Here is a 238,746-nt window from a genome sequence, read left to right on the forward strand (position 1 = left end):
AGGGCCACCCACGAAGAGACACGCCGCTGCTCTCTCGCTCACTCGCCCGTGTATCTGTGTTGGTGGGCATGAGGGTACACCGAGAGAAATAAGATGATATCCCGTCGATGGGGCTTCATAATTTTAATGACATTAAAAAAAAATTTAAGATCTGTGAGATCAGATAGACACATTTTAACAAATCATTTTACTTAGATAGAAATCGAATCAGATAAAATCAAATATAATTTATCTTTTATAAAATTTTAATTTATAGAAAAATATATACAATTTACTGCAGTAAAATGTAGCTTTCATTTTGATTTTGCTATATTATTGATAGTAGATAAATGTTTGATTGGTTTTATTTTTGGTAATGCTAATTTTACTGTTATGGATTTCAATAAAATGTTAGGTCAGTAGACCAAAAATAAACTTATTTTTCTAAAAACAATTAAATATTTATATTTTTTAAATAAAAAAAAAAACATTTGATAAATTTTATATTTGGAATCAATGACCAATTTAGTTGCAGATATGATGATATTAAAAACGAGTTTCACATAATTGTTTTCAGTGTACAAAAGCATATGGGTGTTTGAGTAAAAAGACCTTTGAAAACAATTTCAGCATTGGCTGCGAAGGGGAACCAGAGCAGATAATTGAAATATGTACAACTTAAACATGTGCGCTGAAGTGGGCTCAAAAAAATAATAAAAAGAAAGGGGCTGGATTTGGCCCATTGAAGTGTAAACAAATAAAAAAGGGTAAATAAAAATAAATGTTCCATTGAACATATTTTTAAATGAAGATAATAAAATGATAATAGAGCTAACATGAATTAACAGTATTTGAGGTAGCAAGGGATTAAAACTATTTTTCAAAACAGGAACTTTTAAGTTAGAAACATAACATTATAATTATAATATTTTTGTTTTCTACTTTAAAATTAATGAAAACATTAAGATCCTTCAATTCTTGAACCGCCTTTTAAGCCAAGACACATTTCAAGTTGGTTTGAAGATACGCTAACAGCAAAAGCCAAGTTCCACATCATCCCTTAGTCAAGTTATCCACCATCAGCATTATTGTTTGCTTCATTTTTATAAGTTTATTTTATTAAAAAATACAATCTATACAATTGATTTTGTATACAATATACTTTATAAAATGTATATTTAATACTAACAAGGTTATCACTGTTTAGGATATCATTGGATTGCAGCTCTGGCCACACTGGCACTGCCTCTTGTTCCAGCGTGGTTGTGCAAAAAAAACTTTGGTTCGACTTTATTTCTAGTTTTGCGTTGTTAAATTCCCGTATCCCGCCCGAAGATGCCACCGAAAAAGGCGCCACCAGGTCCCAGCAAGAAGACGGAGCAGAAAAAGAAGGAGAAAGTCATTGAGGTAGGCTTGGAATGCGGGAAAGCCGCTGGGCGAGCCCCCCATCACTCCATCTCCCCAGCCGAAAGTCCGTGATGTGTTGGCCCGGCGGAGAGAAAATACGATATGATCAGTGAAATACACATATGTATGTATGTATGTCATTCCATCGGCAGGACAAGACCTTCGGACTGAAGAACAAGAAGGGCAACAAGCAGCAGAAGTTCATCCAGCAGGTGCAGAAGCAGGTGCAGTCCGGTGGCCAGCATCCTCGCCAGGATGGCGACAAGCGCAAGGAGGAGAAGGACAAGAAGCTGGCCGAGCAGCGCGAAATGGCGCTGATCTTCAAGCCGGTGCAAACGCAGAAGGTGGACAAGGGCACCGATCCCAAGTCGGTGGTCTGCGCCTTCTTCAAGCAGGGTCTCTGCACCAAGGGCGACAAGTGCAAGTTCTCCCACGATCTATCGCTGGAGAACAAGGTGGAGAAGCGCTCCATCTATGTGGACATGCGCGACGAGGACGATCCGATGACCAACTGGGACGATGCCAAGCTCAAGGAGGTGGTCGAAAAGAAGAGCTCCGGCGAGAAGCAGCGTCCCACCACGGACATTGTGCGTTTCACACTTAGTATTCAATTTTTCGAAACTTGAAACGCCCCACTAACCACTCACTACTCGCCCATAGATCTGCAAGTTCTTCCTGGAGGCGGTGGAGAAGTCCAAGTACGGCTGGTTCTGGGAGTGCCCCAATGGCGGCAAGTGCATCTACCGGCACGCCTTGCCAGCCGGTTATGTGCTGAAGCGCGACAAGAAGAAGGAGGAGAAGCCGACGGAAATCTCCCTAGTCGATTTGATTGAGAAGGAGCGTGCCGCCCTGGGAGCCAACCAGACGCGCGTCACCCTGGAGTCCTTCCTGGCCTGGAAGAAGCGCAAGCTGTCCGAGAAGAAGGCCAAGATGATCGCCGACGAGGAGCGCAAGAAGAACGACTTCAGCAAGGGCAAACAGTTCGGCATCTCTGGTCGCGAGATGTTCAGCTTCAATCCCGACCTGGTCGACGACGGACCCATGGAGGAGGGCGACGCCGCCTTCGATATTTACAAGCGCGAGGACGACGACGACGACAATACGGTGGAGTTCAAGGAACTGGATCTGGCCGCCTTGTCGCTGGCCGCCAAGGAGGTGGACGGCTCGGGCACCATTGCCTCCACCAATCGACTGCTGGATCAGGCCACAGAAGCAGCCAAAACCGCCGCCGCCGAGGACGCAGCGGCCGACGAGGATGGGGATGGCCCTTCGTCGTCTGCACCCGCCAACGATGCTGCCCCCATCAACAAGGATCTCTTTGTTGATCTGGCCGGCGAACTGGATGACCTGGATCTGGAGGATGATGATGAGGACGACGACTAGCAGTCGTGTTCCGTGTGGTTTGTTTGAAACGCGTTCATAAAATGATTTCTGCCTTTTAGCTACTTTTCAGTAAATAAAGTTGTGGCTCTTAATTGTTGCATTTCTGGAAATGGATCGTTGTATATTCATATAATTACTATCTGTTGGATTTTATATATACTATAACTTTAGTCAAAAGTTTGCAGCGCAGGAAAGGAGTTATTTTTGAGCGCATAATGTATATTCTTGATTAGCATCATGAGGAGTGTTAATGAATTACGATTTAAATTTTTTGTAATATCAGACAAACGATTGCTGCTATTGAATTTACTTAAAACCACTTCATGAGAACTTTAATATTAACTTTAATTTCTTTTCTATAAATTACACATATTTAAATTTAAACGCAACATAACTAAATCGTAAAACTACCAAAAGCCTGGCGGCAAGACACCGATGGCCTGGGGAATCTGCCGCTCGCGCAGGAACTTGGCCAGGAGCATTTCCAGCCGCGTCTTTGGACCGCCCTCGTCATGGGCCGCCAGCTGGGGCATGTAGATGTTCTGGATGTAAATCAGTAGCTTCATGAACTGCTTGCCGTAGGAGCGCCAAAGTTCGAAGCCGAGGGTCTGCAGCATCTCCATGATCATGGTGGCACTGATGTCGGGGATTGGCTTCACTCTCACCATATGAGCTAGCCAGAGCCAGCCTTCGTTCAGCTCGAAACACTCATCCGGCCCGGCTGCCTTGCGTCCTTGGGTAATGATCACAGCTGCATAGAGACGGGCCACTCCCGTCTGGCGCTTCAGGTAAATGTCCGGTTTCTCGAGTTCGTTTTTGTCCGACAGCCGATAGCCTATCGTCTTCAAGTACTGCTCGGGGGTCTGTCCCTGCTGTTGGGGTATTACATAGGGCACCAGGAAGGGCGACTCCTTGTACATGTAGGCCAGGAAGATCTTGCCAAAGTCGGGCAACAGCTTCCAGAACGTAATGATCACCGAGGCAAAGGGAAACGCCGCCTGCGGATTGCTGGAGATGGCGGTCTCCGATTGACTAACAAACTTTTTGGCCATCAGCAGCATGCAATAGTCGCGGGCAAGCGGGTGGTCGTTAATCGTAATCGTAGAGCCATTCATCACCTTAACCGGCTGCCCGGCAAAGAAGCTGTACAGCTTGTCAAAGTTCTGGCCCAAATGCTGCGGACTGACTGCCGAGATGGCGTTGAGGGGCAGGTTGATGGCCCTCTGGCAGCCGGTGCGGTACTGCTTCAGCGACTCCTCCGTTTGCAGCGGCTTCACGGCATCCACTTTCGACTGATACAGCGAGATGATGTCGTTGTAGAACTTAAGTCGGTCTGGGTGGACACAAGTAGAGGCTGTAGTGGCGGCTGTAGTGGCGGCGGCAGGGGGCACGTCTTGGCTTTTTGGCTCCGGCGCAGCTTGAACTTGGACCGGTTCTGCCTTGGCAGCCTCGGCCTGCTGCTGCTTTGCCTTGGCCTCCGACGCCTCCTTCTGCTGACGCTGCTTCTCCTTCTCCTCCTCCGCCAGCTGCCTCTGTCGCTCCTCCTCCAGCTTCTTGTCCGCCTCCTGCTTGAGTTGCTGCTGGATTTGCTCGGAGAACTCGGCCAGCTGCTTGATAATGTCCAACTCCAAGGCATCCAGACTCCTGCAGCACTCCTCCGCCTTGATGATGGAGCACAGAAACTGGCTCTGCATCTCGCACTTACCCATTTTCACCGTGCTCACGAGCTGTTCGAATTTCTGGCCCAGCTCCTTGAGCTGTGTGTTCTGGGTGGAGCACACCTGGACCGTTTCCTTGTCCAGGGAGAGCAGTATCCGGGCGATGCCTTCGTACTTCTGGTTGAATCTCCTTTGGCAGCGGGACACGCCCTCCAGGGCAAGCTTGTGCAGCTTCTGGTCAGTCTGTTGACGCAGGGCCAACTGCTCGCGCTGCTGTGCCTCCAGTTGGACCTTGGTCATCTGGTCGGCCTTCTGGTTGAGCAGGATTTCGTTGCGTTCCCGCAGTGCCTTCTGCTGGAGCTGGTGCTCCTCCTGCTTTTGCTGGGACTCGCGGGAGAGGCGCCTGGCGTCCTGTCTGTCCTTCAGGACTTTCAGCTGCTGGCGGACACACCTTTTGCCCTCCTCCACCAGTTCCCGCTTCACAATGCTGGCGTTGATGGCCTGTGCATCGGGGAAGCAGGAAATACTGGGCTCCCAATTGGTCCTCGGGATGACTGAAATCTCTTCCTTTGGAGCTGGTAGCTCCTCTGGTATTGTGTTTGCCACTGGACTACTTTTAGTGCCCTCCACCCACAAGGGTTCCCGATCCGCGCCCAAAGTCCTGCCGGTGCAAGACTCGGACGCCAAGGCGGCGTGTTGCAGTGTTGTTTCTACATTCATCCAATCCAGCGTCCGCATTAAGTCGTCCATGCTCTACGAAGATCCCATTAAATATTAAATATTATTTGTCCGCTTACTCTTACCATTTTTCTGTAATTCGTGTATAAAATATACTTTCTTTGCGGCGATAAACCAAAATATGCGGCCGGGCTGCCAACTCGTCCGTTTCTCACTAGCGAATCGCCGACCTCAGTTTGTCGTTATTGTGAATGGAGTGAAAAATACGGTCCTACTATATTTTGAAATACGTTCAAATTCGTTTAATTTGGAGCCCATTGTTATTAATACTTGATTTTAAAGTTGTCAAGATTATCTTTATTACATGCTATTTTTTAAAAATTAGTTGCTATTAACAAAAAAATATAACTTCTAATGATGTATATAGGAACTATTATTATATGTTCTTATGGATACTTTTTAAAATGAATATAAAACATAACAAGGACTGTAGATTCCAAGAGAAATTACAATATTTCCATTGAACATATATTTTTTAGCGGCTCTTAGGGATCGTATAATTTGCGTAAAATTAGAGAATTCAACTTTGACGGCATATTTCAAGCCAGATACTTTTATTATATTGCGATTGAACTGTTCAGCAAAGAAATATATTAAGATAATTCCAAATATCATATGTACATATGTAGTTAAAAATATCCCCAATCATCGGATTTTCATATTCTTAGCTGCACCGCGGAAACTGTAGACGGTGTACCTGTTTAATAACAAATTAATTTTACATTCGATTAGTTTTTAATACAAGTATACGGAAACACAATTCGTATCGTATGGACGAGACAGAGTTAACAAAACGATATATGTATGGACATTTAGAAGAACTTGACGCCGTGGCTGCCGTCCATTTCGATGAGCTCGCACCTGCCCTTCTGCTCCAGCAAGCGGAGGGCACTGAGGAGCACCGCCTCGTCCACGCCGTGGAATTCCAGTGCAGCGGTGTTCTCGCCGGAGGCGATCTCGTAGAGCGTGCAGATGCTGTTCGTCTGGCCCGTTTCCTGCACCCAGTCGTAGACCATGGTGCCGTACTCCTCGAGGGTGTGCCAGTACACCTGCCACTCCTGGCGGCGTTTGTCCAGCGGATTCGCATGGCCCGTCCGCTCCAGCTCGGCCAGGATGGCCAGGACGAGCTCCGGCGAGAGGCGGCGCTTCAGCGATTCGTTATGGAACAGCGGCGAGGTCTGGTCCCCGATGCTCAGCGTAAAGCGATTCGTGTGCCTGAGGTATTTGAGAAAGAGATCTGTCCAGACCTTCAGCTGCTGCTGTCTGGTTTCTTCGTGGGGCTGTAAACTGAATCCCTGGTTATTCCTCATTGTCTAAGTGCTGGGCCACCTGCTGGGCACTACTCACGTGAAGAAGGGCGGGAAGGTGTACTCCCAGGGCCATTGGAAATCCGTCATCTTGGTTAACTACGAAATAAACATTTGTTTTGCCAGCGAAAGGGATTACTAATGGTTCAGAGTGACCGTATAGTCTTAACGGAACAATACCACGCATCAGTAGCAAAACAATTTTGATAAACATAAATAGATTGAATTTAAAAAAAAATCGTTACTTTTTAGACTGCTACAAATAAATAAACAATGGTATAACCTAATATCAGGATTAAAAAATATAACCTAATACTAAGATTAAATGGTATAGCCAGACCAATGAATTAGCTTTGTAATGTATTGGAATTGCTGGTAAAATCGTTTTCCTTTGAATTGTAAATGAATATTTCCAAGCATGATGATGTTTTTACAATTAATTACATTTAAAAGGTTTTCAACAAGAAACAAGCGTTTTATATACATCATTTTTGTTAAGGACCAAATTTTTGAAGATTTTAATTTAGATAATCTCAAAAAACAAATAATGGTTTCCACAATTTTTGTACAAAATAAAGAACCCCATGTTTTCAACCTCAATAACCCATTAAAACATTTAACTTTCATTTACATTAAAATGCAATCCATTTCTTTTATTTTTGTCTTAAATAGAAAAAATTGTGTACATTAACATTTTCATCGGGCTTGTCCATAAAGTTTGATTTGGGTGTCTTGTCTTCGGATTAGTTTTCAGATCTCAAAATCTATTAATCTCTCGAATCGGTTTGGTGAGGATGTGGTGACGAAAGGGGGACTGCTTCATCAATATACATTCACATATATATTCGTATCTGATATATCTGGTTTACTATAAGTAAAGTACTAGGAGGCGCAACACTATACATTCAATATCTGCCATTCCGTATTTCTTGCCACAAATTGGTTTTTCCATTCCGTTTTTATACACTAACTCGTGTGGTATGCTGCGGGTGCTTAATTACTAACTTTATCGATTGTGTGCTATGGGGGATTCCTTCAAGTTTAACTTGCTGATCGGATCAAATGGGATCGAGCTGGGGCGGATGCCACTGGAGCTTCATTGGCCTGTTGTGTACGACATATATTATTTATATATATGGTAATCATCTTTGTTTGCACTTTATTTTATTTGGTTTTTGTACACATGCGTGAAATTCTAGGGAGAATGCCATTCAGGGAGTAGGAATAGTACAGTTTAGTGTGTGTTTGGATGTTAGCTGGCTAGTGTTTAAAGAGTTAGAGTTTTCAGTTAGTTCCTAGTTAACAAGTGAGGTTCGGTTGAAATCTTTCTTTGCTATATAGGTATTTCCGTATGCTGCTCTATCGGTTTCGGTTTGGTGCCTGCAATGCAATTTTCAAGACATTTTCATAGCATTCGTTTTATTTAATCTCTCGTTATATCGTATAAATTATAAAGCATTCTACGAACTCTCTTCCGAAAATATAAAGTAAATGCCCCTAAATGTGTGCTTAAAGCCGCTATATTGATGAAAATGTTCACTTCAAATGCTTCGCTCTGGTTTGCTTACAACGTAAAAGAAATGCAATAACAAATTATAATGGCATTATAATTCCCTCGAAATCATGTCTTTACACTTGTTTCATAGTTGGAAGGAATATTTGGTTCAGAGGTGTAAATCGGCAGTTGGAGAGCAAAAAATTACAAAACTTCGAAACGTAGGTTTTTCTTCTTCTTTTTGGTTTATGAAACACGAAACAAATCTTAAGCCTGTGTGTGTGTATATATATATATCTTACGAGCATAATCAGCGAAAATCAAAAACAATTGATTCCTTACAAAATACATAAAACATAATTCGCCTGCATTCTATATATCATCATGTACATACAGTTCTCAGATCTTATACATATACATCCATATATATATATATATATACTTGATTTTCTGTTTGTTTAAATTATCATTTAAGTATTTAAAAATGGCATGTGGTGACATGTATTACAATACATTTTACATATATATGGTACATACATTTATATTTAATATCGATTTCCAAGTTGGTATAAAATGCATGCAAGTCGAAGGACCCAATTCCCACGTAATCCCTCATATCCCTCGTATTTTGGTTAAGCTTGCACGGCTTCGTGAGTGTGTGTGTGTGGGTGGGTGGATGGGATGGGTTGGGATGGATGGTGTGTGCCTATAGTTATTCTCATATACATTCATAAAGTTTTGGGATTCTCGAATCACTGCACGTATAGCATGACAGCATGTTGTTTCACACAATGCTCCATATTTCGACTAACGACTAATACTAGGTATAGCTAGAGATCCTAAGCTACAATTTTTGCCTAAGACTGTTCCGTTCCATTCCGTTCCGTTCCGGAGATGGAGGTTCTACGCTATCCGGCTCACTTGGCCAGTGGTTCCAGATAACATCGCACCGTGTTGTTCTCATCCAGCATGGCCGACAGGTGGCGCTGCTGATGGTGTGGGGGATGCAGATGTGGATGTGGCTGCGGATGCTGATGGGTGAGCTGGTGAGGATTGGGGTTGCTGTGTGTGTGTGATGTATGCGACGACGATGATGTGGTGGACTGTGGTGACAATTTCTGTAGCTGCTGACGCTTCTGCGCGGGCGTCTGATTGGCCGGCGGCAGCGGTGGACCGGCATTGCCGTGACCAAATAGCTCATTTACCGCCAGACGAGCGCCGGGCGACTTGGCATTCATTGGCTGTTGCTGCTGCTGCCGGAATGCGCCACGCATGGAGCCCTCACCAACGCCGCCGCTAACCCCAAAAACCGCACCGTTGTGCTCGGGGTGCGGACCTGATCCTGGCGCCGATCCCGGCGGCAAGGATCCGTAGTCCAAGGGCGCTCCATGCTTACGCAGCTGACGTCTGAAAGGGTAAACAGATACATGAATGTTAGTTCTTAATTTGTTGAAAACTATTATTTATTTGATTAAAATTATTATATCTTTAATAGTTTACAAATTAAAGATTTACCACTTTTTTTTTTTTAAAACTACTAAAATACAAGATGGTAAAAAATAAAAGTGCTAACTTATCAATACTGAAATTAAAAAAAAAAAATTTTATTTACGTTTGAGTAAGACTGAAATAGTTAAAAAAAAAAGGTTCCAAAATTTTTAAGACATTTTAAGACCGAAAGAAAGTTTGCTAAAAAAGCCTGTAAAGTTTACACTATTTCTCTTTTTAATTTTCGTATTCAAATTATTTGTGTTTTAATCGACTTTCATAATATATTGTCAGATAGTTAAATATTTTTACATACTATACATACATGGATTTAAAAAAAAAAGTATATAAACTCCCAAGCATTTATAAGTTTGGAATAATAAGCGGAACTTCCAATGGCTTTATTTAACAAATCAACTTTAAAACGTTGATTGAATATACCAGCAGTCAAACTTGAAAGAATTCAATAGAGTTGTCGAAATTCCGGATTCAAAATTATGCGTATAGTATGTATATTGCATACGGTGTATAAAATCCTTTTAAATAAATTTTTACAGAAATCACTAGGGTTTTGAAATAATTCATAAAGGCGTCTAAAAGTATGCAATGAAAAAGGAATCAATTGGAACTCCAAACTAAAAATGATTTGAGTACTGTGTATTGCATACTTTTAGCCACCTTTTGAAGTGATTTCAAATACCTAGTGATTTTTTAAGCTCCCCTCCAGAGTTGATAAAGTTTAGGCGATATGAGTACTCACTGAAACCGCCGCTTAAAGTCCTCGTCCTGCATCGCCATCAGACGACGCATCCGCTCATCGCTCTGTGGTGGCAATCCATGAGCATCGTCCTCCAAGTCGCTCTCGTCCTCCTCCTCATCCTCATCACAGACACTGTCGTGCAATTGCTCCGCGGCCGTTGCCTCCTCATCCTCCTCCTCGTCGTCGTCGTCCTCGTCGTCGTCATCATCCGCCGTGCAGCGTCTAGCCGATCTCTGCTGGGCCAGCGACTGTTGTTGCTGTTGCTGCTTCTGGAGCTGCTGCTGCTGTTGTTGTTGTTGACTCCTGGACGAGACACTGCCGCCACTGAGGCTGCCGCCGCCATAACGACTACCGCCGGCGGCCACCGCCGCTCGCATATTGTTGAAGACACCGGTGCCCACGCTATTGTTGTACACCTCGTCCACATCGAAGTCACCCACCTCGTAGTGCTGCACATCCGAGTTGCGGTTGCTGAGGATCTCCTCGTAGACGGGACCGCCATCCGCGCCGCCCTGGTTGTAGTAGGCATCGCCCATGCCCAAATCACAGTTGGAATGCTTATTTCTATACTGGCGCTGCATGAACTCCTGCTGGTACTGCGCCATGTGCGGCGGCGGAGCGGGCAGTTGTTGCTGGCCACCGGCTCGTCGTTGCAGATGCAACAGGTGAGCATGTTGCTCGGCCTGTTCCTCATCCGAGGAGAGCTGCTGTTGTTGCTGTTGCTGCTGCTGCAGCTGCTGTTGCTGCTGGCGACGCAACTGTTGCTGCTGCTGCTGGTAGTAGACAGCCGCATTGCCAGCGGTGGCCAGCGTTGGTGGATCCAATGCCTCCGCGTATTGCGGATAGCCGGACTGCTGGCCCGACTTGGTCTTCTTGTACGACGGATAGAAGAGCACCTGGGAGGCGGCGGCCGTGCGACTATGCAGCGATCCACTGGGCGAGGCGGGCACTCCGCCAGCACCGCCTCCCCTCTTCTTTTTGCCATGCTGACTGCTGGGCTTCTGGGTCCAGTAGAAGACCTCGTGCGCCTGCTGCGGCGAGGAGGCAGCTGCTCCTGCATTGTTGTAGTACTCCCGCTGACCCTTCAATGCCCCTGCGGCTCCAGTCGGTGGCTGCTTCCAGCTGTAGTAGTCCGGTTGATGGTAGTAGGACTCGCCCAGGGGACCCGCTTGTTGTTGCTGCTGCTGGTGCTGCTGCTGTTGTTGTTGCTTGTGGGCGAAGATCAGGTGCGTGGATCCGGCAGAACTGGTGGGTGAGGCGTGGCCAGTGGAGCGCAGGGTGCTGCCCCTTTCGAGGACCACATGCGATGGTGCCTGCAGGGTGCCCGTCATCAGGCCACTCTTCAGCGTCCTCCGCTGCTGGGCTTCATTCAGTTCACAATCAGAGCTGGCTCCCATGATGGCGTCCTCGGTGATGGGCCCACTCGCCTGCTGTTGCTGCTGGGGATCATCGTCGGCCTCCTCGCTCACGCCCAGCGGCATCAGCTTGGGCTTCTTGGAGGTGGACACACTGCAAAGTGTGCCGGCGGCTGTGGGTCCGTTGCCCGCCACGATGCCCGACGAAATGGAGGTCTTCGAGCAGCGCAGGCACTTGGGCAGCCAGGCGTGCTGCCTCACATACTTGCGGTACTCCCTGCGGATCTTCTCGTTCTGGATGCAGTGGAACACGAAGATGTACAGCCCCAGCAAGGTGTTGAAGCAGATGAAGCAATAGCCATACACGTCGGCCGTGTCCTCGTCCATTTTGGCTCCACGCAGGTAGAAATAGGCGGAGCACCAAACGGCACTCAGCAGCAAGAGGAACACAAAGGAGCAGCGTATGTCGAAACTACGGGCGGAAATGGGTTACCACATTAGCATATTATATATTTTAAGGGATTTGTAAATAAAACCTACCGCACGCTGGCCAATCGAGTGTGCTCTTTGGTCTTCAGACCCGTGCGACTCTTGCGACACATGATGATCCAGGACAGGAACGTATAGCCAATGGCAGCCTGAAAATATTTGAGGGCATTATTATAACTTATTCATTTTGATAAAGGTATATATTTTTTTTTACAATTCAAGTTAAATATTATCTATTGTTATTTGACTTTCTATATTTTTATAAAGATTGTTTAAGTTACACCCCGTTTGAGCACAAAAATATGAGTACTATAGGGAATATGTTTAGCGAAAACTACAAAACTGTTTTTAAAAGTTTATGTAAAAGTAAATAGTTTTAGTAATACATTTAAGTAATTTTTTTATAGCATAATTTTGAAAAATTTATAACGTTTGTATATTTTTTTGTGGTGACCAAACTGGATCATACGGAATAAAAAGTGTAAATAGAATCAGGCAATAGCTTTAAAGTCGACGGATTTTTAAAAATATGATAATTCAAATTTTTATTTGATCTTTCGCCAAAAAACAACGGTTGTTTTTTAGACATAAAAATATTTTTGTACCAAAAAAAAAACTTAACGATGAAGAACTTTAAATTTATGTATCAAATTTAAGAAAGATCGATTAAATTTTTATGTTATATAGGTCACCGAATTTAAACATTTCAATTCTGTTAAAAACAAATTTAAGATGGATTTTTTTCTTTACATGCTTGTAAATTTGGTTCAGATCGACTTGCAATTTTTGATGACACATTATTTACTATACAATAAACTTTACTATACTAATAAAAATACTATTTTAATAACTTAAAGTCCCTATGGTCGATTATAAGTAAAGTAAGAATCAAATGTATAACTTCTAACTCAAACTCAAACACTTTGACTTTTCTATGAAAAAAAGCCTTGTAAACTTACCACAAAGAAGATGAGCACTGGAACCACAAAGGTGGCATAAAACAGGGCATTGGCCTCCATCAGGACGCAGTAATCGTTCTGGGTGTAGGTGCTGGGATCGATGACCAGCGAGATGGCCACCACACTCAAGGACAGTCCGTAGGACAAGAGGTAGTAGCAGTTCACCTTGGGCGTCTGGTCCACCTCCAGGAGGAGCTCATCCGAGGTGAGGGTGGAGTACGAATGGAAGGCTGCAGGGGCGATAGGTTAGAGCACAGAGCTGCACAGTGGAAGCCAACAATGGGGGCCATCTTACCTTCGTAGCAGAACCAGGCGGTGCCAGATAGTATGGCACAGTGGAGGAAAATGGTTATGAAGCCGCAGAAAATGCTTGTTTCGGTCTGTTCAATGCCCAGCAGAAAGAGCAGCTCGATGGCCAGCAGGCAAAGGTAAATGCTGGTATAAATCGAGGTGCGGGCAGACTGGATTGGAAAGATAAACAGAGGAGACAGTGAGGTCAGGTCAGAGGTCAAATAAGTATCTTTAAAAGCAGAACCAGCAGAACAAGTGAAGATTCGTTATCAAAATGGTTTCAAGAAGTTCAGGCGAAATAGTTAATATATAGAGCTTCAACTTCTCTTTTTGAAAAAATAGTTTTCAAACTTAATTTAGGATTCGATTTACAATAATTTTGGTGGGTGGTGGTGAAAAATTCAAAGACTAAGAGTAATACGATTAATAAAGAATATTATACGCATTAAGTAAAACAATGAACAAGACACGAAACAAGCACAACATATAGAAAATATATATATATATATATACAACAAATTAAATGAACAAACACAAAATGCAATATTTACAGGACAAAATTAGCAACATTGTATATTTTATTAATTAATAAAATACAAAAGAAAATCAGTATGTTTTTCAGGTATTAAATCAATTGTACGACGATGTCTAGGTTAAATTTGTTAAACAATGAATGCACATAATAGGGGTTAGGATGTTTTACAAATGATTAAATAATTAAGTACAACATGCCACGGTTATGATTTTGTAATAAAACGAAGGGGGAAAAAACACATAATCGGTTTGGGAGGAAAGTGCGCTAAACTTAAGACTATGACAAATAACTACGATACATAAATATAAGTGGAGAGTCTTCGCGTGTAAGCTGTCACCGGAATGCGATGAACGATCTATTATGGTTAATGGCCAGGGATCTCGGGTCCTTGTCCACTTCATCCAGAGCGATCATCATCGCCTTTCGGCACAGCTTTTGAGTCTTATGTTTGAATCCTATCAGAGAGAGTTCGTTTCGTCATCAACAATTTGAGTTACTTAAGCAATATATCACATGTGTCTCTCTCTCTCTTGGTCATAAATACATAAGTCTAGTAGAGAGCCTAGCCTAGCCTAAAATTCGTGTTTGTTTATCTGCTGTTTGTTTTTTGTTTGTTTTTTTTCACCACCACCACCACTTATATTGTAAGTCATCCATGTTGGCCTGCATAATGATGTTGTTGGTGTTGTCCAATCCATTGCCATTGTCCACATTCAGGTTGTGATTGCGGTGCGGATGTTGCTGCTGCTGCTGCTGCTGCAGGACATGTTGCTGCTGCTGCTGGTGTTGCTGCTGCTGCTGCAGATAGTTGTGGCTAATGTTGAGGTTGTTGCTGGCATTGCTGGCCTGCACGGCATGTTGCTGCAGTGCAGCAGCAATTGAGGCAGCAGCTGCTGCAGCAGCGGCCGTCTGCTGGCCATGCTGATGCAGATTCAGATTCAAGTTGTTCATGGCATGTTGCATGTTGCGCTGCGGCTGATTGGACAGCACCACAGCAGCAGCAGCAGCTGCAACAACTTGCTGCTGTTGTTGCTGCTGTACATTGAAGTTGAGATTGTTGCGATGCGAATTGCGAATGGAATTGTGCTGGATAAAGTTTGTGGTGTGGCCATGGCTGGGCGGCGACACATTGGTCTGGTGACTGGTGGGCGTGGTCAGGGTCAAAGACTCGTGGGTCTGGTCGCGTATATTGTTCTGCTGGCGCCTGCTGCTGCCCGCCCGCTGATGTGGCAGCGGATTGTTGCCGTTTCTTACCTTCACAAAGACCCCGTTGAAGAGCTTCAGCGTCAGCAGGGCAATCACGATGAACACCACGCAGATGGCGATGCTGATGTAGATGAAGATGCGCATGTTCCCATCGAACATGGTGAACAGCGAGTGCTGGTGCTCATCAACCACGTCCATGAGTATGGCAAAGTTGGTCAGGTGGTTGCAACTGCACACGCTGTGCGTCCGATTCGTGGACTCCAAGCTGCAGCCATTGGCAGACCAGGCACTAAAAGGACATCTAAATTGGTACAAATCCTTAAAAAAGTCGTTAAAATTCTTACTGGTCAATGTAGTTCCAGAACACACAGGTGGGATTCGTTACGTTCTCGGTTTTCAGATGCTTCAGCGTTAAAGTTATGGGCTGCGAGAGCTGTATGTGCCGCCCCTTGCCCAAGCTGGCCGAGATCACCTTGCTGTTGAGGATGCGAAGACGCTGCTGCATCTCTCCTGCATTCGCATCGCTATCGTTGGCCAGGATGGCTGTATTGCGAACTAAGGCAAGATTAGGGATATGTCTCTAACAATGCCATCTAATAAACCTACCATAGCTGCGTGAGCTCTTCAGATCAAAGTGATCGTAGCTCGGCTTGAGGATGGACTCCAGGCGATCGAAGGCGGCGAACACAATGCGCACCAGGCCGCCTTCGCTGTTGTCGATGAGAGCCGCTCGGGGAAGCTCTATGCGATCGGAACTCAGGGGCCACTGATCCGAGTCCGGGAAGACAACGCTGGACTGGATGGTCTTGGTCTCCAGCACTCGTACCGAGAGCACTGAAAGGGAATTTGTTTTAGGTAATAAGTATAAGTCTCGAAAAAGCAGGGACCAAAAAATTGATTTTGAAATTTAATAATCAAAATGAAGGAATTTACATTTATGTTCTACATGCTGAAAACAATGTTTTTTTAACTCTCTTCTTTAATTAAAAACATTAAAAATAATTGTTTTGCATTATTATACCCTAAAAATATATATTCCTGTTAAGCATCAACAACATAAATAGGAACAGACGGAAAAATAAATGAAAAAATATTATAACATTGCTGGTTTTTATTTTATATGAATACACTTTGAGATATAGTGATTTATAATATTTCAGAAATGCTGCTTTAAAATCGAAGAGCAGTAAAATCGTTTTATGAATCTGAAAAATTCGGTTCTTAAGAATTTGTATTTTGACAAAACTTAGACAATTGTTAAAGTTTTTTAGTTTGGCAAATCTCAGATAATTGTTATATGGAATCTTCATATAACAAATATAGTTTTTTGGATTTTTTGTTTATTAAAATCACAGATAGAACTCCATTTGCTATGTCTACAAGGTCTACAAAATGTATTAAAATCAGGAAGAATTGACCACTAAATCAAACGATTTTCTAATGATCTATGGGTAATGATAGGTAACAACTCACATATATTCTTGACCTTCTGCACCACACTGCGTTCCCTGATGATCGTGTCCGCCAGCAGGAAGGCGTTGTACTCCAGGCCAGTTAGCAGGGATGTGGCCACACGCATCTGGTCCTCCGGATTCAAGTCCAGCCACGAGGACAACTGGGACTCGTCCAGCAGGTTGGAGCCCGTTTTGACCACGCAATGCAACAGCTCCATGATCATGGCCTCGCGCTGTCGCTGATCGGGGAAGGTCTCCTTGTCGTGCAGCATCTTCTCCGAAACAGTTTGGATGATCTTGGTGGTGACCAGCATGTCGCCGCCGTAGAGCGTCTTGCTGCTGGTCACCTCGGACATGTCGTTGGCAATGGAGATCAGCGAGGAGTCGCGCTGGTTGACGCGCATTTCCAGATTGTTCAGCCAGAGGCTGCGGCACTGCGTCAGATCGGGTGTCATGGGATGCCAGGTGGGCTCAAAGTTGCGCAACCGCTGGTTGACCTTGTGCGCCATGCTCACCGGCGGTTCGCAGCTGCTGCTGTTGTGCAGACAGTCGCCACCGCTAGCAGTGGCCGTCGGGGTGGAGCTCGTTGAGCTGGGAGGATCATCGTCGTACTCATCGTAGCCGGAGTCCGGCATCCGTTTCATTAGCACACATCGCCACTTGGCTATGCCGGCTGCACCGCCTGGACATGGCTGCACATTGACATCACCCACGCGGGTCATGTTCCAGAAGAGATTGCGGGCATGGGTGGGACCGCAGAACAGCTTGGACTCATCATCGCCGCCGGACATCCCAGCGGCATTCAGATTGATGTTGTTGATGGTGCGCACGACACTGTTGTTGCCGCTCATGGCCGATCCACTGACCGCAGGGCCAGGTGGTCGATTGGGTGAGCTCTTGGTGGTCAGCAGGGTGCCATCATCGGTGCCGGATCCTCCCACGCCCGTTAGGATGCGAGTGTTCGAGGGAGCCGTGGCATTTCCGGCCGCAGGAAGCTTACTGCTCGGCTTGGTGGGTGCGGCGGCGACCTCGCCTTCGCCATGATGATTGTGATGGTGGTGCAGTTGCGGTGGCGGGGGCAGACCATCGTGGCGACCTGCTGGATGCTTGGTGGTCGTCGTCGAGCTGGCCACACCCTTGAGTCGTCCGCCGCCCAATCCTGCCGTGCTGCTCGAGGGCGTGGAATGGGTCACAGCCGTGTGCTGTGGCGGCACATTAAACAGTCCGGGATTCCCGCTAATGCCCACCACTCCGGGCAGTGTGGGGAGGCGTGGCGGCGGCGGTGGACCGCCGGGCGGATGGATCAGGCCACTGCCATTGCTAAAGATCGGCGGACCATTGCTCAGCACCCATGGCGGCGGACTGGGCCTGTTGGTCGTCGTCGAGGTCTGGGCAGCACTGATGCACTGGTAGTGCGCCTCCAGGTATTTGTGGGTCCCGGGACAGGGATCCCCGAACATGCTCGTGGCCGCCAGCACTCCGCAGCTCTGCTTGTGAGCACATCTGCAATCATAGTATACACCATTTAACTGACGTTTTCTAATCAAATCTTACATTTAATTTATAAACAGAATCTAATGGTCTAACATTTGTAACGATTAAAACGTTTATGAATAAAACTCCCAAATAATCGTTATTAAAAAGATATTTTATTTATTTTATATTTATATTTTTAAAACATTTTTATTTTAAATAAAAGTTGAAATCGATACGGTCTGTAATAAAAATTAAACCTAAAATGTCACATTCATACAAAAAATTTAATAACATATTCATTCAAATCTGAATTAAATTTTTAATTTTAGTTTTAAAACATAATAGCTAAGACCATCAAAACAATATTTTTATCTTTATAACATAAACGTAGCTCAAATTCTTCAGAATGATTTTTATAATTCCATAAATATTATTCTCGGTCCCTGGTTTATAACATTAAAAAAAAAAATTGCCAAAGTAAACCAATTTATTCTAGCTAAAAAATAAATAAAAAAATAATAAGGCATGAACTTTAAGGAAAATATAAGAGAACTACGTTTTGAAACGGAATTTTACATATCTGTTTAAAAGAAATGTTTTTTTGCCTAACTCGAAGTTGAAGTTCTTTGTCTGACATTTGAGTGTAAAAGGATCTTAACTTTAGTTAGAGATCGGCTTATTTATGTAAGTATGGGTAAAATATTTAGCAAAATCCTACCTTGAGTTCAGTACGCTGAGTGACTTGGGGAACATGCAATTGACACTCCACTCCACATTGCCGTGGTCATTGCAGATGGTGATCGAGAAGCGGCCGTAGTTGGCCCGTATCAGGTTAATCACATCGCCGGGATCGCACTCGATGGTCAGTTTCTTACCTTCGCAGGCGTAGGCGGTTTGGTATTTGGAAACTGCAAGGCGAACGGTTCATAAGTCATGGGATAAGGGCAGAGTCGGAATTTATGTGGACATGGGATACATATATATATGTATATATATGGCATATATAAATAGAGAAAGAAAAGATTAGTGGCGATGTTGTAGTTTGGTTTGGTTTGGTTTGGTTTGTTGGCGGACCTGCAAATACACTTAGACTTCTAACGATATATATGCACACAGGATATAGACAAATTGGTTGGTAGCATGATACGCTTTTTCACTGCCTGGGATATACTTAGTATATGTTGTGGTTGATTTGTGGATTTGGTGGGTCGTTAGCGATGGATGCTTGGTAGCAAGTAGAATAGTAGTCATAAATACCAAATCCTGCCGGGTCCAGCTCACTAATCTTCGGACGACCATCATCGTTTTTTATGGGCCAAGAACATTTGGGAGTGTCTGGCGATTCGGTGATTCAGAGTGTTCAAACTGCAAGGGAAGATAAGATAATATTAAGTAAAAGCAAACAGCAAAGGGAAACTCCCGTGGGTAAGTCATCAATCAATAAGGGTTGACATTTTAGGAAACTATCAGAGACAAGAAAATTAAAACCTAAATATAGGAAAACTTACTCTTCTATAATATAAAAGGTAGATAAATTCCACTGTAATAATTTGATTACTTTATTAATACTTTGTAGGCTTTTATTACTTTCCTCAATTAATAATTTAAGTGTTTTCTACATTGCTAAGAATTCTTAAACATGATTTTAAGGCCTAGCATATTCCAAACTTATTTTAAATATTAAAAAAAAAAACAAAAGTTTGTCTACTTTTTTTGAATTTTCATATTAAAATTATTTAATTTTTTAAACTACCATATAACATTTAAATAAAAATATATATTTTAAACAAAATGTTGTACAGATATGTTTAATAATATTATGAAATGACTTCTGTTTGCTCTGTTTCGTTTGTTGAATTTAACTTAATGCATTTGAGCATTAATATTTTAAGACCTTGGGAAATGAAATATTGGAGTTCTTTCTATTTATTTATAATGAAAAACTGGTGTATTGCAAGTAACTTTATATTTTTAGGTCAAGTAAGAAACTATCTTTTACATTTTTAGTTTAAGTTATTTATACTTTATAATGAAATATTTATTGTATTAATTTGGTTTAGTAAACTATAAACGAAGTTTTAATGGTGTCGTTATATGTTTTTTTAGTGACCTGTGCATGGATGACCCCTTTCCAGATCAAATGGTACTACATACCTCTTACAAAACTTCCATTTCGAGTGTTCCACAGGCAAGTCGGGCTTAAAAAGACCATTCAACTTATGTATGTATGTATGTATCTGCAGGGGAAAAGAAGCCATAAGATAATTGTTTACATATTGAACAAGCAGGCAAACGACAAACAGAAGATAAGAAAACAGGGAGTATGGTAAAAATGAAAAAAATAAAGAAATGGAGAAAGGGAGCCTAAAAATACACACCCTGCTCTGCGTTGTAGTTGTTGCTGTCGCATCGCCATCGATTTGTGGGCAGAACAAAGACTCGTTTTCTTTGTACACCCGATGCACACCATAGTTTGTATATGTATATGTACATGAACATATAGAGAAAAGTTGCTGCAGCTGCGCTTCGTCAAGTTTTTTCTTGCCCCGTGGAGCCCCATTTTTGGATGGCTTTCATTGTTCTGCCCTCAGACACTTTTTTCAGCACAAAACTATTTGATTTATCTTGAACTGCTCGTGAATTGCACATTTTAGCACTTGAGGAACAGATTTCCTGTTGATTTTAATAGTTAATAAAGGGTTTTGTAGGCAATTTGCTGACGTAGTTCTTCTTGATTGAAAGGTTCACCAATTAAAACTTAGTTTAAGCCGCACTTTAATTTCTCAACTATTCACAGTTGTTCCGTAGATCATTCTATATTAGTTTAAACTACACAATAGGTATTTAATTCACTTTATTTCTCTGTTTAAATTCGAATGACTTCAAAACGTTCCTATTCGTTTGAGAGCTCGATTCACAATCAACTTTCTTTTAGAAAAATTCTGTATACTTGAATGTCTGGTTGAAATCGGACAGCATTGCCAGCCTAAAAACGTAGGTTTCGGACTGCCAACTTGTTGGCAGGAAGAGCGCGTAGTTCAAATTGGAAATTTCAAAACAGTTTATAAACGAACAACACATTTTAAAAATTAATATTTTAGGTAACATTTTATTACTATTCTGTTTTATAAAGATTAGTTATTATATGAAAAACATAAAAAAAAAACCTACAGCGAGGTATTCAACCTGCTGTGAATTTTAAAACAAAACATTTAATTATTAAGGTCCCTGAGGTTTGGCCTAGATTATAATATTTTATTTTGATTTCTTTTATTTTATAGGAAACATAAAATGTGAGTCAGCTCGAAAAGTATGCTTCTTCAAGTTCAAGAGCAGTCTTCAAGTTCGGAATTTCTTATCTGCAGTTGACTTAGAATTAGCTACTGTTTCCTGATTTGCGCTCAACTGCATTTCCCTACATTTCGCTTGCGATTTCAGTTGAATTTTAATTTTTATTGTGTACGGTTCTTGAAATCCACTCGGAATGGAATTTTATTTTATACTGCTGATCATTATGCTGAATTCAGCCTGGTCCATTCAAGTTGTTTCGAAAGCAAAGACCACCAAAGCTCCCTTAAAGGAGGTATTACCCACAAATCCTAATGTTACGCAAATCGCCAATGTCACAGTCGCTCCGGAAAAACTGGCGGAAGTGCACATCGATCAACATAAGACAATACGCATTAGTAAGGGCGACTTGGATGATCTCCTGGATGTTTACATGGAAAGAATAGCTGAGAGTGCCGCCACGATCAAGGACAAGGAAAACGAGATTAACAAACTGCAAACAAAGGACCAAACGGACGATGAGTTGCTGCGCAAATTTGAAAATCTCACACAGGCTTGCAGTGCCCAGAACTCATCATTTACGGCTGCCCTTAAAGATAAAGATGAAAAGATCAGGGAGCTGGAACAAAAAGTGAAGATATACGAGACGAGGTTGAAGAGAAAACAGCATGTACTGACTGAACTGAGAAAACTGAATACCTCGAGTGCTCTGCTAATCGATCATCTTAAGGGCAAGGTTGTATATTTCGAGGGGAAGTTCCGGGAGAAGAAGGACGACTTGCTGGCGGATTGGGAGGCGGCCACCACGACTTGTATGCCCTATGGTCGTTATCCGGGCATTCACCTGATCCACCTGCCCGGATTCCTGCCCTTCCTGGTTGCCTGCGAGGGCCAAACGGCCGCCGGACCCGGCTGGTTGTCCATTCAACGCCGTGTGGATGGATCCGTGAACTTCTACCGGAATTGGGATGCGTATAGTAAAGGATTTGGCAAGCTGAACGGCGAGTTCTGGATCGGATTGGAGAAACTATACCGCCTGGTCACATCACAGCCACACGAACTGTATATCAGCATCAGGAGATTCGGCGGCGAGACGAGCTATGCCCACTACGACGACTTCCTTATCGGCAGTGCGGAGGAGGGCTACGAACTGAAGCTGCTGGGTCACTATCAGGGCAACGCCAGCGATGCGTTGCGCACCCACGACAAGATGAAGTTCTCGACCTTCGACCGGGACAACGATGCCTTCACCCACATGAACTGTGCGCAACATCATCAGGGAGCCTGGTGGTACGACTTCTGTTCCCGCAGGTAATGGGGTAAAAACAAGAAATATTGTTACACTTTATACACTTCATATATCATCAAAGGTCATTGCTTTCTAAGATTAGATATTAGAATATAGAATGAGTGACAAATATATTTGAAAAATAGCACTATTGCCATAACAATCTATCAGTACGGATTTTTTCTTTGATCTACCAGCAATGATAAATAAAAATAGAATTTTCAGTCACCTATTAAATTATCAACTCAGATATGTGACAATGATGTTTTTATCTTATCAAAATAATACTTTTAACTCAATAAGCAGACCAATTGATAGAAAATATGACAAAAATTGGTGATCAGCTTGCTATCTCTTCTTTTTTGGGAGACTTAACTTAATAGCTAAACGATTCATTCATTCAAATAAATTTATTCTCATTCTTATCTTTAACATTGGTTTTTAAAAAATTTAATTTTTTTGACAACACTACACAGAAAAACAAATATACAAGAAAATATAGACGTTTGATGGAATTCGGATTCGTTTTGGTCTTGATAAGTTCGAGTAACAGAGAGAAATCATAAAATTACCAATTTTAAATATCTTATTTACATTAAATGTAAATGAAACGTGTTTATTGACCTGTGAATAACGAATTGTAACTGGCAATTTTTATATGTCCGTCTGTCTAACTGTCTGTATGAACGTCGAGAACTCGGAATCTACAAAAGCTAAAGATTTTGGATTTAAAATGCAGATTCTAGTTATGCCTACGCAGCGCAAGTTTATTTCAAAATCTGGTCACGCCCACTCTAACACCCACTAATCGCGAAAGTCTGTCGTATCTCTCTGAGACATTTTAGAGTCCGCCTATTAAGCTTTATAAGTTTATTGAATCTATTATTATTTTAGAAGGCATCAACCATAAATGTAAATTTGTTTGTAGATGGCGCCACCCTAATATTTGATTGTTTTCTGAGGCAAATTTATTTTGAATTTATTTAGCTGAGTAAAAGGTATCTAAAATTCGTGATAATCGACTAAGAGTTCCGTTTTTGTTTTTTCAATGTACTTTTCAAATCTTAAATATTATTTAAATTATCAATTTTTATTCCAATTCCCCTCCGCAGCAATTTGAATGGCAAATACTTCAAGGGCGAGGTGGACAATGCCCAGAGCATCTACTGGGAACCGTGGTACAGCTTTCGATCCCTGAAGTCCGTGCAGATGCTCATCCGTCCCAAGAGCCAAATGGAGCTGAAGGACCTGCTCAAGGCAAAGCGAACGCCCAGGAACCCAAGTTAATTACCAAAGTCAGTTAATTTTAACTATGTTTGTATGTATATAAATCTCACTTGGGTGCCAAAACCCATTAATGTATCTTCTTTGCGACAGTTGATTGGCTTTCGATTTTGTTTGTGGCCCTGTTCATTGGGTAATTACTTTGTTACAGTTCACTGCACATCGCTCTAGACTTTTTGTTTGCTTGAACACACACCCACACACACACACACAAGTCATTGGGTGCAATTAATTTTCATTTTCCGGCGTACTCGTAATTTGCTCTGTTGCAAAAATTTAATGAAATCTAATTGAGTGTGTGTGCATTGGGCCGATAAAAATGAAATAACTCTGGATGCTGGCGAGATTCCTCGATCGCATATTTGTATTTGTCACTTGCACTTTCATCGGGCGACTGGAGCCGCTCAATTGGAGTCAATAAACGTTCGGTAAATAAGCCAAAGGGGGCGGTATCTAAATTAAAATCGATTTACGACTTTGGCAAAGAGTTATACATGCCGGGCAATACTTGATCCAACTGGCTATAACCAGTTGAAGTTTTTTTTTAATATTCTCAAATTTCTATTCTATAAAATTTATTAACATTCCAAACTGACCAAATGACTTTGCTTAATGCATATGTATGTATATTTTTGGTTTCACTTTCAATGACTTTGGGTTCTGCGACTCGTAAACCAGTTACAAGCGTGGCTAATCGTCTGATAAAGCTTACAGAACTTGAAAAGCAACACACTTGTGGCCATTTATCAGACGCTCTTGAACAGCAAATAAATATTGTACATTACTTAGTGCTAGATTAACGATATGATAGGTACACACTATCTGTAAGTACAGGGGCACACAACTAACTCCTTACGATTGCCCTGCAAATATTGTGAAGTGCCGAGGAGACAGGTTCTATTCCGTTTGGCCATCGGAGCTGTGCTCCCGCTTCTTGTGCCATCGCAGGCTGGCGAACTGAGCGAAACGCTTGCCGCACGTGCTGCACTTGTACTTCTTCACCGCCAGATGCAGTTCCGTGTGCTTCTTGAGGTTGCCGTAGGTGGTGAAAGTCTTGCCGCACACCGTGCACAGATGCTTACGGATCGCCCAGTGCGAGTTCATGTGGTCCGTGAAGCGATTCTTCTCGTAGAATCCCTTCGCACAGATGGGACAATGGAATGTCGACTGATTGAGATGCCGTCGCCGGTGGATGTCGAAGAAGGACCAGGTCTTGAAACTCTTACCGCACAGGTCGCAGATGTATGGCCGTTCGCCGGTGTGGGTGCGCAGGTGGATGGCCACCTCCGTGGAGGTGGCGAATCGCTTGTCGCACTGCTCGCAGGCATACGGGAAGTCCCTCCGATGCCGCCTGATATGCACCGTCAGGTTGCAGGGCATCTGAAAGCCCTTACCGCACAGTGTGCAGATGAAGGGCTGGGTGCCATCGTGTCCGGATCGGTGCATCTTATACTGGTCGCAGGTCTTGACGAGCTCCGAGCATATGTCGCAGCGGAAGGGACCGAGGTTTTGGTTGAGGAACTCGGCCAACTTGGCATGCAGCAGGGGCACACTGCTCGAGTCCATAGATTCAGTGAGTATCTTACGTTTCTGCGCCGAGAAGTCCTTGCGCAGTTCGAACAAGGTCTTCTCCAACTGCTCCAACGAGTGTGCTGTGCGAAAGGTGGTGTTCAACTCGTCCAGCATTTGACCCAAGGCCTGACCACGGTAAGCATTCGACCTGAAGTCCGGATGGTCCACATCCCACAAGGCCGAGTAGTTGCGATAGATCTCCACAAACTGCAACTGATCCTCGCAGGTGGAAAACTGTATGCAGCTGGCATCAATGAACTTGGTCTTCTGGTTCGTCTCCACCACGCCGACCTTCTGGAATATAAAAACAAGTTATTTTTAAGCTATTTAAGCTATTTAAGCTATTTAAATGAACATAAACCACTACCTTGCTGATCTTGTTGAAGATCTGCTCCTGCAGTATGGGCTGCAGGAACTCCATGTCATCGTAGCACCACAACTTGGGCAGGTACAGACCCTTGTGCTTGATCACCATGCGCAGCTCCTTGCGGTAGCGGGTTCTCAGCTTCTGGATCTCCTTGTAGCACTCCTCGCCGCTCAGCTCGTAGTTGAGCTCCTCCTGCAACTGGACGGATATCTCGCGGTACAGATCCTTCTTGCAGCAGCTGCTAAAGTCATAGTGCTGCGGATTCCACAGGCACTCCAGCCGCTTGAATGCATCCAGAATGAAGCTGAGCACCTCGCGGTACAATGCTGATTTGCTGCAGGATTCTGCATCCGTTTCGCAGGACTTTTCGCTTTCAGTGCCCTCATTGGAGATCTAAAAGGATTAAAGAGCTTGTATTTTCTTTATTCAAGACAATAAAAAGTGGGTCATGAGAGTACATGCCTTGGCCTCCCGTTCGGCTCGCCGGTTTTCAATGACGCCCCTGAGGAAGTGCATCCTGTCGAAGTACCACAGCCGCGACTTGTACTTTCCGCCCAAAGCATTCAGTTTGCTCAGTTCGCGACGGTATCTGCCCTTGAGCTCCTTCAGCACTGCGAATATCTCCGCCCCGGAAAGCCTTTTGTGGCAGACGCCCTCCAGCGGAGCAGCCAGCTCGCCGTAGACACTCCGCTTGGCATTGTACTTGTAGTCCGGATGACGGGGGTTCCACAACTTCTCCGCCCGCTCATATTCCGCCAGCAAAGAGCCAACGAATTCACGATTGCGCTCCAGCTCACGTCGAGTTTTCTGGAATTAATCAAATATTCGAATAACTTAAAGAGTAACAGCAGACTTTGTCATATATATAGTTACAAATCACTTAATATAGTCATGCAAAAATTACAAACATTATCATTTTTTTAAAATAAGGAAAGCATCTAAGTATTTTAATATTAATCATATATTGAGTAATATTTTTTAATATCACACAAAAAATAATCATTATTTGTGAACAAATATTTTTTTCGGTCACAAATTTTTTTTTCTTTATATAAAGCTAACTTATAGTTAAAAATTAAAAACATTAGCGAAGTGGGCTTTGGAATTTGCTCACAAATAATTATTAGTTTCTGAGCATAATCAATAAAAAACAAAAAAAATAAAATTAATAATCATCGCGGATTTGAGAAAAAAAAATATTTTAAAATAGTGTATACATTAAGAAAGATTCTTTTGATTTACTATAAATTTGAAAAAAATAAAAATAAACAAATTTTACAAACTTTTAAAATTAGACTGTTTAAAACAGTGTTTTAACATTTTCCTAAAAATAGCATTAAATAGCATTAAACTCAAGTAAAGCATTATGCTTGTTAAATTGGTTACTGCAATTAAAAGTTTTAAATTGCCATCAAAGTCAAGCTTTATTGTACCTATGTATTTAAAACTGGATTTAATCTGAGTAAATGTTTGAAATGTTGTAATTTAATATGAAAATGAAAACAAGAAAGCGATATATTTTAAGAGGAGATTTAAAACCAAGGCAAATACAATTTTTGAATACGTAGCTCGAGTTGGACACCCCCCAAAATGTTCTGATCGTGTGAAGATCGGTTGTTGTTTACTCACCGATTGGAAATCCACGCAACTCGCAGTGCTGCTCGTCGGCGATGTGGGCGGTACTGGGGTGGGGGGCGTGGCAGGCGGCGTCAGTTCCAGCACGTTCTTATCCAATTGCTCGCTGGTCTGCTCCTCTTCCACCTCCACATCCAGTATATCTAGCATATCCACCATATCAACCTCCTCATCCTCCTCCAAATCTTTTGCATTCTCGTTTTCCGCCTGACGAAGCTTGCGCTGCATTGCCTGCATTGAGAGAAGTATAAATATTTCGCATAAATAAATAAATTTGTAACAGTTGCCATTGGTGGAGTGTCTGTGAGATTAGCAGTGCCCGGCCACATGATCTTGCCCTGGGTTTATCGTAGAGCTGGAAATCGTACAAACAAACAGCAGTGGTAAACAAAAAGGGAAAGTCTGCCCTTCGGTTCCCTCGCTCTCGATACTAAATTCTCGATTCTCAATTCTCGATTCTCGAATATCAGCGGCTATTGGCCTTTGTGTCGTCGTCATTGTTCTTATCGCAATTGCATATGGGCCGACTTCTATATTCCCATATAATATATATATTCTCCGGTATTTGCATGTGTGTATCCATTTGTTTGCCCCTTTTGTTAATTTGTTTTGGTTTTCGCTTGAAGATGAGCGTATTAAGTACAACATAGTACTTCCCCCATAACTACTCATTAATCGTATTTTGCAATTGTTATACTGCCCAAGAATTGAAGTCTATGAATAATTCAAGGGCATCTGTCATGCATTAAGTATAGTTTGGATTACTGGGTGTAAGAAGTTGTTGGGTAGATACTCAAGTCAATTCGAAAGCAGCTTACAACATATAGAGATATATTTACAAATTTTATAATATCCGATTCATAAAGTAGATTCGAAAGTACACTTTGAAGAACTTGGATACCTGGGGTGCTTTAAGTTTATCGCTGTGCCCAGAATGGAACCCGACCTACCCTCATATACTTGAAAACTGATGTCGATAAGGTCCCGCAATACCAGTACCCTAATTAAGAATTCGCGAGACCCAAATTAAAACCGAATCGAAATTTGTTTTCGCATGCAAATGTTTTGTTCTGACAAACATTGCATACGGTATTCCGTATACGATGAGCAGTTCTAACCGGTTCCCCATTGAAATGCGTGGAGTCAAACAAAACTTAATATGCCCCCTAAAAAAAAATTAGGAATGTTTATTTTTTCAGTAATTATTCATTGATGTTGATAATTTAGAAAAATAAATCTTTGCCGTAAAAATAAATAAATTCATGTAAGAATTCACTATAAGAAAGGGTGTTTAAATATTTGCTTTAGTTGGTTTTTTTTCAAGTATTTTGTTTGGCCATAATTGGTAATTGAAATTGACGCCTGATTGTCTTGAAATTAAGGCAACCCGCCAGTGACCATCACAAATGTCGATATTTTACTCCGTCAATACATTCCAGTTTGTATTAGTCCCCCAAGTCCACCCACAAAATGTCGATAACACAAATGGGCCTAGATAAAGTGAAACGCGTTCCAAAAGCATTAGGAGTTATTGGAGAGTTGTAGTTAATGTTTTCTTTATTAGGTTTGCATTTATTGATCCAGGCAACTAATAGTTCTGAGAAAATATTTTTATTCGAGAAAAATGAATGTAATATTCTTTGAAAAAGTTTTATGGATAACACTTATTTACAAAAACAATGGAACCTTATTTCTGTTAAAGCGGCTACTGTTGTGTCCTAAATATACCCTATTAATCAATGGTAAAAACGGGTTAATGGCCCAAAAGGCGGCTGATTAATCGAATGGCATTCCATCAGACACAAACCACCAACCACCAACCACCAATCATTCAACCATCGAACAGCGTACTGACCTATAGCGAACAACATGAAAACTAACATCACTTTCCTGAGCTAATTGAATAACTGAAAATTGCAGAATGGAAAATACGGGAAAAAAGCACGCAGAGCCTTGGCCCCAATTAAAAATGCAATTTCAAACGTCGAAATGAAAGTTGCGCGCCCTCCTCTCTGGCAAAGCGAGCGAAAACATTTCCATTTCGAGCCACTGCAGCTCCAACCGGGGTTACACCCACTGGAGGACTCAAGGACCCCAAACCACTCGACGCCCTGCGGAAAGGTGAGCAGAGTAAACCCATTAAAACGCCCACCGCTCCCTGCTGACCCTGCCAAACCTTGACGTCGGTGTCGGTGTCTGCCTGGCAACAGGAAATAGTTCCATACCGCCAGCACTGCATTCCACATTGCATTGCACATCCACATGGGTTCATTTCTTTCCATATTGAGTTCAGTAAATGCTTGAACAGCTGTTTTATATCATATTTTTTCATCTATTCTCCTGGTATTTAAATGGTTAGGGTATGCAGAGGGTACACATTTTGTTATACCACTGTTAGAAAATGCTTAGATCTAGTAGCTTTTAGGGTTACACACAAACGCTTGCTTTTATTTATCTTTTTTAGAGGTACTATCGTTGCAAAACTAGTTTTTAAATCAGGAAAAGCAGGTAATTTTATTTCATTTTATTTATTTTTCATTTAGCAGATTTTACTTTGTGAGAGTAGTTAATTTATTCCTTTTGAAGTTTATAAATTAAATATATAATAAAAGATTTAATTTAAGAATTGCTTTATATATATATATTATTTATAGCATACACCCTATAAAATATATACCCCCTTGTTTCTAACACAGAAACATAAATTATTTAAAATACATATATACATAATCATAATATTTATGAAGTTCAGATGTCAATAATTTTGGGAGCAACAAGGGTATTTTAGTGCTAGTTTTCTCCATTAAACTCTCCCTTTTTCTATCACATTTTCACATATTGGCGCAACAAAAGACCCAGCCATTTGTCGACCGGAACGGGGCAAACAAAGGCTCGTCTACGTCCACCTACGACTCGCTGACCATCGAAAGTTGGTTTTGTCTCTCCACGATGGACAGCCGAGGTGGCCCTTAAACCACCTAGACAACCACCAATTGTGGGGTGTGGCTGGTCGACAGCCTTGTCCACCCAATTCACCGCACTCCGCCCGAGTACGTCCGGAATTGTCCGGGGAGTGCGTCACAACTTGTGTTTACCGAACACGCAATTGAAATAATTGATCCAGTTAACAAAATTGCATAAAAATTCAATAAACAAGACCAGCAGCGCAGTGTGTTCCCGGGTGTACTTCTCTCGATGTATGTATATTGAAACCCGATCGCAGAGCAATCTTATTGAGTTAGTTGAGTGTTTTCCCCCTTTATGTTTATTTATACATTTTTTTTCAATCGAAGGGGGTCGAAACTGGTCGTTAGAACTGTCTGAGTTTTGAAAGGCAAGCTCAAGAAGGGAAAATAACATAAAAGAGTGAAATGGATCAACCGATGAAGCCATAAATCGATATTAAGCCACAGAATGTTTTTGTAGGAGTTCTAAAACGCTGAACTTTAGACTTTTGGGTTCCGTTCTTTAGTAAAAAAATAAGTTGGTAATATTGAAGCTTTCCCTATCAATGAATAAATAAGAGCCCATAAAAAAATAAATTTATATTATTAATTTTATTATTTTATTAGGTCATATACACGATTGCCTTCATAAATGAGACAAAAGAGAATTTAATTTATTAAAAAGAAACTTGTCAAACTCGTAAGTAGTGTTGTTAGCTAGTAACACAATATAGTTAACTTCTTTGATTAAGCGCACTTGCAATGCGGCCCATATCAAAGTCGGGAATCCATGGGTCAAACAAGGCCAGTCTAGACCAATTCTGGGTGCGAGCAGCTGCGTCATCGTCTTCTTCAATTAAAAGCTATTGTTTATTGCATTTGTCACCATGCAAGACAATAACAAAAACAATAAGAATAACAATAACAATATGCGGGCAGCGCCAATCAAAAATGCCTTTGATGATGATGCGATGCGATGCGATTCGATGGTAAGATGCTACGAATTAATTGACGAAAACTCTTATTTCAAAACATTTTAATTACGAAATGGTGATTATCGGATCTGCTCCGACCCCGAGCGAGTGTCAATTATACGAGGAATGTGGAACACACATGCATATAGCGCAAGGGCCTGATCCATGTGCAAATAAAAGATTCATGGGAAAGCCCATTAATACACCATCTAATACCATTGTAAGGCTTTGGCCTCAAATGGTGTCAGTGCCTGTTCCTACGGCCATGGTTGATTGCAAGTTTTCGGTTCTGTGTTTTGTTTTTTTTTGTTTTTTTTTTTGCCGCAGCTCTGTTTGATTTGCGGCCCAAGGGAGGGCTTTAATTGATCGAACAGCGGCTTTCGGTAAGCGCCTGGTTTTCCATATATGTACGTAGGTTTAGTTCCCATTTTTGTATGCTATATAAAATTATGCCCCCGCAAGCCGTATGACAACGAACAAAGGCAAAACGACGACGACGACGACGACGACATGCAAAATCCGGGAGAACACGAGACTCAAATGTAATAAAGCCAACGTGAGCTAATAAATTATGAAGAATATTTGTTTTTTTTTTTTTTTTTTTTTCACGCAACCCGTGGCAGGGTTTCGTTTGCTTTTATGGCCAAGCATAAAACTCGTCCACGCCCTGATGGAATTGGCATGGAAGCCCACCGAAAACGACGAAAAATAAACCGATAGGAAACCTTATAGAGAGCACACACACACACACACAGGAACCGGGAAGGCAAACAAACAAAGCGAAAGCCAGATTCAAAGATAATACGGGGGCATTAAGTGCAATCAATTTCTGACAAAAAAAATAAAATGCGCTCGCCTCTGTAAAACTTTAAACAAATAACTTTTTCAGTCCGAGTCAGTCACAAGGCTGCATTAATTTAATTAGACTGATTGTAAAACCTCCTCAGCTGATCGATCAGAGTCGACTTGCGGGTGGAAAGCCACCAAAAGTCCGCCTGCCGAAATGTTTAGTTAAACTTGTTAATTATTTAATACGCATGGGATGTGGCCGATAAAAACTGAAGCAGTGCCTGTCAACATGTCCTCGTTTTTTTTGTTTGATCATGATTAACGTCCACATAAATCGAACCGACCAGAAGATTTTGAAATGCTGAAAACGAATTATCGCCTGGGAAGATAATAAACGAAACGCATTGATATGACTTAAGATTAGATTATGGACGATGATATATGGGAGGGTTTCTCAGTGCACTCACAGCTTTGATTTTAATGGATTAGTAATGGTTTAGTGGTCCCCAACTAGTTGTCTGATAATAATAATACGATCCAACACAAACAACTAATCGATTTCCAGGGAAATCGACTTAGTATTTTAGTGACATATAACTGGGCATTATTCAGTAGCCATTCCAGCCAAATCATCGCCAAACAAGTGTATTTCAAGTCGTCGCTCAACTGGGACAATGATTTATAGGCTGTGAGGGGTTTTATGGCAGGTGCTCTAAAAATTCCAATTTACAAGTGTTTAAATGAACATTAAAACCTCCTTAGTTAAGTTCCGTCGTGCTTTCTTATCTCTAAGCCATTTTCAATAGCCGGCAAATATCGACAAAAATCTAAAAATTATTTTATTACCCCCAATAGCGATATGGGCGGTGAGTTTGTTGGAATGATAATGGTCGAGCGGAAGGGGGAGGGCTGATTGGGTTGTCTGGGTCGGGCGACGACTTCCACGATCGATCGATCGATCGATCGGACGTATGTATCTTAAATTACTTAAAGTGGCGAGAGCAACGCGTCGTCGATATTGCATATGGATATATAAATCATAATAGGCACAACGCTAACAACAAGTGGTTTGAACAGGAAACCGAGGCAATTGCTAAGAGATTTCGATTTATGTTCGTAAATCAGCCAAAAGCGGAATTCGCTTATTAGCAAAATAATTTTATTTTCACTCTGCTGTCGCTATATCCTGCCCCACTGTGGCTAGCGTTATGTCTACGAATGCCTACCAAATCGAAGCTTAGATAATACTCCCCTATTTGTTTACCTCTTTGGGGTCTAGATAAAGCTCCATGTCGGCCGACAAGCTTGCCCAAGGCTGATAATGGCACAACCGAAAAAAAAAGAAGAACAACGAAATTACCAATAATTTGTATTGCAAGTGCCGTGTACGCAGCCTACGGGCAAATACATAGAAAATCATTTTTATCAATATTTCAATTTGTATTTCCGAGAGAACAGCTGAATTCCCCGGATATCGAGTGGACGATAATAATAACCGACATTCTAACAGTCTGCTCTACGAAAAAACCATTATTTGTTGGACTTTTATCTGGTCGATAATGACAACAAATGCATCCACTTTACCCACTCATATTTATTCGTACTATTTTCCTTTAATTATTATTAAATTATCTCGTGTGTGGACATATTATTTATTGGCATTTACATTACGTCAACGGATCTGGCCTATTTTTGGCCAAAAGAAAACTAATAAGACTGCGTCACGTCAAATTATTGAAGATTTAGCAAGATTTTTCATCTTTTGTCTGGATGCCTTAAAATTTGATTATCACATTGCATTAGTTAATAGTATTGGTACATATAAATTGCCAGAAATGCCTGTCAAAGCAAAGTCTAACTTATTGACATTTTAAGTACCTTTTTTAACAGAAAAATAAAATTAAATGTATAGGTACATAAAAACATTGCTTTAAAAAAACACAAAATGAGTTAGTAATTGCCATACAATGTCATACATTAAAGACGGTGTCTCGAAACTCTGCGATAAACATATGTATTTATATCCTAGGATATGTGACACCATCCACAAGTTATTTACAATTTTACCATATATGCCGCGCTGACATAAATAATCGTTTTAATTACCATTTAATAGGCATTTATTTTTAAAATCGGCCACGGAGCAAAGGCCTCCGCCAAACAAAGAAAATATGACAAGCTGTTTTCCAAAACACTGAATGTTTGTGTCCCAAATATCGAGTGTTTTTCAGCCCCATATCTATATGTATGTATATTTTTTTTTAGCACATAAATCGCTTTGAACGTACAACAAAAGATTTGGTTGTTTTTTTTTTCCGACCCAGACATTTTCATGTCCACAAAAAATGGAACAAAACAAAAGTGGAAACCTGAAGAAAAGGCTGAAAAATTGCGTCGCGTTGGAACACAGAAAAAAAAAATCATCGAAAATAGCAAGGTAACTGACAGACTGACAAACTCACAGATTGGCGAACTGACAAACCAGCCCCTCCAAAATAAATAAAGAATATATAAAAACAAAAAAGTCCATGGACGGCAAACGGGACTTAAAAAGGGGAAGACAAGAAGAAATGAGAAGCATGAGCGCGCAAAATGCGCGACACACTTTTTGCTCAATATTTTGTGTTGTGTGCCATTGCGCCGTTATTTTGAAGGTCAAGTGACCAGGGGAAACCTTCTCCGGAACTTGCTGCGCCCACCGCCCCTCTGCTCGAACCCTCTCCCTCCCTCACTCCATCATGCTGACAGCAAACGGAAAGCCGTTTTGCATTACAAAATCGCATGAAAAAGGGGAAAGCAAAAACTACAGACAGTAAAATACCGGTATGGGTACATTGTTAAGGTATGATTTATGCGCAAACAGATCTTCAAGTATTTTAAAAAGATCTTAGGAAAAATGTATGGGATTGTTATAAGGCCATATATAAATTTTTAGTTGTGAAATTTTAAATATTTATCTTTTACATATTATAGAAATATTAAATATTAATTCAAATTTAAAAACGAAGATATTCATTTGAAGCTTTGAACAGTATATAACATATTTAGTTTTAGACAACCAAATGAACCGCGATTTCTTCAGAATATTATGAACAAATCGAACAATAATTAAAAAATATTATTCTGTAAATTTTTACATTAAAATTTGTTTAAAACTGAATATTCAAAATTTAACAAACAGCCACAAAATAGTAAAATACTTCTTTTAAAATACAAATATTTTTAAACTCAAAGAATATTTTGCAATACTAACAACATAACCATTGAATGTTTAATTTTGAAGGCCCTTTACTAAAGCAAATACAAGATTAACCTTAACATAAAAAATCAAAGTGTTTGTAATTAAAACACTTTTTTTTTTGCAAAAGAAATTGTTTCGAATTGCAACTGACTAATTTAGCAGGTGTTCACTGTGACCTGTGGGAATAGGCAGCGGTGTTTGGTGATTAACTTACCACGCGTCGTGTCTCGTACCGGGGCAGTGAAGTTGGTACCGCTGGTGGTGGGACGGTGGGCGTGGGCGGAGTCAGCGTAACCACCTCGTGCATTATGGAGAAGGGATCCAAGTCGAAGGACTGCAGACAGTGGCCCGGCAGTTCGTCCACCGAAATGTCAGCGGAGGGTGGAGGCGAGGGTGGCAATGGATTTTCCACCACATAGACCAAGTCTATTTCGGGTGTTTGGCATGGCGCTATATGCAGTGCGGGAGTCGGTGGCACGAGGCTCATCAGCTGGATGTCCAAGTCCGTCGCCGCCGTGGCCGCCTCCCAGCTGCCAGATTTCTTGTGGCCCTCCTGCAACGGATACATCTCCGGACAGTCGAGCTCCATGATCACCAGATCGGTTTGGGTCTGCTGCTGGCTCCTCTCCTCGCCGGACTCGTAGCGCCGCCTCATGTCCTGGGTGTGCTGCACCCGGATGTGGTCCATGAACACGGAGAACTGCAGGCAGATCGCCGGACAGAAGGCGCAGTTGAAGCCGAAGCTCTGGACGTCCGGCGAGGCGGTGATTTCCCCGCATTTACGGAAGAACGCGTAGTCCTCCAGCTGCCAGTTGGAGGACTGCGACTCCGGCAGCGGCATCATGACTGGGCTTCACTTGAGGCTTGGGTCCACCACCCCACACACAAATCTAGGAATTTTTGCAATTTTTTTGGCGCACTCGCGGCGAAGCAACTTGCGCTGAACGAAACCAATACGCGGAGCCTTCCGATTCGACCTGCGATCCAAACAACCGGCAAATACAAAATGCAGTGTGACCGAGGCGGGCGCCTTCAAATATACCGTCGGCGGGTGCCCGCGGCAGTGTGGCCATCCTCCAGCACTGCCGGAATACCTAAATGCGGCTGCGGTCTCACTGACAAACAAAGTTAACGATAGTGCAATATTTTTAAACTAAACACTTGTATTTTATTAGCAGTGATAGCTTTGAAAATTTGTTTTTATTTTTAGGTTCACTAAAAGGGTACATGTAAAATCTGGAGAAAATAGTTGAAGACCCATTTGTACAATTATCTGGCTGTACTTTGTTTGTGTTTCGAGAAGAATAGTATGACCAAATTGACTTTGAATCTTACTTTAATTACCAAGTAAAATTATCAGAAGGACAACATTCAAAAATTTATTATAAACCTTATTTTATTAAATTTTTAAAATAATCAAAAATTGCCTTGCTTCAGCTTTTGAAAGGCCTCCCATGTGGTTCAAATCTACGCTGCTTTCCATTAAAATGTTCTTCCATGGTTCGAGTCTGCGATTTGGTATTTAGGTATTTATTTTCTGGTTCCCACGGTCTATTCGAAAGGTACAGCCACGGTCACGCTGGGCGACAAATAATTCCTAGGCAAGCGGGCGGTTTAATGGCAAAAAAAAGCCCAGTATATGTTTAAGTTTAATCGTTTCTAGTTAAATTCCTACCGATACACCATGGGATTCGTGCTGTCCAAGTTCCGGGTGCGTATATGCGATGGCCGCTCCTCCGCCGATTTGCCCCCGGTTGCGAATATACTAAGACCCAAAAATGATGTGTCCGTGAAACCACGAATCTAATTATAGAAGGAAAAGTCTACGGAGGCGGTATTGGAGGGGCTGCAGACGCAGATCCAGGCGTTGGAGAAGTACATGATCAACACCGAGGAGCGGAAACGGCGATTCGTCACTAACTTTGTGGGTTTCACCATCGGCGCCTATATCTTGGGCTTCGGACTCTGGTACTTCTTCTATTTTCCGCCCACGGTCCAGGAGTGCTTCATGTACTTGGTTCCACTGCTCCTCTTTCCGATTGTGTGAGTATCGCCCACATACACCCACCCAGTGCATCCGGTTTTCGTTTGACCCCCATCTTTCCCGACATCCCAATTAGCATTATCTTTCTGCGGCGGCTGTTTACGTGGTACTTCCAGCGCAAGCTCAACAAAAATGGCGATAAGCTGGCTTGTCTGAAGGAGCAGAAGCGCAAGATATTGGAGCAGGTCATGGACAAAGAGACTTATAAGGTGGGTCTACAGTTCTCCTATATCTACAAAGCCCTGTTTTTAATCTAAAAAAAAAACGGAGCTCTTTTCTGAGTTTTTGATAGATTTTTTGTAGCACCGCTGGTAAAACAAAAATTTGAGACAAAAAAGTTTGTTAGCAAAGACTTTTTTATATGTCATTTCAAGGATTTCGATGCCATTACTACATCTTCTAAATTTGGTGAACTTAGAGATCCTATTTATTTATTTTAGCCCCCTCTTTTTAAACTTCATTAAACGAACTGAGACCTCATCTCAATTTTTGGTAGATTTTATTATTAAATTACTTAAAGGGGGAAATAATGATAGTAACTTTGTCTTTATTTGGGGGCATATAAATCCAAATAAGACCACAGATCTTGTAATTTAACTGTTAAACTATTTTTTAATTGTTTTTAATAGTTTCTGATATTTTAAAAGGTATCTTTCACTAAAAAAAAGAACACAGTTGCGAATTCAGATCTTACAAAATAATTATAAGCTACATAAACGTTATACTACAAATACATTCCACAGGTGGCAGTGAATCTCCTGGAGCGATTCGGCGATAAGAAGCAGCTCCGTATCAGCGGTCTTCAGAGCGGTTCGACGCCCAACCGTTCACTGGTCGCCGAGCGGTCTCCTCAGCTCGCCGCCGCCGCCGCTGCCGCCCGAACTTCAACTACCGGCGGACAGCAGCGATCGCTTGCACCGTACACCAGCGTCTACCGCAACAATAACAACAACAATACATCGCTAAATAGCAGCGTCATCAGCTCACATTCACTGGCACCGATGACGTCAGCATCGCCTCAGTTGCGCGCCACTCAAGAATTACGCCGAAGATCGCCTTTTCCCATCGTGGACGATCGATCGCGAAGTGCTCTGGATCGCATTGTGGACTTCATCGTGGGTGACAGTCCAAAGGATCGATACGGCATGATCTGCAAGGCGTGCCACGCCCACAACGGTGGGTTACAACCACTGCTGAAGAAGTTCTTAAACTCGAAATAGAAACATATTGCACTTAAAAGTTGAGAAACCGGTTAGGCTTTCGCTTTCATTCCTATTTTGGCTAGGGTTAAACGCAAAGACTTGAATAGAATACACAAAAAGCTCATTTAATATCAATTTAAAACAAGTTTTTTACGCTTATGATGAAGAAATGTTTGTTGCATAATTAAAACCTTAACATGTAATTTTAACCTACAAGTCACAATTAAATTAGGAAATATAAATAGACAACTTTAAAGTTGCTGAAGTAACAATGTTCGATTATTGTCTATTTTTAATGTGAGGAGAAACTTCATTATTTTATAAAAGTTAAATTAACTTGGCCAATTGAATGACACTATTCTTTATGATTACCACTATCTTTTTAGCCTTAAATTCTTTTTACACTCTTTATTTTTATTAACATATAATTTGAAAAGATCATCTGTAACTAATAGTGTAATTAAATAATATTAATAAATTTATTGTTTTTTATCCGCAGGAATGCTACCCAAGGAAGAGTACGAGTACACTACCTTCAGGTGTGGTTTCTGCAATGTACTTAACCCGGCAAGAAAGAAGCGACCCGTGGCTCCCCGCCTTTCCCTGGAGGCACCTTCGGAATCGACGGCCAAACGCAACGACAGTTCAGACAGTGAATCATCCGATGACTCCGGTATTTATTTAAGTTAAAGGGGAAATCGCAGTATGAAGTTATTTTATTGGATTCCTAAACGTTCTATTTAGTAATGAATAATAGTATATGAGGTCATACTAAAGGCTTTACTTATACTTAATACAAGTTGTTGATAATTCCTTAAATGTAAATACCTAGAACTTTTTTTACAATGATTATTAGCTAACCAAATAGTGATGAAATTGAATTTACGTAAGATTATCTTTACTAACAACACCCAATACACTTTTAGATAAGGAGCCATCAGTACGAAGAGCCCTGCTGCAGGATGTGCCATCGAGTGAGGCTGATACTGAGGCCACCAACGTAACGGAAGACTTGGCAATGGAGACTGAGACATCGGAGACTGTATCGGCTGCCGGAGATGTCAGCATGGCTGAGGTGGCGGCCAGCTCCTGAGGGCATCACAGCCCATCGATATACACGTTTTAAGGCGCCAGTCAAGCAAAATTCTTGGATTATTTGCTTATTAGTTTACTTATTTAACTTTCTATTGGTAAGCAAATTTTAATGAGAATCTGTTATTATGAATTTATTGTCGAAGAACTGAATTGAATGGAATACAATACTGTTTTGAGTAGCCAGCACTTTCTTTGGGTTAGCCACCTTAATCAACGGAGGTGTGGGCGGCACCACTCCCACTTCCACTCCCCCAACTGTCAGCATAGAAGGAAATTGATAATTAAAATCTAGACAAAATAAGGCGACAACTAATGGCATAATAATTTAAAGCACGCCGCGGCGTGTGACAAAAAAGGCAAACCCGACAGCGCTGGCGATATCACTTGGCCAGCAGCGATACTTACTTACAAGCGCGAGAACACACACATGCGAATGACTTTAGCAACTCCAGACTAACACTGCATTATGCGAACGGTCAACAATTTCAATTTCGCTGGCTTTTATTTAGCTTTATTCTGTTTTTCCGGGCCATTGATCAAGGCTAACGAGATCGATCGGCTGGCTGGCCGCCTCGCCGCCTGGCTGCCTGGTTGCCTGGCAATCTGGCGGTGCAGCAACGTAACATAACGCATTAGCCGGCCAACACCAGCACCACCAGCGCCCACCTACACACAAAAAAAAAAATCATCAAATTCTGGCAACTAATTGATATTTGACTGTTGAATTTTATCTTAGAAAATAAGCACATAATTGACTACAACTATTTATTTTGGATCGTATGAAGAACAGCAAATTTCTGTGACACATTATTGATTTTCTCATATGATAAGCCATTAACATTATTGCTTTTATTATCAGTTAATAACATATTGAACATATAATTGTTAAAATTTTTTTTTTAAATTATTACAGGAAATGTTGGGCAAAAGTTCTTATTTAAAAATCTTAAAATGTGTAAAAAATAGTAGCAATCTATTTCGAGCATTATTAAAAATTGTTTATTTATCTGAATATATTGTATACAAATAAAGAAATAATGTCTTAGAAACCAAATAGTCAATAAATTTTTTCAAAACATTTTATGTATTTAATTAAACCAAGTAAAAATGGCCAAATATATGTTTGGATCCCAAAAACTTGTAATAAATTTATATACATATATTAAAAACAACCATAATTTTTCTCTGTGTAGCAGTGATCGTGGTGGAGCAGCGGGGCAGAGGGGCAGGGATTGGATTGTGTGGATTGGACGGTGCCGCGCCCGCGCAAATTCCTGCCAATGGCTGGCGGCAAACACAAATTATAAGAATTAAACTAAATCTGTTACACCGTTGCCAACAATTGGGCACGTCTGTCCCCCAATATAACATGTTCATATATGTGGCCAATGGCCATGTAAGCCTAAGCCCGATCGTCGTGTGCCGACCCGCGGGCACTGGGCGCTGCCTGATTAGCTCATAATTTGTGTGGCAGTTCGAATTTCGCTCTTTTCCACGTAATTGAATTTCGTTTCCCAACACAGCCACTGCCACTGCCACAGCCTTTCGGGCCAGGAAGTCGGAAAAGTCGATCGCTGGTGCGTAAGGCGGTTCCGAGTTCAGTTTCACTGGCACTGCGTGGTGCGAATGAGTGAACGGCCGTCAACCTATAACGGGTTATCGGAAATATAACTGCCAACGGAAAAATCTTAGACTAGGGATGGGGTGCGTAGAATCGATACAAGAGTTTATGATATTAAATCACTAAAAACAATTTTTTTTAATTACATAACTATGCTATTTTAACTACAGTCCAACTTTTAAATACATAGCTCGAAAACTAAAATTTATTAAACAAGTTTTTACCATTACTATGAAAATTACATGAAAGTTCGAGCTTTGAAAGGTCGTTGAACGTAGTCGTTACTTAGGGTTAACTTAAAATAGTTTCAAATGTATCAAAGGCATGCACGTTTTCTAAACTCCTTAAAGTCAATGTCTTGTTAAAAGCATCAGTAATTCTTAAAGAAGTTAATACAAACTTGTGAAAACTACATGGTTTCAAATTCAAAAACCTGACAAAATCTTAAAATTATTATATAAATACGAAGAGATTATCTAATGATTTTTTGTATTAAAAATGTACAATTTAAATTGTATAAAAATAATCCGTACAATTATTGAAATATGAAACCTAGAAAATTTGATACTTATTGATTACATTTTTTGTACAAAAGTTCTAAAATAATTAAAAAATTAAATTGTAAATATTTAAATATGATACAAAATATTTAATGCTCGATTATGTAAAAAAAGGTTTGGAAGAGTGATGGAGAAATGATCCTTTGTTTTATTTGAGTTGAAAACTTACATCATTAGATACATATCGCCCAGCCCTAGAACCTAGAAGTGAACCCCAGGCCGACGTCGCCTCTCGAATGTTGTGCATTGAGATCTAGTGCAAGTTCGCTGCACCGAAACCCGTTTGCAATGACTCGGACCACCGCTGCCTTCCGGGCAGACCAGCATCAGAATCGGGCGACATGTGGCAGCGGCATGCCAAGGTAATGGTGGAAGTGAAAACCATGACAGAACCGTTGGCGATGGCGATGGCGACCTGTGCCTCCTGCACGATCCGAATCCGAATCCGAATTGGAAACCAAATCGGAGTAAAGTGATTCACGAACTGATCCCACCGAGCGAGCCGGGCTGGCAAATGCGGATCGAAAATTGGCCAAACGCCAACGCGGCTCTGTCAAAAATACTCTACCTCGTACACACAATGTACAGATTTCTTTTTTTTGGCCCAAATGCAAGTTGGGGGCTTAGTTCATTGCTAATGACGGCATGTCGGTAACTCGATATAAGTGCACATTCGTATGTGTTTGCATAGTTGGGTGTTTAAGCATATTACCCGTATATACACAGATATGTATAAACATATAAGCCTGTCCGTCGGCTCCGTTCGATTTATTTGTCCGCGCTCCACAACAAAGACTCATACTCATAATAATCTGTTGGGCCAATCAAGTAAAATATGCGCGAGATCAGTCAACTACAAAAACAAAAACAAAAGCAAAAGCAAAAGTAAAGTAAAGCAACTGCAGTGGCAACAGAAATAGCTACAGCAATAGCAACAACAACAGCAACAAGCAATGAAAGTGAAACCGAGTTTGGCCGAGAGACTCTGACTCTGGCTGAGATTGAGACCCGGCCAAGAGTCGGTTCTAGCCAGCATCAGTCAGCTATATAAGCTTGATGGCCGGGCTCGGCAGCAGCAGTGCAGCGCTGACCAGGAACCCAATTGGAAGTTTGAGCTACGACTTCATAGTCCAATTTGGCCAAGGATTACCATATAGCCCCCAACACCAGAACCAACTTAAGCACCACCCCCACCCACTCAACACAGCCAACATGTTCTTCAAGCTGGTAAGTGCCCTTTGAACCAGGCTGCGATCAAGGCTAAGATCTGAAAATAGTTCCCTCCACCGAAATCACTGGACTAATATTCGTTTCTTAAAATGTTTAATCTTTTTTAAATGAGTTCTTATTAATTCTGCCTTTTCTGATATAAGATTAATATCCTATTTCCAATTTCCAATTTGAAATTCGATCTTGAATTTTTAAATTAAAATAAATAATTTCCAATTTGAAATTTGATCTTGAATTGTTAAATTAAAATAATTTAAAAATTATAATAATTATATAAATTAAAGCTTTAATAAACTTCTAAGCTTCTAACATTTTTTGTCAGCATAGATATAGTTATCTCTCATTTTTCAGTATTATGAAAATTTGTTATTTTTTTTAAAAACCTATTTTTATTGACCACCCATTTTTAAAATGAGTAATAATGTCCTTAAATAATTTATATTGCACTTGCTCATAAATTTAGGACTTTAACTATATTTTTTCTAATATTATAAGAATGTCCTTTTGTTTTCAAAAAGCCTTTTAATTGATCATCTCTTTCAAAAAGTTCAATAATTATGTCCTAAGTATATCTAACTTTCTTTTTGGTTACCTTCAAGTTATTTGTTTTTATAATGTCTTTGCCATATCTTGAATATCCATGTCATAATCCATTGAATGTTTTCTTTCTTAGCTCTTCGCTACCCTTGTGGCTCTGGCGGTGGCCAAGCCACAGCATCAACCTGCTGCCCAATATCCGGCTGGCGTCAATCCCCAGGACTGCCCCAACTTCCCCATCTGTGATAATGCGCGCCTGCACAATCCCCAGCCACAGTGGGGTGCCCCACAGCCGCAGTGGCAGCAGCCGCAGCCACAGTGGAACCCCCAGCCGCAGCCCCAGTGGCAGCAGCCGCAGCAACAGTGGAACCCCCAGCCACAGCCCCAATGGCAGCCACAGCCCTCGTGGAACGCGGCTCCGGCTCCGGCCGCCGGTGGCGACAAGTATCCGGCTGGCATCAACCCTCAGACCTGCCCCAACTATCCGTACTGCGACGTGAATGCCGGACACGCCGGTGCCCCGGTCGCTGCTCCTCCGCTGCCCGGATGGACGGAGCGCCTCTATCCCGCCGGAGTCTCGCCGCACCAGTGCCCCAACTTCCCCTACTGCAACTAGGGCGGTCGGTCCACTCCCACTGGCGGCCATCCGCCGCAGCTTCCTCTAACGCTTCGCTCTTTCCCAGTTCTCAATTAGTGGACATTAATCTGAAATTCTTTGTTGTTGGCGCCGAAATATATGCAAAATGTTGGTCAAAGAAATTCGACTTTATATGGCATGAGGGGGTTAAATGGTCTTAGTCCGCTAAGCACTATGGAAATCCAAATTCAACCGAAGTCTTATAAATTCGATGGGAATTTGGATATCATAAATAGAACTCCCAAAACAACAAACGGAACAATTTTAATGTTTTACCAAATATGATCTTAAAAGTATTTACAACATATTTGGTTACATCAAGTAAATGTTTTTTCTAATTTTATGGAATTGTAATACTATCTTTTCTTTAAGAATTTTTACATTCAAAACTTGACCTTTACTTTTGGAATCTATGTAACACTCCTTCATGGGCCTTTTACCATTATTAATTCGGAAAAAGTAATGATTAATTGGTTTCAGAAAGATAACAAAAAAAAGAGATAAAACCAAATAAACGTAGAAAAATTGAAAGGAAACGTTAAATGCTAAAATAAAAAACATTAAAATATTTTTATACAAAATATTTATTTAAAATATAGAAAAGGAAGAGCCATGGTAGCATTGTAAAAGGATCAAATAAAACAGGGAAAATGTTTTACCAACAAATAAAGGGCATTGTAAACTTGTAATTACACGAAAAATAACCTCGAGCTGTCAAAAAAAAAAAAACTTACTAAAAAGTAGAAAGATCACAAAAAAAAATTACATTTTTCGTTGAACCCAATTTAAAAAATAAAATAATGAACGTAAAAGGGACCAATTGTACTTTCAATATATTTAATAAATTAAAATTTTCCATTGGCCTAGGACCAGTTTTAACGTGGAACTGAACTAGGAACTGCAGCTCTCATGCCCCGAGAATGCACCCTGCCACGCCCTTGACTTGCAGCATTACGTGGGCAAGGAGCGGAGTGACCGGACCGGATCGCATCGAATCGGGGCAGATCGGAAGGGAGCGGAGCGGACTGGTGGTCGACCTCAGTCGGAGCTGGTCGAGTGAGTGCTTTGTGAAAGTCGTTCTTGCAAAACTTCGGCTTAATTGCCGCCTTCGGGAGGCAAGCCCAAGGTCAAGTGCAACTGCCAATTACAGTCTTGCAATGGGATTAACTAATGAAACGATCACATTCCCGAGCAATTTGACCCGTGCGTGCAATCGAAATTGGCCTCATTTTTTGGGCGCTGCTATAATTTAGGGACTTTCAACTGGGTGGCAAAAAAACATGCAACTGATGAGAGTAATTTCATAAACATATGTAATGCTAAAATGTGTGAAAACTAATATTTGAATTCCTAGATTTATTTGAACGCATTTATACAAAAATGTTGGAGCCAAGGTAACAGTTTACTGAGCCATGTTTAATAATGTTGCATATAGCATTAACTTTAAAATTTATTGAATGAATTCCCGGAAACTTTCATGGCCGTACCTAAAAATTGCGGATTCATATTTGATTAACGATTGAGTACCTTTAAGAAACTTCGAGGGACCAAAGTTTTTGAACAATTGTTAGGCTTATTACTAAAATTAAATCAAGTAAAAAATGTTTTATTGTTTCTTTTAATAATACCCTTTGTCATTTTTGATTCTTGTTAATATATGTTTAATATCTGTTAGCTAATAAAATTTATATTATCCTGATCCTATGATTTAACATTTCCCTTTATAAAAAAGTGGCTTTTGATAAACCCAAAATCTTTGATCGGTGAATTTTTGAATAAAATAATTTTGTTTTCAAAGAGATTCTTATAACGTTAAACGTTAAGTGTTTAACAAGAAAGAACGCTCGGACTACTAAACAAACTTCAAACTCAATATTCCCCCATAAAACAGGCGGAGTTTAGGTGACCCCAAATACTGATTATTTTAAGCACTGAGAAACCATTTAAAATGTTGAATAGATCAATAAAAGCACAACGATTTTTCTGTGTACAGTCGAATTGTGATTTTATTTACATTCATTAACTTAGGCATTGTACAATATTTACAGGCAGGTTTTTTAATTGAACTGGCTGACTGAGTGGGTGGGTTGACGGACAATCAAGCAAACGGTCGGCTTACAGCCAGCCGTGTCCGTGGTGGGAGCTCCAGCCGTGGTGATCGTGGTGGTCATCGAACACATGGTGGATGGGCACCTCCTCGTGATGGACGTGGTGCACCGGCACCGGGATCTCCTCGTGGTGGACGTGATGGACGGGAACCTCCTTGTAGATGGGCACTGGCACATGCTTCACCACCGGAACGTGGACCTTCTGGACGTGGTGGTGATGCACCGTGTGCACCTTGTACGGCACGTGAATGGTGTGGTGCTCGCTGCGGATCGAAAGTGAAATCGGTCAGATTGGCAGACATATGTATAGCCATCGCACATTAGCTAATCAGTTGCTTGAACCCAGCGTCTTGGCAGCCAATCGGAATTGGCACTTAATTCGCACAATTATGCGCGCATTACAATGTATTAAATGCCAACCGCAGCCTGTGTAAAATTCCTAAGTCGCGATTCAAGCCAAGATCGGCTAAGTTCAATGGTAGTCGCTGCGATTGGAGCGGGTCGCACTCTAAGTGCTACAAGCGTTTTGATTGCTCAATTCGATCGCAATCGGACACATATTTTACGAGTGTATGCCCATAGTGCCCGGTCGCAGCGTTTAAAAACCCATGCGACCGCTCGTTAGCTTAGCATAAAACGGGAAATGGGTATTTTTATCGATTCGCTCGGGTTATTTATGGATCAGTTCAGGTGCAGATCGACCGGAGATACTCACTGTTTGCCAAAGAAGCCGGGACTGGGGGCGCAGTAGGCCACGGCGAAGAGGGCGACGAAGATCTGAAAGGGGATAAGGAAGTGTTTTTTTTCAGTCCGATTTCAAAGTGCAAAGCTTACATAAAATGTGGCAAATTAATCAGTATAATTAATTTTAATTTGGAGCTTGTTAGATAACTGCTCTTGATATCTACTTAATAGCTGCATATTCAATTTTCACAGCAGTAAATATATATAAAAATATCCGCAAATATAAAAATCTCAAGAGAAATAGGCCTTTCACATACATCTTATTTGGCTTGAACTTTATGGTTAAAATTAAAGAAAATTAAATTAATTAATAAAATTTTTGTTGTTTTTTTGGCTTAACAAATAAATAAATTAAAAATTATAGTTTGAAAGCAATCGTGAAATGAAACTATCGACTGCGAATTGTTTAATACACAATATATAAAATAATTTAAGATTCTGTGCTTAAAACATATTTTATAATTAGTCAATGATAATGAAATTCTTTGTAAGAAAAACACAATACATAAAGTTGACTACAAATTACAAATAGTTATTTTCATTTTCGACTTAAGAATTTTTATAATTGTTAATCCTATAATATTTTTTAATTTTATATTTTTTCAGTACGGTCGTTTTTGATTTTTGTTTTTGTAAATTTTGTATTTTTGATCGTTAAAATTTGTTCACTATAGTCCACTTGAATTTTATCCTTTTTGTGCTCCGAATGGAGGGTTTTACATGACTTTGTCAAACACTTTTAAGACCGATATCCTTGTCGCACTTACGAAAACTTTCAGGGCGGACATTGTTGATTGGCTGAGCTGAACTCTTCTGCACGAAAGGCGATACAAAAACCGAAGCACTGTCAGGTGATGACTGATAACCACAGGCGGCGACTCATCCGTTTTATACCCGGCGCCAACAGCGATTTTGTTAAGAGTCAGTCGACTGCGCTGCACGAGAAAGACGTGACGTTGGTGCAGCGGCAGCAACAACAGCAGCAACAACATCGAAGCCCAACAGCAACATCGGCGAAACCGAGCAGCAACATTGGCAACAGCACAGCAACAGCAACGCGACAATAACCACAACAGTGGACGACTGTTGGCCATGTTAGTAGATATTACCTGTTGTTGACTTCTGTTTACGAGGGGTTAAGACCCATGGGACAGTGGAAAGGGGAGGGCTAAGAGCGGTCCATGCTTCAGTTGTCCACAGAGGCAGACGATCGAACTTTGACTTGCTACTGTTTTGTGTAATACGAGGCAAATAACATTCATTTCATAATCATAATCGCAAAACAACGGAGGAGTGGGGATAAAATCATTCCAAGTGAATGACCAAGTAGCACATGTATCGTCACTGAATGGATCACTTAGCGGCCTTCTGCAGACCGCCAAGAAAAAAAGTGAACGTGAGAGCGGAGACAAAACAAAGTTGTCACGCTAATCCAAATTTCTGGCCCTTCCATATCAGCTTGAAGCCATCTCCAGCGAACGACCTTGAATGAATTTTTTTTTTTTGTATTTCGTACCTACTGTCGCCGGTGGTGTCAACTTATATGGGTTAGCGTTGGAATTACAGGAGACAAGTTTTGGATGTACCCCAAAAAAAAAAAGAAAACAAATCACGACATATGAAACACGAAACACGAAACACGTACGCCGTAAATTTGCAATAAAACGCATTTCGGGCAATTACTTAACAGTAACAGTTGTGGCGCTAATCAAGCCATGCATCACACGATTTTACAGAAATTCGATTTTGATTTTGATTTTGTCGTTTTTGGCCCATTCTATAATGCCCCTGACATAACGTTAGCCAAGCCAGCTGCTGTTGCAACTAGTTGTTGCATGTTGCTGCTGTTAAATCAACTGTCAAGAGCTTAAAATTGCGGATTGTTTAACCCATTCAACGCTGAACAGGGAGCTTCTTTAGTTACATACTAAAAATTTATAAAAATTAAAATTAGTTAGCTTATGCTTATAATTTATTATTATTTTTTTATTATTTATTTACCAATTTTTAAAAAAAATTATTCAATGAAGTACTTTTGGCCATAGCACCCAACTAAAAAATTACTTTTTAAGAACAAGGTGACCCGATAAAATATTGTTTGTTGCTGGAAAAGTTTATAATATTAAACTAAGTTTTAAAACTTTTTTGTTTAATTTTATTAACCATATACTACCAGAAATACCCAAAGTTAGTTGATTGAACTAACCGAACAGCGGTCTGAAATGGGTTAAACTATCACTTTTCCATTTTCTCTTTCACTCTCGCGTGTTTTCTGTGTATATGTAGGCCAGTGTGCTTTTGCTGCGTTTGAGGGCGCACCACTGCCATCCTGCCCCACCGAGCCACCGATGCGCCGAGCCGCCGAACCACCGAAACACCGACTTACCCCACCCTGTTTCCCGGGATTTTATTGCATTTGCGGCAAATTGCTCGTTTTAGACATGCCAAATTGCATAATGCATATTTGTCTGTGTGATAAATATGCCATAGCTTCCATGCCACGCCCCCCCGCTACCGAGCGCCCCTTCTAACCATGCGTGCCCGTGGGCGCAACCGAGCAATAATCCACCCGGTGGCCGCTGCTGTGGTGGATGATTACTTTCGCTTTCTGCGAACGCGCTCTCGAATAGTTTTGGATCGGGATCCCGAGATCTGCACATGCAAATACTTCCTGTTGGGTGAGTTTTGATATCTGTGAATGTGGACCACACAAAAAACTCGGACCAGGTCCCGAAACGACACAGTAAGAAATAAGAACTTGGATTAGATGAACATTAAGAAGATTAATTTTATATATAACAAAATGCGATTTTAGTTAATTTGGTTAGGACTTTGTGTTTTGTAGTGTTTTAATTATAAATCAATTTTTAGCTTTATTTCAAGAATATCATAAATCTTATAAAAAATTTAATGATTATTTTGATCAATAATCTTAGCTTTGTTCATTTTGAACTAAGAATAGTATTCAAGTTGGGTTTTTCAAAATTTTCAAAATTTTCATTTATTTGTTTGAGCTTAAAAACCGAGATTACAGAGAATATAATATCATACATAATTTCGATGATTAAAGTTGTTTTTTGGCATGGTATAGAAACTAAACTATTGTTACTTGATTTTTAAACTTTTTTAAGCTGGAACAACTATCAAAAATTTTCTTTTATGATAAAAATGTTTTCTGTGTAATAAGATCTTTGCTGCAGCTAGAGTGGAACAGCTGGCCACTAGACTCAGACTCTAATTGAGACGAACATGCGGACTCAACAGCTCACTCACCACCAACATGATGTAAAACACGCCAAGTGTTCGTCGTTATGCAGATACAGCCAAACAAAATAACAGTCTAATTGGATGGCGGAACATGACTGGCTGTCCAGTCGATTGGTCAAACATGAGTGGACAAATCGTTTGTGATAAAAGCCAGTAAGATTGATACGAGATAACTGGCTCATAAATCAATCTTACGCGTTCCAAAAGTGGTTGATGCACACTAGAATTTGATTTACATATGCTTTATTGAGTAGCAGAAATATATAAAATAAGCAGTTAAAACTATATTGCACCAGAGATTTTTTTTTTTTTGCAACCATACATATGCTTTTAAGTTTAAGTAATTGTTTGGCATTTTTGGTAAATTTGTAAGGCTGATATTAAAATACATGAAACTGTTAAGTGAATAATTGGCAAAAATGCTTAAAGACTTAAAATCGAAATGATATTTGATGGACTGTTAAACGCCTTTGGGTATATTAAATTGGTGAACAACAGAAAGAGGTATATTTGGAAAGATTTATGAAAGAATTCCACATTTAAGTTACAACTTAGGATAGTCATTAATGCAATTCAGAACTCTCAGAAAGAAAAGCCAGAGTTGAATTCAAGGACTTTCGTTTATTAAGCACGATTGATTGGACTCGCATTAAGCGAACCAAGCACAACAATTCTGAAATCAAGAAAAAAATACTTAAAAAACACTTAATTAGCGACTAAAACACTTAAACAGAAATCTGAGCACCAAAAATACTAAATTCAGAAGTCATCTGTAACTTTCCCATAAGCAATTTCTTTTCTGAAAAATCAAAATTATTTTTATTGAATCATGCTCCCTTGGATTTGCATATTCGAGCGACTAAGCCGAGTTGGATGAATGATTTTGGTACGTGTTATCAGCTGGGCTTCCTGCTGGCCCACAACTGCCAATCAGCTTTTGACTACAATTTATGCGCCCCCGCAGAAATCGTTTACCCAATCGATGCGCATTACATGACACGGCTGGAGGCATGGATTTCCTGCGGACCACACTCCGCCCTGATCGGCGATCGGTTTGCCATCGAGTCGTATCTGCTGCCAATATCTTCCAGTTAGACACGACCTGAAATTGAAATTGAAATTTTCACGCAGATACGCTAGAAATGTGGTCGATTCGCCCACTTGGCAGGCGGTGTGCGTCCGCCAAAAGCACCGATCGCCACCGCAAGTCGGGTGAATTTTGATGCGATGCGATGCGATTTCGACTTCGATAGGGTCGAGGGACAAGTGCCAAAGCAAACACTGCACATTCAAGCGATATGAGCGATATGTGGAGCAGCCCCCAAAGCCAAATATTCACAGGCACAAATTATTGTGCAATGCGTGGAAGTGCCAGCGCCGCCAGTGCCGGTCTTCTATTTTGGCCATTTGGGTATTGAGCGTTTGGCGAAACAGACTTGACCTGCTTGGGGGCGGAGTCCCTGGGTCATTTACAATTGAGAATGGCCAAGAAAGAACAATACATGTTTAAATTTAGTTTTGTTTTCGAAGAAGATATTTTTAGCTAACTGGAAATTGCAGGTAAGATATTAAAGTAGAGAAAAAATAACCTAAAATCTAAATATTAATCATAATTTTATTGCTAAGGTTGCATTTGCAGAATCTAAGGTATGCTTTTTGATTTTTAAATAATTATGGACAGGCCTAGTTTTCACACACTAAGCCCAAAAAAATCTGAAAGTTTAGTTTTAATAAGTGTGTCTTGAAAATAAACTTTAGACAGTATTAAAGTATGACTATAAATTCAATAGTAAATAATATAACTCCTATACATGTTTGTTACATTTCTAAACCAAATAGTTTAAAACTGTCATCTTAGCACTATTTTTAAGCCACATAAGTTTTATTTTTAAATTTGGTTAATTATTTGTAATGCATTTGTCCTAGCATTTTTTTTTATTTAAGTAAAGAAATTAAGTACACAGAATAAAGATTTGTATCACATTTTCGCTTGGGTCCGATAACAACATTAAATATTTTAATAGCTTGCAAAACGTAAACATAAAGTAAAATTAATTTTTTAACTCCAGTTTAATTCCAATTAGTGTATAATTTGTAATTTATTAACAATTCTGCTATTGGGCAATTTAGAGATTAATATTTCATTTTATTTCTAATTTGGCTTTTGGGCTATCCCCATTCTCTTGATGATTTGCATGAGGGGCGTAACCTCCGGTGCGACTTAGAATTCCTAGGAGTTCCTGGTATGCAAATTAGCTGCCTAATGAGCTCATCTTGCCTTGTTTTCAGCGAATCCCATTCCTGCCTCTGCCGGCGTCGACGTCAACTGTGACTGCGACTGCTGCGCGTGCGCAGACGGCGGCGCAGATTTGTGAAGTCGATGGCGAGGCGCTGATGAAGAACAACCCCGGCCTGAATTAGACGACGCCAGCGAGCATGACAAGGTCGGCACTTAAAGGTGTCGCCAATTATGAACCTCACCTCCCAGCCATTCATCACCTGATTTCTCCATCTTTCGAAAATCTCTTTTTCGAGCGTTTTGTGAAGACTTGCTCGAATTAACGCTTGAGTTAAAACCTCAAATGCACTTGTGGGCAGCGGCAAAGCCAGTGGGTGTCCGTTAAATTTGAATTTCACACCGCTTAGAGCGGTCAGCAATGCGGAAAGAAAACTCAGCAAGCGCCTAAATTCAAATTCTTGGGTTCTTTGCTTCAGGTGCGATTCTAATTCGACTGCTCCACTGATTCCCGTCTTCTAGCGAGTTCTTTCTCTCTAATTGCACCAAAAGAAACACATGGCGCACAAGCAATAATCACGCAAACGTGCCTTTATTTATAAGTTTGTTTACAGTGTGGACTCTACACAAAGTACACCCAGAGAAAAAACCAATAGTAAATTTAAACATTAAAATATTTGAATGTAACATTGTTTTTAAAAATATAGACTTACTTATAATAAACTAAAAACATCATAATGAAATTATAAACATATTTAATTGGCTTATCCAATCAAAAATGGTCGACTTCCATTTTTTTTATTTAAAACTAAATTTTTCGATACTCAAAAATAGAAATGAATGTGTAATACACTTGGATTTGATTTCGGGGCTAATTCAGTACCGAAAATATTTAATTCAAAGTGAAAATATTTGGATTTACCATAATTTGTCTCTGTTTTTAAAAGTATACATAACAAATTATTTTGATGCAATATTTTTAGAGCAATATTTTCAACGATCGAAAAAGAAACCTGTCGTTGTGGTTTGATATATTTACTCAAAAATTATTTCAATAATATTAGAACTTTCAATAGTTAATAATTGCGCTTATGAAATAAGGACATATCTTTAGGTAAATTGTTTCATTCTTCTACATTCCAAAATTTTAATATGAAAGGGCATTTGAGTTTTCCTCATTGTGTGGGCGAATTTCCCTGTTACAATTTCATTTAAAACAATTTTCGAGAGTCATTGCCAGCTGTTGGGAAGGGGGAACAAGGGGGGGAATCCAACGAACCCTCAAGTAGCTATTTCCCTTCCTTGAAGAACCCCTTGCCCACAAATGTCTCAAGTGGGCGCAGCGTGGGCAATGCTAATGATGATAATGATGATGACGATCTGCAGAGCCCAGCTCCATCGCCTCTTGCTCCCCACCTTCTCCCTCTTAACACCACAAATAACATCTAAATTACACTTGGAAAAAAAGGGTTTCGAACTATTATGAGTAATTAGCCAGAAACTTCTTATTTTCATTTAATAACATTTTAATTGTAACTTGTCGTTCATTACCATTTGGCTAAGCTTTTCAAGTACCTACTCTTAATTTAAGGTAAATCTTAAAAAGCTTGAAACAATTTTTTAGAACAAGCAGTATTTTTCAAAGCCTCTATAAATTTAAACACATGTAAAATCTTAGGGAAATATAGTTGTAATCATTAAATTTTTTTAATTCTTAGGGAGTTAGATCGTAAAAACTAATTGTTATTTAAATAACATTATTAATGTTACTACCATTATTTTTATTATTGAAAGTTCTGAATAATTATAGGTTTTTACCTAAAGCTAGTGATTCAAACCATTAATTGTGTGAAAATTAGCAAACAGAATCTGCTGATTTCTGAAAATTTGGCTTAAGATTTCTTTTTTAATAATAGGGAAAAATAACTTTTTTTATTTATTTATAAATTTACAACATATAAATAACAAGAAAGTTCCATTCATTTAAGCCAGATTCCAAAAAAGACAGACTATTTATGTGCTATTAAGATATATATATATATATAAACATAAAATATAAATTTATAAAATATATTTTAAAATGTGTTAGAAACTTTATCTTAGTGTGGCATCCACAAATTGCCAAGAGAGATGCTTACCTGGCTCGGTCGCTGCCTCTGCCACTGCCACTGCCTCTGCCCGGGGCTCTGCCGCAGCACTGTCGCGTCTGCGCCGCTTTCTGCTCCTCCGATGAGTTTCGAACACAACTAAATCAGAATTTTATTCAGTTTCAATTGTTTAGCGAGTGCGGATCGGCGTCGAGTGCGCGAGGCAGCGAAAACAAGCCAAACCGAACGAGACGAGCCCCAAACAAAATAAAGCAAAAATAAAATAAATACACAAACCCAAAGCCGAATCAAATGCAAAAGATAAAACAAGAAACTAAAAAAAAGTAAATTGAAATTGGGTGTGTGTGTTTTATAGGGCTTTCTTGTCATTAGCCGAAATTGTGGAGATTTGCAAAGTGTCAAAGCGCAACGGAAATGCCGTTATATTCGCTACATTTCCCAGCTTAATTTCCCTCGCCCCAAAAACAAAAAGAAGAAAGTCGGCGAATCTAATCTAACAATTTTCACCATCAAAATTATTTCATTCTTATTCTGCGAAGAATTCTTCGCCTGTCAGCTTTTTAATTAATCATCAAGATTCTTACCTTAATTGTTTTTGTTTTTCTGTTTTTTTTTTTTTGCAACTATGAAAAGTTGAGTTATTATTGTTTTAGGGGCTTTCGGCATTGGGATGACAAATGCTGGATTTACGCATTGATGAGCACTTTGTCATTAGAGTTTTTAATTATCGACCAACACCAGAAACTTTTGGTCGAAAGGTCACAGGCACCTGTGCACTGAACTCTGACGTCATCGCCTGTAAGAAGGCTTCGTACCGCTTGGTTGGTTGGCCAGGTTATTGACTCTCGCCCTCTCTCTCCCACCCGCAGCATTACAGCCGAGAGCCATCATAATTATGTGGAGTCGGCTTCTTCCGCAACCGCAGAATCTTTAGACGTCTCTTCTTGCCCGCGAGCCCATAAATAAAGCCGATCTTGGCTCATTTTTAACGATCTGCATATTTTGGCAACATAATTAACGGTGAAAAGAATGTGAAAAGTAGCGAATCGTAACGCGAAAGCCAGAAACACAAAACGAATCAGACAAAAAAAAAACAGAAAAGAAAGATACACGCGACTTTAAAGAAAGGCGATAGAAAGAAGCAGAAGGTTTCTACGAGTCTCGAGCAGTTCGCTGTCTCTCAGTTCGAAATCTCCCGTCCATCCCATCGGTGCCTCGAGCAAATCTACTGGCCAGAAGCCCAAGTGAAACCGCTGATAATGCAAAAGGGGAAGTGCCAAAAAAAGCGAGTTAAGTGAGAGCAAATCTAAAAGAAAGCATCATCATATCGGATATCGCCGCTGGGGTCGCCAATTAATCGTACTCAATGATCGCGATTAGCGATAACACGCTTGGTCAGCGATTAATGCGTCTGCAACTCGCATTTCTCCTGATCGGTTTTTGGGATACTGTTGAGGCTTTGACAGTCGACAATCAATTGGTATCGGCACGAAATGGTAAGTTAAATACAGGGAAATAGAGAATTATTTTCATTATTAAACATTTTTGGGGGTAAAATATGGTTCCAATTTAAGCAATATTTGTTGCACACCAAAAAGTTAATATTTTCGATATTTCGAATCCAAACAAATTTCTATACAAAATCTAATAAAATTGGTTTAGCACTGTTAACTATTTAAAGATTAGGTGAATCAAGTTTTATTAAAGTAAGCCTAAACTGAAAGAGCTTTAAGCCGGGAAAACATTACTTGTTAACTAATGTGAACAATTGCACAAAAACAGTACCATAAAGTTTTTATACAGTATCATTCAGGTTTTTTCTTAGTGAAATAACTTTTAGATATTAATATTATAATTTGAATATTAAAATGTTTAGAAAAACAATTTTCCCATACTTCACAGTGTTTAAGACATTCAAAATACAGTTATCATGGTAATAAGTATCATTTGGGCCAGTAAATAAGTGGTCTTAACAATCAGCTTTAAGTCTTTTTGAGAACTGGCTTTTTATAAGATTTATGCGAATGGGAAAATACTTACAATATATGGTAGTTAACAGCGTCATTAAAGATACTAGAATCTGTGCTTTTAAGCCATTATGGCTTTGAAATTAACCTGTATTGCAAAACTAATAATAAATACAATTTTAATTTAACCTATAACAAATGAATTATGAGCACTTGGAATAGTACCTGAATGTAAGTTTTAAATGGTTATGACTAGCATTACAAGGGAAATATTCAAATATTCTAAATGAGATAATTTCTTGGAAATTAAAGCAACCAAAGGCTGGGGGCCAATCCATCAAGCATGTCAGACCACAGACACCGCGGAGCAATGTGTTTTGTCTATGGTTTGACCTTTTTGAATTATTCATGCACTGACGAAAATTCTATGGGTCACCCAACTGCGTCCCGCGAGCACGCAAAGTTAATAAAATTCAAATTTAAATCCAAATTCAAACCCAAATGGAGAACAAAGCCCGGCTAACAATCGAAAATGGAGACAATTGCAGAGTCAATAAAACTAACCTACCGTAGAGTGGACGAAGTGGAGCACCAGCGGTGGCCTTGAAAGTGCAAGTGGGGTGACGCAATTGTTTGAAATGATGGAGAGTGGGGGGTAGGGGTGGGGGATTACCTAACTGCCAGCTGAACCTTTTGTAGTTTGGATCTTACCATTTACCATCAACCATCTACCATCTTGCATCGACAGACTGCTTCGAACGGATTGCACTGGAGGCGATGCTGCCATTTGAGAAGACCTTCCGCACCGAAGACACCAACTCGTTGAAGATGTGCAAGGAGAAGTGCCTGCAGGCGGGCGAGAAGTGTCAGGCCATCTCGTTTGGGTGAGTCGTCTTCCACCTGTCACCCCTTGATTGCCCAATTTCCACCTTGTGTACATAACTATATATATATATGTGTGTTTCTGTTTAATTTTTTCGGATTTTTGCAGTGTTCATCGACGCGGAAACGGCACTTGTCAGTTGTCATCGGAGCAGTACGGATCGGGGGGGCGGCGGGCGGCCGGGGGGCGTCATTTTCGATCCCGACTTTGATCTGTACACGCGCAAGACGAACTGCTTCGACTTGAGCGACAACTCGATTGCCCCCGGTCCACTGCCCATTCCCGGACCCAGTCCCATTTCTCCCGGTCCGACGCCACTGGATCTGCCCAACAGGCCTTTGGATGTGGGCAATACGCCCGTGCTGGTGGTGAACCCCACGCCCCACACCTCGCCTGGTGGTGGTGGTGGTGGTCCTCCTCCGCCACTGGGACCACCCTCCTCTCTGCCACCCCCTGGAGTTGGTGATCGCCTTTACTTCTCGCACGATCTGTATCCCCTCTACAAATACCCAACTCTGTACGAGAACAACTACCCGTCGACCAACGAAGAGGCCTACATTCCCGGTGGCTATGCAGCCAATGCCCCCGAGGTGGATGAGCGTTATCGACCGCACTACGGACCCATCGAACCGGCAGAGGACGAGGGCATTAGGCCCACGCCCCACAGCCCGCCCAGACCTATCTTTGGATTGGGCTATGGAAATGGCTATAGCTACGGGTCCCCGGAGAGATATACACCGCCGACGGGGAGGCCATCAAGTGGTTCCTCGGAGGAGCGTCCCAGTTATGCTGGCAGACCACCGCGTCCCACTGCCGATCGTCCGGAATATCCGCCAGGGCCACCACGACCCACTGAGTATGCACCCCGTCCCACGGCCGATCGTCCGGAGTATGCTCCACGCCCCCATGACAGCTCCACACCGCCTTCTTACGGACCACGCCCCAGTCCCAGCTATGATCCCCATCGCGAACCCCGTCCTGACTACACCAATAGACCCGATCCACCAGCCATGCCGCCGCATGATGGTTACGGAATGAATGGACCATCGGCACGGCCACCGCCTCCTCCCTACGAGGGTCCACCTCCACCGCCACGGGATGAGTACGTCCGTCGGAATGGCAGTGCCATGCGACCCGGAGACGGATACGGAGGATATGATGATGACAAAACTATTGCCACCTACTTCAATCCCGATGACTTCATGCAAGGAAACAGTGAGTAACAATAAATGAGTGTCAGAACAAAACAAAAAGATTCAAAAGAAAATTTTGGATAAATTCAAACATAAATAATAAAAGTTTAATAATTAATATTTTCAATTTGTTCTTATTGATTTGGAATTTTACGTATAGGTTGTTACCAATTAAGAAACTCTTATTTTTTGTGTATTTTCTTTTTTATTATTTTATTTTAATGAGATAGACAAATTAATATAAAAATGACTGTGACATATATATATGATATGATATGATATTACTATATTATTAAAAGATAAATTATTACATAATAATTATTTTTTCTTTCAGAACGACCAATGCCTGGCGATAGAGACCGCGATCGACTGGGATATCCCATGGATGAACTAAAGGGTGAGTTGGCCTATGGTGTTCAGTTTTCCCTGATTCCTCTACCTTCAACTAATTTATGGATTCGTGATGTCCCCAACGCTAACTCAGTAACCCAACAGACATGCAATTGTGCCTATAACCATATAAACAGACAATGACACGGGTCACTTGAGAGTTGCAACAACAACAACAACAAAACAAAAACTAAAATTTAGAATTAACATGGCGCACAACTAAAACTCATTAGCTTTCGGGGTCCATGGCGACCGACTGGTCAAGTGACAGATGACAGACGCCCGATTGACCCACATTCCCTGGCTTTTATTTGCGTAACAAAACTAAACCCATTAGCCTGGCATAATGCTCATCGGATCTGGGGTCTCTGGGGGTGAGTGGGCGGTTGCAGTAAACATCGACATTATTCACAATCGCATAATATATATACAACGGAGCCAAAAGCTCCACGAACTAACCCACCCACAAAACGGTATAATAAATAATGCTGTGGCCGAAGTTTTGATTAATGGCTAGCGGGGTTAAATGGGAATGCAAAAATTAGGGTCACCCACATGGAATGCTTAGCTGCTTTGGTTCTCTTAGATCATTCTATTAGGCAATTATTAGTAGAAATTTAAAATTATATATTTGAAAGTAATCCAATTATTTACAAATCAATATTATTTTTTTTAAAAACCCTTTCAAAATAGGTATTAATAAAAAACTTCTTTTTAAACTAATTTGATTGTCTATTGAACAATGACTTAGATTGAAAACGACTTGGATTTATAAAGAATTTTTTAGTCGCTTGAGATTTTTTAAATTACTCTTTAGAAGAAATTTAAAGTAAAGAAAACTTCCTTTAAGTTAAAATCCCTTACTAATATATTTTTCATCTAAATGGGGCTTAAGATCCAAATCTAGACTAATATCGTTATTTCTGCAAAGATAATCCCACCCAAATAAATTCCAGCTGGTTTTGTTCCGGTCTCTTCAGTTGATATGATCTCATTGTTTTACAGAAGAAATTGACTTGTCAAGTGCAAGAAGATTTATGACAATTCTGAAACCACCAAGCCAGATCATCAGGGAACAATTTGTGTTTTGATTTCGACTTCCTTTCGGGTTCCCCAAGTGTGACGGAGTGGAGTACATGAACCCAGCGGGTGGCGGTGACATAAGCCTACCGAATATACCACAAGCTATGCATATTCGTATGCCAAGTGCCTAGAAAAGCCAAGTTCAAATGCCAAACTTGATGACGTTGGCGCAATTAATTGTGTTTCTAAGGTGGCGTGTTCGCTAGTTAGTTAGTTAGCTTGCTTTTATTTGGCGTGGGACAGATCGTAATTTACACTTGGAGATTGGGCTATACAGTTCGCTGGGAGGCGGAAGCGATCTTCGCTATAGGTATCTCCAGTTTTTGGCGGTTCTATAGCGTTGTGCAAGATCGGAATAGAATAGAACAGAACTGAACAGAACGGAGTGGAACTGCACTCAGCATGCACACTCCCCTGGCATTCATTGTATGCAAATGCGAACTCCAAGTCGGTGCACAAAAACCACCCACATTTGCGGTTCGAGTTCGTGGCACCACTGCCTGACAGCAGTGACATTGATTCAGAAACGGAAATGCACTTAAGTCGGCTTCTTTGGGTGGTTGAGGGGGCGATATGATCGATGGTCTCATATTTGTGGTCAGGTTTGATTGGGAAATGCAGTAAAGCCCAAAGAAATTCAGTATGGATCAGAAATGTCTTGGCAAAAACAAAAGACTTAGGCGAGCAACTTAAAAGTGCAGGATGATTTATTCCTTTTGGATATAGAAGTAAAGATATTTTTGTGGTCTTAAAACTGCATTATAAAACATTAGTTTATCTGCGCAATTCTCAGAGTTGGCTTCTCTTTTAATTATCAATTCGTTTTTTATTCTATCATGTACAAAAGCTTTTATTTATCGTTAGGTGTTTCAGTTAAACATAATATTTATAGTTTAAAGAAAATAAAACTCTAAAGATATATATATATCCATAAAGTTACATTTTACTCTGTTAATAAAGTAATTTAAAATATTTTCTATCTAAGACATGAGATATTTATACATATATGTATATCTTTAAAATTCGTTATAACTACACTTGAAATTCTTCTTTGTTTTTTTTTTTATGAAATTAATTAAATTGAACAAAATATCTGTCACAAAAAGAAGAGTTAAAAAGAAGGTCAAATATTAGTTGAAACATCACTTTGAATACTTTAAGTTAAAGTTACAGTTTAAGTTTAGTACCAAGTGATGTTTACATATGCAAGTTTAATCTATAAGATTGAACAAGTTTCAAATTTGGGACTTTTATTAAAATAAACTCCGTAGCAATTAAACACCCCATAATAACGCAGCTTGAAAAATGGTCCATCCTTGAGCTGAAAACAATGTTATGAGAAATTTTAATTAGCCCTAAATCCACTTAATTTGCTCATGATTTATTCGGCTATGTTCAGACGGCCAACGATTTGGACTTAGATTTTCCGAGTACCTTATTAAGTTCGCTCTTATTGAAACGAAATAATAAGTATCATATCAAGATGAGGCATCCTTGAGCGAGGTCTGTTAACGGTTGGCTGCCCCCATCTGTATCGCATCTCGCAGCGATCTGTACCCTCGTATTTTCATCTGAATCATTGGCCAAGATAGGCATCTTCCACCGAAAAAATAGAAGAAAAAAAAAAGCGCATCTGAAAATGCTCATTATACCGGAGATCCAAGGCTTCTGGGCAAACGATGTGCTCTCTGCGTTGGGGTCGAATGAAAAAGAATCCGCTGAAAATGGGAGTTTTCAGATTTTCTGAGCGCCAGAGCGCAAAAGCTTTGCCAGCTCAGAAGCGTAGAAGCGTAATAGCGAAAAGCTCGAAAATCGCGCGCGATTTTCTAATGCCGTATAAAACCGCAAGCTTGACCACAGCCGCTGTTCATTCGCGATTAGAATCGCCAGCGCCGCGCGTCGAAAAATACCCGTCCGGAAAATCGTGTTCGCGTCTCCGTGTCCTGTGTGCGATGGCCCATTGTTTTGAAAGCGCTTGACATTGCACAGAAATTAATTAGCCCAGAACGCTAATTAAGCCATTACGTAATCGCATAATCACACCAAAACACACCAAATCACACCGCTTTTGGTACAATAAACCCCCGAAAAATGGGTAGTATTTGTGGATTTTTGTGGCTGCTTCTGCTTTTGAGTCGCGCCAACGACAGCAGATCGAAGTTCGTTAGTCCTACGCGACACACCGATCTCAGCAGCACCATTATCATAGTGGAGGATGCTAAAGGTAGGGGGCTTCAATGCTTTTAGGTCATTCCACTTGGGGCCCATGTCAGGCCCAACTCTCGACCGAATTTCGGAGTGCGTATTAAAGTAATTTGCATAATTTCCATCGTTCTGGGTGAAAAACACGTTGTCTTGGCTGGCAATTTTCCCGGAGATAATCTTCGCTTGGAGTACACGGCACCCAACATGACTCGAACATAATTTACTCAAAACGGCAACGGATGTGCCGCAAAAACACAGCAGCGAAAAACACTTCGACCCGTAACAGAAACAGAAACCAACTTGAACATAAATGCACTCGTCAAAAAATATGTTCTTTGTTCTAGACTTAAATAAGGAGTTTTTCTACAATTTTACAATTGAAATTCTCACTGGAAAGTTAGAAAGTGAAATGATTTTTAAAGAATAGGGTGAAGCTAATTATCTTTTGGCAGCTAATGCTTAAATAATTACAAAAAAAATGTAACAAGAAAAAAACATTTTTTCTTACATACATTTTCTAGAGCTCTCTCGTTATTGTATATGATATTACTTTTATTTAAATTTTTTTTTATTAAATAACTTGATTACAATTCACTTTTCTTTTTAGTTTTTAATGGGTTCTTCCTTACCCTCAGATATGTTTCCGGTACTTCTATCTCAATTTCCGTAGTTGGTAGCTTCTTTTTTTTCGTAACTGATATAATGTTTATTTAATTAGAAAAGAAAAAGTAAGCCAGACTATTATTATTGCCATTATTTTTCGTATTTAATATTATTTTAATTTAAATCGCCAGATGACAACATCTTTATCACCTAAAAAGATTTGAAATTTATGGTTCGTTCTTCACTGTTTGACACAAGCTTATAGTTCTCAAAATTATACAAAACTGTCAAGATATTAGGTAGCTGCCAACTCTGCACCTTTTTCAGTAAGAAATGCTTAATTTTTTCTAAAGTGCAGACACCCATGAAGCAACCCAGCCCCGATCTTGGGTTCTGTCCTCGCTTCACTGCCTCCAAACGTTGAATGGTTGATCTTTTTCCCCCTTTTTTTTGGCGGTGCCCACAATTGCGTAAGGCGCAGCTGCATCTGCATCTGCAACTGGCACTGCAACACCTACTTGATCTCCTTGTTTCAGCTTGCTTCCGGCGAGTCCTGGCCGGCAAAAGGATTGCCCCTCACTTCGTGCGCCGCTCCATATCCTGTGAGCGGGTGGAGGAGTGCATGCGGGAGTGCGGACGGGAGCGCAGGTTCATGTGCGAGGGCTTCAACTACCGGCTGGATCCGTCGGGTCATGGCCAGGGCGATTGCGAGCTGGTCGAGATGCCGCTGGCCCAGATGGACCTCTACTCCAGTCCGGATCGCCGGGATGCCAATCTGCTGAGGCATCCGGACTACGACTACTACGAGCGGGATCGCAATGCGCCGAGCAGCTGTCGTCGCAGTGCTTGCCAGGATTGCTCCAAGGGTCCGGTGAGCAGTCAACCCGTGTACTTCAAGCCCAGTGCGGGCGGCGGCTATGGAGATCGGGACAGGGAGAGGGATCACTACCGTCCGCCGGTTAGCACGGCCGTGGATCACTATCGCGGACCATCGGGTCCACCGGGCAGCTCCTACGAGCACCGACCGCCGCCCTTCTCCTCCGAGTTCCATGGCTCGCACAGCTCGTCCGCCCATAGCTCGTCCTCCCAATCCTCCTATGAGTTTTCCTCCCATGGCTCCGGCTCGAGCACGGGCTCCAGTTCAGGATACTTTGGCCACACCCCGCCCAGCAGTTATGGCGGTGACCATGCCTACGTCGATCGCCACGATCCACCACACTATCGCCCTGGCAGACCGGACCGCTGGGAGACTTTGCCAAGTAGTTCCGGCTACGATAGCTCCGTCTACAGACCGCCACGCCCGGAAACGGATCGCATTGACAAGTACCGGCCACCCTATCGTCCTGGCTCGGATTACTCACCCTATCGACCACCGAGTCGTCCGTCGCACAACTACCTCGACCGCGATGGACCAGGAGCACCGGGACCACCCGGCTCCTACAAGAAGCCCAACAAGTTCGTACCCTATCTGATTGGTGGCGAGGACAACTGGGGACACTACGGCGGCAGCTACGGCGGAAGCAGCAAGCACTCCTCCTCCTCATCCTCCTCATCGTACTGGGGTCTGAGTGAGTCGCAGCGGCGCAAGGACCAGCAGGACTTCAACTATTTCCAGCTGGGGGCCCCGACCCCTCATCGCGATTCCAACTCGGTGCTCAGCTATCCGGGATCTGGCTACGAGGAGGATTACCCAAGGAGGCGCAACGATTACCGTCAGCAGTGGACACGGCGACCGGGACAAGATGGTGAGTCACTCTTAGACGAATTTTAGATGTTTAAAATCTTTGCAACTTATAGGGTCTTAATTAAATTTTATTAAATACTTTAGTAATGTGTTCATTGAAATAATTTATGAGATTCCACAAGCCAAAACGTACCACCACAAAGTTCCTCGTTGAAAAATTGATGTTTGGCTACATTTTTAATTATCTAACTGACATATTTTAAATAAAGTTTATGTTTTGTGCAATTATATACTCCCGATAAAGCACGGAATTAAAAAATTGTTCTCTTGTTTAACAAATGTCCACATCTTTAACTAATTAAAATCTAGTTTGGGACAAAGTATGCGATAGCTTTTAAAAATTACTACTTTATTTTTTTTTTTTTTTGTATAATTAATAGATTTTATCGCAATGTTAGATGAGTTCTTCTATTTTGAAAAAAATTTTAAATATAATTCGTCTACATGGTAGAGCTTTGCTGTTTCATTGAAAATTTAAAAATTGTAAGCTATTATTTATTAATTGTTATAACATTTACTTGTTATATCACAGAATGCTCGGCCAAAACCAGCGAGGGATTCCGGCTGCACAAGACGGCCGTGAAGCACGCCTACAACGTGCCCACTTTGACGGAGTGCGAGCGCCTGTGCTCGGATCAGCGGCCCAGTTTCATTTGCCACACCTACAGCTACAGGTATAACCAGGCTGGCAGGGACAACTGCATGCTCTGTGACCGACCCATCAATATGCTCGACTACTACGTGGACATAGAGCCGGATCGGGACTACGACATCTACTCCATGGCGGACGACATGGACGTGTGCCGGCAGCCTCCGCCATCGCGACGACACGATACCGCCGGTCCGAGCACCGCCCTCTCGGATCCCCGAAATGCACGTAAGTTTGACCTTATGTTAAAACACACAACAACAATTGATTAGTTCATAATAGTCACTAGATTAGTGTCATTACATATATATTAATAAATATTTTTTTTAAAAAAATAAACCAAAGAATGAATATAGATATTTATTTTCTTATCACAGTTAAAAGCTTAAACAAACAAAAAGAAGACTTAAATATGTTAAAAAAAATAGAAAAATATTTTGTAATGCATAACATCATTTTCATTACTTGCTTTGAACTTTGTAAAAAATATTTAAAATACTGTTTGTTAAGTAAATAATACAAATTGCCTAAGTGCTATGAAAATGTTTCAATTTCAGAACTTGGTGTAAATTATTTGTTTTAAAAAATGTATTAGCAAAGTACAAACGATAAGTTTCTGTTTTTGAATTTGTAACGTTAAAAATGACTAAATTTACATCTGCTCTTTCAGAATGCTTCTTCCGTGCAATTGATGCCACACGTTTCTTCAAGTCAATTGTGCGCGACTCGCTGACCGTGCGATCTGTGGGCGAATGCGAGATGGAGTGCATCCGGTCCACGAAGTTCACCTGCCGGGCCTTTGCCTTCCGATATGGCCAGCAGCGGCATGCCGGAGTCATCGACAACTGCCAGCTGAGTGACTGGCCGGTGAGGGACATGGACAAGGAGCGCCATCTCATCCTGGACGCAGCCTTCGACATTTTCGAGCGGGCGAGCTATGGCCATGGATGCGAGATCCAGCCGATTGTGGATGAGAAGCACAAGAAACGTGAGTTTTTCCTCAGGTTTTCCACCTCATTAAGGAGTAATAATATTATTCCCCTTAGTCTGCTATTTGGGTTATGGATCTCCGGCTAGACTGCTTCCGCCGGCCATTAAGAAGGTGATTTCCGTGCCCTCGGAGATGGCCTGTAAGAAGGAGTGCATCCGCTTCCGCGAGACGACGCCTTTCAAGTGCTTTGCTTTCAGTTATGGGTAGGTAATTTCAATATATTACATTCCAAGAATATATATAATTAAATACCTTATAATAGCTCCCATGCTAGCACCTTCAACTGCGAGCTTTCCGATCTGGATCAGACCGAGTTGAAGCAGGATGTGCACTATGCACACACCAAGGATCGCGACTTTTGGCTCTTCGCCTGGAATCCCTTCGACTGGACCTGTCGCGACAAGGTCAACACGATTGGCGGATCGAGGGTTAATAACGATCGCCGCATGGACATCTTCCGGGAACCGGGTAAACTCAACCTACTAACCTGTTGCACCTCGATCCAAGTGTAAATAACCGGTTCCTGCTTGCTCTAACCGGGCAGCGGATTAGCAATAGTTGTGTATTACTAGCATTAGAATTTGTGTAAATTAGTTTGTAGCGGAGAATGTTGTGTAAATAACGTTTACTAGCATGTACAGTGGCCCCACTCCCAGCATAACCGAAAGACGAATCCCCCAAAAAGCTACTAACCGATCGTTTGCATGCCACCGTTCCGATTTCCACCCCCCAAAAACCGTGCTCATGACCCCACTAAATTCGCTTCTTGTTCGCTAAAGGCGACGTGGCCTGGCGCCACTACACCGTCTCCGGCAAACCCTGCCGCCGAAGCAGCCCCTGCGCCAAGAATCTGATCACCGGCTTCTACTCCTGCGAGACGGACGCCTCCGAGGTTGGCTCCTGGGACTACTGCTGCAAGGCGGACCATCCCTGCGGCTACAGCAAGGGCTTCGATTATCCCTGGTATGTGGATTCAATTTGGGTTATCCAAAGAATATATCCATTCCACCAAAAGTGCCAAAGAAACTATCAGGGTCTTGTCATTGCATTAAAAGATATACAATATGTTTACAATACAATATGTTTTAAGCCCAACAGTCCTTTGTATTCCTTCCAAAAGACAACGTTTTTGTTTGATTACATACTTTTAGCCCTTTTATGTCGTTTTAAAACTAAAATTAATATTAATTTGAAAACTTATTGATATGAAAAGATTTCCTTTTATATTTAAATTAAATCTTCGTTTTATTTTTAAAACTCACATTAATATAATTTCTGAAAGCCTTAACATTTTTAATAAAATTTATTAATGGTGTTACTGAAATCTTAATTTAAAATTCAGCCTAAAATTATAATGGCGAATTAAAGTAAGCAATAAAATATTTTAAATTTGCTTTGTTTCAAAAAACGACATAAATCGTTATACTGCATACATTTGGACATCTTTAGAAGATACTACCAAAACTTAGTAATTTCTGTGGCACCCCCAATAATATAAGTTTGATGTCAATCAGTGCCATCTTAAAACATCCCAAATTTTAAAATATTATTGTCCTTTTTCCGCAGGTGCTTTGTGGGCGACGAGTCGGACCAGTGGCGCAAGTGCAGCGATCGGTACTTCCCCGGCAAGAACGGCACCCAGGCGACGCACTCCCATTTGGGACTGCCCAGTGCCAAGGAGCAGCAGAAGCATCCGCATACGCATTCGCATCCGCATCCGCACCATTCGCAGCCGGCGACAGCGGCCAGCAGCGAATATAGCCAGCATCCCCCGCGACCCGGCGGATTGCAGAGCCTCAGTGACTTTGCCGCTGCCCGTCTGTGGCCCGTGACCTACCTGTACAGTGAGGGCCCGCCCAATGCCACCGAGTTCAGCAACTTTGTCGACTGCAACAAGGATTCGTGCTAGTGGTGCGATGATCTATGCTGGCTTTAGTTTATTAAGCAATACTTGTGTACAATAGATTCCCCCTGAGAACCCAAAATCCAACATCCAATATCCAAAACCCAAGCCCCTAATCCCGGACAGATCTACTCGGACCGCGTGGACGTTGTCGTTGTGATCATCATTGAGATTGGATACCATTGTCGTCAGAGCCAAGCGAAACCAATTAACTTATTAACTTAACTCCCCTGAATGTTAAATGCAACCTTAATGACAGCTTGCGTGCAGGCATTCTTTCTATCTATAAGCTGAATTGTATGTATTATTAATAAAATTAGTTTTTACGAAGATAAAAAACACGTCTAACACATTTTCTTATATTAATTGTAATTAGACAACCGAATGATTCAACTGTCAGGCAGAAATCCAAACGTTAGCTGCTTTATAGGGCCGGGAATATCTCCTTCTGACTGCAATTATAATTCCCTCTGCAAGGGTATAAAACTGACTTGGTATCCCTGCTTATCCGCAAATTTACTCATCCTAAGATAGGACCGCTCTTCAAAATTTCCGTAATTTTGATCTCTGAAATCTAGATAGAACTTCTTCATTGTTTTAAGAGGCTCATAGAAAACGTTTTCTGAAAACTGGAGTCAGCATATCAGGAAATAGTTTTTCAAATCACTGAAATATAGGCTACTTCATCCACTTAACATTTACTTGAGTGGTCGTTGTCAGCTTTTTCAAGTTTTTTTAAGCGGTTATCCATTACAACCACCATCGGTGTGTTGTAGCAATGAGCTTTGCATGTAAAATAACTGGAAAATAAGTTCAATAAACAGTAAATATGTAAGTATACAACTTTGTTATTTATTTAATCTCCGTAAAAAACTGAATGATTTAGGTTTATTGTTTTTAGATGAGGTAATTTTATTATTTTATGTATTTTACAAATATTCTAAAATGTGCAATAAAATTAAACCTAAAATATCATCAATTTTTTGTTGATGCATTTGCAATTAAATCTTGCCAAATATTTTAAAAATATTTTTATGTTTCTTCATCTTCAATTAACCAATTATATAGACATGTTCAGACAGTTTTGGATTACTTTTTAATATAATATCCAAATTATTCAAAATTTAAGGGTATCTCATCTGCGCTCTTAAATTTGTGTTATTTATTTAATTATCATTTTTGTTTTGATTATAAAGCTTTTGAGAGAGTGCAAATACTAAGCTTTGAGCATCATGACAATTTCTTTGTTTTAAAGTGTATTATATTTGTAGGTATTAATGCAATCTCGAACCGCTTTTTCTAGTAGATAAGAAATCGGTTTGAGTACTTGTATTTTAAAATATAGAATGTCTAGGGCGCGGCCACTCTTTCCATATGTAGATTCACTCCCTCTTGAGTCGATATCAGGAATGTGCGACTGGAAAACTTGAGGGGAATCTGTGTTTGCTTGGACCTGCTGAACTTAAAGTCTCGCAGGAGGTAGACAAGACCCACCTTCACCTGCAATTTGCCAAAGCGTTCGCCTATACAATTGCGAGGACCTTCGCCAAAGGGCAAGTAGGCAAACGGATGACGAGCCCTGATCTCCTCCGGCTCGAAGCGACTGGGATCGAACCTCTCTGGTTCGGGATACAGCTCTGGATCGTGGTGAATACTATGCACAGGTATCATTATCTTAGTTCCCGGCTCTAATGTTAAGTTGCTATCGGGCACCCGGTATTCCTTGGTGGATAGTCTCAAAAGATGCGGCAGTATGGGGTACTTTCGCAGGGTTTCGGCCACCACTTTTTCCAGATACGGCATCTCCTGAACGGATTCGTAGGTGAGCTTCTGTTTGTTGCGGCTCAAAACGTCCAGTATCTCGACACGTAGCTTGTCCTGAATGTCGGGATTAAGGGCCAGTTCATACAGACAAAAGGACATGGTGGTGGAGGAGGTGTCGAATCCGGCCAGAAAGAACACCAATGCCTGGGCCGCAATCTGCTCGAATGACAACGCATCCTTGGCTCCCTCTTCGCCCAGCTCCATGAGCAATTGGATCAGGTCGTTGCGGTGGATATTCTCCCGCCTTCTGTAGTCCAAAGTCTGGCGGACGGTGTCCAGGAAAAATGCACTAACCTCCGGACGAAACAGACGCATGCGCAGCATCCTGGCCAGAGCCGGTTGGGAGAACATGAAGGCCTGAACGAGCACCGAGTGCAGAGGCTCCGTGGTCACCGATCGTCCCATTCGCCGGAACTCCGAGTCCGGGTCCTGGAGGCTATTGCACTCCAGACCGAAGGCACAGCTACCGATCACGTCCGTGGTGAAGCGGGCACACAGATCCTTGGCCTCGATCTCGCCGATCTGCTGGTGACAAGCCTGCGCCAGCCTCTCACCCACCTCCACCATGTTGGGGAACATCAGCTTCATCTTGCCGGAGGTGAAGACCTGCGTTAGGTTTTGGCGCAACCAGCGCCATTCGGGTCCGTCCAGGAATAGGAGATTTCCCGTCAACGGATCGTCCCGGACATTATGAAATAGCCCCCGATCAGCGAAACTGCCAAAATCACTGATCATTATCTTCCTGACCAGCTCCAGATCCATGACGAACAGCGCTTTGTTCAAGAAGGTAAAATATCCACAGTAGCGCTCTGTGCCACTGAACTTCTTATATATCCGCCAGTTGATATCCGTCCAGTGGAGCTCCTTACCCAATCCGCTCATATTTCCGCGGAAATATACGGGCGTTTCGCCGGCCACGCCCCTGCGCCTCCAGTAGGCGTAGTGCCAGCGAAGCTTGACATATAGCAAAAGTACAGCGGCGAACACGAGAGCGAAAAACGTGAACATGGTGCCCACAGTTGGATGGAATAGCAACTGAGTGGAAAAGTGGAGCACACATGATTCTCCAGCGGAAAAGCTTTCTCTAAGTTCTCACCATTTGCCTCTTTCTTTCTGAACTGCAGTTATCCAAATACGTATTGCGTCATTTTATATGGCTCTCCAAAAATGGTTCTAAACAACTTAATGAACATACTTAGTTATGTAAAAATAAACTCTTGTATGTAGATATTTAAAATACCTTTTTATTAAACTGAAAAGTACACAACAAATGGCATAAATATAATTTCTTAAAAGTTTTTAAATAAAATTTTTTATTAATATAAAAAAAAGAAAGAATAAAGCATTGTATATATAGAAGTATTTCACACTCAAAATAAATTTTCTTCGCTTAGATTTTCATGCGTTGCGATTGTAACACTATTTAATTTGTAACGTATTTTCATATCAGTAATATTTCATTTTAAATCATATTTAACTTAAATAAAATGCTTTAAAATCAAATATTCGTTACATTAATTCAAATAATTTAATATTCGTCACATAATTTCAAATAGGTAAATAGCAAAAGATTTAATTCAATACGCATTGTATGTAATTTATTGATTTAATATTAAATTGAAATATGAAATATGATTTTTTGTTTGAGTAGAAATATTTTTCTTACTTGTGTGTACTTGTCAGACACATACAATTTTATCAGACATACACATATTTTAAGAATTTGTGGCCGAACAAAATTCACAAAACAAATAATCATTAAATCAGTAAAGATTCCTTTTATTTTAAGTTAGAGGTAACGTTAGACGGCCTATATGCGTTCAACTTTCAGATGAACCCCGTACTTGGTGGACAAAGTGGGGCTGCGCGTGTCCAAAGTCAAGGGAATCTCAGTCAACTTCGAAACGCCAAAATTGAAACGTCTCAGCAGGGACACAATGCCAATTTTGGCCTGCATTTTGCCGAATCGCAAACCGATGCAATTTCGGGGTCCATCGCCGAACGGAAGGTAGGAAAATGGATGGCGGGACTTCACTTCCTCCGGATTAAAGCGAGTGGGATCGAAGCGTTCCGGCTCGGGATACAAGTCCGCATCGTGGTGAATGTTGTGTATTGGTATCAGCACTGTAGTTCCCTTTTCGATGATCAGCTCTGTATTTGGAACATTGTAGCTCTGATTAGTTTCACGCAGAAGTTGCGCAATAATGGGATGTTTCCGAAGAGTTTCTGTAGGTAAATGTGTGTTAGGGTTTTCAGTTTTTGTAATTCCAATATTATTCTTACCGGCCAAAACCTGGTCCAGATAGGTCATTTCCGCTAAAGCGTCGTATGTAATTTCGCTTTGTCCCAAAACACTTTCTATTTCGTCTCTAACCTTTTGCTGAATATCGGGCTGTAGGGCTAGTTCGTACAAACAGAAGGCCATTGTACTGGAGGAGGTCTCGAAGCCAGCTAAAAAGAACACAAAGGCCTGGGCAGCCATTTGCTCCAGGGTCAGTCCATGGGAGAGATCGATACCCTGACCCCTTTTAGCCGCTTTTTGGTTCTCTGCTCGCAGCTCTATAAGCTGATCCATAAAGTCGTTTCGCTTAATGCCATTCTTGAGGCGATAGTCCACCGTGCATCGCCCTCCAGAGTTAAAAGGTGACCCGTCAAGGGATCATCTCGGGTATTATTGAAAAGACCGCGATCTTGGAAGTGATGAAAGTCCTTGATCAGCACTTGCTTGATGAGGTCCAGATCGGTGATCATGGCGGTTCGCTTGAAGAACATGAACATCCCCGCAAAAGGAGCCTTGCCCTTGAACTGATCGTAGATCCTCTGGTTGATGTCCCGAAAGTGGTATTTCGACCCGATTCCCATCATATTGCCAATCACAGGCAATGGCCGCTCATGAGGAACTCCCTTTCGGGCCCAATAGGTGTACGAATTGTGGTAGAAACTGTAGGCCAAAAAAAGGGCCACGCCCAATAATGCTAGTGTTAACAGCATGGCGATCAGTTCAGTTTTAATTGTGAATACACTAGTTTTTAAAAACAATTCTGCATCTTAAATGCGAATTTGTAGGTAAGAAGTGCTAATCGACTTAATTTGTGCAACGCACATTGAGAACTAAAAAGTGTTTGCCAAAGCAAGAGGTATATACAAATTAGAGAAAAGCTTCTATATATATTTCTCTATTGGCTAAGCTTTGGGTCATATGTTTAATCATCTGTAGCATTCTCCTTTGATAAAGCAATAATAACAAAACTTATAGGTAAACATAAGTTTTTTTCTTGTCAAAGCTTTTTTTTCTGTTGTGTTTGCTTCTCTCTCGGCAAAATGATCAAAACAAAACTAATTGATAAAGCAGTAAACAAATTAATTATTCACGAACTGGGAAAGTGCTTTGTAATGATGAAGAGAGACACAGAGAGCCGGCATAATGTTGTACTCGTAATCGCAAAAAGAGCTGATAAAGTAATTTATATACAGCGGCGTTCCTAAAAATAGTGTTTTCCAATTTAAAACAAAATATTATATTTGTTTCGTTTAATGTTTGTTTTTAAAGTTACATACTTAGTAACATAATAAGTAACTTATAACCAGAAACTTTATGGATTAATATTTACAAAATTTGTAAAATTTAGATTTTATGCATATAAGACAAATTAAATATTTTGTTATAATATTTTTAAAGCATCGTAATCAACAACCGAATGAATGGCACTTTCATTGTAAAGAATTTCATTACTTTTTTAAAAGGAAAAAATCAAGAAAATAAATGTAAATTAAATATACCCAAAGCTACTCATTTGAATGTCTCACAGTGTTTATACCTTTTGTACATAGACGTGATTGTCACAACAGAAATGATAAGAAAAGCGTCAAACAAACGCTTTGTAATGCTGAAGAGGGCCAAGCAATATCAGTTGGCAATTTTAATTGCTGTACTTGCTATCACCAAAAAACAAAAATATTGCAATGAATAATTCAATTTTATATAGAATATTGTTGGGAATGGTATTTGCAATTCCTTCTCCTTACCTGGTCTTCTTGATTCTCTTTTAGCCCGCAAATCTTTTTCAGTTGCCAGGGGAGTTTTGATTGCTTAGTCTTAGCTCCTTCTGAGGACACTTTTTCAATAGACTCCTTGACTATTTACCCTTTTAATTGAAATGTGAGCACGAGTGTAAACAGTAAACAGTAAACAAGACGACTTTGTTGACAGACTGTTGATGCTTTGTAAGACGACTTCTGTGATGCCTATTGGCCATTGCATCTCAGTTTTAATCAAACGCGGCAAATGTGCAAAAATCATGCGTAAACTTAATGAAACTAACATAAAATCGAGCCACTGGCTTCTTCAAATTCCCAGACTTAATACAAAATCGCGGCAAAAATTTATGCGAAAGCGATTTAAGACCCATTAAACGGTATTCCAGCTGGACAGCGTGTTTGTGGCTGCTTTAGAGTGTTCAAGCCGCCTTTATTCCACCCCAAAGGACCTCTATCTGCGGCTTCTCAGTAAATAATAAAACGGAGTCGCGCCTAAAAGCATTTTGTGACGCTGGGTGCGGGCGTGTGTGCTGTTTTTTGTGCTTAAAGGATTTGGGCCTAATGCTTACGGCCCGTTTTATGCCGCTAATGTGCCATCTTCCAATCGACATAAAAATCGTAATGCCGCAGTAAAAACAGCCAGACCCATAAAACTCACAGCGTGGCTAACAAAAATCGAAACCGAAGCTGAAATTAAATAATCAAGCAGTTCCTAAAGAAATTATGGTTATTATAAATTTATGTCGTTTTTATGCTGAATTTGATCGATTTGCGGATTTTAGGTGGAATAATTAGACAGGAATATGAAAAACAATACATAAAGAATCAGATTTATTAATAACATTTTCAGTTCTACTTTAAGATCTTTCATAAGTTGTTGTTTATGCTGTTCAATCGACCTGATGTTTTTGTTTTATATATTCTAAGGCTTCACTTTTTTTAATCAGGTCTATTAAGTTTAAAGTGTGTAATTATTATTTTATAATTATTATATATAGAGCTATAAGAAATAAGTTATACCTATGTATATATATTGCGGGTTGAGCAGCTCATAACTTAAATGATTAACAAAGCCTCCTTGGGAAACTACTTTTAAGTATTAGTCACCAATATTTTATTGACTAAAAATTGTAGATGAATTGAGGTTTCTAGTCAACAAGTTATTTCATTCATTTTTACGCCTGAGAGTTCTAAACATGAGTATTTAAAATTTCGATGTGGGGATCTATTATTTTTATAAGAGAGAGAGAGAGAGAGAGAGATAAAGCCTCAGAAGTGTTAGAAAGCTCGACAGAAATGTATAGTCATCGTGCTTGGATGCAAATGTTTCAGTTCTCACTACACGGTGATCCAGTGAAGTCGGTACCAGATAACACTTACCCGTCCATCCGTTAAAATTTCGTCAGCCATTAAAGGATTTTCCATTAGTGTTGATTGTTCAACTGCGATTGCTCAACAAACCTAAAACCCGTTTTCGCTTAAGTTAAGCAATTTGTATATCAAATTATTAATACTATTTAAAGTCATAAGTGTTTAGCGTTGTTTCAAAAATAAATGTTACTACAATCTTTTATGTTGTCTGAGTGATAAGATTTCGTAAAGGCTCGATTAACATATAAAAAGGCAAACTCAGCGGCTAGATAATCAGTATGTTCTGAGAGTTAAGCAAGAACAGTGTATGATAAAGTAATCGCTCGCAATGTTGCTAACAATCGCCCTTGTGGGCGCGGTCTTGGCCTTGGCCTATCGTTTCTATACCAATATCTACACCTATTGGGAACGCAAAGGAGTGCTCTTCGAACGCCCATTGCCGCTGGTTGGCAACATGAAGGGGATCGGGTCGAAGTACCACTTTCGGGACATCAACCAGAGGATCTACGATCAGTTCAAGGGCAAGGCTTCCTTCGCGGGCATGTACATGTTCTTCAAGCGAACCGCCATGATCACCGATCTGGACCTCATCAAGCAGGTGCTGATCAAGGACTTCAGCTATTTTCAAGATCGTGGTGTTTTCAACAATCCCCGCGACGATCCCCTGACGGGTCACCTCTTCACTTTGGAGGGCGAGGAGTGGCGATCGATGCGGCACAAACTGAGTCCTGTGTTCACCTCCGGAAAAATGAAGCACATGACGGGCGTGATTGTCGAGGTGGGCCATCGCCTGGCCCAGGCCATGGAAAAGTCTGTGCAACAGGCCCAAATGGTCGACGGCATTGTGGAGATCAAGGACCTGTGTGCCCGGTTCACCACTGATGTCATTGGATCCTGTGCCTTTGGACTGGAGTGCAACAGCCTTCAGGACCCCAATGCCGAGTTTCGCAACAAGGGCCGTGAGATATTCGTGCGGCGTCGTCATTCGCAGTTAGTGCAAGCATTTCTGTTTACCAATGCCAAGCTGGCCAAGAAGTTGCGATTGAAGGTGTTTCCCGATGATATAACCGATTTCTTTATGTCGGCTGTGAAGAGCACGGTGGACTATCGCCTCAAAAATGGCATTAAGCGAAACGACTTCGTCGATCAGCTTATAGAGCTGCGAGCGGAGGACCAAGAAGCGGCTAAAAAGGGTCAGGGTATCGATCTGTCCCACGGACTGACCCTCGAACAAATGGCCGCCCAGGCTTTTGTGTTCTTCGTGGCCGGATTCGAAACCTCTTCCAGCACCATGTCCTTCTGCCTGTATGAACTTGCCATGCAGCCTGCGATTCAGCAGCGTTTGAGGGATGAGATTGCCAGTGTGCTGGGGAATGTGGAAGGAGGAGAGCTTAACTACGACGCTCTGGCAGAAATGAGGTACTTGGACCAGGTGGTGGCTGGTAAGTACGGGCTTATCTGAACTTCTCAGTTAAAGACTAATACATCTTCCCATAGAAACCCTTCGGAAGCACCCCCTGCTGCCCCATTTAATTAGAGAGTGCAATCGGGACTACAAAGTGCCCCACACAGACATTGTGCTCGACAACGGCGTCAATGCCTTAATACCCGTACACAATATTCACCACGACCCAGAGATATATCCCGAGCCGGAGAAGTTCGACCCCAGTCGTTTCGATCCGGAGGAAGTCAAGTCCCGCCATCCGATGGCCTATTTGCCCTTTGGCGATGGTCCGCGCAACTGCATTGGACTGCGTTTTGGCAAAGTTCAGGCCAAAGTTGGTCTGGTGTCGCTGCTTCGCAGCTTTCAATTTTCCGTGTCGAAACGCACCGAAGTTCCTTTGATTCTGTCAAAGAAGTCTTTTCTGTTGGCCACCGAAAATGGCCTTTTCCTAAAAGTGGAAGCCATTTAAATTTAAACAAAAACTTAATTGTGTATAATAAAGGGTGACAGTTAAATCAGATATAAATAAAAATACCGTGTAAATTAAAATTCGACTAACATGCAATATCCAAAAAAAATAAAGCATTGCATATTATTTATATACCAATTATACCAACGATGAAAAAGCGGCCAAAACTTTGCTAATTAATTTAATACAGAGGACCGGGGCTAAATCAGATTAAAACAAATTTCATTTTTGTTTGGCTATATTTATTAGTTTGTTTAACAATCTGTTAACTGATCAAAACTTTGTTTAGCTTGAAGGGCAAACGTAATATATTTTGGTAAATGAATTTTATTGCTATTGTTTTTCAGCCAGTCAAATTTAGTATCTGAACAAGAGCCAGGGGCAATGTTAAAACATTATCATGAAATTTCCAAAAAATAATATGGAGCGGTGGTATCCGCTTTCAATAAAAGTAACTTAAAGGAAATGGTTTTCGTATCCTCTAAACCAATCTCTGTATAATAAGCACATATATTGGTTTGGTTTCTGGATTCTCGTTGAGTTTGTTTTACAATTACTTTGAAAACAAGCGGCCCAAAGAATAACAATGTGTTCTCCTGCTAATCTGTAGCCAAAATCCGGACAAAAGTTTTCCGTGACTCGCCCACTAATTTGCTCATTTCTCATGCGTTACTTGCCAGCTGTTTTGACAGAATTGCATGTGCTATGCAATATGTTCGCAACCGTGGAGGAGTAGAGTTCTCAGTTCTCCATTCAGGCAGAAGTTTTTGCTACGGCACTTCTTGATAGTGCAGTCACGCCACAGAATCCTTGGGGCAAAGGGAACTCAGCAAGACTAAAAACTTGGTGCTGCAAAACAAATGGAATAATTAGCCAGTAAAAGATGAACTTGCTCACGGCACGAGGAGAACTCACCAAACAGGTGCTGCAGCAAAACTCGTATTCCCCGGACATAGCCAAGCATCATCATTCGTATCTGTTTTCTGTTTTTAGTCTTCAGTGTTTGTGGCTCTAAGGTGTGGAATGGTAGCTGAATCCCCACTGGATGACCAGCGGGCGAAACTAAAAACAAAACAAAATCGGTTACAGTGAAGGAGTGCTGTAAAAACAAGACAAAAACCACCAGCCGCCCTTAGTAACTTGAATCGACTGATTGGATCCGAGTGGGTGGTTCTGGGCGGCCCTATCATTGTATCTTTGTAACTTTGTGTTTATAAGACCCTGGCGAACTGACTGGATGGCCATTGATTTTCGCTCAATTGGCGGCGTTGTCTATTTGGAAAACAGCTGCCGTGATGGGTCGGAAAAATACAATATCGCATGCCTCCATTGCCGCTTTTCACACTTCTTTACTTTTCTTTTCATTTCTTTTCTTTTGTTTTTTTTTTTTTGCGGGCCATAATTCATTTAGGCCAAATTCCTTTTGCTTCCACATAGACAATTTGAGCCGATGCCCTGAGATGCCTCATCATCGTCAGTGGACGAGACTCACGCATCTAGCCAGTGTTTTTATTATTATGTTATTTACATTTATTATTGATTGATAACAAATTGCTAAGCATTGACTAACGAGCGCACATTGTGGCCAAAAGGTCAAAGTGTCGGGATCCACCTTTCGCACCTTCATTTGCAGCCGTAATTATGTGAAATTCTCCGCCAGGTGAGGTATATCAGCAGAGTCCTTCGCTTCGGGTCGTTGGGTCACGTCGTTTTGTTGTGGCAGAATAAACATTGGGGAAGATAAATATAAAAGACACGTAAACACAAAAATATTATTTCCAATAACCTCTCTGATATATCGCATGAACCAAAATATTCACGATTCGTCTGACTAAATTTTGATACCGTACTTTAAAACATACACCATAAAATACATTTGGAGTGCTAAAGAAATCACTTTGGTTTTCAAAATAGTTATTTAAGTGACTAAAAGTATGCAGTGAAAATGGGAAAGTAGACTTTTGTTGTATTTAATTCATCAGTCTTCATTTGTTGTATACTTTTAGAGAACTTTTTTAGGTGATTAAAAAACACCAGGGATTGTGGGAGCTCATCTTTAACCATAACTTACAAATAAAATATGTTCTTTCTGAAATTTAAGATATTTAAAAACCTTAAATTTCAGAAAAAATACTTTAATATTAATTTTTAAGTTCGACGCTTCAATTTCTTTACTTCTTATTTTATGCGTTCAGTATGCATTTAAAATATTTAAATTTTTTCTCATTTATCACCTTGGGCAAGGGTAGTTACCATTCGTTGCCAATAACTGGTTAATTGCATTTCCTTGCTGGTCCAGAGATTTATGAGCTGCGTACTGATATAAATCATTCTTAGGTAACATTCATTATGCTTAGGTGGCGTCGGTTAGCGACCTGCGGAGAAATTCTGCCGTAGCACACTATTGCGGACAGCGTTGAGGTGTTCAGACGGTGTTGAACTTTTACGGCCCAGTTGGGCATTTTGTGAGCGCTTTGCGTAATAAATGGCCCCAACCAAAAGCCATACAAATTGCTAATTACTTGAGCTGAAAGGTGTCGGAGTCACTTGAGTGGGCTCTGGCCAGTTGTGGGATCTCCCTTGAGCGGTGGTGACAAGGCACTTTACAGTTTCATTGGTCGCCTTATTTATGTTGTTTGCTGGATATTTTTTCCCCAAGCTGGTCATCATATAAATTACGGTGGAAATATTAGCTAGCAACGGCGGAAAAACATTGAATGCAAAAGGCTTTTCTAGATTGCCTTGGCAACCAGAATCGTTGGACTGGAATGAAATGGTAGCGGCTTTGTTTTTCCATCTGCATTATCTAACGGTTGCTGCAAGTTTTTGCTGTTGGCAAAACCGAAAGATTGAATTATATTCCCATGTTTGCTTGCCTTCAGCTCTCGACTGGCGCCCCCGAAAACGCTTTCAATTCCAAGCGTTGCTGTGGAATTGTTTATTGGCTTGGCCATTCGGCTGCCGAATTTCCTTTTGGCAATTGATTGTGAGTGTGGACACAATCAATTTTTCCAAATCGTTTGGCAGACGACACGCATTAAGCTGTCAGGGGACATCAGCAGCTGGCCAATTCAGCCAGACAATCATTTATCATCCCGTTCGGTGGCCTAATCAAATCTTGTCCTGATTTGATAAAAAGCCAACGCGAAACTTGATGTCAGCTAGCACTTGTCAGCTTTCCATTCTTTTGCCGAATCCCCTAACAAATCCTTTGACATAGTTTTCGCCCAGCTACTTGATTAATGGCATTACCGTCTGCCACTTACCTAGGCACACACGGCGTATGCGCATTTTGCGCAGTCAACGTCAACGTGTTGTCAACTGCGAATGGGCTCATCCCCTTCATCTGCTTACTGCTGCTCTGCAATTTTCTGGCTCGGCAGGTGCTATTTGACTCCCAACACCTCAATGTGCTGCCTTTGGCTGGGACAGCTCGATTGCTCTCAGCATTCGCGATCCAATGCACTCCACTGCAGGCGAGCGAGTACACTACGGAATCCAAAAGCAAGCCGAAATTGGCAATGGTTAGTGAGCTCATTATGTCATTACCTTTTGGCGCAGTTCTGTTGGCTGACGGTAAGGTAAGAGAAGATTTTAAGCTTGAAACTTACTTTAATCTTTCCATTTGACAATGAAAAGTATGCTAAATACTGTCTTAAGACAGCTTGAAGGAAGACGATGAAATACTGTTTCTAAAACATTGCTAGTTTTTTAAATATTCCCTTTATGTTGTTTAATTTTCCTTAAATTTACATTTGGATCTCGGCTTTAAGATACTTATATATAAATGCATTTCCTAAGAATACCAAAAATACAAAATATTGTCGAATACATTTTCTGCACAAGGCATGAATCCCTTTACCCAATATTTGTTAACAAAGGCAAAAACATAATTTCCGATTTCAAACTCCCAGTTTGCACCTGGGAAATTGTGCGTGAAGAATTTTGTAACAAAAATATGTTCATTGCAGCCCAATAAATCATTCTGAATTTGGTTTACTGTCGCCCTGCTTTTGTAACCTTGTATTGCTGAAACTGAAAGGCAAACAAGTAGAAATGAAGAATGTTGACATATGCAGCACAGAGCAATTAGAAAAGGCACTCGTAAGTTAGAATAGTACAAGTATTAATTCAAAATCAAAAACTTAACGGATTGAAGAAATCTAAAGCCAGAAATAATTTAAGTTTTTTAATTTTCCCAAGTATAAGTCTGGAAGATAAGCTTAATTCAATTCTGCAGAAACAAATTTACGTGTAAGGCACTCTAGTTCAATACCCAAAACTTTTTATGAAGTTATGCCATTCGAATAGTTTCATGTTTCCTAATTCAATAACCTGGTTGCAGCTTGCAAATCTTGCGTGTAAAATTCCCATAGCTGAAAGTTTTTCATACAGTTGAGTAAATCTTCCTGCATTTGGTTTTCATATCCTTGGTTCGAAAAATGTTGATTATCTTTACAAAAGCCGAATGGAACATAGGCAAGAATGTTGAAATTGCAACAAATTTGAAACAAAAATATCACAAAAAAAATATGCAATAAAACCCACAGCGAAAAAGTAAAGTTTTATCAAGCAACAATGGAGGACAAGAGTTGACGTTGTTTGTTTTTGAAGTTTACTTTTGTTCTCTTGTTAATTCGTTCTATGATATCAAACGTTTAAATTTTATTTACTTTTAGCAATTAAAACACTGTATAGAAAGGGTTTAATTGATGCAAATTGAATTACAGTTAAGAATGTGCTAATGTTGTCTAATACAACAATTGTTTTAGGGTGGCGAAGGTGTGGCTGACAGATGTCATTTGTCACTAAGAATCACTTGAGTAATTGTGTAATTTAATTATTATTTGGAGGAGGGGTCAATTGTCGTGTGGGACTTCTTTAAACTTACAGTGCAAGGCGTTAACCTTTTGACGACCAACCTGATCCCGACATGGCCTTGGCCACTTGTCGAATCAAATTAAGATGTCGTTTTATCCTGCTCCTCGGAGTGTGTGTATGACAATAATCGTATATTTGTGCCGTCTGTCTGTGCCCCAGAAAAAAAAAAGTTTTCTGGCATTGACTCCGATATTGTGTTCGACTTTTGGGTCATATATGGTTAACACGTTCGTTGGCCCCGTCATAACCGAATTATCTCGAGTTATGTTCGAACGCTGAACTGTTGGCCAAGTCGTTGACACTTTCGCCCGTCTAAGAATGCCATAATTTAAGCGGATTAAGACAATGGTCAACACAATGCTCTACCCAATTTTCGAGGCAGCTGTTTGCCAGGGTAATTTATGCGAGTTTCTTGTTTTGCCTCGTGTTATTTTTTATTTTCTGGTGGCTGCCAGAGTCATTTGCTGTAATGACAAACGGAGTTGGCAACAATTGTAAAATACATGACATGGGTCGTACACATTATATTTTGTGTGAGACAACTTTCCAGGGCACAACCAGCCGAGGCAATTTCCTTGAAGGCGATGCCTTCTGAGTTGTGAGTTATATGTGCAACTTAATTTGCTGCTGTCACACCTGTGGCTTCCGCCCCCCTGGAAAGTGGCAACCTTGGCCCTGTTTGACATAAATTTATGAGCGACTGCATCATAGGGGCGCTGGATCCTTGCGTGGGCCATAAAGAGCGCTTGGCAGATTTAATAAAATATATTCGGTTTAATAAATAAATTTGCTTGATAACATACACAGACTTAAGGGAGACTGTCCCGCCATTTAAGAGACCGAAAGTGAAGGCTGAACGCATTCGCTGTTAACGCAGCACGTGTTGCTTGGCTTTCGATTTCATCTGCGCAGCATCTCTGCTAAAATGTCCCTCTGTTTTGGCCAGAATGTTAGCGGCTTCGGCACTTCGGCTCCTGGCTTAGTGTGCGAATTCCGCCCGCTGCCCAAGGACGTATCTGCGCCAGTGCGCCGGCGAAAGTGTTACGAAAAAATACGAGTTTGTTCAGTTGAAGATTTAATGTATTGTTTGCATTTCTGTGGCCGGCTGTCATCCAAAGAGGATTTTGCTTGGCGCATGAAAAAATCCGATTTAAAATTAAATTGCCACACTGATGGTTAATTGAAATATTTTGACAAAAAATATAAAAACCGATTAAACAAATATTGCGCCGCTTTAACCATATTGAGATTTAAAGTGATTGACGAAAAACAAAAAGTTTTTGTGACTTAACAAAAAATACTTCAAAAAGAAGAAGTTGATTGGAAAAAAATGTATAAAACGTAAATGTACGTGAAAAAGTGCATTAATAAATAACATTCAAAGGTAGGCATAAGTTTAAAGACATTCTTAAATTTAAGAGAACTAGCTAATAAAGTAGTTAGCTAACTTTTGCTAAGTCTGAGTAATTACTTTGTTCAACATCCTTTACTCTTTGTTTTTAGACTTGTGTAACTTCCGCTTAAAAACTAATCGCAGTTTGCTGACTGCCTTTGGGGAAAACAATTAAGCCAGCCCGAAAAAAGCGCAAAAAAAATGGTACAAATACATTTTTTCAGTTGAACCAAAAACACACAAGTCTATGTGATAGGCCAACCACTTAATAAAGCGTCAAAAAAAAAGGCAACCGCAGCTAGATTTATAGCCAACACGTGTGTGTGTATGTGGGCCGATAAAATGGCCGAAAAAAAAGGAATATCGAATTCTATATATATATATATTGTGGCAAGATATTTATGGGCGCTAGCCAGAATTATTGCTATTGATTTAGTAGTTGTTGCTGATGTTATCGCCTCACCATAAAATATGGCCAAATGAAACCATTTAGTTCGAATAGCCGAAATACTGCATCAGTAAACTACACATTTGTAAACTTATTTTAAATTCAATTATCAGTCGACTAAATGGGTGAATTTTTCAAATTATTGTGGGCAACTGAGCCTATCTCTCCATTTGTCATTTTTTCAACGTCCATTTGCCTAAGCGCTCAATTAGAGATTTAGTGAAACAATGGGTAAATAGCATCGATCAATTCATTAAAGCTGTCAATTTGGTGGTAAATAATTTCGATGCGCCTGTTTCGGACAGCAAACAATGAGCTACAATTTCAGTTGGTGGGTAAGCAATTATTCGAATTATTTTTAAAATTCTGTTGTCTCTCTTCGGGAAAGAAAGCATTCAGTTGAGTTCAAAGAGGGGGAAAATTGTTTGCTTTTACGTGCGTGCTTAAATTGCGCTGGTTGAACCAAGCGGCAATTGACTGGGCAGAAGTTTCAGTTTTCAGTTTTAAATTATTGCAACATTGTATTCTGTGTTCTTTATTTGGGACGTAAACTGAGCTGAAAAATACTGCAATTTGGGTGACGTTATGTCCCTCGGGATAATTGGATCAAAAATTCATAAGCCAGAAGAACATGACTGTATGTGAGAATAAAAATGTAAAATTTTATCCGAGTCCCAGCAGTCGTATTATGTCCATTATATGCCCTTGCAATTTCAAGGCTTATCATCTATGTTCGCCGAATGAAATGCACATAAAAGCCAGCTCATTACAAATATTTTATGAAACTTTTCGCACTCTAGGTGCAGCTGGTCGCCGTTTTGCCATTCATGCAATGCTGTCCAAACAAAGCCAAGCCATCGGCACTCTGCAGGGGCCCACTCACATTATCCTGGCCATATATCCAACTTTTTCCGCCCTTTCTATTAGTGCAGCAACTTTTTTGGCGCCAACGCATTTGCATGGAGTGCTGAAACAAACTTGCAGCTGCTGCCCCTGAAACTTGCTAAAGGATGCAGCCAGAAACTTTCCCAGGCTGCGGCCCGTTCTCACCTCGGTGCCAGGAGTGCCTCATTTATGGCTTTTACGTGTGAAACAGCGACCAGCAGGGCTGCACATCATTGTCAGCCAATCATTCCGTATGCAAAAGTCAAACCATTTTCAGGCTCCTTGCCGTGCGACGTTTTCTAGCAGGAAACTTTCACGGGAACAGTTGATTTTACTTTCATTTGCATAAGCTGTTAGATAATACTCTACAAATGCTTGGGTACAACGAACAAGCTCGATTTGTTTATTGCTGGACTCTAGAAATCGTTTTCTAAGATCGAAGGAATTTTTCATTTCGAACTGTTATAAATATTAATTTAAATTTAAATTTCTATTGAAATTGCTTATCCAAAATTTTTTAATATTTTTAATTCATAAAAATTTTTGGTATATATTTAGTATTAAGTTATTATGTTTACTTGAAGTATATTAACTTGTTTAGTAATTTTATATGTATTATTATTCCTTCTATTTATTTTAATGAGAGTATTAATATAAAACGGCTTTTTATATTACGTAAATTACAAACAAAATAGATAATATATAATGAAAATACCAAGTAAACCATTATAAACATATATTTGTTTTCGTTATTGTGGTGTTAATTTATATTTTATTTAAAATTTTAAACGGAATTAGAATTTAACTTAATTTTATGTACCATAGCCATACTCAAGTCTTTGTGCTTCAAAGATACATGCTTTCAGAATTTCTGAGTATTGGCAAACATATTATTTTTAATAAATTCGGGATATTGTGCAAACTTTTTTGTCGCCAAAGTGGTGGGGGCTTGTGAGTGCCGTTAATTTTGGGATCCTGTTTCGAGATGCGCACTTCTGCTGAGTGTGGCGGCCATTAAGGTTTATTAGATGCAGGCGTGCCCGTGGCATTCCGGTAAAAATTTTATAAGCTGTCGATGTGCAGGCGGTGCCAACGACCGCGACAACGACGTGCACACACGTCACCAATTATTTCGGCCAAAAAAGGTGGGCGTGGTCCGTGGGCCAAGAGGAGTGCTTTGGCCTTGCTACAAGTACTTCGCCTTTGCCTTGTTTCGCTTGGCTTGGCTCCGCTCGGCCCGGCAGCTCCCCTTGCAGTTTTAATAAACATGTCATTGTCTCCGCCAGTCGCTTCGGGGATCTTCATTTAAAATTCAATAGCGTATGCAAACTGCGTGATTTCAGCCCTCCATGCCGCGAATTCCAATCACGGGATGCCGAGAGTTACGCCCAACAAGTCGTCGAAACATGGCAAATATTTGCATTTACCATGGTACGGGAGAATTTGTCATGGTATATTCAAAAGAGATCTCCTGCCGATTTTACTGCGCCAGCAAATCTCGCCATTAGTGACATTGCGGGTGGCGCATACTCGCGGTCGATGATATTGCTTTTTCACCCATGGTTCCTGGAATTTTCAGTCCTGGCAGAGGCACGTACCTGGGTTTTTCTATAGCAGCTGTGCAATAATTCCACCCAAAGTATTTATTGGGAATACGTCAATAGCTTAAGCCGAATATTAATTTACTTCAATTTGCATATTTTTGCGCAGAATGCAGTTGGGCCTTAGTGTTGGAACCAATATAAGTAGATATTGCATTTCCCTTGAAATTGGTTGCCTTGACAACTTCTTTACTTCTTTAAAAAATCCAACAAAATGTTATTTTCTCATATTTAGCTGTGAAAAAATGGATTTGGGAAGATTGAAACTACCGTTATAAGTATACATTCTTAAAATTTTTTTTTTCCTAAAATTTTAAACTTAAGAATAGTAATGATAAGCCCGACAAAAACCATCACTCCTTACTTTGTTGCAAGCATGTGAGCCTGGTAACTGTTACTTTCTGAAAGGGTATTAAACTTTACCCACATGTATGGCACTTCATACAAGTTCTTATCATTTTGTTAAGGGTTCGAGGACCCTTGCCATCGTTGGTCGTGTGTTGAATAGCACTTCAAAAAATATCCATCTCCTGAATATACGTCCACTTCTTGATAAATGCCCATCTGGCTGGAAATACTTGGGTAAAAGTTGTGTTCTGTCTGAATAAGACCTGCTGGGTTGTGAAGAGGAAATCTTACACTTTTCCATTGCACATTTTTAATGCCTCGATTGACTTAAACTCCAGTGTCGAGGGCTGCTGTTCTTCAGGTTTCCCCCCACCTGCTTCACGAAGCTGATGTTGCAGTTTTCCTGGTCGTGTCCACTTGGCCATTTGGCCGGTCTTTAAGTGGTTTCTTCTGGCCATTGTTTGTCTGCCGTTCTAGATGTTACTTTGTGGCCAGACCATTTAATTTGATGTGGTTGCACAGCGGAGGTTTTTTATTTTTATTACCAAGCCTGATTCAATAACTGCGAGCATATAAAGCAATGTAATTTAATTGTGTTGAATGTTTGGTTTTAATTCAAAACTTAATTAAATGCTCCGACTGTTTATGCGTAACGGAGATATTAAAATGATTTAAAGTTATAATTGTTTTCTTTGTAAATTACTAAATTTAACATTTCCCATGAAACTAAATCACACAAGCACACACTTCGCTAAACAATTTAATGATTTTCTTAATAAAATTTACGCCTTTTGATATTAAACTTTAAGATGCTCGATAGCCAATCAAAAGTTCGTAAAAGTTCCAAGGCGCTTACACATTCGAGTATTCGAGCATTCCGCACGCAATTTGCACGCACAAAAGTATGCAATAAATTTGGGAGAATTTTACGACTGCTCATCGATTTGCAGCAGGGCGAAAAAAGGGGGCACAAAATAGGACAACAAAAAAAAGCTAAGAGGGAGGCTAAAACACTAACCGCAGGTACCATTTTCAGCTAAGGCAAATGGGAAAAAGAAAGGCTTAGGGCACCGCACAGAAAACAACTTTAATTTTATTGCATTTACAATGGTGAAAGTCAGCAGTCTTGGTTTGTTTTTGGGCTTGAGTGGGAATTTAAGAGTGGAAAGCATCAAACAAGACTGACACCATACGCAGCTCTGCTTGCTCAGCTTTCGCCATTATTGTCTTGGTAACTGAAAGTTCGTCAACAGTGATATTATTTTATAAGAAACTTAAATTCTTTAGTGGTTTATAAAAGTGTTGGGGCGGATAACATTTTATAAATGGACCGTAATAATCAATTTGTTATTAATTTAAATATAAGGTTATAATAAAATGGAAAACCATTAAGTTAGAAACCTTTGATATCTAAATATTTATTAAATTAGTTTAAAAATAAACATACTTCAAAAATCTTACAAATGAAAATATAATTTCAATTTATTTGTATTTTATCTTTTAAAAGCTGTTGATTAAGTTTTGATTTTGTATATAATATTTAATATAATAATATTAAATAGCTATTTCTATTGTCTTAGTCTTAGCCTCGTTGATTAAACTTTTGTTGGCAGCACTGATGGCTCTAGCAAAAGTGTTCGGCTATCGGTGGGCGTTAAATGTAGCACATAATATGGTTCTGGCAGCACAGTCGACGAGCACGATATGTGCGGATACACAGACTTTTGGGCTTTATTTGCTTCAATTCTGGGCTTGCCTTTTAGAGCAATGCAATAAAACAGCATAAAAATGTTGAGCATGTGGCGCTTATTTATAGTGTATGGCCGGCAAATGTAGTTTTTCCCTGGCAGGAGCGTGTACCACTCGCAAGGGGGCGATTTTTTTTTGCTAAATCTCCAATTTGGCTGACTGTTCAAACATTTTTTTATGAGTTTTATACAAATGCCCTGTCTTTGTTGACCATAGAGAGCATACGGGGCGCATACGCAACATTTGAGTGGCGCCACACAACAAGAGATTCCAATAAAAACAACAGCCGGAATGGCCATAATGAAGGCTATCAGATGAGCATAAGCATCGGGGGAGGCCATTGTGGCTTTTGTTCAGTCGCTGTTCCTGCGTCCCATTCCCTTTCCATTCTTTTTCAATTTGAGCTTTAAAGCGAAAATGAAGTCAGCCGCCATTAGCCAAGCCAGAGCCGACACATGCACTAAGCAAAATTAATTAACAGATCCCGTTTCTTGACCTATTTCCTTGCTTTTCGCTTGATTCGCTTTACTTAATTAATCAGCAGTCAAGTGTGGCGATGGTAAGAACTGGATCTGATGGGATGAGATGGGATTGGACGGGCTGGAATAGTACAGGGGATAGATGCTGTCAACAGCAACCGAATGGCCTGACAATATTTTCCAATTATCCAGGAGGCTTATTTACTTGGGCCTTTTGGGTGCATTCGGTTGTGACTAAACGCTTATAGTAAACAATATATCGCAAACAATGAAATTCCAGTGGAAAAATCAATAAATTGTATTAATGCCCTCAGAGAACAACTAACTGCTGAAACTATTGGTCAACAAAGGCCTGCAAACAATAAAACTGAAGTGGAAAGAACCAACAAAAATTCGTAGCCCCTCAATTGTAGAGTGTCTCAAAAAAGTTACTTGCTATAATATACCCGAGAATTTAATAAAACCTTTGACATAAATGGTACACGAAAAATAATTGTTAAGCAACATTAAAAAAAGGAAAAACTTTTACAAATTATTTGTTTCAAAATTATCTTCAATATGTATAGTAAATATATATTTATATCTTATATTAATTACATTTGTATTATTAAATGACAAGGTGTTATAAATTTGGTATGGATTATAAATTTATGATAGCAACTTGGGCTTGCCTTCCTTTCTGTTTCATTTTATCTTATCAATAGAGTATTGCCCCTTTGCAATTTTATTTGCACTGATAAAGTCCATACAAGTCAGAGTTGTGCGGTTGACGTGCAGTTGAAAAGACAATGTCGGGCTATCAAGTGCCAGTGGCCCGGATCGCACGGCCTGAGAAAATTGGCTTTGAAGTATCTATACCCGATGAAAAGGGAATTTCACTATTCGCATTTCACGGCAGACTCAACACTCCCATTGTCGATCTGCAGGATCAAACTTGGGCAGCGGATATAATTCGAACGGACCAAAAAGGGCGCTGGACGTACACTAACCGAGATGCAAAGCTTAAAAAAGGAGACGTACTTTACTATTGGACTACAGTGCGTTATAATGGAGTTGACTATCATCGAATGAGACAGAGTGCGGACTTATGAGCAGAATGTTCTTCAATTTTCTTAAATAAACCTAAACTCCAGTGAGGTACTTTTCTATATTTACTGGGACACTGTTTTTTGTCCGACTTCGCATGATGTGCGATGTGCATTGCTGACAGTTTTTCTAGAATTTCGAGTCTGCTGTGTGGTATTTACATACAATTCGCAGCAAACTAGCAAAAGATTTATGTCCCAACGAAAATCCCAAAAGGAAGTTTGAAAAGGGACAAATGAAAATTCCATAAACAAACAACCATTTGAAACAAGAAAAAAGAGAAAAGAAAAGAAGCGGAAAGAAAAAGTTATATTTTTACGGTAGATAACTTTGCCCAAAGCTGAAAATAATAAAAAAAAGAAATTCGCGGTAAAGGGAACAAAGATATTGCGCATACGTCATGTGGAAGTGCAGGGTGCAAGGCTCGAAAAATATGAAGAATGAAAGACAGGAGCGGGTTTTTCCGAATAAAAAAAAATACAAAAAGTGAAAAAGTGGGTGTTGGCACAGTTTTTCCTTGCAAATAAACTCGTGAAAATATATGCAAATTAAGCCATCCGCCGAGAGCAGACAAGTTTTTACCCAATTATATATTACACTGGCTTACAAATTTATTTCGATAAAATCCTTCAGAGATCAAACCTTGATTTTCCGGTGCAGATGGATTTCTAATACAAAAGATTACACAATAAAATTGACAAAAAAACAGGTAAAAACTTTATTTAAACTTAAAAAAAGGTAGCATACAAAAAAGTTTGAGTGACATTTTTTGAATCAAGGAGACCATCTGTTCCGAAAAATCAAGGTTTGATATTTAAAAGATTTCATCGACTTAAATTTGTTAACCGGTGTCAAATTCAAGTGCTGTGCTTAGTTTTCTCACAACTTTTCTCCGTTTGACCACGACTGGGAAAGTATAATTTACAAATTGAATACCATTGTCGGGCTACAGGCCCTTGATAAAATAAACATTCGTAAATAAGCTGATTACACGCATATTTGCATTTATACAGCTCCATTTCGGCCACCTATAATCGTTCAGAAATTTATTCAAATTTTGATCATATTTTAGTTCAACTTTTCCTCCGCACTCTGACTCTTGTGATTGCTTTTTTATTTCCTCCTTTGCCCGAAATTTATGTTTGATTCCAGCTCGAAGGTGGGCCAAAAATGAAATTTTCGCCGCAGGTGTAATATTTCTTCTTTGTATGATTTAAATTCGGTTCGTTGAAAGTTGTAAGTTAGGGGGCGGAGATAAGTTGAGAGGTGGATGCAGATTGGCGTGGCCTTTAATAAGATTTCATTGTCGTTCGCCAGACTTTGGGTATTTGCATATGGCTGGGGTTCACTTGATTCCCATTTGAATAACGAAGTGGGTTTTAAAACATCTGCATATTAGCGAGAATACAATCAGAGAAATTTGTTAAATCAAATGTTAATATTGTAAGCAGTAAAACAGTACCTAAATCGAAACAAAATTTCGTAAGAATTTAAATACCACTTATAATTCAATCTTGCGCATTGCAAACCCCTGTCCAAATAAAAGTTTTCTCATTTTGAAAAATCCATATTGAAAATCTCAATATATTAAATTATTTACCATACTGGATGTTGTATTTTGATGTCAAAAGTACAAAAGTGTTATGTTATCATATAGCAAAAATTTTAAAATTTTTTGTGATTGCATGTTTTTGAAGTGATCTACGCTCACGAGCTTTTTAGATGAGACATATTTTTCGGAGTGTTCAATGAAAACGGCTCACCCTTGATTACTTTAACCATTTTAAATCTAAATCTTGTCCAAGTTCATAGCCAGGCCTTAAGCATTTGCATAATATGTTTGTGTGCTGGACATAAACGGTCAAAGACTCGAGCTTATTACCATTTGTTTTTAGACCAACGGCATTGTAAAGACAAATTCGATTTGAAGAGCAGCACGGTTGAAGGACAAGGTTAAAGAAACTATGTCGGCAGACGAACTTTGCTCAGAAGTTAAACGAGCCAACCGAGGCACAGACGTCTAAGAAGGGAAAGAAAAATATAAAAAACAACCCGAAAGTCGTGTATGGCATGCAAAAAGAAAATTTCACTATGAACTCTGCACCAGACAAAGAAGACATTTCTAAGAAGTCTGCGGATTGGCGGGTGAAATATCTGCGAGCGCTGTGAAGCATGTAAATTTCCTTTAAGCTTGATTTTATTAAATTGTTTGTGTCGCTTTTGGCATTACGAGCTTCTTATTTGCGAGATGATTTGCATGATCTATGAGCCGGTTGATGCTCAAAAGTGTTTAAGCATCTTATTCCTGGCCCCCGGGCCAGCACTTCAATGGCAAAGTCGTCCTTAATTTCAGCTGAAGATAGTGCGTCAGATGGGGCCACGTACTGAACTTTTGGTGCCGAGTCGCACGTTTGGGCCAATTGCGTGCTGAGCTTTTCCTCTTTTTGGTTCAACTACCAGGCGGTTTTCTCATATTCCGGCACACAGCAAGCGAGTGCTATAAATCTAGGCCGGAATTGCATTTGTGAGTGGGACCGCCGCTTTTGTGGTCAGCGAGTTGGATACGAGGACCTTGATTCAAAAGGCCACCTTTGTCATGTGTCACCCAGAGTAAGTCTGTCACATTTCCACGAGTTGGGCCTTGGGTGCTCATAATGGTTCTCATCTCCTGCCGATCCTAAAAGGGTTAAGTCTTTAAAGTCGGCAGAAAATTTAATTTGTCGGTTTATGGGTGTTTGACACCCGCTTGCCATTTAAGAGCTTAAGCCGTTTAGAACTGTCAGCTTTGCACAATAAAAACATTTTGTGACCTAAACAGAAATTTCTATTAATATGAAATCTTTATTTAAAAATTCCATTAAGTCTGCGGCGAATAAATATTTAATTAATATTTATTTGTTTAATTTTTTTAATTATTTTCTTGGTATTAAATATATATTTAAACTGAACATTTTATTGATACTAATTGTTTATTTAATTATCTCTTATTTTTGTATCCAATTTATTTTTGGGCTATATATATTTGTTTATTATATTAAATTATTCGTTCAAAATAATATAACCAATATAATATTTTTAAAGCCTTTGGCACCCAAAAATGAAATGCATTTTATTAATTAAGTACCTTAAATTAAATAATATCTAAGCGTTATACATAAACCTATTGAAGGAATCAAATTATCTTTCAGTGCCTTATTTGTCTATGGTTTTTCAGGCATTTCCCGCATTCACATGCAAATCATTTGCCAACCGAGTTAGGCCATAAATTAAATGCATACGCGCCGAGGAAGACAGGCAACGGCAAACAAATTAGATGATTATTTGCCAAAAATTACATTAGCCGCAAAATAAACAACTTATGGCAAGGCACAGGAATATCGCCCACATAGTCAAGACTAAAATGCTCGTGCGTAAATTACGTAGATTTCCTGCAACTTAATTTATGTTAGCATGGCGACAACAGCCAAATATTTCCCCAATCGCGTTTACTTGGGCGCACACGAGTTCGGTAAATATTGAGAATGGCACACTTATCGGACGCATAAATTTTGCCATGCTGACATATTATGGGCCATGATTGCATTTCAGGTAAATAAAAAGGCCCTCTTAGGATAACAAGCTTATGTTCCTTAGGGAGGGTCGGGTTTTAAACTCAAAAACAAGTCCTACTCTTAAGTATCTTAAAAACACTTAAACCTTTTCGAAATAATTGTAGGTTGTGGGTAATACAGCATCACTGGATCATTTTAAAAATATAAATGTACCTAGTAATTACGAAGCCCTAGTTTTTAATTTTCAATAAATTTTTTTGCATCGCGTGGGAGTGAAATTAACTTAAAAACCTTGGGAATTTGGAACTAAATTTGTTTTTTTTTTTTTAATATACCATACAAAACATAAAACAATATCTTCGACAGGATAACGATCATAATAAAATAACACAATATTGCTTTTGGAAAGTTTTAAAATATTATAATTACACAAAAAATTTTATATATTTCGATGTGAGTTTTTAATAACATTTACCTAAAAACTTGTATACGATTAATTTAAAATCAATTAACTTAGAAACTTATATGTACACAAGCAAAAAAATTATATGATTCTTAATTTTAGGTAAATTCATTTGTTTTTAATGTGATTAAAAAACTTAAAAGACTTAACAGACTTCACACGATTTTTATAACCCAATCAAGCTTATTTGGCTTGAGCAAAGCGAAAGTCAAATCACAGTTGTAAGTACAAAATACTTTGTCCAAAAGAACATTACATTTTAAGCTTCGAGGCAAAATCCTTTATCTTAGAATTCCAATTTGAATGAAAGAGACGACTACCGTGCAAGAAATAATATTTTGAGGTTGTGAAATTGCTGCCAACTGCAAATACACAATCTTCATTAAGTATGAAAATGTGCAATTCTTTACCTTAGCAAGTTGCTTATATAAAATGCTTAATTAGAGTCCTACTTTGTTTTCCAGTCAACAGAATGTCGGTGAAAAATGCATAAAAAACTAGAACAAGTGTAATTGCAGGACTAGGCAAAAACATTGTAGCTTCTCGCTCTTGACATTGCATTAAAAAAAGCGTAAAAGTTCTTTCCTTTTTGCGACTTTATCATTGTTTGGGGGAACAAGTGACAATTGACTGTTGTTGAGCGGATTACAATCGTATATAACGCACAAATGGCAGTTGCAATGGCAACAAAATGTCACATATAAGCCAGGACAAATAAACATTGTTATGCGAAAATATCAGAATAAATAAGTTAGCTTGCTGAACAAATATTTTTGATCGCATTAAAAATATTTTCGAATAGCAGAAGTACCTTACGGCGACTTTGAAACATAGTAGATAGTTCATATTGACGTGAAACTTTCACAATCTGCTTGACATGCCCCGCCATAAACCAGGTCAAGTCGTAAATTTTGTGCAGCTCAGAGATTAAAATTCCGCTCACAACATTGAGTTTAATTTCTCGGCAAGTGAACTGTTAATTGGATAACATTATAGGATACTAGAACTGGCCATTGTAATAACCACCCACCGATTTCCAGCCTTAACTAAATCATTTTATTGCCACCTTTCCATTCACCTTACAATTAATGGTCCTGTGACCCCGGAAAGATTCAACTAAATGGTTAGATCCTCGGCCGTCGTATTTTTACAATTTTATGCCGCACAATTAAAATACAATTCATTCGAAGGCTTTCCCGAGGCACTTTTCCTGCTTACTTATGTCATTTGGTTGGCCAACAACCCCGAAAATGCTGGCTTTCTTTTATGCGGCTGTAACCTCTGCTGTTTGTCCTTTGGTTTATTGCCATGCCAACGCGGTGGCTACTTGATCTCCATAAATTGCCCCGCCCCACGACTTTAATTAGTTTGTCAGAGTTCGGGCTCTGATTTAAAAGCAATTAAGTCGCTAGGCCCATTAACCGCATGACCACTTTTTAAAATGCCCATTCTCAATCAGTTAGAATATAGATATTTTGGAAATTTAATAGAGGTATTTTAAAGTGATGGCTTTATGCACATGTTTTGATTATTTTTTGTTGTTGTTATATTTTTTCAAGTGGCCAAGAAAAAGTTTGTCCTTCCTTTCCTTTTTTTTTACTCTTCCCTTTCTTTGTTCAATATTTTTTCTAGTTGATATGGTGCTGATTTCCGATTTCGCTTTGAAATGGAATTTTGCTTCAGAGTGTTGAAAAAAGTTGTACTCCATTCAGCTTTGAAAAAACGGAAAGGGCAACCAAATTTCTAATGCAATTTTTTTTTTACCAAAAAAAATTTAAAAATTTTGTCTGTGTTCAAGAACAAGCTAATTTATATGAGTAATTGGTTAAAAAAAAACTTTTTAGCAATTAAAAACATTGAAGTATAGGGTTTTTAATAAAATGGATTAAGAGTTTAAGGATTATTTATGAAATTAATTTACTATTACTTTTCGGTGACTGAAAGATAGAATTTCTGTTTGCTTAGGCATAGAGTAGAGTATAAACAAGCTATTTTCTTGTAATTAAGCTACTTTGCAGCTATTTGTCACAGCATTTTTAAAATTTGTGAGGAAAATGCATAGACTGAATGCCTTCTTGTTGTCGTCAACATTTTGTTCCAACATCAGAGACTACAAACACAACAGGAACGAATGCAGCAGCTTCCGACAATATGTTGACACATATTTTTCTATTCACCAAGCCGTCGGCAGAAATGCTCTGGGATCCAAACCGATGTGACAGTGTGATGGCAGAAAACAAAAACAGAGGCGCGGGTGTGAGATGGTGCAAAGGAGGGAGGATGGTCCTAGTGGGGGTCAGAGTCCCGGTGCCGTCAACCCCTTTTAGAGCATCTCGGTACTTGTTGGTGGCCATGCAGTGCGGTTTATGCAGTCAACCATTGCGAGCTTGCTCCCGAATTGCATGCCATATTTGCCTTCCACTTTGACATATGCAAATATTTCCTTTGCCATCGGTTTTGCTTTTGCTTTTGCTTTCACATTGCACTCGCTCCGTTGGCTCTTTCGACGAGTATGAATTGTCTTCTGTTTTCTCCGATTTCAGCTTGTCTCATTTCCATCAAAACGCCCCAGAAGCCTCATATCTCAAGTCCACGCCATCATATTTTGCGCTTTAAGGCGGCCGTTAAAGCCGGGAAATTGTTCTTACCCACTGAGAGCTCTGTTTATGAGACGCAATAAATCCCTGGCTCGTTGCCATCGCTTTTCCATCGCCTTCGTGCAATAACAGCAGGCACATTATGACTGCCAAACAGTACAGTGGAACTCGCTAACTCAATCCTCGCCAATAAAATTCATATTGTGACTGTTAAAAAGTTTACAACTTCGGATGGTGTAGCCAATTCTGAGAATCGATAGATTAAGTTACACTGGACAACAGTGTTTTTGCTCCAGGTCTTAACGCATATGTAAAGTAAGTTTTCTTTTTAAGCGCTTTTATTTGTCATATAACACTTTGGAATTATCACAACATTAAAATATCTTTGAGAATTGGCTTCAATTTTCATTGAGTTGAAGGCTTTGCAATAAACAGGCGTATTTTTTAGATTGTGCGACGCGAAAAACTCAACAGACATATTTGCATCTGAAAATGGCTTTTCGTGCAAATCTACAAGTCATAAAAATTTATAATTTTATTTAAGCAATAGCGTTTATAAATTTAGGCATTTCACATGTGAGTAAACTTTTTAAAATATTCATTTTTAATTAAAAACAACCATAACGCATATACTCTTTGAAGTGCCTCTTTAAAATCGCATTATCCCTGCTCATTAACTATAAATCTTTTCCGGAATTTATTATTAAAAAATAAAGTGAAATCGACTTAGACTTAAGTTTTGGTTGAATGCTGAGTCAATGAAAAACGTTAACAGTAACAAAAAAAAAGTTCACAAACTTCTTGATTGCCAGGTACACTGTATACAGTATGAATACACCCTAAAGTCTTTGAAGGTAAAGTTTAAAATGTGTCAGTAGCATGGGAAGCTAGTCTGTTTTTAAACTGTTTAACAATGGCAAACAAGTTTTGTGGGTTCAATTCGTTAAGGTTGAGTTGAGGTCCAGCCGTATACTTGCACCACAAGCCACTGGGTAACCCCAAAGTGTGAAGTTGAGTGAAGATTTCCTTGCTTTTCCAAGTAACTAAACTTAATACTTTGGTCATCAAGATTCTTCTAAGATTAAGCTGCCGCTGAACACGATTAATACATTTCTTGGTCTACTAATAGCAATCAACTGCCCAGAAAAGCATATGTTTTTCATTTCTTTGTAAATATAGAAAAATATGTTTGCTATTTAAGTATGTTTTTGGATACTGTCGCTGTGAAAAGAAAATGGCAATTGGCAATCGACATTTTTCTCATTTATCAAGATTTAGTTTAAAGAAGTACTGCCAGCTGCAAGTTGAAATCAATTGAATTGTTTTCAATTTCTGGTGGCTTGTTTCTTATTTTATTGATGGATTTTCGCCGGGGGACCAATAAAATATGGTCAAGTGGATTGTGGAAAAAGCCGCGCTAAAGTGATAAATGACAGTGTTGCTAACAATCTCAAAAAGAAAATAAAAGTTTTAAAGCACACGAGTGATTTGGTATAACTTGTTCATAATTTACGACTCGCAGGGCAAAACAATTAAACGAAAGTGGAACAATTTTTTGCGCATTTGTGCAACTTTACATCGTTTCGCTTTGTTAACCCGGCAAACTATGTTGCCAGTTCGTAAAGCCTTTTCATGTTAGCTCTGTGCAATAGTATTGCCCCCAGCGGAGAAAAGTCAAGCAGTCACAAAATAAGAATGGCTGCATTTTCGCCTTTTTTCCCCACCCATCCTTACAATATGGTCCAACACCAGGCACGATGGACAAAAGTCAGAAAGCAATTGGTACAAATGCACTAAAAACGGACCATTTCTGCACTGCTGAGGAAAATACTTTGTACTGGACTTGACCTGATTTTTGGGAAAAGAATTAATCCTTTCAACCGGCATTGGCATTTTAGGTTGCCAGAAAGTCACCAAGCTAATTACATGGATTTAATTCTGAGTGCTTTGGTGTTTTTCAGATACTTTTATTAAGAAAATAATGTAGAATTCGTATTCACAGCTGAGCTGGGACTTTAACTTGACACCCATGCAAAGTTCTTTATATTTACCCATTCTGTTATCACCAAGAAAAGTAAACAAGTTGAAATTTAAAAAATTGTTATTTCAAGTTTTATTTTTAACAATTTTATCAACAATAAATTATATTTGCACAAGTAGCTTTTACTTACTTATCCCAAATAAATATGATACACATTAGAGGGGTTTTTTAAATTTGTTTCCAGACGTTTAAAAAAATCATTCAACACAAAAATCATAAAAGTCTGAAAATGGTAGCCTCTTTGTAAGTTAGGAACTGATGGATTAAACTGCTGAAACTCTTGCCGCAATGTGTGTATATATGTTGTTTTTTTTTATAAAAAAGGGATATAGTTTCATCACTCGAAATTCCCCTGAAATGACAGTTTTGTCATTTTTTAATGCAAGCCAACAGACTAGTCGGCATCCAAAAAAACCGAACTTTGTGGCTTAGAACGGGGTTTTTGGGATGGGGTCCTCATAGCCAAACAGTGCCTGACAAAGCGTTTGGCCAGCAGTTCAAAAGTCAGCCATTATTTTCGCTTTTTACAGCTCGCAACAGCTCAGCAATTTGTCAGGCTAACGCGTCGCCAATTGACGCCATTTTTTTATGATGCCCCGTTTTTATGCCGGCCCTTTTTCGATGGGGATGGGGAGTCCTGGCCTGGATACGGATATGGATATGGATATGGATGTGGATGTGTGGGCTGTGGGCTATGGGCGGTTGAGAGGAGCAGCTGGTGTCGGAACGGAATGCCTGCGTGGTGGAATGTAATCGGACAATGGCAACTTGCCAGCAGCGGAAAAAAGCGGAGAATATGGATCCAAGGGTTCAGTCAATCAGCAGGGTCGACAAAAGCGGAAGCTTATCTCGAAAACACTAAGCAGTAAGCGGAAAGCAGTGTGGAATGCCATCTGTGAGCCCATTTGCATGCCAACCTATTGAAGGGCAGGCGACCATGAAAATAATTTCTCCAGCATGTCACGGGGATGTGCCGATAAATGTCAAAACATGTCAATATCTGAATTTATCTGAATATATATTTCCGTATTATATACATGCCTATCTTGTCCTATTTTTTTTTTTGCCACGCTCCTTTTATGCTTACTTTGTCTGAAAGTTTGAGGGCGTTGCACACAAAAGTGTCACACATGACCGCCCGAGTGACTGCAGTCGACAGTTGGTTGCTGAATGGCACTATTCATGCTCGTTATATGTGCCAGCTTATGTCTAGCTTCTTGACAACTCGGGTAACAAGCACCTAGCTCATAAAGCTTTGGGGCCAAAAACGCAATTTACATTTCTTAAATCCGTTTAATGGCCGGCAGAAATGTGCCTCAAGGGCTTTTAATTTAATTAGTTTTGCTAGCAACCATGCAATTAAATGAAAATTCATTTTTTGCATATTTTTGCATACTGTGGTGTACCAGTGCGTGTGTCAGCTTTCCTAATTGAAACCAGAAAGCCAACATGTGCTGGAGGTAAGCGGTGTTAGAACCTTTTACCCGCCATAAATTATAAATCAATGGGAAAAGATAATGCCATTCGAAAACCCACACATGTCGTGGCATGTTTGATGAGAGTACATTTTGTCAATTGTTCACTTTTTACGACTGCACAAGGTGAAGGCGGGCACTTCTGGCCAAGTCGAGTACGTTTTATGCTAATGCGTTTCCCTCAACGGGGACTTCGTTAATATTTATGAAATGGATTTTGCCATCTAGATGCAAAGCCGATTAACAGTCAAGCAAATAAGGATGATTTGGCAAACGAAAAAGTAATTATTTTTGGCAAGCAATCATTCTGCAGGCCATTTCCCAAAGGGCCCCAACGACTTTTACAGACTTAATTAAACTTAAGCTAATAAAAATGCTCCTTGGGTTTGCCTTTTGTTCAATTAAAATAGGCATTCTAATCAAATTCAATCTGGAAGGAAAGAAAAGTGTACGAGATATTTGCTTTTCAATTTTCAAGTGGAGAGAAAATTTGACCACGACAAAACAAAACAAATCAAATAAAATGAAGTGTAAAATGTGATTTGAATATTTTTCTAAAGAAAAACGAAATATTTGTTCATCTGTGAGAGCAATGTTTTTTTGGTCACAAAGCACGAGTACCATTTCACTGAATTGATAAATGAATTTCTGTATTGGCAGCAACATTTTATTTCAAGCGTTCTTCTTCAACAAATTGCTTGTCTGCTCTTCAAAAAGTGTTTTTCTGGGATTCCTCGACATGTTTTGCATCCTGCCAACGAGCTACAACCACAACAAGCTGAAACCTACAGCCCACCAGGCCACCCATAAAAATGCCCATCCATCCGTAGACCCGTCGATTTGTGGCCTGTCAGCCGAGACCAAGAACAAATGGATTCCGCTGCCGAGCTCCATAGATTTCAGTCTCAACCTAAAGTCAATATTTTATTATCAATCTGCCAGTACTTACAAAACTGTTAAATGCTGCTTCAATGGATTACTATTGTTTCCCAATCACTTATCAATTAAACTGCATTCCAATTTTTGAATTACAGCTGCATACGAAAAATGCCCATTTAAATGTAAATCGATGCAATCTGAAAAACAGAATTCAACAAAAACACAACCAAACATGGTTTTCGGTAATTAAATAATAAATTGCAAAACTACGTTCTATGTTTTGCTGCAAACTCGCATTTATGCAAATTTAGCTGAATGCTTCCTGCGTTTTCTGTTCTTAAATTGCTGAAAGTGCAATAAGGAATGTAATCAAATTAAACAAAATTCTTCTTGCTAATTGGGGATTCCAAAAATTACATCATTTGTTTAGATATTGGAAAACATCTGATTTAATTTATTAAACTCCTTGCATGGGTACACAAAAAAATATGTAATTCAACAGAAACGAAGGGTTTGCTTAACAATTTTTATATCAAATGAATCAACTTGAAGAGAGTGTAACCAAAATAACACATAAATAAAAATCAAAGCACGAGTGACCTTTTTAATGAGGTAAAAAAGTCGTGACCGTGCAATCGTCAGCAATCGTTCAGCAATATATCTTATATCAAATTTTGTGCCGAAAAATTAATAAGCATAAGCATAAACTGGCTTTATGCATGTTAAAAAGGACCTCGTACTTATTTTATTAATTTTCTCAACAACAAAAAACTGGCTTTTGTTCAAAACTCGGAATATAGAAATTGTTTGCAATATATCTTAAGTTTGCAAAATGTTTGGCATGTGGATAAAAGTAAAAATGGGCGTGTCCAAATTTGGTAATAAGCTTGAGCTGAACAGGCACAATTAGAATCTGAAGAAGCTTAATATAGAAATTTAATTTATTTTCGATATCCAAAGAAATAGAAAGTCCAATTAATTTGATAAAGAGCATTGCGTCGGCATTCGATTTACTGGGTAAACGCTCTCATTAAAGACAAGTGTTTTGTCCTGCCGAGATCAAAGGTTAAGTTCAGAGCTGCAGTTTCGTTTTGGAGCCATGAAACTGGCATGTTGATGGTACCGGGGGTCGGGGTTTGTGACCTTCCCATTCTCGTAAGTGCTAAATCCTTTGCTCGTCGGGTGTGAACGTGCAGCTATACAAACTAGTGTGAACTATGTTGCAGGATGTTCGTCGCGGCCAAGTGTTCGTGGCTTTCGATTTAAACGGACGCGGAGGGTGGTCTGATTAATGTTGGTACATGAACTTGACCGTATCTGGGCAAGACAGATAGCTGGAGCCGGAGCAGGAGTCTTGGGAGCAACTGTTGCAGTCCGTCGGGGCTGGCAAACCGAAAACAAAATGGAATTTATGATGCTACCCGTTTCGTTATGATTGCAAAAGCCAATCTAATGGAAAATTCTATTCTTCCACATGTTGTCCAGTGGGCGTAAAAGGGTATTCTATATCCCCGCATGCAACCAAACACTTTTGGGGCTTTTCAAACATATGCCAAAGTTTTAGGCGAACATAACGTGCACAGTGAACGAAATCTTAATCCAAGGAAATGGTGTTGAAATCGAGATAAAATGGTGTGAAGGTGCGATGTGTTCGGATTTTCTGGAATCCTGGATGCTAAAGTAAAGCTATTCTAAAGTAACCGAAGTCAATATGAACTTTTCTATATTATATGTAAGAACGTTTTATCTTTGGTCAAATTGCTTTAAAATCATAAAAAATTTAAAATGTTATTGTTTACAATCATTTATTCATAAATGCCATTTAATATATTAACCGATTAATTGCGATATAGCATTTTGTCAAATCTACGCAAAGAAAAAATTTGACATATAAAGTTTCTTAAAAGAGACTCAGACTAATTTCAACAATAGCAACAAAAACGGGAAAAAGAGGTTTGATCAAAGATTTTTTTTTTAATTAGCAAATATAGATAATAAAAGAAAACTAAGTTGTTAATGGAACGTCATCTTAATTTCAAAATCGGGGCTGCCAAGAACGTGAAAATTTAAAATCTAGATACAAAATTCTTGTTTTAAGAAAAAATATTATTTCACCTGGTCGACTTTGTTCATAAATTTAGATCGCAAGATTTTTCTCTCTGTGCATAAGCAAGGACGCCGGTCTGGTGACAGTGGAAATATCTTTAGGACAAAACTAGGTCAGTATAAATTATTTCCCACTTTAAATCTATTAAATATTTTAACAGCCACATGTGCAGCAATAAGTAAAGGGTTATTATTGACCATGTCCGCCAGTAATTTTTACTGTATGATCGTTGCTTACCTTAATAACTTGTAATCGTATTTATATATGGAGGTGAAAATATCTTAAGTATTTCAATATGCCTACATTTTAAATGTATTAATGCAGCGATAAGTTGCACTTTGATATTGAATTAAAACACATAAACTGCTTGCTGACCGATTTGCATATAAAGACTCATTATGAATCACAACGTTGTCAACGTGACATTGGGCGAATCTTAGGCATTAAATTATGGTGTGATACGGTCAGGCTCCACTTAAATTCAGTGTCATACAATTTAAAATTGACCATGAGCAATGCAATAATTTCCGTTCTGAATTACATTACCTATAAATAACGAATTAAGTTAAGAAAACAAGAGACTGAAATCGGAATAAATTTTATATCAGACACAGTTTATGCATTCATATTTATTGGCTGGCTGAAATATTGCATTTTATTTTCATAAAATATTTAACATATCGACTGTGCAATCGACTACAGTTTTAGAGAGTATCTCAATACTTACAGTGGTAATATCGTAATATCTTTTACCAAGGCTTAAAAAAATGTGAGCAAATTAGTAAAAGCACATAAATTTATACTGTGCTGTTGCTGTGCGCCCAGCAAAAATTTCAAATGAAAGCAAACACCGGAACATGTATATGTAAGCTAATGTATTATTTGCTAGCTGTGAAAAGTTTGGCAGCTCCTGTGAAATCATTTGATTTAATTTCGTTTCTGCCTTGACGTTTAAAAGCAAAAGCTGCACCAACAGCGTTTGAACTTTGAAAAGCAAAACATTGCTTTTGCGATGCTGTCAGAAATTTTACGTTTCTAAAAATATTATCTACGATCAAGTTGGTCCAAATTTAAAAGCTATTTAAAGCCCTAGCTTCAAATTAAAATGACTATCTTATACCTGATTTTTTTACCTGACGATACAATAAGTTGTTGAATAATAAATACATCAGTACATAATATTTATATCAATTCACAAAATAGTCAACGTATTTTTCTGAGGTTTTATATTAAAACAAGAAAGAAAGCAAACTTCGGCAAGCCAAAGTTCATATACCCTTGCAGCTATTGCAAGAATTAAACATTTTTGAAAACATTAAAATTATAATTTACTTGCGTATACGTTTAAAAACATTGAAGCTGTGATGATTTGCAGCTCAATTATTTGATAGTTATTTTATATATTTTTATTGTTCCTATGGGAGCTATATGATATAGTCGTCCGACTTTGATGAAACTTAAACCGTAAATTGGAAATATTTAACCATTACTAAATGTCGAAGAACTAAACAAAAAATTAAAAAACAGCAAAGTTATAATTTTTTTACATTTATTTTTCCGATTGTTCCTATGGGAGCTATATGCTATAGTCGTCCGATCCGGCTCGTTCCGACTTATATACTACCTGCAATAGAAAGACAACTTTTGGGAAAGTTTCATGCAGATAGCTTTAAAACTGAGAGACTAGTTTGCATATAAACGGACGGACAGACGGACAGACGGACGGACAGACGGACAGACGGACGGACAGACGGACATGGCTAGATCGACTCTACTAGTGATGCTGATCAAGAATATATATACTTTATAGGGTCGGAGATGTCTCCTTCACTGCGTTGCAAACTTCTGACTGAAATTATAATACCCTCTGCAAGGGTATAAAAAGACGCTCTACGCTCTAGTCCAGTATGCAATGGCAACTATATGGCGCGATTTTTTGTGGTCCAGCAGTGATTGGGCCTTATTTGTGTTTTGTTTTCAATTATTCATCAATGTTTTTCTTCCTTTTGACGCATCCAAGAATCCCCTTCTAACATCTAACACGATGTCCTGCAAACGAAGCGTGCATATTAAACGGGCGCCAATGCGGCGTATACGCAACACAAAGAACACTGCGAGCTGCCGCTGAGTGCCAAGGCTGCAGAAGTGTTCGTCCGCTGATTTTTTTCTCCCCATCCCATCCAGGCTGTCATTCAAAGCCAGCCAGTCACCCAATGCCAATCCGTCCGCCTGTCGCTCAAGTTTATGCAAACAAACACGGCGGAATGCGAAATGAGCGAATGCAGCGCTGACAATCAAGTGGGGACCGGGGGTCAGGACTTGCTCTGTGAATGCTTGAGTGGGTGCCGACAACAAGTTCCGTTTGCTCATTAAAGGTTTCTTTTTCAGGTCCACCGACAGCCGTCTAATAGATTTTTTGGCGGGGTCTTAGCTTCGCTTGAATCCTTCATGTCTTAAAATATCCAAGATCAAACTTTCTTTTGCAAGCTTTTCTCATATCCGTGCGGAAATTATAAAGCTGCATGCGGATGCTTTGCTTGGTACTAATTACACTTTGTTAAGTGCAAATCCCCTTCGAAAATGTCGCCTTTAAAATACAATTTAAAGGGTTGCGAGTGAACTGAACTATGTTTTAATTGAATAATGAAATACAATTTCAATTACGAAAATGATTAACGATTGCAGTGGATACACAGAGGATTGTTTGAATTGTAACTATCAAGATAATCAGGTGTATTACTTTACAAATATAAATTAATCTTGTTTGACAAGTATCAGTTTAAGTTATGCTTTTATGTATACTGATAATCTTGTTTAACTCCTTATGAGTACATTTAAAGCAATGATTTACGATTGCTATGTGTTCCCATTCCATTTTTCCTTTTACAAATTATATCTTAACTTCTATTTTCATAGCTTTGTCGTTCTCTGATTTGAATTTCCCCGGGTATCCTTCGACTAATTACCCCGATGACAAGCCGCGTTTGCTGTCATGCTGATGGCAGGCCACAAAAAAAGGGTTTTGCAAGCTCGGGCAATTTCATAACTTCATTAGCGACTTAAAAGTCCCGACTTTCAGTCATCGACAGAAGGGAAGAACCTCATGCAGCTGAAGCAGTGAAGAGTATTTTTTAATGACTTTAGGGCTGTGAAAACAGGGGTCGAGGCGAATCGGAGTTGTGTGGACCGACCAGGCAAAACATACTATGTCCGAATTGATCATCAATCATATTTGATGTGCTTTTTCATGACCTTCGATTACCGCACTAAAAACCCGACTATCCAGTGGGTGGGGCAGGTCGATTGAATATTTAAAGGGTCTTGTTTTTATGGTTGTCCGTGAGCTGTGGACTTGAACTCGCCAATAAATGGGGAGGCGGATGCGTTCAGTGATGCAAAAGCCAACTTAAAGTTGATTAAATTAGAAGTTTTATGACCTCAAAACAAAATATCAAAGTTTTTACAACATCTGCGGCAACCTTGAAACTTGATAAATTGTAGCAGAAAGTAGCGGTGGCCATGGACATAAAAACAAATCTTTAATCATTCGAGTGACACGGAAAGACGACGAACGGCGAACGACGAACTCCAGCCGGACACGGAGCTAGAGAGTCCACTTGGGTGGATGGATAATGTCGAAAGTTTGCAGGCGAGCATGTCGGGCCATAAGCAGGAAGTGAGTGAACGAGAGTCAAGGGCAACCCAGTCGGGAAATTCATTAAGCTCCTTCCATCATCCACCCGCAACAGGATTCTACTCCCAGTGGCAAGTGCTTGCCAAAAATGCTCTGCGAGGTGCGGGGAAATGTAAGGCAAAACTTTTGCGGTGCTCAAGTAAAAACAATTAACACAAATTAATTTACATCTAAGTTTGTGTAATGCACTTCGTAAATAAGCTTAATTATTTTGTATACTTTCTGCTATTGAAGCTCTTGCTTCGAAACTTTTTATAAATTTGGTTTGCCTAAAACAATATTTGTATATGAATTTGAGAGAATTCACCGGGGACATATAAGTAATGCCAAGTTGTTTGAAGAATGTCAACAAAGTTTGGTGCAAATGGGTGGTAAAAATAATAAGTATTTTACCAAAACTTTTCAAAAAATTAAAAAATTGTTGTTTTTCATGAAATTAGTGACATCTTAGTATATCGTGGTGGATAATCGAGAAATCATCTATAAAAACTAAAAGGGGTAATTTTTGTGGACGCAAAAAAAAATACTTTTGCTGTTCTATTTTTTGTTTACTGTTTTAATGTTTACAAATATTATATTTTGTTTTCTTTACTGTTTACAAAAATTATATTTTTCACTTCTTTATATTAACTTTTATAAGAATTAAGACAGTTAATAAAATGCATACTTTGCCATCTTAAATGATTTATTTACAGACGATTTATTGTATTCAAGCAACGATAAGGTTTACTGGTGACTTCGAAAACATTTTAAATGTGAAAAAACAAACGTCCAACAATATCAAATATTGTAGCCGATTCTGTTATCTCTGGACCCATCGCAGAATTGCCATCCGGTTGACCTTTGTGACATTTTTATGACAAACGCACTGCAAACCGATGAAGAGGATTGCTCGTTTGCTCTGCATCCAGACCCTTGTGCCCGAAGGATTTTGGTTGTGTTCTCTTTGTGAGGCCGATGGGCGCCATGTGTTTCGTGATTTAGGTCGCCGTGGACTACGCCCAACCTGCTCCGGCTGGTCAGAGTCGGAGTCACTTTATGCAAATGACAGTCTGCCAGACAATCTGATTTTAAGTGAGGGCTTTAAGCCACATCCTGCCGCTCTTTGCTGCTTAAATCGCAACCAACTATCCCGGAATCGCAACACAATTTGTACAACAGAGTGGGAGAAAATGAATTTTTTACGGTTTGCGAATTCCGCACACGTTCGCCACGGGGGAAAAATCGCTGGGAGAACGCTAAATCCTCGCAAAACAACGGATAGAGCGACTTAACTCGCTGTCGTACGGTTTTATTTCATTTAAAAGAATTGCATATTTGGCAGAACATTGAAAATCAGCGAGCTGTAAGCAGAGAAATTTGCGTTGTTGGTCTACATTTGCATATTGCTGAATGGGTATGAATTTTGGCCAGCAGTCGCACAGAATTATATATTTCATTTAACTATGTAGATTGAAGAAGTTACTTTGCACCACCACAAAAGTCGACTGATACTTTGGAAGGTAGAGAGAGAAACTCTTAAAGGCCTTAACGAAATAGTTACTTTCGGTATAGGTTCTATTTCAACCAGAGCCCCCCATATTTCTTGGTGTGGCCTTTGACAAGTTGCCTCAAAATTTCTCAAACTAGGAGGCAAAACCAAACTGATGGTGCCGGTCCAAGGAATCCTTTGTCGCCTCCCATAGGTGCACTAATTGCCCTGATTTGATAACCTAACTGAGCGAGTGAACGCTACAGAAAGGCTAACAAACTTGCAGGCGGCAGGCGCTGCAAAAGGCGAAAGTTATGGTACATTGCGTTCCCCTCAAGGAGCTTGCGTTGCTGAGGGACAATTAAAAAGTTTCCGCCCACAGGCGCCTGCTAATGGGGAAATTGCACACTCAGTTAGTGTTGCTTCCCCAACACTTGGCACTGGGATCCGCGGAGGAAATTGAAACTCTCATCTCGCCATTGTGCCGACGGCAGTTATAATTTTGCTGGGCGTGTCGCGTCCAGACTACGTACTCATAGGCATTATTAGCATTATTATGAGACAGACCATTACCACAATCATTGTCATGGCAGCAGGACAAAGTTTCCCACTTACCAAGCACAAAACTTTCCCGCTCGCTTGTAAGTGTGTGAGGGCTCTGCGGTCTACCAACACCATGGCCATTTTGTCCAAAGACATTTGTAGTTTGGTTGCTATTTATTGTCGGGTTTTTCTAAGCCTGGTTTTGGGCCGCAAGCTATGGTTGCTTTAAATATATACAAATTGTAGATTCAGTAATCTACTTTAAAATATTTATATATCATTTTTTGTTACTGCCTTAACAACTTAACCAAACCGCAAAAATAATGTTGATACATAGATTACAAACTCAACCGACTTTGCACTTCGCCATTGTTGCCGCAGCCAAGTTAAAAAACAGAAACGCAGACTACACAAGAAAAAGTTAAAAAAGAATTAAATTTTGGCAATAGTTTTTGTGCGCCGACTTTGATTATCCCCAATATCAATCGAAAAAGTAAGGGCAACTCTTTTTTTCGCACTCTTGCGTTTTCAAAAAAGTACAGAGTTTTAAAATGCCGTATATATTTTTTATACCTTATTTTTTCCTTTTCCACTGCCCTTAAATAATTATTTATTTAGTCTACCGTTTCAGTATTTTGCTGATGGCTTTTAATCTTGTTATTCAACTGAATTTCAGTAAGCTATGTGTTAAACAAACTTTTCAACTGAATTTTGTGAAAAGCTTTACTTTCAATTTTAGTCTTAAAGAATAGATAAATTAAATAACAGATAGAAAAACTTTCGCTTAAGCTTCTTTAAAATAAAATAACTGTTTCCGTACTAGGAATGTTTTAAATTTTGTATAGCCAAGACCGTTAGAAAAGCACAATTCTTTCCCATAAAAGTCAAAAATAAATCACTATTTTTTAAAAATCACATCCAAGACCACAAGGACCTTTTCTTTTTGGTGAGCAAGATGCAAGCAAATTGACATTAAGGAATAGAGCATGCACTTAAATATTGAATTAGGCATCAACTCGTAGGGTGCTCATATGCTTGGCTACATGAATGACATTTGAAACTTCCAGGTCGTTATTCATAACAATATTAACACTCGACTGCCGACCATAAAAGTGAATAATGGGGCAAGTGTGAGGCATTCCCAGTGCCCTGTGTAAAGTTTATGTTTTGTGTTGTGTGCAACTATGTCCATGCCCTTAGCCAGCAAGAAGAGATTTCATAAAATCTGGTTGTGAAGCGAAACCGGAACAACAAGTTTTTCCAATTTGGAAGGCAAATGCAAATGCGTTCGCAGGGATTTCAAAGTAATGCCTTGCAGTTTATCAACAGGCACAGTGGGGCGCCGAGGCTCCAGCTGCATACCGATGCACAGTGGGCGAGCTTATAATCTGGGGAGATACTGCACTTTATTTATATCATAGCTGGCCTTTGTGCGTAACACTCCATTATGGCTGACCACCGGAGCCACCTGTCGTTATTCCAGCCACGAACCCACTCGCATGTGTGTCCGGGTCTCTGGGGTCACTTAATGGCGCCACGTTCACGTCCATGTCCATGTCCACTGCTAAGTCTGTGTTTGCTTAGCGTCTAGCAACTCCCACGTCGAACGGCTGTCATCAACGTAATTATGCTGTCAACAAAAAGGGAGAAAAAACAACGAGCACAACGTGAAAAAGAACGGATGGGCATAGTCATGGACCAGGACATTACGGGGGTCAGTCTTGGCAACTAAGGATACTACGAACCGGGTACCGAGAACCGGCCAGGTCATCGTCATCATTGTCAGCTGCTTGTCGTCTTGCCGGCCACACGACGTGCAATGGTATTAAATGTTTAGCACGTCTTCTTACCCTCGTTGTTCTTGGACTCCGGCTGTTTACCCAAGCTCTCGTGCAAATATTTATTTAATGCTCATTGGCACGCACTTTACACGTCTTCTGGCTGACTGCCTAATTGTGCGTTAAGCGTTTAACAATTTTTTTGCACTTCAATTGCAGCTGACAAAAGACTGAATAGGAGTAATTAATAGAAAACACAAATTAGCGAAAAAAATAATCATTGATTTACACAAAAACAAGAAAGAAAGCAAACTTCGGCAAGCCGAAGTTCATATACCCTTGCAGCTATTGCAAGAATTTAACATTTTTGAAAACATTAAAATTATGATTTACTGCGTATATGTTTAAAAACATTGAAGCTATGATGATTAGCAACCCAATTATTTGATAGTTATTTTATATATTTATATTATTTCTATGGGAGCTATATGATATAGACGTCCGATTTTGACAAAATCTAAACCATAATTCTGAAATATTTAACCATTGCTATATGTCGAAGAACTGAACAAAAAATTAAAAAACAGAAAAGTTATAATTTTTTTCATTTATTTTTCCGATTGTTCCTATGGGAGCTATGTGCTATAGTCGTCCGATTTTGATGAAATTTAAACCGTAAATCGGAAATATTTAACCACTACTAAATGTCGAAGGACTGAACAAAAAATTAAAAAACAGAAAAGTTCTAATTTTTTTCATTTTTTTTTTCCGATTGTTCCTATGGGAGCTATATGCTATAGTCGTCCGATTTTGATGAAATTTAAACCGTAAATCGGAAATATTTAACCATTACTGAACGTCGAAGAACTAAAAAAAAATTAAAAAACAGCAAAGTTATAATTATTTTTCATTTATTTTTCCGATTGTTCCTATGGGAGCTATATGATATAGTCGTCCGATCCGGCTCGTTCCGACTTATATACTACCTGCAATAGAAAGACAACTTTTGGTAAAGTTTCATGCAGATAGCTTTAAAACTGAGAGACTAGTTTGCATATAAACGGACGGACAGACGGACAGACTGACAGACGGACAGACGGACAGACGGACAGACGGACATGGCTAGTTCGACTCTACTAGTGATGCTGATCAAGAATATATATACTTTATAGGGTCGGAGATGTCTCCTTCACTGCGTTGCAAACTTCTGACTGAAATTATAATACCCTCTGCAAGGGTATAAAAACAGGTGTTAAAACAAGAGAGTTACTTAATAGGAATGGAATACTTAATAGGATGGAATACATCACGGCTAGTTTTAGACAGTGTTAAAATATTAAGGTCAAAATAGAAAGGCAGAAAACATATCCAACTTGTTTACAATGATTTTTCGTTTATAGTTTTATTTTCGTATATAGTTTTATTTCCAAAACTATGCAAGAACACCTATTATAATATTCGGAAGTCTTCGTTCCTAATTAAATTTAAATTTAATATTAATTAAGTCAGTTCAGATGCAAATAAAATATGAATAAAATAATAGAAAACATTTTTCCATAGTTAAATGCTTAGTCAATATCAAGGAAGTGAGTAAATGGAAATATAAAACAAACACCTAGAAATATAAATGAGCAAAAAAATTACCAAATGAATAAGTGCGGAAAAAAATAAAATCTCAAAGGGGAACAGTAATTTAATATTTTAATTACCAACCAGCATTTTGTGCTACTTTGTGGTTGCCATAAGTTGTCTTCCCTGAAATTACACTGCTTCACCATCAATTCTACATACTAACTGTGGTAGGTAAAAGCCCTAACATGAGGTAAAACAAAATTTTAAATGACTCTGCACAATGTAACCAGAGATATAAAGTTGATATGAGGTTTTTGGGTTTAATCTGCTGAGAATCCCATTCCCCGGTGAGCACTTGTTTTTCTGGGTGTGACACATGTACAACGTTTACTTTTGAGGGAAACGCACTAATCTGCAGATGTTTTGTCCACTACTCCCACACATTTTGCCGGTCTGCAGGAAAACTCAGCCAAGCATACTTGATATGTGGCGGAGGAAAAACTTATGGCTTCCGACATTTTCACCGGCCTCCCAAAAACATGATGAGTGTCCAGCCGGCATACCATACTTTTCCCATTTTCGCACCCATCAATTATGATTGTGCTTATCTTATTTTAAACATGAACCTTAAATATCACTGCTAGTCATTAAATCCCTACCAAAGCAGTGCTTAAAATAAATATACACCGCTGCGTATAGGTAATATAGAAAGGAATGCGTATACGTAATATATAATAGAATGCATAAGGGGGAAATAAAATCTTTAGTGGAAACATAAATGTAATTTACAAGTAAATGTATTTTCAATATATTCCTTAATATTTATTTTCAATAAGGCTCTTTACTCCCAAGACATATATTTTTATATCCTTCGGCAAGGAGCAAGGATAACAGGTTTGGCAACAGCTGCTTACAGAGCTCTGTTGGGAAATTTCCCAAACATCAGCTAACAGCATCCCGATGTCCTTGCTGCCACTCGGAAAACCTCCAGTCAGTCTTAAACGCGAATCCAAAGAGCACGGTTGATTCTTCGGCCAGTTGTCGGTTAAAAACAAATGTGATCAGTATTCCCAACGACACAAAAGTTTGAGTGATAAAAGCTTAAAAAATTAAAACCTTGTTTATGTAGAAAAAAAATGTAACAAAAAGAATACAACTTAAAAAAAACCTGTTGATTGTAATTCGTGAAATATATGTATATAATACTTACCAAATATAATAGTTAACCAAATATTCGAAACAATAATACATTTATTACGTTAAAATAAAATAAATAAAATAATAAAATAAAAAAAAACAAATAAAAATCACAGAAAGAGAGCCAAAAACTTTAACTACCTTGAGAATAGTTAAACAAATATAAACTAAAAATATTTTTCATGCAAGCTATTAAGAATGTATTGAAGTAAGACATTTTAGGCTGACTAAAACATTTAAGGAAACGTGTTCATTACATAAAACATAAACTTTAATGGAATAAAACGCAATATTCGTGGATTAAAAAAAAGTAAGTTCTTACATGACTTTAGTGCATCGTAACTAAGCTTTAATAATAAATTTCCCTCCGATACAAATGCAAATCTATAAATCTCCATAGGCAAAAATATGGTTCTTAGCAGGCTTATTGCTATTGTTGTTAGCTTGTTTGCACCGACTTAAATGCAACAAAGCTGATTTATGGCAGAGGCCACGAGTCCAGCTTAGTGGCCAGGGGCAGCTGGGGTTAAAGGGCAAATACCGGGGGCAGTGTGGCATCAAAAGAAACGTGGGCAAACGCTAAGAATGGCGCTCGCTTATATATGACTTACAGATGCTCCTCCTTCGTAGAGGTTTTGTCGCTCTGCGGCGGCGGGGAAAATTAATTTGCCGCCGAGACTGAAATCTAATAAAAATCAATTATTCGGTGAAATAATTGCGCGTTCAGAAAATGAAAATTCTAAACAAACAAAGAGAAGGCAGAAGTGAAATAGCGTTGAGTGTTGTAAAAATTAATGGCGCCAAAGTTGAATGTATATTGTTTGGAATTCAATAAAATAAATTTGGCAAATGGCTCGCAACTTTCGATAAGCTTCTAGGGATTTCCGAATATTTTAGCTTTCACTAAAAGGAGCATACTATAAATTAAACTGTGTAGTTAGTTAAAGTGAAATACATAATTAATTATCATGTTCGGTGTAATTGGATTTCTTAGTACACAATTTCTGAATCATTTGTAAAATCAGCTTTACACAGAACTTTAGCACTTTTCTTAGTACAAAAATTCGGAATCATTTGGAAAATCTGCTTTTACAAAGAACTTTAGCATTCAACTATAATGAGCCAACTACATATTTGGAGAGTGAACTTAACGCCGTCTTTTCATGAGTTCGCGGACTTTTTTATTTCATTCGGTCTTATGTACGTTCGTTTGCCAAATGGCACTGTTTTTGGCTTAAACATAGCTCATTAGTCTTGGGTCATTGGGCAAAATAACGAGAGCTAATTGTGCAATGGAATTAAACTTGAGAACAAAAGCTTGAGAATGCATTTTTCGGGCAAAGTTTTTCACGGCTAACCTGGAGTTTGACGCAATAACTATAATGGGGGTCAGCCCGAAGAGAGATAAGCTGCTGTTAATAACTTTCAAGCCCGTTTTGGTCAGAGTTATTGTCACAACCTAACCAGAAGGCGACCCCCAGATTATATGGGTGTCTACATTAAGTTTTGAAGCTTAATGCCTGGACGAATAGATGGAAAATTAGTTTCAAGTTTGTTGGCCAGACTTTTGTGGGTCAGGTTAAATAGTTTTCCTGAGATCTTTGGAAAGTTCTTTGAAAATTCTAATCCTAGTTTGTTATTTGAGGCTTACTAATGGACTTAAAACTTTAAATTTCGCTTAGCCTTAAATTGTAATTTTTATCTCTGAACTTGAATGTCATGACTGAAAAGTTCCGGCTGATTAAACTGCGAAATGGCAATCACGTAGTATCTTAGCCATTTCACACTGCCTTTCTAAGTCCAGCTTACTTAATTAAAATGCCCTTTGCGCCTTCACACAGCAATTATGCGAGGACGTTTCCTGTTTAAAGTGTTGAAAGTATATTAAATTCGGACGAGATGGCCGATGTGTAGGGTCTGCGCACACAAAATGCCATTTGCAACATTTTCATGCTCGAAGGACTTTTGACCATTTAGGACTGGGGGCCTGGAGGAACTTAAGGACCTTAAGGATATTGCGATGGGCATCGAGGCGTGGCCTTGGGAACACCCTGTTGTCGCAGGATATGCATGATTGATGCTAGACCCTATCATAAATTGAATTCGCCCCATCCGAAACCATTGCTTTAATTAAATTCTCCATGAGCAGATTAAGAACAATAAGTGCTCTAGTGCAAATTAAGCTCCGGGGCTGCGGGTGCGTGAATAAATAAATATTTTAACAGCGAATGGGAACCAAGTTTGGGCCTCGGAAATGGTGGCCATTGGGGTTTTCCCATTCCCAGCAGCCATTAATATTTATTATTACAGCTTTGCATCGCCGCCTTTACGGCTCTTTAAAGCCGTCCAAGGCTGGCATTAAATGGCCAATTTTGTGAGGGTAAGATGAACGATAATAAAGTGAAAAAAGGAGTACACAAAAACATAGCTTTGAGTCGACAGCATTTGGGTTTTTGCTTACCGAAATGGTTTCTATCTGTTTGCCATAATTGGCTAGTTCAGAGTTTGGCAAACCTTGCCAAAATCTTTCTTGCAGCTGCAGCTGCATTTGCATTTGATTGTTATGGATTAGTTTTGAATTTGTTTCTGCAAAAAGCCAGCTTTTGGTTTTGCTCTCTGCCATTCATCGGAAGAGAAACATTCTGCACTAATGAGCTCCCAAATTGCCTTACAATTGGCTTCCGGATGCGCTTTTGTGCAATCGGAGGCAAACACTTTTGAGAAAGCCTGTCAGCAATTTCAAGTGCTTATATAAGCATACGGAATTCCTTCAGCTGAAGTGCCTTAATCCGCATTATTTATTTATGAAGGCGTCCTTTGATTTAGTAAGCTCCTGCTTGAAGTTTTTGCCCCGCTTTTCATCCTTATTTGCGTTACAAATGCGCGACTCTTGGCTGAAACGCGTATGCGAACATCATCGTAGGGGCATATGTATGGCATTAGCTTGCCTACAACTCGTAGATCAAGAGCTAAGCCCAAAGTGGCTTAGGCCACAACCGCTCTTCTTTTTCCAGCCATTCCTGTTTTTCCGTCTGTGCTGCTATTATTTATTGAGGCGTGTGTGGTGGAGTGCGCACTCGATAAACGTGAATAATATGGTTAATTATAATCGCAGGCAGATGAGTGATTTCCCCGATATGGCTGAAATATCAAGTCTGGGCCCTGGGGCCAGGCTTAATTAGCAAGCTGTCGACCATCAATTTAAATGACTGATAAGCCGGGCCAAAAGGCTACACTAGTCAATACTGAATCTTCAAGGCAAACGAAGCGGAATAAGCATCAATAAACCAGTACTTGACTGCACACAGCTATAATCCTTTCACTGTCTATTACATTCAGTTTGCATAATTTGTAATTTGTGGTTTGAATTTAACGGGAAAATTCTACTTAAATAGCTGGCTAAATGAGTTGGAAATTATTATTTATGTATTGTAATTAGCATATTTTATATACATAATATACTTTAAATTGAATGGCATTTAAATGCAATTTGAATGAGTAATTATGCAAACAAAAATAAATTAAATAAATATAATTCAATATATATAATATAATTAAAAGATTTTAGATTCGTTTTGTAGAATTTATTTTGAAAACATGAAATAAATAAGTTGATGCGTTTAAAGATACATCTTCTTGCTCGCTGGTTTGTTGTTTAACAAAAGTGTATGCCATTTCAGACTTGTTTAGGCTGTACATTTGTTATAAATACCCCGACGAAGGTCGTGGTAAATAAAGCCGGATGCTTGGCAAACCCGCAATTAAGATGAGTAACCAAGTGGGGCATACAGTGAAAGCGACCAATTTCAAGCACAATCAACTTTAACCTCCTTCGTTCAAGAATCGAAGCGACGGGGCACATGACAAATGGAGATGGCTCCCTCCGGTGTAATCGGGGCATTCGTGGCAACATTGTGTACCCCAGTATCGAGCCGAGGAAGATTTTGTCGGGAATCAGGACTTGCGGGGTCTATCAGCTGCACGCATCATTTGCTCGGCATACGTACGTGAGTGACAACATTAAATAATCCATTTAATGTGGCGTGTATATGTATATCATTTCGACTGCTATCAGTGCCAATCTCCATATACACGCACCGCCAAAAAAAAAACAAACACAAAATCAATAAACAAACAGCCGCTCTGTCAACAGGAAGAGGCAGGATCTCGGAAAAAAAGGAAAACCATGGACGAGGATTAGAAAAGACCAGATATGGGCGGCTTGTGGGGGAAGTTTCCCATGTTTTGTCTGGCAGCCGAAGTCTCTCATTCTCCTTGAAGGCCTGTCTTGACGGTTTTTCCTCAACCGCTGACAGACAGCACAGTGGGCTTGATGTTGAGCGAAAAGAGGTTGTTCGGATGGGCAAGAAAAAGCCGAGTCATGTGTTTTCCTAAATAATTTTCTCGGAGCGTTTTAGGAGAATGCACTCCCTAGCTCAGCGGCATTTTATTTTAATTTAAATTAGTTTGATATTGTTTGCTAAGACCCTTAATGAACTTCAAGTTAGCGGTGGAATTTGAAACGTAGCTTGCATTTTAACAAGAATTGTAGGGCAATATTTGTATTCCAGGCAAAGAGGTTAGTTTGAAAAGCAATATGTTATAAAATGTCAAACGTCAAACCAATTTTCACGTATTCCACTTTAAAGATATAATAGAACACTCCTTCAACCGTAACAAAATGGTACAATTTTACGTTGGCGAGATTTCTAGGAAAACCTAAGATTCTGTTTGTCCCAAACAGCACCGCAGTATGGAGTGTCACACAAGTCTCTTGCATTTCGTTTACTTGAGAGGATACCAAGCATTAGAATACATTTTGGTATATTTTATTTAAAATAGGTAATATTGTTTCCAAAGCCATACAAAAAAAAATGGTTAAATTGATTGGCTTGACTTGTTATATGTTAAATCAAGCAACCTTTTTTTACAAACAAGAAGATATCTAAAATTACAAATAAATTCTTACCTTATTGAATATCGTCATTTGCCATTTTTATGTTGTGCCCCACCTTTCCCATTGAATTGTTCATTAAAACCACGTTCTGTTAGAGAATGCAGTATGTCAGGGCTTTAACCTGTTGGTCAATTCTCTTCGAGGCTCCCGACTCAGTCTTTTGTTTACTTATTCATTTGACAAAGTGAAACCGAAAGCGAAGACGGCGTCCCACTTCAATAAGCATATGATTGCCTCCTCGACGACTGGTGGTGCTTCGTAGCTTCTGGAATGCGGAATGTGCCTGAGCTCATTTCGGTCTGTGTAAAGCAATTTCCGTAATGAGTCCTCTCGTGCGCAGCACTTAAAAGTATTTGGGGGTCGGGCTACTGGTACTCGTCGATTGCGTTACCCATACGCCCGGTGTGCTGCAAATTACTTTGAGCTTTGTCGGCGAAATGCGATTAAATTTGATTAATTTGCTTCGCTTTTTCTGCACTTCATGTAATCCACTTATGAAATCTTAATACTCTTAAGATTATTTTCGCTTTGCACCACATGTGTGCGGGCCCAGATTGGAATTTCAAATATCGCAAGTTTCCAAAACAAATTAATTAAACAGTAGATAGAGGAGAGAGCGCGTGTAAACGCATTGACACAGCATCAATTAACCCAAGTAGGAGCCCACAATCGAGTTAATTACTTAATTTATACCGACCTTCCGTTCGGCCCGCCAGCTCACTGGTGAAATGGGATTAATTTGTTTACTACTGGCCCCGAAACAGCCGCGAGGAATGCCGCCAGCGATGTATCGCATTATGGGCGGCAAAACGGTCGGCACTAAGTCCTGCCGGAAAGGACATTCGGGGGGCGAACAAAGGGGGTTGGCGCCACTGACCAGAAGCTTTTCAACTGGAAAACACAAATAAAACCTCATGGAATTAAGCATGGCTTTAGTTGGCCCTAACTGAAAGCCGAAGACCAGCGAGTTAAAAGTTCTAAAGAGTTGGCAGCGATATTGGCTGATTTATGTGGACAGTAGCCAAGTAATCGGGCCAACTGACAGGAGGAATGAAGTGGGCTTGTGATAAGTGCGACCCGCTGAGTGACCCACTGCCATTTAAGCCAACTTGTAGAGCAAGCCATAAAGCCATCGTTGACCTGACAAACTTTAAAGACCAGCTTAATGCCAGCGATGATGTGCATGAATAGAAAATTAGCTCCGGCTTTCGCCTCCGTTCTTAGCCCACCGTGTACTCAGGCCCACTACGGGGAATTTTGACTGGTGCATGTTGGACGCCACTAATTAAAAGTTGGCTTAAAACTTTTTCACGTTCTCTGTTTGTCGCCGAAGTGCTTAAAATCGTATTTTAAATTTTTTTTAGCCTCACTCGGTCGGCGAAGACGGATAACTGAAAGCGCGCAAAATAAATGTTCCAACTTTTTAATTGGCAAAACAATAAAAGTGATAACAAATGAAATTAAACGAGTATGAAAAAATGGGAAAAACTTTTGGACAAGTTAAAGAAATGGCTGACCGAATTGCGTGCGGCAGAATAAATTACATTTCACGCCTTAATTAACGATCTACACGTAGAATTATATATTATTTTTTTTTAAATTTATTAGAGCTTTAAAAAATCTGAAAATAAAATTGTATATACCAGGATACATTTTTTTTATTTAAAAGATTAATTATTTCTGCAAAACAAAATATTTATGTAAAAAATCATTTAATAATAGAACAGATAATTACAAAATAACGGAGTTTAAAGTTATTTTAAAAGTGTAAGACTATTAAAAAAATTGTAATATACTTTCCTATTTTTGTACTTACAATTTTATTTTGTGAGTGTAATGAGAACCACTGGAGTAATTTAAAGGATCTGGGATTGGCACTTGCATATTTATAGATTTAATTTATTTTTATAAAGTACCAGCAGGCCATTGACTGACTGAGTTGAGAGCTCATTACAAATTTAAAGCGCGCCCACAGGCGTGTTGATAAATGACTGCGCACACATTGTTAATACTTAATGCGAAATTCCTGCGTAACGCCCGGATTGCATATTCATTATGGATAATCGTGCTTTAAGTGGTCAGCCGCCAGTCCGACAATTCAGTCACATCACGCGCCAGCCATTATGGCCGGGTTAATAAATAATATTTCAAATTGAGAGCCGACTACGTTGGGATAGACGCTAGGGAAAGGTGGTCATTAATTTTACATTTTTGCGCAGCCCTTTTTTTTGGGGTCTTGCGTTCAGCTGAACTTTGTGCATAATTTGCGCATAAAAAATCATGGGCAGAAACTGAAACACGTTCATTACCTGAATGGCCGTCTGCATGTCTTTCATGCCAGCCATATAACGAGCCCAAAGCGATTGCAGGGTTCAGAGGAGCCTTTTGTCCTTGTAACGGAAATATCCCCGTAAAATTCCGATAAATTAGATTTCCCTGAAATTCTTTCCCCGAAATTCTTTCCAAATGCTTACAAATCAGAGCGATTAGGCAAGAAAAATGATAAACTCAATGAAGTGTGCTTTTAAAAAGTTTCTATCCACTTACATTCCATTTTTGCAGTCCATTGCAAATGTAAACAACTTCCAGTAAGCTCTTTTTACACAAATGTGAGCAAACAGAAAAGTGCGTAGGTATAGGGCGGCTGTTTGTCCTGTGTCAGCAAATAAGGAAATCCTGCTTGAATAGATAGAAAAAAAGGCTAACGAAAATATCATTTACCGGAAATGGACTTCCACACACCCAGCCAGCATTTTTGAAGTCCATGCCAACCGGCTTAGCCGGATGTTTAGTTGCAGGGCCGGTCAATCTAATCAAAGTATTTGTGTTAATTATAGGGGGCTAATTAGATGGCAGGCTGCCTGACAAAAAGACTTCAGCTACTGGGCCGAAACCAATTAGCCACTTTGTCGCCGCTTAATGATTCCCTTTAATGGGTTTTCGATGGTCTTGGGGTTAGGTCCATGTATTTATGTAGTCGTATAGTTATGATCCAATTAGCCAGGCAAGCAAAATTCTTGGGGTTTGCTGGCTTACCATTTTTACAGATTTATCGTTCAATGGTTTGGGGCTTATTTTTACAATTACCCAGATGCCTTTCGTGCCACAATTTAGCATATCACCAAATTTGTTGACTTTGTCCGACCAAAATAGCTGCAGAATTTTTCTGCCTGCGTGGGAAAATTCGGACACACGCCCCAAAATAAGTGTCAACTGGCATGTGAAAATAGACAAGATGTGTGGGCTGCCGAGAGGAAGGCCTGCCACAAATTGCCGAAACGTGGCCATAAATTAACGGGCGGCGCAACTAATGAAAATGTTGGTCCCAGTATCTCTGTTTCCCCAGTATCCCTGATACCAAAATTTAATTAATCTCATCACTTTGGGCAGACAGTCATTGGACCATTTGCCGTGGGGATTGATATTGATAAAAAAGAAGGGCCAAACAATGAAACGCCGAAAATAAACAGACAACAGACATATTACATGTAGATTGACTAAAACTTTTCACAAATAATAGTCAATAATTTTTTTTTTGCATTTCCATTAAGCTGGTAAATGGAACAAAATAATATGATTAGAAAACATTTTGCGCTCATTATAAAACACAATTTATTTAGTATTCTGATGTAGTTAAATGTGTATGGACATATAAAAACTAATTTATCAAATTGGTTATATGTGTAGATTATATTGTGTATGTATTGTAGCTGACAACCTGTGGTGAATAATAATAACCACAAATAAAAACCACAAAATATATAAAACTTTAAATATTTAGACACACCTACTGTTTTCCACACATATCCGAAAATAGTTTATATTAAGCTCATAAATATTGTGAAAAAGTCTTCTTAAAAGGACTGAACTGTTTTAAAAATGATTTTCGTAACCCAAGCTCTTAAAGAACTTCATTTATTGTCACTTCGCCACAACATTTACTCAGGCTAAAATTTCCCCCTTGGCCAGTGAGCATTTTGGCCAAAATGAAGCTCGTAGAGCTGTAAAAAAAAACAAATGTCTGCCCATTTTATGCATATTTTCACTGCTCATTAAATTCGCTTAACTACCAACATTTATAATTCACTTTCCCATCCGCTTCGCCTCGCAGTCTTTTTTTTTCTACTATTCATATCCTGGCTAACTTGAGTCTCCACTTGCCTCTTATTTTTCAGTTTTGCAACAAAGTTGGCAACCCATAAAAACGTTCTGGCCGGGAGTGGAGTGGTCGCAAATTAGCAGCCACATCAATTAAGGCGCCGAGTCAAACTTAATTAAAACGCGTGTTGTTGGCCAGACAACTTTTCGGTGGCTGTCAGGACTTAATTGAAATTTAACCAAGCCCTGGTGCCGGGAAACAAATGCGTTGGCCCTCGTCCCGTTTTTCAGGCTATTGTGCCGGGCCAAACTGCTGATGTCCTTGCCGCACTGATCGCCCACCGTATCGTACAGGGCACTACCATGCAACTGCAACAGCAACTGCTGCTGCTCGCGTTGATGTTGCTGCTGCAGCAGCAGCGGCAGCAACCATTGCTGGTGAGCAGTCAGTCCCAGCAGCAATTAGCCGGGGTGTCCGACGATGGCAGGTCGAACAGCACCGCATTAAGCGACAATTTAAATTTAACGCTAGTACCTGGTAAAACCGTAAAAGCCACTGAGCGACAGATGAGAGCTGCTGATGAAGTGGCAGCCGCACTCGCACCCACACCCACACTCGCGTCCAAGTTGCAAGTGACACCTGCCAACCAAATACTTTCGAGCAGGACGCCCTCGGGGCTCCTTGATGCTCCGGGATCAGCGACACATTCTCCGGAATCATTGGCCACCGGAAACCAGTCGGTGGAACAAAGCGAACTCAAGAGGATGGGGTACGCTGCAACTCTAGACGCAATCACAACAGCAACTGCAATTCCAAAAGAAGCAGCAGCAGGTGTGTCAGCAACAGCAACAGCAGCAGCAGCCGCAGTAACTGCTGTAGAAGCAACTACAGCAGCAACATCTCTGTCACCCGAGCAACACATGCTGCTGCCGCGTCCAACAGCTGGACAAATAGCACGGGTAAATGTACCAGCCACAATAGAAAAACAGATTGCACCAGCAGTGATTCCGAGCCAAATAAACATGGCAATATTGCCGGCGAAAACTAAGCGCATGGGGTCGCAAATGGCCAACAGGAGTGCTGACGGAGGCGATATAGAATTGAATACGAATGTCGCACTAAGCCATGACTATGTAAATGCCACAGAGGCGTGGCCAGCGGTGCCGACAGCTGCCAATATGGCAGCGATGGCAGCCACATCGACCATATCGCCGGCAATAACGAGCACGCCGTCCCGGATTAGTGGCAAGTCCGTGCCCACGCCCCGCCTACTGGGTTCTGGCAGCGTGGCCCAGATCCTGGCCAAGTCCCTGGAGAGTCCGCCCCCCTCCGCCACCACGTCCTCCGGTTGGCCAGTTAAGCACGCCGCCGTGCTCGAGGGCGACGTCATCCTGGGCGGCCTGATGATGGTCCACTCGCGCGAGGACAGTATCACCTGCGGTCCCATCATGCCGCAGGGCGGCATCCAGGCCCTGGAGGCGATGCTCTACACCCTGGACCAGGTCAACAAGCACCAGTTGCTGCCGAACGTCACGCTGGGCGCCCATTTGCTGGACGACTGCGACAAGGACACCTACGGCCTGGAAATGGCCGTCGATTTTATCAAAGGTAAATGATATTTTCATTGTCGCCGTTTCCATTGATTCGCTTGCATCTGGAAAAACATAACGAAATTGGTAAATCCTTAGGTATTTTATCTCCATTACTTAGTCATCTGAAAACCGTAATGAAATTGGTAAAGCTTTGGGCAAACTGTAAGTATTTTATCTCCATTACTTAGGGGAAATATGAAAAGTACAAACTCTACTAACAACTTTTTTAAACTTTACAAGCCATTTGTACTTTTCCGAATATTTTAATGGTCTTGAGTAAAAGTCTCACACAAACTTATGTTCCATAAGCTAATGGTTTCGCCGTATACGATTATATAGCTAAAGCCCATATAATTGGAGTTACATAATTTTTTTCTTCTAACAAACAGTCTTAATACACCATCGATTTCTATGTATATGTATGTATAGAAGGCAATGGCTCAAAAAAATCACTTCAGATTTGAAATTATAAATTTTATCTAGACGTCGGGTTATATGTAAAACCATTTTATAAGAATTTGATTTCTTGCTGTCTTTAATTTGAGAATTCGATATGTTTTATTTTTTCATTCTATCGTAGCTACACAATTAAAACAGTAGTAAAATAAAGGGATTTATACTGAGACTCTTGAAACCTAAACTTAAGACAAATAAAAATTATTAATTGATAATATATTTGCATTTGCCTTCTTAGATGTACTTATTACTCTGATTTCAAGCGACCTTCTTTATTTTTTTGTTTTAATAAGAAAGAGAACAAATTTTAAAAGATAAATTACCTAAAATGGTAATAGGGTTAGACTTAACGTTGACAAATATTTCTTTAGAAAAGTTTAACACTGTTTGAACAAATTTGAAACGTTAACGCTTAAAAATGTGTCCCTTTCATTTTTGCTTTTTCTGCCTTCTGGCTACATTTTTTGTATAAATTTCGCGTGTTATTTAGATTTGTGTGACAGGTCATAAATTAGCATACAGTTTTATTTCTGCTGGTATAATGCAAGCCATTCTCATTGGCTTAGCAAATGCAATTAATTTTATTCAAACGAATAAAGTAAAAATCTATTTGTCTATTGATTTCCTACTAAATATGAAAATAAATATTTTGACTAAGGGCGTTTTGTTATTTGACTAATTTCCCGAAGTATAAATATATACAAACATTTATTTGTTTTTTTATTTTTTTTATCTGCTAATAAAGGCATCAATGCATTGCTTTATTTTTGTGTAGCCCAGAAATTCATTAAACTGATGGCCATGTTTCTGAATAAAAAAAGGCCAGAAATCACAATTTTTACACATTTCGAAAGCCCGTCAATCAAATTTATTGAATGGCTGTGTCCAAACAAGCGATCTCCAAGGGAAAGAATATTTAAAAAACGCAGTTAAATGGCCTGAAATAAACGAGTGTGAAATGCAATGAAAAGCTCTGAAACGGTTTAAATTTATTCAAGTATTTGCTTTTCTTGTGAGTGGTAAATAAATTCCCTGTAGTACATCAATTTTCCATAAGCCTCTCAATAACTTCAACTGCTCATGGTTTATTGCAGGCTCTTGTGGTCATTCAGAATTCAAAAGATAGCCTTGTGCATAAAACCATTGCAAGCCGAGTATGCACTACACAAATTTAAAACGTAGTTTGTACAGCTGCATAGCCGAGTCAATAGTATTATTACCTTTAACAACTGTTGAATACCATTGTGTGGCACTTTCAGCTCCGATTAAAAAAGCGATTGAAAGTCTGTTTTTTTTTTGTTTGTATGCAAATCGTTCGCCAACATACATGCAAGTTCCCTGTTTAAGTTCAATCCAAATCAATTGTTGAAGCACCCCAGGAAAATGGAGTCACTTCTGTTTGTGAATCCGCCCACTTCCGGCAATATTAGTATTGACATATTCGAATCTAGAATTTCTGTTTGGCAAACAGTTTTGGTCAAAAGGAACCCTGAGGAGTTACAATAAAATGCAGAGCAATAACAAATTGAAATTAACATTTGGACTCTCTGAAATTTTCATTTCATTTTTATTAAGATTTTTTCTTTGCAACGGTCAAGTATGTAAAATTAGGCCTTAAATTACATTATGTACTGAAATTAATTATTGCCTTAAAGAAAATACTCTTTTTATATTAAGATGTAAGTTGGAAAAGCTGCCATTTGCAGTAGAAAAATATCCTATTTTTGGAGACAGAAAAATCCGTATAACAACGAAGAATGTTTTGTATACGTTAAGCAATCAAAAACGCCTTTCTTGCATTGCCCGTGGTATTGAGAATGGAATTTGAGTTGTGTGGAAGCTATGTAATGCCTAGCCTGCTGTATAACAGAAAATAAGCTTTTGTGTGGATTGGGTCCTGGCTAGAAATGCCAGCAATTTGGTTTGATTTTTGGGACTTCTTTTGGGACACTCGGAGAATAGCATAAAGGGATATCCTTAAAATCTATAAAATGCACATCACATCTATTTCGGGCTTTACGATAACCAATCTTGGCCGGCATCTTTGCCCTGGGACATTAAACCATTTGAAGGCCACTCAACATATAAATTGTTTATGCTGTCCTAAAGATTCTTTACGACCCACGATGCTCGGTGGTCATCATCTCATCCCGGAAAATCATCTTGGGCCGAATCTGTGCCGTAGCTGACCCAGTTACTTGTAAATTGAATTTTTATATTCGCCAAACCCGCGCGCCACTCACTTTCATATGATATCCGCAGGGCGGGTGGCCACGCATCCCCACGCATCAAAGGAGCCATCAAAAAATTTATCTCCCATGAAGCGGTGTGTCAACCCTGGACGTAGGGTGCCCTTTTTGCTCATATCGTTTCAATTCGATGGGAAGCCCCCAATCTGGCGGCTGTGTTGTTGCCACTTAATGGAATTTGCCGCTTATGCGTTCCGCATGCCGCGCATTATCCTTTCTATGCCTGCCAGGATTCCTCTGCCTCCGTTTCCTGCGAAACCGGAGCTTTTTGCCTTCTGCCTTCGGTTGAGATGCTGCTGCTTGTTTGCCTGAAAGTTTTTCCTGTCCCGATTTTCGGTGTTTTTTCTTCCATTGTCTTGCCTCGTTTTTGTCGGCGTTTTTCTTCCTTTTTGCGACTTCCCTAAGACTTTCGCACATATGTGGCTTTGTGCGTGCCTGTGTGTTTTGACTTTTAACCAGGATTTTGGGCGGCCTTTGTCTAGTTTCTTGTGTCTGTTTAATTTGTGTGCCTTTAAGCTGGCTAAGCTGAGAATTATATTCATTCCCACATCGGTTGACTTTTTACTCAAGTTCTGATGGGGATAATTGGTGTGTTTGTGGGCACACACATTTTATTGGAATTCTTTACTTTCGAGATTTGAAATTTTTGCCCTAAAATAACCTAAATTGATTCTGTTTAAGTTTTCAATTAGGATTTAGAGTTTCGCTGGGTTCATTTGGGAGTGCCGACCACTCAAAAAGTTCGTCCTGCATTTCTGGGATATCCGGGAAAAGTGTAGCTTCTTTTGGGCTGCAATGAGAGTTGCCAGATTCGTTTCCCTTTATCTGCCCCTTGGCCGAGGTACTGGTAACAGCAATAACGAGATATTGTTGGCTTTTTGAGTGGTTTCATTCGCCTCTTCAGTTTGCAGTGCTCCACCTCCAATTTTGGTGTTCTTTTGATGGTCCCACCTAACTATTTTATAGTTGCGAGTTGTTGGCCCTTCTGCTATTGCTATTCTTCCAATTGCCTTGCGGCAATTGTTGTATATCTCGGAACTAGAAGATTTACTTTATGTTGACTTGTTCTAATATAGTTAACAGTTTCCGCTGATTCTCAAGTTCTTAGAATAAAGATGTAAAGTAAAATGAATTCTATTCTATCTAATGTTTAGATCTTTTTTATAAGAATCGTAAAATTTGTATGAAATTTAAACCGAATTTTTGATGTTCTAAAAAATTTACAAGTAAAATTATCAATGTTACAATTTTTCATATATTTATTTTAAATTTTTCCTTTATAAATCAAGACTTTTGGGAAATTATAGCCTTAAAAGATTAAAAACTAAGAGTCTAGTTTGCTTAGAAACGGATAATGCTGACTTAGAATATATAAAGGTTTACATTATATATTATATTGACATTATATTGGCTAAAATTATAACATAAATATTATTACTTTTTGTGTCAAATTTTTCATTGCGTAATAAGCTTGTGAAAAAATTACAAACCCGTATATTCAAATTTTTTTTTTAAAGCTGTACATGTAAACCATGGTTTTTAAAAAAATATATTTGAAACTAATTTATTTTGAGATATAAAATTAGTATGAGTATGTAGTATGAAAGTTATAAGTTTATTTTAAGTTAAAAGGTTATTGACAAGTGAATGGCAGTGTGAATAACAATGTATTCCATTTTGAACGTCGACATAAAGGCTATTTATGATTTTAAAATTTTGAGTTCCCGTTCTAAATGGTATTTTCAGCAACAAAGTTTATGTTTTATGCAATGCCCAGTCGCCTGCACGAGAATCAATTTGGTGGAATTTTATGAAACCGCGCATATAATGGCGCGGATGGCAAACAGCGAAAAAACTAGCGACTCCATGAAAAGCCAATAGTTGTTGGCCGTAAGCGACGAACAGTCGAAACGAATTGTTTGTTGTGGGGGATGAATTTGGACGAAATAAAAGGCCGCAGACGGGTCCCTTTACCCCTCCGCGTATGACTGTATGCCAGTTATGTGGTATAACAGAAAAACCTTCCCCAGGCGCATGCTAACAAGTGTTTGTTCCATTCATAAATTCTACTAGCCCAGGGGCCGCCAAAGGACACGAAAACGAGCTGAGCCGAGTGGCGGCACGAAGGCGACTCAACTTTGCTACGCTTTTAGAACACCCCTCTCGTGTCCTGAGTTTAGCACACGGCTCTTGTTGTCCTGTCTGATATCAGTTAAATTTCAGTTGCACGCCGGTCCTTCGACAATGCAGACGCCCTCGGTACCTAATCAGCTCTGATTTCCATATCCTTATCGGACATTGTATTATTAACTAGCGTCGGGGGATTAATTACGAGTGAAGTGATGTGAATTTGTGAAAATTAAAAAACCAGACAATGGAACTCATCGATGCTGGAAAAACAAGAATAAAAATTAATTAAATATAATCAATTAAATTACACCAATAGAAATAAATGCTAATTTTGAACTGAGAATATTCTAAAGTGAATATATAAACGGATGCGACACAACATTTCAATATTTTATTGTGTAACTTATAATCATGTAGCTAAAAATATATAAACTAATACAGCGTTACAAAATATTAAAGAATAATAAGAAAAGATTTAAAAGTATTTGGTAAGACCTGAAATCAAAACCTGTAATCGCAAGTTTAACAAATCAAAGACTACTTAATTATATAAAAAACAAATAAACATAATAATTAACTATGCAAATATATACAAGCAAGAATAATTGTTTAAACCGACACAGCAAATTAAAAGTATTAAGTCCTTTAACCAACTTAACATGAAAGAATATAATCAGAAAACACGGCATTTCTTCTTATTGCTTATTTACTATAAGCCACTTGCTTTGAACCCCAATTAATTAAGTTGCTACTGCCGGCGCTTAATAAATCTGGAGACGTCTCGCCAGTGATAAAGATAAATCTGGCCGAGAGCCGAAACTAATTTCATTATCAAAATATAAACACAAAGTCTGTGAAGGAGAGACCTTGGTTAACCTTTGTGGGTTGTCGACTTTTGGCTTAGCCTGCTTTCGTCTAGGCAACGGAAAAAAAGGGACAAAACAAATATTAATTAATATAACTTCAAAATAATTTTTGAGGAAAAGTGCCGGACACTGGGAAATAAATCTGAGTACAAAAAAGATGAACAAAGTTAGTACTTATCTCAATTTTTTACCTTTAATTATAAGTTGCTGAAAATCGTTTGCAGGTCTGAAATAGGAAAAGTTTGATGGCCGTATCTGGAGTTTAAGTATTTTAATTAAAGTGAGCCGTCAGGGGAGTAATTTTCCGTTTGGTTTTTAAATTAAGTTCGCTGTCCAGAAATGCAAAACAAATGAACATAAAGTTAAAGCTCTTCGGGACTCGTTTTTGGACCAAAATGTTGAATTTATTCATTTGAAAAACATGCGTCGTGGGGCAGAATAATGCGAAGAAATTATTACACATACGACGTGTGTGCGGCACAGGTGTTCGGATAAATTTTGTTGGCGGGCTAAAGCAATTAGCAATATTTAGGTGTAATTGAAAAATTATGCAAAAATCACAGACTGACGGTAAGCCTTTGGCAGATAAGAGAAATGGGGCTCGAATGACGAGATGGAAAAAGCTTTAACACACCATGTGAGCCGTCAGTTGGCCATTTCCCGGAGTCCTGTTGTCACAGGATATTCCATTTCCCAGGCCAGCCTGCTGACGTTTTGTAATTTAATGTTCATTTATGTTTGACCCTCGTGTCACCCCATGAGCGTGTTTGGAAAATGGCATGGGGTAGTGGTAATTGCCAAAAGTCTCTGTCAGTTTAATTCCCCCGGGTTTGTCGGCCTTTAATGATAGTTTTGGGACCTGAGGCGATGGAACGGTGAAAGTGGAAGTGGAAGATACTAAGTCTCGGTCACGTAGCTCTGATGAATGCCCCATCCTGGATGTGGATGTCCTTCTGCCCGGTTTCCCAGCTCAGCCTGACCTTTGTTTAATTGCAAAGTAAGGCAATTAATAAATGAGTCTGGCAAATTCACAGCCAACAAATTACCTCTATTTTGGTCCCAGTGCTATTCCCATTCGTTTACGCTTTCGTAGTTTCAGCAGTTCACTCTGTTCTTCAGAGAGCTGGCACAATAAAATGTGAAAGTAAAGGCAAATATTTACAAAAAAGTAAAAAAATTGGATGAAAAATGGATCTTAATTTAAAAGTTTAGTCATTTGCTTAATTTTAACAGACTCTCCGGACAGCTCAGGCCATAAATGTGAGAAAAGCTGACTGTCGCTTTAAGCTACATACAACTTGAGTAATTGAATTTTAATGCGTTTGATAATTAATTTTCCGCAAGTTACATAAAAGTTGAAAATGCGAATACTTAGGACTGGCTTATAGTTTATTCATTTTACAAGCTGCTCTTGCACTAAGTGGAATGATATTGCAACTAATGAGCAGTGAGTGGCTGGGATAGTTGTTGCAAGAAGGCACAGCTAATTAGCAAACACATTCTTGAATTTCAAGGAAGCTGAAGTCAGGATTGCATGCTATTTCCATTGATGCTGCGGAGTCGTTCACATAAATAATTACGCCAGTCTTAAGCTGGCCGAGTGCACAATATTTAATGCGAATTAATGTCTCCTAATGAGCATGTAACCGTTCTGTCTGTCCACACTTTCCTATTAATTTATTTATGGCCCGACGGAGCCATAGAAGCGGAAACGCAAATACACTTTGTGCTCGACCTGTTGCCCCCGCGGACACGCCATTAATTCTCATGAGTAAAATAATTAGAAAATCAAATAGAAAAACACGGAGGTGGTTTTACGTCAAATGCTTTTGCGGCACTCGGGTTGCATCCCGTCGAGCGGAAGTGGAAATGGCACAACTGTGTTAAACTATAACTTGTGCGTGAAGTTAAGCAACGGCTGAAAGTTTTGGTTCAAATGTTACCAACAGTAGGGCGTGGCAAGTGCTAGTATAGAAGTTTGCCTTAGGGATTTTGCTATACGCCTCTCTATGGTAACTAAAAGTTAGAGTGCAACTGGGGCACACTAAAATAAAACACACTTTTTTCTTGACACTAACGATTTTTTAAAACTATTTTAAATCTTTTGTACATTCTGAAATATTCTGGATGGGAAAAGTTCCCATTTTATTTTTGTAATTTACAAAAACCCTTTAGGCAATTTTTTTTCCAAGTGCAAGGCTTAAAAGCAAGTGAATAAAGGTGCTGAAGCAGAGCTCAAAGTTTGCGACAAAGAGCACTAATAAATACAAGTTTGCAAACAAATTGTCGGCTTTGAGGGGATTTTCATTCCATTCATAGCCCTTTTCCTCATTGAAATGAACTCATTGGTTCGAGAAAACCTGTCAGAGCAACTTCGCTTTGACGAGTACAAATTAACGAATCGAAGGACAAAAGTTTTGCGGCCGTAAACTTTAATGATTCAACCCGATTTTACTTGGGAAGGCGGAAAAAGCGCACATGAATAGGTCAAAGGTAGTTTCTCAAGCTAGAGAGCAATCGGAAAAACTGTCGAGATTTGCAAATAGTTGCGAATTTCGGTCGTCATGTGGTTTCTGCTGTCACAACTTGTTTGCCAAGTCTCGCTAATTATGCAATTATTTTTTCGCATTTCCCTTACCGACTTTTTACGAGCTTTTTACGACACTGCGTAACTTTTGCCAACTGTGCAAAAGTTTTTTTATGGCGCCGCGAACAAGTGGTCAGCGATTTAATTTTAATTGTATTTAGATAAGATTTAATGGCGTTTGTGTGCAGAGCGAAGGCACAAAGTAAAAAGTTAATCAACTTTCTGAGATGCTAATTTGGCTGCAGCTTTCCCTGTCGCTCTCTCTTTTAATATATATTATTTGTACATTGTAAAAGTGAGTAATTTCAATGGCAAAGGACAATCCAGCCACAAAACACTGCGTGTGGTTAGTTCATATGTTTGGCTATGATATATTTTCACGGTGCCTGCACACCGAGCACAGTGTGTGCCATAAAATATTTAGTGCTTAGTTCTGTGGCCTCCACATGCGCATTTTCGGGGCTTCGTTCCACAGGATTACCGTGAGCAGCAGACAAAAAATAAATAAATAGAGAGCACTAAGCATGCTCGAAAATGCCAAACAATAGGCCTTGCCATATATATACCATGCCGTACTGTACAACGACAAGCAGCAATAATGATCTTTTTGTTACTCATGGGCATGGTGGCTGGCGGAGGCGTAAGGGGGCGTGGCAGTTGGGCAGAGCAAACAAGCATCGCACACACACGCACACACACACACATCCTCGCTGAAGTGCAAATACCCACTTGCACGCTCACACACACGCATAAGGCCAGCATTTATTTTTGTTTGTCATGACTTTGCGCTTTTGCTGCGAACAGAATGGGGAAAGCGGAAAGCAGCACGGAGAAAGTGGAAATGAGAAAGTGGCAGAGACAAACGGCAGCACACGCCATTTTTTCGGGGGCATTGTCTCTCCCTTTTTGTCCGCCGCTCTGTTTGCATTTGTTAGCATACAATTTGGCATCAGCACACAGGGCGGATGGATTATTATTTTGTCGCTAAAATCAACAACCAGTCCGCAAAGGCCTTTGACGACTGAGTGGGAAAAGGAACTGGTTCTGTAGTAGGTTTTCACTACAGCGTGCCTTTGTTTTTCCTAAAAATCCCACATATTGTTAAAATAAATGTAGATTTCGTATTTAATATTACAAAATAAAAAAAATTAGTAGTTTAACAAAGGAATATACAAATGCATAATAGGGTTTTAAAATCTCTAAAAGATATTAAAGGTATGTACCCATATATCTTAATTAATATTTTAATGTACTCCAGTTGGCTCTTAGTTTTAACTAGCATTGTATAGAAACAAAAACAATTGTATTTTGATATATATATATATAAATATATATGTAATACAATACATATATTTTTTTTAAATGTAACACTCTTTTTTGTAATATCCTAAAACCGTTTTGCAATGGGCTTTTCTCCCACTTAAATGCTTAATGTTTTCCGCTTTCGTGCGCAGCTAACCTTTGACTTACAAAATAGTTTATTCGTAACGCCCATATAAGGCTGTTATTAATTATGCCGTTGTGCTCGTGTTGAATTTTAAAATGGTAGACCCTAGATTACTTTAATTTAGGGCCCCTGGCGAGGGCAGTGGCCAAGGTCTGGCTGAAATATGAAATTATTTGCCGGCCATAAACACGTTTCCACGGTCAGGCGAATATGGCACACACACAGTAAGTAGGCAATGGATTTTTTCAATTTGCGTTACTTGCCAAGATGTTATGCAAGTCACGCGCCAATCCGCCCTGCACACGAACCTATATGTGTATTAATATATATGTACTCACGCATTTAGGTGCGACGGGAAGTGGGCGGCGGTAATTCACAATATCATGTGCTCAATGGGCTGTGAGGCTGGGGGGAATGTTGCTCTTTTGATTTATGCGACATTTCCACACATTTGCCTGCCATTAACATTTTGCTTCGTAGCCCGTCAGCCAGCAAGCCCTGTCGTCGTCCCTGTCGGCAGTGTCCTTGTCCTCGTCCTTGTCCTTTGTCTTTTGTGTGTCAGCAGCTCGACTCCAGATTTCGTCTTGTTCTCGCCCAGATTGAAATTGATTGGCAACTCCAACGGCAGATGCAGCATGGATGCTCATGAGCAACTAACTTTATGAGAAAGCAAACTCCTGTTTGCACAGCTTACAAGGAGTGACAGGAAGTGGATTTCATAGCAGGCGAACTACTGCATGAAGCATTGAAAGCATGACTGCTCTTGAAATTTCAATTTAAAAACTGTTTCCGTAAACAAAACCGAACAAATGCAATTTTATTTATGTTCTTTATTTTTATCATGTGGCTTCATGGCTGCCGAAATACCATTTTTCGGTCAGGTATCCACGGGGCGTATACTTAATGAAAACACAGAATTGTGGAATTCCTTTCGAGCAAATATGAAAGTATTTGGCTTCACTTGAAAACTAAAATATTGCAGAGCAAAGGCAAAAGCATAGCACAACAGACAGAGACTATTTCGGCCCTGCTCACCCACTCGCTCCGGGCCTCATATGAAAATGTGCCTGACTGCCGTTGAGTGGCTAGTTGCCTAAGTGCCCGGCTGTCTGGGTCCAACTTTCGAGCCTTCCCAGCACACATCTCTTCACCTCGAACACATGTACGGGCCATATTTGCGCCAAAAACTACAAGCCTAAGCAGCCGGCTCAGAGAGACCCAAGCCCAAGCCCAAGCCCAAGCCCAGCCATGCCCAGAAAACAGAGCACGAAAAGGTACTGGAACCCCCGAATAGGTGCCCCGGGTCAAAGCACGCAGAATGGCACAGTGTGAGGGCTAGGGGAAAAATTGAAATTTATATTTACGCAGCCCATAAATTTCTGGCTTTTCGGCTCGTTCGCCGCACTGTGGGCTAGTGCTTAGTTTGCTGTCAGTGTTGTGAAAGCTAACTATTTTCTAGCAGGGCTTGTAAATCATCACGCATGACTGGGCTATAAATGTATTAAAAGAAGAAAGATAATTAATGATCTTGAATATATGGTTATGATTATGAAGATACATTTGAAATTGTTAAGCAATATTTCTTCATTAAAATATTTAAGCATTGGGAAATTTAGGAATTTGTTAGGTAAATACAGCTTTCGATTGTGTGGACCCATAAACTCGTTAAATAAAGTCTGTTCTTAAAAATATTCAAAGAACTATGAAATTTAAATTTAAATAGTCAGTATTATAACATAAGTAGATCTTAGATCACTTAAAAAGTGCTTTTCAATCGAATAAACAAAACGTCTTTACAGAAATAAACATGAATATAACCTCTAATTACGTGACCATTTGAATTTGTTAATTTAATTTGTTTGTCTATTTATAAAAATATTGGAAGAACTAGGAATCAAGAAAAGCTGATACTCTTACGTATCATAAGTTACTTTTTTTGCACCTATTTGTTGGCTCATATTCTATTAAGATCACTAGTTTTTTTAGATTTAGAATCAGTTTTTTGATATTAAGTAACACAATTACAAAATAGGCTCGAAACTTTGTATGCAGCTTAAGCCCCTAGAACTTGCCACATATGGCATCTGGTTTTGTGGAGGACAGCACTGGGGACAATGCCTATTTGCGGAAGAGGGTGCGTTTGTGGACGGGGAGCTGACTAAGTTGGGGCCTGTCATGTTGCATAGCCCAACTTCTTGGCTAACCCACGCACGTCTGCCGGCGACAAGTTTGGGCCGGGCCCTTGTATTCCGTTTGTGCGTGTCTGCGGCGTGTAATCAAATTAAAAGTTGGATAAAGCAAGGAATTGCTTTTAAAGGCATTAGGCAGGCATCAGGTCTTTAATGTTTCATGTGATCATTAGGTGCTCCTCCCGCTGGCGGAGCAAATCTTTACAACTTGCAATCTTTCCCCAATTGACAGCCCTGCAAATGCGATGCTGGCACGCCATCAGCCAGCTGCCAGAAACTACATTGCTCCGCACTCGGATAATAACTTAATTACAGTTTTGTGTGCCAGTGAGGCGTGTGGGCTTTATATTTTGGCAATTACAGTGGGCAACGCTACACCTACACCTACACCTACACATACAACTGCCAGCCAGGCCGGAAACATGTGTATTATCAAATGCCAGTCATTAGGCGCCCGCCGCCCCTCGAGTGGTAATTTATCTCAAATGCTCTGCGGTCTACACGTGTACACAGACACTCCTGTTGACAGGTGATGGCGATGGTTGGAGGATGGTGGATTGAGGAGCTCCGAGCGAAAATAATTAAGCCCCGTTATGCGTAAAGCATGAACATCCTGAACTAGACAGCGGCAACGAGGCCGAAACATCGCCACATCGCTACATCCCGACAGATTGCCTAGTAACCAGAGATGGCAGCGTGACAACTGAAACTTTTTTGCTTTGACAGCTCTTGGGAAAAAGTTTGGATAGTGACATGTGAGCGCAGGAAGCTGCAACAGAATAAAATACGTTTTAAAAGTTTAAAAGGAGTGACAATCGCCCAAGTTTGATATATAATTTTATGGTTAAGTTTCTAAAAGGAAGCTTACGTTTTCATGGTATTAATTACGTATTTATATTTGTTTGGATGGTAGGAGATTTTCTGATTCTTTCAAAATTCAGTGGTTTCTATAGAAAGTGCTCTAACTTTATGAAGTGTAAAATATATTATTTTGTGTTAATCTTTATTCTTTACTATACACAAGTAGTTTGTGAATAACTTTTAAAATCTTGTTTAAAATCTTGTTTTGTCCACCATTCACCATTTTATCGCACATCTTAGCTGCTTTTTGGTTTAAATTAAAAACCAAATCAAAGGGCTTTTAAGTGACTGACCATCTTGTTATTTGAGCCAACTTAATAACAGCTATCAGGCTTTTGTGGGCCCACTCGGACCATCTCTAGAACAAGTGGCTGGAACGCTTTGCTCTCTCGGCCACTTTAATTGGTACTCGAGACCACGTTTATGGTGTCTGCTTGGCTTGCACTTTCGCCCGACGCCATTAGCCACGAAAGTTAACCGAATGTCGACTGGAGTTACCAACCACCCACCATTTTTGTGCCCTCTGCCACACGTTTTCCACTTTCGCTTTTAACAAGTGTGTGTGTGTGTGTGTGTGTGTTTGGCTAAGACGGCATTTATGCTAACATTTTCCGCCTGGAGTGTGTGTGAGCGATGATTATGCATATTTAGTGACGTCTGCGCCGGCGCCTAATTGAATATGTATTTGATGGTGATGTACGGGGATCTGAGGAGTGTGTCAAGTGCGACAGAGTGGTAAATTAATTGGCTTTCTGGTTGAGAATCAGCGTGCCTTGTTATTTTTAACTCCTTGCGCCAACCTCAAAGTGCTCAAATGGTTAAGCCGAACACAAGAAACATCCAGCAGAAAGCCATATATGTCAACCGCAGTACAAAATGCTGTTCAATAAGTTCAGAATTTGGTTGGAAGTTCATTGAGAATAATTCAATTAAACACCTTAGACATGCATTGCACATGTACAATTTCCGGAACTTTTAGTTTTCTAATGGGGAGTACAAATCGAAATGATCAAATTGAATTAAAATAAAATTCAAAATGTATTTTTTAATATTTAAATGAAATATAAAAACATAATAATTTTATATTTAAATAGTTTACTAAAATTGAAAAACGTCAGATTTAAAAAGCTCTTTTAGATTTAAAAGGCTTTAGCTCAAGTTAAATATGGATGATTTGATTTTCAGATATTAAAATCAATTCTAAACAATTCTAAGCAAATTTTAATATTTAAAACAAATAAAAACTGCAATGAATGAGTATAAAATATCTGGATTGACTACGTCTTTTTTACCAGTGCAACATTCAACTTGTGGTCTTTTGCAATAATTATTTTTCAACTTTTCTTCTATTACTCAGGTATCTTATGTTTTTGCAATCTTCATCTGCCTTTCCGTAACAATAGAAACAAGAAATTGTTTTTCAGCTGCAATTGGTTATCTACCGAAATCGAAAAAATCAAATAATAAAATCAACAATCCAAGATGTTTAAGCTGGAAACTCACAGCGAAGTGGGAATGGGTTTCCTATTTAGCCTGGTCTTAATTAGGGCGATCAGAATCCATCGAAGCAGGAACTGAAATTTAAGGGTTTTCGCTTCCTCTGTCTTAATTTTACGGTTTCAGCTGTAATCAAAAAAGTAAATTCAAGCTTCACTGAACTGAAGCTGCGACCTTGTCGCCTCCGCCTTTACAAATTTTATGTAATGGTAGGAACAAAGTGCAATTTGGGACATGAACGTGGAGGGTCTGAAACAAAACAAAAAAGAAGCCGGCATTGGGTGACACATTTGACCCTTTTTTCCAGCTACCACTTGGCGCAATCAAAACGGACGCTCGTGCAGCTGTTGTGACGCCTGCTTTCACGCATTTTCCTTAGATTTCCTTATTTCTAACTTGTTTTGCCTCCCTCTTGCCTTTATTGGTTTCATATTAAAATGGGCTGTCAAATGGCTTGAAAACTGCTGTCGTTTCTTGTTTTCCAATTGTGTGTTTTTATTTGCCGCTTGCATTCCGGAATTACTCGAAACCAAATATGTTTCGAGAACTTGGCAAAACTTTTTACAACTGAATAAACATGCATTTAATGTTTGGATTAAATTTGATGTCGACATTATCCTTGTCTGTTTGGCAGGATTTTGTGTTGCCATAAAACTTTATTTAATGGACTGTTCATTAAAGTATTAAATATCCTTAAAATAGTTGTTGTAATCGTAACTTTTGTTGTTTAAAATATTCAAAATAATTGGTTATTACTTACAAAAGAAAACAAAATAAGCTGCTTGCATTATTCATTTTATATTGTAACAGTATTTTGCATTGCAGAAAAAACATTTACAAAAAGAACACCCGACACTTTCTAAGCTCCTATTTCGTAGGGGCGAAATCCTTCTTTGGAATGTTTACTTGAACAAAATCCATTTTTTGTGTTTTTTGTCCGACCCTTTTGCGTAACAATTTAATGTGCTTAAAGAATTTCGACACAATTCTGGTAATAATATCGAAAATGGCGTCCCTTTTTCGGGGTGTCCTTTGAACCGAGCACGGAGTCAGCCCCTGGCGAGGTGAAAGGTCCTGAACCTGCAGTCCCCAGCTCGCCAATTATACCAAACTCTGGGCATTAACTGTGCTTAAAAACAGCTGAAGCCACCCACCCCGGAAACCTTTGTCTAACCGGCGGCTCTTGTGATGCGGCTATTAACGTTTTCAGACAACCACTACATGCAGCTGGCAAAAATCATAAGGATTTTACATATTTTCCTCCTTTATTCCACTTGCTTATTTATTTTTCCCTGTTTATCTGCTTCATCGTAAAAATAGAAATAAAAAAATTTATGCAGCGCTACAGTTTTTTTTCTCCGTGAGATTTTTTATGAGCCCGTCCAACGAGCTATTAAAAGCTGAATGCGGGGGAATACATATTTTGAAAATTGGCTGCCGAGCTCCAGGAGCAGCCAGGCAGGCTCAAGGTCGAGCTTTCCGGGTTCTGGACCTTTTTTGTAAATTCCAATACATTGAATTTTCCATAGACAAAAAGAGCGTGTTTAGCATGGCAAGCCGATTAAGGCCGGGCCCGTAAAAACCTTAAAGCCTTTAAAAGGCTTACCATGCTGGCCGAAGGAATGGCCAATAAATTTTACATTTAACGCGGCCCAAGGATGACACTTTCCGGTAAAAGGGGATGGGCAAATTTGTCCGCCTCCAGATGCTGGCAGTTCGCCTGTCTGCAGGACATTTTTATTTATGAGCTGGCAAATTATGCGCCATCAACGCGGACAATTAGAAACTCAATTGCTGTGCTGGGTCCCAGAAAACACCCCGTTTCCCATTTCCCATTTCCCTCGCTCTCGCTCCCCTCGCCCAGAAGACATTCAAAATGACTTGTCAGCCCTGGCTTAGCAAATAATTTTGCATAGTTATTGGGTCGCAGCTGGAAAATCAGCCCTTCAGCTGGAAAATATATATTAGAGGACAACATCTCTCAGGATAAAAGCGGAGAAAAAACTTTGTGAAATATCTTTCTTTGAAGACAAACATACTTTTTTGACCTTTTCCGAGAACTCTTCTTCTAATTAAATGTCATTTTGCAAAGCTTGTCACATTTTGTGAGTAAAAAATATAATTAATTAGCTGGTTGTGTCTTCAACAGATACTATTAGTTAAAAGCACAAAAGCAGAGATATGTTTTCATTGTGCCGGAAATAAATACAAAAAATGTCTGTATTTTCATGTTTTTATTCTATATTTTTTTTTAACGATTACTGTTTTTTACCTCAGGCTTTCCTAATATGCCAAATGTTTGGTTTTTTTTCCGATTATTAGTATCTTTAACTGACACAAATATTTTTAGCTTACGTGCGTGGAATATGTTTATTAAAATATTTTTGATTTATCCCAAATTGTATCGAATTTCTAGAAGCTTAGGTACAATATGTTCAAGCTCAATTTACTTATTTTTGCTGGCTAGAAATTTAACGAGACCGTTTTAATGATCTGACTTTACTGGCTTAAAGTCATTTACTTGCCTGGTGACTTGGTCAGAGCTCAAAATCATTTCATCACCTCGGCAACTAATTGCACATCAAAAACTTCGAATGGAAACTTGATAGAAACTTCCTGGCCGGGCCACAAAAACCCTTTTACGATGTACTAAATTCAACGCTCTGCAAGGTCTCCGGTCAACAACAATGCTTTCGCATGTCATAAAAGTTGGAAAATCAAAATGGCATTTTTCGACACCATCAAAATGACATTTCGGTGCAGCATGCTGCCAGTTGAGGACCGGAAAGACGGCAAATCCGCATGTGAGTCTGTGCTGTTAACTCATTAAAAACAGCCAAAAAACAAGGGACATCGTTGAGGCATGTGCATAACTTTGTTGCCATTTTTATTTGAGCCGCTCCGTGCCCACAGCCCGTTCTTGTCCTGGGCAACTTCCACATAATCAAAAGCGGTTTAGCTGCTTTCAAAAGATAAGCGTGGCTTATTGTGGCCCGCTCCCGCTCTTCCCGCTTTTCCCGCTCTTCCAGCTTTTCCCGCTTTTCCGGATTTTCCCTCAGACTCTGGCGCGAGGTTCTGGATGGGTTGACTGTGTGACATCCTGACTGTTTGTCATAATAATAAAAATGCCAATTTGTTTTATGGGCGACAAGTTAAGCTTGCCTTTGCTTCGCTTTGATGTTGATTTTTATATTATGATGTTGGATCCCCCATATCCCATATCCACATCCCAATCGAAATTCCCCGCTGTATTCAGCTTGTTTGTTTCTTGTTGTTTTGAACCTGGACAACAGACACGTACTCTCCTGATATTTATAGTAAATTCGTCTGTTTCAGCTGTATATGTACATATGCACCGTTTTCGGTCGATAGTCTTGTTTTCATTAAAAATAAAGTGGAAGCTCTACTAGTTAAGGCGAGGCGCGCCAACACAAAGCCCCTTAAATTATTGTTTCCTTTCATACTGAGTTGAGAGAGAAGGGTAATCGGTTTCAGTGAAATACGTCCATCAAAAAGTGCACAGTGAATGGGTTTGGCTGGGAAAAAAAGCAGATACAGTGAGTAACAAGCTGCATATTAAAGCAGAAATCTCCCAGAGCAATAAATCATAATCTGCCACAGGCCATCGCCAAAAAGTCAAAGACTGCGTTTTGTAAACTATAATCTCCTTAAAGATTTATGACACAGGAAAAGAAACTAGAAAAGGCCGCGGGAAAAAGCGATCGATTTTAAATTTTTATACAAATTCCAATCCCCAATCAGATTTCTGTTTTATGCAATTGGATACAAATAAATAAAAAGTTCACTGTACAAATCTGTATAAATTTAAATTCGATTATACAATTTGAATGATAACATATTTTCTATTTTTTTCTGAAATGCATGCGTATACAATTTATATTTTAAATCGGTGTGTAGATAAAAGAATTTCAATTGACCTCAATAGAAAACAAGAAAGAAAGCAAACTTCGGCAAGCCGAAGTTCATACACCCTTGCAGCTATTGCAAGAATTAAACATTTTTGAAAACATTAAAATTATAATTTACTTGCGTATAAGTTTAAAAACATTGAAGCTATGATGATTTGCAGCTCAATTATTTGATAGTTATTTTATATATTTTTATTGTTCCTATGGGAGCTATATGATATAGTCGTCCGACTTTGATGAAACTTAAACCGTAAATTGGAAATATTTAACCATTACTTAATGTCGAAGAACTAAACAAAAAATTAAAAAACAGAAAAGTTATAATTTTTTTTCATTTATTTTTCCGATTGTTCCTATGGGAGCTATATGCTATAGTCGTCCGATTTTGATGAAATTTTTACCATAATTCTGAAATATTTAACCATTGCTTTATGTCGAAGAACAAAACAAAAAATTAAAAAACAGCAAAGTTATAATTTTTTATCAATTATTTTTCCGATTGTTCCTATGGGAGCTATATGCTATAGTCGTCCGATTTTGATGAAATTTAAACCATAATTCTAAAATATTTAACCATTGCTATATGTCGAAGAACTAAGCAAAAAATTAAAAAACAGCAATGCTATAATTTTTTTTCATTTTTTTTTCCGATTGTTCCTATGGGAGCTATATGCTATAGTCGTCCGATCCGGCTCGTTCCGACTTATATACTACCTGCAATAGAAAGACAACTTTTGGGAAAGTTTCATGCAGATAGCTTTAAAACTGAGAGACTAGTTTGCATATAAACGGACGGACAGACGGACAGACGGACGGACAGACGGACATGGCTAGATCGACTCGCCTAGTGATGCTGATCAAGAATATATATACTTTATAGGGTCGGAGATGTCTCCTTCACTGCGTTGCAAACTTCTGACTGAAATTAAAATACCCTCTGCAAGGGTATAAAAATGTACAAGCCATTTATAATTTGTATTATGGGAATTAACAAATGCTATTTTAAATTAAAAATTTATATGAATACATATTGATAAATGGAAAATGGTGCTTTTTTATATAAAGGCTTTGTTTGTTTGTGGTTTTTGTGAAGCTAATTTTTTTTTGGTATAAGCAAAAAACAACATTGTTTTGCTTTTCATTATACCCTTGCAGAGGGTATTATAATTTCAGTCAGAAGTTTGCAACGCAGTGAAGGAGACATCTCCGACCCTATAAAGTATATATATTCTTGATCAGCATCACTAGTAGAGTCGATCTAGCCATGTCCGTCTGTCCGTCCGTCTGTCCGTCCGTCTGTCCGTCTGTCCGTCCGTTTATATGCAAACTAGTCTCTCAGTTTTAAAGCTATCTGCATGAAACTTTCCCAAAAGTTGTCTTTCTATTGCAGGTAGTATATAAGTCGGAACGAGCCGGATCGGACGACTATAGCATATAGCTCCCATAGGAACAATCGGAAAAATAAATGAAAAAAATTATAACTTTGCTGTTTTTTAATTTTTTGTTTAGTTCTTCGACATATAGCAATGGTTAAATAATTCAGAATTATGGTTTAAATTTCATCAAAATCGGACGACTATAGCATATAGCTCCCATAGGAACAATCGGAAAAATAAATGAAAATAAATTATAACTTTGCTGTTTTTTAATTTTTTGTTTAGTTCTTCGACATTTAGTAATGGTTAAATATTTCCGATTTACGGTTTAAATTTTATCAAAATCGGACGACTATAGCATATAGCTCCCATAGGAACAATCGGAAAAATAAATGAAAAAAAATTATAACTTTTCTGTTTTTTAGTTTTTTGTTTAGTTCTTCGACATTTAGTAATAGTTAAATATTTTCGATTAACGGTTTAAATTTCATCAAAGTCGGACGACTATATCATATAGCTTCAATAGGAACAATCGGAGAAATAAATGAAAATAAATTATAATTTTTCTGTTTTTTAATTTTTTGTTTAGTTCTTCGACATTTAGTAATGGTTAAATATTTCCAATTTACGGTTTAAGTTTCATCAAAGTCGGACGACTATAGCATATAGCTCCCATAGGAACAATAAAAATATATAAAAGACCTATCAAATAATTGAGCTGCAAATCATCATAGCTTCAATGTTTTTAAACATATACGCAAGTAAATTATAATTTTAATGTTTTCAAAAATGTTTAATTCTTGCAATAGCTGCAAGGGTATATGAACTTCGGCTTGCCGAAGTTTGCTTTCTTTCTTGTTTTATGTTAATTCTAATTTTATTCAGCACTCGCATATTCTTTGAGTATCACACGTAAATAAAAGTTTTTTCACTTCACTTGTCTGGCCGATGGAAATTAACAAGATTGTTTTGAGTTTTACTTTTTTCATTGTTTTTGTTTGGTTTTTGCGAGAGCCAAATTTGAATTATTGATTGCTAAAAGTTTCCCTTTCGCCCGCCGCGAAATGTCTAAATTTATGTGTCACCCATCAAGTCAGCCACGCCTACGCGACACACCTCCGCTCAAAAAAATTGCTTTTCAGCCAATTTGGGTACACTTGCTCGTGTTTTTTATTTTTCATGCATTTTTTTATTTGGCGAAAATTGTTTTCCCCAAAGTCTTTGTCTTTTGAGCTTTCGCCTCTGTGGTAGTTGAGGCTTCTGTACTTGGCTTCCGGCTGTTATCAGCCATCGACACTTGGGACTCACTCATTTGAGCCGCAGGATGTGTCTTCTTGGGAGCGGCGTTAATGTAATTTGGATGCCGAGGAATATTCCCTTCGCTTTTTGTTTGAACTCCGGCTGACTGGCTGTCTGGCTGGCTGGCCGTGGGCCATGCCACGCCCCATCCTCTTCCCAGGGGTGTTGACTTTATTGAACCATTTTTTTTTGTGCTCCGAACCTGATTGACTCGTGGGCCATGTTTCCCTTTCTGCCCGTTTCGCTGTATTTCCTTTGCTTCCTGGCTTTCATTTCGCCTGCCACAAATTCGCATTCGGCTCGCTTTAGACACTTAAACTCAACCGCAGCGGCAGTCGTGCATGCCTTTCAGTTCTCCACACCGATATCAGTCAATTTCAAATGTCAATAAAATGGAAATTTTATAATTTTACTCCGTAGCCAGTGTGGAAAGCGTTCGTTCTCTTCCACTTTTGCACTCTCCTGCGGCGCCTTCAATTTAATGAGATTTTATTTATTGACTGTTGATAACAGAAGGATGGCTCCGGGGAAATATCGGTGGGTAAACCACGTCTAGGCTTCTCATGCGGTTTTGAGTGCTTTATGAAGGCTGTTTTATGGCTGCTTTAGTGGCTGAATTTGGTGTTAGCGTAAATGCTGCCAGCCACGGCGCATACTAATTTATCTTTCTCCGATATCGATCTTAAGTGATGACGCAGCAGTTAGCTTCCTCAGAGGGAAGTCTTTCAGCTTGATTGGGGAAAATAAGTCAGAGAACTCGAAGCAGTTAAAGTGTATTTCCATTTATTTATGTGGGTTCTTTATCTAAAATAATACTTTTCATTATGGTTTTCAAAAGCTTAAAATGTAGATTTTAAAAAGAAAGGACACAATGTCTTATAAAAATTAAAGTTAAAAACCCCACATTTTAATAAAAGATATTTATACTTAATTAAATTAGTTCCATTTACAAATTTGAAGGAAACCTCTCATTCCTAGTCGATCCCACTTTCTCAAGCTTCTTCAACTTCATCTCTAAATATATCTTTCAACCCAACCTTCCCCAGTGTTTGATGGATTGAAATTTATGCGTCTGCCTTTTATTTCCATAAGTTAGTCGAATCCTTTCCCAAACAAATATTATGTCAAATTTGACTCTTTGACAGGCAGCCATAAAAATAATAAGGGAGGACTACGCACGCATGAGCTGGCACTTTGAAGTTTCAATTTTTCCGTATTTTATAAAAATTTTGTCTTTCGATTTCGAATTACTTTAAATGATATTGCTCCACGTGTGTATTTTCCTCGGCCCTTAATATGCCTGTGCGGTTTTATTTTTTTTTGGTTGTTTTAGTTTATTTTTATTGAATGTGGAGCATAAATGCGCAAGGCCACGTCCCAATCGTTCCCCCTTTGCATATTCGCTTACATTTACGTAACTTTTAACGACAGCACCCACAAATGCGCAAATGAGTTTTAATTAAAAAAGCTGAAAACATAAAGAAAACATTTTCATTGCACTTTCACCCTATGTGCAGGCTGAATAATTAAAGCCCGCACGAAAAGACAGGATCGATTTAATGCCGTAGGCATAATCTTTAAACTTTAAAAGGATTTAAATCCGCTTTTTTTTAATGCGTTGTTTTATATTGTTTCTTAAAGAAAATAAAAAACATCATAACACATGGGCCTAAAAATATGAAACACTCATTTTTAAGTTTTATTTAATTTTATGCATATATGCTTTGAAACAATTATTTCTATGAAAGTGGTAGTGTATTATTAAAATGTTAAAATAAATCTTTGCAAGTCTTTAGTTAAATACATGTATACTAAAAATCAACGAATTTTCTTTTGTTTGGTTTTATGGCAGCTGCGTGATATAGTATGATATATTAAATTAAAACCGAATTTCCTAAATCCCTTAATGAATGCATAAACGCTTAAAGGCGATGAAATTATAATTTCGAAAAAATTTTCGTTTACTGCGATTTAAGCTTTTGACTAAAGTTATAAATACCTCCTCTTATAAGCCAAATTGTTTGAGATGATGGGTAAACTGCGAATCGGTTCATAAAAATGCTACATAATTGATTTTATCTTTAAAGTTTAATCATTTGTTTTGCAACCGACTGGCAATTTTCACATTTCAATGGGGAAATCAAAATGTTTTATTTATATTTTACATTCAAATTGAGTGGCAGCAGCACCTGGCGCATTTTACTTAATTGTGTGACACCCCCGAAGCGTGTTTTTTGCCTTATTTCGCCGACCCACAGTGCGCCTGGGGAATTATTAAGTTTTTGCTCGTGCAGCTTTTTGCTGGCAAAAGTAAACACAGCTGCCGCTGTCCACATTTTTCCAGATGAGAAAGTAATATTAATTTTATACTCACCTTTTTTTTTCATCTAAACGTCAAATTTTTAACATTTGTTCAAGCTGAGCAGTGATTAATGTTTTTGATAGGTGTTATTTTAACTTTGTGAGATTTAAATTGAGTGATATTTTACGGAACTTGGTCATTTGCATTTAGATTGCCTTGACTTTAATGCTGCAATCAGAAGTACGGCATTTAAACAAATTTTCAAGCATTTGGCTTGGCACTCAACTTGACATTACACTTTACAGCCGGGACATCAAAAAGTTACACATACGTCACGTAAGCCGGCAGTAAAGTTCATTTTGTTTTACACTCAAAATCATAAAAAATGCATTGACAACTCAAGTGTCTTGTCAGACGCCTTCGAAATCCAAAAGCTCCAACTTGAACTCTAATTATTTACGAGTCGACACGAGCCCAAAATTGTCCGACACCATAAAAGTCAAATTATATGCATATCATAAAAAAAAAGTACGACACTTAACATACGTGTGTGAAAATTATATTTTGTACAACCAATTCATTTCTTTGGTGCCATAATATTTTTTGGTTTTTAACAGCATGCATTTTGTTTTGCGATGTTTCAAATAGCCTGTAAAAACTCCAAATCAGACATTTTCAACATGACTACAGCATATTCATGAGCCATTAAGCTCTTATCTTGTAAATGTGGCCGATCTACGTGAATGTGCAACTTTTTGGCTTTCAAAGTTCTCAACTTGTGTGGCCTTAAGTCATTTCAACCGAGCTTACTCCGAAAGTTAGTCTCATAATCTCAGCCCGCGTTACAAAGCCGACATAGTATTATGCAAAGTGTTATCTCGGCTTACTTTAATTGTAGTTTGGCATAGGGGAACGCCTCCAGGCTCAGCGAAAGTTGGTCGCCTTTGGTCAGTGAACTCCATAAAATATTGTTACCACCATTTGTAGTTTTCAATTTGCATTTCTGGCAGCTTTTTTGCTCGTTGCACCATTTAGGCATCCTGTTTGCATGTCGAGAGCTCTTAAATTCTCAATTTTTTTGTGATTTACGTGCAGATGGGCGAAATCGGAGTGCATGCTCGACCCCCTCAACTCGAGTAAATGATTAGCCGTGGGCCAAATTGTAATTTCCTTAAACGGATGTTGGGCTGCCGCGTAAATTTAAACGGCACGAACAGTGGTTTTGACTATTTTTTCAGCATGGCCAACTTCTGTTGTACATGCTGTGGGTTTGCAGTTCATAAAAATTCTATAAGCTGTCACTAGCAGTTAAAAAGCGGAAAGAGCATAACGCAATTGCGACAATCCTCTTTGTTACCAAACAAAGAAATCCTGCAACCGAGTAGAAAAATTTTAGCAAATAGAAACAATTTATTTTAATTAAAAATCAACTTTTCTGTCAAAACACTGAGAAGTAATAGTCAAATGTTGGAATGTCATACATCGCTGAATTCGTCATTAAATTGGCTATCAAATGGCATTCGCAGTTAACAATTTTTCAGATTTTCAAATTTTTGAAAAAATTGATGACCCCCCCCTTATCAAAAATGCAAAAATTGGTCATAAAATTAATTTCTTCAAAAATCGATTTTTAAAAATCTGTTTTTCCACCAAAACAAAATGCATTTTTCTAAACCGATTGTGGATGGGTAGTATAGGTCGCCAACTATACAAAACAGTCACTCTTATGGCAATACGTCTAATTTTGTCCAAGTAACAACGAAAGGACTTTTTCGGATTTTGTCTTTTTTTTTTTTTGACAAGTCTCAAATCACCTAAAAAACAGAAGAAAAGAACTATACAAAACAGTCATTCTTATGACTATACATCTAATTTTGTGTTAATATTTGCAAAGTAGCTTTCTTAGTACTCCAACTAAATTTAGTCAAGTAAGTCTTCCAATCGTTAGTAAAATTTAAATATGTTTAATGAGTTACTTAAAAAACAACAGTTTTTCCTAAAATAAATATTTTATTTATTTATTTATTATTAGTATTAAATATTTATTATTTTATTTATTTATTTATTCATTTATTTATTATTGACTTAAACTCGTCTGCGTTTAATTTTTACAGTTCAACATCTTAAAAGTTATAGTGAACGAATTTTGGTCTTTTGATTGTCTTTCAAGTTTGAGTGTAGTATATTTTCAATTAGAATTATATTAAGCAGATTGAAATTCCTTAGAATTTAGCTAAATGTATACTCAAAGATTGAATAGTTGATTTAATAAATTTTGTTTTGATAAGGTTTGTTAAAATTGTAAGAATTACAATCCCTTAAAACTATTTTTATGTAAACATTACAATTTAAAGCTATTTTTAAATGGCCGAGATCAATTGCACATATTTTCCTGAATAAATGCCATAAAGGGTTGACTGGCAGACGTCGACTGCATAAATCTGTATACATATGGATAAATAAATTCCAGCTGCCTGAGTGCATTTCAGCGCATTGTGTCGACATGTCAGCATTCGATTTTCGAACCAATATAGTGTAATTCTGCCCTCGCCAGCTGCCTTCTGGATGTTTGCTGATATTGGTTCTTACAGAGTTGCCATAAGGATCTCCGTCCTGTCAAGTGGCAAGCAAACATGGTGTGGATTATTTACAGCGCCGTGCACAACCATTTGTGCAAACGATGTCCTGCAGTCACACTTCTCATCGTCCCTCAATCGTGCGGAAATTACAGGAGGAAGTGTGAACCTCTCTGATAAGCAAGGAAAAGTTCCGAAGGCCATGATGCTAAGGAAATTGAAATGTGCAAGCCAGATCAAGCAGTTGCACCCATGATTTTCAGGTGGTCATTCAATGATTTTTGGGGGTCAATTTAATTCGCAAATTGAGTGCCGAGAGCACTTTGAAACAGCAAAACGTGTTTTTTTTATACCCTTGTAGAGGGTATTATAATTTCAGTCAGAAGTTTGCAACGCAGTGAAGGAGACATCTCCGACTCATAAAGTATATATATTCTTGATCAGCATCACTAGGCGAGTCGATCTAGCCATGTCCGTCTGTCCGTCCGTTTATATGCAAACTAGTCTCTCAGTTTTAAAGCTATCTGCATAAAACTTTCCCAAAAGTTGTCTTTCTATTGCAGGTAGTATATAAGTCGGAACGAGCCGGATCGGACGACTATAGCATATAGCTCCCATAGGAACAATCGGAAAAATAAATGAAAAAAAATTATAACTTTGCTGTTTTTTAATTTCTTGTTTAGTTCTTCGACATTTAGTAATGGTTAAATATTTCACAATTTTGGTTTAAATTTAATCAAAATCGGACGTCTATATCATATAGCTCCCATAGAAATAATAAAAATATATAAAATAACTATCAAATAATTGAGCTGCAAATCATCATAGCTTCAATGTTTTTAAACATATACGAAAGTAAATTATAATTTTAATGTTTTCAAAAATGTTTAATTCTTGCAATAGCTGCAAGGGTATATGAACTTCGGCTTGCCGAAGTTTGCTTTCTTTCTTGTTTTTAATTTGTACTTACCAAAACAAATAAATTTTAAAGAGGTTTTACAAGTTAAAATGTATATAAGGTTTTAATTTAATAAAGCAACAAAACTAACAATAAAACTTGAGAACTTTGAAAATCTTTTTATGTTAATTTGGTAAAGTAAAGAGTGTTAGAAAAATCGTTGTTCAGCTTATGTGAGTGCGTTAAATTTGTTGCTTACGCAAATAAATGAATAGTTGTTACGGTCAAAGAAATTCATGAAATTGTATAGATTCCAGCCCATCTTCACTTAAATTCATATTGTTTGGGTCACAAACGAAAACTCATTGGCCACAATGGGCTGTTTGTCATTTATGCGTAACGGAATTCAATTAGCTAAATGACCAGGGTTCAGCCGAATTTTATACGACTAGTAGTCCCGGAGTATGCTATGCATAATGGTGTAATGGCGGTTCCCCTAACCAACGTGTAAATAATTCACAGCCCGTATGCAGCGCCATTGGGCGTGGTGTTTTGGCCGAGACCCCAGGTTTGTGGCTCTGTGTTAACAATACAATAACAATACAAAGTGTGCTTAAACATGCCAGAGGGGGGAACTCGTGGAACTAGGACGAGAAGTCGAGTAGATAGTCACAAAATTAATTATGAAAATTTTCACTTTACTGCCGCATTTCGTTACTTAGCCTAATGCGTTTATCGGCCGCACTGAATTTAATTACAGCTAAATAGAAAGCGTTCTCGTATTTCAATTGAGTTTAATTCTGTATGATGGAGGAAATATAAGCCACAAAGCAATGATCAAAGTGACTGGAGGGGTTTTGGTTTTTTTTCATCATCAAACTATTTGTATTCAGCAGGTTTCTGTTTGATTTGGCTCTCTGACCTGGTCTGCATGACATTTGATTGAGCTTGAGGCTTGAGGTTTGTCTGCAACTGTCATGTGGAAGAAAACAATTTGCTGCTAAATTGCTACATGGCATCGCCTGTTGATTTCCTTTTACCGTCATATGTTTTCAGAGCGAGTGTGTGTTCGTGTGTTTGTATGTGTGCGACAGGATAAATGCTTTTTTATATGAAACTTCCGCCACATTTCACTTAATGGCCCCGTTAGATTTCCGGCTCTTTTGTGCCACTGTCTGATTTTTCCCTCCTTGAAAAGTATTTAATTGCTTTTTATTATTATACTGTTTAATTGCAATTGTCATGGGAGCTCAATTAAATTCATATAAACAACAATGCTTGGCAGTTTTAAAACAAGTGTAGTTATTAAACAAGCTTTTCGCACTTAAGGGCATCGAACTGATATGTTATTAATGCCAATTAATTCAATTAATTCATTGGCAAACAGGTCTTAATTTTTACTCAAATATAAGTTGGGTGCTCGGCATTAAAATGGAATTTAATTTGCCATTGGTGGCAAATAGGCCAAGTCCTGTGACAGCCACCCCTATTAGGGTCATCCAACTACCTCAGTACTGAGTCTAATTTAAGGCTTGGGAACGGGATATACACGCTTCGAGGCGCGGCGGGTTCGTCTTGGCAAACACATAAAAATACTCGCAAATAACAATAAAACCTAGAAAATTATTGATACGAGCCAAGCGAAACGGGGAATCGAAATTGCTTACATTGTTGCCAACTGTACATTGTTGGCGAGGCCAGACAGCTGAACTAAGCAAATATGAATAGGCTGGATGGAAGGCATGTCATGCATGCTTAGGACCCACTAATATCAAAACAAATATCCCTGGCCCACGCAGACCAAGTTTTATGCCAAATACTTTAAGGCAAACTTTATTAGGTCGCAAATACCTGAGATTTCACCCCGTCTGTGCGGAAAATAAGGAAAATCAGGCAGGCTGCTGAAGGCCCAGGGCAAAAGGAAACTCAAGACAAAGCCCCTTTTAGACCAGAGAGAATGGTAAAGGGCAGATGTGCCTACATTAGAGAAATGTAATTGATTTCATGTGTTTGACGCCCTTCTCCCCCGGAGACCTCTATTTATCCAATCTAGGCACGCAGACAAACAGAACCGAAATTAAAGGGAAAAACGTACGAAAAAGCCATTGATTTTGTTCTACTACACAGGACAAAAATGAATTTATATAATGATAACAACAAATTATAAAAATGCAGTATTGGTTTTTAAAGTGCGCTCCCAAAAAGATGTTTTTTAATACTTTTAAAGAAATCTAATGGGTTTGAAATGGTTTTAAAAGGTGTCCAAAAGTATGCAATGAAAATAGAATGTTATCTTTTGGAACTCGTGCTTAAAATATACTGCTGCCATTTCTTTGGTATTTATTTAAGTCACGAAAATGTTTTTACACATTGAATAAAATTTGTATAAATTTTTGTTTGTGTGTTCCATGGAATGCTGTGTGCAGTGAATACAAAATGGGCCAGCAGAAGTCATCTGATTGATCACTCACCACAGACATGACCAATTTCATAACTTTGGGCCTACCCCAGGGTCTGAATGTTATTGCCCGTAATACATTTGCGCGATAATGAAATTAAAAAATTGTATTCACACAACGGTCACAAATTCGTCGGCGCAATATCTGCATATGGAATTTGAAATGTCGTGATTACCAGCTACCTGACGCCTCGTTCCCTCGTTCCCTCGGCTGACAACTTTCCGTGTTTTTTGGCATGTGAACGAAATTTATCACAGACTCGCATTTGTAACTCACGTTGGATAAGGAGATGTAGACATTTGCATGTCTCGCTCCCCGAATTATTCATATTTTGGGTGCGAGTGGCATACTTCTGGCCGCCTACATGTGTTACTGTTCATTTTGTGTTTCTGCCTGCAAATTGAAGGCGACGCCTGATCCTGGGGCCAGGACATTAGCTGCAGCTCAGGGTGCTCAGGTGCCGACTTGGGGAGTGTGTGGCAGGTGATTGAATGTTATTTGATGCGAAATTTGCTTTATTGTTTGGCCCAGGAATTTATGCAAATGACGCAATTCGGTGGCTGTCAGGAAAGTGACAGCAAATGAGATGTGAAATTAAAAGGAATTGAGGTGGATTAAGTTTAAAGCATTAAAATACCACTCACTACCGACTCGAAACTAAACTAAATCATGAGCTTGTGCTGAGTGTTTTCTGAGTGCTGATTACCAAGCTAATAGATACAAAGTATTTTTGAATAGGCTCGTTATTTAACGTTTGAACTGAAGTATTTGCTTTCAACTGAAGTGCTTCCTTTGATATTTAAAAAAAAAACCGTTGCCTGCTTTTCAGTATAACCATTCGTAAAGGATACAAAGCGATCCAAGTGTATTTTACTTCAAGTGGTCATCGATAATTGCATGTGAAAGCAAAGGCAGTTTCATTACTCTCAAGTATGAAAAGGTATATTCTGTTTTATCTTAACTTATGGTAGAGTTATATATACCACGCTTTATAGGTCGAATTGACACAAATACTCGGCGAATCGTCAATTTCATGCGACCGTAAATCTCTTCGATGAAAATCAATTTGCACAACAGACCGAACGGGAATGAGTGGGAAAAGCCAACAGATTGATATCGTCTGCTGCCCTTAAAGCCCAACTGGTATTATATTCAATATTTCAGCGACAGCAAAAGCAAAATTTAACGAAAATTCAAATCAGCAAAAGGGACAAGGCGAACGAACAAAATGCTCAATCAAATCAAAGTCCCCCATACAAAATGCAAAATAAGACAATGACAAAGCGAAGTGGGCGTTGGGTTGGCCCACGGAAAAAATGGGTTCGAATGCTGTAGAGTTGGGATGTTATGGTTTGGGTTGGGATCGCTCCTCCTAATGCCTTGGTCTGAACATTGTCCAACAAAACACGTTGAGACAAGTGTCACTGACAGCCAGAGGCAGGGTTCGTTAAGCAAAAAATGTTTCAGCAAAAGAGGAATATTACGTGCCCTTCGCTGAAATCACCATGATTCGATACGAAGAAAAAAATCTTGATTTAAATTCCAAGTAGGTAGTTTCTAAGAATGTTTGCAGGGAAAACTTCAAGCCGTTTTGAGTGATATTCAGGAATTTATGAAAAAATATTTAACGACTCTATATTTATAAAACAAGGGTTCTTGAAGTCTAATTGTGTGACAAGAACTTGGACAGTAAAATATTCTTTGCAATATTTAACTCTTCAACCAAAATTAGAGAAAATCGTTGAAGGTTGGTATAGGGAAACTAAATTGAAGATAATCTTTAGCATAATCATGCCTTAGTTTGCTAACAACTAATATAAAAAATCATTTTTAGAATAATTAATTAAACGAATTTTAGAAAAACCATAAGTCATTAAGATCAAAGTTTGTCTTGTTCGACCGTCGACAGTTTGTAAAAATAAAATGTTGTATTATGAAGAAAATTAAGACGTTGGCTACCACTAATCAAGATATTGTGCTTTCAAATTAATTGCTGATAGTAGTAGTTAAGTAAACAACCAAACCGAAAAAGTCGTTATGCCCGAATCACAAGGGAAGCGATTGCCGGATGAGAGACACTGACAGAGGAGCGACAAGTGTAATCAAAATAAATTACGAGCGTGTTAGCAGCCTCCGGTGTCTATTGCGTACAATAAAAAGGGAAAGCTCCATTTGTTTAACGCAATCTCATTATTCGATGCGTCCCGACAGCCAGCGGCGCAGATGCTGCAAGGCGGGTGGTGCCCCACGACTCCCCGACAGTGAGAGACATTGAGAATTGAGGCTAAGCCACCCATCGAACCGCCCGACTACCCACAGACCTCCAGTGTCATTCCGGGTTACCTTGATAATGCCGCTGATTATACTGATGATAAGTAATATTGTAAACTCCAACTGCAGGCCTTGTCGGAAGTGGCGTTAACGCGTTTGTTGATTAGTGGGGCGGGTAAAAGTGGAAGTGACAGTGGGCGAAAGTTGGGTGGGTGACAGGCTTGGAGGCATGGGACTGGGTCCACCGACAAGCTCATTACGACGACAACAATTTGATTAATTACCGTTGCCAATCCTCCGGCAAACCCGCCTTTTTGCTTCTTTTTCCTCTACCCACGGCAAAGGCTTTCTTGCATTTACTCGCATTTTCCCTCGGCTTGTGGCGGCAGCGGGTAAAATTTTATGCAAATTTAATTTACCTCAGGGCAATCATTTTTATGGGCAAGTGCCCCGGGGCCACGCCCACTGAAGACCAGTATTCGGTGTAGGTTGTCAGCTATAAGCTTGGGGGTTCGAAAACCTTTTGGGGGTTTCGGTTTTCCTCTCAATTAATGAAAACCAGTCGTGACAATTTCATTATTTCATGATTGACCATACAAACTAAAAAAAATTTAAGCAAAAAAATGTCTCTGTGAACAAATACAATTTTTAATTTGCTGTGCTGTGTGATATTACCAAATACTTCAATCATATAAATTAAATAACCAAACACTCCAATCGTATAAATAAGATAAAGCAATAATTCGATTTCACGACAAATTTAAAATTTAACGATTTAGAACCAATTAAAAATATTTTAACTGTCAATATCATAAATGTTTAGTTTCCTTCTATAACGCCAATTATAAAAACTATATTTAAACATGAAAGCTTTGCGAGCAATAGTTTTGTGAACTGAATTTAACCCGGGTCGACATATTGCAAATATTTATTGGAAATTCGTAATTATTTCGGAATCGCGCCATTTGCCCATGCAGACAGACAGACAATCAAAATGCAAAAGCGTAAAAAAAGCCTTAAACTGTGAGCAAACAACGAAAACAAAGCCCAAAATGCTTGCCACATTTCGCGACCAGCAATTGAACAGCGAGCTAATCCGCCGTGGGCTATCCAACCCATATCCGCGCATATTCCAATAAAAGCGTTGCATCGTGCAAACACGCAAATATATTACGCTGAAAAACATAGCCAAGGCCAGCCAATATGAAAGCAATCTGCGACAGCAAATGGTTTGTGCAAATTTGTGTGCTGCTGGTCCTGGTTGTTATGCCCACCTGTCACATCCTTCGAGCCGAAAGCCAGGTGGTGGTGGGCGACATTCTGCTGGCGGCCGAGGAGGTGGCACCACGTCATCATGGCAGTCGCAGCGGCAATGGAAATGGCAATAGCTATGGCAATCATGCTGGCTGCGAGCACCTCCATCATCGTCAGCATCATCACCGGGGGAAGTATCACGGCCGGAAGCACAGACAGAGCCATTACGAGATTCTGCAACTGGAGCAGCGGCAGCAGCAGCTGGGCAAACACTGGCGTCAGTGGGTGAATCACTTGCAGTCGCCGGATTACGCCAACGATGATCCATTGCCGGATGGCAGGCATCCACATCCAACTCGCTCGAACGAAGGGCTGTCCTACGACCATTTCGATGTGGAGGACTACCAGCGGTATGCCAATATTGACCTGGCATCCCCTCGTTCCGGCCGTCATCGCGGCCGCCACTTGCCCCCGGGCATCCTAACCTTGAATGGGAGTGGGAAGCACCTGAGATCTCTGCCGGATTCGCTGAGCTTCCAGACGGATCGACTGTACGCCACCCAGCCGCAGAGGCACTGGCCCGTCAAGCGGGAGGCCATCGTGGAGGGCGACGTGATCCTGGGCGGCCTGATGATGGTCCACTCGCGCGAGGACAGCATCACCTGCGGCCCCATCATGCCGCAGGGCGGCATCCAGGCCCTCGAGGCCATGCTCTTCACAATCGACAGGATAAACCGTGAGCAGTTGCTGCCGAATATCACCCTCGGCGCCCACATCCTGGACGACTGCGACAAGGACTCGTATGGCCTCGAAATGGCCGTGGACTTTATCAAAGGTTAGTAGTTTGTGGGACTTCGTGTGGTCATTGTACAAATAAAAACAAGTTATTTCTAAAATAATTGTTAACAGGCTGCTACAAATTCATAGGGACATTATGTGCCATTTATACCTTTTATTTAGATGGCCAAAATTAAGTTCATAATAGTTTAGAACGAACATTATTGAATCATTTTGTTTTAATTTCATTTAAATTTTAAAGGAGGTAGGTTATTAACATAATCTCCCTATTATTAACATTTCTAACAAAGCCAACATCAAAAGACATGCTCAGATTTAAATAAATATATATAACTTGGTCACACCAACTGTAACAACCCAAACCACATCGATAAAAACCTCCGTGTGCAACAATGGCACAATAGAAAAAACAGCATTCTTTAAACCACTTCCACTATATATGCAATCCCACTGCAATTTGCATACAATTATCTCATTCCTACAAAGGAAAAGGATACTCATTAAAATATAATAAATGTACATAAATAAAAAAACAAAGAAATTGTTGTTGGGTTATCCTATGCGAGCTTAATTCTTAATTTGTTATTAAAAAAATCATAATAAAACAAACCCTAATGTTAAGATAAATACCTCACATTAACTTGAGAAAAATTGATTGAAAATGCAATTGGCTTAGTTAATTGGATATTTATGAATAATTTTCCTAATGCTTTTAAGGTCATTTTGAATCAGTTTGCCGCTGATGTGCTGCTCAGCGTACACATTGCGCATTCGCCACGTGAAACAGCCCATGTTGATGTTGGTATTTATATGCAAATTGTGTTTGCCTCGGGTTTTGCAACTTACTATATGTGGGCTTCGTTGTGAGAAAAAGTAGTTTCTGTTGGATTTTTAGTTTTAGTTGCAATACCGCATTTGTTGCGTTGTGGAAACAGCGGATGGATCCAGATTGCGTATTTATTCAGGCAAATGATAACCGAAATTACATTGCGGTATCTTCAGGATTTATGCTTCATGTATTGCATACGTTCGAAATAGAGTCATTATTCAGCAACGCAGCAAATCAGAGCATAAACATTTTCGATGTCTAAGTGTAAGTAAGTAAGTGTAACTTACCTCTTTTTTGGTAGTATAAAATACATCCACAAGCAGAGTAGGAAAAACTTTTACTAAGCTGGCGTCAAAGAATTCATTAGTTTCCAAATTAATAAATAAATTATGGGATTTCCCGACCAAAGATTGTAGCTCACTTGCCAACTGAATATGCATAATTCCCTTAAGACAAAACGGCGAGGCTTATGGAGTTTGTCCGAAGGAGGAGTATTCGAGGGAAGATCAAGGACACATAAAATGCCGCTTATTACTTTTATCGGGCCAAACAAAGAGGCGCACACACTCAGACTAGCGCACACACAAAACACAAACACACAAACACACACACACACACATAAACACACACAGCCAACGATCCATAATCAATTGGGCACAGAGCCAGCATCCTTGTCATCGTCCCTGAACACTTTCTAATCTCCATAATTTCATTATTTATGTGCGCGGCAAGGATTTATTTGAGCAACGTGCTGTGCTTCTCTATCTCTATCGCTCTCTCGTTTCCCCAACCGCATTCCCATCTCGCTCTTTGTTGCGTATGACGTATGAAAAATATAATTTTCCAAGTCACTGAATTATATTGACAGGATTAGGCAGGCCGTAAACTATACCGCTTCCGATGCCGATGCCGGCCTGCCTCGGTCGGTTACTCTGTCTATGCCTCACTGTACCGCACAGTCATCCCTTGTCCCCGTTCCCGTTTCCGTATTTTTTGGTTAATAATAATCTATTTTGGCATCGATGGTATGAACGAGTATGGCTATCCAGACCGAAGAGTTAATTAATTTGCACTTAAGCGCAGCTGTCAGCACTTAATATTGGTGGGCGTGGCAATACGCCCACCAATTTGGTAAGTTGTCTTGGGTATAGTGTTAATAATTTTCCTTTAAAAGTTCTGAATGAAAATCTTCCCTGCAGAGTTTTATCCCAACGTTTAATTTAACTAAATGTTACCGCCGTAATATAAATAATTAAGTATACCGCAAAAGTTTATATAAATCGGCCAAAGACAAATACGGCACCACTTATAAACATCGAAGTAATTGAGATCACGCCAGAGACCCAGCAGCAATTAAAAATTTTAAATTAAACAAGAAAGAAAGCAAACTTCGGCAAGCCGAAGTTCATATACCCTTGCAGCTATCGCAAGAATTAAATATTTTTGAAAACATTAAAATTATGATTTACTTGCGTATATGTTTAAAAACATTGAAGCTATGACGATTTGCAGCTTAATTATTTGATTGTTCTTTTATATATTTTTATTATTTGTATGGGAGCTATATGATATAGTCGTCCGATTTTGATGTAATTTAAACCATAATTCTAAAATATTTAACCATTGCTATATGTCGAAGAACTAAAAAAAAATTAAAAAACAGCAAAGTTATAATTTTTTTTCATTTATTTTTCCGATTGTTCCTATGGGAGCTATATGCTATAGTCGTCCGATTTTGATGAAATTTTAACCATAATTCTGAAATATTTACCCATTGCTATACGTCGAAGAACTAAACAAAAAATTAAAAAACAGCAAAGTTACAATTTTTTTTCAATTATTTTTCCGATTGTTCCTATGGGAGCTATATGCTATAGTCGTCCGATTTTGATGAAATTTAAACCATAATTCTGAAATATTTAACCATTGCTATATGTCGAAGAACTAAACAAAAAATTAAAAAACAGCAAAGTTATAATTTTTTTTCATTTATTATTCCGATTGTTCCTATGGGAGCTATATGCTATAGTCGTCCGATCCGGCTCGTTCCGACTTATATACTACCTGCAATAGAAAGACAACTTTTGGGAAAGTTTCATGCAGATAGCTTTAAAACTGAGAGACTAGTTCGCATATAAACGGACGGACAGACGGACAGACGGACAGACGGACAGACGGACGGACAGACGGACAGACGGACGGACAGACGGACATGGCTAGATCGACTCTACTAGTGATGCTGATCAAGAATATATATACTTTATAGGGTCGGAAACGTCTCCTTCACTGCGTTGCAAACTTCTGACTGAAATTATAATACCCTCTGCAAGGGTATAATAAAGTGCAACATTAATTTGTCAACCTATAACTGTTTCCTCTTTATAAAAACGGCACCTCAACACTAAAGTTGAAACCTTTTCTAACAGTGGCAACACGTCTACCAATTTTGGGTACTGCGGTAATATTTTACCTTCAAGATTTTGAAAGGAAAACTTTCTTGCAGCAGTTTAAGTTTGAAGTTTAAAGTTTAAAGTTTAAAGTCTCTAAGCTCAACATTTAACTTCAACTATATTTTTTATTTGTTCTTTGTTTTTAATAGATAGTAGACTTATAATTATTGTTAATTTTTGAATAGTTTTTATTTTTTTTTTCTTAGCTATGAATTCCCATAAAAGACCAAATTTAACTGTAAAATTATTGTGAATTCATGGATTCTCACGAAATGCTTTTGGCAAAATTGGCTTTTGTTATTGTCATATCAAGTGCATAATGCAATTTTCATGAAAATATATCATTGCCAGCTTAAAAACATTTTTATTTATCATTGCCAGCTTAAAAACATTTTTATTTGTATGAAAAGTGCTAGATACGGTTCACCTCAACTCGGGTTTGTCTTTGTTATTTTCAGGATCCATCAGCAATATTGACGATGCGGAATATCATTGCAACAAGACGCAAGTGCGGAAGGTCATTTCGGGGGTGGTCGGCGCCGCCTCCTCGGTCACATCAATACAAGTTGCCAATTTACTGCGGCTATTTCGAATTCCCCAGGTGAGTTTCTATGGTGGATCTGAAACTATTGCTACACATAACCGAACATGCGAAACCAGAAGGTCACTTCACAATAGCGAAGTCAGTTTTGTTTCTAGTTCAAATTTTACTTTCGCTCGCAGCTACAGATGTTTGCTAGTTTGACCAACAAAAGTTTTCTGTTTTTCGTAATTAAAATTTCCCAGAAGCCACATGGTAACTTTTGTAATGGTTCCTTTCTCCGAAGTGCCTGCACGTGCTACTAAATTCGTCGAATCCTGCAGGCCAACAAGCATATCAAAGTTCAGCGCTTTCACATACTATATAGCCAAACAGTAGCCCCTGGCACACAGTAAGTTTCTTTGATGTAGGGACACTCAGAAATCAAACAAACACAAAACTACATTTTCTAATTCAGGATTATTTGTAATTTCCAAATGGGAGTGGAAAAGAAAAATACGATAAATTTGATTTATTTGTAGAATGTACAGCATAAGTAGCAGAAACGAAAAAAATATGATGATAAATAGACCATGAAATTGTTAAGTTAAATAACTGCAGTTTAACAAATGTTCAGGGTATTCAAGAAATTCTAATCAATTCTTCCAATTTTTTTGGGTTGCCCATAAAGGCGAAGAAAGAAATGTTACAAGCTGTCATTAGCTTTACAGCAGGAAACAAACTAGTAGTTTTTAAATCACGTGCTCGAAGTTAAGGGAGATTAAGTGGCCGGTGCTGCAGTTGCAACTACGTGAGCCGGAGCCAAAAGTCAATGCGCGACGAGCGCCAAAGAAGCCAATTGCCAGATCCTTGGTCCATGTGTACTGGATGCCATAAAACGCACACGGAGGAGCAGCAGCAGATGTATGCAGGCCCAGCCTGGCGTCCCCGAAGAGAGCTCATAAATCAGCCATAAACATTTGATTACATTTTGCTTGTGCACCAGGATTCCAGGGCCTGTATAAAAGTTATTTTCCAAAGAATTTTTCGTGTTCTGCTATTGAAATTGCGGTCGATAGCGGCTTAGACAGTTTAATTTGGCCCAGCGGAAATTGGTTGCATTTCAATATATAGACAACAACAACATATGAATAATGGCCAAATTTGAATTAAAAGTTGGCATAGCCAGTATTTAAAGGCTTATCTTAATCTAAAAAGCCATATTTTACTTGTTTTAATTAAGCAATTAAGAGTACATCCTCATACCAACTTGCTTCTTAAATTATTTTGGTAAAGTTACCAAAGCTAATGCATTTATTTATATACTTAAAACATGTATGGAAAATCGGTTAAGCAGAACTAGAGATAAAAAATAAAATTGGCATAAAAACAGGTGAAATACGTTTTTTGTACTTGAAAAAAAAAGTTCTGCACTGAAAAAACAAGGTTCGATCACTGGAGGATTTCATCAACTTAAATTTGTAAACCAGTGTATTCATCTTGAGTATTAACACTTTTTGGAATAAACTTAAACGGATTAAAGGATCAACTTGAGTGTTTTAAGAGGACATGAACTATTTATTTATTCAAACGTTTATCTTAGCCTTAAATTACAACTTTAAATTGAAGATTTGTCTTTTGCCTTACACCGTTCAATAAGTACTTGTTTCAATTTAACATTGAGAATTTGTAAATCATCAACTAAATTGGGCACAAATATTGTGTTAATAGTCAGTACATTTCTAGTACTTTAACATGAGCACTTGACAAGTAATCAAACACTTAAGTGGAAAACTGTTGACTAATGGTAATGACACTTCGTTACAAACCAAGTAGTTCATTAAGCACTTGCCGTTGACTTGACTCGCCAACGACGTCTTTACATTAGGACTGCACACATTTCTTCGCCAGAATGCATGTGGGTGAATCCATTTCCAAACCGGTGGGTTAATGTGTGCGTGAAATTGGTTTCCGTGCTTTAACCAAGTTATCCCAGTTGGCCTTTTGCAGCTGCAGTCCAAGCAGATGATTTTTGCAAAGTAATGCCATGCAATGTTTTCTTTCGACTGCTGCATTGTTTGTGGTTTCTCAAAAAGAGCTTAAAGGGGGGAAAATATGGATGTGTTCATGCTGGTAAAGAAGCTTACCAAAGTGTTTACAAAACATACGGCCAAGAGCAAGTGAGAAATAACATGAACATTAAATGCGTAAACCTTAAAGTGAAAATGGTTGTTACATAGAAAAACACACCCGCAACTATATTCATTCCTCTGTGAGCTGTTTTACGGAGTCAACGCTACAGCTTTTCAGGAAAAATATTTGTGCTTCAGAAGAAAAACGAAAACCCCCTCATCTCTCTGTTTTTTTTACCAGGTATCCTACTTCTCGACCAGCCCCGAGCTGAGCAACAAACAGCGGTTCGAGTACTTTTCCCGCACTATTCCCTCGGATCACTACCAGGTGAAGGCCATGGTCGAGATTGTCATGCGGATGGGCTGGAGCTACGTCTCAATTATCTACGAGGAAAGCAATTACGGTATCAAGGTGGGTACTCCACTGTTACCGAGCTCTTTGATAAAGAATAACAATCAAGGGGATAAGTCAGTAGTTCAGTTAAGTAGCTTAAGAAATACTGAAGCAGGTCTGACAAATGTATTTCTGCGTTCCTTGAAAAAACAACTTACCTTTAGATAATTTTACATGTGAATAAATACTTCTTTAAATATTTTTGACTCAACGATTTCATTCATAATAATTACAGCAATTTTTAAGTAATTTAAAACTGAAACCAAGGATGTTAATTAATAATTAACTCATTATTTTTGACCAAAAATAGTTATTGTGGTCCAATACAACACAAATTACAATGGCAACGGTACCTTTTAAATGACATAAATATGTGTTTAGAAAGTGCAAAGTGTACACTATCGTAAATGGCTTTGTGTTTTATGATAATTCGACTTTTGTGTAAGTGGTTTACATTTTAAGTGAATGCATGGTACCAACGTGTACAAACAAGTTTACCTTTCCCATCACTGCATATGGTTTTTTATTGCTCACCCAACATTAAAATGGTTCTTACCCCCCAAACAGGCTTTCGAGGAACTGGAGGAGCTCTTGGCAAGGCACAACATTTGTATTGCCATCAAGGAGAAGCTGGTGAAGGATTCGGGAGTGGCCGAGGACATCGCGTACGATAATATCGTGCAGAAGCTGTTGACGAAGCCGCGGGCCCGAGGTATGCAAAAAATTGAGAAGGGAGAAAGGAGAAGGGTAAAGTAAATTTCAAACCGGAAAAGCAACTGAAGTCTGGCAGTTAAATTCCTATTTTAAATGAAAATGTCAAAGAAGTACGCATCCCAAATGCGAAAGGAGAAGCGTTTCGCAACGCCCAAATGAATGCGGTCCGCAGTCGTGAACTATGGGTTTTCGGGTGGGTGTCGCGAGCCCCGGAAATTGTGCAAATTAAATGAAAATATTTTTAAAAATCCCTCGCCGTCCCGCCTTTGTTCCATTTATCCCAGCGGCAACTTAAAAAGTTCATGCCACAGCAAACTGAAAAAGTTGGTGACAAACAAATTGGGAGATAGCTCTCCAAAAGTAGACAAAATGATCAGCCAATATTGTGGTGGCGGAAAAAATGTGTAAATTTGTTATGATCGAGAGTAAAACCCCTTGCCATTGTTCAATAAAAGTGCTTGACAATCGTGAAGTTGGGAGAATAACACCATTTTTCTGGCCTGGCAAGGCAATTAAATCATAAAAACAAAAACAAAAAAATAAAAACAAAATTATTCGGAACGTTTTTTCAAGCTTAATTTAAATGGAAACGATTTTCTCCGCTGTTCACTGTTAATTATACGCCCTGAGAGGCGGAGTTTGTCAATCAATTCAACTTTAGACTTTTTGTTTTGTAATCCCTTGCCAAATATTAATCAACTGTCAGTTACAGATACTGTAAAGAAATATATTAAAAATAATTACCGCCTAAACCTTTAGTGCCCATCATTAATCAGCACCGTAGAGGGGTGATGGAAGGCAGGGTCGTGCCCGCCAATAAAAAGCACACGGGGGCCGACCAATAACAATTGACTTTTGTCTGGCAAACAATATTTGATTTACATAAATGTGCCATCAGGAGTCGTGAAGCAAGGGCCTACCCACGAAAAGGGTTCCTCGGCCATCATTATTTATTGTGATTTGTGATTTGACGCCGTTTACTGTTCGCTCCCTCGTAACGATTAATCAACTTGACAAAGTATTTTCTTTGGCATCAGTTGTTTAATTTTGCATATCGAGGGTTCGTGTTCGGCATCGAGTTGGGTCTCTGAAAAATGATGCTCCGACGGATCCGTAACTGCGGCTGGTAACTGCCGTCGAGGGTGAACTTTACGCTTGTCAGGAAGCCCACACATGTGTCACCTCGGATCGGGGCCAAATGGAATGTGGGTGGAGGAAGCCGACATGTTTTTCCTTTTTATCGCACTTGTGCCTGAGTTGATGGGATTTACGGAGTACATGGCAGGTTCCTACTCGTTTTAGAACTTAAAGTTTCCCCATTAATCTGCATAAGTATCCAACAGAACGGGCTCACTAATTTAATTTGATACCCCCTTCTAAGCACACACAGGGTACTTGACTAGTTTATACAACCACACGAAGAAGTCGTTTGAGTGGCAGTCTAAGGCAGAGTGAAAATCCAAGGAAAATGTCCCTCACTTCACAAGAGTATCGACAAGATTTCCTGCTTTTGCCGCCGCTGCCTTTGATTAAGATTCCGTTCCTTTGTCTTCGAGTAGCCGGAGGAGCAGTGGCAAGTCGATACCGAAACACGTTGAAGGGGCAAAAAAATTATGGACAAGACAAAAAACCCTCATGGCCGTGATCGATATAAAGTGCCAACTGCAGCTCACGTACTTATAAAGACTTGAGACAAAGCGGGACAATAAAGGGAGCAGTATTTGGGAAAATACAGCCAACAGTGTTTTATTGTCAATACCCAAATATAGGATACTTTGCGATTTAAGTGAGGGCTCAGCAATTAGGAGCTGTGTTATGCCATCTTGCCATTGATTCACATTGTTTGTGAACTTACATCTGGTGTTTATTGAATTTCAAAGCCAATTAATAGCTTGCAAAGTGAAGGGAAAAACCTTTGCCTGCCTACGAAAAGTCAGTATGCGATGGATTGTAAAGCATTGTTGTTTTCAGAATCAATATTCACATTTAAGACCTTCTGTCATTTAATATTTTAAGAACACTTCAAGCCTTTCATTACAAGAGCTCAATCAGCTCTTCACAAAAAAAAAAATATATATAAGAGCACTTGGGAGCTGCAGATTGTTTTTTTTTCCAAGTAAAGCCGCTTATTCATTATTGATTGCAATTAAAATTAATTTCTGCCTTTCCTGCTTTCGCATCCCTTTTATCTTTCGCTGCGTAGGGGCCATTATTTTTGGCTCGGACCAGGAGGTGCGGCAAGTGATGAGGGCGGTGCGGCGGGCAAATGCAACTGGTTCCTTTTCGTGGATCGGATCCGACGGCTGGAGTGCCCGGAATTTGGTGTCGGACGACTACGAGCCGGAGGTAAGTGAACTATTTCGTCAGCCTGGATGACGGACCGAAAATCATGAGCCTAAATGGGCGAGCAAAAAGGTTGTGATTAATGGTTTGGATTGTGGCCAAACACACACGCATTTACGTGGGCGTAACCGAAAAAAATGTATAAATTATGACGACCGGAATAAAACTTTCACACGCCTTTTCCCATGATGAATTATGGTTAAATCGAAATTAATCGTGTGTGCGTCTAATTAATTTGCCAAAACCTTTCAAGTCCAGATATGAGCGTGCTCAACCCTGGCCCTCACTTGAGATCAAGCTCATTAAGCATACGCCCCGTGCGTCCTGTGTCATCAACAGGTGGAAGGCACGTTGTCTGTGCAGCCGCAGGCGAACCCAGTGCGCGGATTCGAGGAGTACTTTCTCAGCCTGACGGTGGAAAACAACCAACGTAATCCCTGGTTTGTGGGTGAGTAAAGTTTAATTTCATTTTGGCTCACTTTAATCACTGACTTTTCATATAAATATCAAAGAAATCCAAATAGGGAAATCATAAGTAAAACAAAAGAAAATAAAAGATTATATCTAGCATAGTCTTAAGGTTTTGATTCGCATATCTTTTTGCTCGGTAGTCAAGCAAAAAACAAAAAGCTTAAGCTTAAGTACTAGGCTTTGTTCAGTAAAGATTTTGTGTCTTACTAAGTTGTTAACCATAGTTAAACTTTGCTTTGGCTGAGCAACAATTAATAATTAAAACGAATTTTTAACAAACTCATTAATGACCACCTTAAGTCTAACTGGCTTAATAAATTTTACAAATTTTCATATATCTCTCAGAATTCTGGGAAGATCACTTCCAGTGTCGATATCCCGGCAGTACCAGCACTCCATACAATAACTACACCAAACAGTGCACCAAAAAGGAGCGGCTTTCAAGGCAAAACACCGACTTTGAGGATCAGTTGCAGTTTGTCAGCGATGCGGTCATGGCATTTGCCTATGCCCTAAGGTAGGTTTATAAAATAAAAAAATAATAAATATAATAATAATAATAAGAACCACAAAATCACTTTAAAAATCAAAATATTTCCTCTTAGCCATTTATAAAGTGTGAAAAATTTAAACCTTTAGTTATATTTCGCGTAGCTTGGGCGTTAAATTGTTGTGGTTCTTGCAAAGCTGAATGTCGTTGCCTTCATCACGACATTAAAACTGAATATTAAAAAGTGTGTAATCAAATATCTTCAACCAGGGACATGCACCGCGACTTGTGCGGCGGAGGCCCTTCGCTCTGCGATGCCATGAAACCGACGAAGGGCGCTGATTTGCTCAAATATTTGCGTAAAGTGGAGTTCGAGGGTGAGTAGAAATTAGAAGCTATTCATTGACGAGTTGTGCGGGATAAAACTAAGTCAAATTAACGGAGAAACAGAAAACAGGATGCCAGACAAGCTCAAGTTGTAGTGCTCGCGTTTTATTCCCTCTGTTGGCAAGTGTTGCGCAAATAGCTTAAGTGGAAATTTCCTGGCAGTTGTGCCAAAAGCCACACTCACATACACGAATAGCCCACCAGGCGCATTGGCCATGCTTTCGAGTGGAAAATTGACTTGCTTGTCATCGTCATTGAACTCGATTGAAATTCAATAAATTACACAGACAGAGGGACGGCCCGAAGCCAAAGGCTCTGACTTACTGGCGCAGATTGTCAATTTTCTGATAGGGCAACCGGCTTTTGAAGGCGTGAAACCATAAACCCATTTAACTCCCCCTCTTCCCCCTTAAACCTTAAATTCCATCCGCAGGCCTCAGCGGCGATGAGTTCCGCTTCGACGGGAACGGCGACGGTCCGGCCCGCTACAACATCATCCACTTCAAGCAGTCGCAGGCGGGCCAGTACCACTGGGTCAAGGTGGGCGAGTACACGGAGGGCGAGCTGCGGCTCAATATGTCGGGTAAGAGTCAACACCCATCGCCATCCGGTCTTGCCAACTTTGGATTAAAGAAAAAGCAACAATTTTAAACTATTTTAACTAAACTAAAGTTTAGAAAACACGAATGGTGAACCCTTTAGGATTGAAGGTGCCACATATCTCACTTAACAGAATTTAATATCAATGTCCTTCCGATTTCTTTGAAGAAATTACGATAATTTGCCTTGCGTGCTCTTTTGGGCAACTTTTGTGATATATTTTCATTTTAAATTTATATAAACATTTTTTTTAACGTACCTCTCTACCTTAAATACTCTATATTACAATCGAACTTCTATAACTCGAACATTCGTAGCTTAAAGATTCAGCAAGTCAAAGTGGTTTTATTGGCAACACAATGTATAAATAGAGGTCAAATCAATTGAATAACTCGAAGTCTCCACAACTAGAAGGTATTGTGATGGCAAGCTAAGGAAGTTCTTTTTTACTTAAAAAGGATACCAAGGTAAAGAGTAAACTGCAAGGATATGAGAGGAAAGAGCAAAGGTTAATAAATTACACATTTGAATATATATACATATTTAATTAAGCTTTCAATATAGCTAACCTTAGTTTAATGATATAAAGGGAAAGTATAACCAAAGCCCTTATAAAAATGAGCTCCTTTTGGAGATTTTATAGCTGTTAGCGTATGCAGAAACTGACCAAGTTGGCATCATCGCATCCCCCCTTCCATGGACCACTAATTTTGATTTTATTACATCCGCTGCCGCAGAGGTGAAGTTCAAGCGGCTGAGTCCCAAGCCGCCGGAGTCCGTCTGCAGTCTGCCATGTCTGGTGGGCCAGGCCAAGAAGTACGTCGAGGGCGAGAGCTGCTGCTGGCACTGCTTCAATTGCACAACCTATCAAGTAAGTGATGCCCAGCTGGGCCCCTCAATTTATTTGTCGGCCCCTCCGCCGACAAGATTGAAATGTAGGGCCCAAGTGAATTATTCCGAAGCAAACGCGTCGAAAAAGATGTGAAATCGATGCGGAAAACAATTAAGTGGTCCGGCCTGAAAGAATGGCTGCAACTGAATGGCAAACACGCCGCCTTTGAGCTCGTCCCATCCATTTATCTAGTGTTCCTTTGTGCGGTGCGTCCATTGCAGATCCGCCACCCTGATGACGAGACCCACTGCAAGCTCTGCAAGCTGGGCACCCTTCCCGACGCCCACAAGCAGTACTGCCGCCCCATCCCGGAGATATATCTCAAACCTGGCTCCGCCTGGGCCATTGGCGCGATGGCGTTCAGTGCGACCGGCATCCTGGTAACGCTCTTTGTCATGGGCGTGTTTGTCAGGTGAGCGACCATGCATCGAAACCCATGATTAAAATTCCATAACTAAAGTATGTGGTTCTTAAGAGTAGCGCTATCAAAAATGTACAAAACAAAATTCCTTTTATTTGCTTTGTTCCTTTGTAATAATAATTTTAACATGTAAGGGTAGAGTAAACAACATTTTCCGAATCGAACAATTATTTCGGAGATTGTAGGATAGGAGAGTCAAACATAATCAGTGACTTTATCGCTTGTAGTCGAATATGCTTAAATGTGTGGCGCCATCTGTCGGTGGAATATTAATTTAAAATTGGTTAAATGAGTAAAGGGTATCCAATAGTCGGACCTTTGAACTAAATTAAATAAATCGAACAAGCTAAGCTAGACAACTTTTAACGATACCGCAAATCCATCGATATATGTTATGCTTACGATTTCCCTGCTATATTAATTGGCCCATTAAAAGTATTTGGCCACCAAGCAATTAAAAACTTTTCACCCATGCCTGGGCAAACTTTGACACAAAATTCATAAAACGAAGCCGTAATTGGCGCAAAGGCTCCTGTTAAAGTTGGCAAGTTTAGTAAAGCCAAGCCCTTCCTCTTTCACCCGTGGCAGGCACAACGACACGCCCATTGTGCGCGCATCGGGGCGGGAGCTGAGCTACATTCTGCTGGCCGGGATTTTCATGTGCTACGGTGTCACCTTTGCACTCGTCCTGAAGCCCACCAACATAGTGTGCGCCATTCAGCGGTGAGTGTGCAAATTGCCGGGAACGAGATGATGAGAGCGGAGTGTGAACTTTGTCCCCAATTTCCCCATAGGTTCGGTGTGGGCTTCTGCTTCACGGTCGTCTATGCTGCACTGCTGACCAAAACGAATCGCATCGCACGGATCTTCAAAGCGGGCAAACAGTCCGCCAAGCGGCCCTCCTTCATTAGTCCCAAGTCCCAGTTGGTAATCTGTGCATGCTTCGTTAGTGTGCAGGTGAGTTTGGATTTGAGCATCGGCGATGCGGAGTGCAGTTAGCAGCGCAATTTCATTATTCATACCATTTTCAGATACTCATCAACGGCGTTTGGATGGTTATTGCACCATCACATGCCATGCATCATTATCCCACACGCGAGGATAATTTACTCGTCTGCGACTCCTATATCGACGCCTCCTACATGATTGCGTTCTCGTATCCAATCTTCCTGATTGTAATTTGCACGGTCTACGCGGTACTCACTCGAAAGATTCCGGAGGCTTTCAACGAGTCGAAGCATATTGGTAATTAATTGAGATTTTTATTTTTATTTTAAGAAGCTCAGTATTTTCCCATAATTGGCAATGCCTGGAAGAGATCTTAATAAAATTTAACAAGTGTAATTAAAATGTGTCTAATAAAGACATCCCTTGTGCTTGCCCATGACCCTTGATTAAATTCACTGACACGCTTCACGTGGTCATTTTGTTCAACAGTATTTCATTAAAAATAAGCAGTGTAAAATCAAAATAAAACCCACATAATAACATGACTATAATTGCTTGCACAAACAAATTTATTTATGTATAACATAAGAAGAATTTAATTGATTCATTTAATTTACCTTATAAAAAATGCATTTCATGCATATTTATTATACGTCGTGGTGTCTTTTAACCATATTTTTTCAGGAATGCAAAAAACGTTGCTCTATGAATATTAAAAGAAATGAAATAAATATTATTATTATTGAAATGTAATTATTTTACAAAATCAAGAATATTATTTTCATAATATTCTCATTATATAAATGTATATGGTATTTTACCTTTTACAGGCTTCACCATGTACACCACCTGTGTGATTTGGCTGGCGTTTGTGCCGCTCTACTTCGGTACCGCCAACCACGTACCGCTGCGCATCACCAGTATGTCCGTGACCATCAGCTTGTCCGCCAGCGTGACCATCGCATGTCTCTTTTCGCCCAAGGTAAGTTGTGATAATTGGTGGTGGATGGGCTGGGCCACCATCGGTTGCGCTCCTCGCAAATTGGTGGCCAGGTCGAGTATTGGTAATTGCGTTATGCATTAATAATTGCGAATTTCAGTGGCAACTCGTCATATGATTTTGAGTGCAGCGAGCTGCCATGGGCCATTTTAATTCCATTTTATACCGTTTACAAGGAGCACGAGGACGAGTGGTTCATTAAAATGCAATAAGACGAATGGTGATAGGGGCCTAGGGGGTTATTTGCGATGTGTCGCCAACCATATTGGTTTTAACGTTTACTCCTCCTTGGGTCCTTTGCCATTTCATTATGTTTAATAGAGAAACAAGCTTAAATGTCAACAAGCCATGTCCTCGGAGGATGTTGAACTGGTCCTGATCTCCTCCTTTCGACGTGATACTTTTATGTTACTAAGCCCGGTTCCCCTTGCCACCATTTTTTTTAATACCCCCTGTTATAAGCCATTAAGAAGCAAGCAAACTGCAAGTCAAGCCAAATATAGACAGCCGTTTAAGTTTATGTACTTGATGATGCAGCAGGAGAAAGTCGGGTTACTTGCTGTTTACTCTGATATGCGACATCACGAAGGAAGCTAGCTTGAAGGCAACGATGGCATTGTTACATAAAACAAGATTTTGATATCAAAATCAAATGAGTCAATTTAAAAACTTTAAAAATATAATATTGACTTTCGGTAATTATGTTAAAAATGTGGTTTTTATTAGAAACATTTCGATAAATTCTGCAATCAAATACTTGCTTTTAAAAATGTATTTATTTTTTGTTTAAATTATGTATGATGCAGGAAAGGAGAAAAATTCAAATAAGCAATCAAGGGTTTCCATTAGATGAGTGTGTTTAAATAAATTTAGTATTCCTCAAATATTGTTCTTTGTTTGAATGTATGATTCAAAGACAGGCTTTCCGTTAGAGCACATTACATTTAAAGACAAGGTGGTAAAAATAGTTATTCAGATTGCAAATTGAACAAAGCACAAACAATCGTACATAAAGGTCCCAAAACCAACATGAATAGCAACACTTTACGGACACTGTCTGCACATTCCGGGTGCAAAGTGGCACAAAGCCCCAGGGAGCCGGAGGGCCATAAACACTCAGCACAGGGGCTATTATTAAATGTCGGACCGAATAGCATATTCGCATTGTCGCAGTGGCTGCTAACCGGGCCAACTGTCCGCTATCGTATGTCACCTAATGCACGGCTAGTCGGCGACAGGGAAAACACACTGTACGATACGTGAACATAGTACGAACACACAAACACACGAACACACGAGCACCGCACACCTTGAGCCATAAAACTGCAATTTACAATTGCTTGAGCCTGGGCAATAAAAGGCTGGCATGAATGCGGCATGCCACAAAGCGACTGGGGATCACTGGACTAAGAGGCAACAAACTAAAGCCCGGCCGTAAAGGTGCCAGCAGCCACGCCTCCTTCCGGAGGACAAAGGCGCCCCGAGGTGGTAAGCAATTTCGACTTCCGTCGACTGCCAACCGTCCCTTTCGCCGTCCGGTTTCACCTCAGTTTGTTTGTTTTCTTACTTCCCGCGTTTGTTTGCGCTGAAAACAATAACAAACGGCGTCCAAATGGCAGCCAAATAATGTCAAAGCACGGCGGAAATGACCGTGCGGCCGTACAGGCTACGTTACACAATGCTGCGTAACATAACGCAAATTGGAACGTAACGAGCACTGCAAACAATGCTTAATTGTTTTACCACACAGGTTACTTATGACCTCAAAAAATATTATTAGTTGCAGTAAAAGGTTTAAGCTCCTACGATATCTGAAATATTTTAGTCTAAGCAAAAAGGATGACAACGTTAAGAGCTTCTCTATTGAGTAGAACTTAGTATATCTTGCCTTTCATCATAGTTTATTAGAAAATTAAGTAAGTAAGTATTAAGTAAATATTAAGTTAGTATTAAAGAAAACATAAAAGGATAATTTGAAAAAAGCTTAAAGTTCAATTAATTAGATAAAAATACTTTTTAAATTGGTTATCCTGATAACATGGAAAAAATCATTTTAGTTACATTTAGTGTTTATTTTTATCACTAAATTGTTATGTTTCCTTTTGGCTTTTCCCCAAGTATTAATTTCAAATTGAAGGCGTTACTTTTCCTTTCTGTGTAAGCGACTAACTCGAGTCGTTGGCTTTTGTTTTGGCCCAAAATAACTGCTGGCCATCGAATCGGGAAATGGCTAATGACAATCGGATTCGGTTGGGAATTGGAACTTGGTAGCGGGCGTGGCAGGTCACGCGCTGACTTCTAATGAAAACCATAAGATTAGGGGCAACGAAATTGGATATCGCTTCCAAGCGGCCATTACATACAATGGGTCGTATGATTAATGTCTGATACGCCGCTGGCTCGTAGGTGGATACGGGAAATTAGCCTAATTGGAAAAACACACTGATTTTCTCACTCGAACGTACGCGTGTGTCGTTGCAGCTGTACATAATACTCATACGCCCCGAGCGCAACGTGCGCCAGAGCATGATGCCGCCGCGCTACGGCAACATGCACCGCACCGCCGGAACAGGACCCTCCTCCATGATGGCCGCCGCCGTGGTGACCGCCGCCACGTGTGCCCAGGAGGAGAAGATCCAAAAGCATATCACGCCCACGAACACAGGTGAGTGGGATAACACATACATTCTAGCATTTGCAGTTAGTCGGAAAATGGCAGCAAGCTTATTACTTCCCGCATCAATTTCACAGAGACGCCAATCAAACATATAAATTATTTAAAATGCTTTTACGAAGAAAAATTAGTTGGCATTATATTCATTAATAATCCACCAATAAATCACCTGATTAAAAGTGAGCTGCAATTACCATAATTCAATTCATTTTAATTCGTTTTAAACTATTATTTGTACATTGCAGTTGATTAAAATGGTTATAGCGAGGAATTTTTTTGCAAAGCAGAGATTTAACGATTTAAGTAATTAAAATATTAAATATTTTAAATATAAATGCTTGAGAAAATGTTGTTGAAATGTTAAAAGATTTTCTCACCTCCTTTTTTTTTTGAAAAGCTACTTAAAAGCTTAGCTTGTAATTGTTTAACAGAGCAAAAACTAAAATGAAAAATGTAATCATTTCATGAAATGCTAAAAACAGCTCAATGTATAGGTGATGTATAAAGTAGAAGCCAAAATGGTAAACAAATTACTAATTAAGGCCATATTATTTTATTTGGCATCAAAAATGGGATTGATTCATGTTTCCTTTTACATATTTAATAGGAATAAAAGCTTTGAAATTATTTAGTATTTATTTTTTTACTGGTTAAACGTTTGTTAAAGTAATCCGCCCCCCACAATTTGCAGAAAACTCGCTAAAGACGAAGAAATTGTGCGAGATGGCCACTCAGACGATATCCAGCATAATCACGTCGCTGGACATCAATGCGTACAATCAAATACCATATGCCGATCAATATGTGCCAAACAATGCCACAACGGCCACGACCACGCCCACCGATAAGGGTAGTGGCAACGGCAATAGCAACAGCAATGGGAGTAGCAACAGCAACGGCAACAGCAATGGCAACAGCAATAGCAATGACAATGGCGATGAGGTAGCAGAGCAAGTGGTGGCCAACAATAATAAAATCAATCAGAGGCAACATGGCCAGCCGGTGGTGGCATTCGCCATCACAACGTCTAACAATCACATATGCGGCCCAGCAGCAATCATAACAACAACAGTGGCAACTGGCGAAACAACAACAACAGAGGCTCTGGCGGCAACGATAACAACTCCATTGGCGGGGGGCAGTGTCACTGAATCGGAAACCGCATCCGTGCCGGCCAACAATGGCCATGGCAATGGAAGCCAACGTCCGCCGGTTTTGCAAACAAACTTATAGCTAAACGCACAGCAATTGCAGCAGCAGCTTCTGAAGGAGCAGCAGCGACAGCAAGCGGAGTTGCAGCAGCAGCAACATCAGCAGCAGCAACAGCAGCAGCAACCTGCAACACAAAGCTCTTCCAGCGATACTGGCAGCACGGGCAGCAGTAGTGCGGCAAAGAAGCGAGCTGCCATTCCCGTTTAGGCTGCCATCAGAGATTAGAGATTCCCTGCAACAATACGTAAGTTGAGTGTCTGTGCAAAAGGTCAGGGGTCAGGGAGCTCCAACGGAGGCCGACTCTTTTAAGTGTCCGCCAGGAAGAGAATTTATTACTGGCAGCCGTTCCACATAAATATTTTCAGTAGCCTCTCGTAAGATTACAGAACACCATTTTAATGGACATTTTCTTAGGCACTTTATTTCAACTAAAAACTAGCAAGAATTTGTTTGTTTTGTTTTAATCGTTTGGTTTAATAATTCAATTTTTAATTTGAGCGTTTTAACCCAATATTTAATTTCCCTATTTACTAAAATGCCAAAAAGTAATATATCCCTATTAATGGATTTAATTTAAATATTTTAACATATATATTCATACTTCTATATCGTTTTTTATTTATGTTATTCCGAGAGTTTCCCTCAAAAAATTGTAGCTCGAATTGTAGCTAGTCGGTAATGATAAATGGAGGTCAGATTTCAGCAGAACCGGAAAATATTTGTGTGGCACCTAAGAGTATATCCAGATTCTGATAGACACACTTGAGGCCAGAGTGAACTGACTAAGCAATGTCCCAAACAAAAGTCATCTTATTGAAAAACTTTCTCAAAATCTTCCCAATAACGAATGTGTTTTCCGCATTTTCAACGTCAGCACAAAACCATAAGATATACATTTAACGATAGCTTGTCATTCTTAAACTATTATTAAGCGTTTACCTCTTAAGCTTATCTAGTTTTCTAAGCGTTGTTTCAAGGCGTTCCGAAAGAAACCAAAAAAGTGAAAATGTGATATAATTTCAAAAATGTGTTTTCTACAAACGAAGTAAACTTACATACTATCTGAATAGAACATGTTATTCATAGGCTAAGTGAGGCAAGCACTGTACAGTGAGCACTGGGTAAAGAGGGATTTATTTTCCAGGGCGCAAATATGTTCCAAAAGGGCTGGAATCCAGCCCCTTTGCAATGTAGCAGCTAGGTAGAACAATTACAATTGCATTTATTGTGTTGTTTGAGCCCATCAACATGGTAGATTTAATTGTTGTCCAACCAAGATGTACATAAATTAGTAAAATTACGAACAAACTTCTAATTGTAGTTCAACCTTGATGTGAATAAAGAATAATGTTAATTGTGTGCAGCTTACAACTTCAAATAAGCTATCTCCAAAAATGCATAGTTAAATGTTTGTTATAGAACGTAAGTAATGCAAATCGTGTCTAGCCAAATCATGGGGTACAAAAATTAGCGAAATATATTCGTTTTCCGTGTCTGTGTGTTCAATGTAAATAATCGTTAACGAGAAGCCCATGGAACATCCAAGATTTGAATGTCTTTCGAATTAGTTACTTGATGTTTAGTTATTAATACTATTGACACAACAATACGCTAAATGTTATTTGGCTGCATGTGTATTTACGAATAAAGCAAGAAGAATATCAAAGAATCAAAAACACTTTCCATTTCAAGAAATCGACTTTTATTCGGTGGTTAAAACTAAGGCTTCCGCGGGATCAAGGCTCAAGGTTTTTGGGTCAAAACGAGTGCTGTTTGGAAATAAAATCAAATATTTAATGGAGGAATTTGTGTATAAAAGATATTTGTTCCACATACCCTTCTACTTTGGTGGAGTCAATACTTCTGATGAGAAGCTGCAAGCTCTCGTTACGATTCTTGTCGAACTGACTCAAGTCCACAGTTTTGGCCACCGTTCCAAAGTTAACAACACCCACAATGGTGGCTGAGTTGCGAAGGGATCTACGAAAGGTACGGTGAGTATAAGACAATCAACCACTGATCTAATTGCAATACTCACCGTTGAACTACGAATATGTCCTCCGAAATGGCCGCGTACTTCGTAGACCCGTTCTGCAGGGTCTTTGATGACTTCCGCAGGGCCACCAGAGCCTTGTAAATCTTCAGGTGCGACCGCTCCGCACTCAACTCCGTTTCCACGTTAACTGTCTCGTAGTCCGCCGCCAGTGGCAGCCAGGTGGTGGACCCGTTGGTGAACCCGGCATTGGTGCCCCCCGTCCACTGGAAAGGCGTTCGCTCCGGATCGCGAGTGTACTGCTCGTAGATGTCCGCGTTCGAGTTGCAGCCCCACGGATCGACGGTGTCCTCCCAGCTGATCTCGCCGTCGGTCATGCCGATCTCCTCGCCCTGGTAGGTGACACTGGCCCCAGGCAGGACCATCACCAGAATGTTCATGGCATCGATGTGCTCCTTTCCATACCGACTGGCGGCCCTCCGCTTGTCGTGGTTCCCCAGCTGGAGTAACAGGAGGCTTACACTTGGACCCAACACCTATTGTCCCCAACTTACCACCCAATTGGCCGTGCGACCTGCCGGCATGTTTGTCAGCCACAGGTCGATCGCCTCCTGCACGCTGCTGGCACTCAGGCCCTTTTGCTCCACCACCGTGATCAGGTTGAAGTTGAAGGGCAGGTGGGCTCCCTCGGTGCTCCGGTTGCCATAGAACTGGATGCTGAACCAAGCGGCTGAGTAGGTCTCGATGAGTAGGACGCTCGAGTCGCCGCCATGAATACGCTTGTGGTCGTCCAGCACGGTGCGCCACTGGTAGACCATGTCGATGGTCTCCGGCTGGTTCTCGATGTACGTGGTGGTCAGGTAGTTCCGGTCCTCCGCGTCCTCGGTGGCCCCACTGAGAACCTCGTCGGGAAACTGTCCCTCGGCATTGGGCAGCACCTCGAAGAGCGGGGGCAGGGCGTCGCATCGGAACCCGGCCACGCCCTCATTCAGCCAGTAGCGCAGCACCCGCTTCATCTGGTCCACCACCAACGGATTGCGGTAGTTGAGATCGGGCTGCTGGACGGCGAACTGGTGGAGGTAGTACTGCTGCCGCCGCTCGTTCCACTCCCAGGCACTGCCGCGGAAGTACTGCAGCCAGTTGGTGGGCGGTTGCCTCTTCCCCGTGGTGGCATTCACCTTCCCGTCGTGCCACACATAGTAGTCCTCGTAGCCCTTCTCGCGATTCACCGACTTCCGGAACCACTCACTCTCGTTGCTCGAGTGGTTGGGCACAAAGTCCAGGATGATCTTCAGGTCCAATTCGTTGGCCCGCTTTATTAGAGCCCTAAAATCATCGAGAGTTCCATACTCCGGCTGGATGTCAAAGAAGTCGGATATGTCGTAACCAAAGTCCACCATGGGGGAGGTGAAAATGGGCGACAGCCAGGCAGCCGTGACACCCAGGTCCTTGAGGTACTCCAGTTTGCTGGTGATGCCTTTCAAATCGCCGATGCCATCGCCATCGGAGTCTTTGAAGGAGCGCGGATAGATCTGGTAGAACTGGGCGGTTTGCCACCAATCCTTGCCCGGTTCGCTGGCGGAGCTCTGCAGCTGACAGCCCTCACAGTGCCAAATGGCCAGAAACAAGAGCGTTGGTAAGAGCGTTGTCAGCTCCATTGCCTCGGTCAAAGCAAAAAGTTTAGTGTTTGAGCAGGCGGCAGTTACGCGCTCTTTTATAGACACTCCACTCAGTCGGTTAGGTAAGCCCTCATAATGGAAATGTTTTGGTTGGGCCACACTGGGCGCACACATTGCATTGCCCGGAACTGTTATTGGAAAATTTCCAGCTGGAGTGGTTTTTCGAGTGTTTTGCTTGATGCTTCAACTACTCGATGTGGGGCTATCATTTAAGCCCCACTAATCCGCTGGAGGTACCCATTTTATTGTATAAAAGCCACAGCACTAGCTCCTCTGTCTATCAAGTAACAAAAATGCAAACAACGCGAGTGAATCTTTTCGGGCTACTGCTCTGTGGACTGGTTATCCTGGCTCAGAAAAACTGGGCCTGTGAAACCACGACGTCGGCCACTGCCACCAAGGACTGGTGGGAAAACGCCCAGTTCTATCAGATCTACCCGCGCTCCTTCATGGACTCCGACGGCGATGGCATTGGGGACTTGAACGGCATCACCAGCAAACTGGAGTACCTCAAGGACCTTGGGGTCACGGCTGCCTGGCTGTTGCCCATTTTCACCTCCCCCATGGTGGACTTTGGCTACGACATATCCGACTTCTTCGACATCCAGCCGGAGTATGGAACTTTGGACGACTTCAAAGCTCTAATAAAGCGGGCCAACGAATTGGACCTGAAGATCATCCTGGACTTTGTGCCCAACCACTCGAGCAATGAGAGTGAGTGGTTCCGGAAGTCGGTGAATCGCGAGAAGGGCTACGAGGACTACTACGTGTGGCACGACGGGAAGGTGAATGCCACTACCGGGGCCAGGGAACCGCCGTCCAACTGGCTGCAGGCCTTCCGCGGAAGCGCCTGGGAGTGGAGAGAGGAGCGGCAGCAGTACTACCTCCACCAGTTCGCAGTGCAGCAGGCCGATTTGAACTACCGCAATCCCCTGGTCGTGGAGCAGATGAAGCGGGTGCTGCGCTACTGGCTGGACCTCGGAGTGGCCGGGTTCCGGTGCGACGCCGTGCCCGTGCTCTTCGAGATCGAGCCGGATGCAGATGGGCAGTATGCCGACGAGGAGGTCAGTGGGCTTACGGAGGACGTGGAGGACCGCAAGTACCTGAAGAGCGATCTGATCGAGAACCGGCAGGAGACCATCGACATGGCCTACCAGTGGCGCGTGGTGATGGATGACTACCAACGCATCCACGGTGGCGACACGAGGGTGCTCCTGATCGAGACCTACGCCCCGCCCGCCTACACAATGCAGTTCTACGGCAATCGATCGGTGGCTGGTGCCCACCTGCCCTTCAACTTCAACCTGATCACGGTTCTGGCCAGCGATGGCTTCTCGGCGGGATCCATCAAGACTGCCGTGGACAACTGGCTGGACAATCTGCCTGCCGGACGCACGGCCAACTGGGTGGTAAGTTGGGCACATTAAGGTTATTATTAAAAAAAAAAGAATTTATTATCTTATTAATGAACCTGTCAGCTTGAACATATGTACAAAATATCCTATGATTCATTTACTTCCACAATTTTAAAAATGTATTTGGAAATTTAACGCGATCGAACTGAAAGTATTCATCTAGCCGATATTAAATTTTGTAATTTGTTTTTACCTTACATTTCCAGTAGTGATCAATATCTAAGAAACATCTTCTTCCAGATCGGAAATCACGATCAGCGACGGGCGGCCAGTCGCTATGGAGCGGCCAATGCGGATGCCATGAACATGCTGGTGATGGTTCTCCCCGGAGCCAGTGTCACCTACCAGGGCGAGGAGTTGGCCATGACGGATGGCGAGATCAGCTGGGCGGACACCCAGGACCCGGCGGCCTGCAACTCCAACTCGGACATCTATGAGCAGTTCACACGCGATCCCTCGCGAACTCCCTTCCAGTGGACGAGTGGCACCAACGCCGGGTTCTCCACGGCATCAAAGACCTGGCTACCACTGGCGGCGGACTACCAAACGGTGAATGTGGAGACGGAGACAGCTGCTCAGCGTTCCCACCTGAAGATCTACAAGTCGCTGGTGGAGCTGAGAAAATCCTCTTTGCCGCTGAAGAACGGATCCACCAGATACGGGGTTATCGGCGAGAATGTGTTTGTCGTAAAGCGGTAAGTTTAAATTTCCACTCGGATCTTAACATTTTTTATATGCTAATGGACCAGAAGACCAATTACCGAGAATGTGCCATGAAATAGTGCTATGGCGAACCAAATTAGATTCTTCTCCACAAGCTATGAACTAGGAGCTGCCTGGTCCATAGAATTCGCTCAAGTACTCGCCATAAACTGGGAAACCATTACCATTTCAGCTACCTGGCCGGCTCTGCATCCATAATTTATGTGGCCAACTTTGCCAGCAAGGGTGTCACTGTGAATTTATACGACTTCGACAAAACGCTGCCCACCCACTTGGCGCTCCTCATACGCAGCCTGCAGTCGGCCAAGTCGGAGGGGTGAGAAAGCAAGGGTCCGTCCCAATATTGACCATCTCACTGACCTCCTCACCTCCTTTCAGCGCACTGTTCGAGGTCACCGGACTGAGTCTGGCCGCCGGCGAGGCCCTGATATTGAGCGGCAGCAATTCTTCGCGGCTCGACTAAATGCCATTTCCCATCCGACGTACTTCAAACATACTGAGTCAGGCCACTCAATCGGTATTTATCTTCGGCTCAAAGCAAATATGCCGCGGCTTGCATAAATAAATATATAAGTGAAAAGCCAGACAAACAAACCACTCCACCGGAGAAAGACCGCACATATCCTGAAACCACCCCATCCACCCCATTGGTGGGGGTGGGAGATAATCTCAAGTGCCCGGCATACTCTTTTGATTCCCGCTCGGGGAAATGGGTACGCCATTTAAAGTGTTTACACACAAATTAAAGTCAAGCAAAAGTTCCCGGCCCCTTTTGCTAAGTATTTGGTGTTTTACACTGTGTGTGTGTTCTCTAGAGTCGAAGAATGTGTGTTACACAATGTAAATACAGACGACGACCAGGGACTGGGCCTAGAAAACGCCAGCATCGTTGGGGCTCTTTGAAGTCGAGACCGTCAAGAGGGGGACTTGATGAGTTTCACCCAGAGATCTGGGACAATTTTCATAGCGAGATTTATTACCAATCTCGGGAAATTGTGAAACAACCCTGCAGTATTTACTCGAGCCCCCAAAAGAGGGCAGCTGAAAGCGGAACTTCAATTGCGTTATAAATAATTAAATTGCGTTTACACATGGTAATTGGCATCACGTATACGCCCCAGTATCCCAAAGATTTTTAGCTTATGGAAACTTGCTCCGCGCGCACACGCACACACACACGATTTCTTGCGGCCATCTTAAGTGGGGCTAGCAAACGAAAGTAAAAAGGAAAGTCCGTCTAAAATAACAATTCCGTTAATGCTCAGTGAGTTTGGGTAATTACCTGATTCGAGTGGATTTCACGTGCGATTAGCTTGAGAAAAGTAACGAGATTGAATTGCGCAGCAAGAGCCAAATCTTTACAAAATATTTCCCCCCTTTAAATAATCTCGGACCCCTTCGATTTGTTCGATTTCACTTTGACGCTGAAAAATTAGCAGCCAGTGGGATGACTGGGCCGCAAAAATGAGTAAAGTGGCATCGTGTAAATGGCTGCGTGACCCGTCAGCCCATTAAAAAGGTCACAGACACGGCTCCGAGTGGCTGGGCCACTTTACCCCTGCCGCACGTGACCAGAAACCTTAAAAAAGTAAAAAGTGTGTATGAAATTGTGAAAACGAAAACCGCAGGACAAACAGCGATCCAATCGGAGGCCAGGTGGCAGACGGACAAAAAGCCTTCTGCCTTTTGTGCATTTCACTTTCGTTCAGATAATGAAGTTAATTTCCCACAGAGACGCAGCCACAATGTTTGACGAGGGCACGGCAAATGATTACATTTAAGATGATTCTCCCAGATTTACGCAGCTCGGACAAAAGTTGGCTCCCCTTTCCGATTGGAAAACTTTTAAAACGCATTAAGCTGGCTGTAATCTGCGAGAACTCGTGCCCCGAAAATCCGGAAGCAAGCCGAGCATCCCGGCACTATATCCTTGCACATTTAGTTACGAATTCGAGGCGACGGACAACGTTTGCATATTAATAATGCGAGGCTAATATTTGAGTTTGATTTCGGACTTTCGGCCCTTAACGAGCTGCGTTTGCTGTATTGTGGACTCTGATTTGGCACGTGCCCGTGGACGAGTTGGCGAGTTGTCCAGGTGATGCGGCAACCTAAAAGTTCATTTAATCGCTGGCCGCTCATTAATTGCACCGCAAACATGGCTCATAACTGGCGCCGAACGGGTTGGCACTGGCTCATTTGAATGGCTCTCACGTAGCTGCCTGTTTTTGGGGCATGATGCTGACGTTTTTGGGGGGAGGTTGGCCACTAATCCTGCCCGGATCCCCTCGATGACAGAACAATTGTCCCTGATCAACTTTCGCTTTGCGTTGTGCCACTGCGGCTGATGATGCAGCACTTCTGTTTTCAGTGATTTAAATTTTTCGGGGCTATGATGGTGCGAACTAAAAAAAAGGTGCTGCTTTTGACTTTCTGTCAAATTTCACTTCATTTTTATGGCTAAATTAAAAAGCTAACCAGTGTCCTGTCAAGTACGTATACCAGAGCCACACCCACACGCAAAAGCGAACGCCCACGCACATTCACTGCTGTTTGCCTCATTTCCGAGACACCTTCTGTGGTCCTTTGGTTTGTGTTTTTTGCTTTTTGCTTTTTGCGTGGCAGCAACGTTGCGTATGCGTGATTTGTGTGTCTTATCAATCACGTCTAATGGAATTTCTTTTTGCTGCCCCCGCCCTTCCTCTCCAAAAAGTCCCTGCCAAGCTTCTTCGACTCTTGAGCCAGGAGAAAGTTCCCTAATAATTTATAATAAGTTGGCCCAGCACGCGACCTTAAAATTGAAAAGTTTTCCAATGTCGTTCGCCCCAATGACTTATGTGCCCATATAACAAGCCACATTATCGATGTTCTTCGTGTACACCATGTATGTATTGTTCTTTTCAAACTTATGATTATGTAAACCCTAGACAGACTCCAAAATCAGGGCTGCGTATGGCTCCAGCGACAAGTTGCTCAGCGAAACGGCATCACTAATGAGAGGGGAGAAGGGGGATGATGGTTATGGTTAAGTTATTACGAAATGTAATTTAAGGGGGCTCGTGACTTACCCAACTGTGGCCTTGGCCTGCGGATTGAGCAGCTTGATCTTGTAGCTGCCGGTGGCGTACACAGCACTGGAAATGTCCAGTCCCGAGACAGCTGTGTCCAGCACATTGGCCACCAGCACGTAGGTGGCCTGCCCACTCAGAGATCTCTTGATGGCCACCACATTGTCACCCACACTCGCATATCGAGTGGCGCCCAACTGGAGGGTTTTCAGTTTGCGCAGCTCCACCAGCTGCTTGTACAGGCTCAAGTGGCTGGCACTCGTCGCACTCTCCGCCTTCGCATTTACGGTCACATAGTTCGGGTTGATGGGCAGCCAGGTGGTGGCGTTCGTGGAGAATCCCGCGTTGGCCTCGTCGCTCCACTGGAAGGGAGTGCGCGCGGGATCGCGGGTGAACTGCTCGTAGATCTGCGAGTTGGAATTGCAGGCCGCCGGATCTCGGCTGTCCTCCCAACTGATGTCCAGATCCGTCATGCCCAGCTCCTCGCCCTGGTACGTGATGCTCACACCGGGCAGGAACATCTGCAGCATGTTCATCAGATCGATGCGGTTCTCACCGTAGCGACTGCCCACCCGCCGCTGGTCATGGTTGCCCATCTGCAAAGGATTGTGGATAAGATCTCATGAAGATGGAGGCTATTGAACGTAACCCACCACCCAGTTGGCCGTTTGTCCGGCGGGCATCTGCGTCAGCCAGCTGTTGATGATCTTCACAAAGCCAGCCGCATTGAGCCGAGTGTTGTTCTTGTCGCCATTGCCGCCAGTGATGAACTGGAAGTTGAAGGGCATTTGCGCCCCCTTGGTGGTGCGATTGCCATAGAACTGCATCACGTAGTCCAGGCCCGAGTAGGTCTCCACCATGATAACCCGCGTGTCGCCGCCGTGGATGCGCTGGTAGTCGTCCAGCAGTGTGCGCCACTGGTACACCATCTCCACTGTTTCGCGCAGGTCCTGGGTGTAGATGTGCTTCAGGTAGGCGGACTCGTCCGGGTCGTCCGTGTAGCCACTCAGCGGCTCGTCGGGATAGCGGCCCTCGGCGTCGGGCAGAACCTCGAAGCACCAGGGCACCGCGTCCATGCGAAATCCGGCCACACCGCGATCCAACCAGTAGGTCAGCACGCGCTTCATCTGGGCCACCACGGCGGGATTGCGGTAGTTGAGATCCGGCTGCTTGACGGCGAACTGGTGGAGGTAGTACTGCTGCCGCTCCTCGTTCCACTCCCAGGCACTGCCGCGGAAGGCCTGCAGCCAGTTGGAGGGTGGCTCCCGTGCCCCAGTGGTGGCATTGGTGTAGCCATCGTGCCACATGTAGTAGTCCTCGTAGCCCTTCTCCCGCCTCACCGACCGCTGGAACCAGACGTTCTCGTCGCTCGAGTGGTTGGGCACAAAGTCCAGGATGATCTTGATGTTCCGCTTGTTGGCCTCCACGATCAGCTCGTCGAAGTCGTCGAGGGTGCCGTACTCGTCCTGGATGTCGTAGAAGTCGGAGATGTCGTAGCCAAAGTCCGCCATGGGCGACTTGTAGATGGGCGACAGCCAGGTGGCCGTCACGCCGATTTCCTTCAGGTAGTCCAGTTTGGAAATGATGCCCTGCAGGTCACCGATGCCGTCGCCATTGGAGTCCTTGTAGGAACGCGGATAGATCTGGTAGAACTGCGCCACCTGCCACCAATCTCTGGTGGTGTCCGTGCTGGTGGCGGCCCTCTCAAGGTCATCCACATCCACGGCGGCCGCTCGTCCAAGGGCGCAGTGTAGACCCAATAGGAGGAGAACCGCAACGATAAAGTTATTCAAACACGCCATGACTGACTGATCCACTGGCAGGTGGGAACCCGCTTTTATAGACCGCCTCCCCCAGAGATTTTTCCACCGATAAGTGCTCAAGTGCTTTGTCTTTATTGTGAGTATTTCATTACCAGCTAAGGAACTAGGTGGGAACTCATCGACCGCTCAGATAGAGGGCCACTTGAGCCAGCCAGAGATAAACTCCCAGGACGGGCAGAAAGCGAGTTTCTCCATTGGTGGCATAACTATAATATGAGGTGCTGGTCTCCAGGATCAGCGAATCCTTGGGCTGCAGTTGCAACGAGGTAGAGTTGATGAGGTCGCTGGAAGGGGTATACTCATTAGAGAGGATCTAAAATAAACTAGTGGCATGATAACAACCTACCCCACTTTGAATTGAGATCGCTCTGTGACCAGCACAACTTTCAGTTGAGGTGGCAAGTCGGGGAAGCTCTGCTGCAGATTAATTGTCTCCACGCCGTCGTAAATGTTCAGCAGGGTCAAGTAGGTCGAGTCATGCTCGAGATATCTGAGAAAAACAATTGTTATTACCGAACACAAACGAAGTCGCCTTATCTGTTACCTTTTCACGGCCAGCACTGCATCGCTGAGGGCCTTTACTTCAGTTTCGCCGCGCTGAAGGGTGTTCGACTGCTTCCGCAACTGCCAGAGCTGCTTGAAGACGTTCAGGTGACTGAGGGGCTTCTGCCGCTCCAGCTCCACGTTGACCAGCTTGTAGTCCAACCCGATGGGCAGCCAGGTCTTGCTGGCGTTGCTGAATCCCGCATCCGGGGCATCGGCCCACTGGAAGGGAGTGCGCTCCGGGTCGCGGGAGTACTGCTCATAGATGCTCGGATTGGTGTTGCAGGCGGAGGGGTCCACGGTGTCCTTCCACGAGATCCACACATCGGTCATGCCCAGCTCCTCGCCCTGGTAGGTGACACTGGCGCCGGGCAGCGTCGATGTGAGCATGTTCAGCATGTCCACCCGGTCGCGGCCCAAACGGGATCCAACTCGGGGTTTGTCGTGGTTGCCCAACTGCGGGGGGAATTAAGGTATTTTCATTGCAATTATTGTTGCTGGTTAAGTAGTTTTCGTTAACAAAAATTCTGGGTTAAATACGATTCTATGTTATCTAAAAGTTCATATATTGAAAACATTTTGGTACCTTTTTTAATTAAAAATATTCAAAGTAAATTAATTTTTATGATTTTGCTTTGCGGTCATACAAATTTTAAGCGGCTACTTCATTTGAAATAAAAATAGACTTTAAACAAAGAATATATTAAAATATGAATTTTGTAAAAAATTGCCGACAATCAACGTTTAAAGAAAATTGTTTTCTTGCATTAAATATGCAGTAGTGGTAGTTTTTAGTCACCATTTCAAAAATGCCATTTTATAAAAAGGGTTTAAAGTTTTAAGTTTGCATGCTAGAGTGCTTTGTCTTTTGTTTATCTCTGTCATTTGTTTTTGGATCTACTTGAAAACGTTCACAAGTACAAGAAAGTGTTCTAAACAATTTTTGAACAATTTTAAAGTTACACCTGGGGGTTAACCACTTATTATAGTAATGGACCACTTACCACCCAGTTGGCTGTGCGACCCTTTGGCATATGCTGCAGCCACTTGAGCACCGTTCCCTCGTAGGCATGGGCATTGGACGAGTTGGTCAGCTCGCTTATCAGCAGAAAGTTGAACGGCAGCTGAGCGCCCTCCGCCGTGGCATTGCCGTAGTACTGCATCACGATATCGATGGGTGAATAGGTCTCGGCCATCAAGATGCGCTCCTCGCCGCCGTGCTCCCGCTGATACGAGTCCAGCACCGCTCGCCACGAGTAGACCAGGTCAATGGTCTCCGGCTGGTCCACCGTGTAGATGTGCTGCAGATAGCCGTAGTCCTCGGGGTCGTTGTCCCAATCATTGCGCGGCTCGTCGCGGTATTGGTTCTGAGCGTCCGGCGCTATCTCGAACACGTGGGGCACAGCATCAATGCGAAAACCGGATACGCCCTTGGCCAGCCAAAATCTCAAAACGTTCTGCGATGAAGTGCCAGTCACAACGTTGCTTAGATTTGTATGATGATAAAAAAGAAATGTGGTTTTATACCCTTGCAGAGGGAGTAATAGTTTTGGTTCAAAGTTGCGGTTTGTTAAATGTTGTTGCTTAATAAAAAATTTGAGTATTTACTTCTGTCTTTTTCCTAATATGACAGTAATTAACTATGATATTATGAAAAATAAAAAAATATTGTATATACTCAAATTACATTCAAAATAATATCGCATTATAGTTGGGGTTGAATTTAATATGCGGGCAGTAAATTCAACAACTTTTTCGAGCCTCATCTATAAGTTTACGGTATATCTGCAAGGGTATTAAAACATCGGCTTTAGCGCCGAAGCTAGCTTCCGTTCTCGTTTAACATTTAAAGTGGAAACAAAGGATACTCACACTCATGGTCTCCCGCACTTTTGGATTGCGATAATTCAAATCGGGCTGCTTCTTCACAAACTGATGGAGGTAGTACTCCTGGCGACCCTCGTGCCACTGCCAAGCACTTCCCCGGAAAACACTGATCCAATTGGAGGGCGGATGCCGCTTGCCGTTCTCCATGCGACCAGGATGCCACACATAGAAGTCCTTAAACTCCGGATCACCCGCCGCCGAGCGCCGGAACCACTCGCACTCGTCACTCGAGTGGTTGGGCACAAAGTCCAGGATGATCTTGATGTCCAGCTTTTTGGCCACTTCCATCAGATGTTCAAAGTCCGCCATGGTGCCAAAAATCGGTGCGATCTCGGTGAAGTTGGCAATGTCGTAGCCAAAGTCAGCCATGGGCGAGGTGAAGATGGGCGACAACCAAGTGGCTGTGATGCCAATTTCCTTGAGGTAGGGCAGTTGCTCCGCAATGCCTGACAGATATAGCAAGTAAATAGTAAATACCTATCTATATGTTGGACTTTCTCTGCTCTTCTCACCATTTAGATCACCCACGCCATCGTCGTTGCTGTCTTTAAATGACCTTGGATAGATCTGATAGAAGGCGCCCGTCTGCCACCACTTAAGATCGGTGTCCCGATCTCCGATATTCACGACATCCGCATGGTAGTTGGGAAAGGGTTGGCTCCAAGCTAAGCAGATAACCTGGAGAAGTACCACAAACAGTGTCTCCAGGCGGTGTTTAATCATTTTGGACCGCTTATATTGCCCGATTAATATTATATTGGTCCGTTTAATCCAGATCTGCTCTGAGCAGGCACAGATTTGCGACTGGCGAAGAAATGCAAAGTAGAATTATGCAAGGCCCTTCCTTATATGAATGCCAAAGAGCGGGGGAGAGAAAAAAGCATGGGCTCAGACTCGAGTGTTTGTCAAAGTTGGGGGGCAAAATATGGTTTAAGTACAAAATTCTTTGTTCTTATATAAGAGCTTCATAGAGAGAAAATTACTAACTTATATTAAATATAGTAGAGGGGAATAAAATATAATTCTTATCTTACTTTTACTATTAGTACATATATTCCAAGTAAATATTCTGCCTTACAAAGTTTAAATATATATGGTTTTTGTAACCCCTAATAGCAGCATATTTGATATTCTCTACGCCAATGAACAGCATCCATATAATTTATTTTTAAACTGCGCACAGAATCGCGAGAAAAAAGAGAGAGTTCGCGAGTATAAAGATCGAGAGCATTGCGCACTGTTAACAGTTATCTGCGGTGGGCGATTCAGAGGGAAGGGTATTGGTTATCAGGGGAGAGGAACTTGAACGCTAGTCCCGTACGTTTTACAACTACTAATAGCAATCTTAGGCATTTTTCAATTAAACTTAAGACTTGCACTTCTCTTATAGATGAAAATATGTAAATATGTATGTATGTATATAAAATCTCATTGAAATAAACAGTTTTGAGGGATTTATCAAATCAAATAACTAGTAATGAATATTGGTCCCTTGGTCCCCACTGGTTTTTAAGAGTTTGTCATCAAAGTGAATCATAGTGCTTTTCATTGTTTATTCAATCACTGGGCGATAAACTAAGCCGTTGTTGTGGATCGCAGCACAATGGCCTCATGAGGCATCAGGGTGACGCTGCTGGCGGACAACTGGTCTCCAACCTTCTTGATGGACTTCTCGGTGACCAGGGCATACTGGAAGCTGGCGGGCAGGCTGCCGAACACATTGGACAGGTTCACATTCTCGATGGAGTCGTAGATGTTGAACAGCGAGATGTAGACGTAGTCGCCGCTCAGGTGTCTGCAAGAAATACGCATTTTGGTATAATACATTTGTTTGTTTGGTTTAATTTATTTTGTTACTTATTTAGTTTAAAGACCCTAAAGATGTCTTAGACTCTTTAAGAACGCCTACAAATTTTCTTAAACTTTGTTTTCAGAGAAAAACCAAATTATTAGTCCAATCATAATTTACAAATATCATATTTTCTCAAATATTTTTAGAAAACAAAGATGTTTCGAAGCATATCAATTTTTTATATATGTTTAAAGTAATCTTATCAATTTTGTTTCTAAAAAATGTTTCGCTTCGCTCTTATTGGTATTTATGGTTTGATATTTTATCTAAGCTATTAAAAAAAAAAAAAATAAGGGAGAGCTATCAATAAGTTAATTCTTTCAAACGGATGGTCTCAAACTCAAATAATAGCTTTACCTCTACTACTTTGCGTTGTCAATAGTAAATCTGTTACGTTTTCGTTTATATGTATATTCCAAGAAATATAAGAATTTCGACAGATGCATAGATTTAAGATGGCTATTAAACAAGCTACAGCAATAAAATTCTATAAGGTACTACGACAAGAATTTACTCACCGCTTGACAGCCAGGACGTAGTTGCTAACGGCCTTGATCTCGGCGGATCCCTCCTGAATGCTGGGCTCCTGGCGCAGCTGCTGCAGGCGCTTGAACACGTTCAGGTGGCTCAGGGACACTCCACGCTCGGTCTTCACGTTCCTCTGGCGATAGTCGGTAGACACCGGCAGCCAGGTGCTCTTGCCAGTGGTGAACCCGGCCATGGACTCGTCCGACCAGTGCATCGGCGTGCGGGCAGGGTCGCGGGAATTGTCCATGTAGTTGGACTCGTAGCCGTTGCAGGCCTGTGGGTCCACGGTGTCCTCCCAGGAAACGTAGCCGTCGAGCATGCCCAACTCCTCGCCGTTGTAGGTGATGCTGCAGCCGGGCAGGGTCAACAGCAGGATGTTGAAGAGATCAACTCGATCGGCACCGAAACGGGAACCCACGCGGTTCTTGTCGTGGTTGCCAATCTGTTCAATAAAATTAAGTGAATTAAGTCCATAATCTTGTAGTCCAGCTCTGATGATCAATTAAACCTACCACCCAGTTGGCGCTCTTGCCCTCGGGCATCAGATTGAGCCAGTTGTTAATCAAGTACTCGTAGTGATAGGCATCGGAGTCGCGGTGCAGATTGCTTATCAGCTGGAAGTTGAACGGTATCTGGGCACCGTCGGCGGTCTCGTTGCCATAATAATGCATGACGATCTCAATGGGCGACCAGGTCTCCACCATCAAAATGCTGAATAATACGAACTTTCAGACCCCTCAATTATGGTTTCGTTAATCGAATTACTCACCGCTCGTCGCCGCCATTGTCGGCCTGAAACTGCTCGAGGATTTGACGCCATTCGTAACTGTAAGTTATACAAATTCGATAGAGCTCCATGACTGATATTTAGCTATTTCAACTTACACCAGGTGAGGGGTCTCCGGCTGGTCCACGGTGTAGATCTTGTGGGTGTATCCGTACTCATCCGGGTCGTTGGTCCAATCGTTGCGTGGCTCATCCGGATAGTTGCCATTGGCATCGGCCTCGATCTCGAAGGCGTGGTAAATGGCATCCACGCGGAAGCCATCGACACCCTTCTCCAGCCAGAAACGCAGCACATTGTTCATCTCCTCGCGCACCACGGGATTGCGGAAGTTGAAGTCCGGCTGCTTCTTGTGGAACTGGTGCAGGTAGTACTCCTGCCGCCCTTCGTGCCACTCCCAGGCGCTTCCGCGGAACACGCTCACCCAGTTGGTAGGCGGACGGCGGGTGCCGTCGTCGTTGAGGAATCCCGGATGCCAGATGTAGTAGTCCTTGTACTCCTCCTCGCCGGCAGCCGAGCGCAGGAACCAGTCGCACTCGTCGCTGGAGTGATTGGGCACAAAGTCGAGGATGATCTTGACGCCCAGCTCCTTGGAGCGGGCGACCATCTCCTCGAAGTCCTCCATGGTTCCGAAAAGCGGATCCACCGCCTTGAAGTCGGAAATGTCATAACCGAAGTCGGCCATCGGCGACTTGAGGAAGGGCGACAGCCAGGTGGCCGTGACGCCGATCTCCTTCAGGTACTCCAGCTTTTCGGTGACTCCATTCAGGTCGCCGACTCCGTCGCCATCGGTGTCTTTGAAGGATCGTGGGTAGATCTGGTAGAAAGAAGCGGTCTTCCACCAGGGTGCCGCCGCATCGACGGCCAGAAGGCCAAGGCCCAACAGCAGAAACAGGCTAGTCCAAGTGGTCATTGCTAACTGTGTGAGTTGCGATTGGAATCGGTTTCTTATATACGGCGATAATCTAAGGGGCTTATCGTAACTGGCCCGAAAATCCATATGAGCACCTGGGGAAAATATATGACAAGACCTTTGGTTCTGGACTAAAAATAGGAGATATTGTTGTTGATGTTGTATGTGCCAGGCACCGAAATTCGCTAGGTTCTTCTCCCGCATGACCCCATATACCTTAACTCAAGTGAACTTATATCAAGTAATAGATATATTTGTTAACATCTGGACATCAAAACACGCCAGATTATTCCCCTAGATGCCCAAAGAAAGTAATGCAAATTAGAGCAAGCGATAAGATTTAAACACCTTAAGCCATTGCAGACAAAAACATCAGCTCACCAATGACCTACACTCACAAAGATTCGGTTATTGAATCATTTCAGGGCAAAACGTTATCACATCCTTGAACCCCCAAGTCTTCCACTTTTATTGGCCTAGTGCCCAATAGAAGTGAGCTAGTAAATTACCACCCGCTCCCCTGCGAAATCCAATAACCATTGTACGATTAGATATCGACATATGCAGTTGGTGTTCATTTGCCTGCCAATCTGTCTCATGATCTTCGGGCGTGAGCCAGGCCAAAACAGCCACGAAACGGGGTACAATAAATTCCACAGCCCCCCCGTATCATGGGAACCCATTGGTGGGGGATTGTAAACCTGCCAGCCGCATGGAGCTAATCAGAAATAGTGGGCTATATGGCCTGTGGTTTATCGCCGCCTTATCAACTGGCGCAATGGGCATAAATAGAGGCACTGCTTAATCCCTCTGGTCATTGGCAATCGATCGATTTAGTGGGAGCCATGTTCAAGTTGCTGGTGCTCTCATGCCTTTTGGCTTTGGCGCTGCCTTCGCTGGCGGAGGTTGGCTGGTGGAAGACGGGCCAGTTCTACCAGATCTACCCAAGATCTTTCAAGGATAGCGATGGCGATGGTGTGGGCGATCTCGTTGGTGAGTTTTGGTCTCAGTAATCACTTGAACAAGGTATTTACGCTACACCTTCGATCAGGAATTACGCAACAACTGGGTTACCTGAAGGAAATCGGCATCACCGCCACCTGGCTGTCCCCGATCTTCACCTCGCCCATGGCCGACTTCGGCTACGATGTGGCCGATCTGAAGAACATCGACCCCATCTTTGGCACCATGGCCGATTTCGAGGCACTGGTGGCCCGCGCCAAGGAGCTGGACATCAAGATCATCCTGGACTTTGTGCCCAACCACACGAGCGACGAGTGCGACTGGTTCATCCGGTCAGCGGCTGGCGAGGCGGAGTACAAGGATTTCTATGTGTGGCACACCGGCAAGGTGGTGAACGGCATCCGTCAGCCACCCACCAACTGGATCGGCGTGTTCCGTGGCTCCATGTGGACGTGGCACGAGGGTCGTCAGGCCTACTACCTGCATCAGTTCCACGCCAAGCAGCCCGACCTCAACTACCGCAACCCCAAGGTCGTCGAGGCCATGAAGGACGTGCTGCGCTTCTGGCTGCGCAAGGGAGCCTACGGCTTCCGCATCGATGCAGTGCCCCATGTGTACGAGGTTCCCGCCGACGCCGATGGCAACTGGCCGGATGAGCCCAGAAACGAGGCGGTGAGCGATCCCGAGGACTACACCTACCTGCAGCACATCTACACCACCAACCAGCCGGAGACCCTGGAGCTGGTCTACGCCTTCCGCGACGTGATCGAGGAGATCGACGCCGAACTGGGCGGCGACGACCGCGTCCTGCTCACCGAGGCCTACTCGCCTTTGGAGATCCTCATGCAGTACTACGGCAACGGCACCCACCGCGGCTCCCAGATCCCCTTCAACTTCGAGCTGCTGACCAAGATCAGCTACAGCTCCGACGCCTACCACTACTCGGAGCTGATCCACAACTGGCTGGACAACATGCCCGCCGGCCAGGTGGCCAACTGGGTGTTCGGCAACCACGACCAGAGTCGCATTGGCTCCCGCCTGGGCGCCGACCGCATCGATGCCGCCAACATGATCGTGATGGGCCTGCCCGGCGTGAGCGTGACCTACCAGGGCGAGGAGATGGGCATGACTGATGTGTGGATCAGCTGGGAGGACACCGTGGACCCGCAGGCCTGCCAGTCCAACGAGCAGGAGTTCGAGCGCCTCACCCGTGATCCCGTGCGCACTCCCTTCCAGTGGAGCGACGAGCAGAACGCTGGCTTCTCCAACGCCTCCGTCACCTGGCTGCCGGTGGCCAGTGACTACAAGCTGGTCAACGTGAAGAAGGAGCGGGGCGTGGCACTGAGCCACCTGAATGTCTACAAGCAGCTGCGGGCTCTGCGGGACGAGCCGACTTTGAAGCAGGGCGACGTCTCTGTCGTGGCCATCGGTCCCAATGTGCTGGCCTTCAAGCGGTAGGCTAAGGTCCCTACTAATCCCTGAAACCGAATACTCAAAGATACCTTTTTAACAGCTCCCTGGCTGGCCAGAAGTCCTACATCACCGTCGTCAACATCAACGATGATGTCGAGTCGATCAACTTGGACTCCGTCTTTACCTCCATCTCCACGCAACTGCAGTATGTGGTGGTGAACGACAAGAGTGCGCGTCGCAAGAAGTGAGTGCCAGTCTTAGATCCTCTATAGTACCCTAATTTTAATCTCCATCCACTTTGTTTCAGCGACCTCACCTTTGCCAACTCCGTGCTGTTGATGCCCAAGGAAGCCGTCGTGCTGAGCACAGTCTAGGCCAGCTCAATAGGTCTTTAATAAAGAATAAACAAATGACACACAATGTTCGCATAACTTCCTCATGGGGGTAGGGTTACTCAACGGGCGGCTTATCTTTGTGATAGCACCACAACATGTTGTATAAGCACTGATTAGAAAGTTTGAATAATAGTTATTTAATTTATTGGGCAATTGGGCTAGCAATCGTATCAGCATATTCCGCATCGAATTCGCATGACTATCGATCACGTTTGTTCCCAGATTAATCCATGTTTATTGTGCTAATTCAGCCTAATTCAGGGCCTAATTTCTAAGACTTCAAGTGGGCGAAGTAATTGGCACTCAAGGTTCAATTTGATATATGGCTGGGATCACACGCGGAGTGTAGCTGACTGGGTTTATCTTTATGGGGGACCCCAAAGCATTCGATACTGATTAACAGGAAATAAGCAAGGCATTTATTTGTTAAATAAATAATCGAAGTGGGGCGCATCACGCCAGCCAGCGTAGGACGACTGCTTCGTAGGGCATGAGAACGATTCTCTGCGACAGATCAACCTTTTGCCTGGGGATGTATCACAATTAGTTGGAAATCTAGTGGAGCAAGAGGCATCCTAAGCTTACCCCGCATAATGGGTGGAGTAGGCAGTGACCAGCACATACTCGTAGGTCTTGGAGGCCAGACCATCGATGATCTCCATGTCGTTGCCCAGGTTGACCAATATGCGGTACTCCTCGCTGTACTTGTTGGTGCTGGAATTGGAATTTAAGATATTAATTTCAGATATGGCAATGGTTTGAGTTAACCTACCGTACAATCTGCAGGACCTGTTCCGTGACCGCCGCGTAGGAGAAGCCTCCTTCCTCCTTGAAGGCCAAAAAGGCGGCACTGCTCTTCAGGGCCTGCAGTCCCTTGAAGATGTTCAGGGAGGACCTCGAGACGCCGCGCTCCGTCTGCACATTGTACCTCTGATACTCCGGACTCAGTGGCAGCCAGGTGCTCTCGCCCTCGGAGAAGTCGGCGTTCTTTCCCGGAGTCCACTGCATCGGCGTTCGCTCGCCATCCCGATCCTCGCAAGAGTCGCCCGTGCACTCCACGTCCACATTGGACATGCCGATCTCCTCGCCGTAGTAGGTGACCGAGGCACCAGGCAGGGCGTTCACGATCACATTCAGCAGGTCCACTTTGTGAGCACCCATGCGGTCGGCCACGCGCTTGGTGTCGTGATTGCCGACCACCCAGTTGGCCGTCTGGTGGTTCGTCCACATGGTCTGCATCCAGTAGTTGATGGATCCCACCACATCTTTGGCGGTGGAGTAGCCGCTTAGGTACATCAGCTGGAAGTTCATGGGCAGCTGGGTGCCCTGGTGGGTGCTGTTGCCGAAGTAGGCACTCAGGGTTTCCACGGAGGAGTAGGCCTCGGCCAGCAGCACCCTGGAGTCGCCGCCGTTGTCCGCTCGATACTTGTCCAAGAAGGCCCGCCACTCGTACATCAGATCCACCGTTGCCGGCTGATCCTTGGTGTAGATGTGGTCGTGGTAATCGTAGGCATTGGGATCACTGCCCCAGCCGCTGACCGGTTCGTCCGGATAGGAGCCATTCGCGAAGCGGTACTCATAGATGTGGGGCACCGCATCGATGCGGAACCCATCGACGCCGCGGTCCAGCCAGAACTTCAGGACGTCCAGCATGTGCTCCCTGACCATGGGATTGGTGAAATTGAGATCCGGCTGCTTCACCTGGAACTGGTGCAGGAAGTATTGCTGTCGCTTCTCATTCCACGTCCACATGGGTCCACCGAACACACTGACCCAGTTGGAGGGCGCCTCCCTCACACCCGTGTCCGCATTCAGCCTTCCGTCGTCCCACACGTAGAAGTCGTCGTAGCCCTCCTCGCGGTTCACCGACTTCTCGAACCACTCGTTTTCGTCGCTCGAATGGTTGGGTACAAAGTCCAAGATGATCTTCACGCCCAACGACTTGGCCTCCACGATCAGGGCATCGAAGTCGGCGAGGGTGCCGAAAATCGGGTCTATATCGTAGAAGTTGGAGATGTCGTAGCCGAAGTCTGACATGGGCGAGGTGAACACGGGCGACAGCCAGGTGGCCGTGATGCCAATCTCCTTGAGGTAGCCCAGCCTTGCGGTGATGCCCTTCAAGTCGCCGATGCCATCGCCATCGCTGTCCTGGAAGGAGCGGGGGTATATCTGATAGAGCGAGGCGTTCTCCCACCAATCGATGTCCGCACCACCGGCACCACCCAGCAGGGCGGTGGCCACGAGAAGGAGAGCCACCAGGCCGAGATGTGCCCACTGCGGCATTTCGATAGCGTTTGAGTGGGCCAAACTCAATTTGCTAATAACAATTGCCGGCCATGTAGCGATTGAGGAGCCGATAAGGCCACAATTGCTCCGACCAACGGGTAATCTGTCAATGTTTTATCGCATATTTGCTAGATTAAATAGCCGCGGGCTGGGCTTTTCCGCCTGCTCTTTTTATTGGATATTCCACTAAAGCGCGAAATGTCGTAAATTTGCAATAAAAATGTTAAATATGATACGGTGGGAAAATAAACCGATGACTGGTCTGAGATTCGCGTACTCGATCAATATCTTTAATTAATGTCTGCACTTAAGCGTGAGTAAGGGCAACTTCAAACGGTCACACAACGCATAGATTAATAGATTATTTTATATAATTTATACAAAGTTTTTTTTTATTTGTCAGCCAGTACCAAAGAGTTGGTTAGGTTATGGTTTAAAAACATATTTTAACAAAACTTGACTGAATTGAAATCAAAGTTCCCGACGCTCTCTCTGTTTAATTAATTAGGGCAGCCATCTACATTTCTGTTCTACTTGAATTATTAATATACTTTACTTGTACATTAGCGCTTAGCCAAAATAAATTCCCTCCCGCCATTTGCACTTTTTGGTAAATGCAGCTAATTAGTCAGTTTTCGCGCATCCCTATTTGAATTACTAAAGCGAAAATGGATTTAAATTTTAAAATGTCTAAAACAAAAAGAGAACACAATTTGTGTGTGGTATTTTTAAATCAGCTTCAACTGGATCCGGAGGGGACACGCCTGTAATTTCACGGTGTGTTTTTTCAAGTACTCTTACTCGTTTCCCCGCCCAGGGCAATCCACTCGAAGGGGTTTAATTCAATTACAATGCTCTCATGCCATTTGGTTATGCACAGGTGCTAACTCACTTTGTTCAGTCCTGCATCCCCCCATTCCATTTATCATCAAGCACGTAAGTAGGATAAAGGACATGCTATCTGCTGGGATTAGTTATTTTAAATCGATTCAACTGAAAACGGCTGACTCGGCTAACCATTCAAGTGTTCATACAAAACCAATTGGTTTCAGGCACCAGCAATTTTAATGCAGGAGTTAAACACCTTTTAAAACAAGAAAGTAAGCAAGTTTCGACATGCCGAAGTTACTGCAGTTATTGCTAAAATGAATTAGTCTTCAAAACAACTTAATTTCGATTATGTGTATACATATGTTAAAAACATTGAAGCTATAATGATTTTAAGCTTAATTAATTCTGAATTATTAATCCATTACTATGTCTAAAAGAACTAAAACAAATAATAGATAATAGATAGATAGAAGATAACATTTTTTTTTTTTTAACATTTCGATTGTTCCCATGCAAGTCGTCCGATTTTAATCAAACTTAAGCCCTATTTCAGTAACAATAAACAATTACTATATCCCGAAAAAATATGAAAAAACAGAAAAGTTATAATTGTATTTAAGTTTTGTCCCGATTATCCCGGAGCTATATGATATAACTGACCGATCCGGCTCGTTCCGACTTATATACTACCTGCAATAGAAAGACAACATTTGGAAAAGTTTCATGCAAATAGCTAAAAAACTGAGAGACTAGTTTGCGTAGAAACGGACGGACGAGCAGATGGACGAGCAGACGGACGGATAGACGGACTGGCCATGTCGACTCTGCTAGAGATGCTGATCAAGAATATATATACCTTATATGGTCGGAAATGTCTCCTTCATTGCGTTACAAACTTCTGACTGAAATAATAGCCTCTGGCAAGTTTATAAGCTTGAATCCTAAGCTGAATCGAATTTTATAATTCTATTTTTAATATTCTTATCTTAACTCAACTTTTTTTTTAATTAACACTTTATCACTTAAGTTACGATCCAAGTTAGTAGAGGTCAATGCTAGTTATCTCCTGAATTAGCTTTGACTCATTTAAAGAAGTAAACAAACAAGTGCTTCCCTAACGTTTTTCGCCGCGGCAATGAATTACTTAAGTTATCAAGAAAAACTTGACTTACGCTGATAATAGCACCAGTTTAGACAATATTGCAACAAATGATTATGTTTTGTCACGTTTAAAATGTCCCACAAATTTCACCAAGGTTATCTTAAAAACATTTTCACAACATTTTAGAGTGTAGTTATTAATCATGGCTTTCCAGCTTGCTGTTGGTTGCTTGTTGGCTGACTAATGTCCACTTCAACGCCCTACCATAACAAATGGCAGGCGACAAATCAAGTAAATCAGGAAGATACTTGTCACGAAAATCGGTATTTTTCCAGCAATCAAAGGCCATTTGGAAGAGGGTTAATCGCTTTACGTAAAGCTTAGCTGGGAGTATGAAAACAATGACAGTTTTGGTTCGCTGACTTGAGCACCCTGAGAACTCATGTGAGCTGTTTGCACAGCAATTCAAATGGCCACTACCACTCTAAGTGGGCCAGATCTCGATAGGAGCCGCCTTATCGAGCGGTATAAAAGGCAGCAGTCGGCCCCCCAGAGCGAACAAAACCGAACAAAATGCGCCCGCCATCAGCTGCGTGTCTATTCCTGGCCCTCGTTGGCCTCGTGGGAGCCACCGAGTGGTGGGAGAGTGGAAACTACTACCAGATCTACCCGCGCTCCTTCCGCGACTCCGACGGCGACGGCATTGGCGACCTCAACGGGGTCACCGAGAAGCTGCAGTACCTGAAGGACATCGGCTTCACGGCCACCTGGCTGTCGCCCATCTTCAAGTCGCCGATGGTGGACTTCGGCTACGACATCTCCGACTTCTACACCATCCAGCCGGAGTACGGCACCATGGAGGACTTCGAGCGCATGATCGCCAAGGCCAAGGAGGTGGGCATCCGGATCATCCTGGACTTCGTGCCCAACCACTCGAGCGACCAGAACGAGTGGTTCACCAAGTCGGTGAACGGCGACCCCGCCTACAAGGACTTCTACATCTGGCACGACGGCAAGATCAACAACGAGACCGGCGAGCGGGAGCCGCCGAGCAACTGGAACTCCGAGTTCCGCTACAGTGCCTGGGAGTGGAACGAGGTGCGCCAGCAGTACTACCTCCACCAGTTCGCCATCCAGCAGGCCGACCTCAACTACCGCAACCCGGCCGTGGTGAACGAGATGAAGAACGTGATCCGCTTTTGGCTGGGCAAGGGCGTCTCCGGGTTCCGCATCGACGCCGTGCCCTACCTGTTCGAGGTGGACCTGGACCGCTACAACCAGTATCCGGACGAGCCGCTGACCAACGACCCCGTGAGCTGCCCCGATCCGGACGACCACTGCTACACGCAGCACATCTACACGCAGGACCAGCCGGAGACCATTGACATGGTGTACCAGTGGCGCGAGCTGGTCGACGAGTTCCACAAGACGAACGGCGGCGACAAGCGACTGCTGATGACGGAGGCGTACACCAGTTTCGAGAACATCATCAGCTACTATGGGAACGGGGTGAGGAACGGCTCCCACATCCCCTTCAACTTTGACTTCCTCACGAGCATCAACAACGCCTCGAAGGCCGGCGACTATGTGGCGCACATCAAGAAGTGGATGGACGCCATGCCCGCCGGTGTGTATGCCAACTGGGTGCTGGGCAACCACGACAACAAGCGTGTGGCCTCCCGCTTCGGTGTCCAGCGCACCGACCTCATAAACATCCTGCTGCAGACGCTGCCCGGTCACGCGGTCACCTACAACGGCGAGGAGCTGGGCATGACCGACGTCTGGATCAGCTGGGAGGACACCGTGGACCCCAACGCCTGCAACTCGGACCCGGACAACTACTACGCCCGATCGAGGGACCCGGCGCGATCGCCCTACCAGTGGGACGCCTCCTCCAAAGCAGGTAAGATCTATTCATTACTATACTCTACTTTCAAATTTAAGCCAAGGAAATTTAGAGCTAACATATTTAGTTTACAGAGATTTTAATTATATTTCAATTTCTAACTAGCAGCTTTTACCTAAAGCGCAAAAAAATAATTAAAGTTTACTGAACAAGGGTAAAAACTTTACATTTGGCTAACAGAGATTTGTTTTTCCTTTGTAAGAGTAAACAAATATATTGGCTATTTTTAAGTAGCAACTTAAGAATGATTAGTAATCAATTAAATGCGCTATTTGACGTTCCCTATATATTCAGATAAGAAATAGGTATGCCATTCTTTCGTTACCATTATCTTAGTTGTGTACGTAGAATAGACAAGTGTTTTTGTAGATTGTGCTCCTTCAATGCTATCATTTTTAAAAAGTTATAAAAAACAAGTTAAATAAGAAAGACATGACCATTGAAGAAGACCTGTTCTTGATATTTAGTATAGATTTATTGTGTTTAATTTTATTTACATTCATTTTAAATTCCTGGTGAGAGTTTTTGGCTTGTATTTTCTGGTTACAAACTATATTGCTTAGCTATGTACTCAGAATAGACAAGTGTTTTAAGATATTGTAGACTTTAAACGCCAATCCATTTTGAATGAGAAATAACTATGAAGGTTTGAGGTTTAGAGAATCAATAATTATAATCCATTTACATTCCCTCAGGCTTCACCAGTGCCGATCACACCTGGCTGCCAGTGGCAGACGACTACAAGACCAACAATGCCCTCCAGCAGTTGCGTGCCCCTCGCTCCCACCTGCAGATCTTCAAGAAACTGGTGCGAGTCCGCAAGGAGCCATCCTTCCGCCAGGGAGAGCTCAACATTCAGGCCATCGACGACGACGTGATCATCTATTCGCGGTGAGTAAATTAGTCTAAGAGACAACAGATCGATTGGTGAACATTTCCCATTCAAACAGTCAAAAGGCCGATAGTGATCTCTACGTGATCATTCTCAACTTGGGCAGCACTGCCAAGACCCTGGACCTGACCAAGTACTATGGACTGGGCACCCAAGCGGAGGTCATCACCACATCCCTGAGCTCGCAGTACATCGATGGCGATGTCATCAAGCCCACGGAGTTCGTGGCCAATCCCTATGTGGGCACCGTTCTTGTGGCAGTCTAAGCTTATTTAATTCAATTAGGAGAAAATAAAGTAGCGACATAAAATGTAAAGTTAAAATGTATTAAGCCAAATTTCAAAAGGTTGTCTGCCTGAAAGTGTGCTGTTAATTTTTCACGAGTTATCACATTTAAAGCCTCTGCTTCATGCGCAAATGCAGGCCATTCTCAGACTTTAGAGTCATGGCAGCCGACAAAACCGGATCGTATTTATGGATATGCGCGTCGCGCTTCTTCTTCTCCGCCGGAGGAAGCCCCAGGGTCGTACTTATGTAACCGTCCTTGGAAACAAGTTCATCCAGAGCAGGCAAAACTTCAAAGTTGCGAATGATCTTTGACACCACGGTCTTGATCTCCAGCAAAGCGAACTTCTGGCCAATACAGTTTCGTGGACCGGCACTGAAGGGCACATACTCAAAAGGTCCTGGTTTCTCCAGCTCAAAGCGTTCGGGTCGGAATCTATGGGGATCCTTGAAAACACGATCATTGTAACCCAGCATGAGAAGGCCCAAGTTTAAGGTGGTGCCCTTGGGCACGATGTCGCCATCTAGAAATTCATCATTGAATACTTAAAGGGGTCCTACTTAAATGTACACCCCTTACCAATCACATAGTCTTTCTCCGTAAAGCGACCAATGAAAGGCACACTCGGATAAAGACGTTGCGCCTCCTTTATAAACAAATCCAAATATTTCATTTGGGAGATTTCCTGGAAGGTGGCATTCCGACCCAGCCCAGAATCGCCCATCACCTCGCATTGTTCGTTAAATAATTTTTTCTGTAGAGAGAAAACAATCAGTAAGATGAGTTTAAGCCTGAAAACTAAATTCACAAATAGATCACCTGCTCTTCTTGGTGTCTGGAGAGCAGGTAGACTGCAAACCCGATTCCGGATGTGGTTGTGTCGTGCCCCTCGAACATAAAAGTGGAAACCTCCTCATAAAGCTCTTGGGAAGTCAGGGGACGGCCGTCAACCGTGGACGAAAGAAGTGTATCCAAGAAGGCCATCTTTTTGCGCGAGAACTCATCACCTTGGCTGTGGCACTCAGCGCCAGAGTTTCGAGCTTCAATTCGCTTTGCTATAATGTCATTGGTAAAGTCCTGGAGGGTTTTCAAAGTTCTCCTGTAGGCTGGATATTCTGGAGCCAAGCGATAGAGCATTTCATTGCGCTTCCAAGGATTGAAAGCTCTCATCTTCATGTTGTAGCACATGCTAAGTAAGTAAAAAAAAAGAAGTGTAATAATTAAGTATTTTTATACATTGCATATGCAATATGAATAATACACTTTACTAACTCCTTGAAGGCCTGCACAACGGAGGAGCTTCGGTTTTCCATTGCATTTATGGACACGCCCATGGCAGTGTCGCAAATGACATCCAAGGTCAGATAGTGAGTCTCCTCCTGGAAGTCAACGATATTATCCCCATCCGCCACCTTCCTCAAGTGGTCAATGAACTTGCTGGAGTTCTCGTTCATCACCTCGTGGAAGTCCTGCAGGATGTTGAAGTGGAAGGCTGGGGTGATCATCTTGCGGTGCTTGTGCCATTTACTGCCGGTGCTGGTCAGAAGTCCTAGTCCCAGCCAGGGATGCGTGAGATCGTAGACATCGGACTTGGATATCAGTGTCTGACTGCTGAGTATAAACTATTATAGAATTCCATTATATCTTTATTGACATTTGGGGGCTCAGCCAGACAAACTCACTTCCATGTACTTGGGGCTAGTGACCATAATGTTCGAATAGTAACCTATCCAGTATCGAAAATTAGCCTGCTCATACTCATGCCACCAGCCGAAAAATCGGTTCAAAATCTCTAAGAATTGGAGACATAGACAAAAGATCATTAAACTTATTAATATTCCACACTTGGTGAGGCATAGTTACAATGTTTGATGTAAATGCCTTGCTTTGTCTTAAAATCACACTAATTTATCCAGATTAAGATTAAAGTCCCAATGTTATCATTGCACACTATGTTAGGCGATCAGACACCCAAGGTTCGATGGTATTTAGAGGGGACTTTGATCACCAGCTAAATAAGTCGCCGAGCCTAATGAAATTCATCTAGATTGCACAACCGCGAGTGGCATTCACCTGTGGGAGTCTTTCCCATCTGATGGGCATTACCCACCACTGGCAGCATTCTTGGCCCCTGGAACTTGTTTAGCATGCGCTTTCGTCGCAGTGATCCGAACTCGAAATAGGCCACCAAAAGCAGCGGAAGGCCGATGAAGGCGCACAACAGTATTGTCCACATTTTCGAGCGCGACCACAGACAACCGACCGCTGTGGCGAGTAAATCGCATTTGAGTGCAAAGTGGGAGACACTCTGGTTAAGTACTCCAACCAGTTGCGGCAAGTGTTGGGAGAGGTACTAGTACTAGAAATTCAATTTAGTGGTAACAAGCGAATTTGAAAATTAAATTGAATAAACATTAAATAAATACATATGTAAATATATATTATAACAAGTTTTTAAGATAAATAAAAATCTTTACCTAGGTAAGGTAAAGGTAGCCTCATATTTGTTTACTTAGGTAATATATAAGGTATCAAAAAAGTGTACCTAAGTACATACTTAGGTACAAGTATCTAGGTACCTCACAGCACTGGTCGCGGCACACAGCTCTCAGTCTCTCGCACTTGGAATCTCTCAAAAGGCCTATGACGACATTGTCTCCGCCAAATCGGGAAAGACTAATCTATGCGTTCGGCGTGACTAGACATTATGCTGCGAATCAATCTCTTGCTATAAAATATAAGCTGAGAAGTACTGCCTGAAGATTACAAGCCAAAGTCTGGATTTTAAATTTAATTAATGTGAACTCATTGGGACCATCTGTGTAGTCCAAAGGGTAACACATGTTATTGAACATTTGTTTTTTTTTTCTTCCTCGCTTTACTTCCCCTGATTAACAGTTTCTTATTAATTGTTTCCCTGGGGAAATCATATTTAAGCACATTTTAAGCACCAAACTTAACAGAGTTAGAGCTACACCTCTCGTGAGATCGAGACAGTTGGTTCTTAATGCCTCTCCTTCAGCCTAAGGTGAAGACCATTTTCGGATTTTAGGGTCAGAACAGCAGACAGAATCGGATCGTATTTGTGACGATGTGCATCCAGCTTCTTCCGCTCAGCAGGAGGTAGTCCCAGGGTAGTGTTTATGGAGCCATCCTTGGAAACCAGCTCATCCAGGGCAGGCAGTACCTCGAAGTTGCGAATGATCTTCGACACCACGGTCTTGATCTCCAGCAAAGCGAACTTCTGGCCAATACAGTTTCGTGGACCGGCACTGAAGGGTACATACTCAAAGGGTCCTGGTTTCTCTAGCTCAAAGCGTTCGGGACGGAATTTGTGGGGTTCCTTGAACACCTTTTCGTTGTAGCCCAGCATCACGATACCCAAGTTGAGGGTGGTGCCCTTGGGCACTAGATCGCCATCTATGGAGGATTATCGTTATTGAGAGTGTTCTACGAAAGTTTTGATTGCTCTTACCAATCACATAATCCTTATCCGTGAAGCGTCCAATAAAGGGTACACTAGGATAAAGACGCTGGGCCTCCTTGACGTACAAATCCAGGTATTTCATTTGGGAAATTTCCTGGAAGGTGGCATCGCGTCCCAAACCCGAGTCACCCATTATCTCGCGTTGCTCCTCAAACAGTTTGCGCTGTGTTACAAAGTGGAGTAAAGTACAGATTTTTACACATTGTGGCCCTTATTATATTGTATAACCTGTTCGTCTTGATGTCTGGACAGCAAGTAGACAGCAAATGACACTCCGGAAGTGGTGGTATCGTGTCCCTCGAACATGAAAGTCGACACCTCTTCGTACAGCTCCTTCGAAGTCAGAGGGCGACCATCGATGGTGGACGACAGCAGGGTGTCCAAAAAGGCCATTTTCTTGCGCGTGAACTCGTCACCTTGGCTGGTCGAAACTGCTCCCGATTTGTGAGCCGCAATGCGCCTTTCGATGATATCGTTGGTAAAGTCCTGGAGGGTCTTGAGAGTCCTTCTATAGGCGGGGTAATCGGGGGCCAACCGGTACAGTATCTCATTGCGCTTCAGGGGATGGAAGGCTCTCATGTTGATATTGTAGCACATGCTGTGGAGCACACAACAGTTTTAGAGCGAAAATAGCTTAAATCATCCAAACTTACTCTTTGAATGCCTGCACAATGGAGGAGTTTCGGTTTTCCATGGCATTGATGGACACACCCATCGCTGTGTCGCAAATAACGTCCAAGGTCAGATAGTGGGCCTGGTCCTGGAAGTCAAAGATACTGTCCCCGGCAGCCACCTTCTTCAAGTGCTTTATAAATTTGTTCGAATTCTCGTTCATCGTCTCATGGAAGTCCTGCAGGATGTTGAAGTGGAAGGCTGGGGTGATCATCTTGCGGTGCTTGTGCCATTTACTGCCGGTGCTGGTCAGAAGTCCAAGTCCCAACCAAGGATGCGTTAGTTGATAAATGTCGGACTTAGTGATCAGCTCTTGACTGCTGAATATGAACTAAAAAGGTAGGATAATTATAGTCATGATGACTACGACAATTAAAGAATCCCACAAACTCACCTCCAGGTGCTTAGAATTAGTGACCAACACATTGGAGTATGTTCCTATCCAGAAGACATAGTTGTCCTTTCCAAACTGATGCCACCAGGCAAATACCTGGTCGAGAATTTCTGTATAGACGTGAGAAAAAATCCATTATTAGGCATATCACGTATCACGATTCACTATCAGTATGCAACAAGTGTATTCCAATGGTTTTCATTGTTTCTTTTGACACGCGATTTTCAGTATTCTTAATTGCAACACTATATAATGCATATGTAAGTTATAAATTGCGCAACACAAGTCAAAGGTCTCTTGGTTATCTCTAATATTTCAGTCCTAGGCTACGATTAGCCTATAACTTCAAGTGGCAGTAGCTTCATTATCAGTTAACAGCCCAATTTTCCGGTTGTAAAGTCGCTGGCCCCAAGTAACCCAACTGGATTAGCGTTGTCGCTGAGCTAATTCGATGCGCAGTTACATCAGTCACAACGCCATTCGAAATGGGTAGTTTCGGGAGCATTCCCTTCGGATTTGTGCCATGGACACTTAAGCAAAACCAACCTGTGGGATTCTTGCCCATTTGATGGGCATTTCCCACGAGGGGCAGACCCCTGGGGCCTTTGTACTTGTTTAGCACTTTTCTCCGGCGGAACGTGGTCAACTCCAAGTAGGCAGCCACCAACAGCGGAAGGGCCAAAAAAACATACAACACAAGCCACATTTTCGATCGCGAGTATCAAAACAACCGGCGCGTTCGCGAAACACTCGGAATATGAGAGTTTTTTCGGGCAGACCCACGTATAAATACGAGAGTTATCAGGCAGCTCCTAGGCTCTCCCTCTCTTTTTCTAGCCGCTTTTCTGAACCAACAAAAGTTTCCCGAAAATAAGTAAATATTTATGTGCTTTCAGCATGACTGGCCGATTTAAAATCAGGTTTTTGAGAGATGAGTTTTTATTCAGGTCAATCATATAAAGACGCATATTTGCACTCAAATGTAGTACTGTGAAACTGTAATTTAGTCATAAATATTTTTTTACTAAAACAGCAAACAAATGATAAGCTCTATTAAAACTTCTCTCCGAAGAAAGTAAACAAAATGAATCACATATCTTAAACGTTGCATTTTGTCAACAGAGAGTTTTTAACGGTGTCTCTTTCGAAAAGTGAAGAGAGTGCGAAGAGCCTCAGAAAGAGAGTAACTTACCAAAAGCATTTTTGTTAGCTCATCAGCAACAAGCTTTAACATATTATACGCACAATGTAAAAATATACACTCTACTTAATGTTAACATTCAAATGTCGATAAGACCAAATGATCATGAGCAAAACTACTTTTACTTTTAGTGAATTTAAAATTTTACTTTTAATTCCAAAACTAAGAATAACATAGGAATTTATAGTCCTCGGCTGCAGATATACTACGATGGTATTCTTTATGGTACTGGAACTGGATAACCTAAATCGGTTAAACAAATCTGAAAAAATATAAAATTACACTTTAAAAAATTGTTTTGTACAAAAAATTCTTGTTCTTCTTTTCTGGAATCAGTCAGTTCAACTGCTCCGGAAAATTAAAGTTTGATCTACTCAGGATTAAAAAAAAAGTTTGTAAGCCAGTGTTATTATTTAAAAAAATGTATAGTGCATAATACATCTTCTTTTCATACCCCCTCATAATATAAAAAAACACACCTAAATGGTCAATTTTAAATGTCAGACTGCAATATCAGTTATTTTAAACACAGTTAGTTATTTAAACACATTCGCACAGGTAAGGTTTCTTAAGAGGTTTCTGGTTATAAAGCCAGTGGTACTAACTATCGTAATTCGTAAAAAAGGACCGTTTGTCGGCATCATAATTCTTATTACTTTTTACCATTGTATTGCATCCATATTGGGGACCCAATGACATTGAAAAAAATTCATATTTTTCAAGGTTTTCAAATAAAAAATCAATTACATTTTATTGGCCTTAGGGCTTTTTTTCTTGATTTAGGGGGCACATTTTTTTGGTGTATTAAAGATTGTCCTCAAGATATTGTTTGCATATGCAGCAAGATAATTTTATTTTTAACTCTTTTTGACACCATTGATTGATTTATGCCTACTTTTAAATGTATAATAACTTTTGTGTGTCAAAAGTTTTGTTTCAAATCTTATTTCAATATCAACGGCCGATTATCAGTTGTTTATTAACACTATATCTTGAGGCGGTATCAAATCAGCCTTTAGACCCACACGTCATCACTTTAGTGAGTCAATTCAGTGCGTGCAGGTAGCCCAGTATAATTCAATTTATCAATTATGGAAGGTAATCAAGCACTATGTTAATTGTGGTATTAATAAAGTTGCTTGTACCAATTGCAAATACTACAAACAAATGCGAAAAATATAGGTAGATAAGCTATCGATGGTGCTATCGGCTATGAAATTGGTCACCTAATAATCTGCTAAAGTTATACATGCCCAACCAGTCTGGACAGAATAGTGAACGTGAACAGTCGGGCGGCATTATGTTTCTAATAGCGATAGCCATTATTTTGGCCACCATTTTGGTGTTCAAGGGTGTGAAGATATTCAACTATATAGACCACATGGCTGGCATCATGGAGATGATACCAGGACCCACGCCATATCCCTTCGTGGGTAATCTTTTTCAGTTTGGTCTCAAGCCGGACGGTAAGTACTAGCTGCATAGCCTGCCTATATTTATGTACTCTTTAACTTTAATACGAAAGCCGCTTGTCTGATCGAGTCCCTTAGAACCGAAGGTCTTTGCAGCGATTCATTGCGTTCAATTCCCATTGGTATCGATTGCACATTTGGATTTCATCTCGAATTGTATCTGATTTCCTCAACATATTTATTGTAATATTTGCTCCAGCTTTCATCAAGTTCTGTGCGCATTTCCCAAGTGCCTTCCTTCGCACAGCTGAATAAATTCTGTCTGGTTTTTCCGCCCTTCCCTGTACGTGCCTAAAGTAATCATTTCAAATGCACAATGCCTTGGGGAAAAAAAAGCGATGCACTATACTTTTTTGATGATATCATTTTGCTTCTAGTGCTTTTCAATTGATGGCTGACTAACAAAAGCAGCACATTGTTATCTGGCTGCTATTATTTTGTTATTTGTAAAACAGTTTAGTTGAGAAAAAAAATTAGTGAATGCTAAAAATGCTTGTCCGACATTATTTTCTAGTGCATCACTGAAAGAGCAACAATTAATTAAAATAAATTTGCAACTGTGTATAAAGCCCGAATTGTTTTTCGAGTACTTAAGTAAGCAAGCGAACAATCAGGATATGTGCAACAGAGAGCCTGGCTTAACTAACAAAAGTTAACATACATTTTGGAAAACTTTAGTGCTCTGCAAACGAGGAACTCGGGGCTGATAATTAAAGTGGTCGTGCTTAAAAACTATTTTTGTCTCTGGCAGAATACCCCAAAAAGGTCTTGCAATATTGTCGGAAATACGATTTTCAAGGATTTCGTTCTCTGGTCTTCCTGCAGTACCACATGATGCTGAGTGATCCGGCGGAAATTCAGGTAAGTCCACTTCCATGTCAGCCCACTCAGCATCCAGTTTATTGTGTTTGACCTGCAGAACATTCTGTCAAGTTCATCGCTGCTTTACAAGGAGCACCTGTACTCCTTTTTGAGACCTTGGCTGGGTGACGGTCTGCTCACCAGTTCCGGTGCCCGTTGGCTGAAGCACCAGAAGCTCTACATCCCCGCCTTCGAAAGGCAGGCCATCGAGGGTTACCTGCGGGTGACTCATCGGACGGGCGAACAATTTGTCCAGAAGCTCGACGGTCTGTCGGCCACTCAGGAAATCTTCGATGCCCAGGAACTGGTTGCCAAGTGCACCCTGGATATTGTGTGCGGTAAGTGGAGGTGGACATGCTCATCGAACCCAAAGCTACATACTCAAACCAGCTAGGTTTCGCCAAACAATTTTGCATGCACAGCAAACAAAATATATGAAATTAATTGATTTCGAAGACAGGATATCTGCTAGGACTTTACTCTATTTAAAATTAAAAATATTTAAAAACATATTTTCTGTAAATAATAATTAACTAATTAATTAATTCATTAATTGGTAATTTAAACATAACAAGAACATTTAATATAATAAACCAAATGCAGACTTTTCAATTTTTCTTAATTTTATATTTAAATTTAATGCAGTAGTGATAAGTTCAAAACACATACGAAACACTGCTTCATTATGCCAGATAGGGTTGAAAGTTTAATGACAGTTAAATTTCCTCTCTGTACGGACGCCAAACTTTACACATTTGTCATGTCGTTTTTTGAGGCATAGTTTGGTACTTCGGGCGTTTCGCTCGTTTATTTTTTGTAATTTATTATGAACGTTTTATAAATAAGATTTATGGCATAGAAAATGGGTACAAGTGCCGCAGATTGTGCGGGCGGAAAAGTTTCGCGGTCGAGGTACTTGCCCTCGACGATACAGCACAGACTGCTGCACATTGTGGGGCAAATGATTTGAGGAATTTCCCTGTTAGCCGTTGGTAATTTATTGAGATTTTTTGGGATTCGTTCGGGTTCATTTAGCCTGCTCCTACTTCACTGCTTATCCTCTTTCCCCGCAGAAATCGCGACTGGCCAGGGCAGTAGCTCGCTGAATGGAGAGCCCTCGGATTTGCACGGCGCCATCAAGGAGTAAGTTCAAGCTAAGAAATCTCGGGCTTAAGCTCTCCAATTCCCCCCCTTTTCCCCCCGTTTCCCAGTTTGTGCGATGTGGTGCAGGAGCGCACCTTCAGCATTGTGAAGCGGTTCGATGCCTTGTTCCGACTTACCTCCTACTACTTGAAGCAGCGCCGAGCTCTGTCCCTCCTCCGCAGCGAACTAAATCGGGTGAGTTGTGGGTGAAGGAGGTGCCAGAATCGTTTAAAAATCAACAGTTTATCTCCTCGTAGATTATTGCGCAACGTCGACACAAGTTGGCCCTGGAAAATACAAGTCAGCCAGGGCAGTCAATAAATAAACCCTTCGTCGACGTTCTGCTTTCCGCGAAACTAGATGGCCGAGCCCTCAAGGAGCGGGAGATTATCGAGGAAATTTCCACCTTCATATTTACCGTAAGTCAAATAATTAATAAACCCATTAAAATGGAAAGCGAGTCTAGTTGGTTTTTTAAAATTCTTTATTTAATATTTGGTACCTTGCCGTATTTCAAATTTTAACATTATTATTCTGACACCAAAAGGTTGTTAGTTCTGATACTACGTTTCAAAAAAATAAATTCTAATGCACCCAAAAAAATCGAAAGGCCAACAAATTATATATTAAATTTTCCAAATATTAAATATTAAAGTAATCATATCATAAATATTTAATTTGGACAATCTGTATTTCCTATTGTAAAGATATGAATTAGCCAACAGAAATTTTCTATTACAGGGTCACGATCCTATAGCCGCCGCCATATCCTTCACCATGTATACTTTGTCCCGCCACTCGGAGATTCAGCAAAAGGCTTTTGAAGAACAGCAGCGCATCTTTGGCAATAACTTATCGGGAGAGGCAGACTTGATTTGCCTGGACAAGATGTACTACCTGGAGCTGATCATTCGAGAAACCCTGCGATTGTATCCATCTGTGCCGCTGATTGCCCGAACCAACCGCAAACCCATCGACATCAGTAAGTAGCGCCTGGAAAGTAGTTTCCCAAAAATATAAAACAAAATTAATTCAGATGGAACCAAGGTTGCCAAGCGGACCACGGTGATCATGTGTCTCATAGCCATGGGCTATAACGAAAAGTACTTCGACGATCCGTGCACCTTCCGCCCCGAGAGATTCGAGAATGCCAATGGAAATGTGGGCATCGAGGCTTTTAAGAGTGTGCCATTTAGTGCAGGCCCAAGGCGGTGCATTGGTAGGTGATATAGATATGTAGTTAACTGGCCGATTTATGTATTGACTTATCTCTGGGTACAGCTGAAAAGTTTGCCATGTACCAAATGAAGGCTCTGCTCTCACAGTTGGTGCGACGATTTGAAATCTTGCCGGCCGTAGATGGACTTCCCCCCGGAATCAACGACCATTCTCGCGAGGATTGTGTCCCACAGAGCGAATATGATCCAGTATTAAATATTCGAGTCACGCTGAAGTCGGAAAATGGCATTCAAATCAGACTGAAAAAGCGATGAGATTATCGATGACGCTTTTATAGTGCAATACCAAACTTTTAAATTATATTAATAAACTGCGACCATATGCCAGTCAATAAAAATTCAAGTTTTTTATTTTTACAAATTAAATTTATATATATTTTATCAAACCAATATGTTCCGTGTTTTGCCCGAGCCTGTTTCACATAGTTCACATCATCATTTTCCCGCAAATTGTCAAAGTTGTCTTGGCAAACAGTTCATGTTAATTTGCATGCTAATTAATATTCATTTCGAGCAGATGAACAGTTCGGATTTTATTTTATTGCACAACAAAATTCAGTTCACACAATCAATAAAAATTAAGTTTGCAGATACCGAGAATCAGAAGCTGAATGATATCACTTTCACTTTAACAGCCGTTCAAAAACATTTTTTCTATTTGTTCGGAAACATATATACAATTCGGATACCGAACAAATATTTCATTTCTGGACAAATTTAATCACATTCCCTCAATCAAGATTGATTGACCTCCAGAAATTAATCCAAGCTTGCATCTTTTATTTAATATAAAAGATAATTAAAATAAATATCACTAATAAATAAATTGAATTCCTTAGCTAAATGAAATGTTCTATGTGTGATCTCATTAATAAAAAATTAAAAATTTATTGTGATATGTAATAAAACAAGTGTCTACCTTCATCATAAACACTTTTATTTTCAACAACTTCTGCTTTTAACAAAACATTTAACCAAACATTTACTTGGGCAATGTTTAGTCTTAATTAGCGTATTACCTGATAATCCATATTAATTTTTGAGTAAATATCCAGTTTTGTTGTTTTATCATTGCATAATAATTTGAACACAACACAATTAATGAACAGTAAATGTGCAAAACCTGCGAGTTAGAAGCATAGGAACAACTTTATCTTAGTACTAGTTTTTGCATACCCTAAAGTTGTAAAATTAAAAACCTATGCTTTGTCAGTCTAATGAAACAGATAATTAATTTAGCTCAAAGATCTGGTACTCCCTTAGTAAATCGCTAATTAGACCGGTTATTGTTAGCTTAGATCAGTCAAGAAACATCCAGTCAGAGCGTGACAGTCTGGAACACATTTTACTGTCTCGATGCAAATAAATCAGGAGACCCAAACAACTCGAATTCCCGATAAACACCTGAGTAAATAACTTTTTTGCCAAAGAATATCAAATTTATTTCACGATTCGATAGTCAAACTTTTTAAGTCAGCATGCTGCTTTAAATTCTAAGGGTTGGAGGGAGGGTCAGATCGTCGAGAGCTGCTCCTCCCATTCGTGGTAGAGTCCTGGTCGGGTCGAGCGCCTATTCCTTGCTGGGATGGGCCTGGATGTAGGCGATGGCCTTGAGGATGGCCTCTGGGACTGGAGGGGGGTGGGCAGGAGGTCGCTCTGGGGCTGGTAGCCGTTCTCGTCGGCCTTGTAGCTGACACGGACGTGCTCGCCCTCGGGGGAAACCCACTCGAAGACGCCATCGATGTTTCCGTGCACATCTCCGGTGGCCGAGGAGGAAACTCCGTTGTCGAGGACCAGCTTGCTCACGAAGCCTTCGTGGCTCACATCGTTGACCAGCTCCTTGACCTCGGCATTCTCGTTGGCGGCCACCAGGGCGGCAAGGGCGCAGACAAGCAGCTAGGATATTCCAGGATTACTCATCGAACTATCATAAATCGATCTCTAGATACTTACGATCTTGAACATTGTGATTTGGTTTGGTTGTCAGACTAGAGAACTCGTGGGACTGATGCCGATTGGGGATCGATTCCGCTTTTTATACGCAGAAGACGACCAACGAAACACGAAGCTGCTGCAACCCGTTTCTAATTAACATTTCGGCCAGCAGAAGCCTCGTTAGGTTTTTCGGACTGGTTGGAAGTGACATGCCAGGGCGGTGATAAAAGTCGTCTGCTGCACTCTTTTTGCTTTCACTGGTCTATGCAAATTGCTACCGGAATTATTCTAAAAAGATTCTCAGAAAATCGTGGCTTAAAAAGGTTAAAACCCACCTCCACAACGGAATCTTTCCATGTCTATTCATTTGAATAATAATCCAGACCATAAAGCTATAAGTCTAGACAGCGGGTAATTAAATAAATGCGTTATACGAATTTAAGACACTGATCGATAAATAAAGGATGTACTTTGTGGAAGATCAATTTATATAGACATTTCTTAGCAATGGAACATTCTTCGCAAGCCTTTGCAAAGCATACTTTACAGAGTTTCAGGAATTTATTTTAATTAAGCGCAAACAAGGCCACGCCCATTCTTTCGCCCACAAATCCAAAAGTCAGTTATTAGACTGTATATATTTGATCGGTCATTACAAATTGTTTCTTTCTATTTCAGAGCTTGTCACCATAAATTTAAATTTTCCGCCAGATGGCGCCACCTTAACCCCGATTCTTGAAATTAAATATGAAATTTATAAGTACATACTATATTTATGCTTTGAAATTCATGATTATTTTAACAGAGATGCCAGAAAGTATTATTATTTCAGCTGATGATTAGTACTTCCACCGTCGCCAAATTAATTAACAATAAAGCCGAGTAAAAGCAAAAAAATAAATGACCTTCAAAGGGGGAGAAGAACTCGCATTTCCCTATTTCCTTCTAGATTTTTTGTAAATTTTTAACTTTAAAAACAAATTAAGTCCTTTTTAACAAAACCTTAATTAAAATCAATATCATTGTTATTTCGCCTGTAATAACTGATTTAAAACACATAATCGCATAATTCAGATTGCAAGTTTTAATTTATTTGGGATTCCCTAAGTACATATTCTTAACTCTAAAACAGCAGGTGAGAGAAGTCTACTTCAAACAAGCTGTTTCCAATCCATGAGTTTCTTAGTGGCGGAGTCGCTTAGTTCTTGCTGGGGTTGGCCTGGATGTAGGCAATGGCCTTGAGAATGGCCGCTGGAATCGGAGGGGGAGTGGGCAGAAGGTCGCTCTGGGGCTGGTATCCGTTCTCGTCGGCCTTGTAGGCCACTCGCACATGGACGCCCTCGGGGGAAATCCACTCGAAGACTCCGTCAATGTTTCCGTGGACATCTCCAGTGGCCGAAGAGGCAGATCCGTCGTCGAGGACCAGCTTGCTCACAAAGCCGTCGGGCAGCACATCGTTGACCAGCTCCTTGACCTCGACATTGGAGTTGGCGGCCACCAGGGCAATAAGGGCGCAGACAAGCAGCTAGGGTAATCCAGGATTAGAAGGCGAACTATCCGAAATCCGCAAGGAATACTTACGATCTTGAACATTGTGATTTGGATTGATTGTCGGACTAGAAAACTTCTGAGACTGATGACAATCTATGCTCGAGTTTCGATTTATATATCTCAAAAAAACTGATGCAATTTGGTTTTATAATTAAGTCAAGATGATGCGGATAATAAAAATCGTCTGGCATGCAAATTAGCCCACTGTGAAAGTATTCTATAGGTGGCTATTGAAAAGGAAAAGTGGCTAAGCACTTGAATATAATTCGGTATTTATATGTATAACCAAAACAAAAAGCAGCTACGCAAAGCAAACCGACCCAGACATAGAATAATTATAAATATGTATATCTTTTTGTGTACACAAATAAGTGAATCCGTAACAAATTAAACTTTTATTTAGCACTTAAAAACAATGTCTGTAGCATAGTTTTCGGTGCCGAAAATTGTCATTTTCACCCCATGTGGAATACATTGACAACTCTGGACAAAAGCTTTAAGCGGCTTTTAACTTAAATGTGACAATTTCAATTTAAACAGTGTCTTCCAAAAGTTTTCCAAGTAATAATATATTTTAAAATGTAATTGCCTTTAAAACCATATTAAAACAGATTAAACCTTCCACTTTATTAGGAACTAATTTTATACTGTTTTCAATACATTTAATGGAATTTTTAATTGTTTTAAAATAGTAAAATTGTTTGACATAAGAACGGGTGCCCCAAAAAGTTTACTGTCTGCTCTTTTTAATTAAAACCACGAACTAAATTTCCTTTCAACTATATAAATATTTCATATAGAAAGTGTTTGAGTTTTATTTCGGAAGATTGAGTACTGGACTTTAAGAATCATCGATGGACACGGAATCCCAGAAACCCGTATTGCACCGCTCCTCACAAAAGTTCTATTGAAGCATGTTTCATTTCGGCATTTCTTCAACAGCGCCGAACTTGTTTTTTGACATTTGTATCGCAGTGTCAAGCGGAGAATTAATGGGCTCTGCCTTTTGCTGGCATTATGGCCGCTTTGTGCACCCGATAACTTAAAATTGTCCAAATATAGGTAATTCATTTTGGCAAGCATTCGGATTAGAAATCATATATAAAGGCAATACCAGAGCAGAGTCAGTTATCAGTCAACGTTCGCTCTCGACCAGACAGAAATCAGCCAAAATGTTCAAGTTTGTGAGTGGCTCACAGGATTGTGATGAACCCATTATTTAACCGGATAACCTTCCTCCATCTAGGTGATGATCCTCGCCGTTGTGGGAGTGGCCACCGCCCTGGCCCCAGTGTCCCACAGTGATGATGTCCACGCCGATGTGGTTTCCCGCTCCGACGATGTCCGCGCCGACGGATTCGATGCCAGTCTGCACACCTCCAACGGAATCGAGCAGGCCGCCAGCGGAGACGTCCATGGCAACATCCACGGCAACTTCGGATGGATCTCCCCCGAGGGCGAGCACGTGGACATCAAGTACGTGGCCGATGAGAACGGCTACCAGCCCTCGGGCGCCTGGATCCCCACCCCGCCCCCAGTCCCGGAGGCCATTGTCCGCGCCCTCGCCTGGCTGGAGTCCCACCCCCAAGCCCCCGAGCATCCCCATCATCACTAAGACCCGTAACTTTGAACCCGGACCGCTCCACGGACTGTTCTGACGAAACGAATCTCCCTAGTTGTTTAGCTGTACTTCTTGATTTTCAAAAAAATACATGCACTTGCTTATAACAGTATAAACTGATTACATTTTTTTTTCTCATTTTTTTGATACCCTTGCAAAGGGTATTATAATTTCAGTCAAAACCTTTATTCTTTATCAGCTATCTCAGCTTATCTATCACTAGAAAAGTCGATCTAGCCATCTCTCCAGTTTATTTGTGGCACCAAAAGAAGCAATCAGAAAAATAAATAAACAAAATAACAGCTTCGCAGTTTTTAAATTTATATGGGTATACTTTTATTTGGATATACTTTTCTATTTCTCAATATAAATTTGTTTAAATGGGGCAAAGATTTCGAAAAGATTAAAATATTCAGCGAAAAATCGACAAAGCTTTATAGTCTGTTAATCGAATTATAGTCGTTTTATAGATTGTATTGTTTTTGTTAAAGCTGCAAGAGTATTCGGCTTCCCTAATCTTGTTTTAGAATGATTTCATTATGAGATTGTTGTTCGACATAAAATATAGTTGAAGTAGTGGTGTTTTTAATTTAATTTGTTTAACAGTTTAATAGCGAAAGGGCTCTACAAGCCATATTAACACATGGTAAGATTTCAATGCTGTTCACCCGATTTCATTAGTTATGGTCACCTGCAATTTGGTTGTCCCATATACCGTATACACCTATAGCTGTTTAGGCCAATTTAGGCTGTTTAGTATCTTGATGATATCTTGATCTGTTAATTCCGCTTTTTGGCAGCACTGTAAGTTTTCTACAGTTTGCATGGTGTACAGGTGTACAGGTGACAACATTCAGTAATTCACATCTGTTAGATAGTCAGAAAGACAGATGTACAGACTTCTTGTCAAACGATTATTTGTCTTGTTTGCCAGTGCCTCTGACCTGGTGCAACTATACTATACAGGTGGCCTCAACCTACGAGCTGCTCTCTTTTGAGGACGTCATTGTTGCCAGTTGTTTGTCAATCGTATGAAAGTGATATGATTGCTATATCTTTCTAGCGCTTGTCTCTGCAAAAATTATCGTTATTAAAATCAGAATACAATATCATTTTGCTGCTTCATAGCTTCAATTTTTTTAAACATATACGCTAATAAATCAAAGCTTTAATGTTATTCAGAATATTTCATTTTTCCAATAGCTGCAAGGGTATATAAATATTGGCTCGTCGAAGTTTGCTTCCTTTTTTTTTTAATAGACTTTAACACAAATATTTTTTTGTTCACAAAACGACATTAATTTTTACTGGTTCCCAAAACCAGAAATTTATTGGTTTTTTTATTATATATTTGTAGGGAGAGTCAGTATGCGGGCACATCTTTTGATTTAGCTCTGCCATACATTGGGAAACGAATAATGTTATATACTTTTTGAAGGCTTGACATTTTAGCTTTAAAATGGAAACAATAGAGTCTTTATCTATAAAATAAACAACAGGAGTGCAACTTTCTTTTCCTTTGTTTTTAGAAGTTTCTACAAGTTTACCCAACTTAAATAAAATGATAAAGTTGGACCTTATTTCATATCATTTTTAAGGACGTCTTTGATCTTTTATTACATTTTTATGATAAGAACCATTTTCACAATTGCCTTAACTTCCGAGGCTCTTTTAATTCATTCATTTATGTATTTTTTTTTGTAAATAATGAGAAGATTCTAAATCTATCGTATGAACTATTAATATCGTTTTAAAATAAAAACAAACTAAAACGAAGTTGCCAATGGGTTTAAGGAAAGAGCGCAATGGTCAAGTTTGTACAACAGAAATAATAGTTAATGTTTGACAAGACATCATGTCCAAGAAGTCGGTGATGTCTTTTGAAGTCGCTAGAGCTTCGATTTTTCAGAGAAGAATCTTGATGGCACTGCAAAAGTGGTTCACGGTTTGACAATGCCAATTCAAGCACAAAGAGGGGAGTTTCTGGAGGGGCGGGGCGAACTCGTTTTGTTTTCGGTACCCGTTTGCCCCCTTATTGATGCGAGTGTTTCATTATAGCATCTATTAAGCGATTATATATAGTACTTATCCCGTTGTTTGGCATTTGCTAAGCTGTCGCCATGTGACGATGCTTTTTAATGGCAGTGGGCGCATCCGCGAAGTCAACCCATAACTCAGAGCCCCAATTGAGTGCAAGATGTAGTATGTATTTGTTTCGGATTGACTTTGGGTTGGCAATCATATAAAAAGGCTTGGCGCGATCAGATGGAGTTATCAGTCAACGTTCGTTCTCGACCAGACAGAAATCAGCCAAAATGTTCAAGTTTGTGAGTTGAGCTAAGAGGACAATTAGTCCCCCCGACCCGAAGATGGTACTCATGTCTATTCATTCCGTTCAGGTGATGATCTGCGCAGTTTTGGGTCTGGCGGTGGCCAACCCCCCAGCACCCCATTCCGTGGGACGCTCCGAGGATGTCCACGCCGACGTCCTTTCCCGCTCCGATGATGTCCGCGCCGATGGATTCGACTCCAGTCTGCACACCTCCAACGGAATCGAACAGTCCGCCAGCGGAGACGTCCATGGCAACATCCACGGCAACTTCGCCTGGATCTCCCCCGAGGGCGAGCACGTGGAGATCAAGTACGTGGCCGATGAGCACGGCTACCAGCCGTCGGGCGCCTGGATCCCCACCCCGCCCCCAGTCCCGGAGGCCATCGCCCGCGCCGTCGCCTGGCTAGAGTCGCACCCCCGGCACCCGAGTACCACCACTAGAAGCCCTCTCTGAAAGCGGATCGCACCAAGGACTGTTCCCTGCATACCCTCGACCTACTAGTTTAAGCACTCTAAATGTTTTTCGAAATACATGCAATTGTTAACGGCAGAAACCAGATCTTGGCTTTGACATTGACTTTGGGCCTGGCACTCAACTGTAACGGTTTCGGACTCGGACTCGGACTCGTTCAACTCGTTCGACAATTCAGATTTACTCAGCTCTTTAGCACGCTAAAAACAATATGCTAATGCATTTGAAATCAATTAAAACGCAAACAATAGGAATGCACGTTCGTAGTATATTGGCAGCCCAAAAAATGAGAATGTAATTACATATATAAAACAAATTGGCTGAAAACTAAAACATATTCCATTTGATGCTATTTATTGGACTTTGACGTGTGATAAAATAAAAGTGCACTGGTAAAAAATATATAAAAAATTTCACAATTTCATGATTGAATCAATTATTTTTCTAACGATTTAGAACAAAATATGAAAATAGTAGATATAAAAATGTCGCATAATAATGTTTAATTCAAACATTATTGTATTTTAATCATAGTAAATATTTTCATATTTAATTTGAACATTTCAAATTTCATTTTCATAACAATTAACATTGAGTTTCATGCTAATATCTTTAAAACTCAAAGACGAACATGGCTAGATCGACTCTCCTAGAGATGCTGATCAAGAATATATATACTTTATCGGAAATGCCACCTCAGAAAGGGTATAAAAATTAAAATAAGGGAATTAAGATTAAGTGAACCAAAAAAAAACGATACAGCAACTCTTAAACTTTTTAAAATCACCATTATTCAAAATCCTTCATCAAAATGTCTGTCAATAAACTTTCTTGGCCTTTGCTTAATATGCAATTTCTAAAATTTTAAATTGTTTTCAAACAGCTGGTTTTAAATAATTTATTTATCACAAAAACTTGTTCGCAATATTCAGAATACATTTAATCTGCCCTAGATTTTAATAGAGCCTGTCGAAAAGGCAACTTTAACATTTTCGACAATTTATCATAACAGAAACCCGATTGAAAAAGAATAAAAACAATATTAAAATAGAATAAAATTAAAAGCTGAATGCCAAGAAGCGCGAATATACAAAATGCAAAGGCATAAAGCTAAAATTTGTCGCCAAGCTGTTAAAACGATAATTTTAACTGTTCTTATTTCTCAATAACAAAGTTCTGAGTAACAAAACCAGTTGGGAGCCGGAATGCGATTTGCATTAAAAGTCCCCAACAGCCCCCATCAAGCTTATGGACAGCATATGGAGTGAGTCCCCAACTGCAACTTTGTTTTAGATGAAGTTTAATGTCAACTTTGCCTCATTAAATATTTCCTCCCTTAACATTACTATAGTTTCCCACAATTTACTTACGTGTTACACAATATATCACAATAAATACAAATGGTTGCGAGTAGCTTAAAGTGCAAACATGTGATTTAACAGTTGGCAAGTTAATACCAACAAATCGGTTTCCATCCCTCTGAAGATGTAATGTGGTTTCAGACATCTTTCCATAGCAGCAAAAGCATGAGATGTAATTAAGTAATTGCCACCCGACATTACTCGTAGTACGGAAAATACTAAGCACATCTGACGCATTGCTTTATTGTTTTAAGGGATGTGGAGAAACCAAATAACGAAGCCTGGGTGCATTTACAAAATTTGTGCACAGTTTGGTCCTAATGAGCAGAGCTTTGTCCAGTGCAGCTGGTATCGTCAGTAAATAAATTTTTTGTTTGCTCGGGAATGTGTATGGTCACTTACTCAATATGCTCGCAATATTCCACTTTGCTAATTAAAACCATTTATTTCCGAAAATGGTGCAAAAACTAGTAGTAACCGCAAAATTCATAAATCAATCAGAGTTGTGAGAATCCACCAACTGGGGTCGTAGTTCAACGCAAACAAATCAAAAAATTATCAATACGAGCTCCTACAGTAGAAGTCCATTCAATTAATTTAATTCGCTGCAGGTAACGACTGAACGGAAATATTTACAAATGTGTTAAGGGACCACAACACGCAACATTTGTATAATTATAGGTATGTGTCGAGTAAACATTTGTCTAAACCCAAATTATTTGGACATTAATTAAATGCCCATTTAAGACTTGCCCACATACACAAAGGCATTCCCATTTAAGCAAGCAAATCACACAGTTGGGGATAAATAAATAGTCTAATTAATGTGGGCTTTCATGTATAGTTTATATTATTACAGCTTTTGTATTTGTTATTAAATGGTGATCGATTTGATGCTAATTATGGAATCCGTTGGCGAATTGAAGTGAGTTCTGTTGTGATCAGCCTGGGAGAAGAGTTCCTCCGACTGTCGAGCGGACCTGGCAGCTCAAGTGCCGCGTGGCGTTGCCTGCGACCGGGAGCTTCGCCTGGCCCCTGACTCCTCCTCATCCGCCGCATCGGCCTCATCTCACTTGCTGAACTTCAGGCCAACTGCAACAAAGCGTGGGCGAAGACAATTAATGAGAGCGCTTTCAACTAATGGTTTTGTAATGAAGCTTGTGCGGAGTGGCTTTCAGTTCTCTGAAGCGATTTCTCCCATATTTCAGCTGAAACACCCACCTGCCGCACTGCGTGGATTCCTCAGCTTGGAAGGCTTTTTGCGTAGCTCCGATTGACCCAGTCCACCACTTGTTCCCGGTCCATGGGTGTCGATTTGCATGCTCTCATCACTGTCCGAAGTCTGGCTCTTCAGCACCTTCTTCAGATTAATGAGCTAACAGGGTTGGAAAGGAAAATGATAATAGAGCATTTTATTTTGTAAAAGCTAACTCACATCTTGTTCCACGCGCTCCTTGTTTAACAGCCTCTTGGATTTCTCGGCGTTGGCGTACTTGATCTGCATTTCGATGCAGTTGGAGACGCTGTCGCAGGAGTTGACCCAGGCCTGGAGGGTTTCCACGATCTGGCCAGTGTATCCTGGCGGAATGTCGCGACCCTGGGCGTAGTCCACCTCCAGAATGCGTGTGTTCTGGAACAGCTTTCCGTGGATGATGTCTGGGTGGAAGATTGAAACGAAAATGAGAAAGTTAGTTAGTTTGCTCCCTGTTGGTGTTGCCTGCCTGCCTGCCCGCCTGCCTGGCAAAGCTTGTTGTCAACTTTTTCTTGACTAATTGCCCGGAACGAACAGTTTCTGAAGTTGGCCGAAGTGTCGCTTGCCCCAAGTGCCAGCTTTGGAGTGCACTCAAGGCCACTGCAACAAGTTCGCAATGGTGCCTACGGATGATGCTAATTGCCACAAAAGAATCCTCTGTAGCGGAAAAGCTGAAACTCTAAGTGGGCGAGCACTAGTAACTGCCAGAAATATAGTTCCTAAAAGTCGGTCTAACGAAAACATCAAGAAAACGCAATTACTTTCAAAGTTGTTTTGTAAGGTACGGCAACAAAAACTTAATGCCATGCACATTTACACAAATTGAATTTGAACCAGAAAAAAATGTTAGTTTACGGACAAATTAATTAATTTCAAACTCCAAAACATAAATGATGTTCAGACGTCATTAAAGTCAATTTAAGGTAAATTTTCTAAGAGAATGTTGTTAGACTTTAAGCTTCTACCAAAACCAATATTCACATTTTCGAAATTAATGATTATTTTCAAATCCTTTTCAATCTACCAACGCAATCAATCACCCATACTTTTGTCCCTCGCAGCAATCGCTGCATACGCTCAATCAATTAAACTGATTAGAAAACTGATAGATGACTGCGAAAACAACAAATTGAAACTGGCTACAAACAAGCAAATGGAAGCTGTAGTAGCATAAATCCGCAAATCCGCACCACAAAATTTCAAATGTAGGGCAAATGTTGCGGTGACCGAAGCACGAACAGTGGGCAATTAAAAACTAACGATTTAACTTTTGTTTTCGATGCTCTGGGGCATCTTTTACAACCGATTGGGAGTGGCTTAGAGATGATTAGCTTTGTTTTTAGACTCAATTAGCAAAAATACGGAAAATGCAATTTGATGCGATGGCCGACATCGGCAGTAGCTTGAGTAATTAATTTGAAATGGCCGCTCTGCGGGATTACAATTTATAACAAGCGGATGGATTTAAGAATCAAGAATCGTTGCTGACAGAATTGTGAGTCAGAGTCCCATTTGAAATGCAATGTCCCGAAAACTCAATGGCTTTACCCCGAACCCCAAACCGAACTGTGGCCCGAGGCTTTAACTTTTCTCGGCCGAGGAAGTGGCTAAGCGACTGCTGCCTCCCCGCTAGCCGGTTTTGGCCATGGCTAAGCCCCAGTTAAGTCCTTGAGCGCTCTTTGCCTTTGACTTTACGACCAGTGGTGTCCTTGAACGAGTGCACAGCAGCGGGAAGCGTTGGTGGACCAAGTTTCTGTGTTTATGGCACCGACTTTGTGCCATAAATATTCACTCAAATATGCGAAGAGATTCAATTTCTGCCATCCACTCGCTCCGTCGCCCAGCGATTTGGTTTGACAATTTCTCAAACACTTTTCTAATTAGCTTGAGAGCTGGCGCAAAATGCTTATTGATTTGACGCCTTCGAGTGCGCTGCGAATAATTGGAATTGGAATACATGACGAAATTCTTGATTCCGCTGTGGTGCGACGCCCAAGCCACAAGTGCTGTAAAATGCGTGCCGCATTCCGGTGTTGACATGTGTCTTGTATTTTCACCCATCCAAAAAATGTGGGCGCCTGCTGTCGCGAGCGGAAAACTCAACGCCAGGACAATCAATCATGCCTACAGCACCGCCCGCAAACTGCGCAAAAAGCCGTTGACGGACAGCAGAATGAATCTTCGGAGCAGCAGAAGGCGATGATGTCAAACCGCTGACGGCTGTGGCTCTGTGGCGCCCGCCGATCAAAATCAAATGGAGGCGGCCATCAAGAGATGAACAAAAAAGATGAATGAATGCACACATGGCAGGCAGACTTATGGAATTTTGACCGACGGTGCGCCATAATGCAGTTACTATTTAAAGTATCTTTACCCAAAAGAAGCAAAACGAATCCGTGCTACGAGTCCATAAATAATACAGAGTAAAAACGCGAATTTTATGTCCAAAAGCTTATATATGAGCAAACTGTAAAACCTTGCCAAAAAAAGAGAAAACCAAATAATCCGAATTCCACCCATATTTGTTTGCAATTTTTGAATGCAATTGGTTGAAAGAGATTTAAGGGACAGTTCTGATTATCTGTTGTTCATATGTGCCTTGAAAAAGAGGTTGTTAAAAAGAAAGTCCCTTATCTATGTAAAATCGTGTGTGTGCAGTTACAATTCAAGGACCAACATAAACTCCTAATTTACTACAAAATATTTTATTTTGAAACCAAAGATATAATTTTTCAAATATTTTCTTTAAACACCATTTTACAATTTACTTGTTTTTTTTTTTAATTAACTAACGCAGCACAAGGACTTCCTTCTTTTGGGATCCGAGTTTATATCACTTATTTATTAAGCCCAGCCAAAGGACTCCTTTGGTACCGCTTTCTTTTTCTGAACACCTGTCGCTGACAGCTTTGCCAACTCTTCAGACATTTCCCCACCTGCCAGCTGTACCAGCAAAATAGAAGTTATTAATTGAAAATCTTCACAAAAACCGAACGACAGCAGCAGCCAAGGACAATGGCACATGATAAAATTTGTAAAAGAGAGAAGCCACCCCAAAAAGTGTTGCCAATTTAGCTTGACACAAGTTGAGTCTGTCTGAACATAAAATTGATTAAAATTACATTTTGCTATTGTTTGTTTCAAACAAAAGGAACACCAGTTTTGCCAGCAGTTATCTGGAACCAATGAAACATAGAAACGATTTTTAGTTTTGGTTGGTACTTTTGTTTTACCTTTCAGGTCTTTTCAAATGAAATTTAGAAGCACTAAACAATTAAATGACTCTTATCATTCAGTGGAAAAGGGTTTGTAAGATTCATAAAAACATTTTCCGGCTTAAGTAGCAAAATGTATTATTTATTGCTTAAGCTACATCGTCTTAGTAATCCATAATTCTCGAATAGCCCACTTTCGACAGTTCTGAACCACACACTGCTCAGTTCACCACAGTCGAGTGGGCTGCAAACTTTTGTCATCAATAGGAGGCAGTGAAAGGCAGCGGGAAAGTTTTCACCTAAAACTGACTAAGTGCCCTACGCAGCCACCCACAGAAACCAGCCCTTTCGAAACTTTTGCCAGCTAACCCAGTGCATTGGGCCTTTGGCGCCGAAAACTATGCTATCAAAAGCAGACGCGCAATCTGAGGGTCCTGCGGAGTAGGACGAGTCCTTATTTACCGCCATAACGGCAAATTATCTCCGAACTGCGTCGCTTTTGAGTAGTCAGCTTTGTGGCAAAATGGGGGCCATTTCATTTAGGTAAACTGGCCCAAAGGCCATCAAAATGTAACAGCTTTTCAGCGGATAAAAGCCGATTTCATGCAGTGCTACAGCCATCGGCATGCTGTTAATTAACCGATTGCGAAACGGGTTTTTACACTTTTTGCGGCACGTTCAGCAAATGTTATGCACAAGTGGCCTGCGTTTACACGTTTTTCACGTGCCGTCGTCACCAAACAGAATCATCCTGCTTCTCTCTGAGTTGCAAATCCCTCAACCTAGCGGAAATGCAAGTTCAAAGGCAGCTTTTTGAGGGCCCTGAATTATGCAAAACTTTTCTTTGACACACAAAAGAAATTAAAGACCGCGCGAAAAAAAACTAGAATCAAGCAGGCGCGACAAGTTCTGCAATTCCCAGAACACAACAAGAAAACTAAAAGGGCGCAGCCCAAGTGGAAAATCCGTGGCACTGCTCCCAAATGTGGTGGCGTTGGGTTTATGAACATGTTTCGCTTAATTCCCAGAGATACTCGGAATTCTATTGCTGGTGCACGGGTATTTGTGGCAGCGAGGCTAGATTCGAGGCAGTTAACAAAATATTCGGAGATGGCGAGGATATTAACATACAAACCCAGTTTTAGAGCAAATCCACAAAATGCATGCTATCAGCATTTCTGCGAATTTGTATGATGCAGTAATTTGTGGTAGCGTTTGTTACACGATTTCAAGTTTCTCGGAATTCAAGTAAGCTTCTCATATTTCGGGTTTTGTAGCGTTGGAAATATAATCACAATTTATGTTATTTCCATTTAAACGCAGAGTCCTTTAAATAATTCCAACCAATTGGATAAAAATTAGTTTGCTGTCCATATAAAATTTGTTGGTGCAGCACAAATAAAAAGTATCTCTGAGTAAAACTTTCAACAAATTTTATGGGAAATTACTCGTTTTTATAAAACTAGGTAGCATTTTACTTAATATGTAAGAGAGTAAGGGATACATTATTTATTTAATATCCAATTGATACTTAAGATTTTTTGTGTATCGTGTAAGTAAAACTAAAAGACCATTGCGAAATATATAAAACTGAAAATACAAATGCTTGTTTCTCAAAAATATTTTTTGCACTTCAAATCTAGCACATCAAACTGTGAGGGTGAGGTTCCTTTAGAGGACCCTCCTAATGTACATATATCTATTATGCTCTCCAAGTCCTACGTTAAGCCAAATCAATCAAGAGCTGGCACACTAATGGAACCAGCCGAAATAAAGTTCAAGCGAATTTCAATTGTAGAAGGCATTTAATTACCATATCCCCATTCCCATTCCCATCCTTATCCCCGTACCATCGTCCTGCGAGACAAATGATGCTCTAATGGGATGACCTGGAATCGCGGCCGAGGGAACCGCTCCACCTGCCCGCCGGCTAATGGCTGCCCCCGTTGCCAACTACATTAAATTGCGATGTCAGATTACGGCGCCTAATAGAACGCAATGATTTCGCATTCCGCCGAGCACCAGGCATCAGGCATCAGGCATCTGGCACTTGCCCTCCTGCCACGCGAAAAGACGCCCTAATGATGGCTATCATAACATAAATCTTGGCTGGAGCGGGGGAATTTATTTGTCTGTTCATCGCCTGGATTTGGAAAGCAATTAGGAGGGCCAGGTGAGACGATGTTCTGATCGCTGGTCCGAGGGGAGCAGTTATTAATGGGACAGATGGCGTTGAGTTGTCACTTTATTTGCTCACATAATGGACGGCCATTGGACTCCATTAAAAACTGCTGAATGCTATTTACTTTCGCCTGCCCTCAAATATTCTCGGGCCCCCATGTTACGGTCCCTGTTTGGTTGGTGCTATGCATCGAGTGGACACTTGTCGGAAGCCGCTTTAAACCCACCACTAACACTGACCCAAAATCCGCCCCAAGGGTTTGGCTTGGTTTCCTGCCCCAATATTATGCAGCCTCAGATTGTTTTCGTTTCGGCCCATAGATCACGGCAAAAGCTCAAAAATCAACAGCACCAACAAGTTTAGCACTGCATTCGGGGGGCGTAAGTATGCTTACACGAGCGTTGTTTCCGAGTGCGATGTTTGGGCCCCGGCTTCTGGGTGTAGCGTTTGATTTACGGCTTTCGACAGACATATGCAGAACGAAGTCGGGGTACAAGTGGAAAGCATGTAAATTATGCAGTCAGTGCCGGCGGCAATGATACATTGAAGGCATAAATTCGATAGCTTGCACTACATCGAAAAGCATGTTATTTGCCAAGTTAATCCAAACGCAATGTGCCATTAACATTCGGCAATGGGAAACTCATCGTTTGAAATAATCGACCATTTAGTCTTTTCTCTTTCTGATTTGGCAAAACTAGTTTTGCAATTTAATTTAATTTTAAATACTTTTCAAATCCCTTCAAATTAGAAAAGTTAAACTTTACGCTGTGTGGGCACTTTTTTCACTTCACCGAAACGACCTCCCCACACTGGCGACTATTTAAGACTATTTCAAGAAGTGTTCCGCTAACCCTAGACCTAAAGTCAACTTTTTATGTGGCAATTAGGGAAGTTTGACTGTAGGGCGGCCAGCGAAGCGCGTAGCCGAGAAAGGAAATCAGCGAGGCAAAAGTGTTCATCCAGCTGACGACGTTGGCAGCCGTAAAAACAGTTTTGCCCCAGGGTTTGAGCAGAGGGGAATCAACTGGTGGGGCGCCAGTCCGACTGGCTTAATGAATCTCACTGAGCATGAGCCCAGTTCCTCCGTCCAATTGTTTTCGCTTTCCAGGATGCGCCAGCTGTCCCAGCTAATCAAGTGCATTGCCCAAAGGCTGGCGAATGGTTTCCAGGAATGGGATGGCTGGTCCTGGTGCTGCTATTTGAGGGGTGGTGCTAGGTGGCAATGGCTTTGCGACTGCTTTCACAGCTGCTAGGCCGCCGGCGCGGGTGTAGAGCCACTCAAAAATGCTAATTGAACGACGGAGTCGCTCACTCGTCGGTGAGAAGTAGGATTAAATTAGCATTGATTTAATAATGCAAACTACAATGGGGAGGCAGAGCAATGAGATTTCTCAGCCAGACACTGAATCTTGTGAACTTTTGGCTTGAAACTATCAACCGTAATAAACTGACTGTTGAGTTCAACCTCACAGATTTGCTATGAATTAATTTTAACAAGAAGAGTACAAGAAACATCTTTCAAGCGAAAGTAGAATAGTTACGAACTATGCAAATCGATATCCACTTTACCCGTTCTTAATAAATCTCGTTTTTTTATTTAAAACAATTACTGGCTTGTGTCCCGTTAAGTATTAAGCTTTTTGGAAAATTTTACACATTTAGTAACGTTTTTATAATTTTTCACTACGAAAACCAACAATTTCGAAACTTCGGAATTAAACACTGAATTGGGAGAGGTACTATTCGCTCACAACCAACTACCCAATCAAAATATAAGGAGATTTTCACAGCGCATTTAAAGTAATACCTTATATCCTCTAAATTGTATAAAAATATATTTAAGTTTAGATAGTTTTTAGCCTTCTAAATAGTTTTTAGACTTCTAAGTGGGCTTTGATGGTTTTTTTAATTGTGTAAAATATATTATAACATTTACCTTGAAACTAGTGCAGTTAGAATCAGCTATATGCTTGTAGCACTAGAGTAAATAAATAATATTAAAATAAAAAAAACATTAATCGGGCACAAGCTAGAAGAATTTCTGTGTATCTTCTAAGGAACCGTAAATCAGTGTAAAATGTTATTATAGATGATAGTATAAACCATGCCCTCAACTGGAAATAACTTTTGGATATGTTTCCTCTTGACTAATTCCATTACACCAGTAGGGAATAAAAAAAAGGCGGAAGAATATTCTTGCAAAGGCTTTTTCAAGATTCCCAAGTTCGTGCCCAGGCTCACCTGCGTAAATGGCCTCGATGATGATGTCCTCCAGGTGCCGGACGTTGTCGATCTCCAGTTCGCTGAGGAGCAGGTCGTAGGGGATGCTCTTGGCCTTGATGGCCAGTGAGACGATGGTCAGGTGCTGCAGCTTTTTCTGCATGGCGGGACTCAGATCGATGTATTTGTCCGGCTGGGCGCGGTATTCCTTGTAGGTTCCGTAGGCGAAGAGGTTAAGGGACTCGAAGTGCTTGGCATTCGGACCGTCCTTCAGCTGCATTTGGGTGGGTAGTAAGGGATCATGGAGCCAGCACAGGTTTAATTGATGCAATTTACCTGCAATACGGAGGGTTCCGCAAGTAATTCGCCGAAAACAAAGACGTTTGGGGCTTCCAGGGCCTGCCGAATCACGTCCAACAGGGCGGCACCTTCGGCCGACTTCGCCAGGACGCAGAACTTCTCCAGGAATGTCTCCTTGCTCTTGCTCGGCTCCTCGTTGCCAAGCAGCATGTCCTGAGTCATTTTGGTAGCGGTAGTTTGCCTAATTTACGCCGATTTTCAAGATTGTTTTGGTTTTTGCAAGAACAAGCATTAGCGGTGGGAAAACTTCGATGCCATCATCGGTGTAAGCGATGTTTTCAAAATATCGAACCTATCGATGTTTGGCAGCTAACATCGATGTTTTACCATCTCTAAAGAAGAAATGTTAACTTTTCACTCCAGTTCTTGCGCTCTGGTTTCACTCCATTTGTTGAATACCCTTTGTTAAATGTATTATCTACTGGTACAATATAATAGCTATTTAACAACACTCATGTACAAAAGCTAAGCAATGTTAACGATGTGATCAATTTATTTGATTTAGTCATTTGGCTTCAAATACAGGAGGTGATTAAAGATAAGCCTTTGCAAAAGTATAATTAGGCCTGGTACTTACGAAACTAATTGATTTAACTTTACAAAATTATATTTATTTGTTGTACGCTTGCAGTGAAGTAAATAACCACTCATTTTTCATTGTTCCTGTTTTAAAAAATAGTTTTTCGATGAAAAATAAGTTGCAGTGTAAATATATAAAACACCATATACTGTCACATCGACGCCTTGCCAAAGCTGACTGCTATGAAAGTAGGCGGCAATTTTAAACGGTAGGAAATTTGATTGAAACCTGTTGAAACTTATTTTAAACTTAAAGTTTCCGTAACCCAAACCACAGATGCCAACCCTTTCATTATGCTTATGATTATTTTATGTTCTTCAGTTATATCCACTCCTTCCACTGTTTTTTCAGATAAGAACCAACCATTTACACTCACCTCTTGAAAATGTTAGGTCATTATGCTTTAAGCCGGGCAGCCTCATTTTAAAACACTTTTCGCACAACATTCACTCTGCCAGCACACCCAGACACACCTCCTGGGGATATTAAAAAAAAGGGAAAAAACGAAGAAAAGGATGAGCCCAAAAAATATATATTCTTGAGCCATTTCGGGCTGCCAAAACTTTGCTCCAGCCACACTTGTTATTATCGCTGTGGGGAATGGGCGGATATAGAAATACAAAAAAGGCGCAGGGTCAAAGTTGAAAACCCTTTATTGTGTCTGGGGGGTTTGGACGCGACGTGGGTGGGATGCCACCCTCTCTATACGAGATTCGCCTGCTCATCGATTATGAAAAGTTAACTAAAGGTCAGGGCCCCTTGGGAAAGCACACAGAGATCTCCGGAAAAAGGTGAGCCGAAGCCTTAAAGCCACTTTGTCAGTTTTGAAACTGCCCTTCACCACACACTGTATCCATTATCACGACACGCTGTTTGTTGTTTTGCTCTGCTTTTCAGGTGCCTCTTACAACGGCGGACACTTGAACAGAAATTGACCGGACTGTTTCGCAATTTTTCCAATTGGATTGGCACGCCTACCCACGCCACAGCCCCCCCAACATTTTATTGGATTTGCCAAATTTTGCCAGTACGCAACCATTACAAAATTGGTTGTGATTTTGTTTCCGTTTCGCCAGTTGTTCGGCAGTGGATTTCCTTTCCGCTTCGGGTCGAACTAGTGCATGTACCAATACCGGTAGCCGACCGTTTTTCCTGCGGTGACGGCCACCGGAATTGCATCCGTGATTAGTTTGCCATGTGCGTTTGAAACATTTTCGGAATAATGCCAAATCACAATGCCTTCGCTTCCCTCGCATTTTGCGGCCTGCGTGTGCAATGGTTCGCCCATCGTGGATTTTCGCTTTTGAGCCGTAAAAAAACCCTTGGGCCATTCTTGCGATATGGTCTGGTAGATGGACCACTAATGGTCAGCAGGGTGGTGCAGCAGTTATTAAAGGAAAATATCAAAAAGGATCTTATTTTTGCCATGGTAGAGAAATTGTGAACTTTGCTAATATGATTTGAGAAACAAAAAAGAAGACATTATTTGATAATAATTTAATTAATTTTGCAGTAAGACTACATAAATTGGATAGTAGAAACGCAAATTAATTGCCTAAAAAGTGGAGAAACAATAGTTAAATTTTATATACCTTTGGAGAACCTGTGCACAGGGTAAACTACAGTAGAATTAACGCTTCGCAGTCGATTTTCACATTTTTGGAAAGCTCTTTGTCATGCTCGCAAACTTTCCTCGCTCAGCTTCATGTTCTACTTTTTGTGGATTTTACTTTGTCATTAATTTGACGCACAATGAGTCGGCAGTTGGCAGGTTTTTCGGATGTTTGGCTGTTTGGCTGTTTGGCTGTTCAGTTTGCCGGGATTTCACTTCTATTTTCGAGATTACTGAAAGAAGGCTTTCAATTTAATTTGCGGGTAAAGCATTGCCGTCATTTGCGAGATTCACATACCCCTGCCCCATCCGTTTGACACTAAGCTTTAAAATTAATTACACTATTTCACTTTCGAATCTATCATCGGCCTGCACATAAAAATCCTCTGTGGAGTACGCCCTTGCCACGCCCCGACAATTTGCTTACTAGCCCATAAAAATGTATGAAAATAAAATATATATAAAAACAGCTCTAGGGCGCCCAAATGGCCACATAAAAGAACTCAGCTCTGCGAACGCGCCCCGCATGCAAATGTCTGGTTTCGACATCGCACTGTTATACGCGTATAACAGTGTACTAAAACGTATCATTGCCCCCGCCTCGGGATTTTGGCCACCAGCTGTGGCCTTCACTTTCGCGTTTGCCTCGCCTTTGGCTTATCATTTTTTATCGGCAGGACAAAGACTTGACCTTCCCACTGAGTTTGTCGCTCTGCTCATTAGGACTCAAATTGCTTTCCCCGTCTGCAACTGTGTGTGTTTGGGCACTAAAAAAAAAAAAAACCAAACTAAGAAATTGGACAAATGGGGAAATTTGTAAAAAACTCAAACAACAGAAGCACATTGTAAAACTGTTTTTGAATCAATCAAAAGTATTTGATAGTACCAAAATTAAAATTTATAAACTTATACTTTCTAGTTGCTTTTTTGTTGAAAATGTATTTTACGATTTGTTCTTGTTACTTTACCACTTTATCACACTTTATCAATTTAAATTTTAAAATAATATAATATAATAATAATATAATATTATAAATATTTCAAAATATATTTAAGAACTATCCAATTCTTACATTGTTGGTTGAAGCTAATAGAACATTGAAATTAGTATCCTTATCCCATTATGGGGAATAACAATAGATGTTAGGCAACCACAAGTAGTTTAAATTAGTTTGAGATCGCACTACAGAATGATAATTAATTGGAAATTGGCAAGCCCAATTAGCGTTTCAAGCACTTTTTTCTCAATGTGTTTTGCCTGCTATTATTCGGCTTACTGAACGTATTGTTATTACTGCTGAGGCAGTGGGTCCGGTCCGGAACGCTTATCGATGCAAATGACAAGCGGCCGGAATACTTGTACAACTTGTCCCATTTTCCCGGAACGATGTTAACTTGACCCAAATCGTGCGTTTTTTATCCGCTAAACAATTCCACGGACCCTGCTGGCCATGGACTTAGGAAAAATGCCGTACAGAAATACTTGGTATCAAACAAGAGCTTTGAAATCGCTTCATTCAACGAATGCAGTTAAAGGTTGCACAAAAACTGATGATACAAATTCCCTTGCCTGTGACAATTTATCAAGGATTTTCTTTTACAGGCGAACTTTGTTGCTATGAGCGGAAAAAGGGAGAAATTTCTATGGCGAAAGGGAAGTAAAGTAAAGCAAAGTAAAAATGCAATTTTGTATAAAGTTCTCGGTCGTGGACAGCGAAAACTAAATGCAGATACGAAAAGAGACCATGATAGTTAATTTGAATAGGAAATTTCCCAGATATCATTCCAAATAAACATCGAGTGTCTCAATTAGTCGGCAGAGTGAAAGCAAACGTTCAATGGAATTGCAGCGATAACAATGTCAAATCATATTTCGTCACAGCGCTCACAGGAGTCACACACAAGCTCACACAACCGCAAACAGGATATGGAAAAATCTGCAACACAATTCCAAATCTATTCGAGCATGGCATATTATTAGAACGCTTTTTGTTTATTTCCGCCAGCGAGTGGGAAAAATGGGAGGAAAACTACTTGGCAATGGGGACGACAAAACACAAGGATACAAACCGATGTTGACATGTGCCAGGCACAAGGATAACGGGTGCTGGTTGCCACAACCGATAAGCAATTTGGGGTTTTGCCAGCCCACTTGTTGCCAATGCAATCAATTCAGCTTGTCGCAAATTATTTCAAGACACAACACGGGCCAACAACGAGTAGGTCCTTTTTTGTAACCAGAGGCAACAAATTTTCAATCTTTTGATTTGATTTTATATGTTACTTCTTAAGAGGGCCCATTTCTGTTGTAAAATAATTAAGAATTTTTATTGCTTTTGTAGGCATTGATTACCTAAAAAAATGTGCAATAAATTTAAGCCAGGCCGATAAAGTCTTTATGGCTAACTTAAAATGTGGAATACCCTTCCTTGCGCAATTTTGCGAAACTAAGCTGCCTTTGCTTCTAAAAGTAATTGAAAGACCAAAGCTTCTTGTTAACCTTTTTTACATGCTTTTACCCTCTATCAGCTAAGCTCCAAAGAGGCTTCGGATGACAGTCTATACCTTAATTTATCTAATGTCTCTGCCGATACCCGATCGACATTTTGTTATTCATCGCAGTTTGAAGTGTAACCGGTGAGCACTTTCACTTTCACTTTCACTTTCCACCTGTCAGTAAACGTAATCCCTGCTGCTGGAATGCCGAATAGCCGAAAAGCCGCTTTTGTCGTGTAATCGAGAACTTAAACATTTGGAAAATGGCTGGGGAGCTAAGCCGACGACCGGGCCATCAATTTCAATCTGCATTCGTCTATTTTTGGGGCACATGTAAGCACCTGACAATGTTGGGGATGTACGCCGTTTGTAGGGTTTGTAGGCAGTCCCCGGGTTTTGGATAACGAAATTGATGAATCTGTTTTGCCGCTGCCGTTGCCCCGCACAACAAACAAGCTGGACGTCATAGAGCAGGAAGTGTGTGTGTGGAGCATTATCCCGCCGGAGGAGCGAACAAAAAACCTATCAAAACAAACGATAATGCCCGGGCTTGATGATGAGCAGGATACGGATAATAGGGATGTCGATGCCATTAGAAGGCCAGAGTCAGGATGGCCCCCGCCTCGATGATGTGTTGATTGCCCCCAGATGAGCCGAGTCGATTGGTCAGCCGGTAGTAAAATCCCGCTGCATGTATGTCCGCTCATAAGGGCAGGGAAATCAAATTAAATCACGTTAAAATGGCACACTAAAAATGGGGCTTTCATGAAGTCTGCCATGTTAAAGATTTGAGCCATTATCCGATCAATTTCCATTCCAAGTCGAATTCACCCTCCAATTAATGTTAATTAGCCAGTTGTGTATTCTGCCGCGCATTAGGAGTTTTAAGCTGTTCGACAATTTCGATATCAATGAGTGAGTGTTCGCGAAACCTTTGTCTGTTTGAGCCCCCGCCCGATTGCTTGTCGAGATTTTGGCATTCGGGGGCCCAGGACTCGCTGCCATTCATCGCAGCTCATTAGCCAGGCAATGTGTTGCCCTCAGCGGCAAATTAAACTGGCCAACAACGGTCGATTTTCCATTCATCTTCGTTTCATTATGTTCCTTGCGAGCAGCAGATAAACCAGGACCAGGACCAACCTCTGCCACCTCTGCCGCCCAACCGCCCGCCATTGACAAATTTATTTATTAACATTCGAGTTCATTAAACCAAAAGCAGCAGCTTGGCCCGAAATCGGCTGGCTTACACACGCTTGGCTGAAAGTTTTCGGCCAGGCGCATAAATCACTTGGCCGTCGATGGATCCGTGCTATAACCTCGCCATCTTCGTCCTCGGATCGGGGCTCTATCATTTTCATTTCCGGGGACCATCAACAAACTTTTTCGAGGTCTCGTCGCTACAAACAAAGTAGTTTTTAAAGCTTTCCCGTAAATTCTTTGACGAGGGGGCACAACAACACCACGCGGTTCGCTTAATCCATAAAGATT

General features: G+C 40.7%; 30 protein-coding genes across 39 annotated transcripts; 14 read left to right on the forward strand and 16 right to left on the reverse strand.

The window, feature by feature from the left end:
- The first annotated feature begins 1,200 nt into the window (after window positions 1-1,200).
- On the forward strand, window positions 1,201-2,879 carry LOC108145521 (zinc finger CCCH domain-containing protein 15 homolog). Its single transcript, XM_017271005.2, has 3 exons — window positions 1,201-1,386; window positions 1,539-1,973; window positions 2,047-2,879. The coding sequence occupies exons 1-3, from the start codon at window positions 1,315-1,317 to the stop codon at window positions 2,767-2,769; spliced, it is 1,230 nt and encodes a 409-aa protein (XP_017126494.1). The 5' UTR covers window positions 1,201-1,314; the 3' UTR covers window positions 2,770-2,879.
- A 218-nt stretch (window positions 2,880-3,097) lies between these two features.
- Window positions 3,098-5,365, reverse strand: LOC108145520 (nucleoporin Gle1). The gene is made up of 2 exons (XM_017271004.2): window positions 5,231-5,365; window positions 3,098-5,180 (listed from the first exon to the last, which is right to left on the reverse strand). The coding sequence occupies exons 1-2, from the start codon at window positions 5,231-5,233 to the stop codon at window positions 3,177-3,179; spliced, it is 2,007 nt and encodes a 668-aa protein (XP_017126493.1). The 5' UTR covers window positions 5,234-5,365; the 3' UTR covers window positions 3,098-3,176.
- A 464-nt stretch (window positions 5,366-5,829) lies between these two features.
- On the reverse strand, window positions 5,830-6,647 carry LOC108145379 (vacuolar protein-sorting-associated protein 25). The gene is made up of 2 exons (XM_017270774.2): window positions 6,513-6,647; window positions 5,830-6,452 (listed from the first exon to the last, which is right to left on the reverse strand). The coding sequence occupies exons 1-2, from the start codon at window positions 6,560-6,562 to the stop codon at window positions 5,978-5,980; spliced, it is 525 nt and encodes a 174-aa protein (XP_017126263.1). The 5' UTR covers window positions 6,563-6,647; the 3' UTR covers window positions 5,830-5,977.
- Window positions 6,648-7,619: 972 nt separating this feature from the next.
- Window positions 7,620-20,910, reverse strand: LOC108145450 (latrophilin Cirl). Of its 4 annotated transcripts, XM_017270883.2 has the most exons (13): window positions 20,359-20,910; window positions 20,135-20,217; window positions 19,238-19,345; window positions 18,699-18,888; window positions 16,524-18,007; window positions 15,657-15,884; window positions 15,395-15,605; window positions 15,099-15,339; window positions 13,314-13,479; window positions 13,019-13,248; window positions 12,111-12,208; window positions 10,216-12,042; window positions 7,620-9,374 (listed from the first exon to the last, which is right to left on the reverse strand). In XM_017270883.2, exons 4-13 carry the CDS (start codon window positions 18,731-18,733, stop codon window positions 8,885-8,887), a joined length of 5,010 nt encoding a protein of 1,669 aa, XP_017126372.1. In that variant the 5' UTR covers window positions 18,734-18,888; window positions 19,238-19,345; window positions 20,135-20,217; window positions 20,359-20,910; the 3' UTR covers window positions 7,620-8,884. The 4 variants fall into 4 exon arrangements, with proteins under 4 accessions (XP_017126372.1, XP_017126373.1, XP_041565888.1 ...); XM_017270884.2 differs by having other exon boundaries at window positions 15,395-15,593; window positions 18,699-19,345; XM_041709954.1 differs by having other exon boundaries at window positions 18,699-19,345.
- A 554-nt stretch (window positions 20,911-21,464) lies between these two features.
- On the forward strand, window positions 21,465-23,843 carry LOC108145484 (fibrinogen-like protein 1). The gene is made up of 2 exons (XM_017270940.2): window positions 21,465-22,579; window positions 23,669-23,843. Exons 1-2 carry the CDS (start codon window positions 21,465-21,467, stop codon window positions 23,841-23,843), a joined length of 1,290 nt encoding a protein of 429 aa, XP_017126429.1.
- A 502-nt stretch (window positions 23,844-24,345) lies between these two features.
- Window positions 24,346-36,370, reverse strand: LOC108145483. 2 transcript variants are annotated; one of them, XM_017270939.2, is made up of 5 exons: window positions 35,578-36,370; window positions 27,409-27,645; window positions 26,242-26,586; window positions 25,780-26,172; window positions 24,346-25,703 (listed from the first exon to the last, which is right to left on the reverse strand). In XM_017270939.2, exons 1-5 carry the CDS (start codon window positions 36,205-36,207, stop codon window positions 24,738-24,740), a joined length of 2,571 nt encoding a protein of 856 aa, XP_017126428.2. In that variant the 5' UTR covers window positions 36,208-36,370; the 3' UTR covers window positions 24,346-24,737. The 2 variants fall into 2 exon arrangements, with proteins under 2 accessions (XP_017126428.2, XP_017126427.2); XM_017270938.2 differs by having other exon boundaries at window positions 24,346-25,706.
- Window positions 36,371-36,919: 549 nt separating this feature from the next.
- On the forward strand, window positions 36,920-39,883 carry LOC108145536 (endoplasmic reticulum junction formation protein lunapark-B). Its single transcript, XM_041709913.1, has 6 exons — window positions 36,920-37,074; window positions 37,177-37,406; window positions 37,484-37,616; window positions 38,151-38,583; window positions 39,109-39,282; window positions 39,536-39,883. Exons 1-6 carry the CDS (start codon window positions 37,048-37,050, stop codon window positions 39,700-39,702), a joined length of 1,164 nt encoding a protein of 387 aa, XP_041565847.1. The 5' UTR covers window positions 36,920-37,047; the 3' UTR covers window positions 39,703-39,883.
- Window positions 39,884-42,946: 3,063 nt separating this feature from the next.
- LOC108145400 (alpha/beta-gliadin A-II) lies at window positions 42,947-44,405 on the forward strand. The gene is made up of 2 exons (XM_017270799.2): window positions 42,947-43,112; window positions 43,789-44,405. Exons 1-2 carry the CDS (start codon window positions 43,098-43,100, stop codon window positions 44,266-44,268), a joined length of 495 nt encoding a protein of 164 aa, XP_017126288.1. The 5' UTR covers window positions 42,947-43,097; the 3' UTR covers window positions 44,269-44,405.
- Window positions 44,406-46,267: 1,862 nt separating this feature from the next.
- LOC108145396 (histidine-rich glycoprotein) lies at window positions 46,268-48,013 on the reverse strand. The gene is made up of 3 exons (XM_017270794.1): window positions 47,909-48,013; window positions 47,113-47,174; window positions 46,268-46,660 (listed from the first exon to the last, which is right to left on the reverse strand). Exons 1-3 carry the CDS (start codon window positions 47,927-47,929, stop codon window positions 46,405-46,407), a joined length of 339 nt encoding a protein of 112 aa, XP_017126283.1. The 5' UTR covers window positions 47,930-48,013; the 3' UTR covers window positions 46,268-46,404.
- Window positions 48,014-55,392: 7,379 nt separating this feature from the next.
- On the forward strand, window positions 55,393-68,702 carry LOC108145528. Its single transcript, XM_017271023.2, is given in 13 exon segments — window positions 55,393-55,550; window positions 55,622-56,248; window positions 57,468-57,603; window positions 57,711-57,765; window positions 57,767-58,817; window positions 59,130-59,192; window positions 63,613-64,821; window positions 65,353-65,697; window positions 66,140-66,457; window positions 66,516-66,663; window positions 66,723-66,928; window positions 67,240-67,423; window positions 68,027-68,702. Coding segments are annotated over 12 exon segments (4,188 nt in total). The 5' UTR covers window positions 55,393-55,550; window positions 55,622-56,118; the 3' UTR covers window positions 68,370-68,702.
- A 741-nt stretch (window positions 68,703-69,443) lies between these two features.
- Window positions 69,444-71,209, reverse strand: LOC121467693 (probable cytochrome P450 6a13). Its single transcript, XM_041709868.1, has one exon. It carries the CDS (start codon window positions 71,193-71,195, stop codon window positions 69,714-69,716), a length of 1,482 nt encoding a protein of 493 aa, XP_041565802.1. The 5' UTR covers window positions 71,196-71,209; the 3' UTR covers window positions 69,444-69,713.
- A 736-nt stretch (window positions 71,210-71,945) lies between these two features.
- Window positions 71,946-73,847, reverse strand: Cyp6a13 (cytochrome P450 6a13). The gene is given in 3 exon segments (XM_041709870.1): window positions 71,946-72,413; window positions 72,471-72,803; window positions 72,806-73,847. Coding segments are annotated over 3 exon segments (1,122 nt in total). The 5' UTR covers window positions 73,179-73,847; the 3' UTR covers window positions 71,946-71,997.
- Window positions 73,848-75,380: 1,533 nt separating this feature from the next.
- Window positions 75,381-77,669, forward strand: LOC108145367 (probable cytochrome P450 6a14). The gene is made up of 2 exons (XM_017270761.2): window positions 75,381-77,038; window positions 77,094-77,669. Exons 1-2 carry the CDS (start codon window positions 75,925-75,927, stop codon window positions 77,507-77,509), a joined length of 1,530 nt encoding a protein of 509 aa, XP_017126250.1. The 5' UTR covers window positions 75,381-75,924; the 3' UTR covers window positions 77,510-77,669.
- Window positions 77,670-83,389: 5,720 nt separating this feature from the next.
- Window positions 83,390-177,972, forward strand: LOC108145355 (metabotropic glutamate receptor 2). 4 transcript variants are annotated; one of them, XM_017270745.2, is made up of 18 exons: window positions 83,390-83,774; window positions 122,880-124,411; window positions 161,577-161,719; window positions 164,012-164,182; window positions 164,732-164,876; window positions 167,082-167,224; window positions 167,561-167,669; window positions 168,038-168,209; window positions 168,453-168,559; window positions 169,003-169,152; window positions 169,907-170,040; window positions 170,283-170,473; window positions 171,071-171,205; window positions 171,277-171,439; window positions 171,514-171,727; window positions 172,261-172,412; window positions 174,912-175,095; window positions 175,796-177,971. In XM_017270745.2, the coding sequence occupies exons 2-18, from the start codon at window positions 123,166-123,168 to the stop codon at window positions 176,335-176,337; spliced, it is 4,101 nt and encodes a 1,366-aa protein (XP_017126234.1). In that variant the 5' UTR covers window positions 83,390-83,774; window positions 122,880-123,165; the 3' UTR covers window positions 176,338-177,971. The 4 variants fall into 4 exon arrangements, with proteins under 4 accessions (XP_017126234.1, XP_017126235.1, XP_041565800.1 ...); XM_017270746.2 differs by lacking the exon at window positions 83,390-83,774 and adding an exon at window positions 113,711-114,057; XM_041709866.1 differs by lacking the exon at window positions 83,390-83,774 and having other exon boundaries at window positions 123,036-124,411; window positions 175,796-177,972.
- Window positions 90,066-90,429, forward strand: LOC108145368 (gram-negative bacteria-binding protein 3). 3 transcript variants are annotated; one of them, XM_017270763.2, is made up of 2 exons: window positions 90,066-90,156; window positions 90,220-90,429. In XM_017270763.2, exons 1-2 carry the CDS (start codon window positions 90,082-90,084, stop codon window positions 90,382-90,384), a joined length of 240 nt encoding a protein of 79 aa, XP_017126252.1. In that variant the 5' UTR covers window positions 90,066-90,081; the 3' UTR covers window positions 90,385-90,429. The 3 variants fall into 3 exon arrangements, with proteins under 3 accessions (XP_017126252.1, XP_017126251.1, XP_041565803.1); XM_041709869.1 differs by having other exon boundaries at window positions 90,069-90,141; XM_017270762.2 differs by having other exon boundaries at window positions 90,066-90,429.
- A 29-nt stretch (window positions 177,973-178,001) lies between the features above and the next one.
- On the reverse strand, window positions 178,002-180,008 carry LOC108145359 (maltase A3). The gene is made up of 4 exons (XM_017270752.2): window positions 178,864-180,008; window positions 178,355-178,809; window positions 178,153-178,296; window positions 178,002-178,085 (listed from the first exon to the last, which is right to left on the reverse strand). The coding sequence occupies exons 1-4, from the start codon at window positions 179,965-179,967 to the stop codon at window positions 178,019-178,021; spliced, it is 1,770 nt and encodes a 589-aa protein (XP_017126241.1). The 5' UTR covers window positions 179,968-180,008; the 3' UTR covers window positions 178,002-178,018.
- A 254-nt stretch (window positions 180,009-180,262) lies between these two features.
- LOC108145358 (maltase A3) lies at window positions 180,263-182,920 on the forward strand. Its single transcript, XM_017270751.2, has 4 exons — window positions 180,263-181,397; window positions 181,644-182,098; window positions 182,299-182,442; window positions 182,505-182,920. The coding sequence occupies exons 1-4, from the start codon at window positions 180,282-180,284 to the stop codon at window positions 182,587-182,589; spliced, it is 1,800 nt and encodes a 599-aa protein (XP_017126240.1). The 5' UTR covers window positions 180,263-180,281; the 3' UTR covers window positions 182,590-182,920.
- Window positions 182,921-184,993: 2,073 nt separating this feature from the next.
- LOC108145357 (maltase A3) lies at window positions 184,994-187,018 on the reverse strand. Its single transcript, XM_017270750.2, has 3 exons — window positions 185,848-187,018; window positions 185,195-185,790; window positions 184,994-185,116 (listed from the first exon to the last, which is right to left on the reverse strand). The coding sequence occupies exons 1-3, from the start codon at window positions 186,994-186,996 to the stop codon at window positions 185,050-185,052; spliced, it is 1,812 nt and encodes a 603-aa protein (XP_017126239.1). The 5' UTR covers window positions 186,997-187,018; the 3' UTR covers window positions 184,994-185,049.
- Window positions 187,019-187,070: 52 nt separating this feature from the next.
- On the reverse strand, window positions 187,071-190,244 carry LOC108145356 (maltase A3). Its single transcript, XM_017270749.2, has 6 exons — window positions 189,960-190,244; window positions 189,433-189,893; window positions 188,565-189,017; window positions 187,562-188,016; window positions 187,364-187,507; window positions 187,071-187,301 (listed from the first exon to the last, which is right to left on the reverse strand). The coding sequence occupies exons 1-6, from the start codon at window positions 190,168-190,170 to the stop codon at window positions 187,133-187,135; spliced, it is 1,893 nt and encodes a 630-aa protein (XP_017126238.1). The 5' UTR covers window positions 190,171-190,244; the 3' UTR covers window positions 187,071-187,132.
- Window positions 190,245-190,986: 742 nt separating this feature from the next.
- On the reverse strand, window positions 190,987-193,533 carry LOC108145361 (maltase A3). The gene is made up of 5 exons (XM_017270753.2): window positions 192,713-193,533; window positions 192,597-192,653; window positions 192,340-192,538; window positions 191,818-192,269; window positions 190,987-191,242 (listed from the first exon to the last, which is right to left on the reverse strand). The coding sequence occupies exons 1-5, from the start codon at window positions 193,522-193,524 to the stop codon at window positions 191,023-191,025; spliced, it is 1,740 nt and encodes a 579-aa protein (XP_017126242.1). The 5' UTR covers window positions 193,525-193,533; the 3' UTR covers window positions 190,987-191,022.
- Window positions 193,534-194,345: 812 nt separating this feature from the next.
- LOC108145363 (maltase A3) lies at window positions 194,346-196,320 on the forward strand. The gene is made up of 4 exons (XM_017270755.2): window positions 194,346-194,517; window positions 194,576-195,941; window positions 196,001-196,144; window positions 196,208-196,320. The coding sequence occupies exons 1-4, from the start codon at window positions 194,370-194,372 to the stop codon at window positions 196,272-196,274; spliced, it is 1,725 nt and encodes a 574-aa protein (XP_017126244.1). The 5' UTR covers window positions 194,346-194,369; the 3' UTR covers window positions 196,275-196,320.
- A 371-nt stretch (window positions 196,321-196,691) lies between these two features.
- On the reverse strand, window positions 196,692-198,612 carry LOC108145364 (maltase A2). The gene is made up of 3 exons (XM_017270757.2): window positions 197,068-198,612; window positions 196,881-197,009; window positions 196,692-196,821 (listed from the first exon to the last, which is right to left on the reverse strand). The coding sequence occupies exons 1-3, from the start codon at window positions 198,576-198,578 to the stop codon at window positions 196,749-196,751; spliced, it is 1,713 nt and encodes a 570-aa protein (XP_017126246.1). The 5' UTR covers window positions 198,579-198,612; the 3' UTR covers window positions 196,692-196,748.
- Window positions 198,613-201,075: 2,463 nt separating this feature from the next.
- Window positions 201,076-203,628, forward strand: LOC108145362 (maltase A1). The gene is made up of 3 exons (XM_017270754.2): window positions 201,076-202,417; window positions 203,116-203,311; window positions 203,371-203,628. The coding sequence occupies exons 1-3, from the start codon at window positions 201,088-201,090 to the stop codon at window positions 203,576-203,578; spliced, it is 1,734 nt and encodes a 577-aa protein (XP_017126243.1). The 5' UTR covers window positions 201,076-201,087; the 3' UTR covers window positions 203,579-203,628.
- On the reverse strand, window positions 203,618-208,913 carry LOC108145366. The gene is made up of 12 exons (XM_017270759.2): window positions 208,698-208,913; window positions 208,152-208,261; window positions 207,739-208,088; window positions 207,314-207,683; window positions 207,074-207,248; window positions 206,606-207,018; window positions 205,672-205,951; window positions 205,281-205,390; window positions 204,871-205,220; window positions 204,418-204,787; window positions 204,178-204,352; window positions 203,618-204,121 (listed from the first exon to the last, which is right to left on the reverse strand). The coding sequence occupies exons 1-12, from the start codon at window positions 208,855-208,857 to the stop codon at window positions 203,706-203,708; spliced, it is 3,279 nt and encodes a 1,092-aa protein (XP_017126248.2). The 5' UTR covers window positions 208,858-208,913; the 3' UTR covers window positions 203,618-203,705.
- Window positions 208,914-210,611: 1,698 nt separating this feature from the next.
- On the forward strand, window positions 210,612-214,404 carry LOC108145369 (probable cytochrome P450 4ad1). The gene is made up of 9 exons (XM_017270764.2): window positions 210,612-210,818; window positions 211,576-211,685; window positions 211,744-212,023; window positions 212,759-212,828; window positions 212,897-213,023; window positions 213,086-213,247; window positions 213,570-213,810; window positions 213,865-214,047; window positions 214,110-214,404. The coding sequence occupies exons 1-9, from the start codon at window positions 210,653-210,655 to the stop codon at window positions 214,319-214,321; spliced, it is 1,551 nt and encodes a 516-aa protein (XP_017126253.1). The 5' UTR covers window positions 210,612-210,652; the 3' UTR covers window positions 214,322-214,404.
- A 1,079-nt stretch (window positions 214,405-215,483) lies between these two features.
- On the reverse strand, window positions 215,484-216,126 carry LOC108145401 (larval cuticle protein 4). The gene is given in 3 exon segments (XM_017270800.2): window positions 215,484-215,707; window positions 215,710-215,962; window positions 216,020-216,126. Coding segments are annotated over 3 exon segments (336 nt in total). The 5' UTR covers window positions 216,032-216,126; the 3' UTR covers window positions 215,484-215,636.
- Window positions 216,127-217,070: 944 nt separating this feature from the next.
- Window positions 217,071-217,677, reverse strand: LOC108145405 (larval cuticle protein 3). Its single transcript, XM_017270805.2, has 2 exons — window positions 217,583-217,677; window positions 217,071-217,526 (listed from the first exon to the last, which is right to left on the reverse strand). The coding sequence occupies exons 1-2, from the start codon at window positions 217,592-217,594 to the stop codon at window positions 217,200-217,202; spliced, it is 339 nt and encodes a 112-aa protein (XP_017126294.1). The 5' UTR covers window positions 217,595-217,677; the 3' UTR covers window positions 217,071-217,199.
- A 957-nt stretch (window positions 217,678-218,634) lies between these two features.
- LOC108145404 (larval cuticle protein 2) lies at window positions 218,635-219,289 on the forward strand. The gene is made up of 2 exons (XM_017270804.2): window positions 218,635-218,736; window positions 218,799-219,289. Exons 1-2 carry the CDS (start codon window positions 218,725-218,727, stop codon window positions 219,165-219,167), a joined length of 381 nt encoding a protein of 126 aa, XP_017126293.1. The 5' UTR covers window positions 218,635-218,724; the 3' UTR covers window positions 219,168-219,289.
- Window positions 219,290-221,398: 2,109 nt separating this feature from the next.
- Window positions 221,399-222,062, forward strand: LOC108145349 (larval cuticle protein 1). Its single transcript, XM_017270739.2, has 2 exons — window positions 221,399-221,500; window positions 221,573-222,062. The coding sequence occupies exons 1-2, from the start codon at window positions 221,489-221,491 to the stop codon at window positions 221,957-221,959; spliced, it is 399 nt and encodes a 132-aa protein (XP_017126228.2). The 5' UTR covers window positions 221,399-221,488; the 3' UTR covers window positions 221,960-222,062.
- A 2,103-nt stretch (window positions 222,063-224,165) lies between these two features.
- LOC108145373 (COP9 signalosome complex subunit 7) lies at window positions 224,166-232,825 on the reverse strand. The gene is made up of 5 exons (XM_017270767.2): window positions 232,547-232,825; window positions 232,232-232,484; window positions 224,774-224,994; window positions 224,560-224,713; window positions 224,166-224,430 (listed from the first exon to the last, which is right to left on the reverse strand). Exons 1-5 carry the CDS (start codon window positions 232,730-232,732, stop codon window positions 224,408-224,410), a joined length of 837 nt encoding a protein of 278 aa, XP_017126256.1. The 5' UTR covers window positions 232,733-232,825; the 3' UTR covers window positions 224,166-224,407.
- Between the last annotated feature and the right edge of the window lie 5,921 nt (window positions 232,826-238,746).

The sequence above is a fragment of the Drosophila elegans genome, unplaced genomic scaffold (assembly GCF_018152505.1).
Source record: "Drosophila elegans isolate 14027-0461.03 unplaced genomic scaffold, ASM1815250v1 contig_520, whole genome shotgun sequence".
In the NCBI taxonomy this organism is placed as follows: domain Eukaryota; kingdom Metazoa; phylum Arthropoda; class Insecta; order Diptera; family Drosophilidae; genus Drosophila; species Drosophila elegans.

What these genes read in the sequence shown, in the direction of transcription:
- LOC108145366 (XM_017270759.2), bottom strand. Translation starts at nt 208,857, where the DNA reads ATGTGGCTTGTGTTGTATGTTTTTTTGGCCCTTCCGCTGTTGGTGGCT. An exon ending in ATTGTGCAGGCATTCAAAGA is followed by an intron (nt 207,684 to 207,738) that starts GTAAGTTTGGAT and finishes TGTGCTCCACAG; the next exon opens with CATGTGCTACAATATCAACA. An exon ending in CCAGACACCAAGAAGAGCAG is followed by an intron (nt 204,353 to 204,417) that starts GTGATCTATTTG and finishes TTCTCTCTACAG; the next exon opens with AAAAAATTATTTAACGAACA.
- LOC108145355 (XM_017270745.2), top strand. Translation starts at nt 123,166, where the DNA reads ATGCAACTGCAACAGCAACTGCTGCTGCTCGCGTTGATGTTGCTGCTG. An exon ending in ACGTAATCCCTGGTTTGTGG is followed by an intron (nt 167,670 to 168,037) that starts GTGAGTAAAGTT and finishes TATATCTCTCAG; the next exon opens with AATTCTGGGAAGATCACTTC. An exon ending in CATGCTTCGTTAGTGTGCAG is followed by an intron (nt 171,440 to 171,513) that starts GTGAGTTTGGAT and finishes TACCATTTTCAG; the next exon opens with ATACTCATCAACGGCGTTTG.
- LOC108145358 (XM_017270751.2), top strand. Translation starts at nt 180,282, where the DNA reads ATGCAAACAACGCGAGTGAATCTTTTCGGGCTACTGCTCTGTGGACTG. An exon ending in GACGCACGGCCAACTGGGTG is followed by an intron (nt 181,398 to 181,643) that starts GTAAGTTGGGCA and finishes ATCTTCTTCCAG; the next exon opens with ATCGGAAATCACGATCAGCG. An exon ending in CAGTCGGCCAAGTCGGAGGG is followed by an intron (nt 182,443 to 182,504) that starts GTGAGAAAGCAA and finishes ACCTCCTTTCAG; the next exon opens with CGCACTGTTCGAGGTCACCG.
- LOC108145379 (XM_017270774.2), bottom strand. Translation starts at nt 6,562, where the DNA reads ATGACGGATTTCCAATGGCCCTGGGAGTACACCTTCCCGCCCTTCTTC. An exon ending in ACCTTCCCGCCCTTCTTCAC is followed by an intron (nt 6,453 to 6,512) that starts GTGAGTAGTGCC and finishes CCAGGGATTCAG; the next exon opens with TTTACAGCCCCACGAAGAAA.
- LOC108145359 (XM_017270752.2), bottom strand. Translation starts at nt 179,967, where the DNA reads ATGGAGCTGACAACGCTCTTACCAACGCTCTTGTTTCTGGCCATTTGG. An exon ending in GTCGCACGGCCAATTGGGTG is followed by an intron (nt 178,810 to 178,863) that starts GTAAGTTGGGGA and finishes CTGTTACTCCAG; the next exon opens with CTGGGGAACCACGACAAGCG. An exon ending in GACATATTCGTAGTTCAACG is followed by an intron (nt 178,297 to 178,354) that starts GTGAGTATTGCA and finishes TACCTTTCGTAG; the next exon opens with ATCCCTTCGCAACTCAGCCA.
- LOC108145373 (XM_017270767.2), bottom strand. Translation starts at nt 232,732, where the DNA reads ATGACTCAGGACATGCTGCTTGGCAACGAGGAGCCGAGCAAGAGCAAG. An exon ending in CGGAACCCTCCGTATTGCAG is followed by an intron (nt 232,485 to 232,546) that starts GTAAATTGCATC and finishes ACCCAAATGCAG; the next exon opens with CTGAAGGACGGTCCGAATGC. An exon ending in CATCGAGGCCATTTACGCAG is followed by an intron (nt 224,995 to 232,231) that starts GTGAGCCTGGGC and finishes TCTTCCACCCAG; the next exon opens with ACATCATCCACGGAAAGCTG.
- LOC108145356 (XM_017270749.2), bottom strand. Translation starts at nt 190,170, where the DNA reads ATGATTAAACACCGCCTGGAGACACTGTTTGTGGTACTTCTCCAGGTT. An exon ending in AAGTGCGGGAGACCATGAGT is followed by an intron (nt 189,018 to 189,432) that starts GTGAGTATCCTT and finishes ACTTCATCGCAG; the next exon opens with AACGTTTTGAGATTTTGGCT. An exon ending in GCAGTGCTGGCCGTGAAAAG is followed by an intron (nt 187,508 to 187,561) that starts GTAACAGATAAG and finishes TGTTTTTCTCAG; the next exon opens with ATATCTCGAGCATGACTCGA.
- LOC108145484 (XM_017270940.2), top strand. Translation starts at nt 21,465, where the DNA reads ATGGAATTTTATTTTATACTGCTGATCATTATGCTGAATTCAGCCTGG. An exon ending in TACGACTTCTGTTCCCGCAG is followed by an intron (nt 22,580 to 23,668) that starts GTAATGGGGTAA and finishes TCCCCTCCGCAG; the next exon opens with CAATTTGAATGGCAAATACT.
- LOC108145369 (XM_017270764.2), top strand. Translation starts at nt 210,653, where the DNA reads ATGTTTCTAATAGCGATAGCCATTATTTTGGCCACCATTTTGGTGTTC. An exon ending in CACCCTGGATATTGTGTGCG is followed by an intron (nt 212,024 to 212,758) that starts GTAAGTGGAGGT and finishes CTTTCCCCGCAG; the next exon opens with AAATCGCGACTGGCCAGGGC. An exon ending in AGGCCCAAGGCGGTGCATTG is followed by an intron (nt 214,048 to 214,109) that starts GTAGGTGATATA and finishes CTCTGGGTACAG; the next exon opens with CTGAAAAGTTTGCCATGTAC.
- LOC108145367 (XM_017270761.2), top strand. Translation starts at nt 75,925, where the DNA reads ATGTTGCTAACAATCGCCCTTGTGGGCGCGGTCTTGGCCTTGGCCTAT. An exon ending in CTTGGACCAGGTGGTGGCTG is followed by an intron (nt 77,039 to 77,093) that starts GTAAGTACGGGC and finishes ATCTTCCCATAG; the next exon opens with AAACCCTTCGGAAGCACCCC.
- LOC108145362 (XM_017270754.2), top strand. Translation starts at nt 201,088, where the DNA reads ATGCGCCCGCCATCAGCTGCGTGTCTATTCCTGGCCCTCGTTGGCCTC. An exon ending in GGACGCCTCCTCCAAAGCAG is followed by an intron (nt 202,418 to 203,115) that starts GTAAGATCTATT and finishes ACATTCCCTCAG; the next exon opens with GCTTCACCAGTGCCGATCAC. An exon ending in GACGTGATCATCTATTCGCG is followed by an intron (nt 203,312 to 203,370) that starts GTGAGTAAATTA and finishes CCATTCAAACAG; the next exon opens with TCAAAAGGCCGATAGTGATC.
- LOC108145357 (XM_017270750.2), bottom strand. Translation starts at nt 186,996, where the DNA reads ATGGCGTGTTTGAATAACTTTATCGTTGCGGTTCTCCTCCTATTGGGT. An exon ending in GACAAACGGCCAACTGGGTG is followed by an intron (nt 185,791 to 185,847) that starts GTGGGTTACGTT and finishes AATCCTTTGCAG; the next exon opens with ATGGGCAACCATGACCAGCG. An exon ending in CAGGCCAAGGCCACAGTTGG is followed by an intron (nt 185,117 to 185,194) that starts GTAAGTCACGAG and finishes CCCTCTCATTAG; the next exon opens with TGATGCCGTTTCGCTGAGCA.
- LOC121467693 (XM_041709868.1), bottom strand. Translation starts at nt 71,195, where the DNA reads ATGTTCACGTTTTTCGCTCTCGTGTTCGCCGCTGTACTTTTGCTATAT.
- LOC108145450 (XM_017270883.2), bottom strand. Translation starts at nt 18,733, where the DNA reads ATGTTCCCCAAGTCACTCAGCGTACTGAACTCAAG. An exon ending in GCAGAAGGTCAAGAATATAT is followed by an intron (nt 15,885 to 16,523) that starts GTGAGTTGTTAC and finishes ATTCCCTTTCAG; the next exon opens with TGCTCTCGGTACGAGTGCTG. An exon ending in TCAACGGGGTCTTTGTGAAG is followed by an intron (nt 13,480 to 15,098) that starts GTAAGAAACGGC and finishes TTTCCAATCCAG; the next exon opens with TCTGCCCGCACCTCGATTTA.
- LOC108145363 (XM_017270755.2), top strand. Translation starts at nt 194,370, where the DNA reads ATGTTCAAGTTGCTGGTGCTCTCATGCCTTTTGGCTTTGGCGCTGCCT. An exon ending in AATGTGCTGGCCTTCAAGCG is followed by an intron (nt 195,942 to 196,000) that starts GTAGGCTAAGGT and finishes CCTTTTTAACAG; the next exon opens with CTCCCTGGCTGGCCAGAAGT. An exon ending in AAGAGTGCGCGTCGCAAGAA is followed by an intron (nt 196,145 to 196,207) that starts GTGAGTGCCAGT and finishes ACTTTGTTTCAG; the next exon opens with CGACCTCACCTTTGCCAACT.
- LOC108145483 (XM_017270938.2), bottom strand. Translation starts at nt 36,207, where the DNA reads ATGATGCCGCTGCCGGAGTCGCAGTCCTCCAACTGGCAGCTGGAGGAC. An exon ending in GGTACGAGACACGACGCGTG is followed by an intron (nt 27,646 to 35,577) that starts GTAAGTTAATCA and finishes CTCTCAATGCAG; the next exon opens with GCAATGCAGCGCAAGCTTCG. An exon ending in GAGCCGAACGGGAGGCCAAG is followed by an intron (nt 26,173 to 26,241) that starts GCATGTACTCTC and finishes TAATCCTTTTAG; the next exon opens with ATCTCCAATGAGGGCACTGA.
- LOC108145364 (XM_017270757.2), bottom strand. Translation starts at nt 198,578, where the DNA reads ATGCCGCAGTGGGCACATCTCGGCCTGGTGGCTCTCCTTCTCGTGGCC. An exon ending in CAGGTCCTGCAGATTGTACG is followed by an intron (nt 197,010 to 197,067) that starts GTAGGTTAACTC and finishes TTCCAATTCCAG; the next exon opens with CACCAACAAGTACAGCGAGG. An exon ending in TACTCCACCCATTATGCGGG is followed by an intron (nt 196,822 to 196,880) that starts GTAAGCTTAGGA and finishes ATACATCCCCAG; the next exon opens with GCAAAAGGTTGATCTGTCGC.
- LOC108145368 (XM_017270762.2), top strand. Translation starts at nt 90,082, where the DNA reads ATGTCGGGCTATCAAGTGCCAGTGGCCCGGATCGCACGGCCTGAGAAA.
- LOC108145536 (XM_041709913.1), top strand. Translation starts at nt 37,048, where the DNA reads ATGGGATTCGTGCTGTCCAAGTTCCGG. An exon ending in CTGCTCCTCTTTCCGATTGT is followed by an intron (nt 37,407 to 37,483) that starts GTGAGTATCGCC and finishes CATCCCAATTAG; the next exon opens with CATTATCTTTCTGCGGCGGC. An exon ending in TGAATCATCCGATGACTCCG is followed by an intron (nt 39,283 to 39,535) that starts GTATTTATTTAA and finishes ATACACTTTTAG; the next exon opens with ATAAGGAGCCATCAGTACGA.
- LOC108145396 (XM_017270794.1), bottom strand. Translation starts at nt 47,929, where the DNA reads ATGTCCGCCCTGAAAGTTTTC. An exon ending in TGTCCGCCCTGAAAGTTTTC is followed by an intron (nt 47,175 to 47,908) that starts GTAAGTGCGACA and finishes ATCCCCTTTCAG; the next exon opens with ATCTTCGTCGCCCTCTTCGC. An exon ending in CCCGGCTTCTTTGGCAAACA is followed by an intron (nt 46,661 to 47,112) that starts GTGAGTATCTCC and finishes TTCGATCCGCAG; the next exon opens with CGAGCACCACACCATTCACG.
- LOC108145361 (XM_017270753.2), bottom strand. Translation starts at nt 193,524, where the DNA reads ATGACCACTTGGACTAGCCTGTTTCTGCTGTTGGGCCTTGGCCTTCTG. An exon ending in GACAATGGCGGCGACGAGCG is followed by an intron (nt 192,539 to 192,596) that starts GTGAGTAATTCG and finishes CGTATTATTCAG; the next exon opens with CATTTTGATGGTGGAGACCT. An exon ending in TACGTCCTGGCTGTCAAGCG is followed by an intron (nt 191,243 to 191,817) that starts GTGAGTAAATTC and finishes TATTTCTTGCAG; the next exon opens with ACACCTGAGCGGCGACTACG.
- LOC108145521 (XM_017271005.2), top strand. Translation starts at nt 1,315, where the DNA reads ATGCCACCGAAAAAGGCGCCACCAGGTCCCAGCAAGAAGACGGAGCAG. An exon ending in AGAAGGAGAAAGTCATTGAG is followed by an intron (nt 1,387 to 1,538) that starts GTAGGCTTGGAA and finishes TTCCATCGGCAG; the next exon opens with GACAAGACCTTCGGACTGAA. An exon ending in AGCGTCCCACCACGGACATT is followed by an intron (nt 1,974 to 2,046) that starts GTGCGTTTCACA and finishes ACTCGCCCATAG; the next exon opens with ATCTGCAAGTTCTTCCTGGA.